This window comes from Salvelinus namaycush, chromosome 3 (genome assembly GCF_016432855.1).
Source record: "Salvelinus namaycush isolate Seneca chromosome 3, SaNama_1.0, whole genome shotgun sequence".
Classification (NCBI taxonomy): domain Eukaryota; kingdom Metazoa; phylum Chordata; class Actinopteri; order Salmoniformes; family Salmonidae; genus Salvelinus; species Salvelinus namaycush.
This window is the reverse complement of record NC_052309.1, coordinates 40,359,295-40,647,652: the sequence shown is the minus strand read 5'-3', so window position 1 is coordinate 40,647,652 and position 288,358 is coordinate 40,359,295. Positions and strand designations below refer to the sequence as shown.

General features: G+C 41.3%; 1 protein-coding gene and 1 long non-coding RNA gene across 3 annotated transcripts; one reads left to right on the top strand and one right to left on the bottom strand.

Moving 5' to 3' along the window:
• Positions 1-58,781: 58,781 nt before the first annotated feature.
• LOC120031305 (opioid-binding protein/cell adhesion molecule-like) lies at positions 58,782-287,976 on the top strand. 2 transcript variants are annotated; one of them, XM_038977014.1, is made up of 9 exons: positions 58,782-58,988; positions 59,249-59,339; positions 201,633-201,865; positions 246,126-246,251; positions 264,913-265,041; positions 272,817-272,937; positions 273,234-273,385; positions 274,219-274,254; positions 287,211-287,976. In XM_038977014.1, exons 2-9 carry the CDS (start codon positions 59,296-59,298, stop codon positions 287,315-287,317), a joined length of 948 nt encoding a protein of 315 aa, XP_038832942.1. In that variant the 5' UTR covers positions 58,782-58,988; positions 59,249-59,295; the 3' UTR covers positions 287,318-287,976. The 2 variants fall into 2 exon arrangements, with proteins under 2 accessions (XP_038832942.1, XP_038832932.1); XM_038977004.1 differs by having other exon boundaries at positions 58,783-59,339.
• LOC120031316 lies at positions 127,167-128,010 on the bottom strand. The gene is made up of 4 exons (XR_005473730.1): positions 127,950-128,010; positions 127,586-127,855; positions 127,375-127,479; positions 127,167-127,255 (listed from the first exon to the last, which is right to left on the bottom strand). It is a non-coding gene; the product is annotated as an uncharacterized LOC120031316 (long non-coding RNA).
• Positions 287,977-288,358: the final 382 nt, after the last annotated feature.

Here is a 288,358-nt window from a genome sequence, read left to right as displayed (position 1 = left end):
CTTATGGCTCATCAGCTTCATCTTCAGACTATGTTTAGAAAAGACAATTGTCATTATCATGAGAACAGTCAGTTCTCTCTCGGTTGTATGAAGAAACCATATTCTCTTTCACTTGAAATATGCAAAGATTTAGTTCAGTATTCATGTATTCAGCCATTCAGATGTATGCATGTGTTCACTGCAATTTGCATATTCAGTAGTGGACTCATCGTCATTGCATGTTCAGAATTATAACCACTGTATTGGTTACATGTTAAAAAATATCCATTGTGAATAACATCAGTGGTGTATGTGGATCACACAGTGAGCTCCAAAAGTATTGGGACAAGTGGCACCGTTTCTGTTGTTTTAGCTCTGTACTCCAGCACTTGGTACAATGGTACAATGACTATGAGGTTAAAGTGCAGACTGTCAGCTTTAATTTGAGGGTATTTTCATATCGGGTGAACCGTTTAGAAATTACATCACTTTTGTACATCGTCCCCCCATTTTAGGGGATCAAAAGTATTGGGACAAATTCACTTATAGGTGTATTAAAGTAGTCAAAAGTTTAGTATTTGGTCCCATATTCTTAGCATGCAATTATTACATCAAGCTTGTGACTCTACAAACTTGTTGGATGCATTTGCTGTTTGTTTTGGTTGTGTTTCAGATTATTTTGTGCCCAATAGAAATTAATAGTAAATAATGCATTGTGTCATTTTTGAGTCACTTTATTTGTAAATAAGAACAGAATATATTTATAAACACTTCTACATTAATGTAGATGTTACTGTGTTTACGGATAGTCCGGAATGAATCGTGATGAAGAGTAATAAAGTTACAGACACACAAATATCATAACCCCAAAGACATGCTAACCTCTCACAATTACAGTAACAGGGGAGGTTAGTATTTATGGGGGGTATGATATTTGTGCATCTGTAACTTTCTCACTCTTCATTTTTCACGATTAATTCAGGATTATCCGCAATCATGGTAGCTTCCACATTAATGTAGAAGTATTTAGAAACATTTGAAACAGTTGTTTGTGCTGGGCTATAACAAAAACATGCCCACCCAGTGGCTCTTCAGGACCGGTGTTGGAGACAGCATGCTGAAGCTGGATTACTAGAACATACGAAAGACATTGATTCTAAAAAAAGCAGCACTATGCACAGGCAGCACTGCATATGTACAGTGTGGGCTTATTTGTGGTAGATGTGGAAGTATTGGTAATGCAACGGCAACTGTAGCCGCAGTAACTGAATATATTGAGATGAACTGAATTAAGCTTGCTCCATGCATCCCCATGTCACGAATATCCGACTGGTTATATTAGACAAACTTCTGGTTCACTAGGGTCAGCGTGAGCAAGACTCTACACATACTTATTATCTGGTTTATAAATCAGCTCAACTACCAAACCACTGGGCATGATCACATCCAAATGATGGTTAGCATCTACGCCCGTTCAATTACTAGAGCGTGTCATGGAACATTAAGATGGCGCTGCAGTGGATAGCAGCCGTTTTACGGGATCCTGACCAATTCTGCTATTTTGTGTATTTTTTACGCTGATCTTAACTTTTTATGTACATGTCTCCACCATCGTTTCCTATGACCAAAACCAGCTTCTGGAGATCACAACAGCGATCTCTAACCTTGATTTGGATTACAATGTCTAATTCAACGAGTCGGCAGCTCTGGACATTCAGCTTTCTCCGGACCAGGCCCTAATCCTCGGGACTCTAAAAGAGTCTGTAATGGTCAAGCTCAATCAGGGCAATTTAGTATGGAATGGGGAAGAATCTAGTTGTTTTTTGTGATCTCGTTATTTTTCATCACACATGTTTGATCTGATTGAGGAACAGTATGTTTTTTGGGATAGATGTCCATGTCATTGCAAAATAGATTACACTTATTTTCTCTCTCTGTCAAACCATGCCTGTGAAACCATTGCAGAGATTGTGTCTGTTCGGTCGGGGTTGTGGATTCATTCTTGTGTCTTAATATTCCATTTTGATGCTACAGTAAAAAAGGCAGCACTTTATTTGGAATACAGTAAACCAGAAGAGGCATATCTCTTTGTGGGCAGTTCAGTGTCCTACTACTGCGTAGGCCTACTGTGCACCTTAAATAATTGTCCTATTCACAAAAGTCCTACACATACAGTTATTCAAAGTATAATCTACCTTTAGATTACCTTCTCTGACCCAAAATATGTTTATTTGATTATTTTTCAATTTCCACCTTTAATTACACTAGATCATCATTCCACAGGAGTGAGTCTGATGAGCTGAGGGATTGATACAGAGCAAAAAAGCCTTTATACTTTTGACTTCATCAAACTACATTTTTTTCTCTTTTTTTTTATTGTGACTATCTCGGCGCAGTTTTTTAACCTGAGTAAAATGTAAAATAATGGTCGGGAAGGAGCTCGAGTTCACCGGAGCGTAAGGGAATAGGAATTAGCCGAGGTTGGTTCTAATCAGCCCGTGCCATAGGTGGCTGAGAGACTATCAGCCCGGAGAGAAACTGCTTAATAACAGCTCATTAAGAGAATAGTCCATCACTGATAAGGGGGCCCCTGGGACGTGCTAATTAAAAAGAAGGGCTGTCAGGGGCTGAATTGTACCTCGGCAGTACCAGATGAACATGTAAGTTTAAGTGCGAGACAAAAGGTGCTATATGCTCTCAGTTTTCCATTGTTCTACCCACCGTGAGGCGAGGTGACCCCAGATACACTGTGCCAGGTTCCTTTAGCTGTTGTTTAACACTGGTTGTATTAAAAGTTGAAAAGGTTAAATTTGTACAATGATTCCACAAAATAAGTTTATTTTTTTGGTCCGTTTACTGTAATGTCATTGTGTGCAGGTCTGCATAGTGTGTGACTGTGTGAGCATGTGTGTATGTGTGCGTGTGTGTGTGTGCCGTGTGTGTGTCATCCCCCACTTGGTGGCAGAAGAGTTCTACTGAATGAACCTAGTTCTTCCTCGATCATCACCACATTGTTAAATGCACTGCTCCAAAAACACCATATGAGATGATTCAAGAGCACACACTTCAGTCGCCAGAGATCAACATTTGATCATTGCAGGAGTGATGAAGTTCACCTGAGTTTCATGTTCAATTTGAATATGTCCAATGTGTGCTGAGCTCAATATATTTGTTTTTATTTGGTGGTACTTTAATGGAGGTGGTGGACTTCATTGTTATGGCCTCATGTTAGATAACACTTCATTTGATGCTTCACCATGACATGAACATGACCGTTTCACTATGAAATGTAGTCTACCATGCTATAGGAAGGTTGTTAAGCAGCTGTGCAATATCAGTACAGTCAAAATGCAAACTGATACCTCTGTCATGACAAAGGTCATCTGACTTGCGTGATCACGAATGGACATGACACCCATAGAAATAGAAGCACTAAGTCACACCAACACATTTCTTAACACACTAAGATATTTCCATATTTTCAGTTTGAATATTAGTATTCACTCACAAAGACCATCCAAAGTGGAGTAGCAAATTCTTATTCCCCGTTATGTGCAGGCAAATGATTAACAGATGACAGAAGAGAGACTTACAGCTAGATAGAGAGGTAGAGAGACATTGATCAGGGTTAAATGTATCTCTCTTATCTCTCCATTGCCAGAAGCCATGAATTTTATTCCATGTCTGTTAAAAGCATCTGATCACTGGGTGGCACCCACTCTAGGCCACCGCAAATAGATAGGTTGAGAGGCTTGGCAACACTGTCATCCAGACACTTCAGCTCCAGTGACCATATAAAAGGAAATCAAATTAAAGGTGCTCGGGATTAAGATTCTGTTAGAGACCCACCATCTCCCACATGGAGTTCAGAGTTGGAATATCAGTCTTCTTGATATTCTCTTCTTCGGTGACAAATAGCTGATTTTGCCTTAGTTAGACTTAGTTAATATGATTTAGAATGTGTTTACATCTTGGTTGTTTTCCCCTTATTCATTTCATTGGTGCTGCTGCCATTGATAGTCGGGGCAAGGAGCATTCATACACAAAGCATTTCTATTCTGGGAAGAATTGACTTAATGACAACCTCCTTTGGCCGCAATCGATGGGGAAGAAGGCGAAAGGTGCATTATGAAGCAAAGAAGACACATAATATCACATCACACAGTCATCGCCATCACTCTAAACTAGCGTCCTTAAAATGTAATCTCCAGAAAAGTACCCACCACATTCCTATAATGCATTGTAGATGTCACTACAATATATTTTTTCGAACGTGCTCCATTATTTAAAAGCAGTAGGTTTAGTGCATTCAAATGCTTCTTGTACTGTCAGAAAATCACTTTTGGATTCATGCACCGAACAACATATTTTTCGAACAAAATGAAATGACTGCATAGTGATTCAAACATGCTTTTCTACTTTGCGGGAAGAGGTTTTTAACTTACTGTATCTTAGAAAATATGTACGCTGCTTTACTTTGAATAGGTCTCAAATAGCACTGTTACCTTGAAATGTCACAGGTTTTTATAAACCATTAATTCAACACAAGTTCTTTCCTCACCACTAAGGTCACTTAATCATATAACCATCAGCAGCTAACCTTTGTGTATTTACAGCAGTTGTTTTTCATTGTTTAGTTCAGAATGTCCGTCACATATTACCTTGACATTTCCTGCCATTTTCAGAGTTCAACAAAAGCCAAACATTACCACAACACTTTAACGGTGAGTGGACATTCCCACTTTATCTTTATATTGTATCTCTATCCAGCTCCTGTGAAAAGTCTAAGTTGCCTTGTATGTATTATACGCCCACAGGGAGTAATTATGGTACCTGTAACTGTATTTAGACAGCCTATTTAAAACAAGTCGTTGTTTAGTTTTTATAAAAATTTGATTAGAATTAGGCTATACACTGTCTTGTTAGGCCTTAGCTATACACTGTCTTGTTAGAGCCTAGTGAATTGAATCTTGCTTATTGACTATGTTGCCATGTCCAGATGGCAATTTACAATATGCCTATGTTTAACAATGTGTTTCCATGTTGAAGAAATGCAATTAGAACAATGCGGACTGCCATTTTTCATTTCCATTCGTCTTTAAACGGTGTTGGAATGTTTATTTTAATATCTTATGTTGTTCTTGTCTATAACTGTTCTGTACTTTATCATGTATTTGTACACTGTATGTGGACCCCAGGAAGAATAGCTGCTGCATGTGCAGTAGCTAATGGGAATCCTAATAAACTAAACTAAACCTCGTTGGTAAGCCAGCTAACTTTACCATTATATCCAAACATTTAGGGGCACAGAAAGAAAGGAAAAGGGATAGCTTCTTCAGGAAATCAATGATCACAGCAAGGAATGAATGACAGACCTCTTGCATGTGGTCATCACAAACCATAACAAGAGACAATGTATAATTTCCAATTGAATGCACCTCATTAGGAAACTTGTGCTTTTACACAGATAACTTTCAATGACAGGTATTCGTGTCAACATTTTAGCTTTTATAATAAGCAGATGTCTTTACAGTATTACATATTAGTTTCTAGGGTAGAACATGTGCTTCAAAAGTAGCTAGAATTTCTAAAGGCCCAATAAATGCTGTATCTCAATTTAAAAAAGTATTTTCTGGTGCTTCTACATTTCATGTGGTGCACCAGGGCTACCAACGACATTTTTTTAACTCAGAGCCCTGGATGGCACCATTATTTAATGTTAGACATTTGAGGCAAGACCAGCCGTGTTGGTATGTTTGGCTTAAATGTGTATACAAATTTTAGCACTATCAACATCTGTGTTTTGCTGCTGTATGTTGATAGTGTAGCACATGGGGATGTGTGAAACTTACTCCACAGCCTGAAGTGTCCACACTTGTGCCAGTGATTTGCTAGCTCTTATGTGTGGCGCCAACTTAAAAGCCGCTTCAGGAGGGTGGTCACGTGTGCTAGCAAGGCAGAGGTCCTGGGTTCGAGCCTCGGTGTGAACTGAATCCGGAGGAAGCAGTACTCGCTAAGCAAGCAGCATGACATCCTTTACACTGGTGCGGTGACCCGGATCTACAGTTGCGATGTTGAGTAAGTTTGAGGGGTGAATGTATCACATGGAGATGTGTGAAACTTCCTCTTCAACCTGATGTTTCCCCACTAACTGGTACGACACTTCAGGAGGGCGGTCACGTGCTAGCAAGGCAGAGGTCCTGGGGCCTCGTTTATCAACATTGCGTAGAAACTATTCTAAAATACTACTTACGAACGGAATTTAGAATGTTCGTACACATATAGAAAAAGTGTGATTTATCAAACCATCCTACCAGCGTCATACACACATCTAGAAGATAACCATAAATAAATACTAATTGTTCTCAGCCTCTAGATGCATTTTGAAATGCACATAATTAATCATATGGTCAAAATCATCCCTTTAAAGCCTGTGGGGAATATACAACGCCGTACCATGAAATACAATGTCGCAACCAAAAAAAGCAAAGAAAAAAAAAATATTTCAGAGTCTGAAATAGAGGTGCTAGTGTCAGAGATTGAGTCCAACTGTTTTATTAAGCTCAGTCAGTTAAGCTCAGTCAGTTGTGAAAATAAAAACGTAGCTACAAAGAGAGGACCGTTAAGACAATTAGTTGCTTTAGCTTCAAATATACTTTTAAAAGAGTAGTGAAAGACAGCGACCCGGCTCTATGCGTTTAACTGGTTTGTGACTCACTGACACCACCCCTGGTATTAACAAGGGAAGGACTGTATGAAGATGTATATGCTACCTGCATGTATTACAATACAGCTATACACAAAAGGCAGCATACAACAATAGTAACTAACTATTAAGATCAATATACAAATGTCACACAACTCACGTGGTGCACGTACACCATCACACAAGTCCAGAAAGATGTTATTGAGTCCAGTTGTTGATGGGCAGAGATAGAGATGTTTCTCTCTGTCACTGCTTGTACTGTGTGACCTGTATAGACAAGAGGATGGGCAGATGTCCGGCCCCTTACTAACATTAGGGTTGTGAGGTGCTGATAACAGTCACCGGCAGGGAATTCGTAACAAGTAGGCAACACTCACCAATAAGCCATTCATTCTCAGCAGCTCAGTCCTACAGGCGTATAGCCATGAACGACATTCAGCAGCATCTTTTAAGCATCACCTGCACATTAAGAGTGGAAGCATTTTCTGTTCACAGAGTTGAACTCATTTTGGGATGGTGCTTTTATGGTGATGTGGGTGCCTTCTATTATTCCGTTTGTATTTGGGAACACATTGTTGGCAAAGAAACCCCTCTTGACTTCAACCTGTAGTGCGATGGTGTATGGAAATGATATGTTACAGTTTGTTTTGCTGATTGCATCCAAAACATTGGCTCATCGCGGTCTGTGAGATGCCGATCGGCAATCTCCCGCTGAAAAGTGTCCATTGCAAAAAACCTGAGGGTAGATAGCACTTGGAATGGCATGTGTTTGTCTTTCTAAAGTAGGTCTTAAATCCTCACAAATCCTCTTAAATCCTATAAGATTGGTTTTGGGAAACAATATCTGATGAGCCAAGCTGTACTTTCTGCAAAAAGTCCCACCTGTCTCTAAAAACACGCTCTCTTTGGCATGTGCCAAATCTTCCAACAGAGCAAGATCAGCCTCTCTGTCACGCCTGCTTCCGCTCTTCCCACCTGGCGCTCGAGGGTGCCAGGCTGCCTTGCGCACCCCTACCACCATCATTTACGCACACCTGCCTTCCCTCCTCACGCGCTTCAGCAATATTGGACTCACCTGGACTCACTCAATCACCTGTTTATTACTCCCCATACCTGCTTCTATTCTCCAGCGTCATTCCTTACAGAATGCAGCAGCCATCGCACAAAGCATTGGGGAGAACTGGCATTTTGGTTGGTGGTGACGTCGGTCCAGGGTCGCCGCCGATGGAACCGGGGGTCCCTAGACAGCTCGTCGGGCTTCCACGTACTAGCTGGCTCGAGAGGTTTCCTTGCCCCGGTTGGCTCAGAAGGCGCCCATCCCACATCGGGCCTCAGCTGGATCGTCAGGTATTGTTCGCCCAGCCGGCCCATGGGTTCTTGTTTTGTTGGTGACGTCGGGCTTGGATTCCGCGGCCGATGGAACCGGGGTTGCCTAAGCCAGCTCGTCGGGCTTCCACATCCAAGCTGGCTCGAGGTGTTTCCTTGCCTCGGTTGGCTCTGCAGGTTCCCATCCCACGTCATGCTCCGCCGGATCATCGGGCTTCCACGCCACAGCGGGATCAACAGGCGTTCATGCCTCAGCCGGATCGTCAGGCTCCTATGCCTCAGCCGGCTCGCCAGGCTCCCACGCCCCTGCTGGTTAGAGGGGAGGTTACCCCCAGCCGGCTTGCCCAGCGCCCATATCTCGGCCGGCTCGCCCAGGTGGGACACCGGGTGGTGCCCCTAGAGGGGGGGGGGTACTGTCACGCCTGCTCTTCCCCCCTGGCACTCGAGGGCGCCAGGCTGCCCTGCATTACGCACACCTGCCACCATCATTTACGCACACCTGCCTTCCCTTGTCACGCACTTCAGCGATATTGGACTCACCTGGACTCACTCAACCACCTGTTTATTACCTCCACTAGATTTGTCAGTTCCCCAGCTCTGTTCCCCGCTGCTGCATTGTTTGTCAACTGTCTTTGTGTTTCCCAGGTCTGATGCTGTTTCTGTCCTGTTGCATGTCCGTTCCTAATTAAATGTCAACTCCCCGTACCTGCTTCTATTCTCCAGCGTCATTCCTTACACTCTCATATGATTTCCCATTATCTCAGTCTTTTATAGTATTTCACAAATGGTTTCACTTTCCCACGTGCCTCTAATTTAACAAATTACTGTACTTTATATGGATTATTATCATAAGAAATGCACTGGTGTAGTCAAATTATATGATATTGCCTGTCAAGATACAGTTGCATGAATTCACAATGGAAAAAACAATAAATAATTTCACAAATTTTCAACATATACACTGAACAAAAATATTAACGTAACATGTAAAAGATCCCAGAAATGTTTCATATGCACAAAAATCTTATTTCTGTCTTGTGCACAAATTAGTTTACATCCCTGTTAGTGAGCATTTCTCATTTGCCAAGATAATCCATCCATCTGACAGTTGTATATCAAGAAGCTGATTAAACAGCATGATCATTACACAGCGGCACATTGTGCTGAGAACAATAAAAGGTCACTCTAAAATGTGAAGTTTTGTTACACCAGAGCTGTTGCCAGATAATTGAATGTTAATTTCTCACCATAAGCCACCATCGACGTCGTTTTAGAGAATTTGGCAGGACGTCCAACCGGACTCACAACCGCAGACCATGTGTATGGAGTTGTGTGGGCGAGCAGTTTGCTGATATCAGCGTTGTGAACAAAGTGCCCCATAGTATGGGCAGGCATAAGCTACGGACAATGAACACAAATGCATTTTATCGATGTCCAATATCCAGCAACTTCACACAGCCATTGAAGAGGAGTGGGACAACATTCCACAGGCCACAATCAACAGCCTGATCAACTCTATTCGAAGGAGACATGTCTTGCTGCATGAGGAAAATGGTGGTCACACCAGATACTGACTGGTTTTCTGATCCACTCCCATACCTTTTTTTAAGGTACCTGTGACCAACAGATGCATATCTGTATTCCCAGTCATGTGAAATCCATAGATTAGGGCCTAATGAATTTATTTCAATTGACTGATTTCCTTATATGAACTGTAACTTAGTAAAATGGTTGAAAATGTTGCGTTTATATTATTGTTCAGAATATTTTTGTTCAGTATTTTCCCCCCGTTCACTAGGCTAAGTAAGCTTCACAAGCAGTTCCCTTATTCCTCCACTTGTCACTGTCCTTACGCATGGTCATGGCTGTGCGTATATCTACTCTCAAGCAAATGTTCATATTGATAAATCTCAGACTTTGCGTGGAAGTGATCCCATGCATGGTTTACGCACATATTTGCGCCTACGCATGATTGATAAATGAGGCCCCTGGTTCTCACACCTCTGATCACCCTCTGCTGACACCATAACGGCTACTTCTGTGTCAAAACAATGTGTGAGCTCAGTGGCCCGAGTGAGTCCTCATTCCTCTAGCTTCGTTGGGGGAAAAAGGAGCCTACAGACTTTCAGAATCATCTTGAGCACTGGGAGAGCACAGGTGTTGGCCAGGAACAGCTTGTGTGTTGGGCCCGTGATATTGTGATGAAGTGACAGTTAGTAGCCTCTTTGGAATTCCACCACCTCCATGTGGTGGCGTTCTGGGGTGACATGGCAGATCTTCGGTTCACACAGCTGGCCGTGGCGAGTGCCAACTGTGCCCGCCGACCGCTCCCTCCCACAGATGTCAGTGCCGGGACCCGTGACCGTATGTCTTGACCTTGTTCTCTCGCCTTAATGTCGCTGAATGGGAAGTGAAATGTGGATACTTGTAGGTGTCCCTTGAAAAATAGAAATTTGAATCTCAATGGGACAACCTGGTAGAATAAAATTATCCAAATATGAATGATTTGAGATGCACCGGGCTGCTTCACGACACACGGCAAAGCTGTGGAGAAAAGGAACATATTGCTTTCTCTCTGTACACCGTCGATAAGAATAAGATTATCGACGAAGTAACATGTTTGCAATAGCAGACCTGCAGTAGTCAGAATGGTTTTAAAGTCTTGAGAGAGACTGTTGAAATGCAGCTCTCTATATATCCCAATTGTGGTTGCGGTTCCTTTTCTATTTTCCTTTCGGACAATGGTATTTAATTTGTCTTCAGTAAAACTATCTATGAAAGGTGTGAAAGCTATATGCTCAGTTTTCAGGAATGTGTGTGTGATAGGTTATTTCAGCGTGTGGCTTCCGTCGTTCAAGATGTCTACAGTATTTCACTCCCTGCTGTTTTTATAGCTGTACACTGTTTTAAAATGGGTCACCTTCATGACAGTCAAATATCTCCATAGTATGAGATTGCATATTCATTCCAACAGCAGAGGGCCCTATTATTTATTGGTTCCTATTCATATTGGCCTCCATGTGCTGCTATAGCCTACATTACCAAGCTACAGCATCCCTTCATCATTATAGACACAAGCTCATATCCACGCCATCCACCCCTCAAACTGGTACCACCACAATCACTGCTCTTTATCCGTTAGCACACTTCAGAGTCGACTGAATTAGACTGAGAATCCCCGTGGAATCACTGATGGGGAGCAGGTGCTGTAGTGCAGGGTTTCTCAAACTCGGTCCTGGGGCCCCCCCTGGGTGCACATTTTGGTTTTTACCCGAGCAATACAAAGCTGCACTACACAGCCTAGGTGATAATGGCCAAGTCATTTTTTGCTTGTTTTTGCTGTTCTTCTAATAGGATTTTAGAGCTTTTAAATTGTATACAAGCGCATTAGGCCTAAATCAGCTTTCAAAAAATGTATTGGACGGGGGAAAAAATTCATTACCACTGAACATGATGCATCTGACTTGAATATTTTCCTTATGTTCATTTTCAAATGGATTTATTTGAATAAATTAGGGCAGATACCAATTAACAGTTGAAATAGTTATTCAATACAATGGATCGTAGTTGAGGCAAATTTTCAACACGGTTTGTGATACAATTTACTGATTTCCCATTGCCACCCATGAATGGTTTTCGGTCCCCCCTTTGCCACCCTACTAAATAAATCCTAGAATCGTCCCTGACAATAGTTTCTTGCAATACTGTACCTTGTATGGCATAAGTATGGCATACATTTTGTCTGACAACTGACAATTTCCTAATATGGATGCTGTAACATTGGACTTAGAAGACGTTGACTTGAGCTTGCAAACTATCTCAAAGTCTTTACCCGCTGTCATTAAATAGTCATAATGCCACATTCTTAAAGTGGCATTACACCATTTTTTGAAAATCAAAAATGCATAACCTTTTGGCTTTAGGGGTGCTTGTGAGCAAACCCATAAGCATTTTACGCCATTTGTTTGAAAGGTTTGGTATCCTAAAATAAAGGATATTGTGGTTTAATGAGGTAAGTAATGTATACATATTGTACCTCAACCATACAGAAATGTATACATATTGTACACAAACCATACAGAAATGTATACATATTGTACACAAACTATACAGCCTAAATGTAAAGTAAACAATTATCAACTAACTTCCGTCTGTATTGTACCTTTAAGACCCCTGATACAACAAATGCAGTAGCTCATAGAGTTGGTGCTCATTCCTGAATCAAGGGCTCTCAAAGACAAACCAGGAGCTTGAAACCATCCGTTGATTCACAGTACAAACAATAAGCAGTTTGGAGGGGTCATTTGTCAAGGTAAACTAATTGGTGGTAAATATACATAATATATTATAAATGCGTCATGGCAAAACATCAACCAACTCTGCCTTTGGAAAACGATCTAAGTCTAAAGTCTTCCTCGTTTCCTCATGTCATCCACATCTGTCTGGCTGTACAAACAACCCAAGGCTGCCAAAATGCAAATCCAATGGTCCGTTTTGGAGGAAAGTGTCGACTGGTGTTTATATCAGTCAGAGTACTGTTTGTTTGTTCTCCACTGCTTAACATTCTGCTAAGGTGCCATTTTCCCGGGGTCTCTCTTTTGAAAGAGGGAGCGACAGCAAACTTTTAAAATCTCTCTCCCTTTTCTCTTCATGAATATCCAGATTTTTTCTCTCCTTTTGCTCTGACAGATTATGCATCATGATTTTTAATTGATCCCTCTGGGGTGGGATTTTCAATGTTGTGGGATTTAGCATTGCTGCGGTTTGAACTCCACGCTGTGATTCCCACAGAAAACACGAACCCTTGAATACCTGACTGACTGGGGATGCATCTAATTGTCTATAGGATGATGTATACATCGCTTAAGCATGTTCTCTTTTGTACAATGTTGTTTTTTAGGGCATTTTTAAGGGGAAAGTGAATTTGAGGTGTCGGGTTACGGAGAGAAGGAGGGAAAAGGAAAGCATTTTAGGTATTAAATATTAGGTAGGAACTAGACAGCCCCCTCTTAATTTTTATCCTCCAATTTTTTATCTGGCGAGAATGAGCTTTATGGAGCGGTACTGGACTTTAATCAGTTTCCTGATGCCAAGCAGCCTGGTGCCCTATTCAATGCCGATGGCAAAGTTGCCTCAAAACAAAGTGACGTATGTTAAGCACGTGGAGTAATGACTCAGCATTCCGATGCGAAAGTGTTTGCTCTCGTGACAAAAACTCATACAGTGCATTTGGAAAGTATTCAGACCCTTTGACTTTTCCCACATTTTGTTACGTTACAGCCTTATTCTAAAATTGATTCAATATTATTTTTTTGTCATCAATCTAAACACAATAACCCATAATGACAAAGCGAAAACAGGATTTTCTAAATTTTGGAAAATTCATGAAAATTTAAAAACAGAAATACCTTAATTACATAAGTATTCAGACCCTTTGCTATGAAACACGAAATTGAGCTCAGATGCATCCTGTTAACATTAACATGGACATGGACCTGTTAACATGGACATGATTTGGAAAGGCACACACCACACTATATAAGGTTCCACAGTTGACAATGTATGTCAGAGAAAAACCCAAGGCATGAGATTGGAGGAATTGTCCGTACAGGTCCGAGACAGGATTGTGTTGAGGCACAGATCTGAGGAAGGGTACCAAAAGATTTTTGCAGGATTGAAGGTCCACAAGAACACAGTGGCCTCCATCATTCTTAAAAGTTTGGAACCACAAAGATTCTTCCTAGAGCTTGCTGCCTGACCAAACTGAGCAATTGGGGGAGAAGGGCCTTGGTCAGGGAGGTGACCAAGAACCCAATGGTCACTCTGACAAAGTTCCAGAGTTCCTCTGTGGAGATGGGAGAACCTTCCAGAAGGACAAACATCTGTAGCACTCCAACAATCAGACTTATCTGGTAGAGTGGCCAGACGGAAGCCACTCCTCAGTAAAAGACACATGAAAGCACGCTTAGCGTTTGCCAAAAGGCACTTAAAGACTCTCAGACCATGAGAAACAAGATTCTCTGGTCTAATGAAACCAAGATTGAACTCTTTGGCCTGAATGCTAAGCGTCACATCTGGAGGAAACCTGGCACCATCCCTACGGTGAAGCATGGTGGTGGCAACATCATGCTGTGGGGATGTTTTTCAGTGGCAGGGACTGGGTGACTAGACAGGATGGAGGGAAAGATGAACGGAGCAATGTACAGAGAGATCCTTGATGAAAACCTGCTCCAGAGCGCTCAGGATCTCAGACTGGGGTGAAGGTTCACATTCTAACAGGACAACAACCGCAAGCACACAGCCAAGACAATGCAGGAGTTGCTTAGGGACAAGTCTCTGAATGGCCTTGAGTGGCCCAGCCAGAGCCCGGACTTGAACCCAATCGAAAATCTCTGGAGAGACCTGAAAATAGCTGTGCAGCAACGCTCCCCATCCAACCTGACAGAGCTTGAGAGGATCTGCAGAGAAGAATGGGAGAAACTCCCCAAATACAGGTGTGCCAAGCTTGTAGCGTCATACCCAAGAAGACTCAAGGTTGTAATCGCTGCCAAAGGTGCTTCAACAAAGTACTGAGTAAAGGGTTGAATACTTATTTAAATGTGATATTTACTTTTTTAAGAAAAAAATATGTAAAAAATTATTTAAACCAGTTTTTGCTTTGTCATTATGGGGTATTGTGTGTAGCTTGATGAGGAAAAAACGCGATTTAATACATTTTAGAATAAGGCTGTAACGTAACAAAATGTGGAAAAGGTCAAAGAGTCTGAATACTTTCAGAATGCACTGTATGTACTTTATCTGCCTTCCCAATAAAAAACTGGTTGGCAAATTCTAACATATAATTTATGGGGAAAACATGTTATGTGTTTATGAAAGATGCACCATGCTGCCTTGTTGACAATATGACCAGGTGGCGAAGATTACTGTTCAATTTTCAAAGCGCGCTCCCCCGTCACCGCTTTTGCCCCCTCAACGCTTTTTTCACGTCATGGGTCACAGCCCGGTGCACCCCGTTATATCTTAATAAAACTCCCTCATTGACTGTATCCATCTTAAGATAGCCAACATCCAACCTACATCTCAACCAATGACTCATCAGATCATCCAGTGCTCTCTCCCATGCCCTTTGGTATTAATGTCTTCATCCCTGCCCTCTGGGTTTTTGAGGCTTAGAGGCCAGATGATCCATGCTCATTAATGTCATACGGTCCGAGGTCATGTGTCATTGTGGTATTCCCTCGTCATTACCGCTCGTGAGTAACTTAATCTAACAAATCCTCTTATGAAGATATCATTCTCATATCATCCTATCAGTCTGTCCGTTAGCCCTCCCCACAATCCCCATGACCGATGTGGTTCTCTCTCTCTCGACATCGATCAGATGGCATAGTGATGTATTAGGATGACAGGCCATATGGATGACTTGTAATACATTATGAATATATTTCCCTAAAGCGTTTTAGCCCGGGGCTTGATGTCTGATGCATGGCGATCTGAGTTAATTTCGTCTCGTTGGCATGCAGATGAAGAGTTGGGCCTCCAAACCATCAACCACAATAATTGAACTGTCGTCCAAAAAGCTGAATTCCCTATTCATAAAATTTGCATTAGACCCGTATCGGGCGAGTTTTCTCTCCTCGACCTCTCTTACTCAAGTAGGTTGAGTGCATTTTTAAGATATACAGTAACTGTCAGAAGACAAGATTCAGAGCCTCAATATTTCAGATAGAGGTGAACAATTCAAGAGAGAGGAAACAAAGTTTTATAATGATGACCCCAAATTTGTAAAAAACAACAACAACAATTGTTTCCTGCCACTTCTAATCTGAGCCAGCTACTGGGTGACTGATGCTGACTGCAGGTCGGTGTGATACTTTGTGGGCACGGTGAAGGCTACAGAATAGCACTACCAGGAGGTGTGAGGTACAGTACATTCAGTGAGATAACATAACGGTAGGAGGAAGAAACAGCTCAATCCCTAAAGGAAATGTTATGAAATGTGACCTGTACGTTATCCATAGGACAGTGGCGGGATATTTTGGGCGACATGTCAGTTGGAAGATTCTATGCGCTAATGGCACAGACAATGCCTGCATAAGCGATGACATAACATCAGCATGACCATTCATTTCTACAGTGCCTTCAGAAAGTATTCATACCCCTTGACTTATTCCACATTTTGTTGTGTTACAGCCTGAATTCAAAATGGATTAAATAAAATACTTTTCACTCTGTTGTTTAGGTTAGTATTGTGGAGTAACTACAATGTTGTTGATCCATCCTCAGTTTTCTCCTATCACAGCCATCAAACTGTAACTGTTTTAAAGTCACCATTGGCCTCATGGTGAAATCACTGAGCGGTTTCCTTCCTTTCCGGATGCCTGTATCGCTGTAGAAAATGGGTGTATTGAAACATCATCCCAAGTGTAATTAATAACTTCACCATGCACAAAGGGATATTCAATTCATATTCAATTCATTTTACCCATCTACCAGGTGTCCTTCTTTGTGAGGCATTGAATAACCTCCCAGGTCTTTGTGGTTGAATCTGTGTTTGAAATTCACTGCTCGACTGAGGGACTACAGATAATTGCATATGTGGGGTACAGAGAAAAGGTAGTAATTCAAAAATCTAGTTAAACTCTATTATTGCACTCAGAGTGAGTCCATGTAACTTATTATGTGACTTGTTAAGCACATTATTACTCCTGAACTTATTTAGGCCTGCCATAACAAAGCGGTTGAATACTTATTGACTCAAGACATTTCAGCTTTTCATTTGTAATTGATTTGTAAAAATGTCTAAAAACACAATTCCTCTTTGACATTATGGGGTACTGTGTGTAAACCTAAATTTTATCCATTTTAAATGCAGGCTGTAACATAACAAAATGTGGAAAAAGTCAAGGTGTGTGAATACTTTCTGAAGGCACTGTATATGAACTGAGTACATTCTGATGTGTCACAGTTTATTCCATCATATTTATTTTGTTGATGTTATAGCTTTGATTAGTGATTACCTCTTTCTACGTTTCATAGTTTCCTTCTAGGTTAGGAGCAGTTAATCGGGTTTTATGGTCGAAAAAATCAATGACATTGCCAGACCCAAAATAGATTCCCACTAAGTATTTGATGTCAGGCGATGTCTTTTGGACGTCTTTTTTTGGTCCTCTGTCTTTTTTCCCGTCTTTTTTAGGTGGTCCTGATCCACCTTGAAATCCTAACTAATCATAGACATCCACAGACTACCGGACGGCCTATATTTGACCCAAACATAGACGCTCAGATTTGGTCCGGTCCGGACTGTCCTTGATTTAGCCCAAACTTTAGGCGTCTATAATTGGTTTAGATTTAGTCCTTACCGGACCGGACCAAATCTGAACCAATCGTCGACGTCTATGTTTCACAAGTTTGGACAGTACAGTACAGTAGAGCACAGCAGAGTACAGTACATTACAGTATACAGTAAAGTAAAATGTAGAGTACAGCACAGTACAGTACAATACAGTAGAGCACACTAGAATACAGTAAAGAAAAGTAAAGTATAGTGTACTGTATTGTACCCTACTTTACTCTAATGTACTCTACGGAATTAAACTCTACTGTATTGCACGGTACTGTACTCTACTGAATTAAACTATACTGTACTATAGCATGCTTTACTGTACTGTACTATAGCATACTTTACTGTACTTTACTGTACTTCACTTATCTAATCTACTAAATTAAACTGTACTGTACCGTACTGTCATGCAGCCTTATTTACAAGTTCGAACACTGGAATGTAAGATGTAATCTACACCTCGATTAAGCAGTTAGAAATCCTCAGTATTTAATTGAATGATTTTCTATTTGAGTGCAATAATTTCTTTATAGCCTACACTTTCTCGTTCTGGAGTTCTAACGCAAGTGGGATGGGTGTGGCTTCATGACAATGATCAAGTACAGCTCCAACGCAGTTACACCTCCAACATCGGCAAAATATCAGGGGCGTATACATTACGCCGGTTCTATTGCAAAACGTTTCTTACGCGGAAGCAAACGGAACAAAACGGGGAGGGATATACCTGAATTTGTCCAATAAAAGCTCTTGTTTTTCTCTGTTTGCCTCCGTTTGGTTCTTAAAAGGTAAATGGTTTCTGTAATGCTTAAGCCCCTGCTATGAGGGTGTCAGCTATTGCCGGTTAACGCTTGATCTGATTGAATCTAGGCCTTAAACAGCTGCAAATTATCGAGATATCAAAGTGTCACCAACAAAGCCAATAGGCCTGCGGCATTCATTTTTAACTTGCAATTAGCACTTTTTGGTAGTGCACAAAGCATGCCATTCCATTAGAGCATCATTTATTTTTTAACTCAAAGCAATGATTCCAAGTCCTATTGTTGAAGATCAAGGGGTACTAAAATAATTGTAATGACTGGAAATCTATATCTTTAATATAAAGATATATCCTAATCATATTATTATCTGTACTGAAAACAACCAAAATACGAAATCTATATAGCTAAAATCTACAATGCCATGTAAAAACAAGTTGCCATTGAGGTTAAAGAAAGTCTGCTTTCTAAATGAACCTAATATTGCTAATTGTTATTTAGACAAAATCAAGACGTCAATATTCTTGTAATGTTTTTGTATGAATGTTTTTTTATTACAACTCACTTTGAGCAAATTCTGAATTTGCGATTAATCACCGCAAACCTGCGATTAACTCGATTCATTGTTTTTAACGTTTGACAGCCCTAGTTATAATCCAATACCTTGTAATTATTATAGTGGAGGTTTTAATGGATTCTACCGCATAACCCTCTACTCCTCCACATGTCCCATTTAGTGCAAGAATAAACATGATGTTTCTTTTGGTGAAATCATGTTAATATTGAGTATATTAAAAGTGTTTTCATCAAACAAAGCCTTGTGATTTTCATGACAAGCATAATGGGCTCCAAGTACCTTGACTGTCATCAATGTATTGACTTGTTCCAAGTTTTAATTCATAAATATGTATGCATATGTTTGTGCATTTGATGTAGGCCTACTGTGGCATCAACGCCTCTAGAGGCGAATGGAATTCTTCATGATCACATTGTTGCATTGATATAACTGAGGTAATAGTGTTTGATACAAAACAAACAAACATGAATACAAACATGAATAAAGGCATGAATAATATATTGATAAATTAGGGATAGAATGAAAGATGGAATTAAAATGTTCATGAGGTGGGAATTGAATGTGTTTGTGAACAGCTGCAGAAGAGAGAAGAGTTCCAAATGCTAGGTAAACGACACACGAGCATATTCTCAACGGACCAGGACCTCATTTCCCAGAGCCTTCGTAGCATTAAGATCATCGTTAGAACAATCTTATGATGTATCTTTAGCCCAGAGTCTTAGTTAGTAACATGGCTCTTATAAACCTTGGACATGTACGAGTGATCCAGACCAAAGTGTATCGTTAGACTTCTAATGTAATATTACAAATACAGTACCAGTCAAAGGTTTGGACACACCTCATTCAAGGGTTTCTTTATTTGTACTATTTTCTACATTGTGGAATAATAGTGAAGACATCAAACTATGAAATAACACACATGAAATCATGTAGTAACCAAAAAAGTGTTAAACAAATCAAAATATATTTTAAATTTGATATTCTTCAAAGTAGCCACCTTTTTCCTTGATGACAGGTTTGCACACTCTTGGCATTCTCTCAACCAGCTTCACCTGGAATGCATTTCCAACAGTATTCAATGAGTTCCCACGTATGCTGAGCACTTGTTGGCTGCTTTTCCTTCACTCTGCGGTCCGACTCATCCCAAACCATCTCAATTGGATTGAGGTCGGGTGATGGTGCAGGCTACGTCATCTGATGCAGCACTCCAACACTCTCCTACATGATTCCATATGTGTTATTTCATAGTTTTGATGTCTTCTCTATTATTCTACAATGTATAAAATAGTAAAATAAAGAAAAACCCTTGAATGAGTCCAAACCTTTGACTGGTACTGTATGTATTTGAAATTTTTTGTCAAGCTTAGTTTTATCCAAAGCTGAATCCTATCTGGTACAAATTGGAAACACCTGGAACACTATGAATGCCAAGCTATTGTCAGAGGTCAGGGGAACAACAATAATACAGCATGCTCTCCAATATAACCGGCGGTACAGTCGGTTGGTGTATATAAATGCGCATATTTGCTACAACCTGAGCCCATTGCAAACTCACAATGGTGGAGCTATCCTTAAAAAATACAGGCTCCCACGAGAGGAGATACTCAGACTACTCGACTTGCACTGACATTCACAGGCAATGTGTACAGGGACATTCTATGGGCGAAAAAAAAACGAATCGAGCAGTTAGGATCATACCCTCTGATAGTGAGGACAGTGAGCTTAAGGGCAGTGATAGTAAGGAAGAATGGATCAATGTAATCACTGCCAAAGGTGCTTCAACAAAGTAGTGCTTAAAGGATCTGAATTCTTATGTAAATGTGATCTGTTTTTTATTTTTAATACATTTGCGAAAATTTCTAAAAACCTGTTTTTGCTTTGTCATTATTACATTTTACATTTAAGTCATTTAGCAGACGCTCTTATCCAGAGCGACTTACAAATTATGGAGTATTGTGTGTAGATTGATGAGGAAAAAAGTATTTCATTTATTTTAGAATAAACCTGTAACGTAATTTTTTGGGGGGAAAAGTAAAGGGGGTCTGAATACTTTCGGAATGCACCGTAAGCTAAAATGTACATTCTATTCTCCTGACATTTACTTTATCTTCATATTCTTATCTTGTATTATTTCTTATTGTTGTTGCATTGTTGAGAAGGAACCTGCAAGTAAGCATTTCATTGGGTGATGTATACCATGCTTATCCCGTACATATAGCTAATGAAACTTGAAACCTGAAATGTGAATAACTGAACACGGCCCTTAGCTCTTAGCTGTCACACTTACAGGTTCACTCTGTGCTTGTTTGGGAAACACTCTTAACGTTTTAATCTCTGACTCCCTCTGGTGGCATTTTCTGAGCTACACATAAATTGTAAACTACCTACATTAGATACACTTCAATTTCAAAACTAGTCCTACAAACATGTTTAGTACTGTTAGAATGCTAGGAACAGTGGGGTTCTGATTCAGTTCTACATCAACAACGCGACTACAGAGCCAGAGCAACAGCAGGCAAAGAAAAGCGAAAAAAAAATATTTAAGATATAAAATTGTGGGGTTTTGGTTCCCAAAATGTCCCCTTGTTGGGAATAAGAGTTTTGAATGTCTCGATTTGAAATAAAATATGTTACCAATTACCATTCCAAAAGGATAAAAAAAGGACAAAAAAATGATCTCTTACCTGGCGGCGGTGGTGCTCTAAGCAGGCACAAATTCTCGTAGGAACACAGCCATTTTAAAAGCGCTTTTGCAATGTGCCATGCCTTCATTGTTTGTCTTACAGGAATGACATACATATGAGGAGAAAGCTGAAGTCGTAACCTTTTCCCTGGTGTAATCAGAACTCCTGTCTGATTTCCAGTTCGTCCATTAGAAAATCACATGACGTGACATGGCCACTGGAAACCAGATGTGTCTGGTGTGATCTGGTTTGGGTAGTACCTCACTGTGCGAAAATGGCTGAATGGATTTTCAAGCCTAAAAATGGCCCTAGCGATCTGGACTTTTGAGTTATCAAGCAGCTGGGAAGCGAGGCCCAGAAACGGATCAGTGCTACTGAAAGCCAGCCAAAAGCCCCCTGTGTGCTCCTTTTGGGCTGAATCTAGGACCCAATTACAGGTCACACAATCACCCGGAGGTGTCCTGTGCACAAATATAGAGATGTATGAGGGAGAGAATATGCCTTATTAATCCTTCATGATGAGATCCACATGAGATCCATTATGAGATCCGCTCTCTACTTATTTCTGTTAATCCTCTTTCCTCCGTCTGACTGAAAACTGTCTTGGCACGGTGAGGATGAAACGCGGCCCGCCGCCATCTGCTCAGAACAGCTAATAAAAGCAACGCAGTCAGACTGTTAAATTATGCCTTTTTATGATCATGATGTCTGATGGGAATGTTTGGCTACTATTGACGGCCGAGGCATTCTCTGATGGCTCACTGTCCGTTGACTCCACCCACCTATTCCCTTTTAGATCATTCTCAGATGAGACATGGTTGACTGAAATACTTTTTTAGGTCAGAGACTGATCCTATCAATTTGACTGGGCTGCCTGTTCTCCAGTCACTCCTCGACCCCCCAACTGCCAATTTAAAACCGGTTAATATGCAGCTTATTGTCTGATGTCCCTCGTCTGTAGCACTCAAACATTACCGTGGCAACAAGTCAGGGGAAGATGGATGAGAAAAGGGGGGTGGGGGGGTCAGTTCATCGCTTGCTGTTGTACAGAAACACACCAGTCGACTGATGGTAGCCCGTCTGGTCCGAGGCTGCCCGCAGCTTTCTGTGTGTCTGTCTCATTTCACAATTCATCAAGCAAGCACAACTGTCTTCAGCCCCGACCATCCATCATGGCCTGTCAGCCAGCCATCAAAACCTGAGAGATGAGGCCCTGGTGTTGGAATTCCATTAGTCCCAGTAGCTAGCCATCCCACCTTGTTTTGCCCTCAACGAGATAATAAAACCATCAGCAAATCAGGAGAGCTCCCCCTTGGGATGTGAATCAGTATTAAAGCCGCATTGACTTACATTCTTTATATTTTTTTATCCTTTTGGGTGTTTGCTCATGAATGAAATATTTTAGCTTTTTCCCCCCTCCATTTTTTTTCTTTCTGCCTTCTATTCTTTGCATATAGAAGGGTTATTCCCCCCCCCCCCCCCCCTCACAAAATGCAGGAATAGTTTAGCTTAGTGATTCTATGGCAGCTCAGACTCCATTACGTGGCTGCTGGGCGTATGTAGAACAGATGACTTAGGCTCATAAACAGATTTTGTTTCTAAATATAACTTTGCGTGTCTGTCAAATGGCAATTTGTCTAATAATGGGGGATGGTGAACAAATATCACAACAGGTGTTTCGAGACGAAAGATGGCACAATGACAGTGTTTAGGGGAGACCGGGTTTGGTTGTCACAGTGCTTATTACTCAAAATCTGGGGGGGCTGTCTAATAATTTCAAGATAAAAATGTGTGTCCTCTATGGGAGAGGTCATCCATGTGGTCAATTCAGGTCAGGATCACAAAACATTGAGGTGAGAAGAATATTTGCATTTGTCATCGTTGAAAGTAAATACTCATATGCTTGTTATTTCTTTATTAAATAGTTGTATAATGGGAGTATCCATAAACAATTACTTTTATTGAAAAGAGCTTCATTTCAAGCCTATTGTTAAGTTCCTAGGTCAAGCCAACTAGCATCTTAATTAGCATGGGGGGGGGGGTTGTCACAATGGGCGGATTCGATTATACTGAGCCGCGGGGCACCGGTCTATAATCTACCCGGTGAGGTAGGAGCGCCCTTCTCAAATTGATCAGTAATCTGCACTGCTCGGTCATGTTGTCAACAAGGCAGCATGGTGCATCATCCAGAAACATACAACATCTCTTTTCCATAAAACATATGTTTTGAAGGCAGATAAACTGTTTTTATCAAAACCAATCACTTGTCCAGGCCAGATTGTCACAATCTGACAACCATCCCCATTGTAACAATCTACCCAGTAAGCTAAATGGTGTTGAAAAGACGCCTACAGTAGAAGGCTTCTTTTCCAGTAGTTGAAAATATGTCTTTGTTTCACAAGTTGGACAGCACAGTACAGATCAGCAGAGCACAGTACAGTGCAGTTCAGAACAGTGCAGTGCAGTACAGTTGTCACGTGTGCTCCCTCTCCGGCCTCTAGTTCACCAGGCTGCTCGTTATGGCGCACACCTGTCACCATCGTTATAGAATGACGCCTCACCAAAGGGAAGCATCAGGGGGTGTTTATTTTTTTGTTTTTGTGTTGGAGGTGATGTCGGGTTCGGGTGTCTGAACCGGAGCTACCTGGGAGGCCTCAGACGTTTATTGGAATCCCATGCCTCGGCGGATTCGACGGGTTCCCCTGCCTCAGCTGGCTCGATGGGTTTCCATACCTCAGTGGGATCGATAGGCTGCCATGCCTCAGCTGCCTCGATATGCTATCATGCCTCAGCTGACTCAATAGGCTCCCATGCCTCAACTGGCTCGATAGGCTACCATGCCTCAGCTGGGTGAACAGGTTCCCGTGCCTCGATGAGGCAACCGGGGAGGTCTCAGCCGGCACATCAGGCTCTCACTCCTTAGCCGGTTCATCAGGTTTCTGCGCCTCAGCGGAGGTGACCGGTTCGCTCCTGATCCCCGTCGAAGTCCTGTGGCCGGAGCCGCGCGCCGGGGAGGGGGTACTGTTACGTATACTCTCTCTCCGGCGCTCTAGGTCGCCATGCTCTCGCCCCTCAGCCGGATTGACAGGTTCCCGCGCCTTAGCAGAGGTGACCGGTCTGCTCCTGTTCCCCAGGATCGTAATTTTGGTTGGTGTCCTGTGGCTGGAGCCGCGAGTTGGGGACGGGGTACTGTCACGTGTGCTCCCTCTCCGGCCTCTAGGTCACCAGGCTGCTCATTATGGCACACACCTGTCACCATCGTTACAAGCATCAGCGCATAATGACACTCACCTGGACTCCATCACGTCCTTGATTACCTGCCCTATATATGTCACACCCTTTGGTTCCTTCCCCAGGCGTCATTGTTTCGGTTTCTGTTTCATGTCTGTGTGTCGTTCAGGTTTCTTGTTTATTAATTAAGTGTTTCACTCCCTGAACTTGCTTCCCGACTCCCAGTGCACACGTTAAAACAGTAAAGCAAAGTAGAGTACAGCTGAGTTTAATTCAGACATTTCTAAGTGACCTCAAACTTTTGAATGGTAGTGTCTGTTGAATTCAAAAGGTACTCGCACTCAAAACCATGAAAATTGATAACCCAAGGAGGTCGAGACGCAAAAGAATACAAAAAGTGTCATGCCCTGATCTTTTTCACCTGTCCTTGTGCTTGTCTCCACCCCCCTCCAGATGTCGCCCATCTTCCCCACTTAACCCCTGGGTATTTATGCCTGTGTTTTCTGTCTGTCTGTGCCAGTTGGTCTTGTTTGTTCAAGTCTACCAGCATTTGGTCTCAGCGTCTGCTTTTCCCCAGTCTCTCTTTTTCTCATCATCCTGGTTTTGATCCTGTCTTGACTCTGAGCCTGCCTGCCGTCCTGTGCCTTTGCCCTTACTCTAGATTACCGACCTCTGCCTGACCTGACCCTGGGCCTGCCTGCCGTTCTGTACCTTGGCCCCACTACTCTGGATGATCGACCCCTGCCTGTCGTTTGCCTCCCTCTGTTGTTGCAATAAACATTGTTACTTAAACACAGTCTGCACTTGGGTCTTACCTGAAACCTTGTCACAGCCGTCGTAAGAAGTAGACCAAAGCGCAGCGTGGTGAGCGTACCTATTCCTTTTTATTTAGGATGACGCCGACAAAAACAATAAAAAATACAAAACAACCGTGAAGCTTAAGGCTATAGTGCCACAAACAAAGACAACTACCCACAATGAAAGGAGGAAAAAAGGGATACCTAAGTATGGTTCCCAATCAGAGACAATGATAGACAGCTGTCCCTGATTGAGAACCATACCCGGCCAAAACATAGAACCAGAAAATCATAGAAAACAAAACATAGAATTCCCACCCCAACTCACACCCTGACCAAACCAAATAGAGACATAAAAAGGCTCTCTAAGGTCAGGGCGTGACAGTATCCCCCCAAAGGTGCGGACTTCGGTCGCAAAACCTGAACCTATAGGGGAGGGTCTGGGTGGGCATCTATCCGCGGTGGCGGTTCAGGTGCAGGACGCAGACCCCGCTCCACCTCTGGCTCACCACACTTTGGTGGCACCTCTGGTGCGGGGATCCTCGTTGCGGGCCCCGTACTGGGGACCCTCGTTGCGGGCCCCGGACTGGGGACCCTCGTAGCTGGCCCCGGACTGGGGACCCTCGTAGCTGGCCCCGGACTGGGCACCCTCTTTGCGGGCCCCGGACTGGGCACCCTCGTTGCGGGCCCCGGACTGGGCACCCTCGTTGCGGGCCCCGGACTGGGGACCCTCGCTGCGGGCCCCGGACTGGGCACCCTCGTTGCGGGCCCCGGACTGGGGACCGTCGCTGGAGGCTCCGGACTGGATGCCATCGTTGGAGGCTTCGTGCCATGACTCCTCACTGGAGGCTTCGTGCCATGGATCATCACTGGAGGCTTCTTGCCATGGATCATCACTGGAGGCTTCGTGCCATGGATCATCACTGGAGGCTTCTTGCCATGGATCATCACCGGAGGCTTCTTGCCATGGATCATCACTGGAGGCTTCTTGCCATGGATCATCACTGGAGGCTTCTTGCCATGGATCATCACTGGAGGCTTCGTGCCATGGATCATCACTGGAGGCTTCTTGCCATGGATCATCACTGGAGGCTTCGTGCCATGGATCATCACTGGAGGCTTCTTGCCATGGATCATCACTGGAGTGAGGAGATGTATGGGCAGTCTGGTACGTGAAGCTGCCACAGGGCTCACCAGGCTGGGGAGACATACAGGAGGTCTGGTTCTGGCAGCAGGCACAGGACTCACCAGGCTGGGGAGACATACTGGAAGCTTGGTTCTTGGCGGAGGCACCGGATACACTGGGGCGTGGAGGCGCACTGGAGGTCTCGAGCGTGGAGCCTGCACAACCCGTCCTGGCTGGATGGTTATCTTCACCCTACAAATGCGGGGCGCTGGCACAGGACGCACTGGGCAGGGCAGACGCACCGGAGACACAGTGTGAAGAGCCGGCGCAGGATATCCTGGGCCGAAGAGACACACTGGAGACCAGGCGCGCTGAGCCAGTAACATCCATCCTGGCTGGATGCTCACCCTAGCCCGGCAGATGCGGGGAGCTGGGATGTAGCGCACAGGGCTATGAACACGCACTGGAGACAGTGCTCTCCACCGCATAACACGGTGCCTGACCAGTACGACGCTCTCTCCAGTAAACACGGGGAGTTTTCTCAGGTCTCCAACCTGACTCAGCCAATCTCCCCGTGTGCCCCCCCAAAAAACATTTTGGGGGCTACCTCTCGTGCCTGCTCCGTTGCCGTGACTCCAGGTAGCGAAGTCGTTCCTCCCTCGCTACTTCAGCCTGTTTCCACGGCAGGGTCTTGTCCCCTGCCATAACCTCCTCCCATGTCCAAGATGTCCTCCATTCTCTCTTCTCCCGGGCCCAAGATCCCTGCTCCTCCTGGCCACGCTGCTTGGTCCTTTGGTGGTGGGAAGTTCTGTCACGGCCGTCGTAAGAAGTAGACCAAAGCGCAGCGTCGTCAGCGTACATATTCCTTTTTATTTAGGATGACGCCAACAAAAACAATAAACAATACAAAAACAACCGTGCAGCTTAAGGCTTTAGTGCCACAAACAAAAACAACTACCCACAACGAAAGGAGGGAAAAAGGGCTACCTAAGTATGGTTCCCAATCAGAGACAACGATAGACAGCTGTCCCTGATTGAGAACCATACCCGGCCAAAACATAGAACCACAAAATCATAGAAAACAAAACATAGAATGCCCACCCCAAACCACACCCTGACCATACTAAATAGAGACATAAAAAGGCTCTCTAAGGTCAGGGCATGACAAACCTGATAAAAAGTGAAAGTGCAATGTGGTATTAAACAAAAACGGCGAATACGTTTCTGCTTATGCCTTCATCAGTGCTGTTCAAACAAGTTAGGAAGAAACATACTTAAGGAGACATAACATAACAGGCGCAACAGGTGCAAGCAGATAGTTGATTAGATACTGGCGAATAGGGAGTCAATGCATATTAACAAGGAATATGTAGAAGACTATAAAAAAATGGACAATTCAAATGTCACATATAATTAAAAAAATAATATCAGAAGGTAATCAACTATCTGCTTGCACCTGTTGTGCCTGTTACGCACAGCAGGTGTCTCCTTAAGTACGTCTCTTCCTAATTTGTTTGTACAGCACTGATGAAGGCATAAGACGAAACTTATGCACTGTTTTTGTTTAATACTTATTACGTAAAAAATACTGTTCACTAAATAAAGGCTTAACTTTTTTTATATATATAAAGCCTTTACTTTTCAATTTTTGCTGATAAAAAATGGCAAACACTGTGACAATCAAATCTAATTTGATCGTTTTGTAAACAACAGGCGTAGACTGACAGTGAAATGCTTACTTACGGGCCCTTCCCAATAATGCATAGAGAAAAATTGAAAAAATTATAGAAAGATAACATGAGGAATAAATACACAACGAGTAATGATTACTTGGCTATATACACAATCCCATATGTGACAACCAACCCTGGGATCGGGCTGGTTGTCACAAGTGGACAGAGTGTGTTTAATGGCTTATCACTCCAATGTTGGAAAAGATATGAGGATAAAAAAGGTCCCTATTTCAACCCAAAACCTTAGTCTTGTAAGATATACTGGTGCTGAGAAATACACACATTTGTAAAAAGTGTGAAAACCAACCCCGTTCTCCCCTACCCAATAACAGCATTGTGCATTTGATTCAATGTTTATTTGTGCAGGATAAGCCTGTTGTTTTTCAATGTGCTTTTGCAGTGTAAATAGGATGTCAGTCCCTCCATTTATGGCCCACTGTGAGCAGTATTATGTCCCTCTGTTATAGCAAATGTAATGTCTATCTACATTCTTGTAGCAAATGAGATGCACGGCACTGGTGTCCTAGTGAGAATGGAAGGGAAGGTAACATGATGTTGCCTAAGAGACAACTGAAATTGATTGACACTATAGACCGTAGACTGCCGAACCATGCCCCTGTGTACTGTGCCACACCACAAACATGCCTGATCACAAACATTATGTATCCCCCCATGCTAATTTCTCTCCTCCCCATGGCATAATTATACTGAACAACAAAAAAAAATGCAACATGCAACAATTTCAACAATTTTACTGTATTACAGTTCATATAAGGAAATCAGTAATTTTTTAAATATTCATTAGGCCCTAATCTGTGGATTCCACATGACCTGGCAGGGGCACTGCATTTGTGGGTGTGGATGTGGGTACGTAGATCCACGAGCCACTGCAACCCCTCATGATGAGTTCCACATTTTTGGGGGGCCAATCCCTGCTTTAGAGGCTGAGTAGACACATTTTTTTATGATTTTGTATTATTTCTGGCCCTTTTCAAAGAATAGAAGAGATCTCATGTGATATAATGATGTTTTAGGATAGCTCAAGGTCTAATTCATTCACAGATATTTAGTAAAATATTTTCTTTTCACTAAAAGAGGGCCTCATATCAGTGGGAAGAAGCATCCACTAGAAAGTGAATTTTCAACTCAAGAATATTCCCACTAATAACTTAAGGGACAGATTAAGGCTCACATTTACAAAGGAGACTTTGGGGAATATTTGACTTTGCGAGGTGAATTTCTGCACTCTACAGTCTTATATTATACTTGGGGGTTCCTCTTTGCTGCTCACTGGAGAGAAAGTCTTTCTATGGACGTTGTTCCAAGCAAATGTATGCCCTGCCGTCTTTCCCCTTGTCGCCCCTGGTGACAGGATTATGTCCTGTCACTGCGCCTCTCTTTGGCCCAACGGAACGAGCCCCCAATTCTGAAATCACCCACTCTGTGGTGTTTTAGTAGGTAGAGAAGATGAGCAATGTTGTCTCATCTCCCAGCAATGGCATTACTCCTTTTCCTTAATCCCTAAAATGGACCTTCAGGCAGTCAATTTGCAGCCAGCCGAGTGTGAAGCTCATCTAATGATGGGTTATTGACCCGTTTCCTGTTTTGGGCGACGAGAGTAGAGGCAAACTGAAAGAGTTCCTGTTTTCACACATCAGGTTCGTAACGTCAGCCAACCCTCTTTCCAGTCAAACATGTACATTTCAATAAGGAAGGCTTTTTTCGGGCCACATTTCTCCCGAACGGTCATCTTCATGTCAAAACGGGCATGTCATGTAATCCTCCTGCTGTTTTAGTTTTTTTTGTCAGCCGTCACCAGCTAGCCCTGGGTCTGTAATTAAATGCCAAGCAGATGGAATCATCCTTCATAGTTATTTACATTAATTCATGCGGGGTGTAATTGAATCGGGAGGGCAGGGCTTGGATGGAGGACAGGTCTCAAGGAACTCAAGAAAAAACACATGATATCATAGCGGGATTTTTTACCATCTTCTACATAAATCTTCAGATAAAGATAGACAACCCATCATGGCTCTGTGCTAGTCAATGTTAGTCAACAGATTTAGGTGATTGAGGAATAACACTTAACTCTGGCAGAGTGCCAAAATGCCACTGGGCCATTGCACTTTGCTCTCATTTTTTGATCTGTTGCCAGCAGGTTTACTCACTCACAGAGCACTGATTCAATTAAAATATATTAAGCTATTAGTTATATGCCGCGTATATTACTTAAATGCCCAGTGCGGTCAACATTATGTTTTACCTATGTTTTATGTCATATTGTACAACAGCCGATGAAAGTAACACTGTAAAAGTGTGACATTTTTTTATCAGTGTTATTTCCTGATAGTTGCTGGTTGAAAATACAAACTACACAGGACCTTCTAATCAGCAGGTTTGAAATAAATTGGTTAATAGACCCAAGAGAATCCCAAACCTCTCTGCCAATAACAGCTAGTTTTTAGTTTTACCCTCTCCACTCAGACCACTCCCAGACACTCCTAGCAAATTCTTGCTTAGGAAATAGTTTTGCCCATTTTAATGGAAATCTATTACAGTAAGGTACTTAATTGTTACCCGGAAATGATTTGATATTGATATAAAAACAGCTGCATTGGAACTTTAAATCTCACAGTAAAAAAATATATTAGAGGAATTTGGATCCCTTTACCATTCAATCAATTACTGGCACAATGTTGCATTCAAAGATGCAAGTAAATGAGCATAAAGTAAGTTTGTGATTAAATCGCATTCCCAAAGGGGCTTGGGGACATCCTCTGGTGGTAGGCCGATCTCCCTCCCTCTCTCTCTCTCTGTCTCCCCAATCTCCCTTTAGCTGTGTTTGAATACTCATACTAACATACTGTATACTACATACTTAATGAGTATATACTACATACTATTAGTTAATTTTAGTATATTGTAAACTAACGGTATCCTTTCAGTTGAGCGTACTAGCACTTTGCCTGTCTAACGGAAGTTGATGCTGTTGCTATGCAACTTCTTGCTAGCTTGTTAGCATAACAAATTACTAGCTAAACATCTTAGGACTTAATTAACAATCTCCATTAAGAACGCACAACGACTATACCACTTAGATAAGCTAAGAATGACATAAATAATCAAGTCAACTGGTTGCGTTCGTAAATTCACTCTCGTCTGAGTGTGCAAGAGCGCAGAATAACTGACGAATTTACGAACACTCAACACCATTGAAAATGGCAGGTGTCAGTAAACATCGGCAAAAAAAGCAGAGTTAAATTGTTGCCAGGAGCACAGTTACAGTCACCAACACTTTGGATATTATGAAAAAAGCTTAACCATCTCTTCAACGGGTGAGTAAAATGGTCAGAGTGAGGTGTTCACTAATGTGTGTCTGGAAGTAGCTAGCAAGCTAGCCAACGTTAGCCAATTAGCTTGAGGGCTTGACTGCAGTTCTGAGGTCAGAACACTCGCTCAGATCAACCCTACACCTCGGCCAGAGCGTCCAGTGTACGCACTGAACGCTCCGAGATGAAAACGCAATTTACAAACACACAGTTGGGTAGTTGGTTAGATAGCATCTAAACTCAGCAAAAAAATAAACATCCCTTTTTCAGGACCCTGTCTTTCAAAGATAATTCGTAAAAATCCAAAAAACTTCACAGATCTTCAATGTAAAGGGTTTAAACACTGTTTCCCATGCTTGTTCAATTAACCATAAACAATTAATGAACATGCACCTGTGGAACGGTCGTTAAGACACTAACAGCTTACAGACGGTAGGCAATTAAGGTCACAGTTATGAAAACGTAGGACACTAAAGAGGCCTTTATACTGACTCTGAAAAACACCAAAAGAAAGATGACCAGGGTCCCTGCTCAGGCATGCTGCAAGGAGGCATATGTGGCCAGGGCAATAAATTGCACTGTCCGTACTGTGAGACGCCTAAGACGGCGCTACAGGGAGACAGGACGGACAGCTGATCGTCCTCGCAGTGGCAGACCACGTGTAACAACCCCTGCACAGGATCAGTACATCCGAACATCACACCTGCGGGACAGGTACAGGATGGCAACAACTGCCCGAGTTACACCAGGAACGCACAATCCCTCCATCAGTGTTCAGACTCTCCGCAATAGGCAGAAAGAGGCTGGACAGAGGGCTTGTAGGCCTGGTGTAAGGCAGGTCCTCACCAGACTTCACCGGCAACAACGTCACCTATCGGCACAAACCCACTATTGCTGGACCAGACAGGATTTTGCAAAAAGTGCTCTTCACTGACGAGTCGCAGTTTTGTCTCACCAGGGGTCATGGTCGGATTTGCGTTTATCGTCGAAGGAATGAGCGTTACACCGAGGCCTGTACTCTGGAGCAGGATCGATTTGGAGGTGGAGGGACCGTCATGTGCTGAGGCGGTGTGTCACAGCATCATCGGACTGAGCTTGTTGACATCCTCTTCCCTCATGTGGTACTCTTCCTACAGGCTCATCCTGACATGACCCTCCAGCATGACAATGCCACCAGCCATACTAATCGTTCTGTGCGTGATTTCCTGCAAGACAGGAATGTCAGTGTTCTGCCATGGACAGCGAAGAGCCTGGATCTCAATCCCATTGAGCACGTCTGGGACCTGTTGGATCTGAGGGTGAGGGCTAGGGCCATTCCCCCCTAGAAATGTCCGGGAACTTGCAGGTGCCTTGGTGGAAGAGTGGGGTAACATCTCACAGCAAGAACTGGCAAATCTGGTGCAGTCCATGAGGAGGAGATGCACTGCAGTATTTAAAACCTTTTCTCAATAGGGGGTGCTGTTTTCACTTTGTAAAAATGTTGTTCCCAAATTAAACTGCCTCGTACTCAATTCCTGCTCGTACAATATGCATATTATTATTACTATTGGATAGAAAACACTCTCTAGTTTCTAAAACCGTTTGAATTATATCTGTGAGTAAAACAGAACTCAAGTTGGAGCAAACTTCCTGTGAGGAAGTGAGAAATCTGAAATCAGGCAGGCTGTTCTAGGGTCTGTTTATTAATTTGCATGTCTTCTATTGGTCGACATGCACTGCATACGCCTTCCCCTAGATGTCAGCAAATTGGAATGGTGTTGCTAGGCAGATCTGAGGCCATATAAAGGGTTTTGGAACGTGGGGTGCAGTCTTTTCAACATTCGCCATGACGCAAGACAGACCTCAGGATGGCGTTCTGGAAAGCTACCGTTATAGGCCTTAGATATATCCGGCTCTGATTTTATTCGATAAAGGTGTTAAAGACATCATAATGTTGTTATTTTAAACCGAGTTATATCAGTTTATATCAGTATATTGCGATTTTCGGATAATTCTTTGTGCTGCGTTCTAGTGGCACGTCTGGGCCACATGGCTAATGTTTACTGCTAATTCCAAAGTTGAAGGCGACAATCTACAACCGAGCAACGATTCTTTTGGACAAAGGACAACTTGCCCAAGATTCAGATGAAAGCTCATCAAAAAGTAAGAACTATTTATGATGTTAATTCGTTGTTCTGTTGAAAAATGTAAAACTCATATTCCGCCATTAATTTCTGTGCGGTCTCGCTTTAACGCACGCTGTATGTCGTAGTAACGTTAATTTTAAAAATCTAACACAGCGGTTGCATTAAGAACTAATGTATCTTTCATTTGCTGTCCAACCTGTATTTTTTAGTCAAGTTTATGATTAGTTAATTATTAGATTAGGTGCCTCTCCCAAGATTTCTCCCGACATTTTGTTGGCAGCTTGGCTACTATTCTCATTGTATAACCACGATTTGTGCCGCTAAATATGCACATTTTCGAACAAACTCTATATGTATTGTGTAATATGATGTTATAGGACTGTCATCTGAAGAAGTTTGAGAAGGTTAGTGAAAAAAATTATATATTTTGCTGGTTTATTCGTTATCGCTATTGTTGGCTTGAATCAATGCTGTTGTGTGGTTGGCTATTGTAGTAAGCTAATATAATGCTATATTGTGTTTTTGCTGTAAAACACTTAAAAAATCTGAAATATTGGCTGGATTCACAAGATCTTTGTCTTTCATTTGCTGTACGCTGTGTATTTTTCAGAAATGTTTTATGATGAGTATTTAGGTAATTCACGTTGGTCTCTGTAGTTATTCTAGTTGCTTTGGTGAGAGTTGTGATGGTGGCTGCAATGTAAAACTATGATTTATACCTGAAATATGCACATTTTTCTAACAAAACATATGCTATACAATAAATATGTTATCAAACTGTCATCTGATGAAGTTGTTTCTTGGTTAGTGACTATTTATATCTTTATTTGGTCGAAATTGTGATAGCTACCTATGCAGGAAAAAAATGTTGGGAGAAAAAAAGTTGTGTCTTTTGCTATCGTGGTTAGCTAATAGAAATACATATTGTGTCTTCCCTGTAAAACATTTTAAAAATCAGAAATGATGGCTGAATTCACAAGATGTGTATCTTTCATCTGGTGTCTTGGACTTGTGATTTAATGATATTTAGATGCTAGTATTTACTTGTGACGCTATGCTAGGCTATGCTAGTCAGCTTTTTTACTGATGGGGGTGCTCCCGGATCCGGGATTGTGATGAAGTAGAAGTTAATGCAGCTGGTGGCCACACCAGATACTGACTGTTACTTTTGATTTTGACCACCCCTCTTTGTTCAGGGACACATGATTCCATTTCTGTTAGTCACATGTCTGTGGAACTTGTTCAGTTTATGTCTCAGTTGTTGAATCTTGTTATGTTCATACAAATATTTACACTTGTTAAGTTTGCTGAAAATAAACGCAGTTGACAGTGATAGGACTTTTCTTTTTTTGCTGAGTTTAGTTAATATACTGGCAGGTTCGATGTATTAGTAGCCAACTAACATTAGGTAGCTAGCTAACATACCGGTACATTCTTCTGTAATGATTTGCTATGAGGTTCATGAGGATAGAGTAGCTAACAAGTTTTCAGCCAACATAACGTTTAAAGTAACTTCTTTGAAAAGTCATTACTTTATTAGATTGCTTAACATTTGTCATAATTAGTTAAAGAAATTAATTTGTATCTGCTCTCGTCGGCTGCATATTTTCCAACATTTTCTTCAAATCTGAAAATGTTTTATGAAGCCACACCCATTTTCGGAAGAATTGTATTATGGGCCCTAAAAGCACGTAAATCGTGTGCACTGCTTGTATACTTCGTATTTTGTCAAATGTAGTATGACATCTGTGAACTTTTAGCATTCTACCTATATCCATACTTTCTACCTATATCCATCCATGACCAATAAGCATAATTCATACTCAATTTACTTCACAAATAGTATGGTTAGGGTGGTTAGTATGAGTATTCGAACACAGCTTTTCTCTCTCTATTATGCTCTCTCACCCTCTCTCTGTCCCGGGTCGTTCCATTTCAGCAAGCCATGACACCCACCTTCTCAGATTGTTCTGAAATTGTTTCTGTAGTTAGAAACAGATAAGTATTCCTGCAACATTATTTTATTGAAAGAAATTAAGCTAATTGATTGCACCCAAATTGGCCATTTCAATTTATTGGATTCATACTGTATAATCTTCAATAAATATAGTATCCAAAGTCCGATTTGGACCAAAACTGATTAAGGCGTGAGGAATCCAAAAAATTGGTCAAAAGCTACCCACGGACCCCCCAGACCCAACACCAAATCCACCCCAGTGGCCAGTATACAGTATCAGTTCCCTATGTTTGACAAGTAGTATGAAGCTGCTGTTTGGATAATTATTTATTCAACCTCTATGTAATGTATTCTCAGTGAATTTGGTGATGTTTTCCTTTCCCTGTTCAGAGAAATTAGTCATTGAAGTTTTTAGGTTTACAGTGCATTTGAAAACTATTCAGACCCTTTGACTTTTTTCACATTTTGTTATGTTACAGCCTTATTCTAAAACGGATGACTTTTTTCAATCTACACACAATACCCCATAATGACAAAGCAAAAACAGGTTTAAAAAAAATATATATCACATTTACATAAGTATTCAGACCCTTTACTCAGTACTTTGTTGAAACACCTTTGGCAGCAATTACAGCCTCGAGTCTTCTTGGTTATGACGCTAAAAGCTTGGCACACCTGTATTCATCTCTGCAGATCCTCTCAAGTTCTGTCAGGTTGGATGGGGAGCATCGCTACACAGCTATTTCCAGGTCTCTCCAGAGATGTTCGATCGGGTTCAAGTCCAGGCTCTGGCTGGGCCACTCAAGGACATTCAGAGACTTGTCCCAAGCCACTCCTGCATTCTTGGCTGTGTGCTTAGGGTCGTTGTCCTGTTGGAAGGCGAACCTTCGCCCTAGTCAGAGGTCCCAAGCTCTGGAGCAGATTTTCATCAAGGATCTCTCTGTAACGGAATTTACGAACACACAGTTGGATAGTTGGTTAGATAGCATATAGTTAATATACAGGCAAGTTCGATGTATTAGTAGCCAACTAACGTTAGGTAGCTAGCTAACATACTGGTACATACTGCTGTAATGATTTGTTATGAGGTTCGTAAGGATAGCGTAGCTAACAAATTGTCAGCCAACATAACATGTAAAGTAAATTATTTGAATAGTCATTACTTTATTACATTGCTAAACATTTTCTTAACATTTGTCATAATTAGTTAAAGCAATGAATTTGTATCTGCTCTCGTTGATGTCGGCTGCATTTATTCCCCCATTTTCGAACAAAAATCTTAAAACCTGTTTTTGCTTTGTCATTATGGGGTATTGTGTGTAGATTGAAGATGGGGGGGGAAAAATCATACATTTTTGAATATAGCTGTAACGTAACAACATTTTGAAAATGTCAAAGGCTCTGAATACTTTCCAAATGCACTGTAAACCTTCAATGACAAATGTTCTGAACAGGGAACGGAAAACATCACCAAATTCACTGAGAATACATTACTTAATATATACTGGTCATTTTGTGGGATTTTGGGGGTCCGTGGGTGGCTTTTGCCATTTATTTTGATTCCTCACATCTTTGGTCCGAATCGGACATTGTGTACTATAGTTACTGAATATTATATGAATCCTATCAACTAAAATGGCCAATTTGGGTGCATTCAATTAGCTTAATTTCTCAAAGTTCAATTTCTTTTAACAAAATAATATTTCAGGAATGCTGATATTATCTGTTTCTAACTACAGAAACGATTTTAGAACAATCTGAGATGGTGGGTGGCTGTCAGAAATGGTATGAAGAGAAAACCACCTCCCATGCAATGCAAGGAGTGTCTGTCTGTCTGTCTGTCTGTCTGTCTGTCTGTCTGTCTGTCTGTCTGTCTGTCTGTCTGTCTGTCTGTCTGTCTGTGTGTGTGTGTGTGAGTCCCATTTTAGCTGATGTTCAAGTGTATAAAGCCCCTGCACATCAAGGTCCTTGCCTGAGTAGTTGAAACCAGGATGTTTCAGTCAGAGCACTTCTCCTAAAAGTTCAACTCCTGCACAGTTTCCGAAGAACCCTGATGAACCCTGGTCCTGATGCAACATGAGTTATGGGAGAAGAAAATGCCCCAGTGATAGTATTTCTCTCTTCACCTTTGATTCAAGATGGCCAACAGATAGTAAAATCTACCCACCAGGATGGACCATGGGTTTCTTCTTTGTTTATAGTTATGAGAGGTTAAATGGAAATCAACCTACAGATGAACATTGGTAAACGAAGAGGCCAGTGATGAGTCACGAATCCCAGGGCGAAAATGAATAAAACAATGAGCGCGCGGGCTGTAATCATGGGCCACACTGACACACAGGATCATCCAGTCCAGGGCCTGATTATGTATCTGTAGTGTATATGACACCAATGCTTAGATAAAGAGCATATGCATAACAAGCCTGAGGGTATTAAGATGAATGTGATGCTAGAGATGCTAGTCTTGTATCAGGAAGATAGTCTACTCTCGTGCCTGGTCTATAAATTGTCAGAGTATCTGAAAGATGTCAGAATGGGGCTCCAGTTGAATGAATGTAGATTTCCGCCTAAATAGACATACCCAAACATAATTTTTTTTCATTAAAAATAACTGGTATTGTTGCATAGTTTTACAAAAATCTGAAACTCACCTTTCTGGTGAAAATAGTTATACATTGCTGAGGTGTACTAACGTTTGAGGACACAAGCTGAAGTACATAGTAGAAAATTATGAAAATAAGAAAAATTATTACAAAAAAATTATATTCAACAAAAGTGGGCTTGAAATGACTGAAATGCCTTCTAAATATAGTAACAATCAAATTGTAAATGATTTACTATACGATGTTAAATGTTTTATAACTATAAAATAAATATGATCATACTTAGTGACAGTGCAATATTGGCACTAAGTCATATAACTGTCGACAGAGAATTTCCTCCTAAATATCCACTGGGAGGCGAAGAGACATTTTTCAAATGTGTGCAGACTCGTTACAACTTCAGCTTTAAGCACAAAGTGATTTAGAGAAAAGTGGCCAAGAAAAAGTGATCTTAGTTCAATTCTATGAAATTATGTAGTATTTTTTCATGCTGAGTTTTAAATCTGGCTGAAAATATAACAGCGATGAGATTCACACACACAGGAAATAGTTCCTTTCTCTGGATAGGCCAGAGAATGTGACACGTCACTCGCAAATGTGGGGTTTGAAACCTGACACTTCAAGTCAGCTCCCCTGGGAGAGTGGAAGCTGAGAGCAGAGAGATGGGGCTCTCTGACATTATAAGACACGGGACTTATAGGAATGGTTGCAACTCTTATAAACACTTGGCAGGTCTTTTCAAATGTTTTCAAATGTATCATATCAAAATGCAACTGATATTGATACCGAATTTCTGTGTTGGTGCCCACCACTTCTGTTTACAGTACCTTATTCAAGACGATGGATTTACCATCTTTAAATTGTATATGGAAAAGAAAGATAGGGTCGCCTTAAATGAATTCAAGCGAGAATTGGTCATCTTCTATATCCCCTCAAGCCTCCTGTCTGCAATCAACATTGGGCAATGATATACCAAGAAACCAGTACCTTTGGTCCCTCTGTCTCTGCTTAAAGGCAGTTAGCCCTGCAGACCTTCAGTTCCTTTAAGTCTTTGTCTTGTGCAGGTGAGTGATCACTGGAAAGGTTTCGGTCCCATTGCACTGATGAACTAGTTAGATACCTCACAGCTACACCCTGTGTTTTCGACTGGCGTGTTGTGTATATAGGATGACAGTGACCACCTCTCTGCTTCTAGGCTTTCAAATGTAGAATTGGGGCTCCTGTGTCTGAACTTAGAGGATGCCTGTACTTCTGACTATTAGAGTGACAGGAGTGATATCCAATTCAATTACTTTGGGAGACACTGGCTATGGCTGGGATGTGTCTAGAGGCTAACCCCTATAAAAGATCAGCTTTCCCTTGCCCAGCTGTGTCCTCACTCCGCCTCTGGTACCTGCTACTACTAACCTACCTCGCTCATAAATGCAGATGGCAATTTTCTATTTGATCATTTCAAAGTGTTCCTTATGCACAAAATCAAATGGATTCCGGTAGTGTGAACGATATGGAAGAAAAGATAAGTAACGTCTCTTAGTCTCGTGGAATATATCAGAAACGAAAGTGGAGCGAGAGCGAGAGATTGAAGAGTAAGGGGTAACTGAAGAGTCTTGGAAGCAGATCGATCAGGTCCGATGGAATATGTCTAGGGTTATTCAGGTGGTTTCACTATGTCATTAAGACAGTGTTTACTGACAGCGTTGTTAGGGATCAGGTCGGCGAAGTTGTTTGGATTGGACAGGATTGTGGCCTGATCAGAGGAGCATAGCCTCTGACTGTGATATATGAGTTTGCTGTGCTGGACCCTCACCTTGGGCTGACTTTGTTACCATATTTATTGCGCCGGGATTGCTGACGACTGCCTTTTTTTTCTAATTGAACATCATCCGACCTAATTCACCTCATTCTCGTGAAAGAACCAGCCAAGAAGTAAAAAAAAACAAACAGGTCAAGGTTGTGGGAAGTGGTGCGCATTTAGCATATTGAGAGAGTAGAGGAAATAGTGCATCTTCTTCCTTAAAATTATTGCAAGTAATAAAAGTTTGATTTTTTTTTAAATGCTGTGGCGCATCTGCAGTTTGTGCTGCTCCCTTGTCAAACAAAAATTGCAGTGTTTTTCTTCGCCCCGAAGCCTGACAAAGGCTCATGTCTGGTATCAGTAGCAGCACCACAGTGGTAGACCTGCTGAGGTTTATGCATTATTAGTGGGGGCGGGGAGGGGACAGTGAGCAGAGCTTGTTATCTTTGCTACATGTGTGACCTCCCCCAGGAAACTCCTCCTGTAATAACTGCTCAGTGTGTGTGCTGAGTTTCTGAAACATATCCGTGGTCCGCCACATCAAAGTGTCTGTACTAATACTTTTACCCCACATTTAATGCTTGATGGGAAGATCTCATGAATTTCCACTCCTTATGTAATTGAAGGGGAGCGAGGGAGGGGTTATAATTCACCAGATAACATGAACACATTAGTATTTTTGTTGATGAGGGGCAATATTTTATCCCTAAACAAAGAAAACATATAGGATTTAGGGTACAATGTTCTCATACTGTGTCATACTTCGATCAGTCAAGCAGACACTCTACGGTAGACCCATATCGTTACACTGATATGCTTATGGCTGTAGCAATTATTGCACATATGGCTTCAGCAATTGGTGTACCCTTCATAATGTTGTTTACATTTACCCTTAAGCATAATGATGTGGGGTAGAATATTCAATTCAACATGTATCTAATGTAATAATTTCAGTATCGTAAAGTAATTCCAAGGTTTTAACTGTTTATATACTGAATGTACCTGGCTGTGAAATGGGGTCAGAATAAGAGTTGCAATTGAATCCTGAAGCAGCATACGACTCTCGTGTTTCTGCATCCTGATTGGTTCAGTGTTATACTGTTGGTGTTATCAGTTTACACAATATTCATTGTGAGATGAACGCAAGAGCACTGCTGATCATTGGGCCTCGTAGACAATACGAGATAGTGATGACCACGAAGAGGGAATGAATAAACACTCCATTTTCTTGTTGTTGGACTCTCCCCAGCAACAACCATATTCATGGCCACTTCTTATTTGATCTTCATGTAAACACCTTCCAATGTTCACATCCTCCATCTAGTCCCCTCTGTACCCAAACCCATGGCTGTGTGGCCTGCGCTTTAGCAAAATGATGGTTTAAGATGGGTTCAAATGGCTTAAAGTGCAGATTGGCCACGCCACACAAAATGTCCTGTGAAGGCCCTGTTCTCGGTCCGGTCTGTATCAGTTGTCGGCAGCTTGTGCTCTATGCAATATGGATTTGAACCATCTGCCGAGGGTTTGAGCTGCTCCTCCCTGTCTGCCTCTTGGGCTGACATCAGAGGACAGGACACTGGAATGAGCAGGCTATGTAGGCCACTCTGAGCATTCCATCTGAGTATCCAAGGTTGCGAGTACATTATGGAGGCTTTGCATTTCTGGCTGTCTGTTTGTTGGCATATTATCAAGAGCCACAGCCATGCAGTGGGAGATATAAAACAGGGATCAATATGTTTATGATAAAAGTTTGTGCAAAACACCGAGACAATTCATGTGGTCAGGATGCTAGCTGGCTAATTTTTTCACACAGTCTTTAGCTACGTTCATTAACTTGCCCAGGGATTTGTTGTCGAAATTTAGAAAGTTTGCATAGAAAACAGATGTCAAGATTGCCTGCTACGGTGTGTTTCCATTGGTCTGTCTTATGTCAATAAAAACAACTGGAAATAATGACGTCACAAAAAAAGTGTCTGAAGTGTTTCTATTATCAATTTAGGCAAATTGCGCTTTAATAAATTGCCGACAGCCGGTATGCCCTCCCACCTATCTGTTTCATGTCTCAAGTAGCCCGCAAAAGCCAGCATGAATAGAATGTACAAATGTACTAATACATTTCATATTCTAATAATTCTCATGTGCCAAAGTATCCTCATGGTCCATGCCATTGGGAAACTTGCTCTCCTGTAGATCTGAATGAATTGGATGGTATAAAACTTGCATCCAGCCAACCAGAAATGCAATGTCAAGCAATTCAAGCATTCTTGAAAGTCAAGACAATCCTTGTCCTGCAAAGAAACATTATTTTTTATAGTTGAACATTTTATTTAGCAAGCAGTAGGCATTTAGAATTAAACGTGGAGTGGAGCTTTATAGTTACGTGATGACATCACCTGCCCCGCGGACCTTCACAATTATTCGGCAATCATCATTTATTCGAAAAACACAGTTTTCATCATAATTTGATGCAATAAAGAAAGTTAGACAAAATAAAAATCTATCCTTGTCGAACGGATACAAATGTTATCGATCTTTAGAACATTTCTCTTAAAGCTGCCATTTCCATTACACATGTTGCAAGAATTTTTGTTGTTGCAACATTGCTTTTGTCGAATAAACCTGGGTCAATGGAAACCTGCCTACTGAGTGAACAATATTTTGGAGCCATTTTGACATTCAGGCTTTTGAGCAGGACCAGAAACTATTTTATCAGTGTTTTCCATCGAGTGCTGGGTTGCTTGTAGGTGGCCATTTAATCGATTTTTTTGTGTCTATATATTTTCCAGTTATTTTTCATGTCCTCTTGGTTTATTTGTGACAGGAAAAGAGACAGGACCAGTTTTGAGAGTATGGATGATGATTTATGTCAATAGATTTTATGTCTGCTTCTTCTAAAGTCTCCCAAAGGTTGCGCCAAAGAGCATATAAAGCATAAGTGTCTTCAGTTTTGAACTTTTTGAAATGTAGTGTTATTTTTTCATTAGCTAGAGATAAGACTTCAAAGGAAATCTTTAAACTACTGAAGGTGTGCGTTAGTGGTGAGTAGTAGTATTAGTATGAGTAGTAGTAGAGGTAGCAATGAGTTAGGGTTAAATGCATATGTATTTCTTTAGGATACATTAAAAGAAGCACCACTTCGTGCCATTTACTACTATAGTTGGCAGTTAGCCAAGTAGCCCAAGTACAGGCTGAGGGCACACATTACCACTATTCTGCAGTCCTGTTTCCGACTGGTGTTATTTACTGAGAAATAGTGAGGTAATAACAGTGTTCAGATTTAATGGAAGATGTTTAGTTGTGTGGGAGTTATTCCAGTAGGCTTTCGCCTCCAAATGGGGGTTAGCTAACCTTGGTTAGGTATCCTCTATATAACCTGCACTGTGAACTGGCATTAATTTTACAGTAGGTATAGGTATGAAATCGACTCGAGAGTCTGGGCCCACTTGTCCCCTATAATCTTTTTCACAGTGGTGAAATGGAACAGGATAGGAAGAAAGTGTTTTCCCTCCAAGGCTTGTCAAAAAAGCTCTCTGAGGCACAGCAACTTATCAGAGGAGTTTACCACCATGTTTTGTTTTTTACGTGAGAGGGCAAATAAAGGATGCTATCATATGAGGTGAAAGAAAAATCTATTGATGTGGTATAGACTTAACTAGCCATGGGACACACACCCACTCACACACTCATGAGTGTGCACATGCACACGCACACACACACACACACACACACACACACACACACACACACACACACACACACACACACACACACACACACACACACACACACACACACACACACACACACATACCCAGCCCAGCTGTGCATCTTCCTGCTGGTTCGTCCCCTCCAGAGAACCCAGGTGACACACCGGGAAGCCACGACAACAACCCTCAGGGTAGACATCGCTGTCTCATGTCTGCCACACTTGCACCTAATTCCTCCAGCGCGTAATGAGCCACTTGATCATCATGCCACCTTTGGCTGGATCAATGCAGAGAGAGAGCAGGGAATGGAGTGTATATTTCCCCTGCTGAGGACTCCTTCTTATCAACAAAGCATAGAGTTGCACAATGGGCCAGGCTGACCCCAATGGTTTCATGTACCGTTGTGGATCAGTATGAGAGGAGACAGCGAGAAAAGCCAGTCGAGGGTGTTAAGTGGTGGAATGCAGGGAGAGGTTATCTCTGAGTGTGGGGATTTGAACTTTCGAACACATTTCTGGTTTAAAACATCCTTCATGGTTCAAATGAGTTTTGTGAATCCTCTCAATCACTCTAGCCAGCATCACTGTATTGCGTATACATTTACTGTAAGTTGAAATTTGGTTACAGCAACTAAGACCAATAAATATAGTTTTATAGTTTTTATATAGTTTTTTTTCAACTTTGTTGAACAAATTGTGAAAACATAATGGCATTGAGTGTCAACGAAAAAAATACATCGTTATGACTCATACTCTTTGTGTTTTGCATATGTTGTCCGTCAGATAACAATGAATCAATGACAGTATGACATCATACTGTCTGCTGTCCACTCTCTTTAAATGCTAACTAACAGCTATTCACATTTTCCAGCTGTTTCTATGTCAGACAGAGATGTCCTTTGTACTCGGCTCATAAGTAAAACATTTCCTTTCAAAAGGGAAAGGTTAACTTTTGATGTCCATGTATGTAGTCTATTGAAATGGCATGCCAAGACCGCACAATGACAGGTGTAATAAAGGAAAATTAATAGCTGCTGAATATCATAAATAATTGGATGCCTAACAGGTGCTATGACATTTGTTCACTTTTGATTGCCATACAATGGCATTCGTTTCATAATTGCCGTGCTCACGACTGAACTCGGCATCTAAACGGACTTGCTAGCCAATACTACCTATAGCTCAGGGTAAACAACTATCTTACACAGTAAACAACTATCTTGATGTGACAACAGTGAACACTTATTGAATGGAATTCGGAGGAGAATATACAGTTGAAGTCGGAAGTTTACATACACCTTAGCAAAATACATTTAAAATCAGTTTTTCACAATTCCTGACATTCCATCCTAGTAAAAATTCCCTGGCTTAGGTCAGTTAGGAACACCACTTTATTTTAAGAATGTGAAATATCAGAATAATGGTAGAGAGAATGATTTATTTCAGCTTTTATTTCTTTCATCACATTCCCAGTGGGTCAGAAGTTTACATACACTCAATTAGTATTTGGTAGCATTGCCTTTAAATTGTTTAACTTGGGTCAAACGTTTCGGGTAGCCTTCCACAAGCTTCCCACAATAAGTTGGGTGAATTTTGGCCCATTCCTCCTGACAGAGCTGGTGTAACTGAGTCAGGTTTGTAGGCCTCCTTGCTCGCACACACTTTTTCAGTTCTGCCCACACATTTTCTATAGGATTGAGGTCAGGGCTTTGTGATGGCCACTCCAATACCTTGACTTTGCTGTCCTTAAGCCATTTTGCCACAACTTTGGAAGTATGCTTGGGGTCATTGTCCATTTGGAAGACCCATTTGCGACCAAGCTTTAACTTCCTGGCTGATGTCTTGAGATGTTGCTTCAATATATCCACATCATTTTCCTGCCTCATGATGCCATCTATTTTGTGAAGTGCACCAGTCCCTCCTGCAGCAAAGCACCCCCACAACATGATGATGCCACCCCCGTACTTCACGGTTGCGGTGGTATTCTTCGGGATGCAAACCTCCCTCTTTTTCCTCCAAACATAACGATGGTCATTATGGCCAAACAGTTCTATTTTTGTTTCATCAGACCAGATGACATTTCTCCAAAAAGTACAATCTTTGTCCCCATGCGCAGTTGGAAACCGTAGTCTGGCTTTTTTATGGTGGTTTTGGAGCAGTGGCCTCTTCCTTGCTGAGCGGCCTTTCAGGTTATGTCGATATAGGACTCATTTTACTGTGGATATGGATACTTTTGTACATGTTTCCTCCAGCATCTTCACAAGGTCCTTTGCTGTTGTTCTGGGATTGAGTTGCACTTTTCGCACCAAAGTACATTCATCTCTAGGAGACAGAATGCTTCTCCTTCCTGAGAGGTATGACGGCTGCGCGGTCCCATGGTGTGTATACTTGCGTACTATTGTTTGTACAGATGAACGTGGTACCTTCAGGCATTTGGAAATTGCTCCCAAAGCTGAACCAGATTTGTGGAGGTCTACAATTCTTTTTCTGAGGTCTTGGCGGATTTCTTTTGATTTTCCCATGATGTCAAGCCAAGAGGCACTGAGTTTGAAGGTAGGCCTTGAAATACATCGACAGGTACACCTCCAATTGACTCAAATGATGTCAATTGGCCTATCAGAAGCTTCTAAAGCCATGCCATAATTTTCTGGAATTTTCCGAGCTGTTTAAAGGCACAGTCAACTTAGTGTATGTAAACTTCTGACCCACTGGAATTGTGATACAGTGAATTATAAGTGAAATAATATGTATGTAAATAATTGTTGGAAAAATTTCTTGTGTCATGCACAAAGTAGATGTCCTAACCGACTTGCCAAAACTGTAGTTTGTTAACAAGAAATGTGTGGAGTGGTTTAAAAACAAGTTTTAATGACTCCAACCTAAGTGTATGTAAACTTCCGACTTCAACTGTAGATGATTCTCAGGGTTTCCTGTTCAGAAAAATATGATTAGATTTCATATCTACATGGCCATGTAAATACTGTATTTGGGTAATATTGCAGACTAAAAAGCTATATATTCAAGGCGGTTACATACGCATTTCTGTGAGACCTTGTTGTCTTTTCCCGATTCCATCTGGTAGTCACTTTAGTCATTACCATTCTCTTTGTACTGGGAGCTGAATCTGACATGCACAAGGTTAACCACAGTAAATGCATAGCCTTGACTCTGGGCTCGTAATAAGTATGTCCAACATACCTCTGCACACTCACCGGCATTCTGCCTCCACTTCGAATAACCAAGGTTACTGTGTAATAGCTACTACAGTCTGTGTATTACTGGAATTGTATGCATGTAGAGCGAACAGTGCAAGCTTCACAAAAATGCCTTTGAACATAGAAGAAATTTGTTCAAAAAACTCATATCATTGTATATTCAAAAGAATACGTTTTTTTCTGATAGCACTTCAACAATTATGTCATGTCACATTCCATGAGTTGTTTGTCACCATGATTTTTTAAATTTGATTTGCGTCCACACCTACAATTCTGTACTATTTAGCCAAGCCTATTTACATGTATACAACTCCAAGGCCTTAAACATACTCTTGACACTTCAGTTTTTTTTAAACCCTTGCACTTCTCAATTAAATCAGTCAGTTAAAGGAGGTAGATACAAAGGAGAACCATCTAACTAGTGTTCCGTTAAATGCTTGTTTTAGATGTGAAAATTTAGTCTGCACTTGTTTTCAATGACCTGCAGCGATATAGTTTTTTTTACCTGTTCCTAGTTCTGAAGAGACAAACAACTTGAACATTCATGACTGTAATGGCAGATTTCCTCCTCTTCGTCTGAAGAGGAGGTGTAGCAGGGATCGGACCAAGACGCAGCGTAGTTAGTGTCCATGTTTTAATAATAAACAACTGAATAAGACACAATACAAAATAACAAAAGTGAATCTAACCCAAACAGTCCTATCTGGTGCAATGAACACAAAGACAGAAGACATCACCCACAAAACCCAACACACAACAGGCTACCTAAATATGGTTCCCAATCAGAGACAATGACAAACACCTGCCTCTGATTGAGAACCATATTAGGCCAAACAACAAACCCAACATAGAAACACAACATATAGATAACCCACCCAACTCTCACACCCTGACCACACTAAAACAAAGACAAAACAGAGGAAAATAAAGGTCAGAACGTGACAATGACATTGGCTAAGTTCAGAGAGTAGGTTATTCAATTGCATATTTTGAGTCGGAAAGATAGCAGGCTGAACCTGATAAGCCCAGAGCCCTTGGAATGTTAAACGATTAGGTGATCAATAAAATACCTTATATTTCAAAGAGCTAATCCCAACATTTTAGCAAAAGTTTCTCCCAGGGAAGCAAACATATCACTAATCAATCAATCGCTCAATATTTTCCGCTGCTCGACAAAGGGGCGCCGTGACATTAACATAATCTTAGATGGTAATAAGTACAAGGCATTTCCTTAATTCCAGCAAGATTCAATTAGTCCACATTTAATTTGTTTTAAATTGGTAAAAAGCATGTTGTAAATCCAATCTCCATAGCAAGTAATTGCTGCCAAACTCTCTGTGTGTGCTTGTGCATGTGCACACATGTGCTGGTTTCACCACATAGAGTAGAAAGACCTACTAGGGAAAACGTAATCTGGCAATTTCATACCTGGCATTTTAAGAGAAACTACTATGTATAAATGTAGGATCTTAATTTCACCTATATTGTAACAGTAAAATAATTCTTTGATAATAATTTGAACGTTTCAGCTCTTTGCTTTCTCTGTCTGAGAAAGGTCCACTTTCTTTGGGAGAGATGGCAAATGGAACTTAATGATGGGATATATGGATGGTGACAAATTAAGTCGATTTTTTTTGTACCCACACTACTGTAGGAGTTGAATGAGTCTGTTCACCCTGGGGAGTGGGGCTGTAGAAAATGGCAAAATGGCAGTAACTAAAATGGACAGAGGCTAAGAAGGAATGAATGAGAGTGGGGTTTAAATGGACCTTGTGAGAGACAAATGTATATCCAAGAGGTAGATGGGATGCTTTGAACAACGTAAGCACAGCTTTTGAAAGAAGTGCTCCAAGATACAGTACTTTATCTCCCTGCCGCACTGAAAAACAACCTTTTCACTTGTTGTTGAATTGGTTAATGAACTGGATTGCATTAATACACAACTTACTTATGATTTAACAATCCATTTAATATAAAGTCCTTGATGAAGTGGGAAAAATTTAATTTCAATCAACGGAATGTATTGTAGTACAGTCATAAGGAAATAACGTAGAATAATCTGTCACACATCCGACTGTAGCTGAGGCGCAGGAGATGACGAGCAATACTGTAATGGAATGAAGTGTCCACGCACTCAGGATCACGGCACACGTTTCATTTTATTAGGCTAAGCTTTCGGTCGCAAGACCTTCATCAGAGCATGCTTAGTCTAATTATATGACAGTGTGCATTGCGCCTGCGTGTGTGTGGAGACTTCATTCCATTACAGTATAGTCATAATGAACCACGTAATCAGCTATGATTTTGATCATTATATCACTACCATTGTTTCGTTGATTAGCTAGACCACCCAATTTGTCATTTTACATCTTTGAGTGGCTATGGTTGATATTTAAGCTACCAATGCTAAATATCAGGGCAAAATACATAAAAATGCACCAAATTAAAACTATTCAATTTAGTTGAACAAGAGTTATAGGTAAAACTGTTTTCTTAGACTGAATGGATTATTCCTCATTAAAACCATTAATAATGAACGGGTAGCAGCTCATGAAGTTGTCTTGCTGCTATGCTGACGTGCATTAGACATAATGCACATCAGCAATATTATGAATAATAGATAAAATCATAAGATTAAGGCCATAAAGATACAGTGGCTCTCATTGTACAGTAAATAAGGTCAACATGAAATCTAAGGTACTAAGTCATATTTCCCTTATATTCCTTAAATAAATCACTGCAATTAAAAACAAATACAAATATTAATAATACTAATCTTTATCGGGATGATAAAACATTGTCAGTGTAAACTTAAATGACTAAAACCAGATATAAAATATGTAGAACAGATAATGGAGCAATATTCAGTTGAAGTCAGAAGTTTACATACACTTAGGTTGGAGTCATTAAAACTTGTTTTTCAACCACTCCACAAATTTCTTGTTAACAAACTATAGTTTTGGCAAGTCGGTTAGGACATCTACTTTGTGCATGACACAAGTAATTTTTCCAACAATTGTTTACAGGCAGATTATTTAATTTATAATTCACTGTATCACAATTCCAGTGGGTCAGAAGTTTACATACACTAAGTTGACTGTGCCTTTAAACAGCTCGGAAAATTCCAGAAAATTATGTCATGGCTTTAGAAGCTTCTGATAGGCTAATTGACATAATTTGAGTCAATTGGAGGTGTACCTGTGGATGTATTTCAAGGCCTACCTTCAAACTCAGTTCCTCTTTGCTTGACATCATGGGAAAATCAAAAGAAATCAGCCAAGACCTCAGAAAAAAAGTTGTAGACCTCCACGAGTCAGGTTTATCCTTGGTAGCAATTTCCAAATGCCTGAAGGTACCACGTTCATCTGTACAAACAATAGTACGCAAGTATAAACACCATGGGACTACGCAGCCGTCATACCGCCCAGGAAGGAGACGCGTTCTGTCTCCTAGAGATGAATGTACTTTGGTGCGAAAAGTGCAAATCAATCCCAGAACAACAGCAAAGGACCTTGTGAAGATGCTGGATGAAACAGGTACAAAAGTATCTATAGCCACAGTAAAACGAGTCCTATATCGACATAACCTAAAAGGCCACTCAGCAAAGAAGAAGCCACTGCTCCAAAACCGCCATAAAAAAGCCAGACTACGATTTGCAACTCAACTACACATGGGAACAAAGATCGTACGTGAAGCACAAGGGTGGCAGCATCATGTTGTGGGGGTGCACCAGGGACTGGTGCACTTCACAAAATAGATTGCATCATGAGGAAGAACAATTATGTGGATATATTGAAGCTACATCTCACGACATCAGTCAGGAAGTTAAAGCTTGGTTGCAAATGGGTCTTACAAATAGACAATGACCCCAAGCATACTTCCAAAGTTGTGGGAAAATGGCTTAAGGACAACAAAGTCAAGGTATTGGAGTGGCCATCACAAAGCCCTGACCTCAATCCTATAGAAAATGTGTGTGCAGACCTGAAAAAGTGTGTGCGAGCAAGGAGGCCTAAAAACATGACTCAGTTACACCAACTCTGTCAGGAGAAATGGGCCAAAATTCACCCAATTCATTGTGGGAAGCTTGTGGAAGGCTACCCGAAACGTTTGACCCAAGTTAAACAATTTAAAGGCAATGCTACCAAATACTAATTGAGTGTATGTAAACTTCTGACCCACTGGGAATGTGATGAAAGAAATAAAAGATTAAATAAATCATTCTCTCTACTATTATTCTGACCTTTCACATTCTTAAAATAAAGTGGTGATCCTAACTGACCTAAGACAGGGAAATTTTTACAAGGATTAGATGTCAGGAATTGTGAAAAACTGAGTTTAAATGTATTTGGCTAAGTTGTATATAAACTTCCGACTTCACCTTTATTTTTTGAAGAACAATCACCAAAATAAAAAGTAAACAGTCAGGGAGAATCAAGAATTCCCAAAATATCATGCCATTTTGTTGGCATTGATTTTGTTATAATGTTTGCGTCACTCAGATTGCATAAGCATGGCAGAATGTGTAGAAATTCACTTTAAAACTGCACATGATCTCTCAGCCCCATGGCAAAATCTGTTGAATTGCAGGAAATGTGGTTTAATACAGCAAAATATTATATCTGTGGCCAAGAGGACGCCCTTTAAAACCACACCATTGGCCACTCCCACTACCCCAGACAGATGGAAAGATCAACGGAAGAGGGGAAAAATGTGATTTTAATCATTTTCAAATGGATGGCCCGCTGACATTACATTTAGTGTTATTATTGGTTGTCTCAGATTTCCCAAGGTGAAATAAATACTTCTGACAGCTTTACTGCTGCATAGGCAGGGCAGTTATGTGTGACCTCTCCGTGTTATTGCTAAGGGAGTATAGGACGACCAGTGGTCTTAGATGGTAATATCCATCCAGTCATATTCAGATTTCCCTATTCCACCCGATAAATATACTGTGCAGCAGTCAAAACATAGCCTTGGCATAGACATGATCCTATTGTGGCCACAGAGAAGATCAAAGGTTGCAGATGATGGTAACGATCATGGATTAACCAACAGATGAAAGACTACTAGAGCCTTGAGTCAAGGCAGTGACAAATACCACCATCCTTTCTGTTCACCCTTGGAAAGAGAGAGAAAAAGAAAGCGAGAAAGAGAGAGAGAAAAAGAGAAGGCAAGCCAGTGAGAAAATTGAAGAGGGATGTGGGAAGCAGGTAAATCAAAGGGGGTTGTGTGGATTTCCTAAACCAAATAAGTTGTTCCAAGCGGTGTGTAATTCACTCCACAGATGATGGGTTTTACAGCCCTTTTGCCTGTATTCTATGCAGCGGTTATCTGTAAATCTGTCAGCGAAATAATAAATTCCATTCCCCCTCTCCATAATCTAATTTGCCTTTGGTGCCAACGGTGCATCAAATGCCTCTGACTTCTTCTCCGGTGGTGGAATCCTGCACTAGTTGCCTTGGCGCTGGCTGCTGTCGCCGCGCCGACGGAGCCCGGGAGTAAATCCCACCTGTCCCACATGAGCCGCTCCGTCAACTGCCCAAAAAATCCATTATCTCGGAATGTTTTAAGGGCTTAATGGAGTCCTTATCTTTATTTTGCACTGGGAAAAATATTAATTACACAGCGTAGTAAAAGTTCCTTGGTTATCATCACCCCCCCTCCCCCCACATGTACTGTATCTATCTATGCTTTTCAGTGCTGAATGCAAATGTTTGGTTCAGGCAGGTGTCGACTAAAGCCGATGTGTGTGTTTTCACAGTACTGGTGGCTGCCAATCATTGTGTCTGTTCTTGCACATCGCAACCAACCTCTGAACACAGGAGTTACTATCAACGAGATAAGGGAAAATAACAAGCATGTGAATGTCGCTTCTGTCTGGCAGGGTAGTTTGTTAGAAACCAAGGTGAGGTTTTTTGTTGTTGTGTGTTTTCCCCTTCACACAGCGTGGTGTGACATTTCTCGACAAACCTTTGGAGTGTTGTAAAGGATAAAAAAACATAATTGGTACTGTATGCTAAGATATCTACGGTGATGTATACATAGGAGATTCAGAGATCAAGCAGTATACACTTTCCCATTGTGTTCCTCTCCATAACAAGCCCTTTCCTACAATCCCTTGGTCTTAATGACTTTGTACTTCCTTTCGCATTTCACTGAAGCACTAACAGGCTAGAGCAGGGAGGCAGGCAGCATCCCTTCAGTAAGGCGAGTGCAAATGAAACCCCATAATTACTAGTCACATTGAGAGAGAGAGAGGACACAAAAACAGCAATGTTTTTGGTTTTTTATTTGTACTGGAAGCATAGCTAACACGTCTGTGGATGCTGTGAATTCAATAGGAGCAGGCTCATTACAGCACAACACTTGCATCCTCTACGTTGGCGGGGTCTCCATGGTGATTAAGGTCTCACAACCTGGTCTCAGAACATTTTGTATTATTCTGTACGTAAATCCAAGACACTCCATTTAGTATGATATGTTATGTTTCGTATGGCATATATTCATTTGTGGATGTCCATCACCCATTTTGTATTATATGTTATGAATTACAATTTGTATTACATTACAAATTTGCAAAACATACAATATGTTACAAATTTGCAAAACGTATGATATTTACAAATTCTAGGTAGGTGACTAGGTGGCTAACGTTAGCTAGCTTGCTAACGTTAGCTAGGCTAGGAGTTAGGGTTAGAGGTTAGGGTTAAGTTAAAGGGTTAAGGGTAGGGTTAGGGAATGGGTTAGCTAAAAGGGTTAGGGTTAGGCAAAGGATTCGCTAAATGAGTTAAGGTTAGGGTTAGGGGAAGGGTTAGCTAACATGCTAAGAAGTTGCAAAGTAGCAAAAAATGTGAAAGTAGTTGAAAAGTTGCTAGTTAGCTAAAATCCTAAAGTTGTCTGTGAAGAGATTCATCAAACTCGCAGCCTTTGGGTTGCTAGACATTCACGTTATACGCCCACCCATCAACCTCGACCAACCACCCTCCTAAGTAACCATATCAAACCTAATATATCATACTGAATGAATCTACTTGCACATCATCATCTGCTAATTTATCACTCCAGTGTTAATCTGCTAAATTGTAATTACTTCACTATTATGGCCTATGTATTGCCTACCTCCTCATGCCATTTGCACACACTGTATATAGACTTTCTTTTTTTCTATTGTGTTATTGACTGTACACTTGATTATTCCATGTGTAACTCTGTGTTGTTTGTGTCGCATTGCTTTGCTTTATCTTGGCCAGGTCGCAGTTGTAAATGAGAACTTGTTCTCAACTAGCTTACCTGGTTAAATAAAGGTGAAATATTTTTTTTTTTTTTAAATGGAGTGTCTCGGATGTATGAACAGAATAATACAAAATGCTCTGAGACCAGGTTGGGTCTCATCACATTGAAGTTAAAAAAGGATAACTATGACACGTGGGTAATTATAGGTAATATTGCAGAAGAGGTGAGATAAAGAAGACGAAAATGTCGACACGCATTGGTTTAGAGCTTAATGAAGGCTTATGGTTTTCTTAGCAAGAAGGTAGAAAATAACTGTGGGGGTGGGCTTAAGCAACTGCCACATCTTTGATGTTGAGGTCTTATTAACTGACCAGTAAAGCGGTCCATACTTACGCCTCTGTCTTTCAGAAAAGGTGTACTCAGCCGTTTTACTTCAGATCAGTCCAGTTCAGACGAAATCAGCTGTGTTTTCTGTGAAAGGCTTATGGTTGGTTCTGTGAAAGGGTCAAGGTTGGTTCTGTGAAAGTGTTAACTTCTGGACTGACTTACGTTTTCTTTTTTCCTTTTGACTTCTCAGACTACCGAGTGAGCTCATTTGGAATACTTTCATAAACCCACTGTGCTATTATTACAGATAAAGAATGAAACAGCAAGGGAGCTATGTAACAGCATTCAATCAAAAGCACATTAAAGATGATTGACTAATCAAAGTCGGGGAATTGAATAGGGAAACACAGTGAAACAGATGGCCCTGCGCTGCACATACACTTTTCTACTTTATAAACTGTGAAAGAGATGTGGAAATATATATTTTTAGATGCCTTATGACTGTGCTCCATATTCATTGGAGACGTCTATGTAAGGCCTACTACACATGTTATGAGTTAGCTGACCATGACTCCATCTGCATGAACACTACTGTTGGAAAATGTATTTTAACTCACAAAATTAAGTTCTAACAAAACCTTACCAAACTGTGTGTTTGTGTGTCTTTGATAGTCAGAGTGAAATGAACTAGGCGTGAAAGCAGCTGAAGTTTATATATCATTATAGGTTCATGATGGTACATTATTAGTGACAGAGAGCAGCCTTCTCCCTCCAGAGGGAAATCTCGTCCAAGAAGATGGTATTATGTCCATGAGAATAGAACCCTATAACGAATAGCCATGTGCACAGTCCCGTCTCAAGCAGACACTTTTACAATGATCTACTGCAAAATCCCTTAGAACAGCAAAACGTGTTTATTAAAGTGCAATCGTCGAGGGAAACAAACCTTCGAAGCGGAGCAGCTGTTGTGTCGCTGGATGTCGCTCACCCTCGAAAGTGCTGAGGTAAAATAATCACACACACACATCCTCACAACTCACTCACAATTCTCATTAATCTGGTCCTCCCCTAATAGCCCCAGTATAAATCTCCTATTGCCTCTAAGGCTGCGTTTACACAGGCAGACCAATTCTGATCTTTTTTTTCTCATTTGTCTTTTGACCAATCAGATCAGCTCTGAAAAAGAGCTGATCTGAAGTGATTAGTCAAAATACCAATAAGAGAATATCAGAATTAGGCTGCCTGTGTAAATGCAGCCTTAGACTCGATTAAAGATACAACAATAAAGTCAATTTTCTTATCAGCGCGTTGGCAACTGCATGTGAATAGTTTCAAAACAGTACCAGGCTACATGTTTCTTTTTTTCTCTTTTTTTTGTGGTGATGATGCTTGCTTAACTGCCCATGCTGGAGACATACAGCACTGCGGTATTGAGTGTTTCAAGAGATATGCTCCCTATAGAATGATATACTGTACAGAGTGCAGCTATTCTCTCTTCCCACAAAACTCTCTCGTAGAGACAGATTCAAACGAAGACACTTTAGAAAATACATGTAACTCCCGCCTAACCTGTGGTCAGGTAGAACGCATGTTCATCTCTCAAAACGAGTTGGTGCTCATACTGCCCAATACCTTTACTGCCCCCACACTGTGATGGCTGAATATAGTGTCACTGCAAAGTGCACTTAATCTGCCTTCCGTAATCTGCCTTCCAGTCAGGGAGACATTACCAAGGGGTGATAAAGAGGAGTCCATCGGCATCAATCTTTTTATTAGAAACTAATGGTCTCTTCCACTTCCAAGATGTCCACCGGGCACCTTGAGCTATAGGGCCTTCTCTCTTGTCGATTGCTTGAGCCCCTCCTATGATTGAGATCTGGGAGATGACTCATCCCTGTGGGGCGGGGGTACACCATCACATTCCGAATCCCGAGCGACTTGGAGTCCCTCTCCAAAGCCATAACCACCGTCTTCTTCAACAGACTCCTTTTGGTGACTGACGCCTCTCTGGACGTTTTTTCACGTCTTGTTTGCTTACTTCTAATTATAGTTTTTTTCCTGGAACTCAAAACTCTAGACGAGCATATCGCGGTCGCGCACCTTCCCGGACGCGCCAAAAGCAATTCCAGTTATTCCACACTATGGGAAAACTCAGTAAAACATTCAAATGTGCTGTATTGGCTTTTCACAAAGTTCTAATGGGATGCAATTACACTGAACAAAAATAAGCATCATCAGCCGGGCGCATGACCATGGAGGACCTTCCCCTTTTATGACTGGTCCAGACAGAAGTACAGACTGACATACACTTAGCTGCCACATAAATTACTTTACATGAACTGTGACAGACTGTGCATATGCGTGCCTTTTGTTGAGGACCTAAATTAGGCTAGATTAAGCAAATTGCAATCTATTGTCCACTGAGTTTCAATGCCTCCGATGACATATACTGTATGGGGCAATTATGTGTGCGTGTATCACAAAGGATCATTTCTACTTAAGGGAACATTTTGGGTTACAAACATAATCAAACACACCCAGCTTTTATAAAATGGCTGAAAATAAATATTTTGACTGACTCATAGGACTGATATCAGCAATAAATACGGTAAAAAAGTTGCAATTGTGTATGCCTTTACTTTAGGTGCTAAAACTATATGAAGCCTGTTTTTTTATTTTAATAATGCATAAAGAAAGACATTGAGCAAGTAGTTAGTTGTTGAATGATATTGAGAATGTACAAAAGCAAACTATCCACCCAGTGGTAATTGCTCATTGCATACCTGCTACAGTAATTGTTCAACTATGTGGATGTGTTTCTGTTTCCTGATTGGTGGTTGTGTCCATATAAATAGAATCTCATTCTGTGATTGCGTCATTGTGTATGACAGACACAGGGTCATATTCAGTAGTCACAAAATGGCGGTTGTAACTGCATTTCTACTATAAAAACACTCATTTTTGGTTTCAAAGTGTTTCCTGTTCCATACTTTTAATAACGACTGCCTATAATTTAATTTGGCCCTCCTTAAAAGATAGGCTTAAAGTGTATAGGAGAGTCTTCCACTAAATAACTGCCGTTGAACTGCCAATTTTTAAGGACCTACCCTTCACACTCATTTAAACTTTGGCTGCACAAATGATTTTTAGGAATCAATAATGGAACTCCTGGAATGATGGCTCGCTTAGGCTATATAAATGCACTGCTATTAGGCCTCCCGAGTGGTGCAGCGGTCTAAGGCACTGCAGTGCTTGAGGCATCACTACAGATCCGGGGTCGATCCCGGGCTGTGTCGAAGCCGGCCGCGACTGGGAGACCCATGAGGCGACGCACAATTGGCCCCAGCGTCGTCCGGGTTAGGGGAGGGTTTGGCCGGAAGGGACTTCTGTGGCGGGATGCTGACACGGTTGCCAGTTATACAGTGTTTCCTCCGACACATTGGTGCGGCTGGCTTCGGGGATAAGCGAGCAGTGTGTCAAGAAGCAGTGTGGCTTGGCAGGGTCGTGTTTCTGAGAATGCATGGCTCTCGACCTTCACCTCTCCCGAGTCCGTACGGGAGTTTCAGCGATGGTACAAGACTGTAACTACCAATTGGGGAGAAGGGGTAAAAATAAAATAAATGCACTGCTATTAGATGATTGAGTTATGAGTCATGGGCAGTATATTTAGTCCGCATGCCTTTATCCACACCACCGAAACAGTTGAGTCATACCCAGCAATTTCACTTAAATTTCCCCGGTTCAAGGTTTGAATAATATAGTCTATCTGTAGGTCTAGTCTATAGCATCTGCATAAAAACACACACAGTTTATCCATGTTTACAATTGCATCCTTGATTAACAGTAATGTCCACACACCTGTACAGAGCTATTCACCAAGGTCCCTGCTACCATGACAACCCCACCCCCCTCCCCCATTCTCCCTCCTCTTGCCAGAGCTCTTACTGTGAGGGGGTTTAGCAACAAACTCAAATTGGTGGTGCATACTTGTAAAGATTGGGGAAAATAATGGATTCAATGAACCTGATACTCGTTTTTGGTTTTGAGTGAAAATAGAAAGGACATTAGTGCAGCTATCCCTGCCTATTTGAAATGTGCAACAAACCCCAAGTGCTGAAGGGATAGTGGAGATCACTAAAACTATATTGTATACAGTCAATCACAAGAGTTAATCACGCATGTGTGTTGTTGTTTGTGCTCTCTTCTTCGGATTTGGCACCAGTGGTTTAAGTTTTATCACGTCATCTCAACCGAAATACCTGTTTTAGGTTTGCTCTGCGTGCTGTCCACGACTGCAACCGTTCATTTTCAATGAACGTGAAATTGCGCACTGTCATCATCAATACAAGCATTTGGACCATTCGGAAAGGAAAAGTAAACATTTCCATGCGAGCTGCGGAACAGAATGGAACAGACTGCCAATATATTTTGGAGTGCGCAGTAAGGATAGCTACCCTCTTGCATAGACTATGCTGTACCTGGAAAACATATTTGGATTAACAGATGAACAGTAGGCTATTAACTAACCCGCGCTCGCTCCACAGGACCGCTATACGCATTTGCCTTTTAAAACAACGGAAGCATTGTCTCGACAAGCAGTGGGATTTATAAACCGAAGATGGGTATTTGTGGATACTTTACCGTGTCTTGGAAGTGCCTGGTGGTTCTGTCTTTCAGACTGCTGTTTCTTGTCCCCGCAGGTTTGCCTGTCCACAGTCAAGGGGAATCCCAAACCGATAGTAAAGTGATGGACAATATTACCGTCAGGCAAGGCGAAAACGTCTTTCTCAGGTAAAACACTTTCTCATTATTCTTACACTCACTATAATAAGTTGTATTAACTATGAGTCCAACGTTGCTTTACCGATTTAAAGTAAAATAAGAGTGGTTTATGTCTGGTTAAATGATACGATTCTAAGTGTTGGCTGTGCTTATGATGGAAGAAGCCCCTATACAGGCATGTGCACAGATAGGACTTTACCTTTGCAGAGTACATGCTCCTTTGCACTTCCAGTAGCCAAAGTGCTGCTTTTGGCTGGTGAAATAATTTCCCCCCCAAATATTATTTTTAATATTTATTTTGTCATTGTTTTTCAGAACCCACTGCCTCAAGTGCTCTTGACATGGTCAAATTCGCCCCCCGTCCAGTCCATTTGTTACACCTGTTGATTACGCAGGGCCAGCTCTAGCCTTTTGGGGGCCCTAAGCGAGATTTGGTTGGGGGTGCCGCCGTCTATTGGAAATTTTCCAGTACCTTGAGAATTTTCCAGTATCTATACTGTTTTCTTAGAAGTAGTAAGCAGAATCAATATAGGGTTAACCATTAGACATATGTAAGCAGAATGTAAGCAGAATCCATGTGATTGTGCAAAGCTGGATCAACACAGGCCTGGTCATTCTGGGTCTTGTGAAGGACTTTGGATCGTCTACCTCACAGCAAATCATTTTAGTGGCCCCCCTCTTGACGGCAGAGATAATTTTTTTGTTTTGAAGTTAATTTCCTGCAATTTTACACAGAGGTGGCTCCACAGGTTCAAAAGATGTGTGGCAAAATGCCTATGTGTCTTTTCTGGGGCTTGGAGTTTTTCCTGATCTCATGACCTGGTCAGGTAAAACTCTGGGTTCTATTCATAGGCTATGACAAAATAGTATTATTATTATATATAGATAGCTTCCCTTTTCATCTGTGCTATGACTATAGGTCTGGGGGTTTTCTTGTCGGGTCATGTGAATTCTAAACTCACCTGACCTGAGGTGGAAAAAAAACTTTCCAACTACCACAAACCTTGTTGTGATTCATTATGAATCTGATATCAAAAGAGCCAGAGAACAACTTCAATGGACAACATACTCTGTAGTTTAGTGAACTCCTATGGCAGGGCTGAGCGTTATGCAAAGAATGGTTACAGTGTATTTTTAAATATTAATTTCAGTCTACACACACACACTGTTAAGCAGTTGACTTTGAAAAATAAAAAAGACAGACAGGTTTCAGTGTAGAAAAGTATTTACATTTTATGTCCTGAAAACGATTAGTTCATCTCATTACAGTGCTCTTCTACAATTATTAATTCTGGAAGCTTTATGTAAGGCAGGATTACATTTAACACTATACACAGTAGACTTTGTAGCAAAGTATTTTTGTTATGTGTAAGTAATAATACCACTAACCTTGTGTTTTCCTGATTGGTTCCTTGGCGCTCACTGTAGGAACTGATTGCCTGTTAAATCTATATATTCAATCATTAAATCAACTATTTTCAACATTTTAATTGAAAATAATATCCCCGTTTTAATGAAGTAGATTTTATTGAATGTCACTCATTCTATTGCACTCTATTCTAACCTAACCTGCTAGTCGAAAAATACTGACACCATGGTTGCCTATCGTATTTGTGAAAGTTATGGTTGTTCCAGAATCTACCAATTCTCTCTTTCTGCATTAGCCATCCATTTTGTTATGGTTGGACAAATGTTTTCAATTGATCTGTGCCGACTGTGGCGAATTTGTTGATTTTTTACTTTTATGACAGTGAAATTTGTGCCACAAATATTTGTGAATAATCACCAGCAGTGGAAATATAATAATATGCCAAAAAACATTAATGGACTAACAAAATGTCTGACTAACCTTTTCAGGCACTTCAGTATCCATTGGCCTTGGATAGCAGCAGCAGATAATTGTATCTTCTTTATCCTGTGCCAAACACATTTATTCAGTGAGTCTAAATTATTAATATTAGCGGCTGGCTTGATGATTGCATCAACCTAGCTAGCGGAAGTTAGCTAGCTATCTAGCTAGGCTACTCTAAAGCTAACGTTAGTAGTTTGGTGACCTAGCTCTAGATTGGATAATTCTAGATAGTTTTAGACGACTTACTAAACTGCTTTTATTAAAACATATAGTGCCTTGTTAGCCCTGAACACTCTTTCATGAGGCAGGCAGGAGAGAAGGGTTTCCACTAAATAACACAGCCACAAAGTCAGATTCTGGCAGGATTCCACTTGGTTTCCACTAGCTTCTATATAGCCTCAGTCAGATTCCACAGCCACAAAGTCAGATTCCACAGCCACAAAGTCAGATTCCACAGCCACAAAGTCAGATTCCACAGCCACAAAGTCAGATTCCACAGCCACAAAGTCAGATTCCACAGCCACAAAGTCAGATACCACAGCCACAAAGTCAAAATTGGCTTTTTGGTATTAGTTTAAGTTTAGGGTTAGGCATAAGGCTAGCAGTGTGGTTAAGGTTAAGGCTAGGTTTAAAATCAGATTTTAAGAATAGAAATTGTAGGAATGGGTGTGGTTTATCAGTTTGTGGCTATAGAAGCTAGTGTTAACCTTTGTGACAACTATTCCAGAGACTGTAGAGGAGCGTGAGCCAAGAAAAAAACAAGTGCAGAGTGCAGAGTCAAGCAACGAAGTGCTGGTGCAACCAAACCGAGTTGTTTAGAGGCGTGGTTTATAGGCTCTGTAAGCTGTAGCTAGAAGACTACTGTGAAACCACATGTTGCAGCGAGCGTGGGGGTTACTGCTTAAAATCCTAGAGACAGGGTTGTATTCACTAGACAAAAGAGAGGCAAAGGAAATTGGGTGAGGTGCTATGTCAACTTGTCCAAAAAGAAACGCCTGCTTTCTTTTCCGTTGCAGAAGTTTTTCTATGACGTGAACTAATGAATAATGGTGCTTTCAAGACAACTTGGAACTCTGGGAAAAAAAGGTCACATCATGACGTCAGTGATCTTCAGGTCGGAAGGTCTGAGCGCTAGAAAGATGTCAGAGTTTCCGACATGGAACTCAGAGTTGGTTGACTGCTCAAAACGATTTCCCAGTTGTTTTGAACGTGGCATATGTTTGGTAAACGCATTCATGGTGCTGCTTTGAAAGTGGTGTGGCGGCACCATACCAGATTGAAAAGTACTCGCCACTTGTTTTCCGGCAGCTCTTATTCTACAGATTTTTCCATGGGAGAAAGAATATTTTTTTGCTGTTTTACAGCTAATTTCCTGCAATTCTACCCATTTAGCCATGGGGTGGACATAATCTTTTGCAGTTTTAAAGCAATTTTTTAAAACTACAACTGCCGCTTTTCTTTTAGGTCAGAAAATAAATACAAGTTACGGTCTCACTCCTACTTACTTTTAACAGTTCCTAAAATCAGAACGGATCATGGAAAAAAGTGTTTTAGTTACTCAGCTACGTGGTCTTGGAATTCTCTCCAGACCAGCTTGAAACTCAAAGATCTTGTTTCCTTGGAGGAGTTTAAAAGTTTGGTTGAGTCATATGTTACTGAGGAATTTGATTGTCATTAGGACTTCATGCGGTGGTACATATGATAGATTTGTATCTATGATGCTTGTATGTTTCTGTAATTGTAACGTACTGTATGTGTGTCTGTCAAATTTTGTTTATGGTGTGTCTATGTCAGTAAGTTGTTATGTCTGATATTTATCTGAAACATTATTCCCTCCTCCTGCTGTCTTGGTTGGACCAGGTGTCTCTTGACAAATAGTTTTTATCTCAATGAGACTAAACTGTCTAAATAAAGCTTTTTAAAATATCCCTAAAATTATACTTATCTTATGTCTTATGCCACGTTAACCTTTCTGAACCACCCATCCCGGATCCGGGATAATTATCATCAGCAACGCTGAATAGCATAGCGCCACAGTCAAATAATATTACTAGAAAATATTCATATTCATGAAATCACAAGTGCAATATTGCAAAATTTTGCTTAGACCTGTCGTCTCAGATTTTGAAATTATGCTTTACAGCGAAAGCAATACAAGCGTTTGTGTAAGTTTATCGATCGCTCGACAAAACATTAAGTACACTTAGCATCAGGTAACTTGGTCACGAAAATCAGAAAAGCAATCAAATTAATCGTTTACCTTTGATGATCTTCGGATGTTTTCACTCACGAGACTCCCAGTTAGACAACAAATGTTCCTTTTGTTCCATAAAGATATTTTTATATCCAAATACCTCCGTTCGTTTGGCGCGTTATGCTCAGAAATCCACAGGAAAAAGCGGTCACGACAACGCAGACAAAAATTCCAGATAATATCCATAATGTCCACAGAAACATGTGAAACGTTTTTTATAATCAATCCTCAGGTTGTTTTTCAAATATCTATTCGATAATATATCAACCGGGAGTGTTGGTTTTTCAATAGGACCGGGAGTAACAATGGCCACCTTTCTCTGTTGCGCACAACTCACTCTGAGAGCCCCCACCTATCCACTTATGCAATGTGATGGTTCTCGCTCATTTTTCAAAATAAAAGCCTGAAACTATGTCTAAAGGCTGTTGACACCTTAGGGAAGCCATGTAAAAAGGAATCTGGTTGATATCCCTTTAAATGGGTGATAGGGATGCATAAGAACAGAGAGGTTTCAAAAACAGAGGCACTTCCTGATTGGATTTTCCTCAGGTTTTAGCCTGCAATATCAGTTCTGTTAAACTCACAGACAAAATTTTGGAAACTTTAGAGTGTTTTCCATCCTAATCTGACAATTATATGCATATTCTAGTTTCGGGGGCTGAGAAATAGGCAGTTTCAAATGGGTACGTCTTTTAGCCAAAAACGAAAATACTGCCCCCTACACTTAAGAAGTTTTAATATGATATCTGAGTGAGAATGACAAAAAAAGTTGGCTAGACTAACTACCAATAAAAAAAATTATGCACATTATTCTTTTAAAAACTCTTCAAGCTCTGTTAAGTTGGTTGTTGATCTTTGCTAGACATCCATTTTCAAGTGCTGCTAAAGATTTTCAAGCAGATTTAACTGGGCCACTCACAAACATTCAATGTCGTCTTGGTAAGCAACAGTTTATATTTGGCTTTGAGTTTTAGGTTATTGTCCTGCTGAAAGGGGAATTTGTCTCCCAGTGTCTGTTGGAAAGCAGACTAAACCAGTTTTTCTAGGAATTTGCCCGTGCTTAGCTCTATTACGTTTCTTTTTATCTTAAAAAACTGCTGATTCCTTGCCAATGACAAGCCTACCCATAACACAGTAGAGGTTGTTGACTTGAAAAATTGAGGAGGATGGGAGACCACCGGTATAGGCGCAGACCGCACGGAGATGACAAAGCATGTTTCAAAAATCAGCAAAGACTAATTATTTTAACCTAAAGCATTTAATAAAGACATTTATTGTATAATATTATGGGGAATGGGAATGAGAGGGCTACTTACAGTGTTGGGAAGGGATCACAGCAGTGATTGAATAAGGGTATGAGGCATGAATTGAGGTGTTCAGAGGCTTGACTTCAGTGCAGGACAGGGGTTGAGGTGTTCATAGGCTTCAGTGCAGTACAGGCTCATCATGGATGGATGGTGTTGGAGAGTTAGTCCTAGTAAGGACTAAGAATGAGTTAGTCCAAGCAAGGACTAAAATCATTGATGCATGTTCATCCCATACAGCATGTCAGATCTCTAATGTTTAGGTATAGCCTGGGCTGCTGCAACATTTATGTAATGAGTTTTTACTTCTGTCTGTCCGGAGTGATTGTGTTATCACCTTTGCTAAATAAATAATGGAAGAAAGTGGAAAGAAAGCCTACTTGAGCGCATGCAAAAAAAATGCCCTGCGTCAAACTCTTTTCAATCTCACTTGTAATAGATCATTCTGAATTGATTTTTACATCCCAGAGACGACAGTAGAAACTTCCATATGCTCAGCAAGTAAAGCATCGTAACGTGCAATTACCTCTAAAAGCTTGTAGTTGCCCTTGTCAGCTGAACTTTCCCTTTTGTTAGCAGTTGATGTTATTCTTCAATAACACAGACCCCAAAGCAAATCAGGGGGAGAAACATATATTTATTCAAAGAGAACAAATCATAGTTGTTATGCTGCTAAGTAGATGGTAGATGGTCATGCTTCCCTGTTCTAAATGTCTTCTCATCTGAACAAAGGGACAGGATGTAGTTTATAACCCAACCCTACCCTGTAGTTGACTAATTTGAATTCCTTGCAGTAAAATTGGGCCAATGGCCAAATAACAAGTATCCCATTTCAGGCTCAATGTATAGACAATTTGGACCAATGAGAACCTCCCACATGTAGCTATGAGTCCTGGACTGAAATTCCTCCCGTGTCCCTGGCCCATTAATCTTCAGTTCCCCATTACAAAAAACAACTTTTTTTCCATTTGATTATTATTTCCCTCTTGACCTTAAGTCCTCTACGTTGTATATTTATCTTTGAATATTCTTACACTTTCTTTGTGCCTCTATGTAAAAGCCAACTCTTGCCTATAAGCTGCTTGTGACCCTGCAAGTCCCTGCAGCAATGTTCCAACATCTAGTCGAAAGCCTTCCCAGAAGAGTGGAGGCTGTTATAGTAGCAAGGGGGGACCAACTCCATATTAATGCCCATGATTTTGGAATGAGATGTTCCACGAGCAGGTGTCCACATGCTTTTGGTCATGTAGTGTATGAAGAGTGGTACTCAGTGGTGTGTTGTATTTGCCACAAACATAATGCTTTGTATTCAGGACATAGTTAATTTCTTTGCCATATTTTTTTCAGTTTTACTTTAGTGCCTTATTGCAAACAGGATGCATGTTTTAGAATATTTTTATTCTGTACAGGCTTCCTTCTTTTCACTCTGTCATTTAGGTTAGTATTGTGAAGTATGTAATCAGTGTTTTCTCCTATTACGGCCATTAAACTCTGTAACTGTTTTAAAATCACCATTGGCCTCATGAAATCCCTGAGTGGTTTCCTTCCTCTCCGGAATTGAGTTAGGAAGGATACCTGTATCTTTGTAGTGACTGTGGGTGTATTGATACGCCATCCAAAGTTGAATTAATAATAACTTCTCCATGCTCAAAGGGTTATTCAATGTCTGCTTTTTTTACCCATCTACCAATAGCTGCCCTTTCTTTGCAAGGCATTGGAAAACCTCCCTGATCTTTGTGGTTGAATCTGTGTTTGAAATTCACTGCTCGACTGAAGGATCTTAGAGATAATTGAATGTATGGGGTACAGAGATGAGGTAGTCATCCAAAAATCATGTTAAGCACTAGTATTTGGCATGAACATAATTCCACTTTGACATTATGGGGTATTGTGTGTAGGCCAGTGACACAATCTCAATTTAATACATTTTAAATTCAGGCTATAACACAACAATACTCTCTTCCTGAGAGGTGTTAGCCATACAGTGCATTTGGAAAGTATTCAGACCCCTTGACTTTTTCCACATTTGTTACGTTACAACCTTGTTCTAAAATGTATTAGATTAAAATGTTCCCTCATCAATCTACACAAAATACCCCATGATGAAAAAGCGAAAACATGTTTTTAGAATTTTTGCAAATGTATTGAAAATAAAAAACAGAAATACCTTATTTACATAAGTATTCAGACCCTTTGCTATGAGACTCAAAATTGAGCTCATGTGCACCTGTGGTAAATTCAATTGATTGGACATGATTTGGAAAGGCACACACTTGTCTTTATAAGGTCCCACACTTGACAGTGCATGTCAGAGCAAAACCAAGCTATGAGGTTCAAGGAATTGTCCGTAGAGCTCCGAGACAGGATTGTGTCGAGGCACAGATCTAGGAAAGGGTACCACAAAATGTCGGCAGCATTGAAGGTCCCCAAGAGCACAGTGGCCTCCATCATTCTTAAATGGAAGATGTTTGGAACCACCAAGAATCTTCCTAGAGTTGTTCGCGCACTAAACTGAGCAATCGTGGGAGAGGGGTCTTGGTCAGGGAGGTGACCAAGAACCAAATGGTCAATCTGACAGAGCTCCAGAGTTCCTCTATGGGGATGGGAGAACCTTCCATAACGACAACCATCTCTGCTGCACTCCACCAATCAGGCATTTTATGGTAGTGGCCAGACTGAAGCCACTCCTCAGTAAAAGGCACATGACAGTCCACTTGAAGTTTGCCAAAAGGCACCTAGATACTCTCAGACCATGAGAAACAAGAGCTCAAGGGTCTGAATACTTAAGTAAATTATATTTCCGTTTTTTATTTTTAATATCATATGCAAAAATAAAAAAATGAACCGTTGTTGCTTGGTCATTATGGGGTATTGTTTGTAGATTGATGAGGGCAAAAAAACGATTTAATACATTTTAGAATAAGGCTGTAACGTAAGAAAATTTGGAAAAAGTTTATGTATCTGAATACTTTCCAAATGCACTGTAACTATACATACTGAGGGCAGGCTGCATTCAAAATCTGTTATCCTGGTGTTTCCCGGGTTAAAGGGGCAGTGTTTAGGTTGATTATCCTCTTTTTTTAATGATATTTCAAATCTGGAATTTTAGCATGTCCAGGTGGGATGGAGTTTTTGGCCCAGATCATGACATCACAATCTGATCGGATTATCTTGACCAATGACCAGTCATCTTTTATTTGCATAATGTATCCTCCATACAATTAGGAATTAGAATAGTAATTTAATTGATTGTTATCAATAAAACGTCACAACAAGGTGCAGAGTGTTCAATTTGCCTGCTGGTGGGAATCGAGACCTCGGCTCCGCTAAAACCATTGACAACTGTGTGCCGTTTTCAATGGATTGTTAAATAAACATGAACTATTTGGTTGTAATACTGTATCATCACCTCTTGAAGAGCATAGTCAGAACTACACATTTTGGATTATTCCATGTAAAACAATTGCACACATTTAGCTCCATCATCAGAGTTATACAGCAAGAAACTGGATGCGTTTCATGATCAGTAAACAATTGATCATGTAATTTCAGATACGTGAGAGTAGCCTCACGATATCGCTCAATATTGGCCACCATTAACAGTGGTGAAAAAGTACTCAATTGTCATACTTGAGTAAATGTAAAGATACCTTTTATAGAAAATAACTCAAATGTAAATTAAAGTCACCCAGTAAATACTACCTGAGTAAAAGTCTAAAAGTATTTGGTTAAAAAAAAACGTAAATATCAAAAGTAAATATATTTAATAAAATATACTTAGTATCAACAGTAAAAGTATAAATAATTTCTTATTCCTTATATTAAGCTAACCAGACGGCACAATGTTCTTGTTTTTTATATTTATGGATAGCCAGGTGCACACTCCAACACTTACACATAATTTACAAATAAAGCATTTGTGTTTAGTGAGTCCACCAGATCAGAGGCAGTAGGGATGACCAGGGATGTTCTCTTGATGTGTGTGAATTGGACCATTTTCTGTGCTGCTAAGCATTCAAAATGTAAAGAGTATTTTTGGGTGTCAGGAAAAATGTATGGAGTAAAAAGTACATTATTTTCTTTTGGAATGTGGTGATGTAAAAGTTGTCAAATATATATTGTAAAGTACAGATACTAAAAAAAGTAACTTATGTAGTACTTTAAAGTAATTAAGTACTTTACACCACTAACCATGAATGTGATATGAGTGATATAAAATAAAAGTGAACTATACAAGTATGAGTGGTTTAGTTTAATTTCCCGTTCTTTGGGGGCTCTGCCTGTCAAGCAGCAGAAGGGCTGTTTCTTCAACCAATGTAGGCCTACTTAGCAAAGTTAGCTAACATCCTCTTTTCAACATTGTTTTTAATGGTGTTTAATCACAATTGCTGCTGACAGACATGATAGGTTACATAGCTAGTTAGCTAACAACAGATCACGTCAATATGTCTAGTTAACAAGCTAACTTTCAGTGGATAAACTAGATGATTATATATCCAAATATTGTTTGATTTGCTTAACATCTATAGTGGTGATGACAGTAGTCCGACTGACAACTTAACCAGGACGAGGACTTGCTGATGTCAAGCTCTTTCCAAAAGCCTAATCTCTGATTAAGAAAACCAAATGACACGTTGTTTGCTTACCTTGCTAGCTACATGCCAAATGAATTCTACCCTCACGTATCTGAAATTACTGATCATGAAAAGCATGCAGTTACTTGCTGTATAACTCTGATGACATCTAAATGTGGAATAATCGGAATTGTGTAGTTCTGACTATGCTCTTCAAGAGGTGATGATATTAAAACCAAATAGTTATAATATTTATTTAAAAATCCCTTGAAAACGGCACATAGTTGTCAATGGTTTAGCAGAGCTGGTGGTCTCCTTTAGTCTTGCTAACACCAGCCTCTCTACGTCCTTGACTTGAGTCACAGCTCGCTGTGTAGTCCAGATGATCCTATCCAGACGATCCTATCCATAAATCAGGCCTGTGTATGTACATATAAACAAATGTGTATCAACACACCCACACTGAGCATTTCAATGGCAAAAGGAGGTTCAGGGATAAAAATATATATATGGACTTATACAGTGATGATTTAAAAAATACAATTTAAAAGACTGCATGGATGGGGGCTTTAAGAAAAAGTAATCATGGTAGCATCCACATTAATGTAGAAGTGTTTACAAACATATGTGATGGACTGGCTCCATTCGGTCTTATGTTTTTTACATTGCATAAAGGTAGAGACTCAGAGCTAGAAAATTGTATATCATACTCTACAGTTGAGGAACAATGGGAAGGTAATTTTGCTTTGAAATTTGATAAACTTCACTTTTGAATGTTTTGGTACATACTCTTCTTTGTCTACACCCATTCAGCATCATTCACACCCTCTTAAGCTTTTGCCTCACCAATCTCTTTAAGGATTCACGTAAGGCTACATACTAAACAAACAAAGAGTTCAAGACTAAAGCCAGGTTTATACTACAGGTGTGTTCGTTCATTTAATCTGGAGTGCCAGACTGTTAGCTAGCTAGCTAACAGTACACTTTAACTTGGAATGAAAACGACTTTCTGAGAAAATTAGAAACGTGTGATATCTGAAAATGTAGATAGCTATATAATCTTACCCGTATACATGGATGGCCGCTTCCCTGTCACGAATGCCATGGTTGCCCTTAGTTTGAAGATGTATTCTGGAGACAGGTTTTTTTATACAAAAGCCTTCTGTGTGTTCTCTTTCCGACTCCGTCTGCATATTTGCAATCAAATGCCAGAATCTCGTTAGCTATCATACTCTAATTCCACTGATTTCAAAACGCTGTCCTCCAGAAAGTGGAAAGCAACACATATGCAGTTCTACTACTTGATATCTTTAAAAAAAAGCCGCGTTACTGACCACCTCATGTTATAGATAGAGCGCGCTACATGGCAGACCAATCGGAACTCATCTCTCTGCATGTCCAGCCCACTCATTATCTCAGCCAATCATGGCTAGCGGGAAGATTGCTGACTTTTTCCATGGCTCCTAATTTAACAATTTATTTGTATTTACAGATGGCATACACGTTTGTTATTAAGGCACATGAAAGTACACTTGTTCCAGATGGCATTTCTGCAACAAAAAAAACGCATTTTCATTTAAAAAAAAAAGTTTACGTTCAAATGGCTTTCCTTTGAAGTAGTGATGTGTGACATACGCCTAGTTTCCTGAAAGGAGTCACATATTATATTCTTATTTATAATAAAAGTGACTCCAAAATGACACAATACATTCTTTACCATTAATTTCTATTGGGCACAACATTTTCTGAAACACAATCATAACCAACTGCAAATGCATCCATCGAGTTTGTAGTCACAAGCTTGATGTAGTTGTTGTAGTTGCGTGCTAGAAATATGGGACCAAGTACCAAACTTTTTAATACTTTATTTCTGAGGCTTTTATGGGTGTCAGTAATATTGACCCTTGGCTTAAAGAAAATGTATTACTTCAAATACAAAAAAATCTCTGAATAGTTATATTAGTATAAAATAATATTTGTACTTTTTTGGAGCATTACTTCAGGATTGGAATATTTATTTTATACAGTCATTATTGCTCATCTTTTTCAAGGGTGATAATTTCAGACCCCACTATATATCTTTATGACTAGGTCTCAGGAGTATATACTTATACTTTTAAGTGATAATATTGCCATGTGTTTTGTTAGGCCCGAGACACCGGGTTCGAGGGTGTTCTCACTTTTATGCAACAGGGTACCAGTATATTCAAATAATGATTGATATATTTTCATTAAAAACTTTCTTTTGATGAATTTATTCATACTATTTCATCCTTCCAAAAGATATATCCCCGACACAAATCTAGGGTTGCTACTCAACCCGGTTGGTCGATCGAACTATCGGTTCGGTTGCCAGAGACACGACCCAGTCATTCGTTCTAAATGTTCCATTGCTATACTGGCTGGCAACGTTCTTATTCCTTGCTTGTTAGCTAGCCAACTACGGCTGACTTACAGTCACTTCAAAAAGAATACCAGCAAAGTAGTTTCATTTGCATTTGTTTAAGCTGTTATCTAGGGACATTCATTTGGATACATCCATAACAATGAGCTAAAGAGGCGTAATTTTGCCTGTCGTAAAAAATGTGCTCACTTGTCAGGACACTGTTGTTCAGAGGAGCTAGCCAACAACACAATCACTTCAAACTGAACCTTTTTTCAATTTACATTTCTTTGTATATAGCCATAAAAATTATGCCAGCTGATTCATGATTTCAACTGGCTGAGAAACACTGCCTGCCTGTCTGTCTCTTCCCGACCTGTTCATTACTATGGAACAGCTGGAGATCAAATTTGAATATTGAAACAATGTTGCAAATGTAGGAGGGACAGACAGTAAGGTTTAGAAAAATCTCTGCTGTTGAAAACTAAATGTTAGTCTTAAAGAAATGTGAGATAATGTCTAGATGATTTTTATAGTGGAGATCAAGTTTATAAATTGCTTGGCTGGGCTGATGAGACAGTGGATTCCACGGTCAGATGAAACAGAGTAAATAGGCATTTTAACGTCATAGATGTAGCCGGTTGTAATTTGTGGAATAGACACCAGCTGGAATGTGGTTTTAACCAATCAGCTTCCAGGATTAGACCCACCCTTTGTATAAATCAGCAAGAGTGTAAATAATCACATACTTATTGCAGAAAACCTTTCTCTCATTTGGTGGAGGGGAACTCTACCCAGTACTTTGCCTCAAACGCTCTGATACAATCTTTGATACAATATTTCCTCAGCCATGGTGCTTGTCCCTTCCATGTTGTCAGCTAATGTAGCTGCTCTCCTTATCACTGTATATAGCCTTGTTATTGTTATGTTATTGTGTTACTTTTATATATTTTTTTACTTTAGTTTATTTGGTAAATCTTTTCTTAACTCTTCTTGAACTGCACTGTTGGTTGTAAATTGCTTGTAAATAAGCATTTCATGGTAAGGTCTACACTTGTTGTATTCGGTGCATGTGACAAATAAAGTTTGATTTAATTTGAAATCCGAAGTTACTGGACTGTATCAAATCCGCACACATTTCCAGAGCAGAGGTGCACTGCTCACTTAACTTAAAACAACACTGGCTGCTGCATGCCAATCAAGCTGTGGGTTTTCTCCCTCGTCCTCATTTCAAATATAGCACTAAATACATTTTTGAATGACTCTTGGGAGATGTGGATGTACAAAAATTACCAGTGTGGCTGCCTGATGTTTGCTCATTTGCAAAACTAAATGAATGACTAGACATTTTGTGTTCCATCCCCACCTAATTGTAATCTGAAAATTCTGAGGTTAGCGATTAGCACCCAGCGGTGAATGTCACTATGGCGACCGTGTATTGAGGGTCTTCTGAGCTGCTTATCTTCCAGGAGAGATGAGTATAGTCCCACAGCCATGTGACCTCTCTCTGTGGTGGTATAATCATCATCAACTTGCTGAACAGCAATCATTAGCCACATTTTTAGGTTGGGTTAAGCACATACGTAAGCCTTCATATGCTAACTAGCCAAGATATTTGTGTCTACTACATAATATAGTGCAGTTTCTGCATTGTGCTATGTCTTAAAATGGACATTTTCAGCTTTATTGGCTTGATTGATATTCAATTTAAGGCTCGGCACACAATCATTTTGGTAATCTTTTTTTTGTACAACAGCCTCTGTCAACCAGTGACGTCATTATTGCAATGTAAACCTTGAATATTGTGGTAGTTTAGCAAAGACTCTGGCAATGCCCCACATTATAAGTCAATAATGATTGTTGGCAACAAGAAATCTCACAGGAAACATTAATTTATCTTTCTCCTGATTATTGTGTTATTGATTTTCATTCATGTCCATTTCCATTTAAAATACTAGATGTAATTTAATATACTAGACGTTTTCTTTAAAGACTAGCCATCAAATCTGTTAGTGCAGAATAATTAGTTGGTGCATATAACTCCTTGCTGTTCAACAATTTCAAAATGGAGATGTATTTTGCAGGTCCATGTTTCTGTCAGAGTTGTTCGAGTTCTCTTCAAAGAAATATTCAATTTCTCCCAAAAGTTACCCCTAGACCAAGGTGATAATTTGATTTCACAGAGGGATGTTAGGGATTCTCTTTGTAATCCCATTTCCCCCACACCTTGCCTCATCTAGTCTTGCATCTATCATCTCCACGATTTCATGCATTGTCCTCAATTTGCAATTAACCTGATGCTGTAATCTGGAGACCAAGACAGGTTTGGAGATGTCGTCAGAGAACACTCAGGGGAGACATGGAATTTAGTAGCAGAGTGGATGTGGAAGGAAATGGATACTCAAGACAAACTATAACAAGGTTTTGAGAAGCCATTATGCAAATTAATGGTGCAGTGTCGCTGTACATGCACGTCCCTCACGTCTCTTGTCTGGCTTACCGATGATAAGGTACTGTAAACCTGTTATTTTTTACTTTGGCCTTATCAAAGACGAAGCGAGGAGAGGGAGTGCTGTCCGGCTGCCATGGGGTATGTCTTTGAGACAGCTGTTCGTCAGCTATTTCTATCCACAATGTCAGGGGGCTAATGGCATTGTGCTGCCATTCGCCTGGTCTGGCTTGGAACCAAAAAGCTCAATATCAAACCCAGGGCTGTGAATTTGCCACAGCTCCTTAGCTAAGGGGCCCTGGCATGCAATAAGCTCTGGCATTAACCCACTGCAGCCAACAAACACTGGCAGCTTCTCGTTATCCCCGCAGTGATAGCAATAATCACAAAAAAACGCAATCATAGAGTTCCACAAAGGCTTCCCCCAGGGAATGGAATTTGCGGTCAAACATGATTTTGTTTATGTCATTTCCACGTCTGTGGACAGAATATGATCACTTTCAGAATTGACTATCTACCTCAGTACACCTTTCCACAAGACTTAGGCCTATTCCATTCTGACAGTCACAGGACCCATTTGGCCCGGGCCCTAATGACACAGGACAGTTTTGCTGACTGCAGTTTTGTCGGTCGTAATAAATTGCATGTTTTTTCCTGACTTGTGTCTTTCCTTCCCTTTAAAAGCTCGGCTAAGGCTGACTTGTATTATCAAAACAAATGGGTGAACTTGCCAAATCATATAAACCCGCAAAATTGCCAATCTTCAACAGAGAAAGAGGAAGACACAGTTCGCTGGCATTGGATTTGATTGTATTGTCTCCGGCATATGCAGTGGAACCAGCTTGGCCTACATTCACCAGCAATTTTTTTTTAATGGAAATAATCTTGTATTTCCTGTGGATTACAGGAGTGGGGATTCACTAAACTGAGGAACAGGGTCGGTTCACAGTATGATTTCTTGATGACTTTTGTCTTTCTCTCTTTCTTGCTCACTCCCCCGCTTTAAATACATTTTAAGGCCTCTGGTAAACTATTCAAGAAATTACCAAGACACTAATGTGGTGTGGGAAATTGAAATTGACAGATTCATGTTTAGCTACCCAGGAAATGTTATAGGATTATTTAGGTTGATACTGTGAGAACAGAACTACTAAGCAAACCCTGAAGCACATGAAGACAGACTCTTCTACTGTAATTTGTTAGCCATTTGTTAGCAGTTCCACATAGCTGATAACCCCAGATAAATCTCTCATAAGAATGGCCAAGCTTGCTCTTATTTGTTGGGTGTTATGGTCAAAAAGTATCATGATAAATTGACCCATTTTGCTCGATAACAATAATACAATAAAATAAAATATAGTTATTTTCCATTAGCGGCAGAGCTGTGTGATTCAAGAAATACATTAGCTATTTCATCTAATATTTTCAGGGAATGCATAATTGAAATTGATGTGCTACCTGTCAAAATAGGATCAAGAATGATTAGATTTATTTTTGTCTCTAGAAATTAATTTGTCTTAATCTTTTTTGTGCATATTAGCCTAGGCCTCAGCTATATAATTCACCACCTGAGATACAGTGGTGTAAAGTACTTAAGTTAAAATCTTTAAAGTACTACGTAAGTATTTTTTTGGGTAGCTGTACTTTACTTTATTATTTATATTTTTGCTTACTTTACCTTCTACTTCACTACATTCCTAAAGAAAATAATATACTTTTTACTCCATACATTTTCCCTGACACCCAAAAGAACTCGTTACATTTTTAATGCTTAGCAGGCCAGGAAAATGTTCCATTCACACACATCAAGAGAACATCCCTGATCACCCCTACTGCCTCTGATCTGGCAGACTCACTAAACACACATGCTTCGTTTGTAAAGGATGTCTGAATGTTGGAGTGTGCCCCTGGCTATCCGTTTTTTAAAAATTAAACAAGAAAATGGTGCCGTCTGGTTGCCTAATATAAGGAATTTGAAATGATTTATAATTTTACTTTTGATACTTAAGTATATATAAAACCAAATACTTTAGAAATTTTACTTGAGTAATATTTTACTAAGACTTTTTCCACCACTGCTGAGATAGTGAGAACTCAAAACACATTACCTAGATTGCTAACTCAAAATATTAGTGCTGAGCGATTATTGCTTTTTGAGGTTGATTTGGTTTAGGTTCGTCCTTTGAAAAATAATCACGGTTTTCATCTTCGGTTTAGATGATTTATTTATTTTATAAATGCATTGTGGGTTGAATGCTGTAACAACACAGAATAAAGCAAATTATGGTAGTGACTGCCCATTATGTCTACTTATTAAAACCTCTTAAGGATCCTCCCCTTCGCCTAAAATGAGAGACCCAAATCTAACTGGCTGTAGCATATTCTTGGTAATATTTTAAAGGAACCACTTTAAGGTTTGTGGAAATGTGAAAGGAATGTAGGAGAATATAACACAATAGATCTGGTAAAAGATAATACAAAGTATCTAAACAACTGTTCGTTTGTATTTTTTTTGTACTATCCCATTTGAAATGCAAGAGAAAGGCCATAACGTATTATTCCAGCCCATGTGCAATTTAGATGTTGGCCACTAGATGGCAGCAGTGTATGTGCAACGTTTTAGACTGATCCAATGAACCATTGCATTTCTGTAATTTTTTAAAAATCAAGACTGCCCAAATGTGCCAAATTTGTTTATTAATAGCTTTTCATGTTCAATATTGTGCACTCGCCTCAAACAATAGCATGGTATTCTTTCACTGTAATAGCTACTGTAAATTGGACAGTGCAGTTAGAGTAACAAGAATTTAATCTTTCTGCCAATATCAGATATGTCTATGTCCTTGGAAATGTTCTTGTTACTTACAACTTCATGCTGATCGCATTAGCCTACATTAGCTCTCCGATCACGAAGAAGTTTGCTAACCATAATTTATTAACATTACTTTACTTAATAGGGCTAGGCGTCCCGTCAGCGGGACACCTGTCGACAACATCCAGTGAATGGACGTCAACATATTTTTCAACCAGCACAAACTTAATAAAATCATAAATGGTGATTAATTAATCACTTACTTTTTGAAAATATTCCTCTGTTTGCAATCCCGAGGGTCGTTTTGTTAGATACAATCCTTCTTTATAACACAAAAAGCCTGTTTAGTTGGCGCCATCGATTTCAGTAATCCACTCGTTCAACATGCAGACAAAGGAATCCAAAAAGCTACCGCTAAACTTTGTTAAAACAAGTCAAACTACGTTCCTATTTAATCCTCAGTTACCTTAAAATGTAAATAAACTATAATATTTCATAAGGAAAGAAGTATGTTAAACAGAAAAGTAAAATTAGCAAGTGTGCGTCCTCTTTGTCGCGCGCCCATAGACTGATTTCCAACTGTGACTCTTTGTACTAAACTCACATTTCTTCCTACTTTTGGAAGAAATAAGCCTGAAACCTTGAACAAAGACTGTTGACATCTAGTTGACGCCATAGGAATTGCAAGCTGGAATTACATAGGACCCATAGTTTTCCATTGAAAGAGCATGGGGGGATCTCAACAAAAAAAATCTGTTTGGTTTTTCTTTTGAATTTCGGCTACCGTATCAATTGTGTTATTGTCTCATACATTATTTTTTACATTTCTACAAATTTCTAAGTGTTTTCTATTCAATGATATCAATTATATGCATATCCTGGCTTCTGGGCCTGAGTAACAGGCAATTTACTTTGGGCACGTCAGTCAGGCCGAAATTCTGAAAAAAGGACCCTAGCCCTAAGAAGTTTTAATTGTCAATAGGGGGAGCTGTTAGCACTATTTTTTTCTTGACGTTTCCAAATTAAACTGCCTAGTACTCAATTCTTGCTCGTACAATATGCATATTATTATTATTATTGGATAGAAAACACTCTCTAGTTTCTAAAACCGTTTGAATTATGTCTCTGAGTGAAACAGAACTCATTCTACAGCACTTTTCCTGCCAGGGAGTGAGATTTCAGAAATCTTGGCCTCTGTTCCCAGGTCAGTTTATAAGTCCCTGTGAATGCTGTGGGGCTACAAACACTGCCTACGCCTTCCTCTAGATGTCAGTAAGTGGTGACAATTTGAATGGGGTCGATTGCGCAATCTGGGACTTTATATAAGACCAAGATGCGGAAGTACCTTTCTTTTCTGCCCTGCGCTTGACGCACGATGGACGTCGGACTGGCCTCGTTCCAAGCTTTGGTTTAGCCGGTAATATATCTCCGGTCATGTTTTTACTCGTTATAGGTGTTAAAGACATCATAAGGTAGTTAATTTAAACCGACTTATAGCAATTTATATCAGTTTATTGCGATTTTCTGGCATTTCTTTGTGACGCACTTTCAAGAGTTGGACACTTTTCCGGTACATGCCGAACGTTAGTGGCCATTTCGACAGGACACGAGGACATCTTTCGACCAAAAGACGATTAGACCGGAGAAAGGATACATTGCCCAAGATTCTGATGGAAGCTCAGCTAATAGTAAGAACTATTTATGCTGATAAATCGTTGTTCTGTTGAAAAATGTTAAACGCATAAGCCGCCATTTTCTTTTGGGTAGCTTCGCTTTGGCATACCTTGTATTGCACAGTAAGGTTAACTTTAAAAATGTAATTCAGCGATTGCATTAAGAACTAATTTGTCTTTCAATTGCTGTCCACCCTGTATTTTTTTGTCAAGTTTATGATTATTTATTGATTAGACTAGGTCACTCTCCAAGATGGCGCCCGACATTTTCTGGCCAGTTTGGCTACTTTTCTCATTGTATAACCACGATTTTTGTGGCTAAATATGCACATTTTCGAACAAACTCTATATGTATGTTGTAATATGATGTTACAGGAGTGTCATCGGAAGAAGTCTGAGAAGGTTAGTGAAAAAATTAATATATTTTGGAGGTGATAACGCTATCGCTCTTTTTGTCTTGAATCAATGCTGGGGTAATGTTTGCACATGTGGTATGCTAATATAACGATTTATTGTGTTTTCGCTGTGAAATATTGTCTGGATTCACAAGATCTGTGTCTTTCAATTACTGTACGCTGTGTATTTTTAAGAAATGTTTTATGATTAGTAATTAGGTAATACACGTTGCTCTCTGTATTTATTCTAGTCGAGTTGTGATGGTGGGTGCAATTGTAAACTATGATTTATACCTGAAATATGCACATTTTTCTAACAAAACCTATGCTATACAATAAATATGTTATCAGACTGTCATCTGATGAAGTTTTTTCTTGGTTAGTGGCTATCAATATCTTTATTTGGTCGAATTGGTGATAGCTACTGGTGGAGAGAAAAAATGGTGGACTAAGAAAAATGGTGTCTTTTGCTAACGTGGTTAGCTAATAGATTTACATATTGTGTCTTCCCTGTAAAACATTTTAAAAATCAGAAATGATTGCTGGATTCACAAGAAGTGTATCTTTCATCTGGTGTCTTGGACTTGTGATTTAATGATATTTAGATGCTAGTATTTACTTGTGACGCTATGCTAGCTATGCTAGTCAGCTTTTTTACTGGTGGGGGTGGTGGGGGGTGCTCCCGGACCCGGGTTTCTGAGGAAGTAGAAGTTAAATAAAATATTTTGTTTCTGTACATTACATATTTGTTCTTAGCATGATGACTTTATGCAATTAATAAAACCCCAATGACGGTAGTGACTGCCCATTACTGCTTATCACTTATTAATAAACCAACTTTGATAAAATATATACATTTTATTAGATTACTTTTTTTATTTCATTCCCAGTCATTATCTCATCTCGGCTCAGGCAGTATCAGCCAGCCAGCCAGCCATCCATCCATCTCTGTGCTCCTCAAAGAGTCATCCTATTTAGCTTAGTAGCCTAACGGTGACTAACCTCGATCGGTACACATTTTCTCCACTACAACATTCAAACGAGGCTGCAATGAATACTAATGGGACTGTAGCGACTGTGTTGGCATCAAAATGTGGGGTGTGAACTACATTTCTATTCAAGTGTTGATTGACATGGTAATAGACCAATAGAAATTATCAATGGTGATTGTAAAGTTAATTACTTGTCAGTTCATCAATAGTTAATTCAACAATTGTGCGAGCCATCATGTCTCAAAAACCGTGACAGCCGCAGTTTAATTGTGAAGATACATTTAGCGTTGCTCTAAAAACCCTATTCATATTTGACACAAACCTTCAAATAGGTATAAGGGCACACTGCGAGACCCGGGAGGCAGATTGTTTGTTTGAGTCTTGATATTTATTAAACAATCCAAAAGGGGTAGGTAAGAGAATGGTCGTGGACAGGCAAAAGGTCAAAACCAGTTCATAATCCAGGAGGTACAAAGTGGCAGGCAAGCTCGAGGTCAGGGGAGGCAGAATGGTCAGGCAGGCGGGTATGGAGTCCAGAAAACAGGCAAGGGTCAAAAACCGGGAGGACTAGCAAAAGAGAATAGAAGCAGGACTACTGGAAAACCACTGGTTGACTTGAAAAACATACAAGACGAACTGAGAGAGGAAACACAGGGATATATACACCAGGGATAATAAGCAACACCTGGAGGGGGTGGAGACATCACAAGACAGGTGAAACAGATCAAGGTGTGACAAATAGGTATGTAATGAGACAATTTATAAACTCTTTATAGTGTTTCATTGACATTTTAGAGGTGATAAGTTGGACAAATCGGGTGAAAACAGTCATTTCCTCACACATTTCCACACCTCCCTTTCACTATCACGCAGTAGCTTTCGCTTCCCCACCTGCCATTTTTAAATAGACCTGGTGGAGCTCCATTGCCTTCTTGGTTGGAACATTGGCCGCAGGTAGCCTAGTGGTTAGAGTGTTGGGCCAGTTAACCGAAAGGTTGCTGGATCAAATCCCTGAGCTGACAAGGTCAAAATCTGTCATTCTGTCCCTGAGCAAGGCAGTTAACCCACTGTTCCCCGGGCACTGAAGATGTGGATATTGATTATGGCAGCCCCCCACATCTCTCTGATTCAGAGGGGTTGGGTTAAATGCAGAAGACACATTTCAGTTGAATGCATTCAGTTGTACAACTTCAATCATGAAGAGCTGGGCAGCATGAATGTCTTGTCAATGATTTTGCTGGAAAGGGGAGAAATTGTGCTTTACAATGGTATTCATATTACAGTTGTATGTTTTTAGAGTGCTAAAATAAGGTCAAATGTACGGAACAGCGCGATGTACAAAAGTGTGTTAGCTGCCTGCTGTCTGACAAAATCACAATTTCAGTAGTTTTTCAAAGTAGATAAGGTATACTTTTAAGACTGATGAATAACAACTATCAATCAATTAGATGTATTGTCGGGTAGAGATACCTAAGTAACTGTTCTCTATCCCTCTTGTTTGCAACACTTCTGGTTCTGTTCCTCCCTCTCCATGTCTGTCTGCCGGTCCCACAGGCTTTCCTGACCAAGAACCAATTAGACCAGGCAGCTGTAGGTGCAATGGATTCTAGTCATAGTTAATTACCACATTTTCTGCACTTAACTATGATGCATATTGTATCCTGTTGAAAAATTCATCTTCCTACAACATTCCACAGTTCATGCTTGATTAGATTTCTGTGTAGAGAAAAGGCGTGTTGAGCTCAAACACACAAAAAAAAAAATATTTAAAAACTAAATAAACCGAAATTTCAGCTAATTGCTCAGAACTACTATGATTTTGTTGCTAGATAGCCATGTAATTGATTAATTTAACAGTAAATGTAATGTCCTCCAAAAACTTTCCATTGGTAGTAGGGATATAACGATTCGCCAATATGTATCAGTCTATGATTCAAATGTTTAAGACATGAGTGCATTGGTCCACAGGAACCAAAACCGATCCAAATGTAGCATGTACTGTAATATGAAAATCGATTCAAACTTTACATCTCACCGGTTCACTAACTTTCAAATGACATTTTCTACCTTCCGAAAAAATAACTAATCTTTTGTGACAAATGACACGTCCTCTACTTCAATGTAGAACTAAGCATCAAGCATGTAAGAGCTTTATAGTAATTGATCTACAAGTCATTTTGTATGCCGAACTACCCCAGGCAATAACAATAGCCTAGTCGAGCTGCGCACTGTGTGTAGCATCACGCGCTGACTAACAAGAGGTTGGCATATTCCTGATCTTGCACATCTGCAAGGCACCTTCCGCATTCAAATGCTTGTAAAAAAAAAAAAGCGCAATATTAGGCTTTATTAGTTGAGTGACAACCAATGTAATTTGCTAGGTTATTGTTATCAAATGCAATGCATCCAAATTATTTGACCGAAATAAAAGTAAGCTTCCGGAGACACAACTCTCATCTGGCTATACCTGCTTGTCTGAGCTTACATTACATTTTACCTTCACCAATAGTTTGGTAGCTTTGCTTTAAACAATCAATGTATATGGTAATTTCTTAGATATAGTGGTTACTGTGATAATTTAATAATGAGGACAGCAATAACTTTTGCGAGCCCCACTACATGGTCGAAGAAGGAGAAGAGAAGCTCACTCCCTAAAAACTTCAAAACGGTCAAAACCATTCGAATGGGTGGTAGATGCCCATTCTACCTTATATGGCTCAACTCAGGTGCCTACATACACCATAGACATATTTACACACACACAACACACACACACACACACACAGAGAGAGAGAGAAAAAGAGAAGTCAGCTCAGAGAGGCCCAGCACATGCGTTCCATCAGCAGCAGATTTTAATTAAAAAAAAAAAAAGTTTATGCAAAACAAATGTGGGAATAAAATTGTATCGCATCGAACCAAATCGCATTGATTTAAGGAGCGTTGTATAGCCTAATCACTGAAAATTAACCCTGAAGCAAAAATCCTTCAGTAAGAGGAAGGCAATGATGGTGACGGTAATTTCCGGTTTATCGTCCCAACTCTACTGTTTCAAGTAGCATTAGCTTTTTTGGCTAATGGCTACATCTCCTTTTCATATGGTCTTCGGTCATTTGCTCTCTGCCAGTCATGTCTTTCAGGCTAAGTCAGTGGAGAACTAACCATGAACCTGCTACAGCACAATACAGTCAGCATTTCCTCAAGCAGGGCTTCAGCTTTGCTGCATTATTGTGGTAAACTGCATTAGACTTGTCTGGCCCAGGTGCAGAGTTCAGAGAGCATTTGCAGTGCTGTAATGTTAGCGTAGCCTACTTATCGAAGACTGAAACCTTGCCCAGGTATTAGCTAGCAAGCGTGGAGAGGGAAAGGGAGAGGGTGCCCTGGATAATGTGCTTATGGGACATGCGGTTCCACCTCCCTTTTCAGCCCGAATATATTCAGTATCAATACTGAAAGAAATACAGAGCATGCAGCATACCCGCACACACACTCACTGTAAGCTACTGGTATTCAGAATGACAGACAGAGTCTAACAGATGGATGCATTCTGACTAACACATACACAGTCAAGACACGCACACGCACACACACACACACACACACACACACCCACAATCAACTGCAAACAAACATACCCAAAGTGCACTGCAGTTTGTAGCCGTGGTTGGAAGTTGTTTCTTCATACATAATTAAGTGGCTTTATGGATTGAAGTTCTCACACTTCATTCATACTGATGTTCACATTTATAGTACACGCCAGTCACCACACACACTCACATCCATAACTTCAGCTAAATGGCTGTCGGATGTCGTGGCAAAGATGTAGCTCATTACAATTTGTCTTCCTTGACGTTCACTTGAGTTCGAAGACTCAAGGGTTTGTTTTATAGTTAGTGCAGAGGTCCGCATCATAATAGTTTCCTAACGCGAGGCAATTTGAGAAAGAAATACCAGTGCCTCCCTACTTATTGCTCTGGGGAGGCTCCCCTACCATTAACAGAACAGAAGAGGGATGTTAGAGATCCGTCTCTGGGATAAGAGAGAATCAGATGGTATTTAAGACATAAACTGGGTGGTTCGTGCCCTGAATGCTGATTGGCTGACAACCGTAGTATATCAGACCGTATGCCATGGGTATGACAAAACATGTCTTTTTACTGCTCTAATTATGTTGGTAACCAGTTTATAATAGCAATAAGGCACCTCAGGGGTTTATGGTATATGGCCAATATATCACGGCTAAGGGCTGTGTCCAGGCACTCCGCGATGTATCGTGCATAAGAACAGCCCTTAGCCCTGGTATATTAGCCATATACCTCTGCCCCTCGTGCCTTATTGCTTAATTGTATCTTCCCAAATGGCAGTCAGCTTGCTATGCCAACACAACCAAAGTGATACACAACCCCCCCCCGCCCCCCCCCATAGTGGGAACAGAGGGATGAGACTATTGTAAAGCACTGCTGGGTTTAAGGCATCTGGTAAGACTGGAATTTCTTATAGTTCGATATCACCTAATGTTCAAAGGCCAGTCGCTCAGTACCAAGCGGTTCAATAGAAACTCATTTTTGATTCTGTTTCTTCCCTATACCATGAATATCATAAATAATAAACAGTACATCATATCATAAATACTGCTTTTCTACTGATTTTAGGATTGAAAATACAATATTTGCAACATACAATATATGCCAGTTAAAGACGACTTTCTACAAAATATTTAGATTTGCATGATCATATTTTTACCAATCATTCATGTTCATAAGCAAATTTCGTTTTTAGTTGTTGTTTTTTTCACCCATAGTGTGTGCTTTTTGAGGTCCCTAACTAGTATGCCTGGTGATGTAACATATTGTATTTATGCCCAAGTGTACTGAACACAATTTGGGCCAAATAAAGTGGCTTGCGAAAGTATTCAGCCCTTCATGGCATTTTTCGTATTTTGTTGCCTTACAACCTGGAATTAAAATGGATTTTTGGGGAGTTTGTATCATTTGATTTACACAACACGCCTACTACTTTTAAAATGCAAAGTATTTTTTATTGTGAAACAAACAAGAAAAAATACATTACTATTCACCCCCCCCAAAGTCAATACTTTGTAGAGCCACCTTTTTTCAGGAAATACAGCTGCAAGTCTCTTGGGGTATGTCTATAAGCTTGGCACATCTAGCCGCTGGGATTTTTGCCTATTCTTCAAGGCAAAACTGCTCCAGTTCCTTCAAATTGGATGGGTTCCGCTGGTGTACAGCAATCTTTAAGTCATACCACAGCTTCTCAATTGGATTGAGGTCTGGGCATTGACTAGGCCATTCCAAGACATTTAAATGTTTCCCTTAAACCACGTGAGTGTTGCTTTAGCAGTAGGCTTAGGGTCATTGTCCTGCTGGAAGGTGAACCTCCGTCCCAGTCTCAAATCTCTGGAAGACTGAAACAGGTTTCCCTCAATAATTTCCCTGTATTTAGCGTCATCCATCATTCCTTCAATTCTGACCAGTTTCCCAGTCCATGCTGATGAAAAACATATATCTTTGGTCTCTTTGTTGCCTCTCTGATTAATGCCCTCCTTGCCTAGTCCATGAGTTTTGGTGAGTGGCCCTCTCTTGGCAGGTTTGTTGTGGTGCAATATTCTTTCCATTTTTTAATAATGGATTTAATGGTGCTCCATGGGATGTTCAAAGTTTCAGATATTTTTTTCATTTCACTTCACAAATTTGGACTATATTGTGTATTACATGAAATCCAAATAAAATTCCATTTAAATTACAGCTTGTAACGCAACAAAATTGGGAAAATGCCAAGGGGGATGAATACTTTTGCAAAGCACTGTATTTGGGTAGAATGTGTTAAATGGAAATTAAGTCTGGATATCAATATATTGTCACTGCAATTCCCCATTTTGCAAATATACTGCAGTAGTCTACCACTAATTATACACTATATTTTGATGAAGTGTTTGTCAGTGGAAGTGACAATGGTGCCATTAACAATACAGATTTTTACATTTATATTGATGGCTAGATTGAAAGAAAGAAATCTAAGGCCACCGATTGATTACACAAACAGCTATTCTACTTTATACTCTTTATTGCTATCGCATGCAGTGCTATCGTGAAGAAGGAGCATCGCAAATTACATGCATACCTTCATGACTAATTCCAGGCAGTGTGCTCTCTTAAATTTTAATCATATAGCAGAAAACCTATCACAAACATTTTGAGAAAAGTACTGTGACATAGGATGCATAACAGCATACTGTACATCTAAAATAGTCTTCTATGTGCTTCAGTGTCGGTCTATTCCACAGAGGACGTCAGCAGTGTTTTCCACTAGGTTAAACAATCAATTAAACAGTCTAATTTTCAGGCAACTATCTTTTCCACTTAAATTAACTAGGCTATTTTTGGAAATCAAAAGGAGGTGGTCTACGGAGATAGGTGGGAAGGGCTGAGAGTAGCAGAGGGCTGGGTTTAAAAAGCTCATGATCGGTAATGGTTATTACTGAAAACTCTATATTGATGTCTGAGTACTAACTATCCCAAATGTTATGTGTATATCAAAAAAATATAAATGTCTTTGTTATGTAACAGTGTAAAAAAAAGTACCATGTTGGTAAAATGTATATGTTACATATACAGTATGTAACGAGTGGCGCAGTGGTCTAAGGCACTGCATCTCCGTGCTAGAGGCGTCACTACAGACCCTGGTTCGATTCCAGGCTGTATCACAACCAGCTGTGATTGGGAGTCCCATAGGGAGGTGCACAATTGTCCCAGCGTCGTCCGGACTAGGGTTTGGCCGAGGTAGGACATCATTGCAAATAAGAATTTGTCCTTTACTGACTTGCCTAGTTAAATAAAAATTTACTAAAAGCTGCAAAACCAACATTTTTAAAACAATGTCACTTTTGTCCTCCAAAGAGGGGTGGTGGTGGATGAGGTAATAAACAATTTAAAATGTAATTTGCTAATCAGAAAAAAAGTCAGCCAAGCCCTCTCCCGCTAGAATGAACGATCTATTGATAGGACAGGCGTCTCTCCGTCACAAAGCGAGTGATGACCTGGAAACACTGCTCCTTCATTGTCTATGTGAGTGAATTTGCTCTTCCCATACATTGTGGTAACAATGAGTCGAATTGCCTATTGTTTTCTGGCACATTCATTTATTTTCTTTCATGTGTTTCATATGCATCCACGGAGTGGTGGTGCACAGGCTATTTACTGTGCTTTGATTGAACAGCAAGCTTGACTAGCTTATAAAATGGGTCGAATTTACTGAATAAAGTCGATATCATATATCCTTGCCATTCATAAATCATACAACTTAAATATATGTCCATGGTATAGCATCGGGACAACTAAACTAAAGATCACGTTTGTATTTTCGATATGAAACTATTGCCAGACAGTGACTTTAAAGTGAGTGATGCGTCTGTAGCATACTGAATCGCATCGGTAATGCTCCGTGTACACTGGCACGCAGTGCTGCGCGGTGAAACACCGCTACCCATTCATTTTCAATGGAAGGAAAGTGTTGAGAAACGGAGAGGGCGGGGGACCGTTGGGCGGCCGAACGTGGCGTGGGAGGCGGTGAAAAAGTTCAACATTTCCCAACTTTATGCAAATCACCAGCGGTGACCGCTGGGCAATGACCAATCATATCGTGTGGTTCCCATGACAAATTTGACGCTATGCGACCCAAGGCTGGAGACTATCTTCGGCAAAGATGGCTGACAAAAATACGAGGATGGAAGCAAATGTAAGTAATTATAACGTCATAACGAATCATGCAAAAAATTACAGTTGAGAGAAATATTTTAGGTAATGCAGAGAAAAACAATTATGCATATTTTTTTGTCATGAAGTTAATTTACAAAAATCGCTATTTAGCAAGTTAGCTGACTAGCTAACCTTAGCCAGCTAGGTGGCTAGCTTTATGGGTGTTGTGACATGAATATGAAATTGTAATTCTGGGTGTCCCTAATGTTTTAGGGACTCCTTAAACAACCAGCAAACCAGGCTGTCATCTTGTGAAACAGTGGATGTAAAGAATCTAGCTAGCTAAAGCGTTTGCTGTAAATTGAATGTAACATTTTGTAAGCTTGCCTTGCTGATATTTACCATGCAATGCAGCTGAAGTAATGTAGCTAGAGAAGTATATTCTTGCTTTTTGTGCAGTGGAGGATAAAAATACCTGTATCAGCTATCATAGCCAGTTGTATCAACTTCAAAACAGTCTGAATGACATTAATGAAGCATATGGATTGAGTAGAATATAATATAACTTTGTGCTAAGGATGCAAGTCGTATATACATGTAGTTATTACCATGCATGAGATCCCAACATTGTAGCATGTACATTTAATATATTCACTGATCATGTACTCTACCTTGGCAAATAAAGGTGTAGTTCAGGTATGAATGTCTGTGAGATTCTTTTTCAGTCATATCTAATTCCAGCAGTATCAAATTCCAGTCTTTGAATGATGCTGTGTCTGCATGTATGTACTACAATTATACACTTCAACAGTGTTTACCAATCCTGGTCCTGGGACATCAGTGGTTACACATTGTAACTATGCAATAGACTAGACACATGATTTAAATAGTTAAAGGCTGATTTGTAATTCGTATATACATAAATAGTATTTACAAACAGTACACTACACTTCCTATGCATCATGTAAATACTCTAAAACTGGTTCATCTCAATATTTAATTTCCTTCATCTGCATTGATCTGATAAACACAGGATAGGTGTAGTATTTAATCAAATGAGAGACTTAATTTCAACCAGTAGAGAATCTAAAATGCTTTATAGAAAGAAGATCATTACCCAAGGGTTATAAATACATAATAGATGCATTATAAATTATATAATTGTAATATTATATTATAAATACAAGTTAAATCTGTATTTCAATGCACATATGGTGTGCATTGTAAAAACAAAGGAATAAAGAGGATGTGGCAAGCAAGAGTGGTGTAAAAGACAGAAAGGGAAAGAGGTGAGAACAGAGGAGCAGGGAAGACAGCATATGATTAATGAATCACAAGGCAACCCTAATATTCTCTCAGTTCATCACAATTACATAATAGCGTCTTTAGTGGTGTCTCCTAACCAGCCTTGGGCTCCCAGTCGGCCCAAAGGTTATCTTAAGTGCGGGTGAGGTGGCGATGACGAGACTGGGGGTTGGCATCCTCTCTCACATCAAAACATACCTGCAGACGAGAGACAGATTGAGATAGAGCATGTTTTTTTCTAACACTGTCAGTCATCATAATCATCAGGAAAACTGACCTTGGATCCTTACCTCTGGGACTACTACATCTGTATATGTATTTCAATGTAAAGCATCTCTTTAATAATACTTCCTGTTGAGCGGACCAAGCTACCTCTCTCACCTCCTGATCATGCTGTGCCCTCTATGTAACCAGTTCAGATGTGGGAGGGGTTCAGCTGATATAACCTAGAGGATTTAGGGAGAAGGGGAGAGAGGGATGAAGTGAAGGAGATAGACTGTTATTGAGAAAAAATAAGGTAGTTAAAGAGACTGTGTTCAACAGGAATGTGTGTGTGTGTGGCCTCACTTGGTAGCCACACTAAGTGGCTGGAGAGTACTGTATGCTGAAAAACATGCACAGACACATGAGGACAAATAATATAACGTATTTATAGAAATAATGAAATGTCTTACTGTTCTCCATGGTTGGCCTTCTTGCCTATTCTTTGAAGGTGGAAGGAGCCACAGTTATACACCTGAGCCTGCTTACTGCACAACACAATCCATCAATCAGATTGATACATGAGTGTGTAGGTGTGGGTTATAGGGTGTCTAATTGTTCAACATATTTTCAATATGGGTGACTTCAAATAGTCTGTTTTTGTTTTTGTACAGACATCACACTTGAACCTAAACAGCACCCTCACCTGAGAAGTAGAAACTTTGAATTGAATAACTGCAGTTGACATAGCTAAGTAAATTAAATAATACTCTTATTGCAATGTGGATGGCTCTTAAAAGAGGATTTGGTTGTTCATAGTGTAGTCTATGGTGTTGCCAGTGAACACCACCCTCTTCGAAGAAGTAGGAGATGAAGATCTCCTGCACACGGATTGCCTCTCTTGCTGCATTGTTGGACCCCATCCTTGCAACATCCAGCAGAGCAGCAGACTTCTCCTCTGGCACATGGCGGCGAGCTACAGATCCTCTCCTGGTCCTTGTGTCCATCCTCATGAAGTTATGCAGGACACAGTTAGCCTTCACACACCTGAATTCCCCCAGGATGCAGTCCCAGATGGCCCTGGTCACCCAAGCTTGCAGTGCCCTACACGGTAACTGTAGGCAATTGTTTTGAAGGAATCTCCAGTTACAAAGTATATGTAGGAATATGGAAGATAATGTCTTTATTAGACTTTTACATCACCAGGTAGGTCATTGTCGATTACTACAGTATAATATCCCTTATAACAAATCATAGATAGATAGATAGATGCATGTGCACACACATGTGCATGTGTAATCAAATCAAATTGGTCACATACACATGGTTAGCAGATGTTATTGCGAGTGTAGCGAAATGCTTGTGCTTCTAGTTCCGACAGTGCAGCAATATCTAACAAGCAATATTTAACAATTCCACAACAGAAACCTAATAAACACACATATTAAAGTGGCCAGTGATTTCAAGTCTGTATATAGGCAGCACCCTATCTATGCTAGTGATAGCTGTTTAACAGTCTGATGGCCTTGAGATAGAAGCTGTTTTTCAGTCTCTCGGTCCCAGCTTTGATGCACCTGTACTGACCTCGCCTTCTGGATGACAGTGGGGTGAACAGGCAGTGGCTCGGGTGGTTGTTGTCCTTGATGATCTTTTTGGCCTTCCTGTGACATCGGGTGCTGTGGGTGTCCTGGAGGGCAGGTAGTTTGCCCCCAGGAGGGCCTTGCGGTTGTGCAGGTGCTGTACCAGGCGGTGATACAGCCCAACAGGATGCTCTCAATTGTGCATCTGTAAAAGTTTGTGAAGGTTTTAGGTGACAAGCCAAATTTCTTCAGCCTCCTGTGACATCGGATGCTGTGGGTGTCCTGTTGCGCCTTCTTCACCACACTGTCTGTGTGGGTGGACCATTTCAGTTCGTCAGTGATATGCACGCCGAGGAACTTAAAACTTTTCAGCTTCTCCACTGCTCTCCCGTTGATGTGGATAGGGGGGTGCTCCCTCTGCTGTTTCCTGAAGTCGACGATCATCTCCTTTGTTTTGTTGACATTGAGTGAGAGGTTATTTGACACCACACTCCAAAAGCCCTCACCTCCTCCCTGTAGGCTGTCTCGTCGTTGTTTATTTTATTTTTAAAAAATTTACCCCCTTTTCTCCCCAATTTCGTAGTATCCAATTGTTAGTAGTTACTATCTTGTCTCATCGCTACAACTCCCGTACGGGCTCGGGAGAGACGAAGGTCGAAAGCCAAAAACACAACCCAACCAAACACAACCACAACCCAATCCGAAACACAACCCAACCAAGCGCGCACCCAACCCGGAAGCCAGCCGCACCAATGTGTCGGAGGAAACACCGTGCACCTGGCAACCTGGTTAGCGCACACTGTGCCCGGCCCGCCACAGGAGTCGCTAGTGCGCGATGAGACAAGGATATCCCTACCGGCCAAACCCTCCCTAACCCGGGACGATGCTAGGCCAATTGTGCGTCGCCCCATGGACCTCCCGGTCACGGCCGGGTGCGACAGAGCCTGGGCTCGAACCCAGAGTCTCTGGTGGCACAGCTAGCACTGCGATGCAGTGCCCTAGACCACTGCACCACCCGGGAGGCCTGTCTCGTCGTTGTTGTTATCAAGCCTACTACTGTTGTGTCGTCTGAAAACTTGATGATTGAGTTGGAGGCATGCATGGCCATGCAGTCATGGGTGAACAGGGAGTACAGGAGGGGGCTGAGCACGCACCCTTGTGGGGCCCCTGTGTGGAAGATCAGTGAAGGGGAGATGTTGTTTCCTACCTTCACCACCTGGGGGCGACCCATCAGGAAGTCCAGGACCCAATTGCACAGGGCGGGGCTGAGACCCATGGCCTGAAGCTTAATGATGAGCTTGGAGGGTACTATGGTGTTGAATGCTGAGATACAGTGGTTGCTCAACTAAAATTTTTGTGTTTATGCTGTGGTTTAGTACAGTACCCTGCATCACTTACTTCATAGCTCCAGACCAGCGCAAGGGGTAGTTAGAGCACTGATTATGCTTTTGGGTCCCAAGGCGCTACTGTGCCTCTTAACTGACAATGAATGGGCGACATAAACCAAATAGAAAATGATAATTGTGCACAACTTCAGTATTACTTACTAAAACTGTTGTTACACTAAGGTTTTTATTCTAAGAGAAACTTAGACTACAATTAGGGTGTGGAAATTTTAGGATTATTTTGCTCTTACTGTAGTACTGTAGCCTACTCCCAACTGGTGACATTGTACAGTGCCCAAGACAGATGCTGGTTCTATACCTGTGCCGGCCGCAACCGGGAGACCCATGAGGCGACGGTAGGCTTTCAGTTTGTCTCCCTCTAAAAACAGAAATAAATAATTTTAAATAACAAACTGGCTTTATTTACAAATTAGTTACAATGTCTCACCCCATGTTCAAGAATGTCCTTTTTCTCCCTGACTTTACATTATTTGAAAACGCAATCATCTCCAAATATCATATTTTTTTAACAATGCGATTATTATTATTAACAACGTTTCTAGGATGGGCTATTAGCAGGACAATATATATTGGTCATATTGGTCATGGCTCCCATGTGGCGCACAATGGGATTGCCTGGCCTTCTCCAGGTTTATCCACTGAGACAGCGGTGGGCACACGAGGTTCAAGGCACGAGGGCATGGGGCACGGGACGGGCCGCAGAGCAGCGCACAGAAGACGAACCTAGCCCATGGGGAATGGGAGGCAGAGGAAGGGGGAGCCCCACTGGGTAGCACAGAGCAACACCTTAAGGGGCATTGCACTAATAATGGCGCTGAATAGGGAAATGTTCCCGCTGTTCTTAGTGCCTGTCTGCACGTTCAAACTAAAACAATGTAACTAATAATGGTGTGAAAAATGCCCCTTAGATATGAATTCGGAGGGCAGAAATTATTAAATATTAAAGCTTTAGACCTCTCACTAAAGGCGTCAGTCAAAAGTTATACTTTAATCCGAACTGAATTTAAGGAAAAATTACATGAAAAGCGAACATTTGTAAATCCCAAACTCTAGAAGTTATTGGAAGAGTAGATACAAATTATTTGTGACATTGTGGTTACATTAAAGAATGTAAACAAGATGTTGTGCTTTTATTTACAGTAGTGATGGACAGCTGGAGGCATTTTGAAAACAGGTTTACAAACACTTGTTATTCACAAGTGTACTGTAGTACTGTAGCAGGTGTAGCCCTATTAGCAGAACAATAGACTCTTTATAGCCCGGCTACTGTAGGTGTGAAAATCCCCCAACTTGCAATGTATTCGTTGCTTAAGTACTCTAAAGTGTTACATTTCTAACTCAAAACAGCAGTACAGTATTTCTTCATCAACATCTGTATGCTTTCATTAATACAATAACAAGACATAGTGTCCAGCATATCTCTTGATGATTTCTTCCTTAAAGAAGTCTTGAGCCATGATACCTGAAAAAGGAGGTAATAGTGAATTATTGTGGAACACGTAGCAGTCCAGTGTAGGCTACAATATTTGATGTACCTTTTGCTTTGTAAATAGCCAAACTTACCAAACTTACCAAAAATAAAATATGGGCCTGGTCCCTGTCGAGAAATTGCCCCCCACACATGAACGGATGCTTGAGACTCGGTTTGCTTGATCTTCTTCCTTTTTTCCTGTAGCAATTTTGAGCAAATTGCTCAAGGGCCACGGTTGATTCGTCTGTGAAGATGACATCATTGAATGTCTAGCCAGCTTTGATCCATGTCTGGGACTGCAGACACGAAGTTCTTTGTTTGTCAGATAAATCATCTTGTCGAAACTAGAGAACAGTACAAAACAAGCGAACACACATGGTTAATGTTCTGAAAAAAAATTATACATACTGTATATACAGCATATATATAAAATGTCTTACAGAGCCTATCCATAAATCCACACAAGTTTCTTCAACTGTCTTCTGACTGTGATTAGAGTGATGTTGTGCAGTGATGCCAGCAGATTAGAGATTGCCTTGCCGATCGCTCATCATCTTCATTTATTAGTGAGTTGATGGCTTGAATAGTCTCGCTGGAAATGGAATACAATGTAAAAATGTGCAGCATACAGTAAAGACCAGTAGTCGATTTATTTCAGCTTCATTTGTAGCATTATTAGGCCTACTTTACATTACTGTACCTGTTCATTTTCCTGGGCTTTCGATAGTGTTTGCGAATACCACTGTTTGTGACCAAAATCCCCAAGTCTACTAGTATTTTTGAAATGTCTCCAGTAGATTTTCCGGTTCCTCCTGAAAGCCCTAATCTGCTCACTTAAATGAAATGAGGATCCTGGATGTCGGTTTTGATGGATGGATGTAATTTTGATGTGCAGGCAGTCCTTGATTGACTTATGTGAAAGCCGGTTCCTGTCGTGAGTCTATATTGCGTTCATAGAGGAAAATGAGGACTCGCAGGTGTATGTCGATCCAAACATTGTTAGCACATAAAATGCAAGTTTCTTTATTGTGCTGTATTCCTCTGAGTATGCCACCTACAACACACACAAGGACTCGGCACTCCTGAGCTCATCTCTGATTTGGCTCGATGTCTGGAATTCAATCAGCTCAGTTTGAATTGCGGCCTCATCCAGCGAGGGTATAGTTTTCTTAGCAAGGGAGGAGTATCACGTACAAACACAATGATATCCTTGGGCATGCTGTAGTCTTCAAATCTGGTGGATAAGTTGTCCCTCAGCTGCTTGATAAAATCTTACATTACCTCTGTGACAATGCTGCGGCCTGGTCCAAATCCAACAACTCAAGCTTCCTAGTAAAGGCCTCAAATTACTCCACCATGTCCACGACTGTTTCCCTTTTCCTTGTAACTGCATATTTAACCCGTTTAAATGACGGAATATGTCCGCGAAAAAATCTTTGTGTGCATCTTGCAGTTAACGATTCAATGTTTCTGCGTAGGGCTTCTATATGGGGCGAGAATACCACTGAAAGTTCTATGCTTAGATTCACAATTACGTCTGAGATTGAATTATTTGCAAACAGCGATATTTTCATTACAAATAAGACACACTGGCTTGGCATTGGGAAAAGATGGAGAGCTGAACGCATATCTCTCTGTACATTCTTCTCTGAAACTTCGATTTTCATTATCCACATTTCTTGATACTTTTTGAGAGCGACATTTTATCTTGCTATCAAGCAAATTATTCTGAACAAATGTTTACTCTAAAAAATTAGTGTAGCCTACAGTAGGCTCCATACTGTAGACCTGTTTTTCCCCACCAATCAACACAAAAATAATAATTGAATAGAGACATAGTGATTTTATGAGAGTAATCAGATCAAAATTATTATCTTATTGTCACTGAATTTATTATGTACTAAGCATATGTGTTAAACATGTTACATCTGTAGTGTAGGCCAATTCATTGTGATAATATTACAGTGGCTTGCGAAAGTATTCACCCCTTGGCATTTTTCCTATTTTGTTGCCTTACAACCTGGAATTAAAATAGGTTTTGTATCATTTGATTTACACAACATGCCTATCACTTTGAAGATGAATCAAACCCCCCAAAAATAAACTTAATTCCAGGTTGTAAGGCAACAAAATAGGAAAAATGCCAAAGAGGGTGAATACTTTCGCAAGCCACAAAACGTCATTATTCATGATTTTTGTCTAAATTAATATAATTATTGCTAATATTTAGCGGGCATTTCATGGCTAGGGTGCCAATTGCATTTTGTTGCGCATCATTACTGCGAGCCATCATGACACTCAAAAGCCAGAACAGCTGCAGTTCACTTGTGAGGCTAACGTTAGCGCAGCCCTAAACCCCTCTTCAAATTCGACACAAACCTTCTAACAGGTATGGGATGAGACATTACATAAACTCTTTGTTTTATTTACATTTTAAAGTTGATTAGTTGGACAAATCGGGTGAAAAAACCTGTTTCCTCACACAACATATTTCCCCCTTTCACGATCAACTCGTAGCCTTCGCTCCCCACCCGCCATTTTTAAAAAGACCCGACGGAGCTCATTGCCTTCTTGAATTATGCAGAGATGGGCATCATGAAGGTCTCGTCATTGATTTTGCTGGAAAGGGGAGAAATGGTGCTTCACATTGGTATTGATATTACAGTTGATCTGGAAGTATTAGGTTTTTTGGTGCGCAAAAGTAAGGTCAATTGTACGGACCAAGACGATGTACAAAAGTGAGTGAGTTTACGTTAGTTAGCTAATAATACATTGTTTTTTAACATTTTCGAAATATATTTACTTACTTGAATAGGTTCTCCCGGCCATGTGGATGATTGGAAACAGGGCAGCAAAGTTTGTTTGTCAACAGAGCGTTTTAGAGCATATTACTATTTACCTCTGAATAAATTCATGAAATGGAGAATGTATTAATCTATTTACCCATTTAATAACCAGACCTTCATACAAACTTGCTATGCTGATACCTTGACGCACAATCGAACATGCTGCCATATGCTGCCAGCACGCCCACAAGCGAGCCACTCTGGGCGGCCTCAGCGGCACGCGGCAATTTACCGCGTGCTAGTGTACACGAGCCGTAAGAGACATTTAGCTCCCTAATTTAGCTGGCAAATTTGCATACTGGTAGGCTTTTTGGTGAATATCTGCAGATAAACTATGAAAACATTTGATGAAGATGGTGAATCCTCCTCACTGTAGGAACAATAAGTAGGCTAGTGGAGAGAGAGCCTCAATCTCACAATATTATAAAAGAAAACAGATTGAATTGTTTTAAAAGCTAATGATATATGGTATTTTCAAAGATAATGATATAGGACTACTGATTTAATCAAGGTTTTGACCTCACTGTCAAGGTGTGTGTGTGTGTGTGTGTGTGTGTGTGTGTGTGTGTGTGTGTGTGTGTGTGTGTGTGTGTATTGTTCACTTATGCCATAAACAGACATGTCATAATAGCAACCACCTTTCCTGCCTCCCTTTTTCACCCAGTGTACTTTTTATTAAATATGAAATCTCTAAAATGTTGTTTTTAAATAACTTGAAGCTATGAAATTAAATTTTAAAGTGGAACTGACAGCGATTTAACCACTTTGCAAATATGAAACAAATCAGAAAAAAATGTAAAATTCCCAGTTTATGCTTCAAAAACATAGGTTCTATTCGACTCAAAATTCCATGACGTACAGTACGGAATAGATGGATGCAGTTCAATGCATGATTGCTATAGTTCACTAATACGTGTCTTGGTAATCCCCAAAATATTACTATCAGGTTGTTAATCACAGCTGAATGGGTACATTGTTTGTTGCTTCCACCCATTCGGGATGCACTGTTTCAGTTTTAATGGCTCAATATTTTGAACAAAAACAGACAACTGTAACTAAGGCTGGGAATGTCAATACAATCAAACTAGCAAGGGCAATGATCACAAGTCAGTTATAACGTGACTAATAGGCTAGCACACATGTCAAACACAAGGCCCGTGGGCCGAATAGGACACACAAGCGAGTATAAATTATTCAAAAGTTGAGTCATCTACTTTATGAAATTACAGCCTGAGGCGCTCACATTGGTGAATTCAACTTCAACTGCACCTCCCGTTTGCAGCTGTGCAGAGGAGAGAAAGTGTACAGATACATGCCACAGTTCTAGCTAGGCTACTAAAGTGTTGCAATCTGGCTTCGGTTTTTAAAGCTTGACTATGAATAACTAAAAAACAATATCTGCAACAAAACACCATGCAAAGGAGAAATATAGGCCTATTACAGCAACATTTGAGCAGTAGTTTAGGCTGGCTACTCAACTACAAGACATTTTGAGTGCACCATACATCAATGCTGCATTTAACTGCACCGGTGATCCATGCAGTGCAACAAAACTGTTAAACATGTTTTAAGTTTACATTTTACAACCAGCCTATAGTTCAGTTTTTGTTATTTGGAGTTATTAAGTAATGTCATTGGAGTAATGGGTGAGTGACCAACCTTTCCCCCTCATATCGTTTTTTGGTGGCTACAGCTAGAGATGCAGGTGTAATTTGGTTAGCTAGCAAGACATGTTATTACAGTTAGCATATCTCTTAGTCGTCAATCAAATGAACGAGCAGGCAGGCAAGTTCCCATGCAGTTGTCAAAACGTGGGTTGGGACGAGTAGCAAGCTGCAGAAGCACGAGCAGGCTAATATTCCTAATTTTGACGGCCAACCAGCTTAAAACATTTGAGAAGGTTTATCTAATGTTCCCTCGTTAGATTTTAGCTTATCTCACTCTGGCTAGCATTAGTTGTTGATCTTGTTGTTGTAGATGTGCATAGGCAACTGAGGACTCTTGTCACGTTCCTGACCTGTTTTCTGTTGTTTTGTATGTGTTTAGTTGGTCAGGACGTGAGCTGCGTGGGAATTCTATGTTGTGTGTCTAGTTTGTCTGTTTCTATGTCCAGCCTAATATGGTTCTCAATCAGAGGCAGATGGTATCGTTGTCCCTGATTGAGAATCATATATAGGAGGCTTGTTTTGTGTTGGGATTTTGTGGGTGTTTGTTTCCTGTCTCTGTGATTGTCTGCACCAGATAGGTCTGTGTCGGTTTTTGCACATTTGTTATTTTGTATTGTTGTTTGTAGTGTTTCACTTGTTCTTTATTAAACATGTTTAACACTAGCCGCGCTGCACTTTGGTCCTCTCCTTCACCCCTGGAAGAAAACCGTTACAACTCTGGGTCCTGGACAAGACAGATGTATTATTTACTGCAGTATCTATTAATTGTCCAAACGCACAGCCTCTTTCCCACTCTGTATTGCTACAGAATTTTAACAAATGCTTTACTATACTATTCACAAACATTCTATGAATTTATGAAAATGTGAAAATGACCATATCTAAGTGCTTGCTTGTCAAAACAAAGTGTCATTCTTCCTGGAGGTGTATTTTAATACGATTTCATGTTACTAAAACGCTGTCAGTTCCACTTTAACTTTCATTGTCGTGAAACACTTTTAATATAAACAAGAAGTCTATTTTAGAGATACCATCATCTACTCCTCAAACTCCAGTGTTTGTACAAAAGCTGGATTTCACATTGATGATATGTTAAACCAGTTGTACTCTTCAAAAACCAAACAGTAAATCTCAGAAGCTAAGATTATATGCATGTGTGGAGTATGTGGCTCCTTCACAGAGAACTGTGACTACCACTCCACGCGACGGGTTCAAAGGACCCATATTGACTCCCCTGAGCAAATTGGCCCCTCAAATCTGAGTGCTGTTGTCTTTTTGTAGAGTCAAGTGTCTTTTAAGTCCCTGGGAAGCAAGGGCAAATGGGGCGAATTGACAAGCAGACGAATCAATCTGGAGAAATTTCCACATCACATAGGCTCTCAAGACACGCACGGAGAACAGGAGCATGTGAAGAAGATGAAGGTGCTCCAGCCGGGTTCTTCTAATCAGCCAGGGCTCCAGGAGTGACGCCATCCTTGCTCTCCCATGTTCTGCTCTGATAAAAGCATCCTTTCTTCCCTAATCAATGAAGAGAGAGGGAAAGGGCGAGAGTGAGCTAAGCTGGGGAGCTAGATCTGCAAGCTCTGCATGGTTTTAAGGGGGGGAAAGGATGAGGTTTCTAACTTTTCTTTGTAATCATCTCCTGTTTGCGTTGATGGCAGGATGACATCCAGCTGAACGTAAAACCTTGGAATAGCATTGATATGGTGTAGTGCAGTAATCGTGTTCCAGCGTAACAGTTAAAAAACAATAACAATGCTCTCTTATCTGCTGACATATTTTCTGATGAATTCGAGCACACCTGAGGTTGTAGACTTTCCTCCCCTTCAAAGGTGAATGTTTTAATCAAATTTTTAAATGGGTTCATTTAGGTCTCTCATGCTGAGAAGGAAGCATCTCTACTTTGAAGTTGGCCGTTTTAATATATTTATTTTTTTGCCTCTCTGGAAAGTCAAAGCCACTTAGATAACTATTTTCGTATTTGGAAAATGTATGACCTTCTATAGGGTGTTCTTTATAGCAAGTTTTGACAAGAGCACAAAAGGTTTAAACTTTTAAGAGCTCCTTCAAAGATCTCCTTGTTTCAGGTCAGATGGAAAATAAGGTTACTGTTAATTAAACTAGTTTATCTTCTCCTGTAACCTTGTTCACTCCCATAATGATGCCGGGAGAACAACTTCCACCAAGGGTTTTATTAATGCATTTAATATGGTGCCTTGGTAACTGCTGCACACTATTGTAGTTATTGCTTTTATTTTTGTCCTGTAATATAACTCAATGATATGTTGTGCGCCTCCATCAAAGCAACATAAATCTGGCATTTGAACATGCATTAAGACGAACTGCCAAACCCATTAAAACAATTACAAGCAACCCAGTCAGAGACATCAACTTGGCTTAGCACTATTACGGCAACTAACAACTCAACTCCTTAATTGAACCTTTCAACCGAAGAACCATATACAGTAGCTCCTTTTTGGAAAATATTGGCGATATGGTATATTTCCAGTTGTATAGTCAAAATAAATCATCCAGAGTTTTGATATTGCATACAGACTATGAATAGACAACATGTACAATACATTTCCATGTCAGTTGAGAACTCTGGACATTATAGTAAACTTATAATAAGATACAAAATCAGTAATCATCTGAAAAGGAAAAATGCACATATATGGTTCTTCGGTTGAGGGGTTACATTTGAGGTGTAATCTGTTTTGAGCAGAGTCGTTTTTTAACAAAAGCCTGAGTGTTATGGCCAGGTCGGCCAACAAAAAAACCTTGCGGTTCAGCCAGCTCTCCGCTGCACCTGAGGAGCCTCCTGGAGAATGATTGTATATTCTGCTGAGGTAAGCCAGAAGTTGCGCTCTCTCCCTATGTTCTCTAACTACTCTTGAGCCAGCTGCCCCCCTATATGTTTCATGATCTAAATGTTGGCTGAGCAGCAGCAAATGTTACTTGGTATTATTTGTGATCTGCCAGAGGATTGGCTCTCGCCTCTGTTCCATACCGCCTTGGCTGCATCTCAATATTTTTGAGGCAGTGTCGGCTTGCCTTTGTAGGGACTTAAAAAAATATTTATTTTGACATATACAGCAGGACAGGGTCTGCTCGTGTATTGGTCTATTCATCAATTGGAAAGTGTTATTCCAGCCGGCGACTCCTGGCTGCATGCAAATGCAATGGTGTCGGTGGGAAATTAATTATCGCAGATAGGAAGCATCCGATGCGCAGGCTGACTGGCGTGAACATGGCATCCCCATGTGTGCCTTTGCCTTGTCTTATCTCGAAGGTTAAGTGTAGCTTCACACCAACTGTCTGGTCGACTGTTGCACATGGCTAGCTCCATCATTACGGCCCTGTGCACTCTTGACATTTCCATTATTTCTTATCGTGTAACAGGGCCTTTCTCCATAGTGAGCCGCGGATAAGTGTGCCTCTCGGAACGTTGGCAGTGGTTACAAATACAAACAAGCACAATAGGAATCATGTACAGTGCATTCAGAAAGTGTTCAGAGCACCTGACTTTTTCCACATTTTGTTACATTACAGCATTCTTCTAAAATTGATTAAATTACTTTTTTATCTCATCAATCTCCACACAATAACACATACTGATAAAGTGCAAACAGGTTTTTAGATTATTCTTAAAAAAAAAACATATTTACTTATTTACATAAGTATTCAGACCCTTTGCTATGAGACTCGACATTGCGCTCAGGTACATCCTGTTTCCATTGATCATCCTTGAGATGTTTCTACAACTTGATTGGAGTCAACCTGTAGTAAATACAATTGATTGGACATTTGGAAAGGCACACACCTGTCTCTTTAAGGTCCCACAGTTGACAGTGCATGTCAGAGCAAAAACCAATCCTGTGCCTCAACACAGGATTGTGTTGAGGCACAGATCTGGGGAAGGGTACCAAAAAATATCTGCAGCATTGAAGGTCCCCAAGTACACATTGGCCTCCATCATTCTTAAATGGAAAAAGTTAGGAACCACCAAGACTCTTCCTAGAGCTGGCCGCACGGCCAAACTGAGCAATCAGGGCGAAAAGGTGTATTGGTCAGGGATGTGACCAAGAACCCGATGGTCACTCTGACAGAGCTCCAGAGTTCCTCTTTGGCGATGGGAGAACCTTCCAGAAGGACAACCATCTCTGCAGCACTCCACCAATCAGGCCTTTATGGTAAAGTGGCCAGACGGAAGCCACTCTTCAGTAAAAGGCACATGACAGCTCGCTTGCAGTTTGCCAAAAAGGCACCTAAAGGACTCTAGGACCATGAGAAACAAGATTCTTTGGTCTGATGAAACCAACATTGAACTATTTTGCTGGAATGCCAAGCGTCACGTCTGGAGGAAGCGTAGGAAGCACAAAGTATTCGTAAATACCATCCCTACGGTGAAGCATGGTGTTGGCAGCATCATGCTGTGGGGATGTTTTTCAGTGGCAGGGACTGGGAGACTAGTCAGGATCGAGGGAAAGATGAACAGAGCAAAGTACAGAGAGATCCTTGATGAAAACCTGCTCCAGAGCGCTCAGGAAATCAGACTGGGGTGAAGGTTCACATTCCAACAGGACAACGAACTTGCCTGTATATTAACTATGCTATTTAACCAACTATCCAACTGTGTATTCGTAAATTCCGTTACAGAGAGATTCTTGATGAAAACCTGTTCCAGAGCTCGGGACCTCGGACTGGGGCGAAGGTTCACCTTCCAACAGGACAACGACCCTAAGCACACAGCCAAGACAATGCAGGAGTGACTTCGGGACAAGTCTCTGGATGTCCTTGAGTGACCCAGCCAGCCCAGACTTGAACCTGATCGAACATCTCTGGAGAGAACTGAAAGTAGCTGTGCATCCAACCTGTCCATCCAACCTGACAGACCTTGAGAGAATCTGTAGAGAAGAATGGGACAAACTCCCCAAATACAGGTGTGACAAGCGTGTAGCATCATACCCAAGAAGACTCGAGGCTGTAATTGCTGCCAAAGGTGCTTCAACAAAGTACTGAGTAAAGGCTCTGTATGTAAATGTGATATTTCAGTAATTGTTTTATAAACGTGCAAAATGTCTAAAAAACCTGCTTTTGCATTGTCATTATGAGGTATTGTGTGTGTAGATTGATAATTCATTTTAGAATAAGGCTGTAACGTAACAAAATGTGGAAAAGTCAAAGGGTCTGAATACTTTCCAAATGCACTTTTAAGGGGCAGGTATAGCAGTTACAGCATGTAGTTGTTGCCTTTTTCTATGAAAAATCCTGCAGTAGGTTGATAGATGAGAGGGCTCAATGATTACACAGAATCACAGCACAAAGCATATTACAGGAGAACATCCTCAAAAGCCCAAATGTTAACTGCATGTGCCATGTGTCCACCGGCAGGTCTCTACCTAAAACTGAAATAAACATCATCCTTAGTAATATTGTTATTTTTTCACCCACTCCTTATTGTACAGGCAAACTTGTCCTTGAGCTCATATTCAATCATTCAGTGTTTTCAATAGCTACTTGCAACACTGGGATTATTGTTTGACATTATATGACCTCCAAAATGTAATAGTTTGCATTTGTAATAAAAACCTGGCCTCAAGGGGCTTAAAATTCTCCATGTTGGATAACTGCAAACATTTAGTGGTTGGGCGACTAGTCAAGTGAACTCTTAAAATAATTTATATTTTTTGTTTATTTTTACTTCTCCTCACGTTCATGGAGCTCAACTAGAGAGACAAAATGTGGCTGATACCCAAACAGAAACAGCAGGTGTCTGAGTGGTGTTCAGTGTCACCACCTATTGTATGCAGTAATCATGCAGCTATGAGCTATACTGTTAGCACTGAGGCGGATTACCATAGTAGGAAGTCCACTGTGTGAAGTTCACCCTGCATTATCAGCTAAAACATAAATATCACTGTCATGTATACCTCTGATATGCCTCCCAGTAAAGCAATAAAAAAAATCAAGAATCCCAGAAAAGTGCTAAAAATATCCTAAATTAACATATGTGACTCGTTTCAGGAAACTAGGTGTATGTTGTGCGTCACTACTTCACAGGAGAGGCATTTAAACTTTTTTATTTATTTATCAGAATGCGTTTTGGGGCAGAAATGCTTCTAGAACTTTTGACCTTTCATGCGCCTTAAAAACAAACTTGTATGGCATCTGTAAAAACACGAGCCTAGTTGGTTTACGGCTCTCCACTTTCTGGAGGACCGAGTTTTGAAATCAGTGGAATGCCCGGTGGATGCAGAGTATAATAGCTAAGGAGATTGTGAAAATGCAGGCGTTTGATTGCAAATGCGGAGGGAATCGAACACAGAAGGCTGTTGTATAAAACACCTGTCTGGATTACATCTTTAAACTAAGGGCAACCATGGCAAGCATTCATCCATGTATACGGGTAAGAGAGTCTATTTGGCTGCATTGTCAGATATTACACATTTCTAATTTTGTCAGAAAGTCATTTTCATTGGAAGTTAAAGCATACTTGTTAACTAGCTAGCTAATGTTAGCTGGCTGGCTGGCTTGCTAGCTAACGTTACGTGTATGATCTGTGTTATTTGTATCTCAGAGCCATTTGCATTGCTATTTATAGCCTAATGTTAGCTAGCTAGCTAACTTTAAAAATAACAAAATTATTTAACCTTAATTTATTGACCCTAGCTAGTTGGTTCGCTTTAGCTACCTGTAGATTAATATAGGGTAGTAATGTCATGAGTTGGGATTATGGTTCATTGTTTAGCTAGCTACATAACTCTGATATAAACATTATAGCCAACAAACATTGGATTTGTATGATAACTACATTTAGTTTAGTTATTGTTGGCTGTCGTGATAGAAATTAATCTAACTGGCTAACGACACAGCTCTGAGAGGCTGCACCGAGCACTAACACGTAGCACTGCGTAGCAAAGAACAACCGGCGACCTGACACTCATAACCGACCCTGACATCACCCGCCCACCTGCACTTCTCTCTCGCTCTTCACATTCAACGAGAGACAGACAACAACACAGTTGTGCAGGGGGCAGTGGAGGGAGCATCTTAGTCCCCGGTGGAGCCTGGAAATGTTTGTTCCCTTGTACTGCGTGCAGCAGTGAAAACTCATTTGAATCTGCTGGGTACTCGCATGCTATTAAATGTATAATCTGTGACATGTTCGTTGTTGTCACGGGGAAAGGTCTGATGGATACCTTCATTTGTGAAAAATGTATTGAACTTGATGCAGCTAAAGAAAGGATTGTTACTCTTCATGAATAAATAAATAATTTGACCAAGCACTTTGAATTGAATAAGGATTCAATGAGACTATCGGCATCTTTAAATGCTTCCTATCAAAACATCCAAGAGGATAATAAAGGGACCTTCCTGGACAATAATCAATTTCTGCCACTGCACCCCTCTACTAGCTTGAACCAGAAAATGGCTTCTCATTGTTCGACTCCAGGTGAGCGTAAATGGATGTGTCGGTGCTCCTGCCTTCTTCCCCTGCGTCCGGACTTAAGACTTTCAAATTGCTTTGAGCCCCTTTACCAGCTGTCTTTTGCCGGGGGCTTGGGTGTTCCCTCCATGGCTGTGGATGCCCCTCCAGCTACCTCTTCCTGTCCTAGTCAATCAACTGCCTGGGCACAGCCTGGATCACCGCGGCCCCCCTCCGCTTTTCCATGCTCTCTGGATCAGAGCTATGTCCCTTTGGCTGTTATGCAGTCGGTGTCTCAGCAGCCCTCTTCTCAGGTGAGTACTGTGGCTCTGGCCTCGCAATTTGCTTAGAGACGTGGCAGAGGCCAGATCATTCTGGAAATTGTGATAGGGAGTTCGATGGTGAAGGATATATCTGTACCTGGGGAAAATACTTTGTGTTTTCCTGGGGCAAAAGTTCAGGATATCACCAAGTTGCTTCCCGAGGCTGTGAGTCAGTCACCGGGGGCTGATACTGTCATGGTTCATGTGGGGTCAAATGACATTATGAAGGGCAGCTCAGAACAGCTGAAGATGGATTTAAAAGAATTGATTGGGTCTCTACTTGACACCAACAAACCCCCATAATATCTGGCCCTCAGCCCTCCCTAAATCGTCGCTTTGAATGGTTCAGCAGACTTTTAGCCCTCCATAACTGCCTACGAGACTATTGCAGCTCTGTAAATGTAACATTTATTGACAATTTTGATACCTTCTGGAAACAAAGCTCCTATTATAAGGAGGACGGGATCCACCCAAATCATTTCACAGCATTATAGGGTGCCGTTTAGACAATGACTTATCAATGACCCAAGCCCAGTTCAGTTCATCCCTACCATTGTTTCGCTGAGTTGTCATAATGCTTCAGCGAATGTACATTATCCTAAGGGTGTTGGAAGACAATGTAAATAACCTAATTTATGTCCCTCTTACTGCCCGGAATGACTCTGCTGATCCTACAGCTATTGTATGAAATAATCATATGCCTATGAACCAGAGTAATACAGTTGGCACTGAGTGTGCCCTAGTAGGAAGTCCACGGTGTGCAGCTCACCCTGCACTAATAAAAATAACCTGAGTATGTCTATCTCTGCTAAGCTTTCCAGTAAAGCAAGAAAAATAATCAAGCATCCCAGAAAAGTCTTACAAATATCCCACGTTAACATATGTAGCTTAAGAAAAAAGGTTAATCAAATCAATAATTTGCTAGTAACAGATGACATTCATATTCTGACAATCTCTGAAACTCACTTAGATAATACCTTTGATGATACAGTGTAGTAATACATGGTTATAAGATCTACAGAAAAGACAGAAATGCAGAAGGTGGAGGTGTAGCTGTTTATATTCAGAACCACATTCCTGTAAAGCTTAGAGAGGATCTCATGTTAAATACTGTTGAAGTAATATGGCTACAGGTTCATCTGCCTCACCTAAAGCCCGTTCTGGTGGGAAGCTGCTATAGACCACCAAGTGCTTACAGTCAGTATCTGGATAACATGTGTAAATGCTGGATAATGTATGTGATATCAGTAGAGAGGAATACTTTCTGGGTGATTTAAATATTGACTGGCTTTCATCAGGCTGCCCACTCAAGAGAAAGCTTCAAACTGTAACTAGTGCCTGGTTCAGGTTATCAATCAACCTACCAGGGTAGTTACAAACAGTGCTGGAATGAAATCATCAACATGTATTGATCATATCTTTACTAATGTTGCAGAAATTAGTTTGAAATCAGTATCCAAATTCGTCGGATGTAGTGATCACAATATAATAGCTATATCTAGGAAAACCAAAGTTCCAAGGGCTGGGCCTACTATAGTGTATAAGAGGTCATACAATAAGTTTTGTAGTGATTCCTATGTTGTTGATGTGAAAAATATTTGTTGGGCCATGGTGTGTAATGACGAGCAACCAGACACTGCACTTGACACATTTATGAAATTGCTTATCGGAGTTTCTAATAAGCATGCCCCCATTAAGAAAATGACTGTTAAGTCTCTGTGGTTTGATGAGGAATTGAAAAATTGAATGGTTGAGAGGGATGAGGCAAAACGATGGCAAATAGATATGGCTGTACAACCGATTGGCAAACGTACTGCAAATTGTGAAATCATGTTACTAAACTGAATAAAGAAGAAGAAGAAACTACACTATGAAACAAAGATAAATGACAAAGAAAGACAGTAAAAAGCTTGCTTTGTAGCATCTTAAATGAAATGTTGGGAGAAAAGGCAAACTCAGCTCCATCATTCATTGAATCAGATGGCTCATTCATCACAAAACCCACTGATATTTTCAACTACTTTAATTAATTTTAAATTGTCAAGATTAGCAAATTTAGGCATGGCATGCCAGCAACAAACACTGACTCTATACAGCCAAGTATATCTGACCAAATTATGATAGACAAGCATTGTAATTTTGAATTCCATAAAGTGAATGTGTAAGAGGTGAAAACATTATTGTTGTCTATCAACAAGTACAGGCCACCTGGGTCTGACATCTCGGATGGAGAATTACTGAGGATGATATTTTCATTCCTATTTTCCATCTCTTCAATCTAAGCCTACAGGAAAGTGTGTGCGCTCAGGCCTGGAGGGAAGCGAAAGTCATTCCGCTTCCCTAGAATAGCAAAGCACCCTTTACTGGCTCAAACAGCTGACCAACAGCCTGTTACCAACCCTTAGTAAACTTTTGGGAAAAAATGTGTTTGACCAGATACAATGCTATTTTCCAGTAAACAAATGAACAACAGATTTTCAGCAATCTTATAGTGAAGGGCATTCAACATGTACGGCACTTACACAAATGACTGGTGATTGGCTGAGAGAAATTGAAAATAAAAAGATTGTGCGAGCTGTTTTGTTAGACTTCAGTGCAGTTTTTGACATTATCAATCATAATCTGCTGCTGGAAAAACACGTGTTATGGCTTTACATCCCCTGCTATTTCTATATTTTTCGTAGCTGTTGTTAGGTTCTGAATAAACAGAGTAAAAACTCAAATGGACGGCTAGGAAAAGCTCAAATTAAACTTTATTCAACCCACTAGGTGCTTCAGCTGCAAGCATAACATACAATCACCTCCTTGCATGTCTAAGATAAACTATCCGTCTCTGACGCTAGGCAGGAACCCAGTCTGTTGCTCTTAATGGTATTGTCATGGCCCTGCCTAAGTCCAGAATCTTCCTGTGTGGAAATGTGTGTGTGCAAGATAGGACTGTAGTTGGAGAGTCGTCCCCCCTCCCAGAGGTTTCTTCTCTCTTCGACTGTTGATCTTATCTCGAGTTGAGTTCCACATCCCTCCTCCTAGTTTCACCGACCTTGGGCTTCCTTATCAGAAACTGAGACTTGACTGTTGCTCTTTACCTCCTTTCTTAGGAATTTAATATTCAGCAATAACATGTTTGAACAAACAGAAACATCTGTACTTCCTCTTGTCTTGCTCAGTAGCTTTTCATACACAAAGCTAGTTAGAACCCAACATTCCCCCTTTACTGTTCAACATTACATAAGCTTTAAAATTACTTATAAATTAAACACCTTCGAGGCTTAGGGCCTCTGTCTGCATAATCTTCACCCACGGCTTAAGGCCCTGGTCTCAACATTATAATCACGCCAACCACACTCTTACTTCCCCCTTTCTGTCATTACACCTCCCATTGTACAACTGATAATGCCATTTCAGCTGAAGCTTTTGACTTTCTCTTCCTCCTTCGGGTTCCTAAGAGAGTGATAACAAAAGACTTGGAAAAAAGAGAGAGAACACAAAGTATTGCAATTGTTATTAATGTCTTAAGCTTAATATATGGCAACAATCTAAGTTTGACAACGTGACGATTCCCACTCTCCCTTATCCTGACTATACCTTTGGGAGAATTTCTACTGGGGTCCTCCCCCTTAGGCTGTTCCCACGCCATGTCATCCTCACTTTGCCCTTCGTCTCCCTCCATGGCCACACGATACACACGTGCTGTGGCCTTAATCAGCTTTATCTCTTCTTGAGGCAAGTCTGAACATTTCAGCATTAATGCTTTCAGAAGATGATATCCCAGCAATGCCAACAATGTCACTCCTGCTACTACTAACACTGCCCCTGCTGCATACTTCAAGATACTCCTCACTTGTTCAGTGGTCCAATTCCAAGCTGTTACTATAGCATTCTTCACCACCCCTACTGAGTGTGATGAAATAGAACTACGGACGTATTCGAATAGACCCAGTTAACCTCTAACACCTCCCAAACCCGGATCCGGGAGCACCCCCATCAGTAGAAAAGCTACTAGCATAGCCTAGCATAGCGTCACAAGTAAATACTAGCATCTAAATATCATTAAATCACAAGTCCAAGACACCAGATGAAAGATACACATCTTGTGAATCCAGACATCATTTCTGATTTTTAAAATGTTTTACAGGGAAGACACAATATGTAAATCTATTAGCTAACCACGTTAGCAAAAGACACCACTTTTTTTACTCCACCAGTTTTTTACTCCATCAGTAGCTATCACAAATTCGACCAAATAAAGATATAAATAGCCACTAACCAAGAAACAACTTCATCAGATGACAGTCTGATAACATATTTATTGTATAGCATATGTTTTGTTAGAAAAATGTGCATATTTCAGGTATAAATCATAGTTTACCATTGCAGCCACCATCACAAATCTCACCAAAGCGACTAGAATAACTACAGAGAGCAACGTGTATTACCTAATTACTCATCATAAAACATTTCTTAAAAATACACAGCGTACAGTAATTGAAAGACACAGATCTTGTGAATCCAGACAATATTTCAGATTTTCTAAGTGTTTTACAGCGAAAACACAATATAGCGTTATATTAGCTTACCACATGTGCAAACATCACCCCAGCATTGATTCAAGGCAAAAAGAGCGATAACGTATAAACCACCAAAATATATAAATTTTTTCACTAACCTTCTCAGAATTCTTCAGATGACAGTCCTGTAACATCATATTACACAATGCATATAGAGTTTGTTCGAAAATGTGCATATTTAGCGGCACAAATCGTGCTTATACAATGAGAATAGTGTCCAAATACTCAAGCAATCTGTCCGGCGCCATCTTGGAAAGGCACCTATTCTTATCGAAAACTATTCATAAACTTGACTAAAAAAATACAGGTTGGACAGCAATTGAAAGACAAATTAGTTCTTAATGCAATCTCTGAATTACATTTTTTAAATTAACGTTACTGCGCAATACAGGGTGCGATAAAGCAAGGCTACACTGCAAGTAATGGCGTCTTATGCATTTGACTTTTTTCAACAGAACAATGAATTATCAGCATAAATAGTTCTTACTTTTTGATGACCTCCCATCAGAATCTTGGGATAGGTGTCCTTTGTCCAAAAGAATCGTTGCTGGGTTGGAGAAAGTCATCTTCCACGTTGCAATTAGCAGTAAACAATGGCATGCGAGAGAGAGATACCCAACTTCCTACAACGCCAGAAATTGAAATACCCGAAAATCGCAATATACTGACATAAACTGATATAAATCGGTTTAAAATAACAAGATTATGATGTCTTTAAAGCCTATATCGAATAAAAACAGAGCCGGATATATCTAGGAGCTAAAACGGGAGCTTCTAAAACGACATGCCAAGGTCCTCACTGCGTCAGCGCGAAGATCCAAAAGGGGGGACCCTTTGATTCCAATCAATTTATAGACTTTCGGATCTGCCTAGAGACTCCATTTCAAGGCCCTCTATTCGCTGACACCCAGGGGAAGGCGTATGCAGTGCATCTCAACCAATAGAAGACAGGCAGAGTTATACACAGGTCTGAGAACAGGTTGGAAAAATCTGCATTCTCAACTCCACATAGGGAAATTGCTCTAAGTCCAGTTCTGTTTCACGCACAGACATAATTCAAACGGTTTTAGAAACTAGAGAGTGTTTTCTATCCAATAGTAATAATAATATGCATATTGTACGAGCAAGAATTGAGTACGAGGCAGTTTAATTTGGGAACATCAAGAAAAAAATAGTGCTAACAGCTCCCCCTATTGACAATAAGTTTTAATTTAGCTGTCACTGACACACAGCCGAAATAGATTGCCACTGGGACAGTGACGCATTTGATGACACTCCTCCCCATGAACCCCATGAAAGTGTGCTTCTCGTTGAGTCTATCACTCAAATTTAAGACCCTTAGCACAAACAGACACTGGCAGAATGTACATTTACAGGCAGGGAGTAATACTAACGTTAACATAAACTACATTCATCTTGTGTTTCTAGCATTAACTTTTCTCAGTACGGTCCCGTGTGTCCTTGTCTTATACTGTCGCGCGTGGCATGTTAATGACAGATCAGTATCAATGCATTTCTAGTCTAAATTACTATACATTTCCCCAGTGTGCAGACCTCCACAATCAACCCGATACCCCAAATAAAACAATTTTGGCCAATCGTAAATCAATTACAGCCAATTATGACCCCCCCCCCCCCCCCCCCCGGCACACATTCTTCTGGCATCTTTTCATTTTCTTCTTCAGATACACTACATTACCAAGAGTATGTGGACGCCTGCTCGTCGAACATCTCATTCCAAAATCATGGACATTACTATAGAGTTGGTCCCCCCCTTTGCTGCTATAACAGCCTCCACTCTTCTGGAAAGGCTTTCCACTAGATGTTGGAACATTGCTGCAGGGACTTGCTTCCATTCAGCCACGAGCATTATAGAGGTTGGGCACTGATGTTGGGTGATTGGGCCTGGCTCTCAGTCGGCGTTCCAATTCATCCCAAAGGTGTTTGATGGGGTTGAGGTCCGGGCTCTGTGCAGGCCAGTCATGTTCTTTCACACCAATCTCGACAAACCATTTCTGTATGGACCCCTTCCCCAAACTCTTGCCACAAAGTTGGAAGCACAGAATTGTCTATACTGAACAAAAATATAAACTCAACATGTGAAGTGTTGGTCCCATGTTTCATGAGCTGAAATAAAATATCCCATAAATGTTCCATACGCACAAAAAGCTTATTTCTCTCAAATCCATCCACCTGGCGTGGCATATCAAGAAGCTGATTAAACGGCATGATCATTACACAGGTGCACCTTATGCTGGGGATGATAAAAGGCCACTCTAAAATGTGCAGTTTTGTCACACAAAACAATGCCACAGATGTGTTTGCAATTGGCATGCTGACTGCAGGAATGTCCGCCAGAGCTGTTGCCAGATAATTGAATGTTCATTTCTCTACCATCATCGTTTTAGAGAATTTGGCAGTACATCCAACCGGCCTCACTACCGCAGACCATGTGTAACCACGCCAGCCCAGGACCTCCACATCCATCCTTTTCACCTGCAACTCCATGCCCATGATTTTGGAATGAGATGTTCGATGAGCAGGTGTCCACATACACTATATAACCAAAGGTATCAACAATAATAAAGTGTTATAATGCCAGGCTTCGCCATCAGCTGTGTCCCTGATGACCTCTGTCTTCATCAATTGCACAGTGATTAATGCTAGCAGCTAGCACCAGTCGTTGCTACAAAAATAATCTCAACACCATACTGTCACATCCCACTTCATTTGCCTTGTTCATTAGAGGCGCAAAAAAAACACTCGATGACTGGCAGTGGCTGACTATTACAGTCATTTACTCTATGGGAAACAAATGGTTGTCTATTTTGGCGTGTCGTCAGGCATGTTCCAGCATGCCACTTCTCTGCTCACAGCAGTGGCCATCAGTGGCGTGTGGCAGGCTGGCGCTGCCTTTTGTCCTCCACAGGAAACTCAAAGTGCCAATTCACCCAGGGGGTGTGTGTGGCGAGTGTGGGCACCAGATCAAACCCCCTCCACGGGCACGTGTACCATACCAAACCCAATGCACATCAAAGGCTGGAATGACATGAAGCATTTAATACATACATCATATAGATGTAGTATTTATCTGTGGGGTATAAATACAGTGTGACAGAGGTAGGGTTGCACATTTTGGGGAATATTCAGAGGTGTAAACTTTCCGTGGGAATTAACGGGAATATATGGGAATTAACGGGAATATATGGGAATTATCGAACATATATGCTAATTAATAGTAATACCAGAGAGATTAAAGTAGATGTCACACGTCAAAATTTGATGGATGACCCTATGTGAACCTATGTGACCGCTATGGGAACCTAAGGGGCTGCCTGTCAGGACATCCTGATGGTTAGGTGGGGGTCTTTGGGTAAGGGTCCAGTTGTCAGGTCAACCGGTAATGATTTATGACCCAAGCCTGATTTATGACCCTATGTAATGATTTATGACCCTATGTCCTGTTGTAGCAGGCATGCCCATATTTGGGCTTCCGGTCAGGACATCCTGGCCTGGGGTGGGGGTCTTTGGGGTAAGTGTCAAGCTGTCAATGTCGTAAATCAAAAAAAGATCATGATTTATGACCCTATGTAGTGATTGATGCCCCAATGGTTTGTAGAATGGGGGCATGCCCATATTTGGGCTTCCGGTCAGGACATCCTGATGGTTAGGGGTGCTTTTTGGATAAGTAAGTGACCAGGTGTCATGTCAAACTGTTCCTGGATGTCTAGTGTTGGGGGTTGTTAATGAACATTTCAAAGAGGCTGGCTTTGCAGAAGCCTTATAAAGCCCCAGAACAATTCCTGTTTAAGACTGTACAAGATCTTAAGAATAACTATGGAATTTGGGATCGGTGACAAAGCAGTGATGACTGTAACAACTGAAGCGGGTCCTCGGTTGGTCCATAGAGCACGGGCCAAGTATCAACCCGCAATATATGATGCTCCAAAAAAACGTTTTTTAAATGTTTATAGAACCCAAATACCTCCATCAAATGCGCTGAAAGATCAAGTGTTGATGTCTAATGGACAGCTGTGGGGGTATCGGTTTGATTACGTGGCCTGTAGAGTGACCCTCTATACGGTAGCTGAAGGAGAAGAATATACAGACCAGACTGTAGGCTTGGAATATGGTGTTGAAGACTGGTCGGTTTTTCGCAAGGTTGTGTGTCCTGAACTGCGCCTTATCACCAAGGGGTATAGTGTGTTCACGGGCCACGAGACCCGTTGGGAAGGTACCCCTGACTCCTCAGGACGAATATTTCACAGGGTGAAAATACAAAGACAGAATGGACGTCCCTGCGGCTGCGTGGAGTTCTATATCGGCACCCAGGAAATCCGAAACCAAAACCTCAGGGAGGGGGGCCATACTGGGGATACCCGACTGCGTCTGCTTATTCCTTTTAAAAGTTGGGATGTAATGGAATTGAAAATGTTGCAGGCGTTGGATGATCTCTTTGTACAGAGCCAACAGCGGCAGAGCCTTGTTCATTTAAAGAAGTGCATAATATATACGAATCGTAAAGATTACGATGCAAAAGAGCCTCCAGAAGATACAGCGTCAGAAGAAAACTAAGTAAGCGGATGCTTTAACCACGCCCCCCCAGATACCCAATGGCCTTGTTCTACAATAAAAAGAAAAAAGCAGCCAGTTCTTCATTTCAGCATACACCATGGATCTCCAGACCATCTACGTGGACGCATCTACGTCATGGGGCCCCGAAACTAAGGACTCAATGCCTCACAGCCCTACACTCTACTCACCCCTGGCAAGACCCTCGACACCCCCTACATGTACCCAGCCTGAGGATGTGTTTGATGGGGTGGTCAGTACTATTTTTGTGGATACCATCAAGGCCTCTGTAGCTACACTTTTAGACTTGGTGATTGGCGACTATATAAGAGAAAAATGCATCGGCTGTGAGATCAATCACCCCAGCCAGCGTCGTCATCCTTGCCTATACGACCCTCCGAGATACTACTTTTTCAATCATTTTGAGGAGCTGGTGAAAAGACTGTGGTCCCGCAGGTTTATACCCTCGCTGGTCAGCGCCCTGGAGGCTATGGGTCTTGTGCCGTCTATCCCTAGAGTTTACGGGGTAACCGAGGCCTTCCTACATGAACTGAAGGAGGCAATTTTCATCCACGAGAAACTCAAAGAAATCCGACACACCCTGGTGGCCGACAACAAATACCGGGAAGCTGTGGTTGCTGATGTGGTGCTTTTCTGGCTCAATAAATCCCAAGAGACCGAGTGACATTTTGTTATTTAGACGTAAAAGCTATGGGTAACTATGTGTCTACGATGTTGGAGCGAATAAATACATTTTTTCTTTTGAGAGACCTTACAAATGTTATGCATCAGATTATTGAAAATAAAGTGAATAATGTATCGTTCTACACGACACACAATACCTGGGCTAATGTAGAGCGTTTGCTGAAAATGGAACAAATCATGAATCATGTACGACATACGGGTGGGAGTTTGCAATGGACACAAATGGTATCAAGAATTGTTGATGAGTCTGAAGAGCTAGAAGTAACTTTGGCTAAGATTTTGCATTATTTGTTTGAACCCCCATTTAATGTGAACGTGTATCATATTTGTTGTTTATATACTTATATATCCGACGTGTGTGTTTTAAAAATTCAGCGACACAAACCTGTAAATCTAAACCATATATACAGGGTGTTGCATGATGTGATTGTTGAGAAAACTGGGACTTGTATCTTGCAACAAATCCTGAATTGGTTGTATACGTAATACTTGGTGTTAAAAAAATAAAAATTCTCAAACTGAAATGTTGTCGTTATTTGAAAGTGGCTCATTAACGTTATTGTCCCTCAGAGAGGCAAGAAGGATGGCTGAACAGCTGTTGAAAAACATTTATTATAATCCCGCTAACCCCGGGTCTTATGGTGGTAAAGAGCGTTTACAGAGAGCAATAGCCGAAGAAACAGGTAGCCTGTTAAGCGATGCTAAAGTGAGTGAGTGGTTATCAGAGCAGGATGCCTATACTCTCCATAAATCTGTAAGAAAACAATTTCCAAGAAATAGAGTTTTTTCTACGCATCCCTTATCCCAATTTCAGGCGGATCTATGCGACATGCAGGCCCTTGCCGATAAAAATGATGGAAATCGCTACATGCTAACGGTTATAGATATTTTCTCTAAAGTAGCCTTTGTAAGGGTTTTAAAAAATAAGAGCGGGGCCGAGGTAACCCGGGCCTTTGACTCGATCTTGAAGGCAGGAGGAGCACCCAATAAAGTGCAGACTGATGGCGGAAAAGAATTCTTCAATAAAACATTTCAGAAGCTGATGAATAAGTATAAAATAATACATTTTGCTACAGGCTCTGATTTGAAAGCTTCGGTTGTGGAACGCTTTAATAGGACTTTGAAAGAGCGGATGTGGCGATATTTTACAGCTCACAACACCCACAGATATACAGACATAGTTCAGGATTTAGTAAACGGGTACAACCACAGCTTCCATAAGAGTATACGTATGAAGCCCTCTGACGTCTCTTCGGAAAACTCTTTTCAAGTCTTTAAAAATATGTATGGTTTGTTCCCACTTCGCCGTAAGAAAAAAATGACTTTTAAATTCCTAGTGGGTGACTTGGTTCGTATATCAAAGTTGAGGGGTGTTTTCGACAAAAAATACGAACAAGGCTTTAGCTCGGAGTTGTTTACCGTTACCGAATGTCTGCCACGCATTCCCCCGGTCTACAAATTAAAAGATTATGACGGGGATCTTATAGAGGGATCTTTTTATGAGAAGGAATTACAGAAGGTCCAGTTGGGTAAAGACAAAGTCTTTCACGTGGAGGAGATTCTAGATCAGAAGAGAGAAAAGGGTAAAAAATGGTTGCTGGTCCGCTGGAAAAACTGGCCTCAAAAGTTCAACAGTTGGGTATTGGAGCATGATGTGGTGGAGGCAACGGGGATTAATTTAAACCCCTAGTCATGATAACTAGCGCATCAGTCGCGTGTACACAGTTGGGCATCATGGAACACAGCGGCTTCTACCTGACTCTCCCCAGTAATGCGTCGGCACAGATATATCGTAATAATCAGAGTTCGAAGTATACAACCAATTTTCCAAAGCCTATAGAGTTATCAGAGGCTTGGGAAGTAGGTCTCAGCGAGATTACATACCCCCATAGTTGGTATAATATCAAAGCTAAGGACCGTGATTTTTATTGCAAAAGGTTATCGGAACCTGCAAAACTTATTAAGCTTAAAAAAGGTTTCTATAGAACCGTCGACAGGATCGTCTCAGAGTTGAATGAACACCTAACCCTGAACAAGATGGAAATATTCCTATTCTACAATCCAATCCATAAAAGGATACAAATCTCAGGGCCTGCTAACGGAGGTATAAAGACCAGCGGTAATTTATCCTACATGTTGGGGATGGGTCCCAATAAATGGACGTATGTGAACGATAAATTATTCCCATTCCCTGCGGATATACATGCAGGATTTTACAACATATTTGTGTATACCGACATCATAACCTATCAAAGGGTCGGAGACAGCTGTGTGCCCCTCCTGCGAACAGTTCATATAGACGGAAAGGATGGGGACATCGTCACTGTCAATTATGACAAGCCGCACTACGTACATGTCAGCAAGAACTATATTGAAAACATTCTGGTTGAGCTTAAAACGGATCAGAACGAAAACATTGAATTTACTTATGGTAAAACGATTGTAAAACTCCACTTTAGACCCACCAAAACCTCTCTACATATATAATATCTGTATTATATTTATAAACATAATACAAATAAAAGAGTTATGGAGCACCATCAGCTCGACCCTAACCGTTATGTTTCATACTATGTGGATCAAGTTGGTAATGGACTACCAGGATATCATGGAGCACCGACAATGTATGGTGCGGGGATAGGCGGTATATTCCGTAACCTCTTCAGGATGGTTTTACCGTTTATGAAGAGGGGCTTCAGCATAGCCAAACCACATTTAAAATCCGCGGCTAAAAATATAGTAAGTGAGGTTGTAGCCAATGCTATGACCCGAAGGGCGTCACCAGATGTGGAGCATCAAGAAGGCTCGGGGCTTATGATATTGTCTCGAAGACCAAAAAAGAGACCCCCAGGTTTAAGACGCAGGCCGGCACCTAAAAAGCGGCGGTTAACTGTTAAAAGAACCTCAGTAAGTCAAAGACGTGGTAAAGTGAGGAGGTCTGAACCAAAACAGGCTAAAAGAATACTAGGAAGTATTTTCTAAAAGAATAAGTGACATGGCTCTTTTACATCGAATGTCCTCTGAAGCTATAAAGACAGAACTCGATCTTTTCACGGCCCCTTTAACGCAGCATTCAATAGATAGATCCAGTTATGTGGAGATAGCCCCTCTCTCTGCTATTACCGATAACGGGCCTATCGAATTTTTCATACCAGGCCACGGTGACAACTATCTGGACCTCAACAACACCTTGGTGCATTTACGTCTAAAAGTGACCAAAAGAGATGGGTCTAATATTGCAGGCGATGCCAAAGTGAGTCTCATTAATTACCCCTTGGCCACCATTTTCTCCCAAGTTGATGTGACTTTGGGTGAACGCCTAATCAGTCAAAGCAGCGCCACATACCCATATAGAGCCATCATGGAGTGTTTACTAAACTACTCCGAAGACACTCTCAAAACACAATTTAGCGCCGGGCTGTTTAGCAAGGATACTGCAGGAGCCTCTATGGAATCGACAGACCCTTCCACCGGTGCAAACAAAGGACTAGCGGCACGAGCTCGCTACTGCGCCGAATCTCGAGAGTTTCATTTGCTAGGCCCTATACACTCTGACATTTTCTTTCAAGAACGGTTACTCTTAAATTCGGTTGATTTAAGATTAAAATTAACCAGGGCCAAGGATGATTTTTGCCTGATGTCTCCCCAAGACGGGGATTTTAGTTTGAAAGTGTTGGGGGCCACCCTTTTTATTAAAAAAGTGTCTGTATCTCCGGCCGTACGCCTGGGTCACTCACATGCTTTGATGAAAGGAAATGCCCTTTACCCTCTCCAAAGAATTACCATGAAAACCTTTAGCATACCTGTGGGCAGTAGAATCTGCAGTCAAGAAAACCTATTTCTAGGCCCTTTACCTAGATATGTGGTTATAGGTCTGGTTGATCACGCCTCTAATACGGGGAGTTTAGATAAAAACCCCTTTAATTTTCAACACTTCAATGCAGAGTATGTAGCTCTCTGTCAGGACGGACGTCAGGTTCCTGCTAAGGCTTTCCAACCCCAATTTAACAACAACATATCTGTGCGAGAATTTTACAATCTATTCCTGGCTACAGGGAGGCATCTAAAAGATCTCTCTTTACCTATTGACAGAAATGATTTTGCAGAGGGTTACACATTGTATGCTTTCAATTTATCCCCTGATGATGACACCTCAGGAAATCTGTCTGTGGTGTCCCAAGGTAACCTCAGGCTGGAAATGCGTTTCCGTACACCTTTAGCCTGTACAGTTAGCATGATTGTTTACGCATGCTCTGATTCAATCTTGGAAGTGAATGCCCGAAGACAGGTCTTAGTGGATTATTATTAAGGACCTTTGAGCAAAGACATGAATACCCAAGAGTTGGAAGGGCTCATGAGCCGCTTGATTGGAAAACAATTTTGTGGAGTGATGGCTTGTGATGAATTACCTATTGAGATATGGCCTGAGAGGCCTGCAATGTTTATTGTCAATACCCATCCTAAACACATGCCTGGTGAACATTGGCTAGCTATGACATTAGAACAGGAAGGTGGAAGAAAAATCTCAACTTTTTTTGATTCCTATGGCTTTCCCCCCGGTTTTTCACATTTCCCTAAATCTATTAAAGATTTTTTGACCCTAAACGGTTCAAAGATCTACTACAGCATCAAACAAGTGCAAGATAACCTTTCCACTACATGCGGTCACCACTGTGTATTTTACCTGTGCCAAAGAGCCCGGGGAGTTTCTTTTGAAGATGTTATGTTTCTTTATAAGGATGATTTAAGAAGTAATGATAACTTTGTATCTTGTTTTGTTAGAAAATATCAAAAGTGTTCAAATGTGTGTCGTTTAAGAACGCGTAATCAAGGCGTATGCTCACGTCATATGTTTCAAGAATGCCACAAATGTTAAATTGCTTATTTTTCAAATAAAACATTTTATTGAATTTAATCATAGTCATTCAAAAGTCATTTTCAAAAGTCTAACCACGCCGAGAGATCGGGATTAGGAAAAGGTCCTGAGACGTTCATGGGAGTAAATGAGTTAGCATCATCGCTTTCATAGGGGGACGGTGTCGTTGGGGCATCTTTAGGGGTGCTGTATCTCGTTGAAGGCTTTTGTTTTAAAGCTTGAATCTGTTGACGAAGCTTATGGTTGGGTACACCGGAGAGGGGAATGTTCAGGATTGCCAGGGCCTTAAGAAACTGACGCCAGCCGGGAGGCCTTCGGTCATCAGCAACCTTGTGGGCAGCCGTGGTACTTTTAAGTAAGTCCACCATATGGGACCCCCTAACAACAGCGCCCTGAAGTATAAACTCTCCAGAATCGTTCCAAGCAGCTAACCCCTTTGAGTCTTTTATCTTGTTCATAATGTATTTAACATTCTTCCTGTTACGTAAAGGCACATGTGTCAGTAGGTCATGCATAACTTTATCTTCAAAAGGCATTTGAGCTTCACCAGACATAGGATCTTCACTAGGTAAGATCGCCGGTACAGGCCTTACCGGGGCCTGGCTATCGTTAGGTTCGACATCTGTTAAAGGGTCCGGTAGGGAAAGTGTTAAATGGTTGGTCTCTCTCTCCCCTTGCTTTACCAGAGTCAAATATCTTTGCATTAGGTTTGTGTATTTTTGGATCTTATCATAGGGGTTCAATCCTTTTCGGTTCAAAACATCCTTCATGGCCGTATCCAAATCATTTTCAGCTGTTTGTCTGATATTTTCAGGACCCTGCATTTGATTTTTAAGTCTATCCAACTCTTGTTGTGGCACCAAGTACATTTTAGTGGCCATCACACCGCGTGTTCAACCCCCACGTCTGGCCGCAATAAGGCTGGTGATGAAGGGCACGGCTATACTGAGTAAAGGTATAAGAAAACCCCCAGACTGTTGTATACTATGTCTTTTCTTTTGAAGACTGGCCCTTTTATTGGCAAAGAGTTTGATCGCGGTCTTTTGTCTCTTTAATTTTTTCAATTGGTTCAGGGTGAGTGGAATGCGTCCTTTGAGAAGATTCAAAGCAATCTCACATAAGGCTAATATGAGATCTGAAGAACAACTACCCAAGATGGCCTTCCGTCCTTTAGCTGTAGACCCAACTAGCCTTGTCAAGAGGGGCAGGTTTCTTTTTAAACGCAGAGACATAGCGTTTACTTTTTAGGAAGGTATGCAGCAGGCCGCTCCCACGGAAACAGCCCTGTACGTAGCCTAAGGTGTTCTGGAGTATTTGCTTTTAAATCCACGATTAAATAAGAAAATGGCTCTTTGGTAGCGTCCTCATAGCTCTCCATAAAGTATGATTTCCGTCCAGGGTACATCTGCTGAGCTAGAGTGCTAATTTGCAGTTTGTCTCTAGGATTTTTAAACAATACCATGTAGTTGGCATTCAAGCTAATGGTACGGCTATTTTTACCTTGGTGAAACACATTCTGGACCAAGTAAAGCACGGACAGGTTTCTATGATGAGTATATTGGGTAAAAGCTCTTGCAATTTCTGGATGTTCGCTACCAGCAAATAGCATATCGTCCAAAACCAGCAGATTATATTTATGTGGGGGGAGAAGTTCATCATCAGACAGAGAATCGGGTATTCCTTCAACAAACTTGATTTTTATTGTCTTCAATAATTCATCATACAGAGGTTGGTAACAGGAATAACACCATACAATATTGTCAGGCTTTTGAGATAACACATGTTCAGAATTCTCTAAAATACTTTTTACAAAAAAAGTTTTACCACTGTTTGATGGGCCTGCAATTAAGGCCGAAAAGGGCAGTTTTAAACGGGGGTCAAAATCCTCGACAGCCGTCATTATATCTTAAGCTTTAAGACACACTGGGGCTTGTAGCCTAAGTCAGTAGCCAAAGGGCAATGTGGTACCGTCAGGCAATAGCCGTCTCTTGTCATAGACTACCCTGAATCTTTTAGTGAGTGGGGCGTTTCTTAGATGGAACCCCTTTTTATCCCTCACTATTTTGTTGTAGGAGGTCAAAATCTCCAAGTCACTATTCTTGTCATTTACGAACCCGTCGACCAAGCGCGTGATTGATTCCAAGTTTACACGCGGGGCATTTTCGTAGTTTTGAGTCACGCCTTTGGCTTTCAACACCACGTGATTGTCTTTAGTCCTAAAAGCATAGCTTTTGGGCCCACATGAGGACCATTCTGTGATATGGTCACCCTCGGCGAGTTCACTAGTTAAACCCCCAAGATAGTTGCTAAGTGGGGGGGTCCAATCCCCCGGCTTGCTTACATAGACCACAGAGTCTGTGTCGTGGTAAAGAACCCGCCGCTGAAGCTGTTCCATGAGGGTGTACAGTTCAAGTCGGGCATAGGCTGTGGTAAATGCTGCAAGAAACACATTTACATTACCTGGGGGTAGAACCCACTTTGGGTTGCGCCGCCATTGCACCAAGGCAATGTCTTGACTCAAGAATGAAAAATGTGAAATTTCGTATTGGTCCGAAAAAACAAATTCCAAAAATTCTTCCGGGTCTTTAATGATCGAAGTTGTTAGCATATTGCTTCTCTGCGCTAACTTCCCCCAAAGGGAGTTCAAGTACAATTTCGAAACATTTCTTTTGGTTTTGTTGACCTGTATTCTGTCAGGGTCAAGAAGTATGCCTTCTCTGTCATGGTAGTCTTGAATGTACTTCTCTTTACTTTCTTGATCTGTGACCGATGCTGGATAGCCTGAAGCCATCTGCTTGCATCTCAAGAAGGTCTTGATGTACTCTTTAAAAAGTGTGTCTGATTTCCTGGAAAAGTTCCACACTTCAAAGATTTTGGCCACACGATACCCCTTCTCCAAAGCCTTAGAGAATTCAGCGGTGACCCAGACACCTGTCAGGGCTCTTTCTTGATCTGAGTGATCACATGGGTTTTCCTGGTTGTTGTTTTCACAGCATGTGCGACAAAGGGGAAAGAAAAGTTTTCCTTTAGACCCCTTGTAAGGCAGCACAGGTATAAACAGACCCCTAGGAGGGTAGACAGTCGCTTTGATTAAACCAAAATAATTTTGGGGTTCGTCAAAGTCGCTGTGAATAATTTCAGGATGCCCTATAGGATAGCATGAGGAACTCATTACATGAGGATATAGGGATGTAAAATCTACATAGCCTATTGTCTCGTCGGGTTGAGCTACATAACGCAATGTCAAAGCATTGGTCCTGCCTCCAAACAAGGCCTGTCTCGGTTCCAGGGGCTCTGGAGGGTCATATTGGGTAAGGAAGGCCTGAACATGAGGATCCGCCTTTTTCAGGGCTGTCCATTCGTGTTCCCACAAAACCACAACTTTTAACCCGTATGTAGCCTTTAAAGAATTCAGTTTGTCTTGAAACTCTTGGTACATTTCCCCAAAAGTCTTTTGGGTTAGGACACACATGGCCTGGGGGACAAAGCATAATTTACAACCGTGGAAGAAACAACCGTTGTACTCATACACTGTCTCAACACCGTCAATCTGTGTGTATCCATCTACATGGTAAGGCCCAAAAGCCTTCTCCCCCCGATTCAAAGCATGTTGGATAAAAACATTTTTATCCTGGGCTAGGTACTCCAACCATTGAATGGAGCCACTAGAGTAGGCCTTGAATTGTCGTCGGTAGTTGTCTGGCGATGGGATCGCTATAGATGCTGGAGTTAGATAGTGTGTACGATAGGTTTTCATGCACGCGGATGCAATAGTTGTACAGCTCCAGGGGTCAATGCCTGCATCTTTGATTACCTCTTCTCTGAATCTGAGGCATCCTTCACGTAGTATAACCACGTCATTGTCACAGTATGATTCCATCTCTTTATGAAAATCAAAAGTTCCATGTCTTACTGTCTCGTACCACGTCATGAATTTCTCACGCTCTTTGGTAGACATTTGATCACAACCGTACATTTCGGGGGCTGGATAAGCTCCTATATAATGTAGATTCTCCTCAGATGTGAAGAAGTGGGGGAAATAGCCTTTGACCGAGTTTTCAAAACCCAAGGCCTCTGGCATTTGAGCCAATCTCATGGGTAAGAAGCTTAAGCTGTCAATGTATCTCTGTTTGAAGGCGTGGTCAACAAAACATAAGATTTTACTCCCTTGAGCAATGACACTGGGCGCCACGCCTTGCTGTATCAAAGGGTTCAGAAGCAGATAGGAGTCATAGGCTCGCGCATTGTGAGCTATAAACGTGAAGTTTCTGTACTGGGCCTTTCTAAAATGTTTTAGAAAGAGTCGGGCGCAATCGGGCCCCTCGGCCGACCACTTTTCACCGGTGAAAGTCATGGTAGATACAAAAATAGGCAAGTGAACCCCTGATTGCTGATTTGTCTCAAAATCATAAAAAACATATTTCTCTGTATGTTCATCTTCAGCCAAGGGCTGAATGTAACACTCATGTGTTACTTCTTGAACAACTTCTGCGTCTCTGCTTTTCAAGGGCCCTTTACAGATTGGGCAATGTATGATTCCACAAACATGGGGTTTAGGGCTGTCTATTTTAAGGTTGTAATTGCAATGACATTTTGGACATTTCTTGTTAATGTCACAAATGCTTACAGATTTACAGGCCTTGGGGTGCCATGTTTCAGTTTTGTGTTTTTCGTAACAGTAGGCCGAACGACATGTGCGGTGACAATCCTCACAGGGTGTCAAGTTTAGCGGTTGCATAGGGCAATGTTTATCCAGACATACTGAACAGTTATAACGGCACGAGTGCCCCCCCTTGCGGGTGTAGCCGGTATGACAGGCTGGACAGACATATGGGGCGCCTAAAAATGCTGTGATGTTAGTTACGGCATAGTAATGCTCATTTTGCACATAAAAGTACATAGTCTTAGGGTGTGGCTCTTGTATATTTTGGAACTTCAAGAGAGCGTCATTAGCCCTGCTGTGGTACAAAACCACAATCTTGATATTCAGAAAGTTTTCAAATTTGCCTATGTCTGAGAAAGCCACAGCCTCCTGTATACCTAAACCCACAGCCTTTTGTAGCTCTTGAGCTTTCTGTAACGCTTCGCGCTCTGTACATCCTGGGCTGAGTAAGTGGGCCAAACCTATGGCAAAGCATAGCTTATTACCATGATTGTGAACGATTATGAGGTAGGCCTTTTTATTGCTTATGATTTCGGACTGCATCAGGCTATCGAGTTTACGTCTCTGCCCGCCGCCCCCTTGTGGTGGCCGGACTAATTGTACTACAAGTTCGAGGGTCCTATCTGCTAGCACGTTTAAATTTGACTGAACAAGGCGTTCTAGCAGGTTAACAAATTGTTCAAGATCTGCTTCACCCCTATTTAAAATAAGCGACACACGGCTCTGCAGACTGTCTCCAAAAATTTCCAACTGTAAGGTATCCCTTGGTTGGCTATAAGCTCTAACTCTATCTACCAGTTCATTCAAAGTGTCCATAAGCATTACGTAAAACACAGCATATTCCCGAATCTGACCCCCCCATGCGAAATTGAAAAACTGTCGAACCTCAATATTGTGGAATTTATTTCGATACAAAACATGTTCACTGCGATCAAGACCATCCCCATCCTGATTTGCTAGACAATTGTCCAACTGTTCAAAAACATCGTATTGGGTTTCAGACTCTTCAGACATGGGTGTTAAAGGCTGGCTTAGAGGTGTAGGTGGTGCAGAATTAAACCTAGGGCTTTCGTTCTGTACATTGTGATCAAGACCTTCCCGCTCCAGATTTGATAGACATTTGTTCAGCTGTTCAAAAACATCGTATTGGGTTTCCTCTTCGAACAAGGGTGTTAAAGGATGGCTTAGAGGTGTAGGGGGTGCAGAATTAAACCTTGGGCTCTCGTTCATCTGGGTAATTAAAGATATGATTGATTCGGGTATCTGTGATAACCTGTTTTCATCTGCAGACCCTGACTCATTCATACGTGTAATAATTTCAATGAGTTCGGAGGGAATCTGGGATAATAGGTTTTCATCTATAGCCCCTATGTCAATTAGCCCAGAATCATTCATATGGTTAATTATATCTTGGAGCTCTGTAGGGATTTCCGCTAAGAGGGTTTCAATTGTCTCGCTTAGGTCTATAGGGGGCGCCATTTCTCTACTTAAGGATGTGTGTGCTTGTGTTTTTTACATATGTGTTTTTTAACGGAGGTATTTGCTTGTTTTAACCCTACTGTTGTTTAACATGCGGGGAAGCTCTCTACGCCAGAATGACACATCCTGATTGTATTGATGTTCGAATAGAATACCCATACGACGTTGAAGTAAAGCCTTTCGTGATTTTAAACCCTGTGTAAAAGCCTTGAAAAGCACGGCTTGGTCTATTTCACAAGAGGCTGTTGCCCCACCAGAATTGGCCGCTTCAATAAGGTTGGCCACTTCACAGAACATCAAATCGTCTACCTCAGAAATGTCATTTAAAACTTTGAAATCATCAGGCTTCGCTGTTCTGGTGACTGGGGTCTTTGGCGCCTCCTCGGGATCTAGATGTGTAGCTTCTTGGATGTCTTTATAAGCCGGCGAGGAGTCTGCATTAAAAAATAATACATACAGAAAAATAGGTTATTAACCCTAAAATATGTTTGATAAAAATGTAAAATACATTTCAGATATAAGCCTATATATTAACAATACATTAATTAAATACCTCGGCTTTTTTGAAGAGGGCTGTTCTGAAGAAGCTCTGAGAACTCGGGAACATGTCTTTGGGCAACCCTAATTATAGCATCTGCCTGGTCTGTAGCTTGTGAGCCTGAAAGTAAAAAAAAAAAAACACCATTAGTCCATGTTTAAACATATTATTTTATATATTCAGGCATAAAAATAAAATATATATATAAATGATAATTGATTCATACCTTGTCCTTGTAACGCTGTCTCGTGAATACCCGCCCAGTAGTATTGTTCGGGTGAAGCGGACCTGTGGATCTGGGCACTGATTGTCCGTTGGTGTTTAATAGGGGGCGCCCAACGGTCCTGGCTCAGGGGAGTTGACCTGCCGTTTAAAGTCTCTGTTTGCGGCTTGTGTGTAAATACATCCTGGGAGTAGGGCACAATTGTCTCGTAGGCATATCCTTCACAGAAACCGTGTAGACTCCCTATGGCACCCGTTCTAGGATGTATTTCAGCTGTAAACACATAAAATAACTTTTAATATAAGATGCCGACACTTTTTGTTTTTAAGGTATAAATATTCTTACGGAATTCTTGAATCTTACTTACTACAATTCAGGGTCGGCGTTGGGATGTAAACAATTTGTTCCGGAGACCCTACGGCCGGTTCGAGTTCAGTTATATCTCGGAGAATCTGCGTGAAGGTTTGAGAATCTAAAAAAACATTAGATAATATTAAAGCTCTAATCATTTTAGCTAATATTGACATTTTATACGTTAAGAATCCGGGCCCTAAGGCCTGTTTAATATTTCTATAACATACAACGTTTTCAAACAATTCCCAAGAACAAACAAATCTAATATATAGCATATGTAAATATTTATTTCAAGAACTAACCTTGAGAAATATCCATGAGGAGGGTTTTTACCAGATGATCTTTTTTAACGGGGTCCGTCCGATAACTATTCCTGGGGGGAATGCTGTAGGGTAACTGCGCTAAAACGAAGCTAACAGGGGGACCTGTTTTGCTTAGCTTTTGTAGCCGTATGACTCGCGTGGTGTCGTATTTTTTCGCGCTAAAACCGCCTCAAAGTTATCTTTGAAGCCTAAGACATGTGGTTCAAACACCTGCCATTTGGTTCAAACATAGGGTATTGGGGGGGTGTCTAAACATTAGGTATCTTTTTGATATTCTAAAATCTCCGGGGGCTAGCATCTAGATGCTGGGGTGGGGAGGTCTCGACATCGCTGGGCTGAATGACTTTTAGGCATCTGTTTTGCCAGATAGTGTAAACCTTGGTTTCAAACGACCCCCATGCATAGAGAGCCTTGAGCGCAGATGCAAGGGTATTTTTTTAACAAACACACCCGACCCTTTTTTCTCTGTTTTTGAAACACACACACACACACGCGCGCACATTGCGCAAGTTTTTTTCTCAGGGACCGACTGCGCTAAGAGTGAACAAACGCGAGAGTTCCTGACATGGTAAGATTCTGCTTTTAAAACCATTTATTTCATTCAAAATATTTAGTACATACATTTTATAGCCTTACATTATTAAGGTATTTTACAATGCCGTTCTTACAGATCCAGGGATCTGATGCAACCACCCCCCATTGTCAGTGTCCAGTTGGTCATCAAAATGCCGGGATCTCTTGCCAGGCTCAGCAACACTTGGTAAGTTTTCACTCCAGGGGTAGATCCGACGTCTGGCCTTTTGGTCTTGACTCTGTCTCAAGGAAAGCCTCGCCCAGCGCTGTAACTGTTCACCATTTTGGAAGAGAATGTCCAGCTTATTCATAAGGGTTATGAAAATTGGATAATCCACCCATTTAAAACTAAACACAGGAATAAAAAAGTTTACATGTTTGCGTGCTCTGGAAGCTACAGGAGAATTGACAGACTTTGTAGCATTAGACTTATCATAAAGGTCACAGGCTAAAATTGTCACTTTGTTGTCAGGGCTATAGTCCATTGAAGCAATTCTTAGAGCCTTGAGATCACTGCGGCCGCAGACCTGTTCTTCCAAAGCATATCCTGGCACATTTGTACCACTCAGGACCTGTTCAATTTTACAAAGCGCGAGCCTGATGTTTAGCCATTCTCTCATCCCCAGAGCCGGGGGAAAACTCACAGGTTTTGCCTGATAAAGGGGTTTGGGTCCACTGTCTGTGAATATCTTTACCGTAGAATCCTCCGGGTGGAATATGTAAGACATGTGGCCCTCACTCGTACCCAAAAATCCTTTAAAACATTCTGGAGCTTCACACAGAACTTTTTCAAGGCTTTGGTCACTGGGTTCATGACAAGCCGTGCATAACATCCCTAAAATTGGCATAGGTGTCATTTTTGTTTAATATTCAGGGGGGTTATCATGTACAGGCTTAAACAGGTATTGTTCAGCCGCTTTATAAGGGGCATTAACCACCCCCAAACCGTGAGAAACAGGTTGACCTGACACCTGGTCACTTACTCAACCCTACCCCCCTAACCACCACGATGTCCTGACCTGAAACCCAAATATTGACATGCACCCTTCTACATGACATAGGGTCATAAATCATTACATAGGGTCATAAATCAGGCTTGGGTCATAAATCATTACCGGTTGACCTGACAACTGGACCCTTACCCAAAGACCCCCACCTAACCATCAGGATGTCCTGACAGGCAGCCCCTTAGGTTCCCATAGCGGTCACATAGGTTCACATAGGGTCATCCATCAAATTTTGACGTGTGACATCTACTTTAATCTCTCTAATACCATTTAAATATATATGTTGTTTGTATTGGACATATTTACCATATCAAATGGAGACAGAAACATAAACATTTTACCTTATCATAAGTAGACATCATTGCAAATGATAAAAAATCCTTCCAATAAAAATTAAATTTTAAAAATGTAGTTATGAATTGAACTTTAATTAAATTAGTTGACTCTTCACATGGGATGATTTCACTGAACAACAAAAGAGAATATTGAATGATCCCCAATGATCCATCGCATCTCTCAAAAATTGGGAAAAATGTATACAATTTATTTCAGCTTTTATTTATTTCATCACATTCCCATTGGGTGATAAGTTTACATACACTCAATTAGTATTTGGTAGCATTGCCTTTACATTTTTTTTTAACTTGGGTAAAACATTTCGGGTAGCCTTCCACAAGCTTCCCACAATAAGTTGGGTGAATTTTGGCCCATTCCTCCTGACAGAGCTGGTGTAACTGAGTCAGGTTTGTAGGCCTCCTTGCTTGCACATGCTTTTTCAGTTCTGCCCACACATTTTCTATAGGATTGAGGTCAGGGCTTTACACCATAGGCCTTGTTGATCTCTGCACCAGACAGGATGCTCTTGCCAGCATATTTGGGGTCCAACATGTACGCTGCGGCGTGTATGGGTTTCAGGCAGAAGTCTTCACGCTTTTTGATGTATTTCAGAACTGCAGTTTCCTCTGCTTGGAGCAACAGTGAAGTGGGCAGGGCAGTACGGATGTATTTTCTTACATCTGCAAGCAGAGTCTGAACATCAGACAGGATGGCATTGTTTCCTTCAATCCGTGTAATGGCTACTGCTATAGGTTTCAGGAGTTTCAGGCTGCTTTCCACTCTCTCCCAAAATACATCATCCAGGAGGATCCTCTTGATGGGGCTGTCCATGTCGGAAGAATGTGATATGGCCATTTCTTGGAGAGACTCCTTCCCCTCCAGGAGACTGTGAAACATGATGACAACACCACCCCACCAAGTGTTGTTGGGCAGCTTCAATGTGGTGATCTTATTCTTCTCACTTTGCTTGGTGAGGTAGATTGCTGCTATAACTTGATGACCCTTCACATACCTAACCATTTCCTTGGCTCTCTTGTAGAGTGTATCCATTGTTTTCAGTGTCATGATGTCCTTGAGGAGCAGATTCAATGCATGAGCAGCACAGCCAATGGGTGTGATGTGAGGGTAGGACTCCTCCACTTTAGACCAAGCAGCCTTCATGTTCGCAGCATTGTCTGTCACCAGTGCAAATACCTTCTGTGGTCCAAGGTCATTGATGACTACCTTCAGCTCATCTGCAATGTAGACACCGGTGTGTCTGTTGTCCCTTGTGTGTGTGCTCTGGTTGAGGGGTGGAAATTATGTAGGTAATTATTCCTTGACCACGAACATTTAACCACCCATCAGAGATGATTGCAATACAGCCTGCTTTCTCTATGATTTGCTTGACCTTCACTTGAACTCTGTTGAACTCTTCATCCAGCAAATTAGTAGATAAAGCATGTCTGGTTGGAGGGGTGTATGCTGGGCAAAGAACATTCAGAAATCTCTTCCAATACACATTACCTGTGAGCATCAGAAGTGAACCAGTTGCATACTCAGCTCGAGCAAGACATTCATCAGCATTTCTCTGACTATGTTCCTCCATTGAGTCAAAAAACCTTCTGATTCGAGGAGGACCATGAGCTGTTGCTATCGATAAGGTGTCTGGTTCATCATTTTCACCTCAAATAGAAGTAGAGACACTTTTGTCAGAGGTTGCTTGTTGTGAGCACTGAGGGAAATGTATGCACTTGGCCAGATGATTCTGCATCTTTGTTTTATTCTTCACATATGATTTGGCACAGTATTTGCAAATGTACTCAGCTTCTCCTTCTACATTAGCTGCAGTGAAATGTCTCCACACATCAGATAGTGCTCATGGCATTTTCCTGTTACGATTATATATATATATTTTTTTTTAAACAAGTACAATTCCATGTACAGATAAATAGTTAAGCAGTTAGATTAAATAACTCCTTTGTATGATAAATGTTTTAAAATTAAACATGTATTGAAACAGGTGAATTAACACTCCTCAGTTAGCAGACTCAAGCAAACTAAAACCCACATGGTAGCAAAAACTAAATAGCAAAACTTGTTCACAAGTTAGAAATGATTTAAACACACTTTGATGTAGGCTACTATTTACTAGTTAACAAAAAACCATGCATGTTATATAAAATATATTCACCCCACCCAGTATTGTAATCAAAACTTACCAGAAAGCATGTAGTCCTTGGCTCAGACAGTGTAGTAGTGTGGGCTCAATAGCATCTCATTCTGTGTGCAAGATATTGAGAATCAGCTGTACATGTGATGGAAGAGTGCACTGCACATGTGATGGAAGAATGCACTGTGCATGCAGAGGGTTGCAATTCCATTGAATTGGGTATAGTTTAACCAAAATATGCCACAAGACCCAGAATTGTCTTATGTGTATCCCACAAAAAGGTTCACTGTTATAAGCTAACTTTTTTGATGAATTTAAGCTATATTTCCAAAATTCCAGGGCTAACTTCCCATGGAACATTTCTGGAAATTTCCCGGAAAGTTTCCAACCCTATGCAACCCTAAACAGAGGCCCCTTTCACAACACCACAACCAAGTATCAGAGATAAACCCCAAAGAATACTGTTAAAGGGGCAATCTGCAGTAGCTGCAAATATTTTTAGACATATAAATTAATGATATGTACCCATTGATTCTTGAAGAATATAACTTATAAATGCCTCATGATCAAAGTTCAACTGTTGTACCCCATCAGAACTCAAAATATAAGCTTGTTTTACTCCTAATGTTTGTAGACAAAGATAATGTAAAAAAAACTATATAGCCTCAAAACATGGTTAAAACTATCATTTTGATATCATGGATGGTCAATCCTTGCATCCATAGCTGTGTCTATGAATTTGAAAGGGGTTACATTCTTCCAGCCCCGTCCTTCAGCTTGTTACTGAAACAGAGGTGGGGAGGGTACTTTGTTATTGTTTCAACTTCTGTTTGCAGCTTTGAAGGAAAAAAGACCCCCGCGGACACGTGTACAGTACCAAACACAATGCTAATCAAAAGCTGTAACGACATGAAACGTACTATACATTTCACTACCACATAAAAAGTAAGTACGTCTTGCACTAGCCTTAGCTTGTGCAAGCTTTAATGGCTCATTGGAGCAGGAGCCTATCTCCTGTTTCTGTAGTGTGAGGTATCCACAAGTACACCCCCTGGATAGAACGCTAGTCTATCGCAGGGCCTTACCTCCAATCTATCATCTCAAGCAGACACACATCGGGTCCCATTTTTACTAGGGTATGACTCGGCTGGGAATCAAACTCCCAACTTTCCAATCTCATGGTGTACACTCTACCTACGAAGCCACTGAGTGTGACATTACCACATACTAATTATTTGTGGGGTATAAATACAGTAACAGAGGCCTCTTTTACGACATCAGAACACAGTATTTCTCAAATCGATAACATCTGGTAAATGAGAAGTAATGAAATTATCTGTCTTTCTCAAATTCACGTGACACTGGTTAACATTATGAGGCATAGCGAAGAATAGCAATAAGGTGCTTTCACATTGACAAGAATGAGACAATTGCTCTGGGGGAGATCACATTTTATTTTCACTTAAGCAAGAGATTAGTGCTTTCATCAATGAAGATTGGTTAATCACTTCCTTCATAATGGATACAGATACATAAAAATGTTATCCACGAGTTCATCTGACTCTGGGGAAGTAGATAAAGTTATTATTATTGCCAAAATCCCAAACTATCCCTTTAATACATTTTTATTACCATTGCATTCCTAATGTTTTATGTGCAACAGAGTGCATTCGGTTTTGTTTCAAGGGGGGCTTTAACACACAACCTTCTACACAACATCATATGCAACTCAAAGCCAACAGTCTTAGAGCCTATTTATTATTGATCCGAAAATGTGGTCGCAGGCACCGTATGGAAGGTGTGACGCAATTGCGAAGCCTCCGGAGGCACGCAGAGGCTCCGTACCGCATCGCTGTGCACCTCTCAAACTTTGTAACAATATGGAGGGCTCCGTATAGCTCCGCATTGAGATGATTGGTTGACAGTAGGTGAGGACAGGATGTCCTGTATAAACAAACTCACTTCCTTGACAACAGCTCTGGCGCTGCTCAGCGAAGCACAAGAAGTATGAATGCCCTGACTTCTGCAGAAGCCATTACACCGTAAATGCTGCACGTACAATGCAGACATTGGAATGACCATACAGCGCCTTTTATCCAATAGAGCAAGAAACTGGTCTGTCAGCATGAGCGACAGTTGGGTTCAGATCTCAGGGAAGGTGATGTCACCAATGTACTCCAGCCAATAAACTGAGGGTGAGTTTCACATCTAATATACAGTGGAAGTGGGAAGTTTACATACACCTTAGCCAAATACATTTATACTCAGTTTTTCACAATTCCTGACATTTAATCCTAGTAAAAATTGCCTTCCACAAGCTTCCCAGAACAAGTTGGGTGAATTTTGGCCCATTCCTTCTGACAGAGCTGGTGTAACTGAGTCAGGTTTGTAGGCCTCCTTGCTCGCACACGCTTTTTCAGTTCTGCCCACAAATTTCCGATAGGATTGAGGTCAGGGCTTTGTGTTGGCCACTCCAATACTTTGACTTTGTTGTCCTTAAGCCATTTTGCCACAACTTTGGAAGTATGCTTGCGGTCATTGTCCATTTACGACCAAGCTTTAACTTTCTGACTGATGTCTTGAAATGTTGCTTCAATATAACCACACACTTTTCCGACCTCATGGTGCCATCTATTTTGTGAAGTGCACCAGTCCCTCCTGCAGCAAAGCACCCCCACAACATGATGCTGCCACGCCCATGCTTCACGGTTGGAATGGTGTTCTTCGGCTTGCAAGCCTCCCCCTTTTTCCTCCAAACATAACAATGGTAATTATGGCCAAGCAGTTCTATTTTTGTTTCATCAGACCAGAGGACTTTTCTCCAAAAAAGTACAATCTTTGTCCCCATGTGCAGTTGCAAACCGTAGTCTGGCTTTTTTATGGTGGTTTTGGAGCAGTGGCTTCCTTGCTGTGCGGCCTTTCCAGTTATGTCGATATAGGACTCGTTTTTACTGTGGAAATAGATACTTTTGTACCTGTTTCCTCCAGCATCTTCTCAAGGTCCTTTGCTGTTGTTCTGGGATTGATTTGCACTTTTCTCTAGGAGACAGAACGCGTCTCCATCCTGAGCGGTATGACAGCTGCGTAGTCCCATGGTGTTTACACTTGCGTACTATTGTTTGTACAGATGAATGTGGTACCTTCAGGCGTTTGGAAATTGTTCCCAAGGATGAACCAGACTTGTGGAGGTCTACAACTTTTTTTTCTGATGTCTTGGCTGATTTATTTTTTTCCCCATGATGTCAAGCAAAGAGGCACTGCATTTGAAGGTAGGCCTTTAAATACATCCACAGTTACACCTCCAATTGACTCAAATTATGTCAATTAGCATATCAGCAGCTTCTACAGCCATGACATAATTTTCTGGAATTTTCCAAGCTGTTTAAAGGCACAGTCAACTTAGTGTATGTAAACTTCTGACCCAGTGGAATTGTAATACAGTGAATTATAAGTGAAATAATCTGTAAACAATTGTTGGAAAAATGACTTGTGTCATTCACAAAGTAGATATCCTAACCGACTTGCCAAAACTATTGTTTGTTAACAAGACATTTGTGGAGTGGTTGAAAAACTAGTTTTAATGACTCCAACATAAGTGTATGTAAACTTCCGACTTCAACTGTATATGCAAAATAGCATTATAAAACTTGCTGTAGGCATTCGTAACAGCTCATGGTTTCTTACAACAAGCATTACATTCATAAAACATTTCACATACACAACATGACCAAGAGTATGTGGACACCTGCTCGTCAATCATCTCATTCCAAAATCATGGGAATTAATATGGAGTTGGTCCCCCCTTTGCTGCTATAACAGCCTCCGCTCTTCTGGGAAGGATTTCCACTAGATGTTGGAACATTGCTGCTGGGACATGCTTCCATTCAGCTACAAGAGAATTAATGAGGTCGGGCACTGATGTTGGGCGATAAGGTCTGGCTCGCAGTCGGCCTTCCACGGGGTATTGTCTTGCTAAAACAGGACAGGGCCTTCCCCAAACTGGTGCCACAAAGTTGGAGGCACAGAATTGTTTAGAATGTCGTTGTATGCTGTAGCATAAAGATTTCCCTTCTCTGGAACTAAGGGGACCCAACAATGAAAAACAGCCACAGACCATTATTCCTCCTCCATCAAACTTTACAGTTGACACTATGCATTCAGGGAAGGTAGCGTTCTCCTGGCATCCGCCAAACCCAGATTCATCCATCGGACTGCCAGAGAGTGAAGCTTGATTCAAGTCCAGAGAACGCGTTTCCACTGCTGCAGAGTCCAATGGCAGCGAACTTTACACCACTCTTAGGCTTATGTGCAGCTGCTCGGCCATGGAAACCAATTTCATGAAGCTCTCGACGAACAGTTATTGTGCTTGAGTTGCTTCCAGAGGCAGTTTGGAACTCAGTAGTGAGTATTGAAACCGAGGGCAGATGATTTTTACGAGCTTCAGCACTCGACAGTCCCATGCTGTGAGCGTGTGAGGCTTACCACTTCGTAGCTGAGCTGTTGTTGCTCCTAGACGTTTCCACTTCACAATAACGGCACTTACAGTTGACCGGGGCAGCTCTAACAGGGCAGAAATTTGACGAACTGACTTGTTGGAAAGGTGGCATCCTATGACTGGGCCACTTTGAAAGTCACTTAGTTCTTCAGTAAGGCCATTCTACTGCCAATGTTTGTCTATGGAGATTGCATGGCGGTGTGCTCGATTTTATACACCTGTCAGTAACGGATGTGGCTGAAATAGCTGAATCCAGTAATTTGAAGGGGTGTCCACATACTTTTGTGTATTTAATGTAGGTTGTTCATAGAATGTGAAGAAAAGAACAATAGCAGACTAACCAACCAGGCTATTATTCTAGATTTAAAGTCAATTGTCCTGGCTTGAATGCCAAACATATCCAGGGTTTTCAGAAAATGTTATTGCATTATACACTGAGTATAAAAAACATTAAGAACACCTGCTCTTTCCATGACATAGACTGAACAGGTGAAAGCTATGATCCCTTATTGATGTCACTTGTTAAATCCACTTCAATCGGTGTAGATGAAAGGGAGGAGACATGTTAAAGAAGGATTGTAAGCCTTGATACATGGATTGTGTATGTGTGCCATTCAGAGAGTGAATGGGCAAGATCAAAAAATGTAACTGCCTTTGAACGGGGTATGGTAGTAGGTGCCAGGCCACCCGTTTGTGTAAGGAACTGCAACGCTTCTGGGTTTTTATTGCTCAACAGTTTCTCGTGTGTATCAGGAATGGTCCACCACCCAAAGGACATCCAGCCAACTTGACACAACTGTGGGAAGCATTGGAGTCAACATGGGCCAGCATCCCTGTGGAAATGCTTTCGACACCTTGTAGAGTCCATGCCTCGACAAATTGAGGGGGGATGTAACCCAAAAGGGAGACAAGTCATACATACACTCTGCCCTCTCTCAACTTCCCTTTGACTACGTGATAGGCACTCAAGTGTATAGCAGGGACATTTCATCACTTGACTGCCAGTGAGTGCAGTGCTGAAAGAAACCACCATGTATCCAGTCAATTTAGCCTTCCTCATATTAGCCTGAGCATCTAGTAGGGGGCGCCAAATGCATTTCCCTCTGTATTGACCTCTACACTCAAATGTTACATGCTAATATTCATTTCATGTAACCCCCTGCGATACTTGACCAAACCTATTGAACAAATATTTTCCTTTGTCACAACAACAGAGCCAATAATATTCCAGCACATATTTTTAAGTAAGGATTCAACCCATATTAGATTGCAAAAGAGCCATTTGGAGACCTCCATTGGACATAAGAGGGGCTATAGCTTTTTTCCTCGTGGTGTGGAATGCCTGTCGCTTGCTGTTATTTCCCTCCTCTGTTTTTTATGTGTATTACAGGGCCTTATCACTTCCTACGTAACAAGGCCAATATGTTCTGTCTTCTTTAAATTTCAAGCTTATTAACAGGGGATGAAACTAACGCGGGGGGGTATTAATGGGTAGAATTAACATTTGTAGACATGATCCTCTATGAAATTTCAGTCGAGCAGCGGCAGCCCCAACTGCTTCCAACTCTCCCTCGCTCTCTCTCTGTCCCTCTCTTGCATGCAAATATATAGATTGGTTTACTTGTTGGCTGCTGTCAAGGGATCAACTTGCAAGTGAGCTTGTAGATCTGCTACAGTAATCTCAGACCAAATCATAGGAAAACCCTATTTCCCTATAACCCTATTTCCTCTGGAAATGTTTGTGTATTGTTAGGTTGTTTACTTATAAGGTTTATGCACTTTCACAGCTACACCGTGGACGCCTTTCCACTCGGAGTTTTTTCCATTTTATTGAGAGGATTTGAAGTGCCGCCAGTTTACATGCAAACACATTGAGAGCTGCCTTTGTAGTGTTGAAGGACAAATCAACAAGCTATTCAGGCTCGTTGATGACGCATCAGGGACAATTCAGCAAACAGCTTGATTTCCTGATTGCAGCCTTTGATTCGTCTGCCGAAGGTATTTTACCCAATTGTTTTGTTCCCTTTGGACTTGGCTGGATCAAGTGCTCTTGGTTCCCTGATCGAAGTACCCCATATAGCCCCACGGCAAATGTATGATTTGATTAACTTCTACTTCCTCAGAAACCCGGGTCCGGGAGCACCCCCCACCACCCCCACCAGTAAAAAAGCTGACTAGCATAGCTAGCATAGCGTCACAAGTAAATACTAGCATCTAAATATCATTAAATCACAAGTCCAAGACACCAGATGAAAGATACACTTCTTGTGAATCCAGCAATCATTTCTGATTTTTAAAATGTTTTACAGGGAAGACACTATGTAAATCTAAAAGACACCATTTTTCTTAGTCCACCATTTTTTCTCTCCACCAGTAGCTATCACCAATTCGACCAAATAAAGATATTGATAGCCACTAACCAAGAAAAAACTTCATCAGATGACAGTCTGATAACATATTTATTGTATAGCATAGGTTTTGTTAGAAAAATGTGCATATTTCAGGTATAAATCATAGTTTACAATTGCACCCACCATCACAACTCGACTAGAATAAATACAGAGAGCAACGTGTATTACCTAATTACTAATCATAAAACATTTCTTAAAAATACACAGCGTACAGTAATTGAAAGACACAGATCTTGTGAATCCAGACAATATTTCACAGCGAAAACACAATAAATCGTTATATTAGCATACCACATGTGCAAACATTACCCCAGCATTGATTCAAGGCAAAAAGAGCGATAGCGTTATCACCTCCAAAATATATTAATTTTTTCACTAACCTTCTCAGAATTCTTCCGATGACACTCCTGTAACATCATATTACAACATACATATAGAGTTTGTTCGAAAATGTGCATATTTAGCCACAAAAATCGTGGTTATACAATGAGAAAAGTAGCCAAACTGGCCAGAAAATGTCGGGCGCCATCTTGGAGAGTGACCTAGTCTAATCAATAAATAATCATAAACTTGACTAAAAAATACAGGGTGGACAGCAATTGAAAGACAAATTAGTTCTTAATGCAATCGCTGAATTACATTTTTAAAATTAACCTTACTGTGCAATACAGGGTATGCCAAAGCGAAGCTACCCAAAAAAAAATGGCGGCTTATGCGTTTAACATTTTTCAACAGAACAACGATTTATCAGCATAAATAGTTCTTACTATTAGCTGAGCTTCCATCAGAATCTTGGGCAATGTATCCTTTCTCCGGTCTAATCGTCTTTTGGTCGAAAGATGTCCTCTTGTCCTGTCGAAATGGCCACTAACGTTCGGCATGTACCGGAAAAGTGTCCAACTCTTGAAAGTGCGTCACAAAGAAATGCCAGAAAATCGCAATAAACTGATATAAATTGCTATAAGTCGGTTTAAATTAACTACCTTATGATGTCTTTAACACCTATAACGAGTAAAAACATGACCGGAGATATATTACTGGCTAAACCAAAGCTTGGAACGAGGCCAGTCCGACGTCCATCGTGCGTCAAGCGCAGGGCAGAAAAGAAAGGTACTTCCGCATCTTGGTCTTATATAAAGTCCCAGATTGCGCAATCGACCCCATTCAAATTGTCACCACTTACTGACATCTAGAGGAAGGCGTAGGCAGTGTTTGTAGCCCCACAGCATTCACAGGGACTTATAAACTGACCTGGGAACAGAGGCCAAGATTTCTGAAATCTCACTCCCTGGCAGGAAAAGTGCTGTAGAATGAGTTCTGTTTCACTCAGAGACATAATTCAAACGGTTTTAGAAACTAGAGAGAGTTTTCTATCCAATAATAATAATAATATGCATATTGTACGAGCAAGAATTGAGTACTAGGCAGTTTAATTTGGAAACGTCAAGAAAAAAATTGTGCTAACAGCTCCCCCTATTGACAAAAGGTTAAAAGCTGCTGCCTTTTGAGAAGGAAAATTGTTTGAAAATTGTTCAAGGAACCAAAAATGGCATGCTTGTAGAAATGGTAGGAAGCAAAAAAGTACAATAGATTACATCAAGGAGACATGGAAATTGTGGCAAAAGATAAATAAAAGGATTCATTCTAATGCCCACAATGGCTATTCACAAAAGAGTGAATCCTCACCAAGCGAGGACAAAAAAATACCTCGATTTTCACAAGATTTAATCCATAGTATGGTTCTTTGGAGAAAGGATTGTTGACATATATTTGACATTTGTAATTAAAGCATAATTGAGAAAGCATAATTGAGAAATAATTTATCAAAGTTGGTATATTTATGACATTGTGGCCTTACCCAGGCCTCCTTTAAGACTACAAAATGTTTGATCTGTAGGTGCTACAGATTTGTAATATGAGTAGTATTTTGATTTCAATAACAAATTTTTTTTATTTTATTTTATGAATATATAAAATAAAAAATACAATATTGGTCACATACACATGTTTAGCAGATGTTATTGCGGGTGTAGCGAAATGCTTGTGTTTCTAGGGAAATTATTTTAAAATATAAACATGAATATAGAAAATATAAAAATGTGATTTGGCAAATGTTTCAAATTATTGTTGAACATAATGTACTGTACTGGCATATACAAGTTTCAGAGTTGGATCTCTGCTAGTTTTAAAGATATGGCCCATTTTATACAGAGAAATTGGCATAGTAGGCAATGTAACCAATCACAGCCCTCCTTTTATTGTATCATTGCACATCCTGCAAATTACCAGCGAAGGGGACATTTTTTATCCATTTTCACATTCACACAGTTTGTCACGTTCCTGACCTATTTCTGTTAGTTTGTTGTATGTGTTAGTTGGTCAGGACGTGAGTTTGGGTGGGCATTCTATGTTGTCTGTTTCTATGTTGGTTTAGGGCTGCCTGGTATGGCTCTTAATTAGAGGCAGGTGTTTGGCGTTCCTCTAATTGAGAGTCATATTTAGGTAGGTTGTTTCACAGTGTTCGTTGTGGGTGGTTGTCTCCTGTGTCAGTGTTTGTCGCACCATACGGGACTGTTCGGTTTGTTTGTGAGTTCGGTCTTTTGTGTAGTCATTTTCCTGTTCGTGAGTTCTGCGTTTTATGTAAGTTCACATGTCCAGGTTTGTCTACTCCGTTTTGTTGTTTTGTTAGTTTTTAGTCAAGTTCGTGTTTTCGTTGTCCTAATTAAATCATGTCATTCCAAAACGCTGCGCCTTGGTTCAATCCATGCTCCTCCTCTTCGGATGAAGAGGAGGAGGACTACCGTTACAGAACCACCCACCAAATTACCAGAACCAAGCAGCGTAATACACAGGACTACTGGACTTGGGAGGACGAGCTGGATGAAAAAGGACCTTGGGCTCAACCAGGGGAATATCGCCGCCCCAAAGCTGAGCTGGAGGCAGCGAAAGCAGAGAGGCGGCGATATGAGGAGGCAGCAAGGAAGCAAGGCTGGAGACCGGAGAATCAAGCCCAAAACTGCAGATATGAGGGGACGCGTCTGGCACGGAAGCCCGAAAAGCCCGTGAGTACTACCCAAACATTTCTTGGGGGGGGGGGGGGCTAAGAGGTAGTGGGCCAAGGGCAGGTAGGAGACCTGCGCCCACTTCCCAGGCTAACCGTGGAGAGCGGGAGTACGGGCAGACACCGTGTTACGCAGTTGAGCGCACGGTGTCTCCTGTACGTGTGCATAGCCCAGTGCGGGTTATTCCACCTCCCCGCACTGGTAGGGCTAGATTGGGCATTGAGCCAAATGTCATGAAGCCGGCCCTTCATATCTGGCCACCAGTACGTCTCCTCGGGCCGGCTTACATGGCACCAGCCTTACGCATGGTGTCCCCGGTTCGCCTACATAGCCCGGTGCGGGTTATTCCACCTCTCCGCACTGGTCGGGCGACGGGGAGCATTCAACCAGGTAAGGTTGGGCAGGCTCAATGCTCAAGGGAGCCAGTACGCTTGCACGGTCCGGTATTTCCGGCACTACCTCCCCGCCCCAGCCCAGTACCACCAGTGCCTACACCACGCACCAGGCTTCCAGTGCGTTTCCAGAGCCCTGTTCCTCCTCCACGCACTCTCTCTATGGTGCGTGCCTCCAGTCCGGTGCCTCCAGTTCCGGCACCACGCACTAAGCCACCTGTGCGTCTCCAGAGCCCTGTACACACTGTTCCTTCTCCCCGTACTCGTCCTGATGTGCGTGCACTCAGCCCGGTGCCACCAGTGCCGGTACCACGCACCAGGCATATAGTACGCTTTGAGAGTCCAGTGTGCCCTGTCCCTGCTCCCCGCACTAGGCTTGAAGTGCGTGTCTCCAGTCCGGTGCCTCCAGTTCCGGCACCACGCACCAGGCCTACAGTGCGTCTCAGCCGGCCAGAGTCTGCCGTCTGCCCAACGGCGCCTGAACTGTCCGTCTGCCAAGCACCGCATGAACTGCCCGTCTGCCATGAGCCTACAGAGCCTTCCGCCAGACAGGAGCAGCCAAAGCCTTCCGCCAGACAGGATCAGTCTGAGCCATCCGTCTCCGCAGCGCCATCTGAGCCATCCGTCTCCTCAGCGCCATCTGAGCCATCCGTCTCCCCAGCGCCATCTGAGCCATCCGTCTCCCCAGCGCCGTCTGAGCCATCCGTCTGTCCCGAGCCATTAGAGCCGCCCGTCTGTCCCGAGCCGTCAGAGCCGTTAGTCAGTCAGGAGCCGCTAGAGCCATTCGTCAGTCAGGATCTGCCAGAGCCGCCAACCAGACAGGATCTGCCAGAGCCGCCAACCAGACAGGAGCTGCCAGGGCCGCCAACCAGACAGGATCTGCCAGAGCCGCCAACCAGACAGGATCTGCCAGAGCCGCCAACCAGACAGGATCTGCCAGAGCCGTCAGTGAGCCATGAGCGTCCAGAGCCGTCAGCCAGCCATGAGCGTCCAGAGCCGTCAGCCAGCCATGAGCGTCCAGAGCCGTCAGCCAGCCATGAGCGTCCAGAGCCGTCAGCCAGCCATGAGCGTCCAGAGCCATCAGCCAGCCATGAGCGTCCAGAGCCGTCAGCCAGCCATGAGCGTCCAGAGCCGTCAGCCAGCCATGAGCGTCCAGAGCCGTCAGCCAGTCATGAGCTGTCCCTCAGCCCAGAGCGGCTATTTATCCAGAACTGCCCCTCAGTCCAGAGCTGTCTCTCTGTCCGGAGCTGCCTTTCAGTCCGGAGTTGCCCCTCTATCCTGATCTACCTCTCTATCCTGAGCTACCTCTCTATCCTGAGCTATCCCTCTGTCCTGAGCTATCCCTCTGTCCTGAGCTATCCCTCTATCCCGGGGCTGCCCCTTGTGTCGATGTTACCCAAAGGATTAAGTGGGTGTAATATGAGGGTGGTCATTTGTAGGGGGAGATGTAAGCTGGGATTGACTATGGTGGGGTGGGGAACTCGCCCAGAGCCTGAGCCACCACCGTGGTCAGATGCCCACCCAGACCCTCCCCTAGACTTTGTGCTGGTGCGCCCGGAGTTCGCACCTTATGGGGGGGGTTATGTCACGTTCCTGACCTATTTCTGTTAGTTTGTTGTATGTGTTAGTTGGTCAGGACGTGAGTTTGGGTGGGCATTCTATGTTGTCTGTTTCTATGTTGGTTTAGGGCTGCCTGGTATGGCTCTTAATTAGAGGCAGGTGTTTGGCGTTCCTCTAATTGAGAGTCATATTTAGGTAGGTTGTTTCACAGTGTTCGTTGTGGGTGGTTGTCTCCTGTGTCAGTGTTTGTCGCACCATACGGGACTGTTCGGTTTGTTTGTGAGTTCGGTCTTTTGTGTAGTCATTTTCCTGTTCGTGAGTTCTGCGTTTTATGTAAGTTCACATGTCCAGGTTTGTCTACTCCGTTTTGTTGTTTTGTTAGTTTTTAGTCAAGTTCGTGTTTTCGTTGTCCTAATTAAATCATGTCATTCCAAAACGCTGCGCCTTGGTTCAATCCATGCTCCTCCTCTTCGGATGAAGAGGAGGAGGACTACCGTTACACAGTTGGCTTACAAATTGGACTAAAAGTAGCACTCTGGAACTTTGATATGCATATAGAGTATTATGTTCAACAATATATTGACACATTTGCTGACCCAACATTTTAATGTTTTTATATTCATGTTGATATTTTTCCATTTTTATTGAAAATTGTGATTGATATCAAAATACTACTCATATTACAAGAAAGGGTAATGTTTTATATAACACTAAGTTTACATTCTCACACCTTTATTAGGAGAGGAAGTACAAAATGAACAGTGGTGGAAAAAGTACCCAATTGTCATACTTGAGAAAAAGTAAAGATACTGACTGAAGTAAAAGTGAGTCACCCACTAAAATACTACTTGAGTAAAAGTCAAAGTATTTGATTTTAAATATACTCAAAAGTAAAAGTATAAATCATTTCAAATGTATTATATATGGCAAACAGACGGCACAATTTTTATTTTATTTTAAATTTACGGATAGTCAGGTGCACACTCCAACATAATTTACAAATGAAGCATTTGTGTTTAGTGAGCCAGCCAAATCAGAGGCAGTAGGGATGAGCAGGGATGTTCTCTTGATAAGTGCATGAATTGGACCATTTTCCTGTCATGGTAAGCATTCAAATTGTAACGAGTGCTTTTGGTTGTCAGGGAAATTGTACGGAGTAAAAAGTACATTATTTTCTTTAGGAATGTATGGGTGTAAAAGTGAAAGTGGTCAAAAATATGAACAGTAAAGTGCTGATACCATCAAAAACGAGTTATGTAGTACTTTAAAGTATTTTTACTAAAGTACTTTACACCACTGAAAAGGAAGGATAAAGGCTTAGACACTGTAAACTTAGTTTGTTCCAGGGACCTGACATTTGAAGTGTTTTGTATTATTAAAGTAATTTCTGCACTACCGGTTCCCTGAATGGCTTTGGTTGATTTGATCAGTGTATTCCCCGAGGAACTCTACAGGTGTTTGAATAGAAGAATGATCATGTTCACCATGGTAATAATCATACCTTAGGATTCTCCCTGGTGTTGAATGAATGCTAAACATTTTTAGTCCTTCTGTAATAGGCTTTCATTGATGGGAACATTTCAAAGCCAAATGAATGGACAATCAGGAGGTCCAAGTTGAAACATGTCCTACTGTGCCCAATAACAATACATATGATTTCACAGAAATAAATTATATTGCAACTAATGAACACAAATCAAAGGTAATGCAAGTTTATGAACCATGATTAGGCCAAGGTATGAGGCACATTTCAATTATATATACAGTACCAGTCAAAAGTTTAGACACACCTACTCATTCAAGGGTTTTTCTTTATTTTTACTATTGTCTACATTGTAGAATAATAGTGAATACATCAACACTATGAAATAACACATATGTAATCATGTTGTAACGAAAAAGTGTAAAACCAACACTTTTTTGGTTACTACATGATTCCATATTTGACTGACTGCCTTGATTTCAGTCTTATGTACATTTGAAATTGTGTTTTTTTACGTTGGATAAAAGCAGAGACACAGAGCTCCAAAATGGTACTTCATACACTGCATTTGAGGAACAATGGGAAAGTAATTCTGCTTTGAACCTTGAAATGTCCTTTGAATGTTTTGGTACTAACTGGAGAGCTCTTCTTTGTCTACACCCATTCAGTATCGTTCACACCCTCTTAAGCTTTAGCCTGGCCCCATCTCTTTAAGGGTTGATCCGAGTGTTCTGTACTAACAACAGCAGTCAAGCACCCAAGCTAACTGGCTAACTTGCTAGCTACTTCCAGACACAAATGAGAGAACAGCTCACTGAACATTACTCGCCCTAGCATAGCAAGTTAAGCAGTTTTTATGTTATCCAGAGCATTTGTGACTTTAACTGTGCTGCTGGCAACATTTTAACAACACTTTTTTGCTGACGTTTACTTACGGGTGTTGACCATTCGTAAATTCATAATTTATTCTGCGCATCTGGCACACTCAGTCGAGAGTGCTCTGAAATCGGAGTAGATGGTCAGGCTTAATTTATGATCACACCAGAAATGGTTACTTGCATAGTGGAGTCTTTTGTTGCAGATAGCTAGCTAGGTAAACAATTAACCATAATCCCAACTCATGACGTTACTACCCTGCATGAGCTATCTAACTTTAGGCTATAACTAGCCAAGCAAATGGATCTGACATACGATTAAGATAATACACGTAATGTTAGCTAGCGAGGCAGCCAGCTAATGTTAGCTAGCTAGCTAACAGTAGACTTTAACTTGAAATGAAAACAACATTGTCAAAATTAGAAATGTGTAATATTTGAAAATGTAGCTAGATTATTTTACCCGTACTTATCATGGTTGGACGCATCTCCCTGTCACGGATGCCATGGTTGCCCTTAATCTGGAGACAGGTGTTTTCTACATCTCCTTAGCTATCATACTTTAATTCCACTGATTTCAAAATTTGGTCCTCGAGGAAGTGGAGAGCAACACTTATGCAGTTCTACTAAGCAATATACAGTTGAAGTCGGAAGTTTACTTACACCTTAGCCAAATACATTTAAACTCAGTTTTTCACAATTCCTGACATTTAATCCTAGTAAAAATTCCCTGTTTTAGGTCAGTTAGGATCACCACTTTATTTTAAGAATGTGAAATGTCAGAATAATAGTAGAGAGAATGATTCATTTAATATTTTATTTCTTTCATCACATTCCCAGTGGGTCCGAAGTTTACATACACTCAATTAGTATTTGGTACCATTTCCTTTAAATTGTTTAACTTGGATAAAACTTTTTGGGTAGCCTTCCACAAGCTTCCCACAATAAGTTGGGTGAATTTTGGTCCATTCCTCCTGACAGAGCTGGTGTAACTGAGTCAGGTTTGTAGGCATCCTTGCTCACACATGTTTTTCAGTTCTGCCCACACATTTTCTATAGGATTGAGGTCAGGGCTTTGTGATGGCCTCTCCAATACCTTGACTTTGTTGTCCTTAAGCCATTTTGTCACAACTTTGGAAGTATGCTTGGTGTCATTGTCCATTTGGAAGACCCATTTGCGATCAAGCTTTACCTTATTGACTGATGTCTTGAGATGTTGCGTCAATATATCCACCTAATTTTCCTTCCTCGTGATGCCATCTATATTGTGAAGTGCACCAGTCCCTCCTGCAGCAAAGCACCCCCACAACATGATGCTGCCACCCTGTTCTTCACAGCTGGGATGGTGTTCTTCGGCTTGCAAACCTCCCCCTTTTCCCTCCAAACATAACGAAGGTCATTATGGCCAAACAGTTCTATTTTTGTTTCATCAGACCAGAGGACATTTCTCAAAAAAGTACAATCTTTGTCCCCATGTGTAGTTGAGTTGCAAACCGTAGTCTGGCTTTTTTTATGGCGGTTTTTGAGCAGTGGCTTCTTCCTTGCTGAGCGGCCTTTCAGGTTATGTCGGTATAGGACTCGTTTTACTGTGAATATAGATACTTTTGTACCTGTTTCCTCCAGCATCTTTGCAAGGTCCTTTGCTGTTGTTCTGGGATTGATTTGCACTTTTCGCACCAAAGTAAGTTCATCTCTAGGAGACAGAACACGTCTCCTTCCTGATCGGTTGGACGGCTGTGTGGTCCCATGGTGTTTATACTTGCGTAGTATTGTTTGTACAGATGAACGTGGTACCTTCAGGCATTTGTAAATTGCTCCCAAGGATGAACCAGACTTGTGGAGGTCTACAATTATTTTTCTGAGGTCTTGACTGATTTCTTTTGATTTTCCCATGATGTCAAGCAAAGAGGCACTGCGTTTGAAGGTAGGCCTTGCAATACATCCACAGGTACACCTCCAATTGACTCAAATGATGTCAATTAGCATATCAGCAGCTTCTACAGCCATGACATAATTTTCTGGAATTTTCCAAGCTGTTTAAAGGCACAGTCAACTTAGTGTATGTAAACTTCTGACCCAGTGGAACTGTGATACAGTGAATTATAAGTGAAATAATCTGTAAACAATTGTTGGAGAAATTACTTGTGTCATGCACAAAGTAGATGTTCTAACCAACTTGCCAAAACTATTGTTTGTTAACAATTTTTTTTTGGAGTGTTTGAAAAATGAGTTTTAATGACTCCAACCTCAGTGTATGTGAACTTCCGACTTCAACTGTACATGTATATATATATATTTTTTTTACAAACGCCATATATCTCGAAGGTCTTTCACTAGCAACAAATTCCCTCGGAGGGTAACAGAGTCACATAGGAAGATTTTAAATGGAGGCTATTTGTTTTGAAGGGTTCCAAGTCCTCAATTGGGTGCACGTTATTAAGAACTTGTTAGCAGTAAATATTCAATTGTTTTGTTTTCATCACTCTATGTCATTATTGTAGCGCAGAGCAATGCCACGCTACTCACCATTGTTTTCTACCCACAGCTACAATAGACTAGCCTCGTGATTACCAGACTGATTACAGCAGCGCTATCATTCGGTGGTAGCGAACATTCATGTCATCTCGCAAGATCATGCGGCTTGCGAGGCTAACAATAGACATGCTAAAGTCAGTTTGTGTTGCATGTTGAATGAGCACTGCATCTCCTCCATATGGCTAATTGAAAACATGTAACAGAAGCCATTATATGAAATTGTGCGATACCTGGAAACAATGTCTCAATTGCAGAAAAGTGAATCCACTCAAGAGCTTCACTTGCAAATGTGTTTGTTTCATGGCAAGTGACTTGAGCACAGCAATCACAACAACATTGTGTCTTAATTAGGTTTTCATAAACATGGGAAAGGCAAGTGGGGGGTGACGAAAAAATACAAACCAGCTTTCTCTGTGAAAGGTAGATGGGATCCAAAAGAAACAAAACCCATGTGACAACAATGTTATAAATCACAATTTACTGTAAATAAGGTCCTATTTTAAAATATAAGATGGTGTTCTGTCAGTGCCTCTGACAAAGCCCACCAACAGAGAGCGACACCAACACTACATAGAACAAAGGGCAATTCAGCTTTCTGTGTTGATGTATCTCACAACCATAACCCTTTTGCCTGCAATTATTTTAGGGAATTGGTTGCAGTGGTGTCTTAGTTTTGATCCTCTACACATTTGTGAACTAGTTAGAAAGGACTGGGTGAAAGTGACCTGGCTGTATAGATATGACTATTACTTCAAAGATGTACTGTAGGTCTAGTAGAATTAGCACCAGGAAACAAACACTGTGTCACTTGATATAGGACTGAAAAAGTTATTGCATGTCAATAAGTGCATATGTAATGCTATCTATAAAATGTAGACTGTGAATCAATCTATCGCTCTCTATCCCCCTCCTCTTGTTCTGTATGTCTCTCTATCCGCCTCTCTCTCCTTCCCTTACTTTCTCCTTTCTTCTCTCTCCCTCCTTTACTGTCTTCTCTCTCTTTCTCTCATCTCTCTCTCTCTCTCTCTCTCTCTCAGATGCTTAAAACACTTGTCATGTGTAGTGAATAATGCATGCTAGCATGCACATGCAAACACACATCTCCTGTAGTGAGACCACAGCAGTTGCGCCTACCCCTCAGTCATCTTTTATCAAGTGAGTATTGTAATCATCACGTGTATTCCACTTAAGAATACACATTGAACTGATAAACACAGGGCTCCATTCACCCGAGTTCTAGAATGTGCGCTGTAGTCCTACTATTATCTTTGGGGTTCATTGTGAAAAAAGCAACGATGTGCAGTTAGAGGAAAGTCACATTACGGTGATGACTGTTATTCAACATTGAAAATCCACCCCTAGCATTTGAGGAGCAGATTGTTGTCAGCCGGACTGGCTGGTGGAGCATGTGTATGTGTGATAACCTGGATGTTGCTGTGGCAGATCAGAGCGTTAGGGGACCTAAGACAATCTTGTGAGGACATTGACTCTGTTGCCACTCGGGGCGCAGAGCTTGATCCGTGATGAGTATGATGGCAGACACATAGGCATAGCCTAAGATCAGACGATGCTGTTTGATCCTCAAGGGGGAGACATGGGCCCCCATACCCCCCAAAAACCTAGCCCCTATAACCCCTAGGCACGTCATAGCTAGATCCAAAATAATTGGATATGTATAAGCAATATAGTAGCGGGTCCGCCTTACCCTCTGATAGGCTAGTTGGAATTTTTGCCATATTACTTAAACCAATCCAATCTATTCAGATTTACAAGTGTATACAGGGTTTTGGAGCTAAAGTGTCTTCAGAAAGTATTCACACACTGGACTTTTTCCACATTTTGTTGTGTTACAACCTGAATTTAAATTGGATAAAGTTTTGATTTTTCTCACTGCCCTACACACAATAACCCATAATGTCAAAATGGAATTATGTATTTCACATTTTTTACAAATTAATTAAAAATGAAAAGCTGAAATGTCTTGAGTCAATAAGTATTCAACCCTTTTGTTATGGCAAGCCTAAATACATCCAGTAGTAAAAATGGACTTAACTTGCACGGTCTAATAAGTGTTTAACATGATTTTTGAATGACTATGTCACGATCGTTATAAGGAGTGGACCAAGATGCAGCGTGGTATGTTTCCATCCTTTTATTTGGAGGAGAAACTTAAAGAACAAAAACAATAACGCGAACAAACGAAACGTGAAGCTCAGAGTAGTGCTCACAGACAACAATACCTAGACAAGATCCCACAAAGCACAATTGGGAAATGGCTACCTAAATATGATCCCCAATCAGAGACAACGATAAACAGCTGCCTCTGATTGGGAACCATACCAGGCCAACATAGATATATAATACCCCTAGATAACCCACCCTTAATCACACCCTGACCTAACCAACATAGAGAATAAACAGCTCTCTATGGTCAGGGCGTGACAGAGTACCTAATTTCTCTACCACACACATACAATTGTCTGTAAGGTCCATCAGTCGAGCAGTGAATTTCAAACACAGATTCAACTACAAAGACCAGGGAGGTTTTCCAATGACTCGCAAAGAAGGGCACCTATTGCTTGATGGGGTAAAAAAATCAAAAAGCAGACATGGAATGTCCCTTAGAGCATGGTGAAGTTATTAATTATACTTTGGATGGTGTATCAATACACCCAGTCACTACAAAGATACAGGCATCCTTCCTAACTCAGTCGATGGTAATGAAGGCAAATGTTGACATTAAAACAGTTAGAGTTTAATAGGAGCAATAAGAGAAACTAGGATAGATCAACAACATTGTAATTACTCCACAATACTAACATAAATTACAGAGTGAAAAGAAGCAAACCTGTACAGAATAAAATATTCCAAAACATGCATCCTGTTTGCAATAAGGCACAAAAGTAAAACTTTATATCCTGATGTTTGGGGCAAATCCAACACAACACATCAAGCATGGTGGTGGCTGCATCATGTTATAGGTATGCTTGTCATTGGCAAGGACTAGGGAGTCCGTTTTTTGGGATAAAAATAAATGGAATAGAGCTAAACAGAAGAAAACCTGCTTCAGTCTGCTTTCCAACAGACACTGGGGAACAAATTCAATTAAAACACAAGGCCAAGTATACAGTAAACTGGAGTTGCTTACCAAGACGACATTTAATGTTATTGAGTTGCCTAGTTACAGTTTTGACTTACATTGGCTTGAAAATCTATGGCAATATGTGAAAATGGCTGTCTAGCAATGATCAGCCAACAATTTCACAGAGCTTGAAGAATGTTTTTAATAATAATGTGCAAATATTGTACAATCCAGGTCTGCAAAGCTCTTAGAGACTTACCCAGAATCACCCACAGCTGTAATCACTGCCAAAGGGGATTCTAACATGTATTGACTCAGGGGTGTGAATACTTACACTACAGTACAAAAGTTTGGGGAGACTTAGAAATGTCCTTGTTTTTGAAAGAAAAGCACATTTTTTGTCCATTAAAATAACATCAAATTGATCAGAAATACAGTGTAGACATTGTTAATGTTGACCATGAGCATTGTAGCCGGAAACAGCAGATTTTTTATGGAATATCTACATAGGCGTACAAACAGCTGAAAACTGTTGTTCTGATGCAAGAAGCAATAAATCTGGCCTTCTTTAGGACTAGTTGAGTATCTGGAGCATCAGCATTTGTGGGTTTGATTACAGGCTCAAAATGGCCAGAAACAAATAACTTTCTTCTGAAACTCGTCAGTCTATTCTTGTTCTGAGAAATTAAGGGTATTCCATGCTTGAAATTGCCAAGAAACTGAAGATCTCGTAAAACGCTGTGTACTACTCCCTTCACAGAACAGTACAAACTGGCTCTAACTAGAATAGAAAGAGGAGTGGGAGGCCCCAGTGCACAATTGAGCAAGAGGACAAGTACATTAGAGTTCTAGTTTGAGAAACAGACGCCTCACAAGTCCTCAACTGGCAGCTTCATTAAATAGTACCAGCAAAACACCAGTCTCAACGTCAACAGTGAAGAGGCGACTCCGGGATGCTGGCCTTCCAGACAGAGTTGCAAAGTAAAAGCCATATCCCAGACTGGCCAATGAAAATAAAATATTAAGATGGGCAAAAGAACATAGACAGTGGACAGAGGAACCTCTGGCACGCCTGGCACCACGCTTATTGTCACTTAGGTCACTCGTTTTGCCAGTTGTAACGTTCAATCGAACAGTGACTAAATGCCTCGATGCCTGTCTGGCTGCTTTCTATAGCAAGCCACGGCCACATGACTCACTGTCTGTACGAGCGAACAACTTTCCTGAACAGGGTGGTGTACCGAATAAACTGGCAACTGATTGTACTTTGCCATGCTATATGAAGCAATACAGTGATATATACAGTACCAGTCAAAAGTTTGGACACACCTACTCATTTAACTTCTCTGGGACGCTAACGTCCCACTTGGCCAAAAGCCAGAAAAAATGCAGCGCGCCAAATATATTACTATAAAAATCAATCTTTCATGAAATCACACATGAAATACACCAAATTAAAGCTACACATGTTGTGAATCCAGCCAACATGTCTGATTTGATACATTCACCTCTGAAGGTAAATAAAAGGAGGGTGTGATTGGGGTAGGTGGGGATGGGGTTTGGAGCTGTTCTTTGTAAAATATAAATATGAAAAGAACTGCTGCAAAAGTTTAAAATCTGTAATAAAATTATATTGAAAGAAAGTATAAATGCTATTTCATAAACCTTTATAAGACATACGTACCAGTAAAGTTTATTTTATATTGTGAGGGTAATGACAAAATTACATATTGGTTTGCACAAAAAAATGCTATTATAGATACAGTACCATGACTTGTATGGGATTTGTACCACAAATGCCAAAATGTTAGCAGTTTTAAACAGTATCAGGGAAACTTAAAGTATGGATTGCTGTCATAACTTGCCCATAGACTGCTTACAGGGTAAGGAAACCAATAATTGGGTAAACCACTACTTTAAGCAATAAGGCACAACAGGCAAACTATAATTGTTTTATTGATATTTAGTTATATCCATAACAATGATGCTTATGCGTGATTTTGCTTGGCTCAGAAAAAGTTAATGTCTCATCTGGACTCCGTTTACTCTCTATTGTATAGGGGGACTGCATTTCAAAATTGAAACACGGTTTTCTTATGTCGGACAGGCAGACAACAAGGTTTACACAAACCCCCGCTGTTACAAACCAAATGCTAGGCTAGAAAAAGGGGGAAATAATGTGCAAGTTGAGATATATTCAGACAGTCACTTGAACATAATTATATTCTTATGACGCGCAGTGATAATTCCAATTGAACTGTTAGCAGGAACAGATATGCCAATATCGTTGAATATAGCATGGCTTGGAACGCTGCTCATCCAATCAGCATCTAGGATCCAAACAACCCGTTTTATAATTTATTTTACTGACATGTATAATCAATCAAATGCATGATACCTATTATTACTGTTGTTCATCATTCAATAGGTTAGTATTGTCAATACAATGTTTCCCAGGGCAGTCATACAGTAGCCTATCCATTTTAGCTGTCAAAGTGGAGTAAAGAAAACAACAAGGCCCAACACAATGGCAAAAAAAGTCCATCCATTTCTATTGTACGCACAGACTCGGCCTGGATGCTTTGCGTGTTGTCTCCTTTACCCTCTAATAATATTACATACATGTCAGTGAATGGCTGTCACGACCGTCGAAATGAGTAGACAAGGGCGCAGAGGGACAGTCGCTGGAGGCTCCGGACTGGGGACAGTCGCTGGAGGCTCCGGACTGGGGACAGTCGCTGGAGGCTGGCACAGAACGCACCGGGCTGGAGAGACGTACTGGAGGCCGGGTGCGTGGAGCTGGCCCAACGCGTCCTGGCTGGATACCCACTTTAGCTCGGTAACTGTGGAGAGCTGGCACAGGATGCACTGGGCTGTGAAGGCGCACTGGAGGCATAGTGCGTAGAGCCGGCGCAGGATATACTGGGCCGTGGAGGCGGACTGGAGGTCTGGAGCGTAGAGCTGGCACAATCCGTCCTGGACAGATGCTCACCTTAGCACGGCAAGTATGGAAAGCAGGCACAGAACGCACCGGGCTAAGGGTGCACACTGGAGGCACGGTAATTACAGGGAGTTAGTTCTTGTTCCCCCCTTTGCTCCGCTCGCCACCCCGTGTGCCACCCCGTGTGCCGCCCTCCGCCCAATTTCTTTTTGAGGCTGCCTCTCAGGCTTCCGTCGTTTCCTTGATTCCTGGTCTCGTCGCCGTTCCTCTCTCGCTGCCTCCGCCTGCTTCCATGGCAGGGTCTTGTCCCCTGCCATTACCTCCTCCCAGGTCCAGGATGTCCTCCACTCCTGGGCACGCTGCTTGGTCACTTGATGGTGGGATCTTCTGTCACGACCATCGAAATGAGTAGACCAAGGCGCAGCGTGCATAGAGTTCCACATGTTTTATTCCGATGAAACTCACAAACAAAAATAACAAAGTGCAACGAAACGTGAAGCTATGTAGTGCTCGAAGGCAACTAGACATAGACAAGATCCCACAATCTAAGGTGGGAAAAGGGCTGCCTAAGTATGATCCCCAATCAGAGACAACGATAAACAGCTGCCTCTGATTGGGAACCATACTAGGCCAACAAAGAAATAGAAACATAGATTTGCACACCCAAGTCACACCCTGACCTAACCAAATAGAGAATAAAAAAGTCTCTCTAAGGTCAGGGCGTGACAATGGCAGATAAACAAGCAGCCTTTTACTGTTTCACTTGTATGCATATTCTCCAGTGTGTGTCTGTGTGTGTGTGTGTGTGTGTGTGAGTGTGTGTTGTTTACCTGCACCAGGGGCCACTGTTCTTCCTTGCTTCTCTGCCCGTGTCCAGATTGATGTTCATCAGCAGAGGCCAGACATCACTGTAAAGGCCTGACAATTGTACAGTATTGATTAGGCCCCCAGACTAATTTAAACCGCATATGGTATTATCAATATCAGGTTTCTGGCACGGTTCCGGTAGGCTAGCACATTCAATCACCTGGGTTTAGAGTTGGGGGCGGATTGGAGGATTGGATGGATGAGTGGAGCTCTGCAGCTTGAATATGGGATAATTAAACTGGAGGGAATATCCCAGACACACAGACCTTTATATTTGCAGCTAGGTGTGGTTTATGTTTTTGTGCTTTTTTAAATTCTTTGAACTTGTTTTGAGGTTGTTTTGAGATTATGGGACTGTTTGGTTAAATGATAGAAATATGGTTAATTGATGTATGTCAAATGTGAAGGGCTAATCAGTGTCTTGACTAAGTTTAATGGTAAATGTGTATCTGCATTTTACAGTTGTTGTTAATCGTATTTGCTGGGTGTTTTGATAATGGTCATTCATTTGGCTGTGTGTTCTTTCTGCTAAAAGGTCATGCAAAGTTCAACATCAAACAATATGTAAGCTAGTTATACTGGACACAGTATGTTCAGATTCATATGCATTCCAAAATGTAATACTATAATTATCCAAGCTGTTAATTAGCCAAACTTAAGTTCTCAATTTTGGGGTCCCATTATCTAATGTAACTGTTAAAACATTGTCTGTGGTTGCATTGCCCACAGTGGGCTTGAAAGTTTGAGCATCAAACTGTGGCTCCAAAACGTAAAGGGGCAAATCCGAGGGTCAGGGCTCACATATTAACGGGGATAGCAATTATCCGAGTGAATGAGGCTGCGATTTCATATCCATCAAGTCTACAAAACTCTCCACTGGTAATCCTTCTTAAACTTTTCACCAGCAATTATGTCGTCGCCCGCCACATTCTACTTTAATGCCTCTTTCATCTTTCTTGGCCAACTTTTCCATAATCTTGGGCTGATTAAAAGATGGAAGTGTGAAACTAATTAAAGATCGGTTGATGCCAATGGAGTCACTGTTAAAAAATAACTATACTGAACAAAAATATATAAACGCAACATGCAACAATTTCAACGATTTTACTGAGTTACAGCTCATGTAAGGAAATCAGTCAATTTAAATAAATAAATTAGGCCCTAATCTATGGATTTCACATGACTGGGCAGGAGCATAGCCATGGGTCAGCCTGGAAGGGCATAGGCCCACCCACTTGGAAGCCAGGCCTAGCCAATCAGAATTAGTTTTTTCTCACAAAAGGGATTTATTACAGAGAGAAATACCCCTCAGTTTCATCAGCTGCCCAGGTGGCAAGCAGGTGAAGAAGCCGTATGCGGAGGTCCCAGGCTGGCATGGTTAGACGTGGTCTGCGGTTGTGAGGCCGGTTGGACGCACTGCCAAATTCTCTAAAACAACGTTGTAGGCTTATGGTAGAGAAATGTATATTAAATTATCTGGCAACAGCTGTGGTGGACATTCCTGCAGTTAGCATGCCAATTTCATGCTCCCTCAACTTGAGACATCTGTGGCATTGTGTTGTATGACAAAACTGCACATTTTACTGTCCCCAGCTCAAGGTGCACCTGTGTAATGATAATGATGTTTAATCAGCTTCTTGATATTATCACATATACTCCCTCGCCGGCCTCTAGGTCATCAGGCTGCTGATTATCCAGCACACCTGTCACCGTCGTCAAGCGCACCAGTGCCTCATGACACTCACCTGGACTCCATCACCTCCTTGATTATCTTCCCTAAATCTGTCACTCCCCTTGGTTCCTTTCTCAGGTGTTATTGACTCTGTTTCATGTCAGTGCGTTGTTTGTGTTTCATGTTTATTGTTTTGTTTATTTATTAAAACAATCACTCCCTGTACTTGCTTCCTGACTCTCAGCGCACTCATTACAGATATGCCACCCCTGTCAAGTGAATGGATTATCTTGGCAAAAGATAAATGCTCACTAACAGGGATGTAAACAAATTTGTGCACCAAAATTGAGAGAAATAAGCTTATTGTGCGTATGGAAAATTTTGGTGATGAGTGCGACACGAAGGATACACTGCTTTCCCTAAACCAGGCCCAAATCTCCGTCATTTGCGTGAAGAAAAGACGGAGATACCGGGGGCGGAAGTCGGGGTGCCTTGTGAGAATTCGTTGGAGGGTGGGTAAACCGCCACTACCCTCCGTCCTATTAGCCAACGTGCAATCACTGGAAAATAAACTGGATGATCTACGATCAATACTATCCTACCAAAGGGACATTAAAAACTGTAATATCTTACCTTTCACCTTGTCATGGCTGAATGACAACAAATAATATAGAGTTGGCTGGGTTTTCCGTGCATCGGCAGGACAGAGCAGCTACGTCTGGTAAGACGAGGGGCAGGGGTGTGTGTCTATTTGTCAATAACAGCTGGCGCGCAATGTCTAATATTAAAGAAGTCTCGAGGTATTGCTCCTCTGAGGTATAGTACCTCATGATAAACTGTAGACCACACTATCTACAGAGAGAGTTATCATCTATATTATTCGTATCTGTGTATTTGCCACCACAAACCGATGCTGGCACTACGGCCTCACTCATCAAGCTGTATAATGCCATAAGCAAACAAGAAAATGCTCATCCAGAAGTGGCGCTCCTAGTGGCCAGGGACTTGCAGACGAACTTAAATTAGTTTTACCTCATTTCTACCAGCATGTCACATGTGCAACCAGAGGGAAAAAAACATAGGCCACCTTTACTCCACACACAGAGACGCATATAAAGCTCTCCCTCGCCCTTCATTTGGCAAATCTGACCATAATTCTATCCTCCTGATTCCTGCTTACAAGCAAAACCTAAAGCAGGAAGTACCAGTGTCTCGCTCAATACGGAAGTGGTCAGATGACACGGATGCTACGCTACAGGATTGTTTTGCTAGCATAGACTAGAATATGTTCAGGGATTCATCCAATGGCATTGAGGAGTATACTACCTCAGTCACCGGGTTCATCAATAAGTGAATCGATGACATCGTCCCCACAGTGACCATGCGTAAATATCCCAACCAGAAGATATGGATTACAGGCAACATCCGCACCGAGCTAAAGGCTAGATCTGCTGCTTTCAAGGAGCGGGACAGTAATCCGGACGCTTATAAGAAATACCGCTATGCCTTCTGACGTACTATCAAACAGGCAAAGTGTCAATACAGTACTAAGATTGAATCCTACTACACTGGCTCTTACGTTCGTCGGATGTGGCAGGGCTGGCAAACTATTATGCACTAGAAAGGAAAACCCAGCCGCGAGATGCCCAGTGACGTGATCCTACCAGACGAGATAAATGCCTGTTATGCTCGCTTCTAGGCAAGCAACAATGAAGCATACATGTAAGCACCAGCTGTTACGGACAACTGTGTGATCACACTCTTCGTAGCCGATGTGAGCAAAACCTTTAAACAGGTCAACATTCACAAGGCCGTTGAGCCAGATGGATTACCAGGACGTGTACTCAGTGCATGCGCGGACCAACTTGCAACTGTCTTCACTGACAGTTTCAACCTCAACCTTCAACCGAGTCTGTAATACCTACATGTTTCAAGCAGGCCACCATAGTCCCTGTGCCCAAGAAAATTAAGGTAACCTGCCTAAATGACTACAACCCGGTAGCACTCACGTCGGTAGCCATGAAGTGGCTTTGAAAGGCTGGTCATGGCTCACATCAACACCATCATCCCGGAAACCCCAGACCCACTCCAATTCACATACCGCCCTAACAGATCCATAGATTAAGCAATCGCACTCCACATTGCCCTTTCCCACCTGGACAAAAGGAACACCTCTGTGAGAATGCTGTTCAATGACTACAGCTCAGCGTTCAATACCATAGTGCCCACAAAGCTAATTACTAAGCTAAGGACCCTAGGACTAAACACCTCCCTCTGCAATTGGATCCTGGATTTCCTGACGGGTCACCCCCAGCTGGCAAGGGTAGGCAACAACACATCTGCCACGCTGATTGTCAAGACTGGGGCCCCTCAGGGGTGCGTGCTTAGTTCTCTCCTGTACTCCCTGTTCACCCTCGACTGGGTGGCCAAGCACGACTCCAAACGATGAGACAGGACAACAACCTTTCCCTCAATGTGAGCAAGACAAAGGAGCTGATCGTGGACTACAGGAAAAGGAGTGCCAAACAGGCCTCAATTAACATAAACGGGGCCGTAGTGGAGTGGGTCGATAGTTTCAAGTTCCTTGTTGTCCACGTCACCAACAAACTATCCAAACATACCAAGAAAGTCATAAAGAGGGCACAAAAATACCTTTTCCCCCTCAGGAGACTGAAAGTATTTGGCATGGGTCCCCAGATCCTCAAAAAGGTCTACAGCTGCACCATCGAGAGCATCCTGACCGGTTGCATCACCACCTGGTATGGCAACTGCTCGGCATTCCGACCTTTAAGGTGCTATAGAGGGTAGTGCGTATGGTCCAGTACATCACTGGGGCCAAGCTTCCTGCCATCCAGGACCTATATACTAGGCGATGTCAGAGGAAGACCCCAAAAATTGTGAAAGAATCCAATCGCCCAAGTCATAGACTGTTCTTTCTGCTCCCGCACAGGCAAGTGGTACCAGAGTGCCAAGTCTAGGTCCAAAAGGCGCCTTAACAGCTTCTACACCCAAGCCATAAGACTGCTGAACAATTCTTCAAATGGCCACCCGGACTATTTACATTGACCCCTCCCCCTTTGTTTTTACATTGCTGCTACTCATTGTTTATTATCAATGCATAGTCACTTTACCCCTACCTACATGTACAAATCACCTTGACTAACCTGTACCCCCGCACATTGACTCGGTACCGGTCCCCGTGTATATAGCCTCGTTATTGTTATTTTATTGTGTTACTTTTTATTAAATTTTTACTTTACATATTAAGTTTATACACAGGTGCTTCTTATTTACCCATCATTATGTCCAGTGTATTACATCCCTTTTGACTTGATGTTGTTTTTGTTGACCGCTAAACTGTTTTAACTGCACATAGCATACACTGGGTCAAGTTGTATGTAAAATACAGTCTCTTACAAACTCTTGATATAGAGTTGATATGAAGCCAACAATGTAGACAATAGAAACCAGAAGTTTAAGCCACAGTCCGAATACTAAAATAGTGATAAATCACTGAGTTCTTTCTCATTCTAAACCTACGGTATGAAAGCTTTTGTGTTTTTAACTTGGCAAATTCTTATTTTCAATGACGGCCTAGGAACAGTGGGTTAATTGGCTTGTTCAGTGGCAGAACGACAGATTTGTACCTTGTCAGCTCGGGGATTCGAACTTGCAACATTTCGGTTACTAGCCCAACGCTCTAACCACTAGGCTACCCTGCCGCCTCCTAACGTTTGAGGATCCTTATTCTCATTCCGAACTCACTCCAGGTTTTTGAATTTGCATTCGGGAGAGACGGTCCTCTGGATAATTCTTCTTCTATTTAACCATCTGGTGAAGCCCTCTCAACTTTTTCCCGCCCATCTGTTGAGCCGAGCAAGCACCGCCGAGACGCTTTGGAATGTTTGTACAGTCGTGGCCAAAAGTTTTGAGAATTATACAAATGTTCAATTTCACAAAGTCCGCTGCCTCAGTTTGTATGATGCTATTTGCATATACTCCAGAATGTTATGAAGAGTGATCAGATGAATTGCAATTAATTGCAAAGTCCCTCTTTGCCATGCAAATTAACTGAATCCCCCCCAAAAAAGCTTGTCCGGAGAAGCTTGTCCGGAGAAAAAAAAAGCTTGTCCGGAGAAGACAAGGTGAGCGCTACCAGTTGCTTCTCAGCCAAGGGAGTGGGCTCACTCACAATTTTGCCTAAGAACACAGCCATGAATAAAGAATGGTACCAACACATCCTCCGAGAGTAACTTCTCCCAACCTTAATCCCATTGAGAACTTGTGGTCAATCCTCAAGAGGCAAGTGGACAAACAAAAACCCACAAATTCTGACAAACTCCAAGCATTGATTATGCAAGAATGGGCTGCCATCAGTCAGGATGTGGCCCAGAAGTTAATTGACAGCATGCCAGTGCGGATTGCAGAGGTCTTGAAAAGGAAGGGTCAACACTGCAAATATTGACTCTTTGCATCTACTTCATGTAATTGTCCATAAAAGCCTTTGACAATTATGAAATGCTTGTAATTATACTTCAGTATTCCATAGTAACATCTGACAAAAATATCTAAAGACACTGAAGCAGCAAACTTTGTGAAAATTAATATTTGTGTCATTCTCAAAACTTTTGGCCACGACTGTAGATCGCCGCTGTGACTGTCAGTTTCCTTGTCGCACAGATATGAAAAAAGTCTCTGTGACTGTCGCAACGCCCGTTGTCGTGGTTACCAGACTGCCACAGCAACCTGACCAATCCTCCTGTGACAAGACGATACAGGAATTCTAAAATTATTAGATAGAATGACCTACTTTTATTTTGTCACACTGTGGCAGTAAGCTACTTTCTGTACGCTACAGTACGCTACGTTACCTTGCAAATAATTATGTTGTTGTGGGTTTATTTTCCTGCAATAATTCAGCTATCGTCTGGTCATTATTTGATTAGCTAACTAGCTAGCAATGAACCTAAACATTGATTAGAAAATTGCTTTTAGTTGCCTGGCTTGCTACATTGACATTTAGATAATAATTTTTTTAACTGATGTGATTATTGTTGTTAAAATAGAGAAAGTATGCTATTTGGAGCACTGGGTTGCTGATGTCATGCAGAGGCTGTTTTGTGTTTGTACTTTTTCATAACATAAGTTTGATGTTGGGAGACAATAGAATGTCCATGATGTCGCTACGAGAATTGTCTACAGACATGTCGATAGACGAACTGTAAACCACCATAAGACATATTTTTCGAGACGATATCCGATAGAAGGTGGAAAGGTGACGAGGGCCAGGCCAACGTTTTTGCACACTGCAGAACCACGTTTGAACAATGTGTTACTATTTTATAGACTATTGATAGGCCCACAGGGTTTCCTCCCTCCCACATTTGACCCAGAAAGAGCACAGAACATGAGTTTTGCTGAGAGAGGCCTATATCTTTCCAGGGTTGTTAAAATAGATAGGAAATACACAGATATTAACTCCAAATCAAATGTATTTATATAGCCCTTCTTACATCAGCTGATATCTCAAAGTGCTGTACAGAAACCCAGCCTAAAACCCCAAACAGCAAGCAATGCAGGTGTAGAAGCACGGTGGCTAGGAAACACTCCCTAGAAAGGCCAAAACCTAGGAAGAAACCTAGAGAGGAACCAGGCTATGAGGGGTGGCCAGTCCTCTTCTGGCTGTGCCGGGTGGAGATTATAACAGAACATGGCCAAGATGTTCATATGTTCATAAATGGTCAAATAATAATAATCACAGTAGTTGTCGAGGGTGCAGCAGGTCAGCACCTCAGGAGTAAATGTCAGTTGGCTTTTCATAGCCAATCATTCAGAGTATCTCTACCGCTCCTGCTGTCTCTAGAGAGCTGAAAACAGCAGGTCTGGGACAGGTAGCACGTCCGGTGAACAGGTCAGGGTTCCATAGCCGCAGGCAGAACAGTTGAAACTGGAGCAGCAGCACGGCCAGGTGGACTGGGGACAGCAAGGAGTCATCATGCCAGGTAGTCCTGAGGCATGGTCCTAGGGCTCAGGTCCTCCGAGAGAGAGAAAGAAAGAGATGGAAACGGCAGGCAACAAATAAAAGTGTCTCTCACTGTCTCTCACCCACATCTCTCACAAAAATGGATACAAAATGCAATCATGGATAATTATAAGACAGCAGGAGAATTTATAAATTGGCTACAATAATTACAAGGACTTTTCAAGCACCAAATTGATTAAAATTCAGATTTTCAAGGTAGGCCTATTCCAGTACTTGAATTTCTGAGCTCCAAATTCAAATTCAAGTAAGTTACTTCAAGCCCCTTGCATTGTTTAAAATTGCAGGTGTAACATGGAAACCAAAATATATTTGTCATGTTATTTCATTATCAGATTATATTTTGAAGAAGCCCACTAGACTATGTAATTTGTTTGCATTATATCAAGGATAATTAATAAGAATAGGATTTGGTGTTGCACAATAGTCTATCCTACACAATTGCTCACAGTTGATTCAGTGTCCAATCCTAGGCACAAAAACATATGAAAACAATCATTACCTTGATGCGTTCTCTGTTAAATCTAACGAGACCCTGCTGTAAATCAAGCCGACAACAACAGATGATCAGCATCAATTCGCTAGGGATATTTCTAGGCCGTCATTGTAAATAATAATTTGTTTTTAACTGACTTGCCTAGTTAAATAAAGGTTAAATAAAAATAAAATAATATTTTATATACACAGACACACTACCAGTCCAAAGTTTTAGAACACCTACTCATTTAAGGGTTTTTCTTTGATTTTACAATTTTCAGATGATGATGTGTGAAAATATCACTCCATAATTACAGCTTGACACCAAATGTGCATGCAACAAGTATTATGCATAATTATTGACGAACCACATTAACCCTCCTGCTGTGTTCCAATTGAATTTGACCGATTTACAAGTTTTCTCTCTGAAAAATGTAGTTAATTTAATCTGATTGTCAGGTTCCGTGACTTTGTCCACACAGGGCATCTGAACACACAAAATACATTTTGATGATTTTCATTCGATTTTTTGTGTTTTATTTAACTTTTGTACACCTGTGGTGTTCCCGGTCTTGAGTTTAGGCACATGCCCATTCATCAGATGGACACACTTTCTCTCCAAGACCCCCACATGTGTGTTTGAGCGCACACACACATGCCTCACTCCCCTTCTTGGCTTCCATGGCAACCCCCACGGGAACCTTTCCCCAATAGAATCTTTCCCACACAAGAACCACACCTGGTGGAATTCTCGCAAACAATCACAACATTGTTTCAATAATATATAGAACTTTTCTGGAAGCTCTTGTTTATAAAGCTTTTTTGAGGCCTTGCTCATAATTCATTCTGTGGCAGCACAATGACCAAACGATATACTGTATGTGAGGCTCTTGATCATATCTTTGATCATGACACTGGTGAGGAGGAGAGAGTCCTTGTTAAACTTTGACACAAAGTAGTCTGTGATAAATAGTACAATATGTTTCATCTGAGTATTTGTTATAGTCAAAATAATCCATACATTATGCTTTTTTTTAAACTAAAAAATGAGTTGTATGAGCTCTGGTCAATGAGGCCTACAGGCCATAAACAGCAAATATAAGTTCAAAACTTGTAATGTTCACAATAACTTAAGTTGATTAAAAGATCTAACACAACATTAGGTGATAATATATGGATTATTATGGATTTATAATCAGCTATAATGGGGCGGTCATTTTGGACCGGGAACACAGAATGAATTAACCTGAAACAAACACAACAGGTGGGTTAATGACAGTATCATTTTAGGTTTTAAGTATCAAGTAAAGGGTAAAGTGTAAAGTTAAAGTGACTTTCGGTTAGAAGCATTGGATTTTGCAATCACATACTTTTTGGGGGATTTGTGTGTCATTGAAAACTGTTTTCACCCCATAGCATAAGGAGACACAAAATTTTACATAGTTACATTGCATTTCCGAGATCTAGGATCCAGGATTCTTACAGGGTTCAAGTTCAATGTCAAATTTAACTGATTAATGCTTAATATATGATATAACAACAATTTACACAGCCATTAATGCAACGACAGAAAAGTAATGTTTTATGTCACCAGATGTTGGACAATCTGTCAAGACACCAACCATGAGAAAGGGTCAAACAACGCGTCAATTTGATTGAATATGTTCCCCCCTTAATGTTATGACATGAAAAAAATTGGCTGATTATTATCAATGACTTATCAACAACTGTAACAAGTTGTAGGAAATACTCGCTGGTACCCTAGTTTATAGAAAGACTCATTTACTGTAATGGAAGTTTATTTGCCTGCTCGGTAACCAGGAAACCATTACAATTTCCAGCTGATTACAATTAGGGCCATATGACACCGCTTCATTAGGGATGAACAGGGGTGCAGATTGTGTATATTTCCTTTTTTGTATGTATATGTGGATATTGTTTATGATTGACTGTATGACACAGGGTGCTCAAATTACTTGTTTTTGCACTGCAGCCCTTGTATACCAATAGAGGACCACAAGTCTTTAGACTTTGTGTGTGTATAATCCTCTGCAATTTTAGTATATGTATTTGATGCCTAGTGTAACAATTGTGTGTATTTTAAATTGTCAAATAAAATACATTAAAACAAAAAACTTTTTGATCGACTTTAAGTCTTAAGGCTCAATTTTAACAAACCTAATGCAATGGTAAATCTAAGTGCTGTAGGTAGCGCTAAAGGTTCGTGGTGTGTCAGAAATATGTTTACTATTTTCACAACCAGAATTATGGGTGCAGTAGCTGGCACTGGAGCGAAAGGGCTGGGTTTTGATTAAGAAACAAGTTGAAGGTGTGTGGGCTTGACCCCTCACTGACCTATTAGAACATGCTCCCTGGCTAAATATGTGGTTGCTTCAAGTTGTGTATTTACTATCTTTTATGTATTGCATTGTCATCAACTCCAATTCGAATGTTAGTCCATTATAGCCTAGTTTCTTAAATACCCTACAAAAACAAAATATGGTTACCACCACCCTTCAGAAAATACATTTATATTGTGTTTTAATGCAATTTTTTTCCCACCCTGCTCCCATGTATTCAATGTATTCTATTTCATATTTGGCTCCCGCTCTACTTCTTGGCTATAATGACGCATCTGGCAGTTCCTCCGCTATGTACTCCTAGAACTAAGGCTGTGGCGGTCATGACATTTTTTAAGCCGATTATTATCATGCAAAATACTGTTCTCAATTTAATCTTGTCTTAACTAGTATGTAAAATTTGTTTTGATTTAGAATGGCTCATTATCAAATGGGCAGGAACAGTGGCAGGGGTAAAAAGACATGTCATCAGTACTCGAATAGCAAGTTTTGCCGGGTAGACTACTCCGGTTTTATCTGCTTAATATGAGCAGCTGAGAAATAAATATTGTAGTAGCTGGAATCCAATTATTTTTAGTGGCAACCATCAAAACTCTGCTTCCACACGGGGTTGCATATAGAAATGTCTGGGTTTAGTGACTGTACATTATTTATAATGAGGGATACCTGGAAATGAAAATGGATGGCCCTCACTTCAGTAAAATATATATTTTACCTGACCTTCCTTGAACACTTGAAAAAATAAAAAAGTGACCCTCCCATCTACCCCAAAAAATAACTAAAACATAAAGTGGATAGTAGAGAACATGCCTACTGTTTAACCTCACGCCTAGGACCGAACAGAGCCTATAGATATGCAGTTTTAGAAACTGTTCTTTGTGTTGTAAGTATTAGCCTACATGGCAAAGTAGCCAGAAGGTTGTGGATTCACATTCCACCCCGGACAAGGGTAGGGGTGAAAAGATCCTCATTATAAAAGCACTGCATGACTCAATCATTTTATTTGCTGTCCGATTAAAAAATAGACATGAAGACATGAAAAACCTAGCTAAAACAGAGTGGGATTGCCTTCACTCAACAAGTGTGTTGCTATGATAATAATCCCCGTTACAACAGTTCTTAGCCACGTGGTTCCGCTTGCCTTACCATTTCCCCCGCATAACGAACACGTAAACAATTCAGACAAAAAGAACGACATAGACTGACAGGTTAATTGTCAGTTACACTCCCACCAATCACCTGTGATTGCTGTGAAGGGGTTCTGCAGTTCTGCGTCATTGCCTGAGATCTCTCCCACATTGACTTGTCCTTTGGGAAGTTCCTCCTGCCAAAGAAAGTCTGGACCTGTGAACCAGTTGGAAGCCATGAGCTGTTCTGATGTCAGACCTATGGAAGCTTGATCCGCAGGATTGTCTTCAGAGGTCACATATCTCCATTGTTCAGGATCTGTGCTTTGATGAATGCGTTGAATACGGTTAGCTACAAAGATGTGGAATCTACTGGCTTCATTGTTGATGTAGCCAAGAACTACAATCGAGTCTGTCCAGAAGTATTCCTGTAGACCTTGTATCTCTAGCTCCTTTTTGAGTATGTCACTTGTTTGAACAGCTACCACCGCTGCTGAAAGTTCCAGTTGTGGTATGGTCGTAACCTTGGAAGGGACGACTCTCGACTTCCCCATAACTAGGGAGCAATGAACTTCTCCTGCTGTGCTGATTGTTCTGAGGTATGAGCACTCTCCATAACCTGAGGTACTAGAGTCAGAGAAGTGATGGAGCTCATAACTCTGAACCTCCTTGAAACTTGATGGCAAGTAGCCTCGTTGGATCCTTACTTCAGACAAGTTTTGTAGACCTTGGAGCCATAATTCCCACTGGGGACATAGGTCATCTGGAAGGGGTCATCCCAGTCGATCTTGTCACAACACATCTGCTGCAAGATCTGCTTCCCTGCTAGGACAAAGGGTGCCACAAACCCAAGCGGGTCTTGTTCTGAGGCTACTGTAGACAACACTCCTCTTCTTGTGTGTGGGCGCCACTTGACAGCTACTCTGAACTGGAACTCATCTGATGCTACACACCACAGTACACCAAGCACTCTCTCCATGTGTGGTTCACCCAGAGCCATATCCAGGTCTTTGGTACCCTCGGCACGTTCTTCATTGGGAATTGTGGCTATAACTTCCTTGCTGTTGGAGATAAACTTGTGCAACCGAAGTTTGCCGATGCTGCAAAGCTCCCTTGCTCCTTTCACCAGCTGGGCTGCTTCAGCTTCAGACGATACGCTGGTCAACCCATCATCAACATAAAAGTTCCTTTCTATGAACTGGATCAACTCCTTGCTAAAGCTTCCTCGTCCTTTGGCTGCAAGTTGTTTGAGCCCATACTTGGCGCAACAAGGAGATGAAGCTGCGCCAAAAAGGGGACCTTCATATGATACACTGAGGGTTGAGACTCTAGATCTCCGTTCTCCCACCAAAGGAACCACAGATAACCTTGGTCTTCTGCTTTCACATGAAACTGGTGGAACATGCTCTCTCACATGATTGCGACTGGACTCATACAGAAAACGGCAAAGGACACCCAGCAATGTGTTTGTCAACTCTGGACCGGTAAGGAGATGGTCTTCAAGGACGTCTCTTGAAACTTCGCTAAGCAGTCAAAAACGACTCGTATCTTCCCAGGCTTTTGTGGGTGATAAGCCCCATGGTGCGGGATGTACCATGCTGGATGCTTGTTAATTTCCTCCTCGGAGACCTTCTCAGCATCTCCACAAGCTATGGTCTCTTCCATGAAGGCTGTGTAGTCCTTGTAGTACTGTTTGTCTCTCCTTAGCCTCCTTTCTAGGCACTTGAGACGGTGAACTGCACATGTCTTATTGTTCGGCAGGTTGGGTCTTTCTTCCTTAAATGGCAGCGGCATCTCGTAATGTCCATCGTCCTTGCGTCTGATGCCCGCTTTAATTTTTGTCAGGAACTGGATATCCTCTTGAGATTTGAGGTCCTCTTCTCTCTCATTAAAGTCGGATTCAAGCGTCTTGATAATGTCCAGTGATTACCTCTCTTACGTGTGTTCTACAAAGATAGTTTACTTGATTTGTGAGGTTGGAAGAGGATTGAAGACTTGGCATAACCTGTCTAACAATAACCCGATGACTCACTCCAATAGCGTTGCCATAGTCGATACATGGTTTTCCACAGCTGACTATGCTCCAGCCAAGGTCTGTTCTCTGAGCAAAATAATGATTTCCCTTACCAGACACAATTTCTCTTGGAAGGAGTTGTAGCCAAATAAGAGGCCGACATCACAGCTCTGTTGAGAAGCAATCTCCTCTGCAATGTGTTCAAGATGAGACCATGCTCTTGCAGTCTCTGGAGTGGGAATATGATCACTGCTTGCGGGAATAAACTCTCTCTCGTTGGGAGAGAGATTTTCTTCTCCATGTATTACCTTCTAACCTGCAAACCAAAAAAACTTCTGGCAGGGCACTATTGTATTCCTTCAAGCCATCGTAGAAAGTTTCACTTGTACTGGCTCCTTCCTTGTATTGAGAGCTTTTGTTGTCTCTTCAAGTGTAAAAGTGGTGTCGCTCTGGGTGTCAAGAAGTGCATACACGAGAACTTCACGATCTGGCTCGCTTGTGGTTGACACCCATACTGGAATGATTGTGGAGGTGTGAGTGATGTTATTGTCCCTTACGATATGGCCTCACTTGACGCCCTTGTTTCCAACTGGCAGCTTCATTAAATAGTACCCGCAAAACACCAGTCTCAACGTCAACTGTGAAGAGGCGACTCCGGGATGCTGGCCTTCTAGGCAGAGTTGCAAAGAAAAAGCCATATCTCTCAGACTGGCCAATAAACAGAAAAGATTAAGATGGGCAAAAGAACACAGACACTGAACAGAGGAACTCTGCCTAGAAAGCCAGCATCCCGGAGTCGCCTCTTCACTGTTGACATTGAGACTGGTGTTTTGCGGGTACTATTTAATAAAGCTGCCAGTTGAGGACTTGGGAGGTGTCTGTTTCTCAAACTAGAACTCTAATGCACTTGTCCTCTTGCTCAGTTTCCTCTTTCTATTCTGGTTAGAGCCAGTTTCCGCTGTTCCGTGAAGGGAGTAGTATACAGCGTTGTACGAGATATTCAGTTCCTTGGTAATTTCTCACATGGAATAGCCTTCATTTCTCAGAACAAGAATAGACTGACGAGTTTCAGAAGAAAGTCTTTGTTTCTAGCCATTTTGAGCCTGTAATCGAATGCACAAATGTTGATGCTCCAGATACTCAACTAGTCTAAAAAAGGCCAGTTTTATTGCTTCTTTAATCAACAGTTTTCAGCTGTCCTAACATAATTGCAAAGGGGTTTTCTAATGATGAATTAGCCTTTTAAAATGATAAACTTGGATTTGCTAACACAACGTGCCATTGGAATACAAGAGTGATGGTTGCTGTTAATGGGCCTCTGTACACCTATGTAGATATTCCATAAAAAATCTATAATTTCCAGCTACAACAGTCATTTACAAAATTAACAATGTCTACATTGTATTTCTGATCAATTTGATGTTATTTTAATGGACAACAAATGTGCTTTTCTTTCAAAAACAAGGACATTACTAAGTGACCCAAACTTTTGAACAGTTCTGCCCACAAATGTTCTATAGGATTGAGGTCAGGGCTTTGTGATGGCCACTCCAATACCTTGACTTGGTTGTCCTTAAGCCATTTTGCCACAACTTTGGAAGTATGCTTGGGTTCATTGTCCATTTGGAAGACCCATTTGCGACCAAGCTTTAACTTCCTGACTAGCTTAACTGGCGCTTCCAGAGATGCAGCCTCTCTCATCGTCACCCAATGCCTAGGTTTACCTCCACTACTTACTTGCACCCTACCATGCCCCTGTCAGTGCATTATGCCCTGAATCTATCCTACCACGCCCAGAGGTCTGCTCCTTTTACTCTCTGTTCCGAACGCACTAGACGACCAGTTCTTATAGCCTTTAGCTGTACCCTTATCCTACTCCTCCTCTGTTCCTCTGGTGATGTAGAGGTTAACCCAGGCTATTTGTGTCCCCAGGCGCTCTCATTTGTTGACTTCTGTAACCGGAAAAGCCTTGGGTTCATGCATGTTAACATCAGAAGCCTCATCCCTAAGTTTGCTTTATTCACTGCTTTAGCACACTCCACCAACCCTGATGTCCTAGCCGTGTCTGAATCCTGGCTTACAAAGGCCACCAAAAATTCAGAAATGTCCATCCCCAATGTCATGAACCAATATACACAGTCAGTTAGGAAAGCAAAGGCTAGCTTTTTCAAACAGAAATTTACATCCTGCAGCACTAATTCCAAAAAGTTTTGGGACACTGTAAAGTCCATGAAGAATAAGCACCTTCTCTCAGCTGCCCACTGCACTGAGGCTAGGAAACACTGTCACCACCGATAAATCCACGATAATCGAGAATTTCAGTAAGCATTTCTCTACGGCTGGCCACACTTTCCACCTGGCTGCCCCAACCCCGTCCAAAAGCTCTGTACTCCCCACAGCAACTGGTCCAAGTCCCCCCCCCCCCCCCCCCCCCCCCGCTTCTCCATCACCCAAATCCAGACAGCTGATGTCCCGAAAGAGCTGCAGAATCTGGATCTCCACAAATCAGCTGGGCTTGACAATCTGGACCCTCTCTTCCTAAAATTATCCGCCGCCGTTGTTGCAACCCCTATTACTAGTCTGTTCAACCTCTCTTTCGTGTCGTCTGAGATTTCTAAAGATTGGAAAGCAGCCGCGGTCATCCCTCTCTTCAAAGGAGGAGACCCTCTAGACCCAAACTGTTACAGACCTATATCTATCCTGCCCTGCCTTTCTAAAGTCTTCGAAAGCCAAGTGAACAAACAGATCACCGACCATCTCGAATCCCACCGTACCTTCTCCACTATGCAATCCGGTTTCAGAGCTGGTCACGGGTGCACCTCACTCACACTCAAGGTCCTAAACGATATCATAACCACCATCGATAAAAAACAGTACTGTGCAGCCGTCTTCATCGACCTGGCCAAGGCTTTCGACTCTGTCAATCACCGCATTCTTATCGGCAGACTCAACAGCCTTGGTTTCTCAAATGACTGCCTCGCCTGTTTCACTAACTACTTCTCAGATAGAGTTCAGTGTGTCAAATCGGAGGGCCTGTTGTCCAGACCTCTGGCAGTCTCTATGGGGGTGACACAGGGTTAAAATCTCGGCCCGACTCTTTTCTCTGTATTTATCAATGATGTCGCTCTTGCTGCAGGTGATTATTTGATCCACCTCTACGCAGCCGACACCATACTGTATACATCTGGCCCTTTGGACACTGTGTTAACAAACCTCCAAACGAGCTTCGATGCCATACAACTCTCCTTCTGTGGCCTCCAACTGCTCTTAAATGCTAGTAAAACTAAATGCATGCTCTTCAACCGATCGCTACCCACCCACCCGCACGCCTAGCATCACTAGTCTGGACGGTTCTTACTTAGAATGTGTGGACAACTATAAATACCTAGGTGTCTGGCTAGACTGTAATCTCTCCTTCCGGACTCATATTAAGCATCTTCAATCCAAAATTAAATCTAGAATCGGCTTCCTATTTCGCAACAAAGCCTCCTTCACCCATGCTGCTAAACATACCCTCGTAAAACTGACTATCCTGCCGATCCTTGACTTCGGCGATGTCATTTACAAAATAGCCTCCAACACTCTACTCAGCAAATTGGATGCAGTCTATCACAGTGCCATCCGTTTTGTCACCAAAGCCCCATATACTACCCACCATTGCGACTTGTATGCTCTCGTTGGCTGGTCCTCGCTACGTATTTGCTGCCAAACCCACTGGCTCCAGGTCATCTGTAAGTCTTTGCTAGGTAAAGCTCCGCCTTATCTCAGCTCACTGGTCACCATAGCAACACCCACCCGTAGCACGCGCTCCAGCAGGTATATTTCACTGGTCATCCCCAAAGCCAACACCTCCTTTGTCTGCCTTTCCTTCCAGCTCTCTGCTGCCAATGACTGGAACGAATTGCAAAAATTACTGAAGTTGGAGACTGATATCTCCCTCACTAACTTCACGCATCGGCTGTCAGAGCAGCTTACCGATCGCTGCACCTGTACACAGCCCATCTGTAAATAGCCCATCCAACATACTACCTACCTCATCCCTATATTTGTTTTTTGTTTTTTCTGCTCTTTTGCACACTAGTATTTCTACTTGCACATCCTCGTCTGCACATCGATCACTCCAGTGTTAATTGCTACATTCTAATTACTTGGCCACTATGGCCTTTTTATTGCCTTACCTCCTTACTGAATTTGCACACACTGTATACAGATTTTCTATTGTGTTATTGACTGTACGTTGTTTCATACCATGTGTAACTCTGTGTTGTTTTCTTTGTCGCACTGCTTTGCTTTACCTTGGCCAGGTCGCAGTTGTAAATGAGAACTTGTTCTCAACTGGCCTACCTGGTTAAATAAAGGTGAAAAATAAATAACCTGCCCATGGGCGTCTCATCCTCTGAGTATCATCTGACCACCCCATCTCTTGGACTACACCATGTGCTACATTCTCCCCATCTATGGCTCCTTCCCCCTGACCACACCAAGTGTCTGTGTCAGGTGCACGATTGGCATTTGGAATGAAAACAAGGCTAGTTTAGTCTGTGTCTGCAATAACTAAGGGTTCTTTGTTTCTGTTACTACAGGTTCACTGTTTGGTGACTGGACTGTGCAGTGTCCTGGCCTTATGAGCACCGCTCTCTCTTGTCTTCTTGCCCTAACATAGCCTTTGCACTGCTTCACCCAGCTCTTGACATCCTTACTCATTGTGGGCCAGTAATAGCTCTGCCTCTTCATTTCAAGGGTGCTTCCCTCACTATAATGCCTTCCGTGGTCAGGTTGTGTCCCATACACTTGGAGACGCAGTGGCCCAGGCACAACTAGCTGGCACACTCTCTCGCTGTCCCTAGGGTTATTGATGCGTCAGAATAGCACTCTTCAGATGTTTCCACTGATAAGTCAACTTATTCAGCTTCGGCCCCACACCACGCAGCTGATCTTATCCTGGTTAGGCATTTGTCTTCATAGCAGTGAGGACAGGATCAATGGTGGGGTCATCCCTCTGGAGTCTTTGGATATCTTTCCAACTGTATCCATGGATTTCCCCTACCATATTAACTTCTTTCATTGCGGTCCCAGGTATGCATGTACCTCTCCTGTCATCGCCACCCATTTAGGCTCTCCCTGAGGAGGGATCCATGACAGGACTTTATTTGGCTTTAGCATTCTGCTTCCTGGTGGCCGTTACCTTGACACAACCAGTTTTTCCACAGTCCTCTGTGTGTGCTACCACATGTTTCAGGTTGGCTTCCTCTGAACACCGAGTGTGGCAATCCATCTTCTTCGCACCCTTTGCCTTGATGACGAGATCTTGCAGTTCACTAATCACATTCATCCCTATGTCTGTAATTACGAACACATACTTTCCATGCAGTGTTCTCTCCATATATTCAATGTCTGCATCTAAACACCCAACAATGGGGATGTCTAGTCCAATTGAAGCTTTGAGTTTGACCTATTTAGCAGACCCTCTGCCTTTGAAATACTTCCTGAAGTATGATTATTTGATGTTGGTTACCTCTGATCCAGAATCCAATAGAAAGTTTTTGTCTTTATTCCATTGATCATCATTTCAACAGTCAGGCAATCCCCAAATGCTTTACTTTGGCGAGACTATGTCACCCAACCTTCTGCCCATTCTGCTCTTCTGCTTCTTATCATGAATGAGCCCGGGGTACTTCTGTACATCACATGCAAAATGTTCTGTAACATCAACTGAATATGTGACAGGCTTGGATTTGTGCTCTGCGCCTTTGTCTTGCTGGCACAGCTTATTAGTATGTCCTGGCTATCCACAAGTGTAACAGATGAACCTCAAGTCATTGTCTTTTGGAGGGGACTTTTTAGGTTTACCTTCTGGGTTATGTACAACCTTGAAAAGCCCTTCTTGATGAGCAGTCAGCTTCTGTATTGCCTCATGTAGCAGTTCCAAGGTTAGGGGAGAATTGACATCTCCAGCAGCTACAGCTTTCACAGCGGATCCAGCACGCCCCACTGTTCCTGGATGAAAGTACTACTCTTCTTTCTCAGACCAGGTGATTGCGGCCTGCATGAGCTCAATGAAACTCAGTTTTGTGTCCTCCTTTTGTTTTCCGTTTGATTTCCCTCCTCAGGAAATCGTCCCTGAAGCCCAGTACAAGCTGCTCCTTCAGAGCTGTGTCAGTGTCAGCACTGTTGAGTTCATCCTGCAGGTTGCTGGCATACATGCGTCTCGCCAGACATCTGCCTCCTAACATATTAGTCTTATACCAATAGGGACATTATCACCATATGTTTCTTCCAAAATACGGAATATTTATTCTATGTCAGCCTCTCCTGCACTGAGCATGGACTTCATGGTTAGCTTGGCTTCACCCTTTAGAAGCTTTTTGACTAGCTCTATTGGGTCCTAGCACTCTTGATACTTTGAATGCAGAAAGCATGGAGGCTATCCACACTTCGACACATAACTCACCAGTCTGGGTTGGGTAACCGCTACAGTCTGGGAATGTTCAGTTTTTTGGGATCTACAGTAGATCGTAGCTGGTGCCTGGTGAGCTGAGGCCTGCTTGTCAATTACAGTTTTCGCCAGGGAGATTGCCTGCAGCAAGGCACTAGATTGTTCTAACAGCCTAACCTGTAGCCTTTCAAACTATTTCTTTAAATATTCTTGCTCGGCCATGTTCGAGCCCTCAAAGACCTTTAACTCGTAGTACAGCGTTTAGGGGGCTGTATTTAAGGATTATTTATATTTTTGTGATGCCAGATTTGATGACGGGTAGACTAGTGCTCCTACTCGATACTCTATTGCTATGAAGTCCATTTTGTTTCTCTCACAATTACATATGATAGCCTATTAGTTAGTTCACATAAATATTAATTTACTTATTTGGACGTTGAAGCTAAAATGTTTAATTTGGCTCTACTCCAGCAAATGTTTTATATAAGGTGACAGTACTGAATGTCACTTTTTATTTTATGGTATTTTCATACATACACTATCTTGGGGCAGCAGGGTAGCCTAATGGTTAGCGCGTTGGGCTAGTAACCGAAAGGTTGCAAGTTCGAATCCCCGAGCTGACAGGTACAAATCTGTCGTTCTGCCCCTGAACAAGGCAGTTAACCCGCTGTTAACTGCCACTGTTAACTGCCTTGTTAACCCATTGAAAATAAGAATTTGTTCTTAACTGACTTGCCTAGTTAAATAAAGATTTAAAAAAGTTTGGAGTCACTTATAATGTCCATTAAAATACCATAAAATTGATCAGAAATACAGTGTAGACATTGTTAATGTTGTAAATGACTATTGTAGCTGGAAACGGCAGATTTTGTATGGAATATCTACATAGATGTACAGAGGCCCATTATCAGCAACCATTACTCCTGTGTTCCAATGGCACGTTGTGTTAGCTAATCCAAGTTTATATTTTTAAAAGGCTAATTGATCAGAAATCTATTTTGCAATTATGTTAGTACAGCTGGAAACTGTTTGTGCTGATTTAAAGAAGCAATAAAACTGGCCTTTAGACTGGTTGAGTATCTGGAGCATCAGCATTTGTGGGTTCGATTTTCTGGTTTCAAACTGGCCAGAAACAAAGAACTTTCTTCTGAAACTCGTCAGTCTATTCTTGTTCTGAGAAATTAAGGCTATTCCATGCGAGAAATTGCCAAGAAACTGAAGATCTCATACAACACTATTCACAGAACAGCGCAAACTGGCACTAACCAGAATAGAAAGAGGAGTGGGAGGGCCCAGTGCACAAATGAGCAAGAGGACAAGTACATTAACAATGTCTACACTGTATTTTGGAAGAGTTTGATGTTATTTTAATGGACAAAAAAGTAGCTTTTCTTTCAAAAACAAGGACATTTCTAAGTGACCCCAAACTTTTGAGCGGTAGTGTATGTTTTACCTTTTAGAAATGAATGCACTTATGTATCTAGTCCCCCCATTTGAAGGTGTCATAAGTATTTGGACAAATTCACTTCTAGTGTATTACATTTTGTCAAAAGTTTAGTATTTGGTCCCATATTCCTAGCACGCAATGACTACATCAACCTTGTGATGCAAACTTGTTGGACGTATTTGCAGTTTGTTTTGGTTGGGTTTCAGATTATGTTGTGCCCAATACAAATAAATGGTAAATAATAGATTGTCATTTTGGAGTCACTTTTATTGTAAATAAAAAATATAATATATGTTTCTGAACACTTCTACATTAATGTGGATGCAACCATGATAATCCTGAATGAATCATGTATAATAATGAGTGAGAAAGTTACAGATGCACAAAGATCATGCCAACAAAACATGATCATTTTTGAGAGGTATGATGTTTATGCTTGTAACTTTCTCGTTATTCACAATTCATGATTATCATGGTGGCATCCACATGTATAAAAAAATTGTATTCATTGTATTCAGTGCTGGGCTTCTGCTTTAAACCGGTTTGGGATAGGGGGCAGCATTTTCACGTTTGGATGAAAAGCGTGCCCAGAGTAAACTGCCTGCTACTCAGTCCCAGTTGCTGGGATTTGGATAGAATTTGGATAGAAAACACTCTGAAGTTTCTAAAACTGTTTGAATGATGTCTGTGAGTATAGCAGAACTCATACGGCAGGTGAAAACCTAAGAAATATCCAACCAGGAATTGGGAAATCTAAGGTTTGTAGTTTTTCAACTCATTGCCTATCGAATATACAGTGTCTATGGGGTCATATTGCACTTCCTAAGGTTCCACTAGATGTCAACAGTCTTTAGAACCTTCTTTGATGCTTCTACTGTGGAGTGGGGGCGAATGAGAGGGGATTGAGTAAGGTCTCTCCCAGAGTGCCATGAGCTGACCATGCGCGTTCATGTGAGAGTTAGCTTGAGTTCCATTGCATTTCTGAAGACAAAGGAATTTTCGGGTTGGAACATTATTGAAGATTTATGTTAAAAACATCCTAAATTGATTTGATTGATTCTATACTTCGTTTGACATGTTTCTATGGACGGTAACGGAACTTTTTGACTTTATCTGCTCCTAGTGATCGCGCGTCATGAATTTGGATTACTGTGCTAAACGCGCAAACAGAAAGGAGGTATTTGGACATAAAGATTAACTTTATCGAACAAATCAAACATTTATTGTAGAACTGGGATTCCTGGGAGTGCATTCTGATGAAGATCATCAAAGGTAAGTGAATATTTATAATGCTATTTCTGACTTCTGTTGACTCCAACATGGCGGATATCTGTTTGGCTTGATTTGTTATCTGAGCGCCGTACTCAGATTATTGCATGGTTTGCTTTTTCCGTAAAGTTTGTTTGAAATCTGACACAGCGGTTGCATTAAGGAGAAGTATATCTTTAATTCTGTGAATAACACTTGTATCTTTTATCAATGTTTATTGTGAGTATTTCTGTGGCTCTGTGCAAATTTACGGGATGTTTTTGGAGGCAAAGCCAAATGTAAACTGAGGTTTTTGGATATAAATATGAACTTGATCGAACAAAACATACATGTATTGTGTAACATGTTGTCCCGGGAGTGTCATCTGAAGAAGAATGTCAAAGGTTAGTGATTCATTTTATCTCTATTTCTGCTTTTTGTGACTCCTCTCTTTGGTTGGAAAATCGCTGTATGCTTTCTGTGACTAGTTGCTGACCTAAAATAATGATATGTCCTGCTTTCGCCGAAAAGCCTTTTTGAAATCGGACACTGTGGTTGGATTAACGAGAATTTTATCTTTAAAATGGTGTCTAATACTTGTATGTTTGAGAAATTTGAATTATGAGATTTCTGTTGATTGAATTTGGCGCCCTGCAATTTCATTGGCTGTTAGTGAGGGGTTCCGCTAGCGGAACGGGGTTCCCAGACAGGTTAATTGATCATGCATAGTGCAAGGAAGAGGAGCGAGCCAGCCAGGCAGTGTTGTAGTACTCGAGACAGGTCTAGGTCTCGAGTCCGGTCTCGACCATATATTGAGTTTCTCGGTCTTGTCTCTGTGTCAGATACTTTTTTGTCTCGGACAATGAGGACTCATAATTTCTTCCCATAATTTATTCCCGAGACCAGCTGAGACTAGCAGACCAGCGGAGTAAAAGACTCAGTTTCCATTCAGTCAGCGGATAAAACCGCCTTGCCAGGCCAAATATATACACCACAGGAGGTTGGTGGTACCTTAATTGGGGAAAACGGGCTCATGGTAATGGTTTCCAGGTGTTTGATGCCATTCCATTCGCTCCGTTCCAGACATTACTATGAGCCGTTCTACCCTCAGCAGCCTCCACTAATATACACTCCTTTCAGACGGCCTCTTAACATAGGGCCAACTAGCTGGAAAAGTTTGAGGGTTTATCTAATGTTCCTTTGTTAGATGTTAGCTTATCTTGCTCTGACTAGCATTAGTTGTTCATCTTGTTGTTGTTGATGTGTATAACTGTGGCCTTTTCATGGTTGTTTGATCAATAGGACTGTAAAGTTCCCAAATGTAAGAGGACTCCCGTGGTGTTTACATATTTGCAGGAATCTATTCAGGTGTATTTTGTGGCTTTTGGCGAATGCGTTCTAATGATCTAAAGTCGCACTGTTGCAACTGCCTGTAAACGCAGAGTAAGTTTCAAAGTGAATGTTGGCAGGCCTGTGTGGCAAATGGCTTGTTTGTATAAAGGCCTACTGTAGCTCTGATTGGCTATAGCGCACCGGTCTGTGTAGACTCCGGTCCTGGACAAGACAGATATTTTTATTCGGTTTTATTTACAGCAATGTCTGTTAATTGTCCGGATGCATGGACGCTTTTCCACTTTATATTGCTATAGAATTTTCAATTTTCAAATGCCTTAGTACACGTCATCCCAATCATTCTAAGAATTTATGAAAATGTGAAAATGACCATATCTAAATGGTTGCTTGACAGAAAATGTTTTTAAAAAGTGTCATATTCTTCCTGACGGTGTATATGAACAGCTTTTAATAAGATTTCATGTTGCTAAAATGCTGTCAGTTCCACATTAAATGCAACAATGTTTCACACACAAGTTATTTTTAAAGAGATTGCTAACAGCAAGCGTGCTGCAATAAAAACACAGTTCCACTCACCAGATGATGATCATTTGAAACTTAACTTCAAAGCTGACAAATTAGCAACAACATCCTCTTTGAGAACACCTGATGCAGCCACTGCAAACTAGCCAACAAGCAAGCTAGCTAGACCGTGGGAAAACTCCTGCTCGCTATTGCGTAGTGACCTGTTGGCCTTCAAGAAGGCAGAAGTTTCCATATGTTTTTGTAAAAACGGTCCCACCCATTGTCAAAATGTGATGCTAAAATGTTGCCCAAATAAGGTTGAATGGCAGATGCCTTTATCTGGCTTCTGATGACCTTAGCTAGCTAGATTTATCTTCCCAGAGAACAGCAAAAGAAAAATCCTGATTGGATATTTTTTTGTCTTCAGTGTTAACCCTTTCCTTTCCAACAAAATCTGAACAGATTAAATCAGAACATCATTGAAAATAATTATATCATTATAATCATTATTTTATAGATTACTATGAAGGCATAGAAGGCCCGTTGTTCCCCACTGTTTGGGTTTGTAATAATTTGTAGAGTGGCCCTATTTTCCCTCAGCATGCATTTTTTCACTTCTGAATGTCTAAAAAATCCATATCTTGTTCTGAAAGATGGACACAGAAATACTGGACGTTTTGAACTCTTATGAACCCCCCCTCCGGTTTTGACTCACTCAACTTGCTCCGGTCATGGTCTTGAATCGGTCTCGCTTTAGGTGGTCTCGATCAATTTTTTGTAGTTCTTTTAAAGTAAATAATGCATACTTTTATGACTGCTGAATACCACCAAATAATCACTTAGATCATGCATTTTCTGGTAGAGATACATTGCGAAGAAACTGCTCTCGCTCTCGATCGCACATTATTCAACCTCTTCTCTCCATGTCTGCCCACACTAACCTAGCCTAGCAGACAGAAAAGAAACACACAGACAATGCATTATCTGTGCTTGTTATTCGAAGTGGAACAGGGGAACCCAAGAGCAGACGAGGAGATTGGGATGAAGTAACCAAGGTATTTATTGAAACACATGGGGAAGATGGAGTGCAGGCCAGGGGAAGCTCGGGTGGGTTGCAGGAAACCAGGTGCAGAGGCTGAGGCTGGAGCGAGAGGGGTTGGTACAGGGTAAGCAGGTCCTGAGGGGAATCCAAGGGAGTAGTAGAGTGGGGATTCCAGGACAGAGTAGCAGGATGACAAGACGTGGTACTGGAGACAGGGACCAGAGTCAGAGCGGGCGGAATGAGCAGAGATTACGATCTGGCAGCGTGGAAGTGGCAGGGCTGAGTATTTGTAGAGGTCTTGATTATGGAACAGGTTGCAGCTGGCGGGTATCTGCTCTGACTCCAGCACACCTGTCTCTGCCCACACAATCACACACACATAGAGAGAGAGGGAGAGAGTACTGGGGGAGTGGCGGCAGATCAAGGAGACACAGGATGATCAATAGAGGGCGTTGCAGGAGCAGATGTGACAGTGCTAAACTATGTAGAATATTGGCCTTTTGGAAACTACAACTCCCTACTACTTTGCACAGTTCGGGCTTGATCTGATTTGTCTAGAAAAACTGTTCAATGTGCACATTGAGCTCAGAGAAAAATAAAACAAAATGGAATTCAAATCATTGAACCCAGATTGGTCAATAAGTTGTTCAGAAAATGAAAATTGCTAAGCGCTTATAGCTAACCTGCCTTTGTAGGAAGTAGTCCCGTTCATTTATCATGCTGCGTATCAGCAAAGCCAAGAAATTGTATTAGGTTTTATTGAGACAATTGATGCCTTTCAGCACATTGTTGGTTATGGTGGATGGTGTGAGGAATTTTAATTGGTACACATCCTGACTGACATAAATATCATGCCGTTCTGTCTGAAGTGTATCATACATGTCTTTGCCTGTGAAATCTTAAACGGGGGAACAGAGAAGAGGAATGCCAAAGTACAAAATATAGTCAATGGCTAATTGAGCTGAATCATAATTGGCTGTTGTCCCTGATGGGTGACCTGGATCACTGGAGAATTTTGTGGTGTTTTTTTTAAGGTGAGTTGCTGCAAGCGCCAAGCCAGCCACCAAGCGTCACGTGCCGCTGCGCCACCTCCATACCACCCCGGACGCTGTGACTTTAGAGAAGCCTAATGGGTATTTTTTGCAAAGTGCACCTTTATTTGTGTGTGTGTCTGTTCCTCGAGAAGACAAGGTGATTTTCAGCTGGGAGCTAATCCGACTGCAGCACGCTACGAGCAGTTGATCTGTCACACTTCATTTTTAGGCCCTGGCAAATCCAACCGAGTACTTTAATTGACCATTAATTGTGCAATAATTATTTCCTCCCTCTCCGATTATTTCAACCCTCCCCTTGGTTAGGTGGAAACAAGGGGACTTTCATGCTTGCCGTGGATGTAATTATAACACAATTACTAGTTTGGTCCAGTATAAACAGATGTACTGACATGTTATGCTGCTAAAGAGAAAATGGAGATGTAAGCGTGGACGATAGGGCTATGTATGAACTTAATTGTATTCGTCTCATTTGGTTCCTAGAATTAAATGAATGAGGCAGCCGTGTCTACAGTATGTATTTCCCTATTCACTGTCGGAGCACTCAGTATGTCTACTGTATCTTCATGAAAACATGTATCTGACAAAAACATATTTTTGGGGGATATTCAAAGTCCCTGAGAAACCATTTAATAAAAATGATGAATACCATTATGTCACTGTCTCTACATGTGCGCTATTGGCATTCCTTTTTAGATTCATACAACTACACATATCTCACATTTCAGTACATTCTAACGTTTTTGTTGTTGAAAATTGTCTGCTTTTAGCCATCAAAGCGAGTTGCTAGTTCAAGGTAACGTGTGTCTGTATTGTGCCTTCATGTTCTCTTCCTTACTAACTTAAGTGCTGGGAGTTTATTCAGACATATAAATGGCTTTGAAAGTCTAGAAAAAAACGGCAACTTTTGCCCAGGCGCTTTTTTGTGCGCCTCAAAAATGTCTGACTTTTACGCACCTTTGTTGCACTAATACTGTACATTGGATTAGTTATTGTTATTCGCTGGGAAAAGGGAAACAAGGGCCTCCCTTGTCTCTGATGCCTTGATTTATTGTGTTTACCCTGGTCCTGTGTAAAACATTTGTACAGGCGTGCAGAAGCTAGCACCCCAGTGGTCTGGCCTCTGTGTGTGGGGAGCTACGAGAGAGTTAATATGATTCATGTGGGTGCTGGATCCTTGGCTGGGTTTTGTGTCCAGCTCAATTAACCGAAGGTTCATACACCCCCCCACACGCCGGGAGACCGCAGCCCATCAGCCCATCCCAATAGTTTACTGTGTGTGTGTGTGTGTGTGTGTGTGTGTGTGTGTGTGTGTGTGTGTGTGTGTGTGTGTGTGTGTGTGTGTGTGTGTGTGTGTGTGTACGTGGTTGGTTGGATGGCGTGTGTGTGTGTGTGCACAAGCTAACTGTTTTGATGTGTTAATTTGGGACATGAAAACATGTGTGGGTGGATGTTTTCTTTCCTTTCTTTCCTGTTTTCTTTTCCACGGTGTCAATTGCTTTCACCCAGTGAAGCCAGCTTCGGACAAATCTCCTATTCCCCAAACAAGTGTACCGCCATCTCATTTAAGTGCCCCCACGGGGCCCAAAGCAAGCAAGTCAACCCAGCCTATATGACCCGCCGGTGACCCCAGCTAGGAGCGGATATAAAACCAGAGATGCAGTATAGTGCATTCATCTCGGAACACATGGGAAATCCCAGTGTTATTACACAGTAGCATTACAGCTTTAGCTGTGCTTGCTAATTGCAGCTTGTGGTTCTATGTAAGAATTGAACCAATGAACAAGTAAGTTTTTACACTCATGCTGTCTTCATTCCTTTTAGGATGGCAATTTGCACTGGCAATGGCAAGGCTGTTTCAAATATGGCCTGAAAACATTACTCGTACATTGTTTTCAACTGTCATGTCATCTCCCAGAGTGACTTTCCAATTGATCTCACTGAATTGTAAGCTACAGACAAATGTTTCCACCTGCTTTTTTGATTTGTGTTCTAATGAAAGGCTTTGGCCATGATAGTACTGGTCTATGAGATCACTAGTGAATCGTACTGCATGCGGACATGTGAAGTCCCCCATTGTTTTAAATGAGGGCCGGACCCACTCGATTGCCTGTGTGTGTGTGTGTGTGTGGTGTGGTGTGTGTGTGTGTGTGTGTGTGTGTGTGTGTGTGTGTGTGTGTGTCTGTGTGTGTGTGTGTGTGTGTGTGTGTGTGTGTGTGTGTGTGTGTGTGTGTGTCACAGATTTCGCACAAGTATTTGTGTCTATTTCACGATAATTTGTGATAGCGAGTTAGTGTGTCTGTGTGTGTTTGGGGTTGGAGGCTCAGGGCTATGGATCCAGCCGGCACATCAGCTCATCCACCTCGCCAGGCATCCAGAGAAACGAAGTGATCACCATAGTAACTATGGAGGCAGAAGCCGTGTGGGGTTGGTTCACCAGTGTGGTTAAAAGGAATAGAATCAATGAACTCTGACTGACTGAACAGAGCTGGGCTGGGGTGTCTCGGTGGAAAGTCTCTCTCTCTCCCTCCCTCTCTGCCTTTCTCTCTCGCTTGCCTTTCTCTCTCGCTCCCACTCTCTCTGCCTTTTCTCTCTCGCTCCCACTCTCTCTGCCTTTCTCTCTCGCTTGCCTTTCTCTCTCGCTCCCACTCTCTCTGCCTTTCTCTCTCGCTTGCCTTTCTCTCTCGCTCCCACTCTCTCTGCCTTTCTCTCTCGCTTGCCTTTCTCTCTCGCTCCCACTCTCTCTGCCTTTCTCTCTCGCTCCCACTCTCTCTGCCTTTCTCTCTCGCTTGCCTTTCTCTCTCGCTCCCACTCTCTCTGCCTTTCTCTCTCGCTTGCCTTTCTCTCTCGCTCCCACTCTCTCTGCCTTTCTCTCTCGCTTGCCTTTCTCTCTCGCTCCCACTCTCTCTGCCTTTCTCTCTCGCTCCCACTCTCTCTGCCTTTCTCTCTCGCTCCCACTCTCTCTGCCTTTCTCTCTCGCTTGCCTTTCCCTCTCGCTTCCACTCTATCTCTCTCATCTTAACTGAGCCCACTATGTAATCAGAACATAGTTGTTTATATATGTTTTATAATTAGAATGATAAAGAAAAACAAATTCTAGTCGTAGGATGTTGTTGTATTTGTTGTCTAAAAACACATTTCTGAACTGTAGTGTTTGTTTCTAGAGTTCACAGTTAAAGTTATGCATTCAGTTATGTAAAAAAAACTCTAAGAACAATTGAATATTGCCTGATAATGGCCACCTGCCTGATAAATGCAGGACCATTATAGAGAACTGTATCCTCAATCGAATGTGTGCGTTGCCCCCCATGAAATGGTTCATGGCCACTTCTCACCTTGTTAATACCAAATCCCCCATATACTCAGCAATCATTCAGTCACCATGTTTCGCATGTTTCGCATGTTAGGGCAGATTTACAGTGCACAGACACACATGAACATTGTGTGTGAGAGAGCGCTTTTCTGCCCTCACTAAATAATCAAAACAACAATGGGTCCAACTTGTTTTCATGAAACAAAAGTCTCTATTTGACATTTTGTACTATGCTATCCTAAATGCTATGCTATGCTAAATCATTTTGTGAAATTGACCCGACTGAACAGATACAGATTCATGATCAATGGTGAAACAGTAGACAATAGCAGACATACATATGGCCTAGCACTTGCGGGGACGACTATTCCAAAGACTAATGTCGCCTGGAAGTTAGGGCTGGGCGTTATGGCCTAAAAATCATTTTTTATTTTTTAAAAAATTTTTAACTTATGGGCAATTCACAATATATATCTCGTTTAAAAAAATGTTTTCTCTAAATAAGTGTTCTAGTACAATTAAAGGTCAAATACAATGCATTTCAAACAGACAGCAAAAATCTAATGAATTCAGAGCTTGTGAAGTTATACCTAGGCTAAATATAAGTCTTCCACAACCATAAGACCCACTAATAATGTAATGTTATTTTATCAAATAGTTTAATTAGCTTTTTTGTTGTTGCAATAGTCACTTTTCTGGCTTTCAAGTCTGTCTTTGAAAATTCCCTTTTTTTGTTACAAATTTAACTAGAACCGGACTAGACAGATAGTATAACAGCTTTTGCCAAAAATGCTGCTAATGGTATGTGCTACAAATGCTGTTTGCGACAAACTGAGTATTCATTTTTCAGAATCAATGTTCATTGATACTAGAGATATAAAAAGGGTATCGTTTGAAAATGTAACTTCTCTATTACAGTAAATTAATGTCTTAATGTGTTTTGTTGTCCATATTACTGATTATTTTGGACCAAACCTCAAATGAAAATAGCGAGTTGAAACCGTTGGCATAGAGGCAGGGGGAGGTGCTTGGTGTGTGTGTAAACCATAGAGGAAGAGGTGAAGCGCTAAAATCTGTCCAAAATAAGGACAATTTGTTTCTATGGGCTTATTTTCGACCTAAACTTGTCACCTGCCTTCCCGCCTTTGGGACAACGACTCCCATTGTTAGGGCAGAGAGACGTAAAGCTCATCATTATATACAGATCTCTGGTGTAAATTGGGAATGTATGTGCACACAGCCCAGAGGAGCGAAGGAGAGGAGACCAAAAATGCAACATGAGAACAAGCGGACATAAACGCTCATAAAAATGAAAAAACTTTGATTCTTGCGATACAGGCATTTGGAATATCGCGCAAAAACATACATTCAAATGAATTTGATCTATCGCCCAGCCCTACTGGAAGTTATCCAGGAGTTATACATTACAGCTGTTTATTTATCCTGGGTACGTGGATGCTTAATCAATCTAAGCCAAGCAAAAATAAATATAGAACTTTGTCGCAAAACAATCAAGGCTGTTTGTTGTAAAACATATTTTCCAAATAAGCTTACTGTATCCTCGGATGCTGATTCTAAAGTCATTTCCCAGGAAATGCCATTTTACCCCACATGCCATGTAATTGATTTATATGTTCAATCTCAGGTATTTCCACACAAAACAGAATAAATAGTGAGGCTCTCATTATATAGTGAATCTCTTATTATGTTTTAAATGACCTCAACTATTCAGCACTATGGACTTCTTTCTGTTCATTGGCAAGTTTATGGAATGTCATACAGGTATAGCTTGTGCTGTGTATGAGAGACACCTGTATAAGTGTCACTAAACTAGTAGTTTGTTGTACACACACGTATCCTGCAGAAGGTAACTGTAAGACAAGAAAACACACTGCACATATAGGCACTTGCTCTAAGGCTAATGGATTGACATGCACTTTGGTAAAAACATTATTTTCTCCCTTTCAGGGTTAGTTTAGATCACCGAAAGCATGATGTGTGTTTGTTTGTTTGAGGTACAGTATGTAGTTATTCCTCTTAGCTGTTACCTTGGAGCGCTAACGCTGACAGATACCCATTTGTGTTGGTAAACCAAAAAAGAATACAGGATTGACCATGACGATCTTGTCATTCCTTTAAAGTGCATTTAAATTACATTAGCGACCTTTTCTACTTGAGAACTAAAGTTACGCCTCTACATAAACTCTGCCAACAAAATCTATTTCAAGATGCATCATTTCAAGGTTGAATAAACAATCTTTTTTTACTTTACTTGCAACAGAGACTCTTAAAATGCACTTTTCATACAACAAAAACACATCTATGATGTTGAATTTACATAGTGCTGGGGGCATGTTCAGCAGGGCACAACGTTCTGGACCATTCTGTTAGAAATATGTTATGTAGAACAAATCCGATATTTTTTCCACTAATTGGGTCTTTTGACCAATCACATCAGATCTTCTCACATCAGATATTTTTCAGAGCTGATCTGATTGGTCAAATTGGGCGGCTTGTCTAAACGCAGCCTCTGGCATGTAGACTAAGGAATCATATCAGTTCTATTTATGACATTTCTATCAGCAACATTCCTCAATGTTTGCCAACTGACACAACTGATGTGAAATAACACAGGGTATCCTTTGCCTTTATATGCAATGCTTTTACGTGCAGATGGACTAAACAAGTAAGAACAGGTTGTGTCAAAGCTTATTATGCAACTTTATGTAATTAATACAGACCCCTCAAATGATCATGACCTCACATTTGTCATGCAGTGAAGTTCATATGACAAGCGATAGTGTGAAATTTAAGTGACAGCTACTGATTCAAATATAATGGGGTTAGGAAAGGGGGTACCATTCTTATTCAGAGATGGTACCTGAGTTAATGGACTGTTGATATCGTCTCATTTAGCTTCACTTCACCTTGTTATGGTGCTCTCGAATAAGTAAGCAAGCACGTGTGTTTGTGCCTCTGTCTTCTTTCGTCATGGGATGATACTATTTATATGGATATCATTGATGGGAGACATTTGTGTTTGTTGTTGATTATTATTTATTTTTGTTTATTCCCTCCAAGATTGAGTGACCAATGAAAGCTCTCCCTTCCTCTGAATGCTTTCACATTTATTTTTTACATGTTTGAATCATGTTTCTTTTCTTACGACTCTATTTTTCTTTACAATTTTTGTTGTAGTTGTTGATCTAAAAAGGCACATTTATTTCCTTTTGCTTTCAGTTTGTATTTGTTTGGTTACTGATATGAATAATTTAAACTCAATACTATTGGCATCAAGTTGTCTTCATAGAAGATGACCTCTAACTGATATTGGTTGATCAAAGACGTAGATCTGTGAATTAAAATAGCTTAATAGAATACGCTGGTCAAATCAATGCATCTCCCCTGATCTGCAATGACCCACAAGCTGTGCATCTCTGCAATGTCTGATGTTTACAGGCAATGGCAATACATCCCCAGACAGTCTCCGTCTTCAAATTCATGGGAAACCCTCTGACTAATAAGCTTAGTTTAGCAACACATTTTGTTTGATATTCTCCAGTACATAGCCCTTCCATTAACTGCCTGTGGATATTCCAAAATGCGTAAAAAAACAGCAAGACCAGCCAACACCCAAATATAAAATATGTATGTCACAGGAAACCAATATTTACCTTCCTAGTTTTTGTATTTGAACAGTATTAGTTTTACAATTGCATGCAGACTCTTTTTTTAGAGCCGTCCATATTGTTTAATAAATGTCAACCATACAAAATGAATCTTTTGTAGTACTTAAAACATAAATTGTTGTATTCCCTATGAACTAGCCAATGATGACACTGCATTAAACATTAACCAACTCCATTGGAGCTCGCACTGAACAAAGTACACTAGAAACCTCTAGTTGTGGGGAAGAGAAATGACATGCATTTTTAATTATATGCACAGTGCACCAAGGAAGAGGCAAGAAGTTGTTTATCTCACTGCTTCATTTTCACTTTCTCATAGCCCTGAAAGGGTCAACACTTTTCAGGATTAAATTGGTTTGCAGTCTGTGCGACGGTGTTGAGGGAATAATGCAGGATAAAATATTTATTTGTAGGAATTATGGGGATTTGGTGTGGAGGTTGAACACACCCTACTGTATGATGACCTTGCATAGCACATGGTTTGAAAAGCAGGGCTCTTGCTCAACAGTACCCCATAGCAGGCGAGGGCTTTTTGCAAGTCGAGAATCATTTTACCATATAATCAATAACATGCAACCTGAGAGAGATATTGTTTGTTCTCAACAGGCTTTGCAATCTCAGAGACCCAGGTAAGTGCTACAACATAAGGGGACATCTTCCTCATGTTATGTCTATTTTATCATCCTCATATCACCTTGTCAATTACAAATTCTTAACCAATATCTCTGACTTTCCTATTACTTCTCCCCCAGTGTCTCTCAACATGCTGTTGCGTTATCTTTACATTTATAAGTACCCAGTAAGATTCTTCAATCTCCTGCTGTGCTCTCCTTGGTTTTATCTTCTGTAAGGTTTCTGGAATCATAAATAAAATCCTAACTATGGCACTTTGAGCATTTGCAATTCTGAAAAACTGAGAAAGAAGGGGCTGAATATTAAGTAAATAGTTGACTCTGGTGACATCATTTCTATTTTGAGTCGAACCAGAAGGTCCTGGGAGAGTTGCTAATGCACCATGTGTCTCTCTCGACAACCTTGTACTTTTTGCACCTCGCAATGCATCTCCTTTAGGTATTACTGGTAACAAATCCTTGTAGAGGCTTTGTGGTTACGTTCACCATGGGACACATTTGTCACAGTAGCCAGGTCCCAGGATTCATTCTTGATTCACTGTGGTGCACTTCAGAGCAAGAAGACAAAAATAGTGTCATACTTGGAGAACATAAAAAAAAATATTTTAATGTTTCCATGTAAGGATAGCCCACAGTATATTATAAAAGAACATCCCACCGGGGAAACAAATGATCTTCACACTTTTAACACCCGCCCATTACAATGCATGACCGGCGCTCTACCCAGTTCCCGTGCCCTTGACTGGCAGTCCAAAAAAGGCAAAATCAGCTACACCTCAGCGCGCTCCCAGGTGATTTTGGAGGTTACCCTTTGTGAAAGAAAGTAGTCCAACAGGGTAAATAAGGCAGGAGACACCATTATGCCATCAACTGGCAACTGGGTCAGGGATTCATCAAGATCATTTATATTTCATAATGAAGAATTAGGAGATGTTTTATAGAATGTGTTGTTGCCAATGGCTCTCTACCTTGAAATAGCGTTTGATGAATTATTAAACTTCCTGTCAAAGAGGTGGTAGTCTGTGTATTATGTGAAAGGACACCTCCAGAGGAAGTTGCCGTCACTATTTCTTCTTAATTCCTGTCCTAGTGTGGTTTAGTTCAACCCTCCGAACACTGAGTTATGGCTCCTTATATATATTGATTAATCAGGCATGCACATCTCCACCTTCCGTGTGCACGGCCCATATGTTCTCTGGCACAGCCCACACTCCGCAAATTGTAAACACAGCAAAAAGCCACGGCCAGGGTTTGGTAATGCTACGGAGCATTACGGTTTTACCGTCGAAGCTAGAGGCTAGCTAACCTACTCCCTGGACCAATAAAGCTATCTAGTTACTAATACAATAGCCCAACTTCTTGCACATTGTTTTGATGAGTCGGTTAAAATAAGGCTGTCAGTAAAAAACTCTGAATAATCAGCTTCCATTCAGTCAGCGCATTAAACCGCTTCGCCAGGCCAAATTTCTACACTCCTTTCTTGAAACATTATTATCTTAACAAGCTTTATATCTATCATAGACATGTTTGTGCAGTGAAGAACTGATAGGCCTTCAGTGTGTGACAGGTTTGTGATTCTGAAAGGACAGCAACTGTAATACCGGCGCACTCATGTAGGAGAGTGCACTTTTTGTCAAACACAAAGGGCCAGTGGTGTAGTGGAGGGTTTACACAGGTATAAACCGTATACCCACTTTCTTTTCAGTGGGTATTGCGTATACTCACTTCTTAATACCTACTGATGCGTATCAAAGTGGTGTAGTGGAGGTATACGACTTATCAATTATGTAGTACAATAGAGAAATCATGCACAAAGTAGCCTATACAATCGCAAAGCATGTGAAATAGCCTAGTTTCACCGTAATATCATCTGCAGGCAGCAAGAGTGTGCAGCTCTCAACTGATTTTGGCATGGAGCATCTCACAGAAGAATGACATCGGTAGCCGGTAGGGTAGGAGAGACGTTTCATCTTATGATATCAACAATGGGTATGCAAACCAGGTATTGAAAAAGTTTAGTCGGAAGTGTTGGTTAGTAAAAGGGGATACAGAGTCAGTTGTACAACTGAATGCATTCAACTGAAATGTGTCTTCCGCATTTAACTCAACCCCTCTGAATCAGAGAGGTGCGGGGGGCTGCCATAATCGACATCCACGTCTTCAGTGCCCGGGGAACAGTGGGTTAACTGCCTTGCTCTGGGGGAGAATGAAAGATTTTTACCTTGTCAGCTCAGGGATTCAATCCAGCAACCTTTCAGTTACTGGCCCGACACTCTAACTACTAGACTACCTACTGCTATTTATGATGCGCAATTGTCATCATTACCTGCTTGCCGTAGAGGTGTAGACATGGATGGGCCTGGGTGGACACAGGTCCACCCACTGGGCAGCCAGGCCCTGACAGGCCCACCCAATCAGATTGATGTGGTTTAAGCATTGTTGTGGACTTAAACCATCACATTTTTGTCCTTTTCTATGAAAAAATAAATGTGATTTTGAGAGTGAAAATCAGAAAAATCTATAGGAAAACAGGATTTTTCACAGACAATGCCTTTCCTTTACTGGGCAGGCCATTTGAGAACTTTTTGGCAAAATTAGAGTATACCCACTTCTACAGGCACCCCTGCATAGGGCCAATAGAAAGACACCAGTCACACACAGCATGATGTTAAAGAATAAACAGTCCATGAACTCGGACGTAATAAGCCAGTCGGTCCCAATCATAAAAATACAACCATTAAGCATTTCCCAATCGAAATGTACAACTATTAATTTCCATTGCAAAAAATATTTCATGTTTAGCACACAAAGTAACCGGAGACCTAAAGTTTAATGTGAAACTGACAGAGTTGAACTACTTTGCAGATATGAAACAAACAGACAATCAGTCAAACATATCAAATTCCCAATTTATGCTACGAAACCAACTCTAAGAGGTTTTAAAAATAGGTTATATTTGACTCAATGTTCCATGACGTACACTAAAGCATTGTTGGCGCAATAGATGGATGCAGTTCAATGCATCACTAATATAATTCACCAATACATTTCTTGGTAGTCCCAAAAATATTGCTATCAGGTTGTAAATCACAGCTGGCCTGGTATGTTGTTTGCTGCCTCCATTCGGGATGCATTGTTTCAGTTTCAATGACTCAATAATCTGTACAAAAACTGATGAATGTAAGTAAGGCAGGGAATGTCAATACAATCAAACTAGCAAGGGCAATGATCACAAGTCATTCATAACGTGGCTAATAGGCAAGCGTATATATTTATGTAGCAAGCTAAAAACACAGAGCCTAACGTTAGCTAGGGTGAGTGGCTGACTTTTTCTTGGCTATACAGAGCTAGGGATAAAATAAAATATTTGGTTAGCTTGAAAGAACTTGAACGACTGTTATCCAGTTAGCATATCTCTTGCATTCGCAAATTCACTCTGGTTAACTACTCCGATTTCAGAGCACTTTCGTCTGAGTGTGCCAGAACACAGAACAACTGCTGAATTTACGAACGTGCAACACCTGCTAAATATGACCGGTGTCAGTAAACGTAGGCAAAAAAAAGTAAGTTAGTCAAGAACGCTCTAGATAACATGTAAACAGCCTAACCAGCTCTGCTACGGCGAGTAAAATGGTCAGAGTGAGGTGTTCTCTCATTTGTGACTGGAAGTAGCTAGCTAGCAAGCTAGCCAACTGTAGCCAGTTAGCTTGGGACGAGCATGCATTGGCATGGAAGCTGCAGAAGGACTAGGAGGCTACAATTCCCCATATTTTATCAGTGCAATTTTGACGGACATCTAGCTAAAAAAGTGGAAGAGGATTTATTTAATGTTCCTTCGTTAGATTTCTATTAATTTACTTTTGAGTCATTTAGCAGACACTTATCCAGAGCAACTTATAGTAGTGTAGTGAATACATTTTCAAACTTTTTTCATACTTGTCCCCTGTGGGAATCAAACCCACAACTCTGGTGTTTCAAGCACCATGCTCTACCAACTGAGCTACACGAGACCAAGCTCATCTTGCTGTGCCTAGCATTAGTTGTTGATCTTGTTGTAGCTGTGCATAACTGAGGGAGAGCGAGACTACCTTTTCATGGTTGTTTGATCAATTTGACTGTCAAGTTCGCAAATGTAAGAGGACTCCCTTGGTGTTTACATATTTGCAGGAATCCATTCAAGTGTATTTTGTGGCTTTTGGCGAATGCGTTCTAATGATCTAAAGTCACGCTGTTGCAACTGCCTGTAAACACACATTCCAGTTCAAAGTGAATGATGGCAGGCCTGTGTGGCAAATGTTTGTATGCTTGTTTGTATAAAGGCCTACTGTAGCTCTGATTGGCTATATTCGGTTTAATTTACTGCACGGCGGCTTTCCCACTCTATATTCTATAGAATTTTCACAAATGCTTTTGTATTCATAATTCCCAAACACTCTAAGAATTTATGAAAACATGAAAATGACCATATCCAAGTGGTTGCTTGTCTGAAAATTTTTAAAACATGTCGTAATCTTCCTGGGGGTGTAAATGAACAGATTTCATGTTGCTAAAATGCTGTCAGTTCCACTTTAAATGCAACAACGTTTCACACACATATGTTATTTAAAAAGAGATGGCTAACAGCTGCACCATCGAGAGCATCCTGACCGGTTGTATCACCACCTGGTATGGCAACTGCTCGGCATCCGACTGTAAGGCGCTACAGAGGATGGTGCGTACGGCCCAGTACATCACTGGGGCCAAGCTTCCTGCCATCCAGGACCTACATACTAGGCGGTGTCAGAGGAAGGCCCAAAAAATTGTCAAAGACTCCAGTCACCCAAGTCATAGACTGTTCTCTCTGCTACCGCACGGCAAGCGGTTCCCGGAGCACCAAGTCTAGGTCCAAACGGCTCCTTAACGCCTTAACAGCTTCTATCCCCAAGCCATAATACTGCTGAACAATTAATCAAATGGCCACCTGGACTATTTACATTGACTCACTGTTTATTATCTATGCATAGTCACTTTACCCCACCTACATATACAAATTACCTCTACTAACCTGTACCCCTGCACATTGACTCGGTACTGGTAACTCCTGTAAATAGCCTTGCTATTGTTATTTTATTGTGATACTTTTTATTACATTTTTTAAAATGTAGTTTATTTAGTAAATATTTTCTTAACTCTATTTCTTGAACTGCATTGTTGGTTAAGGGCTTGTAAGTAAGCATTTCACGATAAGGTCTACCTACACCTGTTGTATTCGGCGCATGTGACAAATAAAATTGGATTTGATTTGAACAACAGCAAGCGTGCTGCAATTAAAAGCACAGCTCCACTCAGCAGATGATGATCATTTGAAACTTAACTTCTTGTTGAAAGTTATTCTTGAAAAGGGAGAAGCTAACAAATTAGCAACAACATCCGCTTTGATATGACCTGCTGCAGCCGCTACAAACTAGTCGACAGTAAAAGCAAGCTAGCTAGACCGTGGGAAAACTACTGTTCGCTATTGCGTTGTGACCTGTTGGCCTTCAAGAAGGCAGATGTTTCCATACATTTTTGTAAAAACGGTTCCACCCATCAAGCCAAAATGTGATTGGTTGATTCCACTGTCACTCCAAAATGTTGCCCTAATACAGTTGAATAGCAGATGCCTTTATCTAGCTTCTGATGGCCTAGACAATGGCTGACTTAGCTAACTAGATGTATCCCCCCAGACACCCGCAAAAAAAAATCCTGATTGGATATTTATTTATCTTCAGTGTTAACCCTTTCCAACAAAAACTAAAGAGATTAAATGAGATCATTGAAAATATAAATATAATTATTATATTATAATAATAATTTGATCAATGCTTAGCCCTTCTCTGAAGGTGTAGAAGGCCCATTGTTTCCCACTGTGTTTGAGTTATTAATAATTTGTAGAGTGGCTCTATTTTCGCTCAGAATGCATTTTTTCACTATTCTGAATGTCTAAAGAATACATATGTTGTTCTGAAATGTAAACACAGAAATACTTGACATTTGGAACTCTTATGATGGTGGTGATTTTACAAAATTACAATCATGGTCTTGAATTGGACTGGCATTTTTCTGGTCTCAGTCTTGACTAGGTCTCGGACCCCTTGTCCCCCCTCCGGTCTTGGTCTTGACTCGGTCTCGCTTTAGGTGGACCTCAAACGCAACACAGGTTATAGCCAAGAGAGGAGGAAGTGGTGGCTTGTTAGAGCACAGACATGGTTCTAATTTCAGTAGTGCTCATGAGGACCCCAAAAGTCAAACATATTGTAATATTGGGAACCTTCAGTAGTCAATGTGTGATCGGTCCTGAGCGTAGGAGTAGACTATAATGAACATGTGGACTTTCCGTACATTGTAATGATTTATTTTCCATTGTTTGCTCAGCTTGTAACTGTAGTTGGTTATGTTAACATTATCAGAACAGGTATTGAATGATAAACAGAACAAAACATGGACCCATTCTGTGATTTATATTTTTTTATGATCCATTTAATCCACATCCTCACTTTATGTCAATATTACAATATTGCTGCTTGGCCAGCCTCTGCCTTTGGTCTGCATCCCATAGCCCGGGAGTCCTCAGTCCTGTATGGCACATGAAACAGATAGGTAGGTTGTTGAATTGTCATTATGTCTGTCATGGATCCAGTCCTACATTACCATTTCACTGTTTTTAGTTTAGCCCAGAGAACTGAGAATCAGGCAGCTATTCTCTCTGTCTGTATACAGTCAAGACAGTGCTGTCAGGTTCCTACCCACTGTGTACATCAACACCTGGGTCATGCCACCCATGATTGTCCAGCCTTGTTGTAGTCCTGACTCTACTCTACTTCACCTAGGTGGCGTAGGGATTTTAGCAGCGTTGGACAATCATAGACAGTGACCTGACTTGCATTGTTGGGGAGATAATCCTCTGTCAGTTTTCTGGGCATGTGTGAGTTGGGATGTTATTTACAGTGAAATAGGCCTACCTTCACAATAAGCTACTCAAATGATTGTAGACAATGCATGCAGTGAGGATTAAATATTGTGTTCTTTTGACTCAACAAAATAACCCAAAGGTGGAGTTAGTGAATAGTCACATTGTCTGTCTGCCTTGGATCAATGTATAGCCTAAATTCTATGAATTTGCGTTCTCCGCTTGAATATGTCATGGTTTCACTTTAGTGGCTAAGAGATAATGGCCTATAGGCAACTACAATATTAGTTCTCACATTTGGAGCCAGTTGGATAGGACATAATATTACTCTGCTAAACACAAATGTGCAAAATAACAAATTTCACTAGCCATATATACCTAATCTCTTTTTTTAAAGCAAGCTAGCTAGCTAATTAAAGATGCTCTATGCAGTAATCACTCCTCCATTTCCTGGTTGCTAAAATTCTAATGGTTAGCCTAATTTCAGTTTGTGACAAACAAGCAAGTATAGTGTAGAGCATCATTGTACCATCTAAACCGCTGTGAAATAGATTTTACATAATCATAAATATTGTATTTGGTGTACAAAATAAAAGCAGAGAAATAGCGCACATAGAACAGTCCTACAGATCTATCACATTTCTATGTGAATTTGGTTGGGTCGCCCAAAAAGTAACATATTGCAGCTTTAAAACATAATTCTGTTTTGTCCTGAACTGTAGTTTGCACGTTTTGATATTACTTTGCAACATTTTGTATCACATTGGCCAGCAAGCACACGTTAACTTTGACAGCTAGGTTTACTGTAGAGACACCTTGCAGTTTTGGAGTCAGCTTCATGTTTTGTAACATAAACGGGAAAGGCGATACCAAGTCAGTTGGACAACTAAATGCATTCAACCGAATAGTGTCTTCCGCATTTAACCCAACCCCTCAGAGAGGTGCGGGAGCTGACGTCATCGGCAGCGGTGTAGTAGCATTAGCTACTACTGGTAAAACAGTGATTTACTTACTGAGCTATATATAAACTTAGCTACTTCATATGGATTTACTTCACTGTACTGTTACCTATAGCGCATTCGGAAAGTATTCAGACCCAATTACTTTTTCCACATTTTGTTACATTACAGCCTTATTCTAAAATTGATTAAATAAAAATGTTCCCTAATTAATCAACACACAATGACCCATAATAACAAAGTGAAAGCAGGTTTTTAGATTGTTTAGCAAATGTATAAAAAACAAAAAACAGATACCTTATTTACATAAGTATTCAGACCCTTTGCTATGAAACTCAAAATTGAGCTCAGGTCCATCATGCTTCCACTGATCACCCTTAAAATGTTTCTACAACTTGATTGGAGTTCACCTGTGGTAAATTCAATGGATTGGACTTGATTTGAAAAAGGCACACACCTGTCTATATAATGTCCCACAGTTGACAGTGCATGTCAGAGGTTGAACCAATTGTCTGTAGAGCTCCGAGACAGGATTGTGATGAGGTACAGATCTGGGGAAGGGTACCAACAAATGTCTGCAGCATTGAAGGTCCCCAAGAACACAGTGGCTTCCATCATTCTTAAGTGTAAGAAGTTTGGAACCACCAAGACTCTTCCTAGAGCTGGCCGCTTGGCCAAACTGAGCAATCGAGGGAGAGAGGCCTAGGTCAAGAAGGTGACCAAGAAGCAGCTCTGTGGCGATGGGAGAACCTTCCAGAAGGACAACCATCTCTGCAGCACTCCACCAATCAGGACTTTATGTTTGAGTGGCCAGATGGAAGCAACTCCTCAGTAAAAAGGCATATGACAGCCCGCTTGAAATCTGTCAAAATACACCTAAAAGACTCTCAGACCATGAGAAACAAGATTCTCTGGTCTGATGAAACCAAGATTGAACTCTTTTGCCTGAATGCCAATCATCACATCTGGAGGAAACCTGGCACCCTACGGTGAAGAATGGTGGTGGCAGCATCATGCTGTGGAGATGTTTTTCAGCGCCAGGGACTGGGGGACTAGTCAGGCTGAGGGAAAGATGAACGGAGCAAAGTACAGATAGATCCTTGACAAAAACCAGAGTGCTCAGGACCTCAGACTGTGGTGAAGGTTCACCTTCCAACAGGACAATAACCCTAAGCACACAGCTAAGACAGAAGGAAATAAACAATTGAATCAATTTTAGAATAAGGCTGAAACGTAACAAAATGTGGAAAAAGTCAAGGGGTCTGAATACTTTCCTAATTATATATATTTTTCACCTTTATTTAACTAGGCAATTCAGTTAAGAACAAATTCTTATTTACAATGACGACCTACCCCGGCCAAACCCTAACGACACTGGGCCAATTGTGCGCCACCCTATAGGACTACCAATCACGGCCAGTTGTGATACAGCCTGGAATCAAACCAGGGTGACAGCTCTAACGCTGAGATGCAGTGCCTTAGACCGCTCCGCCACTCGGGAGCCCATAGTATTCTAATTCACTGTATACTATAACTAGCTAGCTAGCCAGCAAAATGTTTATATAGTTAGTGACCCATGGGCCTACTCTTGATGCTGTAGCACTGATGTGCATAACATGTCTCCAGAAACGACGATGTATCCCAGCTGTGTAGACATTTCACCTGTCCACGTCTTCATCCACTTTTGATGTCACTAGCTAGCTATCCAGCTAATGTTAGCTAGGTGACGTTAGCCATGAGGCTAGCCCCTGATAAGTCGTTCGCCTAATGTATGCCTAGCCAGGCTGCTTGCTTTAATGTTTGCTCTTTTTTAAGATACAGCTGATGTGTTATGCATTGAAGTCCACAAATGAAGTGAAAAGGTGAGAGAAGGAATACAACGTGGCTGCTATGAAAGTGAACTGTGTTTACGCGTGATCAGGGCTGTGTTCATTCCGCCGATTCTGTTTAAAATAGTTTCTTAAAAACTGTTGGACTAATGATTACACCCTAGATCAGCTAGATGCAGGCAAGAGTGTGCAAGGCGGTATTTAATGTGTCACTGTCTGTCACCAACATTTTATCTCGACCTGTGTGCACCTATGTTGTAAACTTTCATCATAGGCTAGGTTGTAGCAATCTCACGATGGGTATAGGGAAGATTTGAGTATCATGTAGTAGCCTAAACCTATCAATGTTACAATGAACTGGGTGAATGGAATATGAATGACAGTCATCCAATATGCTGTAATAGAAATAAGGCGAAGCTCGTGATAAAATGTTTTGTCCTCCCTCATCATAAACGGCACTATGCTTTTCCCATTTCGGAGGAATGGCGTGAATGAAGAACAAGGAAGGTGACCGACCAGATATGCCAATCAGCCAAAGAAGTTAATGTGTTCTGTTGGATCTCTTCCAGTAAAGTGCCTAAGGATGTTCTCAGCTTTCCATTAATTGGAGTTGCATGGCCAGAGATGCACACACACACACGTCACATGCACACACACACAGACACACACACACACACACACACACACACACAGACACACACACACACACACACACACACACACACACACACACACACACACACACACACACACACACACACACACACACACACACACACACACACACACTACCCACGTTGTAAGTCTTCTTGTGTGACCTCCAAGTCAAGTCATCATATAACAGTAAACCTAAGGTTATCCAGGCGTTCCACAAATAGAGTATGATGAAAATTCCATTAGCTCCTACTGTAATTGCATATGATTTAGCATAGTTAACATAATCAATATAGTAATCTATTGACAGATATTAGTGATTTGTCAAACACTTGACATGGATAGCCCTGGACCAACACTTCCAAAAAGTTAGCTGAACATGGGTTAATGACTATGACTATGACTATGATGAAAAGGATATTGACATGTACTGTATCTCACAGAAGATGTTTGAATGCACCACATGCAGTACATATTTCTAAAGCAACAAAGGTCGGGTTCTCTTAGATATCCTAGAGAAATCCGTCCACAGAGGCATCACAAGCACTGTGGTCATTTGCTATGACCGCCATCGACATTCGATATCGAGCCTACACAAGCATGTAACTTTTGACTTATTTTTCCTTCATGACACAACAGCCTCCCTAGAGACTGTCCCAACACCCTCACTCTCATCACTGGAACAGGTTGCCATAGAGGGAAAGCTGTGACATCGCAAATGGGGCCTGCTGTGGTCTCTCACCTGCTGCAAAGCAATGCGTTACTTTTCCATTTGTATTTCACCTTGTGTTTGATTTGGCAATGTTCCTTCTTTCTTGTCCTACAGGTGCGCACAGGGGGACATCGTCACACACACGGCCTGGCTCAACCGGTCGAGTATACTGTACGCCGGCGAGGATAAGTGGTCTGTGGATCCCAGGGTGAGCCTGGTTACACTCAATCAGGAGGAGTTCACCATCAAGATTGAGGACGTGGACATGACAGATGAAGGCCCGTACATCTGCGCAGTGCAGACGAGCAGCAGACCGAGGACGACGTCAGTGCACATCCTCGTCCAAGGTAAGCCAACGCCTTACAATCTAGATACAGTCTGGGCGGATGATGGAGAAAAACATATTTTGTCTGATGTACAGTATGTGTGTGTGTCTATCTCTTCGATCTCTCTCCCTCTTTGTGTGTGTGTCTTTGTGCCTGTGTCGCTCTCCCTCTCGCTCTTTCACTGTATATGTGTGCATCTCCCACTCTGGTGTATTTGGTGGCCTTCATACCCCTCAGTGAATGAGAACCTCTTATTACCCCGTAGAAAAACAAATTGGTATACTTTCTCTTTCACTGTGGGATGTAAAATTGAATAAATATAAATAAAGGGAGAAGCACATGTAGAACAACACCAGTCTGGGAATGCACTTCACTAAGTCATCCGTTATTATCTGTGCAGTCGGTGGTGTACTTGTTTTATTAGCTTTTACAATCTCCCAGTAGATTCCACCTAACTTGTAAAAACTTACAGTATGGAAAGCATCCATCGTGTGGTGCTCGTTCACAGTCTAATCAATTATATACAGTACCAGTCAAAGGTTTGGACACACCTACTCATTCAAGGGTTTTTCTATATTTTTACTATTTTCTACACTGTAGAATAATAGTGACGACTTCAAAACTATGAAATAACACATAAGGAATCATGTAGTAACCAAAAGAGTGTTAAACAAATCCAAATAGATTTTATATTTTAGATTCTTCAAAGTAGCTACCCTTTGCCTTCATGACAACTCTTTGTCACGCCTGCTCCCGCTCTCCCTCTCTGGTTCTCGAGGGCACCAGGCTGCCCTTCATTAAGCACACCTATCACCATCATTACGCGCATCAGCACTCATTGGACTCACCGGGACTCCTTCATTTTGTTGATTGACCCATCTACTGTATATCTGTCTGTTCCTCCGTTGGTTTCCCGTGTCAGTATTATTGTCGTTTACGTTTCCCCTGTCCAGACGTTGTCCGTGTTCTGTTTCATGTCCGTGTTTCATTAAATGTTCACTCTCTGTACTTGCTTCTCGTCTCCAGCATCTGTCCTTACAGAATGCTGACACCAATATGTGAAGCATCAGGGAATTATTATTATTATTTTTTTGTTGGTGACGAGTCCGGGTGCCGTCACCGATGGAACTGGGGGTGCCTCAGCTGGCTCGTTGGGCTTCCACGTCTTAGCTGGCTCGAGAGGGTTTCTTGCCTTGGTTGGCTCGGCATGACGATCCCACGTCATGCCTCAGCGGGATCGTCGGGCTCCCGCGCCTCAGCCGGCTTGTCCAGCGCCTGTTTCATGTCCGTGTTTCATTAAATGTTCACTCCCTGGACTTGATTCTCGTCTCCAGCATCTGTCCTTACACTCTTGGCATTCTCTCAACTAACTAGTCTTGAAGGAGTTCCCACAAATGTTGAGCACTTTTTGGCTGCTTTTCCTTCACTATGCGGTCCAACTCATCCAAAACCATTTCAATTGGGTTGAGGTCAGGTGTATTGTGGAGGTCAGGCCATCTGATGCAGCACTCCATCACTCTCCTTCTTGGTCAAATAGCCCTTACACAGCTTGGAGGTGTGTTGGGTCATTGTCCTGTTGAAAAACAAATTATAGTCCCACTAAGCACCAACCCAATGGGATGGCGTATTGCTGTAGAATGCTGTGGTAGCCATGCTGGTTAACCTCTAACGCCTCACAAACCCGGATCCGGGATCCCCCCCATCAAAAAAGCTGACTAGCATAGCCTAGCCTAAAGCCACAGGGATATCATATAATAAAATGTTCATGAAATCACAAGTCCAAGACACCAAATGAAAGATACACATCTTGTGAATCCAGCCATCATTTCTGATTTTTAAAATGTTTTACAGGGAAGACACAATATGTAAATCTATTAGCTAACCACGTTAGCAAAAGACAACACTTTTCTTACTCCACCATTTTTTTACTGCATCAGTAGCTATCACAAATTCGACCAAATAAAGATATAAATAGCCACTAACCAAGAAACAACTTCATCAGATGACAGTCTGATAACATATTTATTGTATAGCATATGTTTTGTTAGAAAAATGTGCATATTTCAGGTATAAATCATAGTTTACCATTGCAGCCACCATCACAACTCTCACCAAAGCGACTAGAATAACTACAGAGACCATCGTGTATTACCTAATTACTCATCATAAAACATTTCTGAAAAATACACAGCGTACAGCAAATGAAAGACACAGATCTTGTGAATCCAGACAATATTTCAGATTTTCTAAGTGTTTTACAGCGAAAACACAATATAGCGTTATATTAGCTTACCACAATAGCAAACATCACAACAGCATTGATTCAAGCCAAAAATAGCGATAACGTATAAACCACCAAAATATATTAATTTTTTCACTAACCTTCTCAGAATTCTTCAGATGACAGTCCTATAACATCATATTACACAATGCATATAGAGTTTGTTCGAAAATGTGCATATTTAGCGGCACAAATCGTGGTTATACAATGTGATTAGTGGCCAAAACTTCAAGCAATCTGTCCGGCGCCATCTTGGAGAGGCACCTATTCTAATCGAAAACTATTCATAAACTTGACTAAAAAATACAAGTTGGACAGCAAATGAAAGACAAATTAGTTCTTAATGCAATCGCTGTGTTACATTTTTAAAATTAACGTTACTTCAGCATACAGCGTGCGCTAAAGCGAGACCGCACCGAAATTCATGGCGGAATTATTATTTGACATTTGTCAACATAAATACGAATTAACAACATAAAGATTGCTTACTATTTGCCGAGCTTCCATCAGAATCTTGGGCAAGGTGTCCTTTCTCCAGAACAATCGTCTTTTGGTTGAAAGATGTCCTCTTCTCATGTGGAAATAGCAGCTAACGATAGCCACCCACTGGAGAGGTGTCCAACTCGTGAAAGCGCATCACAAAGAAATCCAGGAAAATCGCAATAAACTGATATAAACTGCTATAAGTCGGTTTAAATTAACTACCTTATGATGTCTTTAACAACTATAACGAATAAAAACATGACCGGAGATATAGAACTGCTAAAACGAAAGCTTTGCAGGAGGCCACTGTGATGTCCCTGCTGCGCCAGGCGCCCCGTTGAAAAGAACGGTACTTCCGTTCCACGGTCTTATATAGGGCCCCAGATTGCGCAATCCACTCCATTCAAATTCTCCCCGCTTACTGACATCTAGAGGAAGGCGTATGCAGTGCATGTAGCCCGATGGCTTACATGGGGACTTATAAACTGACCTCAGAACAGGGACCTCGATTTCTGAAATCTCACTCCCTGACAGGAAATGTGCTGCAGAATGAGTTCTGTTTCACTCAGAGAAATAATTCAAACGGTTTTAGAAACTAGAGAGTGTTTTCTATCCAATAGTAATAATAATATGCAAATTGTACGAGCAAGAATTGAGTACGAGGCAGTTTAATTTGGGAACGAATTTTTACAAAGTCGAAATGGCGCCCCCCTAGTGTCAAGAGTTAAGTGTGCCTTGAATTCTAAATAAATCACTGACAGTGACACCAGCAAAGCACCCCCACACCATCACACCTCCTCCTCCATGCTTCACGGTGGGAACCACACAATCAGAGATCATCCGTTCACCTACTCTGTGTCTCACAAAGACACGGCGGTTGGAATCAAAAATCTCAAATTTGGACTCATCAGACGAAAGCACTGATTTCCACATGTCTAATGTCCATAGCTCGTGTTTCTTAGCCCAAGCAAGTTTCTTCTTATTATTGGTGTCCTTTAGTAGTGGTTTCTTTGCACCAATTTGACCATTAACGCCTGATTCACACGGTCTCCTCTGAACAGTTGATATTGAGATGTGTCTGTTATTTGAACTCTGTGAAGCATTTATTTGGGCTACAATTTCTGAGGCTGTTAACTCTAATGAACTTATCCTCTGCAGCAGAGGTAACTCTGGGTCTTCCTTTCTTTTGGCAGTCCACATGCACTTGAAGAAACTTTCAAAAGTTCTTGAAATTTACCGGATTGACCTTCCTTCATGTCTTAAAGTAATGTTGGGCTGTCCTTTCTCTGTGCTTATTGAGCTTTTCTTGCCATAATATGTACTTAGTCTTTTACCAAATAGGGCTATCTTCTGTATACCACCCCTATCATCGAGGCAAAGGGTGGCTTCTTTGAAGAAATATAGTTAACACTGGTTAACACTTTTGGTTAACACTTTTTTGGTTACTACATGATTCCATAGTTTAGATGTCTTTACTATTATTTTACAATGTAGAAAATTATAAAAAATAAAAAGTATGTGTGTCCAAACTTTTGACTGGTAATATGGATGCGTATATTGTTATGTATTACTGCACTTTTGGAGCTAGCATTTCGCTGTACCTGCAATAACATCTGCAAAATATGTGTATGCGACCGATAAAATTTGATTTGTTGTCATAATGGAGCAGTGGCGAACATCTGTTTTGAGGTAGGCTAGCTATAATATCCTATAGGCTACATGTCTTATCGTTGATGTTTGATGGCAGACTGTAATACTCATGGAAACACATGTAGAAGAAGGTTTAGTTATAAATATATGTAATGGAACTGGAACTGTGCAATAGATTAAGCATATTGTTAACCGGGCCCCTTTGTAACAGGCAGCCAGACAAACGCTGTGTCACAATATTGCAGACCGATTATTAGCTAGTTTACTCTATAAAAGTATCCTCGACTACCGCGGTCTTCCATGCAATAAGAGCTAAAGATATGGGAAGTAGCTATAAACTGATCATAACCCTAATGTTATAACGTTTATGTGTGTGGCTCAAAACTCATTTCTGGGATTGGTTATTAGTGCATTCAATGTGTAGTCAGTGTAGTGTACTGGTTTCGATGCATATAAGCTTTGTTGATGGAGTTTGCCCCAGCAATATTTTAATGTTAAAACCGACAGTGTTCAAGCCATATGTTCTAATGAAATGGATAATGGTCTGATTTGAGCCCCATTAACGGCATTGCACTCCTGAGATAGTATATTTTTCCTAATCAGCGGATCCTGAGGCAATTTGATTGATGGCGGTGTCATTGCTGAGCACCAGAGCATTAGGGCGGAACAGAAGAGAACTGGGCAGGCTGAGATGCAAGGCTAGTCTGTACAGTGGGGTCCGGAATGCCTTCTTAAAGATGAGCAAGAGACTGTATATAATATATATATAGTATTAATGCAAATACTAAGTTATATTGTATGCTTATTTTATTTTTTATTATATTAATACAATTGCTAAAGGAAATGGATTTTGTTGAACAAGTAATAATAATAATAAAGATAGGGGTCAAAATTATTGACATCCCTGTTTTCAATACTCTAGCACCTTTCCCTTGCGAGGATAATGACGCTAAACCTTTTTCTAAAACGTTTTATGAGATTGGAGAACACATTGGGAGGGATCTTAGACCATTCCTCCATACAGAATCTTTCCAGATCCTTCATATCCTTCGTCTGCGCTTGTAGACTGCCCTCTTCAATTCAAACCACAGGTTTTCAATGGGATTCAGGTCCGGAGACTGAGATGGCCATTGAAAAATGTTTATTTTGTGGTCATTTAAACATTTATTTCTGGATTTTGATGTGTGTCTGGGGTTATTTTCTTGCTGGAAGACTCACTTGCAGCCAAGTTTGAGCTTCCTGGCAGAGGCAACCAGGTTTTTGACTAAAATGCCCAGGTACTTGGTAAAGTTCATGATGCCATTGTCCTTAACAAGGGCCCCGGGACCAGTGGAAGCAAAATATCCCCATAACATCAGAGGACTATTACCATATTTTACAGTAGGAATTAGATATTTTCTGCATATTGTTCTTTCGAAGGCCAAACCCAAATCTGGTGTGCGTGACCAAAGAGCTCTATTTTCATGTCATATGACCATGTGACTCAGTATTTTCTACAGTCTTTCTTGCTCATCTTTATCAAGGGATCCAATAATTCTAGACCCCACTGTATGTTCTCTAATAGCTTGAAAAGTCATTTTCTCCCAGCTTTGATGGAAATTAGATTTAAATACCGCTGTGAGCCATAAAAGGGAAAAAATTGTATGATGTAGAATACCGGGATAGGTGCAAATTAAGGCTTTTCTGAGGCTTGGTTTATGATGATGTTATGGGGAATTTGAGGACAGTGATCTTGGATGTTCTTTGGTGCAATATTGCTTACACTTACAGTATGTAGTCTTCTCAGATCTACACAGGTGCATAGGGGGTATAGGGGCTAGATGTTCTCTGAGGCTAGGGTTTTTCGAGAGATTTAATCATGAACTCTAGAATGCTCCGGTGGTGTCTGTTTCCAGTTCCACAATATTAATTACCTGCATGTATCAAGGCACAAGGCGAGACCCAAATGCAGACACAGGAGGCAGATGGTTGGAGTCTTACAATGTTTATTAATCCAAAGGGGTAGGCAAGAGAATGGTCATGGACAGGCAAAAAAGTCAAAACCAGATCAGAGTTCATGAGGTTTCATAGTGGCAGACAGGCTTGTGGTCAAGGCAGGCAGAATGGTCAGGCAGGTGGGCACAAAGTCCAGAAACAGGCAAGGGTCAAAACCGGGAGGACTAGAAAAAGGAGAATGCAAAAAGCAGGAGAACGGGAAAAACGCTGGTTGACTTAGAAACAAACAAGATGAACTGGCACAGAGAGACAGGAAACACAGGGATAAATACACTGGGGAAAATCAGCGACACTGGAGGGGGTGGAGACAATCACAAGGACAGGTGAAAGAGATCAGGCGGTGACAGAAAGGGTATTGCATATGTGACCAACCGGCTCGATTCAGTCTCATGTAGCAAAATTTGAAATTGTGTTTTTAACATTGGATAAAAGTAGAGACACAGAGCTATACACTATAGTTGAGGAACAAAGGGAAAGTAATTCTGCTTTGAAAGTTGATAAACTTGAAACCTCACTTTTAAGGAAATTACCTTTGAATGTTTTGGTACCTCCTGGAGAGCTCTTCTTTGTCTACTACACCCATTGAGTATCATTCACACCCTCTAAAGCTTTATCCCCACCCATCTCTATAAGGGTTGATCCGAGCGTTCTGTCCTAACAACATCAGTCAAGCACCCAAGATAACTGGATGACCTCTGGCTAGCTACTTCCAGACACAAATGAGAGAACAGCTCACTCTGACCATTTTACTCGCCCTAGCAGAGCTGGTTAGGCTGTTGTTATGTCATCCAGAGCATTTGTGACTGCAACTCTGCTGCTGGCAGCAATTTACGTTTTTTTGCCAACGTTTACTGACACCGGCCATATTCAACGGGTGTTAAGCGTTCGTAAATTCGTCAGTTGTTCTGCGCTCTAGCACACTCAGAAGAGAGTGCTACCACAACAGATCCACAGACAATGCAATCGCCATCGCACTGCACACTGCCCTATCCCATCTGGACAAGAGGAATACCTATGTAAGAATACTGTTCGTCACCCACAAGGATGCGTGCTCAGCCCCCTCCTGTACTACATGTTCCCCCATGACTGTGTGGCCACGCACACCTCCAACTCAATCATCAAGTTCGCAAACGACACAACAGTAGTAGGCCTGATTACCAACAATGAAGAGACATCCTACATGGAGGAGGTGAGGGCCCTAGGAGTGTGGTGCAAGGAAAATAACCTCTCACCCAACGTCAACAAAACGAAGGAGCTGGTTGTAGACTTCAGGAAACAGCAGAGGGAGCACCCCCCTATCCATATCGACAGGACCACAGTCAAGAAGGTGGAAAGCTTCAAGTTCCTCGGTATACACATCACTGACAAACTGAAATGGTCCACCCACACAGACAGTGTGGTGAAGAAGGTACAGCAGTGCCTTTTCAACCTTAGGAGGCTGAAAGAAAATCAGCTTGGCACCTAAAACTCACACACTTTTTCAGATGCACAATTGAGAGCATCCTGTCGGGCTGTATCACCACCTGGTATGGCAACTGCACCGCCTGCAACCACAGGGCTCTCCAGAGGGTAGTGGGGTCTGCCCAACGCATCACTGGGGTCAAACTACCTGACCTCCAGGACACCTACAGCACCCGATGTCACAGGAAGGAGAAAAATATAAATCAAGGACAAAAACCACCCGAGCCACTGCCTGTTCACCCCACTATCATCCAGAAGGCAAGGTCAGTACAGGTGCATCAAAGCTGGGACCGAGAGACTGAAAAACAGCTTCTATCTCAAGGCCATCAGACTGTTAAATAGCCATCACTAGCATATAAGAGGCTGCTGCCCTAAATACATAGACTTGAAATCACTGGCCACTTTAATAATGGAACACTAGTAACTTTAATAATGTTAACATATTTTGCATTACTCATCTCATATGTATATAATGTATTTTATCCTACTGTATCTTAGTCTATGCCGCTCTGACATTGCTCGCCCAAATATTTATATATTCTTAATTCCATTGACTTTAGATTTGTGTGTATTGTTGTGAAATTGTTATGTATTACTTGTCAGATATTACTGAACCATAATCCCAACTCATTACGTTACTACCCTGCATGAATCTGCAGGAAGCAAACCAACCAGGTTCAATGTTAGCTAGCTAACATTAGACTATAACTAGCAAAGCAAATGGCTCTGAGAAAAGAATAATATTACTACAGAGATCATACACGTGACGTTAGCTAGCGAGCCAGCTAAAATTAACTAGCTAGCTAACAGTACACTTTCACTTGAAATGAAAATTACTTTCTGCAAATATTGGAAACGTGTAATATCTGAAAATGTAGCTAGCTAGTCTATCTTACCCGTATACATGGCTGGACGCTTCTCCCTCTCTGTCACGGATGACATGGTTGCCCTTAGTTTGAAGATGTAATCCGGAGACAGGTGTTTTCTCCATCTCCTTAGCTATCATGCTCTAATTCCACTGATTTCACTGAAAGAATGAAACTGCCAGCCCATGACTCAGGAGGAGTAGTAGACAGCAGGAGTAGTTGGCTATTGGCTAACCCTCTGGGTTTCTAGATATTAACAAAAAAAACTGAAGTTGTGTGGTGAAACATCTCCTAATAAGTGGAGAGAGCTGTTAGATTTCTAATGGATGCTTGCTACTGTGTTGGGAGTAGGATGTGCTCGTTAGAACAGACTTTTTGGAACAATTCATCATTATAGTCGTCATGCTTCATTCCAAATGGCACCCTATTCCCTATTAGTGCACTACTTTTCACCAACGTCCAGGTTAAAATAGGGCACTAAATGGGGAATAGGGCGTAATTTGTTTCACAGCATAGTCATCGCAGTCAGTCTTCTTATGTGGGTTTTCAACATGAATAGTTGATGTCTTCTCAAACCTCGCTGATCATAATCTGACATTGTGGTTTTCAGATCTCCGTGTGCTTTAATTGAGTGTGCTCCTATCAGGCGACTGTGCATGTGTATTTACATTTGTAAATGTGTAAACTCTAATAAAAGGCAGATCAAAGAGGAACGGAGGGAAAAAGTCACATGTGGGATGGAAGCAATGGGGAGGTGTCAGCGAGGGGGGGGGGGGGGGGCAACATCCTCATTACTGAGCAACCTTATGATTGGTTGTGCCCCCCCACAATTGCACTGCTCACACCACCTATCTACTGCAGTCACTTCCACCTACCTACTACAACCACAGTAAATTGCTCTGGCTAAAGCGCGGGGCATTTGACAAACACATCTGTGGAAAGATAAACTTACGGACGTCAAACGTTCAGCCGGCTGCACAGACCCTATGGACGCTCTAGTCTAGAATGCCTTGTTAAAATTGTGCTTTGGAAAAATATGTGAAAGTAGAAAGAAAGAAAATCTGAGTTTGCTTCATCCTAAATTAAGAAATGTAATTATTTTTCCATATATAATTAACGTACACTACCGTTCAAAAGTTTGGGGTTACTTAGAAATCTCCTTGTTTTTGAAAGACAAGCACATTTTTTGTCCATTAAAATATCATCAAATTTATCAGAAATGCAGTGTAGACATTGTTAATGTTGTAAATGACTATTGTAGCTGGAAACAGCAGATTTTTTATGGAATATCTACATAGGCGTAGAGGCCCATTATCAGCAACCATCACTCCTGTGTTCCAATGGCACATTGTGTTAGCTAATCCAAGTTTATCATTTAAAAAAAGCGAATTGATCATTAGAAAACCCTTTTTCAGTTATGTTAGCAGAGCTGAAAACTGTTGAGCAGATTAAAGAAGCAATAAAACTGGCCTTCTTTAGACTAGTTGAGTATCTGGAGCATCAGCTTTTGTGGGTTCGATTACAGGCTCAAAATGGCCAGAAACAATTAACTTTCTTCTAAAACTCATCAGTCTATTCTTGTTCTGAGCAATGAAGGCTATTCCATGCTAGAAATTGCCAAGAAACTGAACATCTCGTACAACTTGGTGTACTACTCCCTTCACAGAAGAGCACAAACTGGCTCTAACCAGAATAGAAAGGAGTGGGAGGCCCCGGTGCACAACTGAGCAAGAGGACATTCGAGTGTCTAGTTTGAGAAACAGACGCCTCACAAGTCATCAACTGGCAGCTTCATTAAATAGTACCCGCAGAACACCAGTCTCAAAGTCAACAGTGAAGAGGCGACTCCGGGATGCTGGCCTTCTAGGCAGGACAAAAAAAGGACATTTCTAAGTGATCCCCAACTTTTGAACGGTAGTGTATATTAGCTACTTTCCATGATGTGGACACGTGTTACTACAATACACAAGCTGACCAGTATGAAAAGAAGTTTGAAAATGTATGAACTCTGGATAAGAGCATCTGCTAAATGACTAAAATGTTAAATGTAAATGTATTTGACCACATAGAATTAGGGGGAATTACACATCCTATAGTTAACACGATGACACAAGATCAGTTGCTTAAAACAGATGAACATCTTTGGTTTGGTACAGTTGGTTTTGTCATACGCGTTGGGGGGGGGGGGGGGGGGGGGTCGTAGGACTGCAGCTATTATTTTCTTTCTCAAATCGAACAGATATTTCGCATTGGGCTCTCTATTCAAGTAGCTGGGCACACACCAATACACTGATTTGAAAGTCAAACTATTACTTACATGGCAGTCAACCATTTTCACTGTGATTCGTTGAAGTTAACAGAAAAAGTTGTTTGTTCCCTTTTCCATGATGGCAGCCTTCCGATATCAACATCCACCATTCCAAAATATAGATGAAGCCTTGTACAAATGTTCATCTAACCAACCATGTATAGGTTATTCCAAGCTTCAGTGAGGCCTTTGAATAGTGTTTGTTTAAACATCTCTACACCCCAAATGTTTGCCCCCTGTTCTATTGATATCAGCGTGATATCGATGGAAGTGATTACCAAAAAAAGTGTTGCGTTACACTTACCGTGTTGGCGACCCACTTGTATCAAAATGCAACACTTCATAATGTAGGTAGCTGTCTTCTACAAATTGCCCTCTAACCAGTGATGTACACATTATTCCCAGATTCTGTGTGGTTTTTGAGCTGTGTTCATGTTAACAGGACGTGCAATCTCATCTCCCCCCTATATCCAGTTACCATGTGTTTTAATTTGAGTGGTGGTAGTTTCAACCCCCCCCCCCCCACCCCCCCAATCGATGAGTTATTGCCACTTAACAACACTACAGGGTTTTTGGTGCATGTGCAGTTTATAAGATGCTTGTTTAAAAAAATTTAAGTGATATGATTACTATTGTTGCACATGTATGTGTAGACAGTACATTTTATGTTTATGTTTTCAATATATCACAAACTGTTTCTGCATATTGGTTATTGATTTGGACACTTTAAAACTGTTTTGACATTCGGCTATTTATCAATATGTCTTGTCAACATGAAGTCGCGACATCATTTTCCACTAAAGTTGTAGTAAAATATATGTATATATGCGTGTGAGCTTTGAAGCCCACAACCGAATGTTTACCGTATTGTGTACACAAAAAGTACGCTTTCTAGTACTCCTTTCTGCCACCTCTGGTCTCATGCTCCTCCCACCCCTACGGAAGGGAAGCTCCCGCTCAGCCCAGTCAAAATTGGTGGAATGGTGGAACCAGCTTCCCCCTGAAGCTAGGACAGCAGAGTCCCTGCCCCATCTTCCCGAAAACATCTGAAAACCTACCTCTTCAAAGAGTATCTTAGATAATCCCACAGCACCCCCGCACCCACACATTTGTTTTGCCTTTCGTGACCTAACACTTGCACTTCACTCCCCCCCACCCCCCATACTAGTACTGACTTTGCTAATATCTACTTTATTGAGGAAAAATGTACTTATGAGTGAGATATGTAGTTGTCCCACCTAACTATCTCAAAATGATTGCACTACTGTACCCGTCACTCTGGATAAGAGTGTCTGCTAAATTAATAAAATGTGTTGAAAATGCATTTGAAAATGTATTCAACTTTATCATCTGCCAAAACAAGCCGCTGCCACTTTATAATAACCATGTTTTAGTTGTTAATGAGAATGATTGAGTACTTCATGGCTATTATATTGAATATGAATAAGGGCTGTGTTTAGCGATCCTCAACTAACTGACTGACATCCAATGGCTTGACCCGTGGATACAGGTGTGATCAGATAACGATGAGATCATGACCATTTTAGAGAGATGCAACGCTGGCAGTCCTAATCAAAGACTCCCCAGACCGTCAACGTTGCCAAGTGCTAATTTTGCTGCCTCTAGCGCTATATACGTTTCAGAGATAATATACTGTAGCTGTTGACATATTCACAATCCTCTCTCCTAGTCTTGTTTTGCCTCCGGGCTATTAGACACAATGCCAATATCCATAAAAGAAAGCATGGACTATAGAAGTGTCTGTACTATACATGCAGTCCTTGTCATATTATGGCACAAGAGGCCAAAATATATATATATATATATACAGTATATATATAATTCTGCATTGAAACTCTTCTAGATGGCAGAATCTTTGTACAAAAATGTGCGTTGTGTAACAGGCACATCAGCAGAATAACCCTTTCTTTGCAGGGCCTCTAGTTGATGCCAACAAGTCTATTTGTGGAAAAATCACCCTGATTAACTCTTTAGTCATATCCCAGTTTACCTATTTGCTTATGGCCCTACCTACGCCTAACGACTTGTTTTTTTAAAATTATGAGCAAAAAAATATTAATTATTAACAAATAACACAATAAATATTATGGTTAAACTTAAATATTAGTAATTGATAAAAACAAACATTATAAAAAATGTTATATATATATATACACACACACACACACACACACACACACACACACACACACACACACACAGTATAATCTTTGTAAATTACATCATAAATAGGACTGGTGGAGTTATGTGACACTCCAAAATTACAAATCAAATTTCATTGGTCACATACACATATTTGGCAGATGTTTTTGCGGGTGTAGCGAAATGCTTGTGTTCCTAGCTCCAACAGTGCAGTAGTATCTAAAAATGATTCACAACAATACACACAAATCTAAAAGTAAAAGAATGGAATTAAGAAATATATAAATATTAGATTGAGCAATGTCGGAGTGGCATTGATTAAAATACAGTAGAATAGAACACAGTATATACACAAATGAAATGAGTAAAGTAGTATGTAAACATTATTTTAACATTATTAAAGTGACTAGTGTTCCATTATTAAAGTGGCCAGTGATTCCAAGTCTATGTATATAGGGCAGCTGCCTCAAATGTGCAACATTGTGTAACCGGGTGGAAGCCAGCTAGTGATGGCTATTTAATAGTCTGATGGCCTAAATATAGAATATTTCTTTCACTCTCTCAGTCCCAGATTTGATCATCGAATCAAATGTATTTATATAGCCCTTCTTACATCAGCTGATATCTCAAAGTGCTGTACAGAAACCCAGCCTAAAACCCCAAACAGCAAGCAATGCAGGTGTAGAAGCACGGTGGCTAGGAAAAACTCCCTAGAAAGGTCAAAACCTAGGAAGAAACCTAGAGAGGTTCTGGATGATAGATGATAGAGGTTCTGGATGATAGAGGTGTGAACAGGCAGTGGCTTGAGTGGTTGTTGTCCTTGATGATCTTTTTGGCATTCCTGTGACATCGGGTGCTGTAGGTGTCCATGCGTTGGGCAGACCGCACCACCCTCTGGGGAGCCCTGCAGTTGCCGTACCAGGCGGTGATTCAGCCCGACATGATGCTCTCAATTGTGCATCTGTAAATGTTTGAGGGTTTTAGGGGCCAAGCCAAATTTCTTCAGCATCCTGAGATTGGAGAGGCGCAGTTGAACCTTCTTCACTACTCTGTCTGTGTGGGTGGACCATTTCAGATCGTCAGTGATGTGTACGCCGAGGAACTTGAAGTTTTCCATATTCTCCACTGAGGTCCCGTCGATGTGGATAGAGGTGTGCTCACACTACTGTTTCCTGAAGTCCATGAACAGCTCTTTTGATTTGTTGACGTTTAGCGAGAGGTTATTTTCCTGGCACCACTCTACCAGGGCCTCACCACCTCCCTGTAGGCTGTCTCATCATTATTGTTAATCAGGCCTACTACTGTTGTGTCATCTGAAAATTTGATGATTGAGTTGGAGGCATGCGTGGCAACGCAGTCATGGGTGAACAGGGAGTACAGGAGGGGGCTGAGCACGCACCCTTGTGGGGCCCCTGTGTTGAGGATCAGCGAAGTGGAGGTGTTGTTTCCTACCTTCACAACCTGTGGGCAGTGAAGTCCAGGACCCAGTTGCACAGACCCAGGGCCCTGAGCTTAATGATGAACTTGATTGGTACTATGGTGTTGAATGCTGAGCTATAGTCAATGAACAGCATTCTTACATGGGTATTCCTCATCCAGATGAGATAGGGCAGTGTGCAGTGTGATGGCGATTGCATCGTCTGTGGATCTATTAGGGCAGTAAGCAAATCGAAGTGGGTCTAGGGTGTCAGGTAAGGTAGAGGTGATATGATCCTTAATTAGCCTCTCAAAGAACTTCATGATGATAGAAATGAGTGCTACAGTGCGATAGTCATTTAGTTCAGTTACCTTTCTTTTCTTGGGTACAGGAACAAATCAAATCTAAGTTTATTTGTCACGTGCGCCGAATACAACAGGTGTAGGTAGACCTTACAGTGAAATGCTTACTTACAGGCTCTAACCAATGGTGCGGAAAAAAAGGTGTGTGTGTGTGTGTGTGTGTGTGTGTGTGTGTGTGTGTGTGTGTGTGTGTGTGTGTGTGTGTGTGTGTGTAGGTAAGTAAAGAAATAAAACAACAGTAAGAAGACATTTGAAAATAACAGTAGCAAGGCTATATACAGACACCGGTTAGTCAGGATTATTGAGGTAGTATGTACATATGGGTATGGTTAAAGTGACTATGCATATATGATGAACAGAGAGTAGCAGTAGCGTAAAAAGAGGAGTTGGCGGGTGGTGGGACACAATGCAGATAGCCCGGTTAGCCAATGTGCCGGAGCACTGGTTGGTCGGGGCAATTGAGGTAGTATGTACATGAATGTATAGTTAAAGTGACTATGCATATATGATCAACAGAGAGTAGCAGCAGCGTAAAAGAGGGGTTGGAGGGGGGCACACAATGCAAATAGTCCGGGTAACCATTTGGTTACCTGTTCAGGAGTCTTATGGCTTGGGGGTAAAAACGTTGAGAAGCCTTTTTGTCCTAGACTTGGCACTCCGGTACCGCTTGCCATGCGGTAGTAGAGAGAACAGGCTACGGAGAAGGAGAGCCCACACTCCTTCGTAGCGGGCCGCGTCGGTGGCACTGCGTTATCCTCAAAGCGGGCGAAGAAGGTGTTTAGCTTGTCCGGAAGCAAGATGTGGCTGGTTTCTCTTCGTAGTCCGTGATTGTCTGTAGACACTGCCACATACGTCTCGTGTCTGAGCCGTTGAATTGCGACTCCACTTTGTCTCTGTACTGACATTTATCCTGTTTGATTGCCTTACAGAGAGAATAACTACACTGTTTGTATTCGGCCATATTCACGGTCACCTTGCCATGGTTAAATGCGGTGGTTCGCTCATTCAGTTTTGTGTGAATGCTGCCATCTATCCACGGTTTCTGGTTTGGGCAGGTCTTAAACTTTGAGTTTTTCAATGTAAATGATTATACAAAATTCTTGCAACTAATAGAAATGTTTTGCTGCTTAGAGACAGAATCATTATATCACTTGTTTTGGTCCTGCCCATATGTAACTTGTTTTTGGTCGCAGGTTCAGGAATGGCTGAAGAACTGCAACATTTACCTGAAGCTAACTCTTCGAATAGCACTTCTGGGTGATTTGAAAAGTCATAACCAATTGATCAAAAATACTCATAGCACAAATGTTTACCGTTAATTTATAATCTGTAGACACTATGAGAATAGAAAGGTTCAGAACATTTGTGAAATATCACAGCAAAATATTTGGCAATTAGGAATAAAAACGGGATGGTTTTCAGAGGTAGATGGGAGGGGATGAGGGTAGCTGAAGGGTGGGACTAAAAAGAAACAAAAAAGATAACTAATGTAAAATATACTGTGTCCGTAAAGTGTATATAGTACAGTACCAGTTGAAAGTTTGGACACACATACTCATTCCAGGGTATTTCTTTATTTTTACTATTTCCTACATTGTAGAATAATAGTGAAGACATCACAACTATGAAATAGCACATATGGAATAATGTAGTAAAAGTGTTAAACATATCAAAATATATTTTATATTTGAGATTCTTCAAAGTAGCCACCCTTTGCCTTGATGACTGCTTTGCACACTCTTGGCATTCTCTCAACCAGCTTCATGAGGTAGTCACCTGGAATGCATTTCAATTAACAGGTGTGCCTTGTTAAAAGTTAATTTATTTTGCCGACGACACACAGTGGTTGGCCTGATCACTGACAACGATGAGACAGCCTATAGGGATGAGGTCAGAGACCTGGCAGTGTGGTGCCAGGATAACAAACCTCTCCCTCAACGTGATCAAGACAAAGGAGATGATTGTGGACTACAGAAAAGGAGGACCGAGCAGGCTGAGAGCTTCAAGTTCCTTGGTGTCCACAGCTGCACCATCGAGAGCATCCTGACTGTTTAAATTACCACCTGGTGTGGCAACTGCTCGGCCTCCGATCGCAAGGCACTACAGAGGGTAGTGCGTATGGCCCAGTACATCACTTGGGTCAAGCTTCCTGCCATCCAGAACCTCTATGCCAGGCAGTGTCGGAGGAAGGCCCAAGAAATTGCCAAAGATTCCAGCCACCCTAGTCATAGACTGTTCTCTCTGCTACCCCATGGCTACCGGAAAGCTTGCCGTCTAGGTCAAAAAGGCTTCTTAACAGCTTCTACCCACAAGCCATAAGACTCTTGAACAGTTAATCAAATGGCTACCCGGATTATTTGCATTGTCCCAACCACACCCCCCATTTTTACGCTGCTGCTACTCTGTTTATTGTCCATGCATAGTCACTTTACCTCTACCTACAGATAACCTCTAACCGGTGCCCCCGCACATTGACTCTGTACCGGAACCCCCTGTATATAGCCTCCCTACTGTTATTTTATTGTTGCTCCTTAATTATTAAAACTGCATTGTTGGATAAGGGCTTGTAAGTAAGCATTTCACTTTAACGTCTACACCAGTTATATATGGCGCATGTGACAAAGAAAATGTGATTTTGAATGAGTAGGTGTGTCAAGACTGGTACTGTATGTATAAGCTGGAAGTAGAAGCCTAAGTATTCTTGTCCATTAATTTACTCCAATTAGGGTAAGGTGGTAGGGTTAGGGGAAAATAATAAAGGATATATTTTTTTATAAAAATAATGTTTGCAGTCTGGCCACTTACAAAATAAAGTCAAACGGTGTTATTATTATATTAAAACAAAAATTGATAGGTACAGCGATTATCTAATAGCCTGGAAGAAAGTTAATAACAATCTTTATGTATTTTGTGGTTCAAGATAATTTGTATTTTATCAATGTTTTGAGAGAGATAGAGAGGGGTTAGAAGCTGGAATGAGCTCCCTTGCTCAGAGGTAGTTTAACACAGCTGTTTTTACAAAACAAATTCAATTAATTGCAGATAAAGGCATACTCGGTCCTGTCAGAATGTTTACAATGTATCTGAGGTGTTAACCATGTTAGGAGAAGACCCAGATGCAGACAGTGTCTAAGTAACATAAGTTTATTACTAGAACAGGGGGCAGGCAAAATGACAGGTCAAGGGCAGGCAGAGGTCAGTAATCCAGATCAGAGTCCAAAAGGTACAGAACGGCAGGCAGGGCAGGCAGAGGTCAGTAATCCAGATCAGAGTCCATAAGGTACAGAACGGCAGGCAGTCTTGGGGTCAGGCAGAATGGTCAAACCGGGAAAACTAGAAAACAGGAACTAGAGAAAGACAGGAGCAAGGGGGAAAACACTGGTAGGCTTGATGTATAAATCAAACTGGCAACAGACAAACAGAGAACACAGGTATGAGTACACTGGGGATAATGGGGAACATGGGCGACACCTGGACGGGGGTGGAGACAAGCACAAAGACAGGTGAAACAGATCAGGGTGTGACATGTTAGAACTGACACAAGCTGTTCTTCTAATGTGTTCACATGAAATTGCATCTGTCCTTTCAATAGAACATAAACATTCCTGTTGAACCCACAGTAAGGCACTCTTTAATCTGCAACTGATTGTTTTAAGGCCATAGCCAGACATTCTGAAATGGAAAATGGCTTATGCCTTATCTCCAATTCAGTGTGTTCTGTCTTGGTGGTTCAGTGTTATAGTCCCTCGTGACTGTATATGGCACAAGGTAGATTTTTTGTTGATGGGAGATTGCATCGCATCATGAAATAGTCTCCTCACTTCACCACTTCAAAAGAGTAGTTCGCATCACCCGAGCAAGGGAATCAGATGTAGACATCAAGGATTTGTTGAGTTGTGTTTTTTTGGGGCTGTTTTGAAGAACTGTCATTCTGGGGGATTGGAATCTCAACCTGCCTTGGTGCCTTCCATGCCTACAAACTGTTAGGGTTGCTGGGGTGGAGACGCAGTCAGGAGATTGTTGATGGGAAGCAATTACACAAATTTACACGTCGCAAGCTTTTGAATGCTTGCTTTGCCGATTTTAAATCAAGAGCCCGTTAAGTACATCAATGTCTCTCCTATTCATGTGCTAATTCATTCTTTCAAGCCGGTTTTGCTGATGTGGGAGGAAAACATCTCCACGATGATGTTTGTAGAGGGGGCAGGGAAATGTAGCCGTGAGTTTATGCCAAGATGCTAGACGCGCTGATTGAAAGGCCCAAGCTCGAAGTAGTTTGGAAAGGCAAGAGTTACTGGAGGATATTTAACATATATATCTATATATATATATTCTTTAAGTAGTTGCTCGTTGTGTGTGATAAGGAGAGGAGGTCCAGGAGAAATAAAGCCAATTAGTCATACACACATACAGCACTTCCGAGCTTTCACCACTGTCACCGCATTCACGAGGGAAGATGAGAATGTTAGGCTACGGGACCGCACGGCATGTTGTTTGGTCTCTTTTCCCATAGTTGTTGTTTTTCCCTCCAATTCGCTCAGTGCTTACAGTTTGAACTTGGTCTAATTCCTCCGCACGCTTTCTTTCTCGTCCATATATTATGCTGGAAACTCATTAAAATTGAGATTTAGAGCATGAATTAGTCTGAGCTGAATAAGGATAGGATTTGCCTGAGATAATCCCTTTAAACTGTGCTTTGGCTTGAGTTAACATTCTAATGTATTGTCTAATGGTAAAGGGATCATTGACTGGTTTTTATGCAATGTGGCCAACCTGTCGACAAAATTACTTAAGGTGTTTGACTGAATGACTTCAGATATCACTTCATTTGAAATACAGTGCCACACCAGTAGATCACTGCTTTATGATGAATAAGATAGAGTGTAAGTCATAACACCTCAAGTATCTACCCAGATGAACCGTTCAAATTCATTTAAAGTAGCCCAAGTAACTGCCGCAGTGTTTTGGTTGTTGTCTGCAAGTCTAGTTGATGTACACGATTAGGAAAAAAATAGGTGATATCTAGAATCTAAAGGGGTTATTTGGCTGTCCCCATTGGAGAATGCTTTGAAGAACCCTTTGAGTTCCAGGTAGAACCCTTTTGGGTTCAATGTAGAACCCGTTCCACCCTTTTGGGTTCTACCTGGAACCCAAAAGGGTTCCCCTATGGGGACAGTCGAATAACCCTTTTTCTTAAGAGTGTATAGTGGGGGGGGACAAAATGGCGCAGTAGAGAGAACACTGTGTTTCAGCGAGCTCCCGTGGCATTCGTAAATTTATATTCTTTCATTAATTTCATAGCTTGAAAAAGTGGTAGAATTGGCTAAATAAGTTATCCTGCAATGAGTCTTGACGGTTATTTCTCAAAAATCTCCGACAACATGCCCAGCAGAGCTACTAAGAACTCGACCAAAACCACCATCCCTGTAGATGTGCAGGAGGAGCTAGCTTACGTTAGCGAAGCTAACACCGTTGCGGATCCAGGCACAATGGACCTGGTGATTCAAAAGATGACGGACAACATTACTAAAGTGATCGATGTTAAGATAAGAATGGTCTTGGAAGCAATAGCAGGCCATTCAGCTGAATTACAGAGGGTGATCAAACGTGTCGATGAGGCGGAAGGAAGAATTGCTACAGTGGAAGCTTCAACTACATCTATGGACACTAAGATGAAAGCACTTGAGAAACAGGTGTGCGAAATGGCGGAGCACATTGACGACTTGGATAATCGAGGACGCAGATGCAATATTCGTGTTGTGGGACTCCCGGAAAATTCTGAAGGGACACGTTCAGTAAATTTTTTTGAGGAATGGATCCCTGACTACTTACAAATGGACACTAAGGCTGGTCGTGTGAAGCTGGACAGAGCCCATCGCTCTCAAGCACCGATACCCGGTCCCAACCAGCGCCCACGGCCAGTGGTTATAAAGTTCCACAACTTCACCGACAAGCAGCGCGTTATGGATGCGGCTAGAAACATCGGCTCTGACGGTAGTCAACGTAAAGGTCCAAAGGTCTCATTCTTCAATGATTACTCCACAGCGGTTGTACGAAGACGCAAAGGGTTTGATGAGGCGAAGGCTCGACTCAGGAGAATGAAGATGGACTACGCACTGTTGTACCCGGCCACATTGAAGATTATGGTCAACGGATCGCCTAAGAAACTCTCCACACCTGAAGAGGCTGCTGCGTTTATTGACTCTCTCGGGTAAATAGCTTTAAGCTGCGCCGCCGCAGCATTGGATAACTTTTTATTATCTTATTTGAATCTGATCATGAAACAGTGGTGTGAGTTCTCACATGCTCCGGTTCAGTAATATTCGTATTTTTATTATTTTTCTTGCTAAAGTAACTGCCGCTATAGCTCAGGCTGAGATATGGGTGAATCTATATTGGTGCCCAGGCTTGGTTTTAGGTGGAAGAGCCTCAATCTTAATATATTGATTTTCCTTTTCATATGTATAAAGGACGAGGCTATTGAGTGGCAATGCAGACTTAAGAGTCTACATTGGAAAGTTGAAATCCCCTGCATGTTAGCTAGTGGGAAAACCCCCTTTTGGATCTTTACATGTTTAAGTTTTGGGTTTAGTATAGTTAGAGTTCAGGGTTCATATCGTTTGTTTATGCTCGGTGAGATAGAAGAGAGTTCAACACATGGAAAAAGGTACCACCCCATTTTTACGGTGGGATTCAGTCTGAATATGAAACGGTCAAAGTGCAATGGCAGGTAATACACTGCGTGTATGTACATGGAACATTAGAGGGAGCCATAATCCCATTAAAAGGAAGAAGGTACTGTCTTTTTTGAAAAAAGAAAATATTGATATTGCCCTGTTGCAAGAAACTCATTTGGATGATAAGGAGCATCTGAAATTACAACAAGGGGGGTTTGGTCAAGTGTTTTTCTCATCATTTACATCCAGAAGTAGAGGTGTAGCAATTCTTGTGAAAAAGAACTTACCACTTAAGGTCTTGAATTGTGTGAAAGATAAATTTGGTCGCTTTGTTATAATTAATGGTACTTTACAAGGGCAGAGCATCTCCATAATGAATATTTACTTCCCCCCTGCCCACCCCCCTGATTTCCTCACTAAGGTATTTCTAGACTTTTCAGAATTAAACTCAGACACTGCAGTGGTTGGAGGAGATTTTAATTGTTTGTTGAACCCCCTTATTGATAAGTTTCCCAGCGGTATAGCTTCACTCTCTCCTCGAGCTAAGTCACTTAAAGCTATTTGTGATGATCTGGGGTATGCTGATGTTTGGAGAACTTTTCACCCCTCCAACAGAGAGTTCACTTTTTTCTCTGCACCTCATGGATGTCAGACTAGAATAGATTACTTTTTTATGCCCAGGACGTCTTTGCAGTCTGTTTTATCCGCTAGGATAGGAAGCATAGTCATATCTGATCATGCGGAGGTGATCCTGGACATAAAACTCAACGGGGCATTCAATCTGTCAAGACATTGGAGGTTGAATACAACCATCCTTAAAGACCATACGTTCACATCATATTTTATTACAGAGTTTAAAACATTTTTCTCTATTAACTCTCAATCAACAGATAATCCCTCGCTCCTTTGGGAAACCTGTAAAGCGTACGCCAGGGGTCTGATTATGTCATACACAGCCACTAAGAGGCGGAAAAAGCGTGAAAAGCAAAAAAGGTTAGAGGGTGAATTAGGAACTAAAGAGAAGGACTACATTAAAACTCCCACTCCTGCCCTATTAAAGGAAATATCAGTTCTTAGATCACCGTTTGACTCTCTCCTAACACAGGACGCTGAAAAGAAAATGGGATTTGTCAGGCAAAAGCTATATGAACATGGCGATAAGCCAGGAAAGTACTTGGCGTACCTAGCTAAAAAGAGAGCTGACTCACAGTCAATTGCTACTATTACTGATTCGGATGGCAATCATTTATATGAAAATAAATTGATAAATGACTCATTTAAGAAATTTTATGCAAATCTTTATGCCACAGAACTGCCAAATGACGCACCCAAACAAATTAATGGAAAATTTATTTTCTAAGATTGAGCTCCCTACTATCTCCGAAGAACAGAGGTCTCTCCTTAATGCCCCTATTACCAAGGAAGAGATAATGTTCGCAATTAAGAATCTGCAAAGCGGTAAGGCCCCAGGACCAGACGGGTTTGGTAGTGAATTCTATAAAGAGTTTCATGGCCTGATCCTTGAGCCATTGCGTGATATGTTTAACCACTCATTTATAAATGACCAGCTCCCTCAAACGCTGAGGGAAGCCAACATATCACTTATTCTCAAAAAGGGAAAATGTCCAGAGTCTTGTTCCTCGTACAGACCAATTTCCCTTCTGAATGTGGATAGAAAATTACTTTCTAAAATTCTAGCCACAAGATTAGAGGACTCACTGCCACTAATTGTGAAAGGAGACCAAACTGGCTTCATTAAGGGCCGTAAGTCGTGCAACAATGTCAGGCGGCTTCTTAATGTAATTCAAGCCTACCAACAAAGTGCTAGGGATGGTCTTGTGCTCTCCCTAGATGCTGAGAAAGCATTTGATCGTGTGGAGTGGTCCTACCTACTCTTTGCTCTAAATAAATTTGGTCTGGGGGACAACTTTATAAAATGGGTGAAAGTTTTATATGATGATCCTCAGGCTGCTGTCCTTACTAATGGGCTAAGGTCAAATAGCTTCTCTATATACAGAGGTACCAGACAGGGCTGCCCTTTGTCCCCCCTCCTATTTGCACTCGCTATGGAACCACTGGCCGAGGCCATCAGGGTAACGCCTGCTATACAGGGGCTGCTCATTGGTGACGTTCACCATAAAATAAGCTTGTATGCTGATGATGTCCTGATATTCATCTCTAATCCCGAGACCTCAACTACATCTCTTATTAATATTATTCAATTATTCAGCGAATTCTCAGGCTACAAGATTAACTTAACTAAGTCAGAGGCTATGCCACTTGGTAGCCTTCACTCTGTACCTAATACCTCTCCCCCCTTCCCTTTTAAATGGTCTCCCTCAGGCTTTACGTATCTGGGTATATTTGTAACTCCTAAATTCCAGCAAATGTACAAAGCCAATTTTGTTCCCTTGTTTGATACGACAGGATCTGGAGCGCTGGAACTCTCTCCCGATTTCTTGGTTGGGTAGAATATCCCTCTTGAAAATGAACATTTTACCTAGACTACTTTACCCAATCCAAATGATCCCAGTATTACTCTCCAATAAGGTAATAAAGGATGTAAATGGATGGCTAAGTTCCTTCATATGGAGTAAACGCAAGCCAAGGCTTAAGTTGGCAATATTGCAGCTGCCAAGTTCTATGGGGGGCTTGGATCTGCCCAATATCAGGCTCTATCAGTGGTGTGCCCACCTATGTTATATTTCTGATTGGATCACAAACGATGGCTCCTCTATTTGGTTGGACATTGAGACTTCTCTTTCAAAATACCCCTTACAGGATCTTTTATTTTTCAGAAGTTTCAAGTCTGTAGAAGATCACTGCAACAATCCTATTACACTTAACACACTCAAGGTTTGGAGGTCAGTTCAGCGCTTCCTGGGAAGGTCCAAACTAACCTCTGCTCTTACCCCAATTCTTAACAACCCAGATTTTGGTCCAGGAGGGCTGGATGCTGGTTTTAACTTTTGGCTTAATAAGGGCATACGCAGACTAAATGACTTATTTGCTGATAAGATTCTATTGTCATTTGAGCAGATGGTGGAGAAATATCGACTCCCAAAGCAGGACTTTTTCCGTTTCCTACAAGTAAGACATTATATTGTGAAGAGCACCACCTTAATGGGTAACCCTGATATGTCTGTCATTGAGAGAATGCTTTTTTTTTTCCACAAAGGAAAATGTCTGTAAGTCTGTTTTATGATGCTTTAAGGTCCTTTCCTGCTGTCGACACACAGAGGGTGAAACAAGTGTGGGAGAAAGAATTGTCTGTGACTATTGACGAAGAGATGTGGGAGGACATTTGGAGATATGCAAAAACAATATCTATATGTAATCGTACTAGAGCAATCCAATTAAGAATAATACACAGATTGCATATATCCCCAAATCGCAGACATGCCTTTAGCCCCTCTTCCTCTTCTCCTCAGTGTCTTAAATGCAAAACTGATACAGGCACCCTAACACATTGTTTATGGTCATGTACCAAAATACAAAGATACTGGTCTGGTGTTCTGCAAGAAATTGAAAAGATCCTAGGGGTTGATCTAGAATTGGACCCAGTTTATTTACTGTTAGGTCTCCCTAGTAGGCATGTTACTTCTGTGAGTAAGAGGAGGCTTTACAACATCCTTACCTTTGCTGCAAGGAAAAACATCCTTTTACGGTGGATTAGTGATAAGGTTCCTTCTATTAAAGATTGGCATAAGATACTTTTTGAATGGGTGCCTCTGGAATATCTGACATGTACATTGCATTCTAAAACAGATCAGTTCTACAAAGTGTGGGAACCCTACCTAAATTACCTAGAACCTGAGGTATCAGCTATTATGCTGCAAGGATTCTCTTAATGGTGGGGATCTATGTATTCAGAATTACACTGTATGTTCCATGTGTGGAACCTAACTTCTTAGTTTAAACCGAGCTTTTTTGTTTAATTTTTGTTTGTAAGTTTGTTTAAAATGTATGTATTGAGAGACGCAATGATGGGGATAGGGGGAGAGAGGCGGGGAGAGGAAAATGGTGTGCGTATGTGTGTGTATGTGTATGTGTATATGTATATGTATGCGCAGGTATGTGTAGGCGGGTGCTGTTTTTTTTGTTTTGTTTTTTGTTTCTTTGCCTTGTCTCTGTTGTTGTATCTCTTTAATATGGGTGAAAATTGTGAAATTCCAATAAAAATACTGTTAAAAAAAAAAAAGAGTGTATAGTGGTTAGAGCATTGGGCCAGTAACCGAAAGGTTGCTAGATCGAATCCCCGAGCTGACAAGGTAAAAATTGTAAATAAGAATTTGTTCTTAACTGACTTGCCTAGTTAAATAAAGATTACATTTAAAAAATAAAGTCTATAAAAATTCACCCCTGAAAAAACCCACACAATTCCTAGAAATCCAAATCAATAATGAAATATTGATCCTTTGCTCTAGTAGCTGCGGGTTTTTGGGACACGCCTTAAGCAGATAACATTTTAAGATCATCAGTACTTATTTAATGGGTCTGAGAAATGAAAGGGAATTCTCTGCAAAGTAGCTATCTCTCTCAAAGGAATGACGCAGGCCTGTTTACGATAGAAGGCAAATTGCATCAGTGGAAATGCAGATGCCGCAAATATGCCGTGCTTGATTACCAAATTTACATGTTAATCAATGCCTGGAAGAGGTCATCATTTGCATGTCAAATCATCTGACATTTCCACAAGATGCAAACAATGTTGCTGCAGCTGTGGAGCCAACATTTGAGAAGATTAATTCACTCTAAGGGTGTATATTTCTTTACCGAGGAGCAAGAACATCTTGCCTTTTCACATTGGACAAAATAAAGTGGATTGCTTACGACTTCAGTGACTGTATATGAGATGTTACAGCATTGGAATGATTGGTTTCACCTGGATGTGCAATGAAACAATATTTTTGTTTCACAGTCAAGATGACTGTAGTTGTTATTATGGTGGATATCCTAGTTTGCTAATTGAGATGTCCTGGTTTTAGTGATCTCTACGGGCCTGAGCTTGGAAATAATTGGGTTCCGTGTCTCATAAGGCCTTGTTCAGGTAAGGGCTTCATTTCATAACAGATCAAAATCTCGAAGACCATACCACCAGGGGGTAATCTCCATTTTCTGTAATAATATGTTCTTTTCCCCTGGCTTCCAATGGTGAAGCAGCTGGGATTCTAGGTTAAGAATATAGGGCTAATACAGCCAGCTAGACACAAGCTAATTATTTTTGATTCAGCATAGCAGCCTGCTGACTTAAGAATCCTTTGAAGCTCTGAAATCCTCCATCAAAAGTGAAGGGAAGGGACAGCTCTATTATAAATAAATGTAACATGCTTTACCTCATATAAAAGATTGGAGAATTCCAATCTGGTGGCAACACATACACAATTTGCATTCCAATTCACACCCTATTCCCTACATAGTGTACTACTATTGACCAGGGCCCAAAGATTGCCATTTGGGACACATTCTGGACACATTCACACAGGCCGATCTCTTTATTGGCCGTGTGACAGACTGTGCAATATAAAAGGAAAGACCCTCACAGGAAGCACTTTATTGGCTTTGAAAGTGCTTTTTGTGCACTCGGCTGGTTATTCGCGTTTGTAAAAATATGGTTGGTAAATAGGCCTATATGACTACCAGTAAATATGCGTATATTTTGAATGATCCGTCACACTCGTGCAGCTTTCTTTAATTGAGGATGTTTTGATGAATAAAAAAAGGGTCCTTTATTTCACACAGTCCTTTATTTTTAACTGTTTAATTAATTCAAGAAGCACCGTTGATGCACGTTTTTAGCGAAATCTGTATGTAAGACCTCCAAAGATAAGAAAATTGAATACAGTCGATTCATCAAAATAAAGACATGATTGTTATGAATATTGATGCTCACTTACTATTCAAAGTAAAACATTGATAGAACGATATGCTTTACCAATTACTTGAAACACGTCATCTACTATAAATGGCTGCCGCTGGTAAAACCCCTCAGGTCATTATAACTAACACACAGAGGGGTAGATAATCACACAATGGAGGGGGTACAGTGAATACAAATATGAGACACATATTTGACATATAGTCAGATTTGGGTTGCGCAGTTGGAGAGGGCAAGAGGGTGGGCTGTCTTTGATACAGCAGCCTCCAGTCGTGTTGGTGTGTTCTTTTCTGTCGGTAGACTGGATAACTCAAATGTTTTTAGATTATGTGCTATTTCCTGCTGGGACAACACCCAAATATATATTTTTTCATGCCTGACTGACAGGCAATATCTGGAAAATACAGGCATTAGTACACCAATTTGACAGTATCAAGTGGGTTTAAACTATGTCACTGGCAGAGGATATGTCACATCCATGTAGACTACAGTCTGTTCGATAGGAGGATTTCAATTGAATATCAGTTTCTATTCAATTTTGACACACGCACTGACTAGAATCTAGGAATAGAAATTGAACGGAGCTATGCCATGGTAAATGATAAGAGCAGTCAGATGAAGTTCTGCAGTGACATGACAGCTCAAATTTAGTTCCTAAACTGAAGGTATTTTTTTAGCTCAAGAAATATTGGAAGATTCACCCCTAACTCGAAGAACTACTACAGGCCGGGAGAACCAAGACAAACAAAGTGTAGCTGACACACTTTCTGGGCACTTGTCATTCATACGGGAGGGATTAACTTGACATGTGATACATTATTCATGGCAAATGTCTAGCAAAACAAGCCCAATGTGACAAAACAAGATAAAATAGTGGTGTTGCAGTTTTGATATTTATTCAGTTAGTGATCGTCAAACTTTGTATGATGGGACGCATTACTTTAAATTGTAAATACCAAATCTAGGAAACAGACACTGAAACAGATACATACAGTCCCAGTCAAAAGTTTGGACTCATTCCAGGGTTTTTCTTTATTTTTACTATTTTCTACATTGTAGACTTCAACACTATGAAATAATGAATATGGAATCATGTAATAACCAAAAAGGTGTTAAACAAATCAAAATATATTTTATATTTGAGATTCTTAAAAGTAGCCACCCTTTGCCTTGATGACTGTTTTGCACACTTGGCATTCTCTTTTGTGCAGCTGATGCTGGCTATTTAATAGGGAATTAAAGGGGAAGCGCCCTATTGGAAGGAGAAGTACTGAGACGATTCAGACAAATTCAGGGCCGTTACATGCCCCCTCCCCTGGAAAAAGCCGACCATTGCCTTGGAAGGGACATCTTGGTCTGGGAAACCGAGAAAAGTCTCCTCATCACTTTCCTCTTCAAAGATATCCAGGACCTTGCGGTGCTCAATCTCCTCCAATTCCTCAGCCGAGGGGTAAAAGGCCTTATGGCGTGAGACATGGACAACGCGCATATCTTCACCTGTGTCATCATTCATCACTCGGTAGTTCAGAGGGCCCATAAGCTCCACAAGCCTACAGTGGTTGCTCAATGATGCAGGACGTAGAGGTAATTTGTGGTTTAGTACGGTACCTTGCATCACTGCTTCATTGCCCCAGACCAGCGCAAGGGGGAGTTAGAGCACTGATTATGCTTTTCGAGTCCTAAGGCGCTAATGTGCCTCTAACTGACAATGAATGGGCGACATAAACCAAATAGAAACTGATAATTGTGCAAAACTTTATTACACAACTTTATTTTAAATAACTGAATGATTAGGACGAAGAAGGTGATTGAATTTAGAACAATAGTGTAAGAATTCCTATTCCACACCCTGAAAAATACAAATTTTTGGGTTTTTACTCGTCAGTATTACTTACTAAACCTGTTGTTACACTAAACCTGTTGTTACACTTTTTATTCTAAGAGAAATTATATTCTAGGATATTCTTAAAATATATGTTGACTGAATATCACATGCACCGAATAAAACAGGTGTAGACCTTACAGTGAAATGCTTACTTACGAGACCCTAACCAACAATACAGTTTTAAAAAATATACGGAGAAGAATAAGAAGTAAAAGTAACAAGTAATTAAAGAGCAGCAGTAAAATAACAATAGCAAGACTATATACAGGGGGTACCGGGTCAATGTGCGGGGGCACCGGTTAGTTGAAGTAATATGTACATGTATGTAGAGTTATTAAAGTGACTATGCATAGATGATAACACAGAGTAGCAGCAGTGTAAAAGAGGGGGAGAGGGGGGGGCAATGCAAATAGTCTGGGTAGCCATTTGATTAGATGTTTATGAGTCTTATGGCTTGAGGATAGAAGCTGTTTAGAAGCCTCTTGGACCTCTGGTACCCCTTGCCGTGTGGTAGCAGAGAGAACAGTCTATGACTAGGGTGGCTGGAGTCTTTGACAATTTTTATGGCCTTCCTCTGACATCGCCTGGTATAGAGGTCCTGGATGGCAGGAAGCTTGGCCCTGGTGATGTACTGAGCCGTTCGCACTACCCTCTGTAGTGCCTTGCGGTCGGAGGCCGAGCAGTTGCCATACCAGGCAGTGATGCAACCAATCAGAATGCTCTCAAAGGTGCAGCTGTAGAACCTTTTGAGGATCTGAGGACCCATGCCAAATCAGTTTAGTCTCCTGGGGGGGAATAGGTTTTGTTGTGCCCTCTACGACTGTCTTAGTGTGCTTGGACCATGTTAGTTTGTTGGTGATGTGGACACCAAGGAGCTTGAATCTCTCAACCTGCTCCACTACAGCCCCGTCGATGAGAATGGGGGCGTGCTCGGTCCTCTTTTTCCTGTGGTCCACAATCATTTCCTTTGTCTTGATCACGTTGAGGGAGAGGTTGTTGTCCTGGCACCACACGGGCCAGGTCTCTGACCTCCTCCCTATAGGCTGTCTCGTCGTTGTTTGTGATTAGGGCTACCACTGTGTCATCAGCAAACTTAATGATGGTGTTGGAGTCATGCCTGGCCGTGCAGTCATGAGTGAACAGGGAGTACAGGAGGGGTCGGAGCACACACCCCTGAGGGGCTCCTGTGTTGAGGATCAGTGTGGCGGATGTGTTGTTACCTACCCTTACCACCTGGGGGTGGCCCGTCAGGAAGTCCAGGATCCAGTTGCAGAGAGAGGTGTTTAGTCCCATGGTCCTTAGCTTATTGATGAGCTTTGAGGGTACTATGGTGTTGAACGCTGAGCTGTAGTCAATGAATAGCATTCTCACATAGGTGTTCCTTTTGTCCAGGTGGGAAAGGGCAGTGTGGAGTGCAATAGAGATTGCATCATCTGTGGATCTGTTGGGGTGGTATGCAAATTGTAGTGGGTCTAGAGTTTCTGGGATAATGGAGTTTATGTGAGCCATGGCCAGCCTTTCGAAGCACTTCATGGCTACAGACGTGAATGCTACGGGTCGGTAGTCATTTAGGCAGGTTACCTTAGTGTTCATGGACAAAGGCACTATGGTGGTCTGCTTAAAACATGTTGGTATTACAGACTTGGACAGGAAGAGGTTGAAAATGTCAGTGACGACAATTGCCAGTTGGTCAGTGCATGCTCGAAGTACACGTCCTGGTAATCTGTCTGGCCCTGCGGCCTTGTGAATGTTGGCCTGTTTTAAGGTCTTACTCACATCGGCTGCGGAGAGCGATCACACAGTCTTCCGTAAAAGCTGCTGCTCTCATGCATGTTTCAGTGTTATTTGCCTCAAAGCGAGCATAGAAGTAGTTTAGCTCATCTAGTAGGCTCGTGTCACTGGGCAGCTCTTGTCTGTGTTTCCCTTTGTAATCTGTAATCGTTTGCAAGCCCTGCCACATTCAACAAGAGTCAGACACTTTGCAAGTTTGATCGTTCGTCAGAGGGCATAGCGGGATTTCTTCTAAGCTTCCGGGTTAGAGTCCCACTCCTTGAAAGTGCCAGCTCTAGCCTTTAGCTCAGTGCGGATATTGCCTGTATTCCATGGTTTCTGGTTGGGGTATGTACTTACGGTCACTTTAGGGGACGACGTCATCGATGCACTTATTGATGAAGCCAATGACTGATGTGGTGTACTGCTCAATCCCATCGGAGGAATCCCGGAACATATTTCAGTCTGTGCTGGCAAAACAGTCCTGTAGCTTAGCATCTGCTTCATCTGACCACTTTTTTATTGATCTAGTCACTAGTGCTCTGGGTGAGCGTTTTCATGTTTGCTTATTGCGGAATACAGCTCATTCAATGCTGTCTTAGTGCCAGCCTCTGACTGTGGTGGTATGTAAACAGCTTCAAAGAATACAGATGAAAACTCTAGGTAAATAGTGTGGTCTACAGCTTATCATGAGATACTCTACCTCAGTCGAGCAATAGCTCGAGACTTCCTTAGATGTCGTGCACCAGCTGTTATTTACAAAAATACATAGTCTGCCGCCCCTTGTCTTACCATACGCCGCTGTTCTATCCTGCCGGTACAGCGTATATCCAGCCAGCTGAATGTTGATAGTGTCGTCTTTCAGCCACGACTCAGTGAAGCATAAGATATTACACTTTTGAATGTCCCATTGGTAGTTTAATCTCCCGCTTAGGTCATTGATTTTATTCTCTAAAGGTTGTACGTTTACTAGCAGAATGGAAGGAAGTGGGGGTTTATTCGATCGCCTACGAATTCTCAGTAGGCAGCCTGCCCTCTGGCCCCTTTTTCTCTCCCCAAGGGTGTGTGCTCAGCCCTCTCCTGTATTCCCTGTTCATCCACCATTGCCTGGCCATGCACGCCTCCAACTCAATCATCAAGTTTGCAGACGACACAGCAGTAGTGGGCCTGATCTCAACAACGACGAGACGGCCTACAGGGAGTCAGTGAGGGCACTCAGAGTGTGGTGTCAGGAAAACAACCTCTCAATCAACGTCAACAAAACAAAGGAGATGATCATGGACTTCAGGAAACAGCAGAGGGAGCACCCCCTTATCCACATCGATGGGACAGCAGTGGAGAAGGTGAAAAGTTTTAAGTTCTTCAGCGTACACATCACAGACAAACTGAAAGGGTCCACCCACAGACAGTGTGGTGAAGAACCTCAGGAGGCTGAAGAATTTTGGTTTGTCACCGAAAACCCTCACACACTTTTACAGATGCACAATCGAGAGCATCTTGTCAGGCTGTATCACAGCCTTGTATGGCACTGCACTGCCCTCAACTGCAAAGCTCTCCAGAGAGTGGTGCGGTCTGTACAACACATCACCAGGGGCAAACTACCTGCCCTCCATGACACCTACAGCACCCGATATCACAGGAAGGCCAATAAGATCATCAAGGACAATAATCACACAAGCCACAGCCCGTTCACACCGCTATCATCCAGAAGGCAAGATCAGTACAGGTGCATCAAAGCTGGGAGAGAGAGATTGAAAAACAGCTTCTATCTCAAGGTCATCAGACTGCTAAACATTGAGACCCAATCACTGGCCACTTTAATAAATGGATCACTAGTCACTTTAAACAATGGCACTTTAAATATTGCCATTTTAATAATGTTTACTTAACTTCTTATGGCTGAAGGGGCAGTATTGAGTAGCTTGGATGAAAGGTGCCCATTGTAAACGGCCAGCTCCTCAGTCTCAGTTGCTAAAATATGCACATTATTATTAGTATTGGATAGAAAACACTCTAAAGTTTCTAAAACTGTTTGAATTAAGTCTGTGAGATTAACAGAACTCATATGGCAGGCAAAAACCTGAGAAGTTCCACTTCCTGTTTGTATTTTTTTCTGGGGGTGCCATATTTTCAACCAAGCTCTTATTCAAAATACAGAGACATATGGATGAGTTTTCACTTCCTACGGCTTCCACTAGATGTCAGCAGTCAATAGAACTAAGTCTGATGACTCTAATGTGAAGGGGGGTCGAAAGAGACGGAATTTAGTATGAGGTGCCATGAGGTGACCATGCATTCAACAGGCGCGTTCACGTGAGAGGCAGCTCTGTTCCATCTCTCAATTGAAGTCGATGTAGTTCTCCGGTTGGAACGTTATTCAAGATGTATGTTAAAAACATCCCAATGATTGATTATGTACTTAGTTTGAAATGTTTCTTCGACCGGTAATATCACTTTTTGAAGTTTTTGTCCGATATAACGCTGACCAGAATTAGCGTTTGGATATGTAAACCAGACGCGCTAACAAAAGAAGGTATCTGGACATAAATAACGGATTTTTTCGAACAAAACAAACATTTATTGTGGACCTGGGATTCCTGGTGTGCTTTCTGATGTAGATCATCAAAGGTAAGGGAATATTTATCATATATTTTCTTGTTTATGTTGACGCCATCTTTGCGGCTGTGGTGTTTTACTTTTGAGCGCCGTCTCAGATTATAGCGTGGGTTTCTTTATCCGTAAAGTTTTTTTGAAATCTGACACAGCGGTTGCATTAAGGAGAGGTATATCTATTATTCCATGTGTATAACTTGTATTGTCATTTATATTTATGATGAGTATTTCTGTTGAAACTATGTGGCTATGCATAGTCTTGATGTTTTTGCAACTAGTGAATCTAGTCGCCTCAATGTAAACTCAGATTTTTTGATATAAATATGAATTTAATCAAACAAAACATGCATGTATTGTGTAACATGAAGTCCTATGAGTGTCATCTGATGAAAATAATCGAAGGTTATCTCTATTCTGGTTTTTGTGAAGCTATCTTTAGCTGGAAAAAATGGCTGTGATTATTGTGGTTTTGTGGTGACCTAACATAATCGTTTGTAGTGCTTTCGCTGAAAAGCCTATTTGAAATCGGACACTTTGGTGGGATTAACAACAAGATTACCTTTAAAATGATATAAGACACATGAATGTCTGAGGAATTTTAATTATGAGATTTTTGTTTTTTGAATTTGGCGCCCTGTACTTCGACTGGCTGTTGTCATATCGATCCCGTTAACGGGACTTCAGCCATAAGAAGATATCTTACATTACTCATATCACATGTATTACTGTATTTTATACCATCTACTGCACCTTGCCTATGCCGCTCGGCTATTGCACGCTCTTCACCCGCCGGTCCGACTAGCATCACTACTCTGGACGATATGTGAACAACTACAAATACCTAGGTGTCTGGTTAGACTGTAAACTGTCCTTCCAGACTCACATTAAGCATCTCCAATCGGCTTCTTATTTCGCAATAAAGACTCCTTCACTCATGCTGCTAAACATACCCTCGTAAAACTGACTATCCTACCAATCCTTGACTTCTGCGATGTCATTTACAAAACAGCCTCCAACACTCTACTCAGCAAATTGGATGTAGTCTAACACAATGCCATCCGTTTTGACACCAAAGCCCCATATACTACCCACCACTGCGACCTGTATGCTCTCGTTGGCTGGCCCTCGCTTCATATTCGTTACCAAACCCACTGGCTCCAGGTCATCTATAAGTCTTTGCTAGGTAAAGCCCCACCTTATCTCAGCTCACTGGTCACCATACCAACACCCACCCATAGCACACGCTCCAGCAGGTATATTTCACTGGTCATCCCCAAATCCTACTCCTGCTTTGGCCACCTTTCCTTCCAGTTCTCTGCTGCCAATGACTGGAACGAATTGAAAAAAATCACTGAAGCTGGAGACTAATTTCTCCCTCACTAACTTTAAGCATCAGCTGTCAGAGCAGCTTACAGATCACTGCACCTGTACACAGCCCATCTGTAAATAGCCCACCATACTACCTCATCCCATATTGTTATTTATTTTTGCTATTTTGCACCCCAGTATCTCTACTTGCACATCATCATCTGCACATCTATTACTCCAGTGTTAATGCTAAATTGTAATTATTTCACCACTATGGCCTATTTAGTGACTTACCTCCCTAATCTTACTACATTTGCACACACTGTATATTGGTTTTTGATATTGTGTTATTGACTGTATGTTTGTTTATGTGTAAATCTGTTGTTGTTTGTGTCGCACTGCTTGGCTTTATCTTGGCCAGGTCGCAGTTGTAAATGAGAACTTGTTCTCAACTGGCCTACCTGGTTTAATAAAGGTGAAAATATATATATATATAAGCAAGGGATGTCTGCTAAATAATCAAGTTCATGGCACAGGCATATAACCTCGGCACCTACATGACGCTGAGTGACTCACTCATTCATAGCTTTGGATCAAAATAAATAAGTATCAACATTCTTTCTGATAGTCTTAAATAAAGTTTTGGTTATCCTGACCTGGACACTATGTACAGTATTATAATAGCCTATTATGGGCTATTAGCAGGACAATAGACTCTTGCCAACACCTCTCTGTATTTTGAAACTTTGTGCAAGGCAATTGATCAGCATTAAAAACTTTGTGGATGGGGCCTCCCGAGTGGCACTGTGGTCAAAGACACTGAATCGCAGTGCAAACTGTGTTGCTACTGATGCTGGTTCGATACCCGTGCCAGCCGCGACCGGGAGACCCATGAGGCGAAGGGGGGCTTTTGGTTTCTCTCCCTTTAAAAACAGAAATAAATATTTCTAAATAACAAACTGCCTTTATTTACAAATTAATAAGAATGTCTCACCCCATGTTCAAGATTGGCCTTTTTCCTCGCTCACTTTAGGTTATTTGAAAACGTTATCATCTCCAAAATATCATTATTTTTCAACAAGCCATAGAAAATTGGTTGCAATTTCAGTTTAATCAGAAAAGACAGAACAAATAATACAACAAATATTTTGGTTAAACTCAAATATACTAATTGATAAAAAAAAACATTGGCTGTACTACATTTTCCATTCCTCCTGAAAGTCCTAATCTGCTCACTTAAATGAATAGAGATCCTGGTCATGGTGCTACAGTATGTTGTTACAGCATAATCAAAGTGAAGACAACCGGTGATCTGCTGTATACTTATGGCCTATTGTAAGCTGAAAGTCACACCTTTCTAGTACTCCTCACCCCGCCACAAACTCCACCGGAAAAAAACGCATGGTTGCCAAGAAAGCAGTTAGTTTTGCTAGATTGTGTGTTGAAGTCACTTTTAATTCTTAATTGATCTATCGTTTCTATCATGGGCCACTGTAATCGATGGGGGCTTAGGGTGGTACCATTCTGCTCATCTGAGGATGATGCACATGGATCAGATTCAAACTTTGAAGACCGAGATCAAGTCATTGAAGGCAGAACAGCAGAAAGAGAAACATTATATTAGGGCAGAGATACGGGCAACAGCTGATGCATTGGCGGAGAGCCAGGCGGCATTGGCGGAGAGCCAGGCGGAATTGGCGGAGAGCCAGGCGGCATTGGCGGAGAGCCAGGTGGAGAATGAGGGCGAGGAACGAGATGGAGTCACAATCCATGCCAGACACACCTGTGAGCTCTGGAACTCCACCGCTGACAGGCAGAGTCAACATACGTGGCGGGTTCGTCAGGTTGTCGGTTCACCCTGACATTTCCATTCCTCTTCTGACACCAGAACTTGACCAACTGCTCACCAAGCACAGCAAGGGCCATCCGGACCAGTAGGCTGTTCTGCTATTCCAAGGATGTGCAACTGAAGAGAGATACCACGAGTGGACACAGAATACCAACAGGGATGGATCCCGAGGCAAATGTGGCTTACCAGTGAACCTCTCTATATCAAGGCACAAGGCGAGACTCAGATGCAGACACAGGAGGCAGATAGTTGGAGTCTTACAATGTTTAATAATCCAAAGGGGTAGGCAAGAGAATGGTCAAGGACAGGCAAAAGGTCAAAACCAGATCATGGATCTGGCTCTGGACCAATGCATCAGCTGTTGCCCGTATGTCTGCCTTTTATATAATGTTTCTCTTTCTGCTGTTCTGCACTTCAATGACTCGATCTCGGTCTTCAAAGTTTGAATCTGATCCATGATCCAGGAGGTACAGAGTGGCAGACAGGCTCGTGGTCAAGGCAGGCAGAATGGTCAGGCAGGCGGGTATAGAGTCCAGAAACAGGCAAGGGTCAAAACCGGGAGGACGAGAAAAAAGGAGAATAGCAAAAGGAGTACGGGAAAAACACGCTAGTTGACTTGACTAAACATACAGACGAACTGGCACAGAGAGACATGAAACACAGGGATAAATGCAATGGGGAAAATAAGCGACACCTGGAGGGGGTGGAGACAATCACAGGAACAGGTGAAACAGATCAGGGCGTGACACCCTAGTGTTCATCATTAATACTGTGTCTCAGAAGTTTCTGTCCATGACTGATGCAACCTGAAAAAGCATTAAAGACAGAGTTAAGGAGTACTTGCGGTCACTGAGAAAGTCTGGACATGACCCGTTCTCCCTTATGTAAGGAATTAGGCACTTTACCATGTTTACTACAGTATGTACTGTAGGCTATGTTTACTTGTCAGACTGCACAGTAGCCTAACAAACAAATGCAGGCATATTTCTTCATCAGCCTCTTTATGCTTTCGTTAATAAAATAATGACAAAAATACTCTTTCAAAATGCAGATGTTTATTTTGTTATGGATCCAGAACGAATTACTATGGGAATAAATATCACTGAATGACAGAAATATTGGAACAAAGTAGGCTAATGATGGTAAACAAATTGTTGGTTACTGGAAAATACTCTTTCAAAATTAATGGAAGAGACAGCATTCAGAGGTCAAGACAGCGCTACTCTGAGATGAGCATGGGGACTGGTCTTGATAAATCAACAAGATTTTTATTTTCACTGAATCTCCGTTTGGGTATTGGTTAGACTACAATTAGGGTGTGGAAATGTTATGCGCTTAGTACTGTAGCCTACTCCCGACCGTCATGTTCTACAGCGCCATATTTTCCTAACGGAAACCCTGAGGGTTTCATTTTTAGTTTTTCTTGGAATAGAAACAGTATAATATTAACCTCTAACGAGCCTCAACCCCGGATCCGGGATCACCCCCCACCCCCCCCCACACTGATTAGCATCGCTAGCATAGCGTCACAATTAAATAGTAGCATCTAAATATCATTAAATCACAAGTCCAAGACACCAGATGAAAGATACAGATCTTGTGAATAAACCCATCATTTCTGTTTTTTAAAATGTTTTACAGGGAAGACACAATATGTAAATCTATTAGCTAACCACGTTAGCAAAATACACCATTTTTCTTTGTCCACCATTTTTTCTCTCCACCACTAGCTATCACCAATTCGGCCAAATAAAGATATTGATAGCCACTAACCAAGAAAAAACCTCATCAGATGACAGTCTGATAACATATTTATTGTATAGGATAGGTTTTGTTAGAAAAATGTGCATATTTCAGGTAGAAATCATAGTTTACAATTGCACCCACCATCACAACTCGACTAGAATTACTACAGAGAGCAACGTGTTTTACCAATTTACTCATCATAAAACATTTCATAAAAATATACAGCTCACAGCAATGGAAAGACACAGATCTTGTGAATTCAGACAATATTTCAGATGTTCTAAGTGTTTTACAGCGAAAACACAATAAATCGTTATATTAGCATACCACATATGCAAACGTTACCCCAGCATGAATTCAAGCCAAAGAGAGCGATATCGTTATCATCGCCAAAATATATTAATTTTTTCACTAACCTTCTCAGAATTCTTCCGATGACACTCCTGTAACATCATATTATAACATACATATAGAGTTTGTTCGAAAATGTGCATATTTAGCCATAAAAAAACGTGGTTATACAATGAAAATAGTAGCAAAACAAGCCTGAAAATGTCGGTCGCCATCTTTCAGAGTGATCTAGTTTAATCAATAGCTAATCATATACTTGACTAAAAAATACAGGGTTGACAGGAATCGAAAGACAAATTAGTTCTTAATGCAATCGCTGAATTACATTTCTAAAATTATCCTTACTGTGCAATACAGGGTTCGCCAAGCGAAGCTATACCAAACAAAATGGCGGAATATGCGTTTAAAATTTTTCGACAGAACAACGATTTATCATATTAAATATTTCTTACTATGAGGTGATCTTCCATCAGAATCTTGGGCAATGTATCCTTTCTTGGGTCTAATCTTCTTTTGGTCGAAAGATGTCCTCTGTCCGTCGAAATGCCCACTAACGTTCGACCGGTACTGGAAACGTGCCCATCGCTTCAAAGTGCACCACAAAGAAAATGCCTCAAAATCGCACTAAACGGATATGAATTGCTATAAAACGGTTTAAATTAACTACCTTATGATGTTTTTAACACCTCTAACGAGTAAAAACATGACCGGCGATATATAAGTGGCTAAACCAAAGCCTGGAAAGACAGGAGGTCCAACGTCCATCGTGCGTAATGCGCAGGGAGCAAAGGGACGGTACATCCGGTCTTTGCCGTTTTATACAGGCACTGATTGCGCAATCGACTCCATTCAAATTGTCACCACTTACTGACATCTAGAGGAAGGCGTGGGCAGTGTTTGTATCCTCATAGGATTTACAGGGAGTTTAAAACTGATCTGGAACCAGAGGCCAAGATGTCTGAAATCTCACACACTGGGAGGAAAAGTGCTGTAGAATGAGTTCTGTTTCACTCAGAGACATAATTCAAACGGCTATAGAAACTAGAGAGTGTTTTCTATCCAATAATAACAATAATATGCATATTGTACGAGCAAGAATTGAGTACTAGGCAGTTTAATCTGGAGAGCAAATTATGCTAATGCGAAACAGCTCCCCCTATAGTTGCTAGAGGTTAATCCAATTAAATAAGCTACACTTCTTAAAATCAATCCCATATACTATGTTCTTACAAAAAAAGTTTAAATTCTCTACTGTCCTCGGGTGGTCAAACTAGCACTAATGGTAACAATGGCTGACAATTAAATAACCATAGAGTGCCATAGAATTCTGCGGGAGCCTGCAAGGTGTACTGCAGTATGACAACGTTTACAGGAAGAACCACTGTATATGGTCCTTGCAATTTAGGAGTGAGCTTGGCTGAGAAGAATTGTTCAGCTTTTGAGTATGGATGAGAGCGAAGCCACACCCGATCACTAACCTGGAACTGCATGTCTTGTCTCTTCTTATCATAATTTCTCTTATGCTTGAAATGTGCCTTGATCATGTTCTTTGAGACAAGAGCTCTCAAGTCGTGAAGATGGCCTACCTAGTTATAGCATGCAGAGTCTGGAGTAATCTGCTGGGGCTGTAGCACCATATCCAAGGGTTCTCAGTGGTGATGACTCAGGTTCAGGTCTGCATGGGTGACTCCAGTGGACTCTTGCACAGCAGAATTCAGGGCAAATCGAAACCCGTGAAGGTGTTTGTCCCAGTGTTTGTGCTGGGTCCCAACATAGGAAGCAACCATTGTCTTCAAGGTTCGATTAACCTTCTCGGTGAGGTTCGTCTGTGGGTGATAGGCCGTGGTCAACATCTGTCTCAGGTTCCATCTTTGGCAGGTCTCAAAGAGATCAGAGACAAATTGGGAACCTCGGTCCAGCGAGTCAGGATCTTAGATGTTAGAGACGGTCCTAGCTGTAGCCTGATGAAGGGCAAAGAGCTCCACCCACTTGGCATATTAATCAACAAAAACAAGCATGTACACATTCTGTTTGGAGCTTCTAGGAAATGGACCCATCAAATCCACACCCAACATTTCCCAAGGTCGGGTAACCACAGTTTGCTGCAACTTACCAGCAGTCTTTTTTCCTTTTTGTTTGTACATTTGACAAACCTGACATTTTCAGACGTGTAACTTCACATCCATGCTCAGATGTGGCCAGTATAGTAATGCTTGCAACCGCTTGTAGGTTTTGAACCTGCCCTAATGACTAGCTAACGGGTCTTCATGGAAATGTTGCAGCAGTTGAAGGCGTAGAGGTTCAGGTATGTACATTTGGTAGAGTGTTCTGTGAGGTCGCTGTACAACTCGGTAGACTTTGTCTTCAATGATGGTCAGCTTTGTGGTAGGATTGACCATCTTTTCTCCATCTTCCAGGATAGTCTGGTACAAAGCCTGTACTTCTGGATCATCCTGTTGGGCCTTCCATATGGCCTCATGAGAGATGGGAAAGTCAGTTTTGGGTGAGTCTTGACTGCTAGACAGGACAGTAGCACATGTACAGTGGTTCATCCTTAAAAAGTTGAAGTGTACTGCGGCGAAGCTTGCATGGTGCTGCAGAGTTTTATGGCATGTTATTTAAGTGTGAACCACTGGTACCATTAATGCTAGTTAGTGCTAGTTTGACCACCAGAGGGCATCTTTGAGAAGCATTTGATAGCCTTCAATAGTGGCTGTACTAGAGATTATTTTTTATTTTTTTTGTAAGAACACATGCTGTCAATACTCCTCAAGGAAATGTTGGAGGACATTTATTTGAGTGGGAATGTACTAATCTTTGAAGTTGATTGCTTGTTGAACTATACAGCAGTGGGTGGCAGGTAGAGAGGCCGGCCAGCAACGGGAGAGTTGTTGTTTCGAATCCCAGGTTGTTGACAGGAAAAATCTGGTGGGAGTGGGTGGAAAATCAGATGATTGCTGGTATTATTGTCCTGACCTAGTCACCATCTCCTGCCGTTGTGCCTTTGAGCAAGGCACTTAATACCTAAACTGCTCCAGGGGCGCTGCACTGTGGTTAATCCTGTTCTCCAACCTCTGTGTGTAGGTGTGCATCTCGGGGGGAGGGGGGACTCAGTGAAGAGTCACCAAATCATTAGATATTCCTCTGGCTTGTTGACTAAAGTGATGGTGTGACATTTGACACGCATTTAGTTCACAAATTTCCAACAAATTCTAAACGGTGCTTCAGCATTTTAGGGAGTGGCACGGGCTTACCCATCACATGCCATTCTGTTCCCAGTGACTCCCTAAATAATATGATTATTTGTACTGACTGTTTATTTATATTTGTGCTGACTGTTTCCTTTTTGTTCTCTGCAAGGGTTCCACAAAGACAAGGAGTAGGCCTTGCACTGCACTCTTCTCAAATAGTGTTCAAAGCACAAAGGCAATCAATACATCAGCCATGAGGTGAATTGTGTCTTGTTTGCATTTTTCTGGTACTGAACCCACATTTTTGTTGGGCTCCTCTCAGAAAAAAACATACATTTCACTGTCTTCTTGGAAAATAAATCCTTGATAGTTGAAAAAGAATAAAGAGAGAGAAAACAAAACGTGTCCGTTGACAGGACATATTGGAGATGTCGAAACACGAGGACACCTCTCTTTGGTTTGGCAGATACCTTGCCTGTCACTTGCTGGTGCGATGAAAAGCATCACAGGTGGGGCACATTGTTCTTGGTAAATAGCTTGTCAGTCCGCCATTACACTTCCTCAAAATAAAAGTGGAACAGGGATGGGAAACTCCAGTCCTCAGGGGCCTGATTTGTGGTGTCACACTTTTGCCCCAGCTAACAAAAAACAAAAAACAAAAAACAAAACAAAAAAGTATGACACCACTTCAGTTCCTGATGTGGAACATACAGCGCCTCATTTAAATATAGCCTACAATATCACTATATTTCCATGTCTCATTCAAATTAAGTTGTCACAGCTTTTGTCAAAATTGAGTTTTGGTAGCAGGTTAAGGAGAACTTATACAGCAAGTTAGGATAATTAATGTAGCAGGTTAGGATAATTAGGTAAAGGTTAGGGTTAGTTAAAATGTTTTTTTTTTTAAACATCCACTTTGGACATCAATTTCACAAAAGCTGTATCCCATCTACACATGACCATAAAAAGGGGATACATTTTAAGGCTTGCTTGCAGAAGTCCCTTCTTGTATAGTAGCTCACTGCTGAACTCGCTCCCCTTCACACTTGGACTGTTTTTAGGTCAAGGTGCTATTCCTGGTGCTTCTGCTTTTTGAAGAATAAAAAATGTTTCAAAGACTAGTTTCCGGATCTTTGCAGAATTTCAGTGCTTTGCACTGTCAGGAGTGAGCTTTTGAGTGAAGAGCAGGTGTAAAGTAAAAGCTGAAATGTGTGTTCTGGTAAGAGACTCCTGAAAGTGGCTGGCTGTTTCTCTTTGGATCTGCACTAGCAAAGCTCAAGGTCATACTTTTCAGATCACATCTGTGGTTTGCAACCATGTTTTGCTCTCTCTGTACCACATTCTAAAACCCCTTGTTTATGATCTGTAGAAATGGTTTCATCTGAATGTACTCCAACCAACCATAGTAATGTTTAGTGTACTTTGTTCTTTGTTCTTACTTTACATTCACCCCCAACTTGAGTAGGCCTAGTTCTAGCTGAACTTATCTGAGTGTATTGATGGTGAGCAGGCTACGGTGGCCCTTAGGTGCCCATGGCCCAAACAGCAAACTAAGGCCTATTTAATACACTATCTCCCTTTGAGGTGGAATAACTCCTGTGACACGGTCACATTTTGATTGAGGTTATGGTTGAATAACTCTGGCTCTTTGTTCAGTCCACTGTACCAGCAGTGAATGCTTTTAAGGGTAAACTGTAATGTCAGGAAAGGCTATCTTTTTCTGAGTGCTCCTCCACTTTTCGGAGGCTGGCTTATAGGTTATAAGAGACACTGATGTAGCTGTCACAACGCTAACTTGATATTAAGATTCAGAGAACTCCTTTGCTCGCAACTGTCATATTTACAGTATTTTATATTTCAATATTTTTAATTTATCTTTTATCCAAATTCTTGGTAACAAAGTTACAATAATAATGTTCTATTAAAATGGTCAAATAATGTATGTTTTTGTTAATTGTCCAAAAAAGTCAAATAAAATGGTCAAACATAGCAAATAGCAAACAAGTGTTATTTTCTGTGTTTTGCAGTGCCCCCCACAATCATCAACTTGTCGAAGGACATCGTGGTCAACGAAGGCTCCAACGTCACCCTGATGTGCCAAGCCAGTGGCAAACCAGAACCCTCGCTCACCTGGAAACTCCTCTCTCCCTCAGGTAAGACAAAACCTACAAGCCTCTCACCTCAATTACTTGTTTAATTACATTCCCGCTCTTTCTCTCTTGCTCTTTCTTTCTCACACTCTCTCGCTCATTCCCCAGCCCCCTCCACACACACACACACACACACACACACACACACACACACACACACACACACACACACACACACACACACACACACACACACACACACACACACACACACCCTCCCTCTCTCTCAACTATCCCCAGTCTGTCACCTTGACATTAGGTAACCCCAATGACACTTGGTGAACTGCATCCTTTTCCTTTATGAGTATCTCATTATCTGTCTACTACCTGTTCCCTAATCACCATTACCCACTAATGATATGTATAGAAATACATTGCTGTCAATTCATTTGGGATAATTCATTGGAGAAATGTAATGTTTTGGAGGCAAGTTCATGAATGATGGAATACATTTCAGAATCATTTGCATATTGTGAGCGTTGTTGCAAAGGGAAACATGTCACGGTTGACATCGAGTAGATTTAAAGCACTGTGCTCAAACATACCGCTATCTTGTCAAGAGGACAGAAAACCACAAAATAGTCTGCCTATCTATGAGTCTATGCTTCACTTAATCAGGCGAGAGGAAGCTTGCATTTGTAATGAGCTACATTTCACGTAGATGTTATTGCGCAACAGTTTCCTCCCCTCTCTCTCTCAATCTCTCCTTTTTTTGTCGCTACAAGGACCGCAGAATTTAAATGTTAATAAGACAAGGATGTGACTGGCCCGGTCTTTTAGGAGATAAGTGGCGAATTGCTTTGATAGGGCTCTATTTTCCACGCACTCCAGGATTCTTCTCGACTGGGGGGAGCCATAATTGGGCCCAGTGACTGAAAAAGAGAAACTGTCACTTGTTGTGCCAGTACCCCCTGAAAACATTGAAGACGTATGCACATTTACGCAATTATCGCCTCCTTCGGTGTCTACACTTTATAGAATGGCTAAAGTGCACAAACAAGCAGTTAGTCTTTGAGCTATATCACTTGGCATCAAAAAGGTTGATTTGCATGCAGCCAGTTGGAGGGACGGGTGGGGATGTACATACAGTGCTTTCATCCAAAGTGTAATTAATAACTTCACCATGCTCAAAGGGATATTCAATGTCTGCTTTTTTATTTATACCCATCTACCAATAGGTGCCCTTCTTTGCGAAGCATTAGAAAACCTCCCTGATCTTTATAGTTGAATCTGTGTCTGAAATTCACTGCTCAACTGAGGGACCTTATAGCTAATTGTATGTGTGGGGTACTAAGAGGAGGTACTTATTAAAAAATCATGTTAAACACTATTATTGCACACAGAGTGAATTCATGCAAGTTATTATGTGACTTGTTAAGCAAATGTTTACTCCTGAACTTATTTAGGCTTGACATAACAAAGGGATTGAATACGTATTGACTCAAGACATTTCAGCTTTTCATTTTTTATTAATTTGTAAAAATGTCTAAAAACATAATTATGGGGTGTTGTGTGTAGGACAGTGACACAAAATCTAAATTTTATCCATTTTAAATGCAGGCTGTAACGTAACAAAATGTGGAAAAAGTCTAGGGGTGTGAATACTTTCTGAAGGCACTGTATATGAACTGAGTACATTCTGATGTGTCACAGTATATGCCATCGTTGTAACGTCTGCTTCCAACTCACACTCTCAAACACGTAGATCCCCTGAACGCAGCTCACTCTCCAGATCCCAATCACCTGAATTCCTATCACCTGTTCACACACCTGTATGTCATTATCATACACTATTTAGTTCAGTTCTTTGCACCCCATCATTGGGAGGTATTGTTTGTTTTGTGATGCACTTCTATTGGGAGCTCTGTTTTTCCACGTAATTTAACACCCCCGTCTATGATAGTTTTCGCCTGCCTCACTAATAACGCCTATTCCCTGCCTGTACTTTAGCCTATCAGATTTCCTGTTATCAACCTATTTCCTGATCTCCTGGATGACGTTACTAGCCTTTTCCCTGCCTGTACTGTTGCCTTTTTGGACCCCCTGTGTATGACCTTCTGCCTGCCCCTGGACCCAGCTACCTGGCTCCTCCTGTGGTCCTTTACAATAAACACCTGCTGCACCCTGTGCTTGAAACCAGCTCTTTGTCTCCCTTCGTGTTCATTATAATCATATTTATTTTGTTGATGTTAATGCTTTGATTAGTGATTACCTCTTTCCACGTTTCATAGTTTCCTTCCAGGTTAGGAGCAGTTAATCAGGTTTTATGATGGAAAATAACAATGACATTGCCAGACCCAAAATAGATTCCCACTAAGTATTTGACGTCAGACGACGTCTTTTGGACGTCTTTTTTTGGGTGGTCCTGACCCGCCTTGAAATCCTAACCAATCATAGACATCCGCAGACATCCTGACGGCCTATATTTGGCCCAAACATAGACGTTCAGATTTGGTCCGGTCCGGACTGGCCTTGATTTAGCTCAAGCATAGACGTCTATAATTGGTTTAGATTTAGTCCTTTTCGGACCGGACCAAATCTGAACCAATCGTAGACATCTATGTTTCACAAGTTTGGACAGTACGGTACAGTGCAGTAGAGCACAGCAGAGTACAGTACATTACAGTGCACAGTAAAATGTAGAGTACAGCACATTACAGTACAATACAGTAGAGCAGTGACAGACTCTCAGTTTAATAAATTCAGGTGGTAACAGTAAATACTTTATAGCTCATTACGGCTGTTATCCCAGAGGCAGGTTTTACGTTTTGTATCTACATGAGTTCTCCCCCAATTTCCCCCCTGGGTGTAGGCCTTCTCTACTGAATGCTGTATATGAGGTCATTCTAATGCTTGTGAACCATACTGTAACTGCACTAGATTGTTACTGCATTATATCCGCGTTTGGCATGCACTGATGGGAGACATTATGTTCATGCCACACATTATAATCATCATTATTCAAAAACTGTCTCAATCAACATTACGGCGTTCAATTTGTAGAATTGACTATCTAGCTATACATGTAGTCTGTTGCCTGGGTAACAGTACGAGGACACTCTTAGGTATTATTTTAGAATCAGAACCATAGCATTTTAAAGTACCTTCCGATGTTTTCCCTTTTAATAGCATGTATTACTTCCATATTTCCCAGTGTCTAGTGATTACTAGTCCTCACAAGCCCTTTTTGTGTGTAAGTGGTCCTGTGTGGTCCCATGTGGTTCAGTTGGTAGATAATGGTGCTTGCAATGCCAGGGTTGTGGGTTTGATTCTCACCAGTACAAAAAATGACAAATGTATGCCCCCACTACTGTAAGTTGCCCTGCTGAAATGTAAAAGTGCACATATCCCAATACAGAATCCTTTGGAAATAATGACAGCTGTTGTGTTTCTCTCCCACACGTCTACATTTCATACCTGACATTGTGTGCTCTTAAAACTTCTTATGGCTGCAAGGGGCAGTATTGAGTAGCCTGATAAAATGTGTCCATTTCAAACGGCCTCGTACTCAATTCTTGCTCGTACAATATGCATATTATTATTACTATTGGATAGAAAACACTCTCTAGTTTCTAAAACCGTTTTAATTATTTCTCTGAGTGAAACAGAACTCATTCTGCAGCACTTTTCCTGACCCGGAAGTTCAAAGTCTGAAATCGATGCTCTCTTCCTCTTCCTGCCTATAAATGGGCACAAGAGCTATTAGTATACATGCACGTCATACACCTTCCTCTGGGTGTCAAGAAGGCTGTGAGAGAAGAAATGAGGTGATTATCTCGATCTGGGATGGAATAAATCCTCTTGGAATGACGTGTACCCCATTTCCGGTACTCTGAAGAACGCGATTTGGACAGTGGGGTTGCCTTTTGTTTTGCTGACGTTATAGGCGACTATTATTTCCGGCTTTGATTTTATTTGATACATGTCACCATATCATCGTAAAGTATGTTTTTTCAATATAGTTTCGTCAGATTATTGAAATTTTTTCGGGAGTTTTGCCGTGTTCCGTTCTCTTCCGTTTGTTTACATGGAGAGATCCGTGCAACCCGGCTAGCGCGCTTGCTAAATGGAGAGAGAAAGTTGCCATTCTGAATCCAAACAACGACTCATCTGGACAAAGGACACCTTGTTCAACATTCTGATGAAAGATCAGCAAAAGTAAGACCCATTTTATGATGTTGTTTCATATATCTGTCGTAGTCGCCGGCGCCCAAGTGTTTCTGGCTATTGTGCTAAGCTAATATAACGCTACATTTTGTTTTCGCTGTAAAACACTTAATAAATCGGAAATATTGTCTGGCATCACAAGATGCCTGTCTTTCATTTGCTGTACACTATGTATTTTTCAGAAATGTTTTATGATGAGTAATTAGGTATTTGACGTTGGTGTCTGTAAATATTATGGCTGCTTTCGGTGCAATTTCTGAATGTAGCTGCAATGTAAACTATGATTTATACCTGAAATATGCACATTTTTCGAAAAAAACATATGCTATACAATAAATATGTTATCAGACTGTCATCTGATGAGGTTGTTTCTTGGTTAGTGGCTATTTATATCTTTATTTGGCTGAATTTGTGATAGCTACTGATGGAGTCAAAAACTGATGGAGTAATAAAAGTGGAGTCTTTTGCTAACGTGGTTAGCTAATAGATTTACATATTTTGTCTTCCCTGTAAAACATTTTAAAAATCGGACATGTTGGCTGGATTCACGAGATGTGTACCTTTCATATGCTGTATTGGACTTGTTAATGTGTGAAAGTTAAATATTTAAAAAAATATATCTTTTGAATTTCGCGCCCTGCACTTGAAGTGGCTGTTGTCATAAGTGTACCGACGTCGGGCTTGCACGCCAAACAGGTTAAGATACAGGATACTGAACGTTATGAGTGTTACACCTTTAACAAAATCTGAATCTAAATAGAATATAAAAGAGGGTACGGACTTGTTCCTGAGTGCACGAGATAGTGACTGCATTAACCTGTTGAGGACAGAGGGCGCTGTTTTCACTTTGGGGGAAAATCGTGCCCAATTTAAACGGCCTCGTACTCAATTCTTGCTCGTACAATATGCATATTATTATTACTATTGGATAGAAAACACTCTCTAGTTTCTAAAACCGTTTGAATTATATCTGTGAGTAAAACAGAACTCCTTTTGCAGCAAACTTCCTGACAGGAAGTGGAAAATCTGAAATCGATGCAATGTTCTAGGGCCTGCCTATTAATGGGCTTCATATACACTGCTCAAAAAAATTAAGGGAACACTAAAATAACACATCCTAGAACTGAATGAATGAAATATTCTTATTAAATACTTTTTTCTTTACATAGTTGAATGTGCTGACAACAAAATCACACAAAAATTATCAATGGAAATCAAATTTATCAACCCATGGAGGTCTGGATTTGGAGTCACACTCAAAATTAAAGTGGAAAACCACACTACAGGCTGATCCAACTTTGATGAAATGTCCTTAAAACAAGTCAAAATGAGGCTCAGTAGTGTGTGTGGCCTCCACGTGCCTGTATGACCTCCCTACAACGCCTGGGCATGCTCCTGATGAGGTAGCGGATGGTCTCCTGAGGCATCTCCTCCCAGACCTGGACTAAAGCATCCGCCAACTCCTGGACAGTCTGTGGTGCAATGTGGCGTTGGTGGAGGGAGCGAGACATGATGTCCCAGATGTGCTCAATTGGATTCAGGTCTGGGGAACGGGCGGGCCAGTCCATAGCATCAATGCCTTCCTCTTGCAGGAACTGCTGACACACTCCAGCCACATGAGGTCTAGCATTGTCTTGCATTAGGAGGAACCCAGGGCCAACCGCACCAGCATATGGTCTCACAAGGGGTCTGAGGATCTCATCTCGGTACCTAATGGCAGTCAGGCTACCTCTGGCGAGCACATGGAGGGCTGTGCGGCCCCCCAAAGAAATGCCACCCCACACCATGACTGACCCACCACCAAACCGGTCATGCTGGAGGATGTTGCAGGCAGCAGAACGTTCTCCACGGCGTCTCCAGACTCTGTCACGTCTGTCACGTGCTCAGTGTGAACCTGCTTTCATCTGTGAAGAGCACAGGGCGCCAGTGGCGAATTTGCCAATCTTGGTGTTCTTTGGCAAATGCCAAACGTCCTGCACGGTGTTGGGCTGTAAGCACAACCCCCACCTGTGGACGTTGGGCCCTCATACCACCCTCATGGAGTCTGTTTCTGACCGTTTGAGCAGACACATGCACATTTGTGGCCTGCTGGAGGTCATTTTGCAGGGCTCTGGCAGTGCTCCTCCTGCTCAAAGGCGGAGGTAGCGGTCCTGCTGCTGGGTTGTTGCCCTCCTACGGCCTCCTCCACGTCTCCTGATGTACTGGCCTGTCTCCTGGTAGCGCCTCCATGCTCTGGACACTACGCTGACAGACACAGCAAACCTTCTTGCCACAGCTCGCATTGATGTGCCATCCTGGATGAGCTGCACTACCTGAGCCACTTGTGTGGGTTATAGACTCCGTCTCATGCTACCACTAGAGTGAAAGCACCGCCAGCATTCAAAAGTGACCAAAACATCAGCCAGGAAGCATAGGAACTGAGAAGTGGTCTGTGGTCACCACCTGCAGAACCACTCCTTTATTGGGGGTGTCTTGCTAATTGCCTATAATTTCCACCTGTTGTCTATTCCATTTGCACAACAGCATGTGAAATTTATTGTCAATCAGTGTGGCTTCCTAAGTGGACAGTTTGATTTCACAGAAGTGTGATTGACTTGGAGTTACATTGTGTTGTTTAAGTGTTCCCTTTATTTTTTTGAGCAGTGTATATCAGTATACATGCACTTCATACGTCTTCCACTAGATGTCGACAGGCAGTGAGAGAAGAAATGGAGTGTGTAACTTGATCTGGGGTCGAATAATAGCTCTCGGCATGACGTGTCACCAGTTTCCTGTTTTCTGGAGAGCGCGTGAAGGGACCTGGATTTGCCTTCTGATAAGCTGTCGTTATGGACGACTAATATCTCCGGCTTTGATTTTATTTGATACATGTGACAATATCATTGTAAAGTATGTTTTTTCAATATAGTTTTATTAGATTATTGAAATTTATTCGGGACGTTAGGCGTGTTGCGTTGTGTGCCTTTGTTCAGGAAGGAGAGCTTAGCGCCACTTTGCTAGCTTTCCGTGCTAATTGACTGGAGAAGAGGACATTCTAAATCCAAACAACGATTGTTCCCGACAAAGGACCCCTTGTACAACATTCTGATGAAAGATCATCAAAAGTAGGACCCATTTTATGATGCTATTTCATATATCTGTCGAACATGTTGTACTAGTCGTTTGCGCCCAGATTTTGGGTACTCTCTCGTTATACCTAAGCTGGATGTCGTAATGAAGTTATTTTTAGAATTCTAACACGGCGATTGCATTAAGAACTAGTGTATCTATCATTTCCTATACAACATGTATTTTCTAGTAACGTTTATGAATAGTTATTTGGTCAGAATAGTTGGAGTGTCATAAAAATATCCGCACATTCTGGGAAAAAGATGCTACGTAAGCACAATGTATAACCACTGATTTCAGCTCTAAATATGCACATTTTCGAACAAAACATAAGAGTCCTATAACATCAGGTTATACATACAGTCATCTGATGAAGGTTTATGAAGGTTAGTGAAAATTAATATCTTTTGCTGGTTTATTCCCTATCGCTAACGTGCCTATTGCTATCGCTAACGTGCCTTGATGAATGAATGCGGTAGTGTGGTAGGCTATTGTAGTAAGCTAATATAATGCTATATTGTGTTTTCGCTGTAAAACACTTAAAAAATCTGAAATATTGGCTGGATTCACAAGATGTTTGTCTTTAATTTGCTGTACACCATCGATTTTTCAGAAATGTTTTATGATGAGTATTTAGGTATTTGACGTTGGTGTCTGTAATTACTCTGGCTGCTTCGGTTCTATTTCTGACGGTAGCTGTGATGGTAGCTGCAATGTAAAACTGATTTATACCTCAAATATGCACATTTTTCGAACAAAACATAGATTTATTGTATAACATGTTATAAGACTGTCATCTGATGAAGTTGTTTCTTGGTTAGTTTGGTTGGTTCTTGGTTAGTTAGGTTGGCTTTGTGCATGCTACCTGTGCTGTGAAAAATGTCTGTCCTTTTTTGTATTTGGTGGTGAGCTAACATAAATATATGTGGTGTTTTCGCTGTAAAACATTTTAAAAATCGGACATGTTGACTGGATTCACAAGATGTGTATCTTTCATTTGCTGTATTGGACTTGTTAATGTGTGAAAGTTAAATATTTCTAAAAAATATCTTTTGAATTTCGCGCTCTGCCTTTTCAGTGGAATGTGGGAGGAGTTCCGCTAGCGGAACGCCAGAGCCAGACGGGTTAACTTTTTATTTAACCTTTACACCAATATTACACATGGCTGGATTTTCTTTGTTTTCTTTTAAAGTATTATGTTTATCCTTAACCACTGCTGCCTCTACTGTGGCGCTCTCGGCCATCTCCGTTCTACATGCCCAGAGCTGACAGGAAATGCTGGGGATCGCCAGGACAATGGGAGACCCTGCTGAGCTGTGCAGTTACACCCCAGCTACCCGATCACTGTCTGACACTACCCACAACCATCCGTTGGGACAACCGTCAGCACCACATTCAAGCCTTTGTGGACTCCGGGGCTCTGACTTCGCCAGAGAATTACAAATCCCCTGCATGAAATGTCCCATCCCTCTACAGATTCAAGCCCTCGATGGACGCCCCATTGGCTCCGGCCAGGTGGAATATCAGTCCAAGCCCATTCAACTGCAGGTTGGGGTGAACCACTCAGAGACTCTTAGTTTTCTTTTGATCACTGCTCCCGAGAACCCCCTTATCCTAGGGTACCCCCTAAGTTTAATTTGGGCATGCATTTCATTCAAAATTCAGAATGCTGCCCCCTACCTTAGAGAAGTTAAACAGGTCAACATTCACAAGGCCACAGGGCCAGATGGATTACCAGGACGTGTACTGCGAGCATGCGCTGACCAATTGGCAAGTGTCTTCACTGACATTTTCAACCTCTCCCTGTCCTGAGTCTGTAATACCAACATGTTTTAAGCAGACCACCATAGTGCCTGTGCCCAAGAACACTAAGGTAGCCTGCCTAAATGACTACCGACCTGTAGCACTCACGTCTGTAGCCATGAAGTGCTTTGAAAGGCTGGTCATGGCTCACATGAACTCCATTATCCCAGAAACTCTAGACCCACTCCAATTTGCATACCGCCCCAACAGATCCACAGATAATGCAATCTCTATTGCAGTCCACACTGACCTTTCACACATGTACAAAAGGAACACCTATGTGAGAATGCTATTCATTGACTACAGCTCAGCGTTCAACACCATAGTGACCTTAAAGCACATCACAAAGCTAAGGACCCTGGGACTAAACACCTCCCTCTGCAACTGGATCCTGGACTTCCTGATGGGCCGCCCCCAGGTGGTAAGGGTAGGTAACAACGCATCCACAACGCTGATCCTCAACAGAGGGGCCCCTCAGGGGTGCGTGCTCAGTCCTCCTTCTTTACTCCCTGCTCACTCATGACTGCACGGCCAGGCACGACTCCAACACCATCATTAAGTTTGCCGATGACACAACACTGGTAGGCCTGATCACTGACAACGACAAGACAAACTATAGGGAGGAGGTCAGAGACCTGGCCATGTGGTGCCAGGACAACAACCTCTCCCTCAACGTGATCAAGACAAAGGAGATGATTGTGGACTACAGGAAAAAGAGGACCGAGCACGCCCCCATTCTCCTTGACGGGGCTGCGGTGGAGCAGGTTGAGAGCTTCAAATTCCTTGGTGGCCACATCACCAACAAACTAACATGGTCCAAGCACACCAAGACCGTGATGAAGAGGGCACGACAAATCCTATTCCCCGTCAGGAGACTGAAAAGATTTGGTATGGGTCCTCAGATCCTCAAAAGGTTCTACAGCTACACCATCGAGAGCATCCTGACTGATTGCGTCACTGCCTGGTATGGCAACTGCTCGGCATCCGACCGCAAGGCACTACAGAGGGTAGTGCGAATGGCCCAGTACATCACTGAGGCCAAGCTACCTGCCATCCAGGACCTCTATACCAGGCGGTGTCAGAGGAAGGCCCTAAAAATTGTCAAAGACTCCAGCCACCCTAGTCATAGACTGTTCTCTCTGCTACCCCATGGCAAGCGGTACTGGAGCGCCAAGTCTAGGTCTAAGAGGCTTCTAAACAGCTTCTACCCCCAAGCCATAAGACTCCTGAACAGCTAATCAAATGGCTATCCAGGCTATTTGCATCCCCCCCCCCCCCCCTGTTTGTTTTTAGTGCTATTCTGAGAGGCTGATCCAAGTTAGACATGTCCATGACAATTACATTTGAGTCAATTTCATGAAATCACACATGAAAGACACCAAATTAAAGCTACACATGTTGTGAATCCAGCCAACATGTCTGATTTCAAAAAGGATTTACGGGGAAAGCACACCAAACAATTATGTTAGCTGAGTACATAGCCACAGAAAAACACAGCCATTTTCCCAGCAAAAGATAGTAGTAACAAAAACCAGAAATAGAGATAAAATTAATCACAAACTTTTGAACATCTTCATCAGATGACACTCATATGACATCATGTTACACAATACATTTATGTTTTGTTCGATAATGTGCATATTTATATCCACAAATCTCGGTTTACATTGGCGCCATGTTCAGAAATGCCTCCAAAATATCCGGAGTAATTACAGAGAGCCACGTCAAATAACAGAAATACTCATCATAAACTTTGATGAAAGATACATGTTTTACATATAATTAAAGATACACTTGTTCCTAATGCAACCGCTGTGTCAGATTAAAAAAATAAAATAACTTTACTTAAAAAAGCCCACCATGCAATAATCTGAGACGGAGCTCAGATGTAACAACATTTCGCCGCCATGTTGGAGTCAACAGAAATACGAAATTACATCATAAATATTCCCTTACCTTTGATTATCTTCATCAGAATGCAGTGCCAGGAATCCTAGTTCCACAATAAATCATTGTTTTGTTCAAACGCTCGTGCAGATGCAGGCAAACGTCGGACGAAAACGTCAAAAAGTTATATTCCAGGTCGAATAAACTGGTCAAACTTAGTAGAGAATCAATCTTCAGGATGTTGTTATCGTTTATATCCAATAAGGTTCCAACCGGAGAATTCTTTTCAGTCTCTATAAGTAATGGAACGCAAGACGATATAATGAGGAAAGCGCACGACCAAGAACTGGCAATCTGCCAGACCACTGACTCATTCCCCTCCCATCCGGTCCCACAACACAGCATAAGCTTCATTCCACGTTCTACTGACTGTTGACATCTAGTGGAAGGCGTATGAAGTGCAAACATATCCATATATTACAGGGAATTGAATAGGCGATGACTTTAACAACGACCACTCTCAGAATTTTCACCTCCTGTTTGGATTTTTTCTCAGGTTTTTGCCTGCCATATGAGTTCTGTTATACTCACAGACATCATTCAAACAGTTTTAGAAACTTCAGAGTGTTTTCTATCCAATAGTAATACTAATATGCATATATTAGCATGTGGGACAGAGTAGGAGGCAGTTCACTATGGGCACGAAATTCATCCAAAAGTGAAAATGCTGCCCCCTATACCAAAGAAGTTAAGCCGTAGCCTAGGATGGCTGCTCATCTACAATATATTTTGAGTGCACCATACAGCAATGCTGCATTCAACCGCAGCGGTCATCCATGCAGTGCAAAACAAAATTAAACATGTTTTAAGTTTAAATGTTACAACAAACCTATAGCTACATTTTTGTTATTTGGAGTTACTAAATATTTTTTGATCAGGGTCGCAGCATATTATACAATCTGCAAGCATGGCAGCAAAGGCTGTGATAATATGATTTATCTCCTTTTGTTTTAATATGTGAAAATGCTCTATACAGTATTCTAAGTACATAAGTGGACATTATATTTTTTCTAATAAAACAATGGCCAGTTTGGGGGGGTTGTAAAAACAAAGAGGCTATGTCTGGCACGCAAAATGTATTGTGTTTTTTCAATATGGCCCATGTGCTAATTGAGTTTGATACACCTGGGCTAGTGTATCTATTTATCTAGTTAGCTATTTATTTAGCAAGCTAAAAACACAGAGCCTAATGTTATCTAGCTAGCTAGCTGAAGATGTCATGTCATTGCATGAGTGGGTCAGTGACTGACTTTTCCCTTAATATTGTTTTTCAGTGGCTACAGCTAGAGAGGCAGGTGTCGTTTGGTTAGCAGGCAAGTTCCCATTCAGTTGTAAAAACATGGGTTGGGACAAGCTGTCACGTCCTGACCATAGAGAGCCTTTATTTTCTATGGTGGACTAGGTCAGGGCGTGACTGGGGGGTTAGTCTATTTTGTTTTTTCTATGTTGGGGTTTTGGTATGATTCCCAATTAGAGGCAGCTGGCTATCGTTGTCTCTAATTGGGGATCATACTTAAGTAGCATTTTTTTTCCACCTGTGGGTTATGGGATATTGTTTTGTTTTGAGTAGTGCACCTCTGTAGTCACGGTTTGTTGTTTGTTTATTGTTTGTTTTGCTAAGTTTCACTTTATAATAAATTATGTGGAACTCTACATTCGCTGCGCCTTGGTCCATCTCTACAAACGAACGTGACACAAGCATGCATTGGCAAACAAGCTGCAGAAGGACAATCAGGCTACTATTCCCCATTGTTTAAGTGCAATTTTGATCGCCAACTAGCTTAAAAAGTTTGAGAGGGTTTAGCTAATGTTCCCTCATTAGATTTTAGCTTATCTCGCTCTGACTAGCATTAGTTGTTGATCTTGTTGATGTGCATAGGTAACTGAGAGAGAGAGACCCTACCTTTTCATGGTTGTTTGATCAATGGGACTGTGATGTTCCCAAATGTAAGAGGACTCCCATGGTATTTACATATTTGCAGAAATCTATTCATCTGTATTTTGTGGCTTTTTGCGAAAGCATTCTAATGATCTGAAGTCGCGCATACCATAAATACCTTGTTGAGTATTGTGAAGTTCACTTATATAACCCAAGGCAGTGTATGTATCTACATGCTTTTGTAGCCTAGCCCCATACTGTATGTACTGTAGTCAACTCTTCCATTGTTGTCAAGCCTTACGTATGACGTGTGTTAAAGATATAAGAGATGGCAACAGCACACACATGGGACTGAGTTCATTATTATGCACTTATGAACCTGTCTTTTCATTTGAAGATATATTATTTGAATTATATAAGATACTGCCATTGGGATCCAATGAATAGAAAGAGTGTGCAGAGGCTCATTGTCAAACGACCAAACAGACGGAGCAATCCAGTCATCTTGAATACGAAGTTACTGCTGATTTGTTAAGTAGGTTAACGAAGTACAGAAATACCCGCCCGCACAAAACAGTACCAGACAAAACAGGTTGCACTTACTACAAGATAATTAAACCAAATGACATGACGCCAATTTACGCTAATCAATTTCCATTCCAAATGGATACTTGCCGTATTAAAAGTTTACGGGGGGTGATCATGATGTGTATTTATTTTTCAAATAGTGAAATAAGTAAGCCGATTTGAATAGGACCACAGCTGGATGTTAAAAACTGTCTTATATTTCCATATGGGTAGTTTGGCGTTCCAGCTGGGAAGTTAAGAAGATAACATTCTCCCTAATTAGGAAAAGCTGCTTATTCTGTTATTCCCTTGAACAGTCCCATCACTAGCCTATAAAACCAACAGAGGGAATATTATGTTTATAACAAGAACATATTCCACATTAAAATACTATTTCAATTTGAGCTGGAGCATCAAGTGCTTCCGTTGCTTTAGAATACCATTAACGGAGTGTGCCGCCAGTTGGACTCCTCAGCAGAACTAACTTAGGAGTCCTCTGATAGATTACACCCGAATTTGCCAAACTCAGGACTTTTATAGATTCAATTCATCATAATTGCCTATAAGAGGGGAAGCCGTTTTAAATGTGTGTTGTGTGTTTATGTGTGTACTGTGTATGTTGAATCATGGAGAACATTTTATAGTGATTGCATAATGGGGATAATAACAATGCAGATTGTATTTACCACAGAAAGGGGAAATTTACAGTACAACAGTGCTGCAGTGGACACTGTACTTGTTCTGCTCTTCTTACTTTTCTTACTTCAAGGTCCTCTGTTTGATAGTGCTATATTTGTTTATGACTGGCTGTTTTTTTGTTCATAGTGTAGCTGTCATAACATGATGTTTACTATTGTGTAAAGCAAAGGTGTAGTCTTTTGTAAAACTTGCTGAAGCATGTGGTAACACCTCTGACACCACGCATACCGTATATTAGAGAGCATACAGTATATTACAGTATATTACTTTGGCTTCCCCTGCTGTTTCTGTACTGTCTAAATAATAATACAAATGCTGAAGGTGTATAGAAGGTTACTGGAATTGTGCAACATTAATTAGTGGACCCATAATTGCACCCTACTACTACATACACAGTATATTGTATTACGCTTTAGTTGAAATGTGTTGGCTTGCTAAATTAAACCGATTGTAAAATAATCAGTCATGACACAGATAATGAATACTATTAGACCCACATTTATGACCTACCGTAGTGTTTTTACATTTGATAAAATTAGAGACTCAGAGCTAGAAAATGGTATATCATACACTACAGTTGAGGAACAATGGGAAAGTAATTCTGCTTTGAAAGTTGATCAACTTTGTAACCTCACTTTTGAGAAAATGTCCTTTGAATGTTTTGGTACCTACTGGAGAGCTCTTCTTTGTCTACACCCACTCAGCATCGTTCACACCTGTTTAAGCTTTAGCCCCGACCATCTCTTTAAGGATTCACATGTGAGGCTATGTACTAAACAACCAAAGATTTCAAGACTAAAGTCTGGCTTATACTATGGGTGTGTTTGTAAATTGAATCTGGAGTGCCAGAGTGTGCTCTGGGCGTTCGTAAACTCAGATTGTTTGGCTCTCGGAAAGTTCAGAGCACAGACTGGACGCTCTGGCTGAAAAGTAGGGTCGATACGAGCGTTCTGCCCTAACAACAGGATTCAAGCACCCACGCTAAGTGGCTAACGTTGGCTAGGTTGTTAGCTCCTTCCAGACACAAATGAGAGAACAGCTAAATCTGACCATTTTACTCGCCCTAGCAGAGCTTGTGTAGGCTTTTTTTTATGTTATCCAGAGCATTGGTGACTACAACTGTGCTGCTGGCAACAATTTAATTACACTTTTTTGCCAACGTTTACTGACACTGGCCATATTCAACAGGTGTTGAGCATTCGTAAATTTGTCAGTTATTCTGCGCTCTGGCACACTCAGACGAGAGTGCTCTGAAATCAGAGTAGATAGCCAGAGAAAATTTACTAGCTACGTCTATCGACAGTTGTCGCGGTGACATTATTAACATTCTATTGAAATTGCATAATGGAGTATTTTGTTTAGATATGCAGCTAGCTAGCTAAAAAATTTACCATAATCACAACTTATGATGTTACTACCCTGCATGAATCTGCAGGTAATGAACCAACCAGGTTCAATGTTAGCTAGCTAACAGTAGGCTATAACTAACAAAGCAAATGGCTCCGATATGAATAATATTACTACACAGATCATACATGTAATGTTAGCTAGCTAGCTAACAGTTTCACTTTAACTTGAAATGAAAACTAAATTAAAAACATGTAATACCCATATACATGGATGGATGCTTCTCCCTCTCTGTCACGGATGCCATGGTTGCCCTTAGTTTGAAGATGTAATCAGGAGACAGTTGTTTTATACAACAGCCTTCTGTGTGTTCTCTTTTCGACTCTGGCTGCATATTTGCAATCAAACGCCAGAATTTTCACCATCTCATTAGCTATCATACTCGAATTCCACTGATTTCAAAACTCAGTCCTCCAGAAAGTGGAGAGCTACCTTGTGCAGTTCTACTACGTGATATCTTTTTAAAAAGCTGCATAATAAAGGATTACCTACACATACTGACCAGCTCATATTATAGACAGAACTGTGCTACATGGCAGACCAATCCGAACTCATCTCTCGGCATATCCAGTCCACTCATTATCTCAGCCAATCATGGCTAGCGGGAAGGTTGCTGACTTTCTGTGGCTAAACCAACTAGGCTTGTAATTTAACAATTTTGTTCGTATTTACAGATGGCATGCAAGTTTGTTATTAAGGCACATGAAAGTTCACATGTTCCAGAAGGCATTTCTTCCAAAAATAGCATTTTGATTAAAAAAAAGTTTAAGTTAATTAAAATGGCTCTCCTGTGAAGTAGTGACGCGCGACATACAACTAGTTTCCTGGAACGTGTCACATTTTGCTTTAGTATGATAGGGAGTTTGATTCAGGATACTATCCAACTGCAAAACGTACAGAATCTCCATCTAAACCTGTTTGATTGAAAGTGCAATTAGCTTGGAAATACAATGAATTCAATTGTTTGTTTTTGTTTTCATTCAACTGAAATCAATGAGCATTATTCTAGATTTCATATTCCCAGAAGGTTGGCATGGAAAGTTAAAGCATTGTTGTTATTAGCTACTTTTAATTCCTCAGAAATACAAGTGATAGTGCAATACAAAACGTCCTAATAGAGACACATCTCCATATGAAACAAACCAAATAAGCCATTTTCAGAGGTTTTACCTTTGCACCCCCAAAAAATTCTCCCAGATGCTCTCCTGTGATCAAAACAGGCGCCCTGACAGCTTACTTCTTTTTTATTACTCTCTTAACCATCCCCAACTGGGAGCCGCCACTGAAATTAATGGAAGGGATTTGTTATATTCCTTGCACTAATCAAAACCAACAAACTGAGAGATGTAGAGGTCGAAGTCCAGGGCAAGGGGCATTTAGTGGAACAGGGGAAGGGAAGTATAAATAACCAGCAGTCTGTTGTATCGACTTGAAGTTAAAGTATGCTGTTGTCAATGCTTTGTGTCCCTTAGACAGCACAAGGACGCCAGTGATTCTGACTGTATCCAATTTTTTTTTTTTTTCCAACTACGTATATGGCACTATTTAAGTTGTTTATGGTGTTGCATTGTCATGGTGTTCAGACAAATTGGTGTTATCCAAAGTATTTTGCTATCCAGGTTGGCGCGTTTACTGTAGTTCCATGGCAACTCCAAAATGTGTGCGATTGATAAAGACAGGAGAAATGTTAGACTATTCCAATACTCTGATAATTTAACTGCTCACTGTTCTGTTTCCCTAAGATACAGGCAGTATACACAACCGGATTCAGCTGAATACAGCCAAACCTAATGCTTATTTTCATTGCAGTAGCAGTGCAAGCTTCAATCTCTCAGCCCCACCACCACCATCACAAACAGTTCCAGTGCACTGCACTATCCTCTTGCCTCGAGGCCATTCAGTGTGGGCCCAGTTATTACAAGGCTTTTCCAGAATGACAAATAAAGAATAAAATACGTATCCATCCCAAGAGGAAGAGGAGGGAGGGAGGACAGAGGAGGAGTGGAAGGAGGGGAGGAGGGATTGGTGATATTTCCGGCCCTGTATGGAGCTCTCGATGTAATCATGACCAAGCTCAGCAGCCGCCCTGCCGCCTCACCGCTTCTCCCCGCTTCATGATAGATAGATGGCTTAGAGGCTTCTGCCAGATCAGAAGGGATCCCTGGTATCTCACACCACCACAGTACCTGACTGGCAATGTTTGTCCGCTAGACCAGGGGTGCGTCCCAAATGGCACCATATTCCCTATTTACTGCACTACTTTGGACCAGCGCCCATAGGACTCTGGTCAAAAAAAGTGCAATTTATAGGGAAAAGGGTTCCATTTGGGAGGCTGACCTGAAACCATTGGTAGTGGCCTCGGATGAATTAATATAGCCTCTCCCAAAAATGAATATATATGATGGAAATGGGGAATGAACGCACTAATAAAAAGCCACTGAAATTGACTTGGCGTCCACGTTTCTTTTTTTGAGGGGGGGTATTTGCATGTCTTGGTACTAAGACTTTGCCAGCTATTACAGACTACAAAGGGAAGCACAGCCGAGAGCTGCCCAGTGACACGAGCCTACCAGACAAGCAAAATTACTTCTAGGCTCGCTTCGAGGCAAGTAACACTGAAGCATACATGAGAGCATCAGCTGTTCTGGACAACTGTGTGATCACGCTCTCCGTAGCCGATGTGAGTACGACCTTTAAACAGGTCAACATTCACAAGGCCGCAGGGCCAGACGGATTACCAGGATGTGTACTCCAAGCATGCGCTGACCAACTGGCAAGTGTCTTCACTGACATTTTCAACCTGTCCCTGACCGAGTCTGTAATACCAACATATTTCAAACAGACCAACATAGTCCCTGTGGCCAAGAACACTAAGGTAACCTGCCCTAAATGACTACCGACCCATAGCACTCACGTCTGTAGCCATGAAGTGCTTTGAAAGGCTGGTCATGGCTGATTTGATATAGGATGGCCGTACACTTCACCTCACCTCGTTGTTGTTGTTTACCTCACATGTTGGGGTTGTTGTTGTTGCTTCTTACTTCACCTATTGTTTACCTCACCTCGTGTTGTTGTTTACCTCCACAGTTGACTTGGTATCGGAGGACGAGTACCTGGACATCCCCAGTATCTCCAGACAGAGAGCGGGGACATACGAATGCACCGCCATCAACGACATCGCCACAGATGTCCAGACCGTTGAGATCACAGTCAACTGTGAGTTCAATGTCAGCCCAGTCCTGGCGTGTATTTACTAGGAACCAAACAGAAGCAAACAGGCCAAAACGGGGAGGGGCTAACCTGAACTTGTCCAGTAAGAGAGACTTGTTGCAAAACGGTTTGCTACAATGTGCACTAAGCATTCTATTCTCTTGCAGACAGTCACTGAGTCAATGGTTTCATAAGCAGGGATTTAATATAGACACATGGATGACGCACATGGTGGCCGCTGATTGGCTGAAAGCACGGGGTGGTTGGAGTTGTCACCAAAGTAGCGTGACAGAAATATGATGCAAAGTTTTTGAACTACCTGTTTCTTTAAGACGATATATAAACGTTCTGTGAATTTGAACAATAGCATAAATACACCTATTTCACTTTTACATGTAAAAAGCCGAATGACCACTGCTACACATGCTGCCACTGTTCTGAACAGATTAGATTATAATATTTAGAACTAGCAGCCAGCTCAAGAATTAACTAGTGCACCAGGGAGAGCGCAACAAGCATGCAGATGTAATAAGTGAAAACATATTATCTAACTGGGGATATGTAGCTAATATAATGTCACAAAGCAGGATGCGCTAGCCATCCTGAAATAATTGAAATATTTCAGAGTTAGTCAGATATTAGTTTAGAAAGACTTGAAATTGGCATGGAAGGTAACTAGCTAGCAACCTACCAGCTAGCTATAGCTGATGTACAATACAATTGGCCAGCCACAGTAATGCTTTTTGTCCTACCAGATCCGCAATGAGAAGGTTCTAGCTAGGGTATCCCTCTGTCCTTGGACTCTTGTCGAATGTAGATGTCCAGTTTATCAGGTCCCAGGCTTCCATGACTGTTATGATTATTTATTTACAAGTTAATTACAATTATCTGTTTTCTTTAGCAGCATCTGTACCTTCTAATCTCTAGTGCGGAAGTAAGCTGTCTGGCGCGAGAGACTCATTGGGAAGGATACTAGATCAGACCCATAATTTCTGACTGAGCGCACTTTTGAGGTCTCTAGGATCATCCATTTCCTTTGTCCTGTTATAATTTATGTTATGAAATCCTGCGGTTTCATTGGGGCTGTTCCCCCTGATAGCAAATAGCTGACAAAACAATCAAATACAATGTTCGCATGGCCTATGCGCCCGCGGAGCTGCTGGCAGTCACTGGAAGGAGTGTAGTAAGTAACAACTTGTTTTGAACAATATATATTTTTTACAGGAAAATGTACACATTTACCAAACTTTTATGAGCATTTCAAACATAATCTATGAATTATAGTATATATATATATTCAAAAAAAAATCCATATATATATATATATATATTATATATATTTTTTTATTGACTAATAACAATTGGGCCGCGGCCCCTAACGCACATGTGGGCGGACCGCTCAGTTTGTGTTTAGCTTTATTTTGTTGCAGTTCATCAGAAAAAGTTGCAAAAGAGGTTATGCATGCTATGCATCGTGTCTTATTGGACAATTATGGATTACGGTATTTGTTGCATGTTGGAAATTATTCTACCCTACATTCAAATATGTAGTGTGACTCAGTAACCTAATAAAGTCAAATAAAAGCATTGCAAACTATCCACACTACAGATAATTCAAATAGATGTGGTATAACAGGGATGTGATGTGGTTTCAGTTCATTTGGTTTGATTCTAATCATTATAACATTAATTGTGCTATACTTGGAATGCAGCCCACATGCTCTGAAGTACCAGCTCAATTAAACGCCACTGCATTTACACATTTGTTCTCCAAAGAATCACAATTCAACTTGATTCCAACTGTTCAACTGTATTTACACATGACCCCCATGTGATACCTTATTACCCCCATGTGATACCATGTGATACCTTACCCCCATGTGATACCTCACATGACCCCCATGTGATACCTTTATACCGTATTACCGCCACCTCGGCGGTCACAAGTAATGAAGGCAGTCAAATTCCAAGTGACCGTTTAGTCATGGTAATTAGGCTTCTCCAAGTTCTGATGCTGCTGCTGGTCATTAGTAGCCTACCAAACTTGCTAACTGGCTGGTACTCACCACTCTATTGTCCCTCTAATCACTCTGACATCAATGAAATGTAAACCGACTATATTTATTTCTTAACTTTCCTAATATTAAGCACATTGCTTATCTTTACAACAGGAGTATAGCCTACCTGGCTGGCATGAAAATAAATCATGGCAAAAGCGTCCTCCACCTGCTATTTAAGTGCATATAAGAAATGTTTTTCCGCTGCCCCTATTTCGAGACAGGTGCATGACAATGGTCCATTATAAATAAATACAAATTCACACATTATTTAGTATATGTAAAGACGAGATTAAATCAAGAATAGTCTGATGGAGGTCAATAATATCACTTGTGAATTACAGTTGAAGTCGGAAGTTTACATCCACTTTAGCTAAATACATTTAAACTCAGATTTTCACAATTCCTGACATTTAATCCTAGTAAAAATTCCCTGTCTTAGGTCAGTTAGGACCACCACTTTATTTTAAGAATGTGAAATGTCAGAATAATAGTAGAGAGAATTATTTATTTCAGTTTTTATTTATTTCATCACATTCCCAGTTGGTCAGAAGTTTACATACATTAAATTAGTATTTGGTAGTATTGGCTTTAAAGTGTTTAACTTGAGTCAAACGGTTTGGGTAGCCTTCCACAAGATTCCCACAATAAGTTGTGTGAATTTTGGCCCATTCCTCCTGACAGAGCTGGTGTAACGGAGTCAGGGCTTTGTGATGGCCACTCCAAAACCTTGACTTTGTTGTCCTTAAGCCATTTTGCTACAACTTTGGAAGTATGCTTTGGGGTCATTGTCCATTTGCGACCAAGCTTTAACTTCCTGACTGATGTCTTAAAATGTTGCTTCAATGTAACCACATAAGTGTCCTTCCTCATCATGCCATCTATTTTGTGAAGTGCACCAGTCCCTCCTGCAGCAAAGCACTCCCACAACATGATGATGCCACCGCCGTGCTTCACGGTTGGGATGGTGTTCTTCGGTTTGCAAGCCTCCCCCTTTTTCCTCCAAACATAACGATTGTCATTATGGCCAAACAGTTCTATATTTGTTTCATCAGACCAGAGGATATTTCTCCAAAAAGTATGATCTTTGTCCCCATGAGCAGTTGCAAACCGTAGTCTGGCTTTTTTATGGCGGGTTTGGAGCAGTGGCTTCTTCCTTGCTGAGCGGCCTTTCAGGTTATGTCGATATAGGACTCGTTTTACTGTGGATATACAGTATATTATCACTTGTGAATGATGCCCAGCATAAGAAACAGCCTTCGAATCATAGTCGCACACCTCATGTAGCCTAGCCCATTGGCTTATATGTTCTGATAAGGTTTGTATCACAACTAAAGTGGCCAAATAAGCACATTAATCCGCTTTACAATGGGTTTAGAGCCTAACTGGCATACATAAGCAGCGCATGAGTTTCAAGCTTTGGGACGATAATTTTCACCATAAAATTTCAAATTTATAATAAAAGCATTACATGCATAATCGCATTTGCAGTCACTTTCTATAATGGTGTTTTCAGCAAATAAAACATTCCCTCATAGCCTACTGCCATGTGCGCATTGCTGCGCTTATAATGTGAAGAAATAGCCTCATTGTTTATCAACAATTTAAGCTAAATGTACTCATCTGTTGTGTCAGCCACATTGCGTACATTTTTTGGGGGATGCTAGTGGTTATATTAATTTGGGATCTATTGCATTCCACAACTGTCCCAGACTATGTTTGGAATATTTATTTATTGCACAGAATAGGTCAACTTTTGTACAATGGGTGATAGTAGAGTGACATAGGCTAGTGCTTTTGCTGTTCTTTAGGCCTACTGATCTTGTTGGCTGACGGAAAGTACATTTGCACCTCGGAATTGAATGAGGATGTGCACAGTTGCGTTCCCGATGTGTCTGTCTTCACTTGTAGCCTGTGGGAAAGACCCAATCATGTGATGGAGAGCCATGTGAGCGAGAGGCGCAACACACCCAGGTAGAAGGGCACAACACAGCACTCCGTGCCGCAAAAGGCATGGATTTTTTAGGGTGCATTAGTATATGACATTAGTATATGACATTTTCAAAGGGGATGCCGCCGTGAAATTTGAGGCATTATCAAGTGCTTGTCAAATTGTGAATGAGAGACTATTGGAGTTTGTACAGCCTGCACAAAAAACAAAGCAGAGCTCATGCCTTTCAAGCGACTTTTTTCAAGTTATCATTCAAGTCTCATCATGCAGCCTTACAATGTATTAAAATTCAAAACATATAAACCAGGGGGAACAAAACAACATTAATGCTGACACGGGATGTAACTGAGGCAATCGATTAAGTGATGGTGTCCAGGTGAGTCCAATGAAGCACTAATGCACGTAATGATGGTGACAGGTGTGCGCAATGACGGGCCGCCTGGTGCCAGAGTGCCAGAGAAGGGGAGCGGGAGCAGGTGTGACAGCGTAGATGTCTTTGTTGTCTCTCTGTTGAACTCGATGGTGCTATGGTGAAGTTATCTAGGGATGTAAGACTCTAGTTTGTCCACCAGAGGTCACAATGTCCTTTTTAGTGGAGCTTTTCTCATTTTGGGGTGTTCATTAGAATACATACTTCAGGTGTACCACATGGTGGTCAGGGGGATCTGTGCTTCCCCCTCGCCTTTGGTCAAATGTCCTAGACTACTTTACATGCAAAGCTGCAGACTGTGAATGTTCTGGTCTAGTCTTTCATAGGTTCCAACCATTTCGTAATGTTCAGCTCATGCTGATCTTAGGGTCTCACCATTTTCAGCCATGTAGCCACTGCCCCACACTGTCTGGTCTCAATGGTTGATTATTTAGCGTTCAGCTCCCAACCACTTTACATGCCAGCAGTAACCCGGCATGTTTATGTCTAATGTACATTTTGTTAGCGAGTCCTTTTAACCTCTACTTCCTCAGAAACCCGGGTCCGGGAGCACCCCCACCAGTAAAAAAGCTGACTAGCATAGGCTAGCATAGCGTCACAAGTAAATAGTAGCATCTAAATATCATTAAATCACAAGTCCAAGACACCAGATGAAAGATACACATCTTGGTAATCAAGCCATCATTTCTGATTTTTAAAATGTTTTACAGGGAAGACACAATATGTAAATCTATTAGCTAACCACGTTAGCAAAAGACACCATTTTTTTTACTCCACCAGTTTTTTACTCCATCAGTAGCTATCACAAATTCGACCAAATAAAGATATAAATAGCCACTAACCAAGAAACAACCTCATCAGATGACAGTCTGATAACATATTTATTGTATAGCATAGGTTTTGTTAGAAAAATGTGCATATTTCAGGTATAAATCATAGTTTACCATTGCAGCCACCATCACAACTCGACTAGAATAACTACAGAGAGCAACGTGTATTACCTAATTACTCATCATAAAACATTTCTTAAAAATACACAGCGTACAGCAATTGAAAGACACAGATCTTGTGAATCCAGACAATATTTCAGATTTTCTAAGTGTTTTACAGCGAAAACACAATATAGCGTTATATTAGCTTAGCACAGTAGCAAACCACACAACAGCATTGATTCCAGCCAAACATAGCGATAACGTATTCACCACCAAAAATATTAATTTTCACTAACCTTCTCAGAATTCTTCAGATGACAGTCCTGTAACATCATATTACACAATGCATATAGAGTTTGTTCGAAAATGTCCATATTTAGCGGCACAAATCGTGCTTATACAATGAGAAAAGTTGCCAAGCTGCCCAGAAAATGTCGGGCGCCATCTTGGAGAGTCACCTAGTCTAATCAATAAATAATCATAAACTTGACTAAAAAATACAGGGTGGACAGCAATTGAAAGACAAATTAGTTCTTAATGCAATCGCTGAATTACATTTTTAAAATTAACCTTACTGCGCTATACAGGGTGCAATACAGGGTGCGATAACGCAAGGCTACACTGCAAATAATGGCGTCTTATGCATTTTACTTTTTTCAACAGAACAACGAATTATCAGCATAAATAGTTCTTACTTTTAGCTGAGCTTCCATCAGAATCTTGGGATGGGTGTCCTTGTCCAAAAGAATCGTTGCTGGGTTGGAGAACGTCCTCTTCCATGTTGCAATTAGCAGTAAACAATGGCATGCGAAAGAGAGATACCCAATTTTCTACAACGTCAGAAAATGAAATACCCGAAAATCGCAATATACTGACATAAACTGATATAAATCGGTTTAAAATAACAAGATTATGATGTCTTTAAAGCCTATATCGAATAAAAACAGAGCCGGATATATATAGGAGCTAAAACCAGAGCTTCTAAAAAGACATGCCAAGACCCTCTCTGCGTCAGCGCGAGGATCCAAAAGGGTGGACACCTCGATTCCAATCAATTTATAGACTTTCTGAACTGCGTAGAAACTCCATTTCAAGTCTCCCTATTCGCTAACAACCAGGGGAAGGCGTATGCAGTGCATCTCAACCAATAGAGGACAGGCAAATTAATACACAGGTCTCAGAACAGCCAGTAAAATTCTGCATTCTTACATACACATAGGAAAATTGCTCTAAGTCGAGTTCTGTTTCACCCACAGATATAATTCAAACGGTTTTAGAAACTAGAGAGTGTTTTCTATCCAATAGTAATAATAATATGCATATTGTACGAGCAAGAATTGAGTACGAGGCAGTTTAATTTGGAAACACCAAGAAAAAAATAGTGCTAACAGCTCCCCCTATTGACAAGAAGTTATTTAAGCACTCTGGCCAAAAGGGGCGTTCTGGGCACAAGTTTATATAAAAAGCCATTATCTCAGTTAGAAGGCTAAAATCACATTGCTATCTTCACAAAATTATTGTCATACTTAATCATATATTTTATACAACATTTAGATACAAACCTGACAACTAGAATGTGTACACCCTCAGAGATACAGTTATTTAGTTGTACCATCCTTAATGACGTCACAAAATTATAAAATAATAAACACTTTGACAGGATTGTTCTTCAATCATTTTCTACATTCTTTATGTTAGAAATATTGTTTCAATGTCCAATCTTTTGATGTTAGACAAACATGTAGACAAACATTCCTTTGGTGGATACTGAAAGGCAGAGGGGGAAAGTTCCCTCCTGCTTACGACCAAGTGTTAAGGTGTAAAGACCGGCACAGCCCCCCCCCCCCCCTTTTTCTGTGGGAGAGAGGGGTCTGGCTATCTTCAAACATGTGCCAAGCTGATCTGGCACCTTTGATCCTCACCAAGGAGAGAGAGTCAGGACAAACTAAAGTTACATAAATAACTATAAATTAAGCATATAGGAGTACCAATTTCTTTGTTCAATGGTATTCTTTATACTATAATATAATATAAAATAATGACACAGAATTTTAAGCAAGCCTTGTCTGCTTAATGAACTAGTGTAGCCCACAGCCATTTGGTATAGCCACATCAGGACCTAACATAAGGACAACTCAGAGTATGCTATTCTGTTCTTCTGAAATAGACAACATTTCCTTCATATCATGCTTCTTTAGATCTGTCTAAAATAAATCATGGAATTATTGTGAAGGAGTAGGCTATATTACATGGATTTATTTGACTTTTTAAAATGTAGATGTTCCAAATGTCTGCATCAGTGGCTAGTAGTGGAAGCCAGGATATGCTAAATATGTTTATATTAATTAATGGTCAATTACAGTGAGACCGACAGTTATTTGCTTGACAATCACCCTCTTGTGTGCTCGTAGATGCCCCCAGTGTGTCAGAGGGCAGAGACGTTGGCGTGACCCTTGGCCAGAGAGGGGTGCTGGAGTGCGAAGTGGATGCGGTGCCCAAGGCGGACTTTGAGTGGTATCGAGACGACAGAAGGTAAATTGTTGTGCATGTTTGCAAACATGTTGAATCCATGCTTTATCCAGGGTTTTAGATTTTCCTGGAATTTGATTTTCAAGGAAGGTCATTGGGTCATCAGCATATATATATATATATATATATATATGAGAGAGAGCGAGCGAGCGAGAGAGAGAGAGAAAGTCTTCCCTACAAGGACGTTTTGTGTATTGTTTTACTCGCATGGCTGAGGCAGCTCTATATGCATTTTAAATTGGTCAAATAAATTAATAAATGTATTCACTGACAACAGAGCTGTTTCCTTCTCTCCCAAGGATCTTCAACGGTTTAGACGGCATGGAGATCGAGGACGCCGGGCAGCTCTCCAAGCTGACCTTCTTAAACATCTCAGAGGCAGACTACGGCAACTACACGTGCATCGCCATCAACAAACTCGGCAGCTCCAACGCAAGCTTTGTCCTGTATGGTGAGTACATTATACCATTCAAGGTGCAAAGAAATTAGAATGTTGTGTTGGTAACACTTTCAGGAATAAGCCATTATACATGCTTCTAAATGCTTCGTAAATTATTAAAGATGTTAATTATGAATGTTTACAAATAATGAAATGTTTATTTATTATTAGGTTAGAAATAATTTATGAATGCCTATTCATGAAAGTTATGATAAAGTGTACTGAATATTTCTTACTTGTGTTATTTCTACACAGTGCATGACTAACACAGAACCCAAACCGGCTGCGCACGTGCACCATCGTGCGCTATCGTGCATAAATGTATTTTGTCCCCCAACACCAAACGCGATCACGACACGCAGGTTAAAATATCAAAACAAACTCTGAACCAAACAAATTAGCTAGCAACAGCAAGCTAGCTGAATAGGACAAATTAGCTAGCAAGTGCAAGCTAGCTAGCTAAATTGCCATAAATGTTTAATGCTTTTCGACCTGTCCCCAAATTAATGTAATTGGTTCAGAGTTTGACTTGATATTTTAACCTGCATGTCGTGATCGCGTTTGGTGTGGGGGGACAAAATAAATGTATGCACGATGGCACACGCGCGCAGCCGGTTTTGGTTCCGTGTAAGTTTGGGAATCTGTGCCTTAATCTAACGCAACATCATCATAATGATTTAGGTTAACAGCAACACCTTTCACATCACTGTATACCTTTAATACTGCACCCACAAAGCTAAAAACATATTGACCAGCTTGACTTTCACATTAAGGTAACATTGTCAGTGATTGTTTGCTTTTTGTTTGTTTTATATATTTTTCTGTGTTCTGTTCTTCTGGTGTAGAGGTTATTGAGCCTACTAGCTCAACACTAGTGCAAGGTTAGTACCGGTATTCAGCATGAGCATGCTTTTTGACTCACTCTCACCTCTCTGATGCGCTAACAGAATTCTAACAACGCATCTTAAACATTGCCATTTTCACATTGACAACAAACTGATTAGATGCCAATATCACTGGAGTGGCACTCAGTGCTAATTCTGAGGTGACAGGAGGAATATGTTTCTGCCACTGGAAGGGGCCAGATAATGTTTGAGCAGTGCCTGACAAAATGAGATTGTCAGAAGGTTACTGGGCTGCTCATGAAAACTTTATTAGCTTCTAATCCCATTTATTAATATTGATAACAAGTTAAAAATGTATGTCTGACAAGTGACATTACCTGGAAGAGTGCCCGATGAGGAGAAAGTAAGTCAGTAAAATCCCTGTGGAAATGGTAAATGAAGAATTCTGTACCTTTTTTAAATGTTTTGCTAACTCTGTTTTGTTTTTCTTATTTCAACCGCCTAACCGCCTCGCTATGTGGCATGGCTTTATTTTTATTTTGCATGTGCTTCATCTACTGTGTAAGTATCTATCTGTCCTAAAACTATCATTTGTGTTGTGTGTGTTAAAGCTGTTGTGACAATTTGTTAAATCATTTGTCTGTCTGGTTGTGGAATGGTGTCTTAATAGGAATCACAGAGACACATTCCTAATTCCCTTTTTTTTAATCAATGCCATGTCTTCTTTTCCATTCCGAACTTCCCTCTAGTTAGTTGTAACTAATACTTGTAATGAACGTTACTACTATAGCGTAGCCTGTCACGTTCCTGACCTGTGTTCTGTTAGTTTTGTATGTGTTAGTTGGTCAGGACGTGAGTTTGGGTGGGCAGTCTATGTTTTCTGTTTCTATGTTGGTTTAAAGGGTGACCTAATATGGCTCTCAATTAGAGGCAGGTGGTTTTCATTTCCTCTGATTGAGAGTCATATTAAGGTAGGTGTTTTCACACTGTTTGTTTGTGGGTGGTTGTCTCCTGTGTTAGTGTCTTTCTATGTTGCACCATACGGGACTGTTTCGGTTTGTTTGTTCATTTTGTTCGTTCGGTTTTTATGTAGTCATTTCCCTGTTTGTGAGTTCTTCGTGTTACATGTAAGTTCTTACGTCCAGGTTTGTCTACATTCGTTTTGTTATTTTGTTAGTTAATTCAAGTATAGTTCGTTTTTGTCTTCGTTGTTTTGTCGTGTCTAAATAAATATCATGTCTAAGTATCACGCTGCGTCTTGGTTCAATCCATGCTCCTCCTCTTCGGATGAAGAGGAAGAGGAGAACCGTTACATAGCCCTACACCTGACCTCTTAGCAATGTTTTAGCAATGCACATTTTTATGATTGATTTGATGCGTGCTCAACGTCATTGTATTAATTAGACAGATGTTTGGAATTTAAGTGAAACTGGATCATTAACTGTGGGGCCGCTCTTCAGAGATGTATTACTTGCTTTGATTTGGATTGTGGGGGGAAAGCGGCACTATTATTGTAATTATCCACATGCAGGATTAGGAATAATCTACTGTGGCAGCATAATTGGATAGATGTCCCAATAGAATAGCTGGTGAACTCCAAGAAAATCCAAAGGAAATTAGAAATCATTGTGTTACTCGGCTTCAAAGTAAAAAACTGCAATAATTTCGTCCCTCTCTCTCACTCTCTCTCTCTCAATAATGCCCCATGTGGTCCAATATTTTTTTATATGGGATTTCGAAAGCTCTTCTGAACCATACGACCCCGCAAGGCCAAAGAATGGAAATCTGTTTAACTCATATAAGCCTTATTATATAGATCATCTCGTCAGCCTCCGAAATACAGTATAAATTCACATTCAATATGAGCTTCGCACAAAGATCATTACTGAGATTAAAAATTTCATCTTGAAAGGTGACATAACACAATAGCTGTGACAATTGTCTCTAGAATTGTACCTCTCTCGCCCTCAAGAAAACTTGTCCCAAATCATATACAATATGATAAGTGTTCCAAGCACTTGGATCCTTGGAGGGCATTAGTTTATGGAGTTCGAGGACTACTCTACTTTGGCCTGGATTGTTGTTGTCTGGCCTGGATTCAATTCTTAACATTAAGAGCAAATCAATAATTCTACATTTTGTCTCTAAATGAACAAGTCTTGGTCCCGCTCTAGGTGAATAAAATCCCAGACCTTATGGCACCATATTTTTTATGCAGTACATGATGGATAAAACATGACATACAGGTGACAAAACAGTCCTATACATTATTGTTATTAAATACTGATGACAAAACAGTTCTATACACAGTTTATTAGGTACATCCATCTAGTGCCAAACCACCATTTGCCTCTAGAACAGCCTGAATTATTCGGGCCATGGATACAAGTCAGAAATGCTCCACAGGGATGTTGGTCCAATAGGACCTGATGGCATCACACAGTTGCTGCAGATTGGATGGTGATGCACCACCGCCACCATCCTGTTCCGTTGACACCCGGCAGTATGAGTCCAGGAACTTATTCTGCTCATGCCAAATCTTCGCCAAATCTCTGCCATCAGCATGACGCAACAGGAACCGGGATTCGTCGAACTAGGCAATTTTTTTCCTTCCACTCAACTGTCCAGTGTTGAGGATCGCGTGCCCAACCGAGCCACTTCTTTTTGTTTTTAGCTGATAGGAGTGGAACCCAGTGTGGTCGTGTGCTGCAATAGCCCTTCTGTAACAAGGATCAACAAGTCGTGCGTCCCGAGATGTCGTTCTGCACACCACTGTTGTACTGTGCCGTTATTTTTCTTTTTGCGGTCCTCCTGTTAGATTGCACAGTTATTGCCATTCTCCTTCGACCTCACTCATCAATGAGTTGTTTTTGCCAACAGGACTGCCGCTGACTGGAGGTTTTTTGGTTGTTGCACCATTCTCAGTAAACTCTAGACACTGTCGTGCGTAAAAAGCCCAGTAGGGCATCCGTTTCTGAGATACTGGATCCGGTGTGCCTGGCACCAATCATACCATGCTCAAAGTCGTTTAGGTCACTCGTTTTGCTTTTTAAAGTTCAATCGAACAGTAACTGAATACCTCGATGCCTGTCTGCCTGCTTTATATAGCAAGTCACAGCCACATGACTCACTGTCTGTAGGAGCAATCAATTTTTGTAAACGGGGTGGTGTACCCAATAAACTGGTGAGGGTACTTTACTGTTATTATATACTGGTGACAAAACAGTACTAAACATAATTTTACTATATACTGGTGACGAGGGTGTTATGTTACGTATCTCCTTGCCCATCCAAATAAAATATTGAAATATTGATAATATATTTGAACAAGACGCGAGCCGACAGAAAGACTCATCAGTTTCAGTTAAAGCATCCGAGCGAGAGAAACAGCACCCCTCTGTCTCAGTATGTTTACAAAAAAATAAAACATTTAACCTTTATTTAACCAGGAAGGGCTCATTGAGATTTGAAATCTATTTTTCAAGAGCATCCTGGCCAAGATAGGTAGCACCAAGTCATTACACAATTACAGACAGACAACGTGAAAAACTACAGGTAATCTAGTAAAAAAACATATAATTCACAAGAGTATAACAAAATCATTAAACAGCCAATTAAAAACATTGACAAGTCAGGAAATCAGCCTCAAAATCCTTCATCAATGATTTAAAAACACCAATCGGGACAAGTTCTTCCAGTTTAAAAGTATTTTGTGAGGCGTTCCAAGCCGATGGCGCAGAGTACATATAAAAGCCCTTTTACCAAATTCTCGGACATTTGGAACAGTTAGCAGGATAAAGTCCTGCAAACGGAGAGAGTACCCACCACATTTCTGAACAATAAAAATGGCCAAATAAAATGGTAGTGTCACGTTCTGACCTTAGTTCCTTTTTTATGTCTTTATTTTAGTTTGGTCAGGGCGTGAGTTGGGGTGGGCATTCTATGTTGTTTTTCTATGTTTTTGGCCTAGTATGGTTCTCAATCAGAGGCAGGTGTCGATCGTTGTCTCTGATTGAGAATCATACTTAGGTAGCCTGTTTTCCCACTATGGGTTGTGGGTAGTTATTTTCTGTTTAGTGTTTTTTGTTTGCACCTTACAGAACTGTCCGTTTGTCGGTTTGTTGTTTTTGTTCAGTATTCATTCTTTATTAAATTATTATGAATACGTACCATGCTGCACATTGGTCCTCTTCTCCTTCCACCAACGACAGCCGTTACAGAACTACCCACCAACCAAGGACCAAGCAGCGTGGTAAACGGGAGCAGAGGATTATGGACTCATGGACATGGGAGGAGATATTAGACGGTAAGGGACCCTGGGCACAGGCTGGGGAATATCGCCGCCCCAAGGAAGAACTGGAGCCAGTGAAAGCTGAGCGGCGGCGATATGAGGAGGTAGCACGGCAGCGCGACAGGCACGAGAGGCAGCCCCAAAACATTTTTTGGGGGGGGCACACGGGGAGTGTGGCAGAGTCAGGTTGGAGACCTGAGCCCACTCCTCGTGCTTATCGTAAGCAGCGCGTTACTGGTCAGGCACCGTGTTATGCGGTTAAGCGCACGGTGTCGCCAGTACACGCCCATAGGCCGGTGCGCTATAGGACAGCCCCCCGAAAGTGTCATGCGAGTGTGGGCATCCAGCCAGGGTGTATTGTGCCGGCTCAGCGTGTCTGGTCTCCGGTACGCCGTTTCGGTCCAGGGTATCCTGCGCCGGCTCTGCGTGCTGTGTCTCCGGGGTGCTGGGATGGTGCAGTGCGTCCTATGCCTGCGCTCCGCTCGTGCCGGGCGAATGTGTGCATTGAGCCTATGGGAGAGGTGCGAGTGGTATGCACCAGATCTCCAGTGCTCACTCACAGCCCGGTTCAACCTGTGCCTGCACTCTGGAGGGTCCGTGCTAGAGTAGTCATCCAGCCTGGGGGAGTGGTGCCAAGGCTGCGCACCAGAGCTCCAGTGCTCCCCCACAGCCCGGTCCTTCCGGTGCCTCCTCCAAGCACCAGGCCTCCTGTAGGTCTCCCCAGCCTGGTGGGTCCTGTGGCAGCCCCACGCACCAGGCTGTCTCTCCGTCTCCTCCCTCCAGATTCTCTCTCCAAGCGAGAGCCGCCCGTTTGTCCTGAGCCGCCTGAGCCGCCCGTTTGTCCTGAGCCGCCCGTCTGTCCTGAGCCGCCTGAGCCGCCCGTCTGTCCTGAGCCGCCTGAGCCGCCCGTCCTGAGCCGCCTTAGCCGTCCGTCTGTCCTGAGCCGCCTGAACCGCCCGTCTGTCCTGAGCCGCCTGAGCCGCCCGTCTGTCCTGAGCCGCCCGTCTGTCCTGAGCCGCCTGAGCCGCCCGTCTGTCCTGAGCCGCCCGTCTGTCCTGAGCCGCCTGAGCCGCCCGTCTGTCCTGAGCCGCCTGAGCCGCCCGTCTGTCCTGAGCCGCGTGAGCCGCCCGTCAGTCAGGAGCCGCCTGAGCCGCCCGTCAGTCAGGAGCCGCCTGAGCCGCCCGTCAGTCAGGAGCCGCCTGAGCCGCCCTTCAGTCAGGAGCCGCCCGTCAGTCCAGAGGCGCCCGTCAGTCCAGAGGCGCCCGTCAGTCAGGAGCCACCCGTCAGTCAGGAGCCGCCCGTCAGTCCAGAGGCGCCCGTCAGTCCAGAGGCGCCCGTCAGTCCAGAGGCGCCCGTCAGTCCAGAGGCGCCCTCTACTAGGGCCTCCAATCCGGAGTCGGTGGCGAGGGTCGCTACTCCTAAGGTGCCACATAAGTGGGCTAACACTATGGTGGAGTGGGGTCCACGTCCCGCTCCAGAGCCGCCACCGCGGTAAATGCCCACCCAGACCCTCCCCTATAGGTTCAGGTTTTGCGGCCTGAGTCCGCACCTTTGGGGGGAGGGGGGGTACTGTCACGTTCTGACCTTAGTTCCTTTTTTATGTCTTTATTTTAGTTTGGTCAGGGCGTGAGTTGGGGTGGGCATTCTATGTTGTTTTTCTAGGTTTTGTTCTAGTCGTTATATTTCTATGTGTTTGGCCTAGTATGGTTCTCAATCAGAGGCAGGTGTCGATCGTTGCCTCTGACTGAGAATCATACTTAGGTAGCCTGTTTTCCCACTATGGGTTGTGGGTAGTTATTTTCTGTTTAGTGTTTTTTATTTGCACCTTACAGAACTGTTTGTTTGTCGGTTTGTTGTTTTTGTTCAGTATTCATTCTTTATTAAATTATTATGAATACGTACCATGCTGCACTTTGGTCCTCTTCTCCTTCCACCAATGACAACCGTTACAGGTAGTAAACCCAAAATGGCTTTGTAAATAAAAGTATACCAGTGACTGAGCCTACGATTGACTAGAGAAGGCCAGCAAACCATTGTATATAAAATGCAGTGGTGCGTAAGGGTTTTGCAGTTTAAAAAAATCTCAAAGTGCCATGGTAAAGGGTGTCAATTGATCTCAAACACTGAGCGGAAGCATTCATATATACAATATGGTTTAAACCATGTATCTGATGCTGTCTGGACTAAAATAGTGTGGCATGTCATACAGCATCAGATACATGGGCTACATATAAAGGGGCGCTGTTTCGCTCGCTCGGATGCTTTCTCTGTTGATATAGTTTCAGCAGAGAGGAATAGGCGAAGCCAGAGGGTTCACTCTCGAAAAATCTGTTCAGAATAAGCCCAATGCGTTTACATGGGAATAATATTGCAGACCTAAGCTTGTCGCCTGCCTTCCCGCCTTTGGGACAAAGACTCACATTGTTAAGGCGGAGACATGAGTATCTCGTCATTACATAGGCTACAGATCTCTGGCTTCAGCCTCTTGCAAATTGGAAAGTAAAGTTGGTGGGTGTTAGGATGCTGGATTGCCCTAAAGTAAAATGTTTCGCCAAAATTACATAATTACTCCTGTCTAAATAAAATCTGACAAAATACTTCACCAGGGAGCATGACTTAGCCACAGAGGATCATTAGCTTATTTAAAAAAAATTGCTGTGTATTGTTTCAAATCAGAAGTGTCTAGGCCTATGTCTATTTGGGAAGCCCGCAATTTTGGAAGTGCGTGTGGCAATAGGTCTAGCTGATTGAGTTGCGGCTGTCAGTGAAAAGAGTCTAAAATATGTGTGAAGATAATGTGTCTTGAGTATTATTTAAAATGTTGCCTCAAGAAGAAGGGGAGGGGTGTGTGGCGAAGATATCTCTCAAGAATGAATGCATATTTATGAAAGTGCCCATTTGGCAATGTCTGATTTCTGATTGTCTTAACTCACTACGTACACCACTAATAAACTGAGCTTTCAGTCATTTTTTATTTGCTTCACACAAGTCAATGAAGTCTGTTTTTTAACACCCATTGCGAAAGATAGTTCCTCATTATTTGAAAAATCTTTCCAACACTCCCGGCCTCCACATGGGCGAGGATATTGGACATTTTCTCAAAGCCTATTGGATGATAACTTGTTTTTAACTAGGACAGAATAATTTATAATTTACTTTTTCCAACATAATAGGTACAGCTGATCCCCTTATTGTATGAGACACTTTTAAATGTGCCTTTAGATGCCATGCAATTCAGTACTCATCTCTAAAACAAAAGCAATTTAGGTCAAAAGAGAACAAATTAACAAATTAAATGGATGGCAATACAAACTGTACCATAGAGGCACAGAATAAGTTAGAAAAAAAACAAAAATAAATGTAGGAAATTATTCAAGAACGATTAAGTGTAATATATTATAAAAATAAAGTGAACTGGATGAATATGGGGGGGGGGGAAATGCACCAAATTATTTTTTAATCTTCAACATAGAAATGCTATCAAAAACAATTTACTGAAACTTCTTAAAAATTACAGTCACCCATGATTTACCAAACAATATTTTGAAAGAGGAAGCAAAGTACTTTAAGCATGTTTTAGTTTCAGTCTCCTCCATCTCCACTAACCAAAGTTAATTGTATGGATTTTTTTCTATTAAATAAATTAAAATGAACAACTGTACAGAAAGACTCATGTGAAGGCCAAATTACAGAGGATAAACTTCTTGATGCAATTAAAGCCTTTAAGTCTTGGAAAATTCCAGGGCTGGATGGCATACCAGTGGAGGTATACCAAAACTTTTTTGATGTACTCAGAGGACCGTTATTAGCATGTTTTTACCACTCCTTTAAACATATTAGATTATTAGATACTCAACAAGAAGGTCTGATTTCATTAATACTGAAACAGGATCCAAGGTGTAAATATAAAGATCCAGTCCATTAAAAAAATTGGAGGCACCTTACACTTCAGTGTAGTGATGCAAAGATTCTCGCAAAATGCATAGCGCATAGAATTAAAAAGGTATTGTTGAAATGTTAGCTATTAAAATCAGATCCAACAATAATATCAAGGGGTTAGAAATCCATAGGCTCTAGATACTTTTTCTAACCTCTCTGGCTTACAACCAAATTATGTGTACTATATTACGTATTGGATCACAAAAATATATAACTTTTACATTATTGCGTAGTTTACCAATAAATGGTCTGACGGTCATGTGGACATACTCTGTATACATATCCCGAAAGAAAGAAATGATCTCACTACAATACATTTTAATAGAAAGTTAACAAAAATAGATAAGATATTGCTATCATGGAAAGGAAAATACCTGTCTATTTGTGATAAAAATCTGTGATTAACTCTTTAGTCATATTCTAGCGACCTGTTTTTAAAAATTATATGAGCAAAAAATATTAAATATTAGAACGGCAAGACAGACAAAAGTAAACGGGCCTATTTATATAATGAATATGAGTTTGGTGCGCAGAAATGATTAAATATTAAAGCATTAGACCTCTCACTAAAGGTGTCAGTCATACAAAAGTTATACTTAAATCCGAACTGGTTCTCTAGCGGATAAGTAAGAATGTCTCACCCCATGTTCAAAAATGGCCTTTTTCCCTTTATTCAGATTACAACCTCTCACTTTCGGTTATTTGAAAATGAAATAATATCCAAAATATCGCTATTTTTAAAACAAGCCATAGAAAGTTGGTTGCAATTTTAGTTTAATCAGAAAAGACAGAACAAATAATATGACAAATATTGTGATTAAACTCAAATATACTACTTGATAAAAAAAAAAAAATGTATAATATATATTTTTAAATCATCGTAGTAAATGTATCATAAATAGGACTGATGGAGTTATGTCACACATGCAGCTAACAAAATATATGTAAATGTCTGCTCTACCCAAAGTTACAACCAACTAATTGCAGCATTACCGCAAAAATGGAAGACGGAAATGTAAGGGGGGAAATGTAAGGAATTTGTCTGTCGGCCCAATGGTTAAAGAAAATTGTGAAAAATAAAAAAGTATACCAGTGTAATTTAAGGACCAAAAAAATTACAGCTGTGCCATATAGATTGCAATCTGGTTTATGAACTGATACGCAAAACGACGCTGGATTCAAAACGTTGGATTTTCTATGTAAATTATTATACATAATTCATGCAACAAATATAATGTTATATATATGGGGGATACAACCATCTCAGCTCTGCAGATTTTGCTGCGAAGAGACAGAATCATTAGAACAGTGTCCATATGTAGCTTGTTTTTGGTCGCAGGTCCAGGAATGGCTGAAGGATTGCAACATTTACTAACTCTGAAGATAGCACTACTGGGTGATTTGAAAAGTCATAGTCAATCAATCAATAATATAATAATACTTTTAGCAATAATGTTTATATTTTATTTACAATCTGTAGAAACTATGAGAATAGAAAGGTTCAGAACTTTTGTGAAACATCACAGCACTGTTGAAAGATATATGGAAAATAGAAATCCAATATGGATGGTGTTAAGAGATAGATGGGAGGGGTTGAGTGGAGCTGAAGGGTGGGACTAATAATAATAAGAAAACTAATGTCAAATATACTGTGTCCGTAAAAAGGTATATAGGTTCAGAACTTTTGTGAAACAGCACAGTTAAAAATATATGAAAAATAAAACAAACTGGATGGTCTTCAGAATTAGATGGGAGGGGTTGAGGGGAGCGGAAGGATAGAAGTAAAAACAAACAACATTTTACTATTGTAAAATAGATTGTGTCCATAAAATGTATGTAGTATGTACAGTAGTAGCCTAATAGTTGTTGTTCATTAGTTTACTCCAATTGGTGGAGGGGTGGTAGGGTTAGTGGAAAATAATAAATGAAAATCACCCCCTTTGCATTTTTCCTGTTTTGTTGCCTTACATCCTGGAATCAACATTTTGGGGGGGGGGGGGGGGGGGGGGGTTGTATCGTTTGATTTACACAACATGCCTACCTCTTTGAAGATGCTATATATTTTTTATATATTTTTTATTGTGAAACAAACAAGAAATACAGAACTGGAGCATGCATAACTATACACCCCCCAAAGTCAATACTTTGTAGAGCCACCTTTTGCAGCAATTACAGCTGCAAGTCTATTGGGGCATGTCTCTATAAGCTTGGCACATCTAGCCACTGAGATTTTTGCCCATTCTTCAAGGCAAAACTGCTCCAGCTCCTTCAAGTTGGATGGGTTCCGCTGGTGTAGAGCAATCCTTAAGTCATACCACAGATTCTCAATTGGATTCAGGTCTGGGCTTTGACTAGGCCATTCCAAGACAGGTAAATGTTTCCCCTTAAACCACTATAGTGTTGCTTTAGCAGTATGGTTAGGGTCATTGTCCTGCTGGAAGGTGAACATCCGTCCCAGTCTCAAATCTCTGGAAGACTGAAACAGGTTTCCCTCAAGAATTTCCCTGTATTTAGCGCCATCCATCATTCCTTCAATTCTAACCAGTTTCCCAGTTCCTGCCGATGAAAAACATCCCCACAGCATGATGCTGCCACCACCACGGTACACTGTGGGGGTGGTGTTCTCGGGGTGATGAGAGGTGTTGTGTTTGCTCCAGACATAGCGTTTTCCTTGATGACCAAAAAGCTACATTTTTGTCTCATCTGACCAGAGTACCTTCTTCCATATGTTTGGGGAGTCTCCCACATTCCTTTTGGCGAACACCAAACGTGTTTGCTTATTTTTTCTTTAAGCAATGGCTTTCTTTCTGGCCACTCTCCCGTTAAGCCTAGCTCTGTGGAGTGTACGGCTTAAAGTGGTCCTATGGACAGATACTCCAATCTCCGCTGTGGAGCTTTGCAGCTCCTTCAGGTTTATCTGTGGTCTCTTTGTTGCCTCTCTGATTAATGCCTTCCTTGCCTGGTCCGTAAGTTTGGTGGGCGGCCCTCTCATGGCAGGTTTGTTGTGGTGCCATATTCTTTAAATTTTTTAATAATGGATTTAATGTTGCTCCGTGGGATGTTTAAAGTTTCAGATATTTTTTTATAACCCAACCTTGATCTGTATTCTCCATAACTTTGTCCCTGGCCTGTTTGGAAAGCTCCTTGGTCTTCATGGTGCCACTTGCTTGGTGGTGCCCCTTGCTTAGTGGTGTTGCAAACTCTGGGGCCTTTCAGAACAGGTGTATATATACTGAGTGCCCCCACTTAAACATTCCATCAGCAGGAATCGGGATTGGAATATTCCTTAGTATGGGAATGACCTGATTAGCATAGCTATATTAGCTAACCTAGCTGTGCCAGAAATACCGTGGACATACAGTGTCTTCAGAAAGGATTCACACCCCTTAACTTTTTCCACCTTTTGTTGTGTTCCAGCCTGAGTGTAAAATGTATTATATTTATATTTTGTTTACTGATCAACAAAAAATAGGATACCCCATAATGTCAATCAAAATATATTAGTGTTTTATGTTCCATTCATATATATATATATATATGTGTGTACACTTTTTTTACACATTTTCTTCCCTTTTGACATTATGGAGTATTTTGTGTACATCGTTGACAAAGAAATTACAATTAAATCCACATTAATCTCATTTTGTAACACAAGAAAATTTGGAAAAAGTCCAAGTGTGTGAATACTTTCTGAAGGCACTGTATCTATGCCGGGTAATAAGTAAACAGAACTAAAAATAACAATAATGTCCTCTTTTGAATTGGGTACCTAATAGATCTGGGTTAAGATATATTTGTGCTTGATATTTAAATCATTATTTTGTATGTGTGAGTATTTTCAAATAATATGGCACAAATCAACTACTTCTAAATGAACTATTTGAAACTTTTTTCAAAACATTTCCTATACATATCCTACTATTTGAATGTATTTTCAAATACTATTCCCAAATACCTGGATTAAATGCATGGGAGTGTATTTGCGTCAATGTATTTGAGTATTTTCAAAGACTTTCAGAGTGTATCTCCAAATACATTCCTATATTCAACTACTTGTCTTTTCAAATAAAAAACATCTAAATAATTACTTCCAAATGTCTTTAAAAGTAATAGAAATACCCTAAATAGTATTTGAACCCAATGACACTAGCAACCGTGTGGCCCAGGGGGTAGTTTATTATGTGCTGAGTGTAAATTACTCAGATCATTTTGCATGTGAGCAGCATTTGCTTGTGAGCTGCTCTGTTGCCATTTTTTGAGTGCCTTCTTTCATATAATCTCTCTTTTTAGAGGGGTCAACCAATGTGTTATTGTTGACTTCATCTGTGTTAGAAAAGACAACCTCTGAAACCTTTGCATTACCGGCAGGTTTGTAATGAATCCACTTTAAAATCTAACCTAATACCCACAAAACTAATTATTTAAAAAAATGTGATCAACACATGATAAAATACTAACCCATAGATTAACAGTACTGATACCTGTAGGTGACGTTAGGGGAAAGGGGGATGTAGTTGTATATTGTTGTACTACCACACAAATTTGTGAATATCAGTGAGACACACCTCTCCTTGAGCAGACAGCGAGTTAAGAGTTGGTGAGAAGGTATTAGAGCAGTGAATCACTTGTTATCAGAAGATTTACATAGTGATATCCATCCGACAGGTTTAGGCAAGAGAAAGGGCAAAACCAATCTTGAATGCCTCAAACTCATCCAAATGTTTTGTTCCCTCTCCTCCGCCCTCCACCTTCGCCATGACAGGACCCGGAGCAGTGCAGGATGGGAACAGCGGCTCGATGGGGACACGCGTACACACCTACACCTGTCTACTTCTGGTCATCCTCCTTCCGTTTCTGCTCAAGTTTTGATGCAGTGGGCTTTCTGGCATCCGAGGGCAAGGTTGCATGTTTTGTGTGTTTTCTCTCACCTGGAACCACAAACGTGATGCACAGAGTGCATGGGCTACCCTACTACATCATGTCGAACCGCTAAAAAGTATTATGTAACATACATTTTTTATAGTAATTTTAGTTCAGTTTTAAGGACATAACAAGTTGCTTTTTTTTGTTTTGATTTGTTTAGTTTCACCTCCCATTATGATATGATTCTTAAATGTTTATTCATGTGGGTCTCAAAAATAGGCCTGTCCGATGTGGTTTGTCTGTTATTTACATTTAATTTATCTCAATTTCCCCCGACTGACAGTCGTCTTAGCCCCGAGAGTCTTAGCCCCAAGAGTTAAGTGTATGAGGTGAACTAAACAAACACCTCAAACACAGGCAAGGACCAGAAGGACTGAAATCCCTCTAGGGCCTAAAAGCCTGTAATCATGTTTGTTTTTGCTGTAATCATTTCGGATTCTGATACATTGACAAACCACAACGGTTAAGAAGAAATGGAATTTTAACAAATGTTCTTCTTCCTCTCATCATTGTAAATTGTGATATTTTCAGTTGTTTGTGCTATGCTATTTTTTGTTGTTTTTAACACATATATTGAAAGGGGTAAATAAAATATAAAAGTTGTATTTATTTGTGCAAAGACCATGTTTGTCTTCCCTTTTAACTTGCACAAGTCTATACAAGGTGGTTTGAAGAATAATTACTTAACTAGTTATGAATGGAAAGGGAGTTTATTTCCATTTTTGTGGACATATAACTCCAGCTAATGTAATCACTTGCAAAGTTTATTAATGTCTCTACAGCTGGTGTTACCTTAAGGTACTTTGTAAGTTATAATGTATTTACAATGGTCACTTGCACACTTTGGTTTCAATTCTGAAGTGTTCCCATCTAAACTAACCAGTGCTGGTAGCTAAGGAGTAAGATCGTGTCCAATAGCAACTCTATGGATCACTCTATGTGCAAATCCTAACTTCCACTTCAGTCACTTACTGATGCATTGATGTC

What these genes read in the sequence shown, in the direction of transcription:
- LOC120031305 (XM_038977004.1), top strand. Translation starts at nt 59,167, where the DNA reads ATGGGTATTTGTGGATACTTTACCGTGTCTTGGAAGTGCCTGGTGGTT. An exon ending in AGTGCACATCCTCGTCCAAG is followed by an intron (nt 201,866 to 246,125) that starts GTAAGCCAACGC and finishes TGTGTTTTGCAG; the next exon opens with TGCCCCCCACAATCATCAAC. An exon ending in TAGCTCAACACTAGTGCAAG is followed by an intron (nt 274,255 to 287,210) that starts GTTAGTACCGGT and finishes TCGCCATGACAG; the next exon opens with GACCCGGAGCAGTGCAGGAT.